Genomic DNA, 208,016 nt, shown 5'->3' with positions numbered 1-208,016 from the left:
CTTCCAGTTGCTGTGTTTTTTTCCCAGTTTTGCCACCTCTTTATTGTCGAAATGCCAGCTTCATTTGACAAGTGCCCTGAGTGTGGTAGGAAGAAGGCTAAATCTCACCCCCACAGAGTATGCATACTCTGTCTCCCTTCCACCCATGACCATGACTCCTGAGATATTTGTCACTCAGGGAGAAGATTCGTCTCCAAGGCCTAGAACAGAGGAGACATCAAGAACCAGGTGGGACTTCTGGGCATGGAGGGACTCTGTCATCATCCTCTGCCCGTGCCTTGGCCTCTGGGGGGGCTCCCCAGTCAAGAAAAGGCCCAGAAACTGCACCAGTCCCAGTCGACATCGACATTGATGGCTTTGACTTCGGCGTCGAGAGGTATGACTACCATCTGTTCCCCGTCGACCCAGGGCTCTGGGTCGAAGCGACGTCGACGCTCGGCGTCGAGGGGCAGGATCTCGAGACCTCGGACGAGATTGACGTCGAGGACTTCACCGGCGTCGACACACCATCGACGTCGTGATGAGTCCCGAAGAAGCAGGCGACACTGCCGTTCGCCATTAAGGTTGACGAGACATTCGACGTCGAGGAGAGGAAAATCGACGTCAAGGCGAGGACGTTCGATGTCCAGGAGTTCATCGACGTCAAGAAGGTCATCGACGTCAAGAAGGTCCTCGACGTCAAGAAGATCGACGTCGAGAAGAGCGACTTCAAAGAAGTCGACGTCGAGGAAGGATCAGTCGACGTCAAAGAGGACGTCAAGGCCCAGGACTGTGTCTAGTGCCTCTGTCGTGAGCGTCTCATCATCATCATCGGCCAGTCCGCGGTCGTGGCGGCACCGGCGCTCGCTCTCAGAGATATCTGCCTCCAGTGCGTCCTCCCCGGGGTCTACTCATAAGAAGAGGAGAGTTGTTAGGTCACCAGACTCTGATTATTCCCGGACCTATTCGCCCTCAAGGCCCAGGACGCCTACACCTCCTGCTCTTCCGCAGCAGATTCCTCCACCACCACCGCCTCCTCCTCCTCCACCGCCTCCTCCTCCAACACCGCCACGGCCTCCACAGCCTTTGGTTCCGGCTCAGCCTCTTCTGCCTCCGCACCCTCAAAGGCCCAGAAAACCGAGGTCAAGGTCCAGAGGGAGGCATTGCTCTCGCAGTGAGCGTAGGTCTTCGACGAGGTCACGTCATCGTCGTAGTCAGGAAAGGTCACAGTCCAGGTACACTGACTCATTCAGTGACAGGAGATATTCTCCCACTTTGTCGGACTCTCCTCCTACGAGAGTGTCACCCGTGGATGACATTGTGACATTCCAGGATGTGCTGCTGAGGGGGGCAGCGAAGTTGGGGATCACATTGACGTGCCCTCTCCTTCCACCTCTGTGATCTTTGAAACATTGCAGCGCAGGCACCTCTCTCGTTCTTTGCTGCCTTTGGTGCCAGGGCTGGAGGAACCGGCCATGGAGCTGTTTCTGACACCGGCCTCGGTGAAGTCAGCGCCATCTCGGCTTCAAAAGAAGTACAGGCCCCAAGATTCTGATCCAGCGTTTTTGAGGTCAGATCCTGTCCCGGATTCCGTCATTGTGACAGCGGCCAAGAAGCAGCATTCTACTGCCCCTTCGTCTACAGTTCCTCCGGACAAGGAGAGCCATCAAATGGACTCAGCAGGAAGGAAAGTCTGCAGTACTGCTGCCACCTCTATGAAAGCGGCGAGGACCTCAGCGCTGTTGGGTCGCTATGACTGCCCTTGTGGGAGTCCCTGCAGCAGTTCATTGAGCTCCTCCCGAGGGATAGGAGAGAAGACTTTCAAGAGATATTGAATGAGGGCATGATGGTCTCAAATCAGGTCATCAGTTCGGCGGCAGACGCCTCTCTCCTGGCTGCTCATGGGTACTGTCACGGCATCAACTTGAGAGGCCATTCATGGTTGTGCCTTACCTCTCTTACGCCAGAGGCACAACAGAGGATCGCTAACTTGCCCTTCTCGGGATCTACCCTTTTCGAGACTCATGCGGATGAAGAAATGGCCTGCATGAAGTAGAGACACTGAAGGCTGTAGGTTTGGAAAAACCAAAGGAACAGCGGAAGTCCTTCCGCCCTTTCCAGAGGCGTTACTCTTCCCAGAGGCGAGGGCAAGGTCGCCAAGCTGGCCAGCAGCAACAACAATAGCAGCAATACCAGCGACAGCCCTTCGAGAAGCGTCAGAGGGGCAGAGGCGGACACAGGCCTCCTCGCCCACAAGGGCCCGGCCGGGTCTAAGCCCTGGGGAGTTACTTCCCCCTTGTCCATTATCCGCTCCGGTGGGGGGAAGCATACAAAATTACTTGGCAGAGTGGAGAAAAATTACTCAGGACAAGTGGGTGCTGAATATTGTTTGCAATGGATACAGTCTTCATTTTGTCAGGCCTCCTCAATCAACTCCACCGGTTCGTTCAAACTACCAGCTGCGTGAACTTCAAGCGGAGGCCGATACCCTGTTAGGAAAAAGGGCGATAGAAGACGTCCCTCTGTCTCAGAGGGGAAAGGGTCTATACTCAAGGTTCTTTCTGGTACGCAAAAAGGACAAGAACGAGTTCAGGCCCATTCTGAATTTGCGACAAGCAAACAAATGGATTCGTAGGGAGAAATTTTGCATTCTGTCTTTGCACTGGATTTATCCTCAGCTGTAACAAGGAGACTGGCTTTGCACAATAGATCTGCAGGATGCGTACTTCCATGTGCCCATTGCACTGAAACACCGGAAGTTCCTGCACTTCCTAGTCGGCACCAATCACTATCAGTACACCGTACTACCATTTGGACTGAAGGCTGCACCTAGGACTTTTTTTAAATGTATGGCAGTGGTGGCAGCGCACCTGAGAAAGGACAAGGTGTTTGTCTACCCGTATCTGGACGACTGGTTGATCAAAGCCTCCACCTTCCAGGAAGCGCAATTGCATTTCAACAGGACGGCCGTTCTGTTGAACCAGCTGGGTTTGCACATCAACATGTCGAAGTCTGTTCTGACTCCTGTTCAGTGCCTGCATTAGTTGGGCGCCTCCATCAATACTCTCTCAGCAAACGTTTCTCCTTCGGAGGAATGACGCTTATCGATCCTTCGGAATATCAGGCTCTCATGTCCGTTCCATCAACGACAGTGAGGACGGTGTCTTCTCTTCTGGGGTCGATGGCCTCTTGCATCTTCCTCACACCACATGCACGTCTCCACATGAGACCACTGCAGGAATGTCTGGAGGATTAGTGGGACCAGAAACGAGGGAGCTGGGATGACAGGATCCAACTGTCTCTACACGCTCAACAGTCCCTGAGATGGTGATGTTCAGCAGAGAATCTCCGTTCCACAAGGACATTCCCATACAGACTATCGTGACGGATGCTTCTCTCCACGGCTGGGTAGCGCATTCAGACCATCCACAGATCCAAGGAACGTGGTCCCAGGAGGAATCCATGTATCATATCAATTTTCTGGAACTCAGAGCTGTTCACTTTGCGCTGAAAGCCTTTCATCCGTCCTTCCAGACCAACTCCTTGCTTGTACAGACGGACAATATAACCACAATGTATTACCTTAACAAGCAGGGGGGCTCGAGATCGCACACACTGTCACAGGAGGCCAGAGGACTGATGATAACAGCTACCCATCTGACAGGTGTGCAGAATGCTCAGACGTACACACTCAGCAGGCTGGTCCAGGAGAACCACGAGTGGGTCCTAAACGATGAGGTGCTAGGAAGCATCTTCGAAAGATGGGGAACTCCAGAAACACATCTGTTCGTCACCGGCAAAAACCGAAAATGCAGAGACTTCGCCTCCAGGTTTTTCCAACCGGGGAACTCTGGGGAATGCGCTATGGATCAGCTGGTCGAACAGCTTTCTGTACGCTTTTCCACCCATTCCCATGATTCCGGCAGTACTCATCAAGCTGTCTCAATCCAGAGCACGAATGATCCTCATTGCTCCAGAGTGGCTTCGATAGTGGTGGTTCACGGACCTGCTCTACCGGTCTTTCCAACCCCACCAGCGGCTGCCATGTCGGCTGGACCTTCTCATGAAGTTCGGGGGGCTGATGGTGAACCCCAACCTCTCATCGTTGAGTTTGGCAGCATGGCTCCTGAGATAGTGCTATATGGACACTTGAACTTGCCTGACAATTGCATGGAAATACTCAAGGAGGCAAAGAGACCTTCCACAAGGACTTCCTACGTCTGCAAGTTTAAGAGGTTCTGCATCTGGTGCACGTCCAAAAATTATGATCCTACCTCCTGCCAGGAAGATGTCATCCTTCCATACCTCTTGCACTTGGCTCATCCTGGTCTGTTTTTCCATTCTATTAAGGTTCACCTCGCAGCATTAACTGTGTATAGGAAATGCCCTTCACAAACATCCTTCTTCTAGATTCCTGTAATTAAAGATTTTTTGGAAGGATTGAAGAAAGTATTTCCCCTCTGTTCGGTGTCCGTCGCCTTCATTGGAGGTGAATGTGGTGCTGTCTCGCTTGATAAAGGAACCTTTTGAACCTATTCATAAGGCTTCACTACAGCATTTATACTGGAAGGCGGCCTTCCTTGTGGCTATTGCATCGGCCCGCAGGATGAGTGAAATCCAGGCCATGTGCTGCCAAGAACCTTATACTGTATTTCGTGCTTCTAAGGTCGTGATGCGAACTCACCCTAAGTTCCTTCCTAAAGTGATTTCTGATTTCCATGTCAATCAGACGATAACTTTGCCTACGTTTTTTCAACATCCTTGCACTCCAGCGGAGAGGTCTCTTCATTCCCTGGATGTAAGAAGAGTTTTGAAATTCTACTTGGATAAGACCAAGGACATTCGTAGGTCAGACCAATTGTTTTTCAATTATGGATCGGTCAGGACTGGTCTTGCCACCTCAAAACAGTCCATCTCTAGGTGGATTGTGTCCTGTATCCAGTTATGTTACCAAAAGGCTAACAAAACATTAGGGGAAAGCCTATGGCTCATTCCACCAGGGGCAAAGCAGCTACAACAGCTTTGCTACGTAATGTTCCCATTGCAGATATCTGCAGGGCGGCCACTTGGAAGTCAGTCTAAACACTACTGTTGGGACTCTGATGCCAGAGCAGATGCTGAGGTCGGGCAGGCTTCGTTGAGAAATCTGTTTGCACAGTAGTGGTGTTGTCTGTTTCCTCCACCGCTGGTTTGCTCTTTTGGGATGGGCTTGCCATTCTATTGACAAGATTATGACTATACACAGAGATCCCCCCACTACAGAAGGAGTAGTTTCTTACCTGTAACTCCAGTTCTGTAGTAGGGGTATCTCTGTTATAGTCATAAGCGCCTGCCCTCCTCCCCGGTGGATGAAACAATACTGTACAGAATGCTACAGGCCTAGCTTTATACACCTTAAAAAAGAACTGAAAGTAAAAGGCCTTTGGCTGTGCATCCTGGGATACCGAGGGTCTCTGGAGAGTTCTTTAAAGGCACGGTATCCCTTTTCCAGACACATAATGGCAGCCTATAGGGCTTGTCTGTCCAACCCTTCCTCTCTGTCATGGCAAAGGATTTTTGTGAAGGGGAGTTTCTCTAGATGTGAAACTTTACAAAATGTGTAGAATTTAATATTATTTGGCTATCCTTTTCACTTCAAGATTAAGTGCTGGCCAATGTAGCCTTGTAGTTTTAGGCTGCATTATTTGTCTTTGATTATCTCTTAAGTGTCTATGCAGGACTGCAGTAGAAGACAACTTAAGAGACTATTTTGATTGCTCCGGGGTCCACGCACATGGACGGGACTATTCACAAGATTATGACTATAACAGAGATATCCCTACTACAGCACTGGAGTTACAGGTAAGAAACTACTCCTTCCTTTGAGCCCCTACATAATTAACCTCTTGGCCTCCTTTGAAGACTGCTTTTTTGCTTGCCATCACCTCTGCTCGCAGAGTGAGTGAGCTTCAGGCTCATCTTCCGGACCTCCCTTTCTTGCTGTCCATCCAGACAAAGTAGCCCTCCGTACTAAGCCCTCTTTTCTGCCCAAAGTGATTACCTCTTTACACATAGGTCAGACCATCACTTTGTCCACCTTCTTCCCGCCTCTGCACCCTTCCAAAGAGGAGGGCAGATTCCACTGTCTGGACCCAAAACGTGCGCTGTCTTTCTACCTTTTCCTAGAACAAAGATCCTTGAGGATTTATTCTCATAAACAATTCTTAATTATAATCTCGTCAGGTTAGTGATGGAATACTTGATATAACACAAAAGCAAACTGATTTTTTAAATTATTTAATTTCATCAGAGATTGCATTTAAATTCATTTAAATTCTACAGTATTCATCATACATCAATATACACATGTTAATATATATACACATTTCATACATGGCAACCATAGAAAATGATGTTATCTTTTCTTATATCCACAGCATTAACAGCCACCCGTTGTGCATGAGTATGGACCAAACCCAACAGTATTGCCATACAGCAACAACAGTTCAAACAATGTTCGAAGGTGTCAGATGTAGAAATAAATTCATCAGTACAAACAAGGGGTTTCTACCTTGACTGCACTAAAGACTTCCGGGTGGATGATCAACTCTTTGCGGATTATGTGGGCAACAAGAAAGGTCGGGCAATGCACAAAGGTACCACCTCTCGATGGGTCGTCCTATACATTAAGATCTGTTATTCTTTGGCTAAAAAGGAACCTCCAGTAGGACTGCGCACCCACTCTACCAGGGCGACGGCAGCCACTACTGCTTTGGGACGTGGAGTTCCGCTGCTTGACATCTGTCACACAGCAACGTGGGCATCCCTGCACACGTTAACTAAGCATTACTGCCTGGACAGCCAAGTCCAGAGAGATGGCTTTTTCGGCTGTTCTGTTCTCCAGGACTTCCTGGTGTGAACTTAGTTTGCAGACCCTCCTCCGGGGTTGGTATAGCTGGGGTATCTATTCTAAGGTAAGGAATCTATAACATATAGTCTATTTCAGTTGAAAAGTTTACTTACCTTCGGTAACGATGTATCTGTAAGAGACATATATTAGTTATAGATTCCCTACCACCCAACCCATCCTCCCCATTCTGCACACTGACTTCTAGGGATAGGGACTCCCTTACACGGCCCTAGTTTTGTGCACCAGGAGTCAGTGTCTTGCATGGCTCTGCTCTTCTGTCATGGAACGTCGTATCAGAACTGACATTAGTGTGCAGGAGCGGAGTCTAAATAGACACCACTGTGTCATCCCAGCGACCACGATGCCCATGACAGACGTGGAGTTGACCGATGCCACCTACAGACACGTAGGGGTAGTGCTAAGTAAAAATTTCTTCGGATCCAGTCTAACACCTGGGGGTAATTCTAAGCTAAGGAATCTATAACTAATATATGTCGATACCGAAGGTAAGTAACTTGTTCGTTTTGTGCCTACCAGGGCATTATTTGAGAAGGAGGGCAGATAATGAACAACATTAATATAGAAAGAAAACTGGGTGGGTGCATGTGCACAGCCTTGGTGAACACCTTAATTGATAGTTAATCGTTCAGTCACCTGGCCCTGCGTTCTCCAGCGAACCTGTGCATAATTACCCTCATGTAGACTGATCAATAGGCTCAAGAGCCTCCTGGGATGGCCCATATCACCCCAAACCTTCCATAGCCTGCTTCGTGGTACCAGGACAAAAGCAGATTTAAGGTCGATGAAGGCAACATACAAGCTTCCCTGCCGACCACAACGATCTTCCAATAGAGTAGAAGGTATCGTAAACCTGATGAATCGTGGATATCTTCTTCCTAAAGCCTGTCTGAAAGGGGGATACAATGGCTTTAGCTGCAGTCCATTCCTCAATCTTGCTCAAAACCAATTGGGCAGAAATGTTCTTCGCACAGTTGATCAAGCTGATCAGCCTGTAATTGGCTGGATGGAATCTATCCCCCTTCTTATATATCGGGACGACGTCCGCTCCCTTCCAAGATTCAGGTACTGGGGCACAACTGATAATGGCATAAGTTAAGAAAAGGTTATACCAAGACAATTTATCTCCTTCTAGCAGAAGGATATAAGCTGGAATGCAGTCTAATCCTGAAGCTCTACCTCTGGTTATTGCATCCAGAGCTGAGGATGTCGGCCAGGTCAAGGAAAGGGCCAGGTACAGCTATGGAGTTGTCTGTTTATACAGTCCCCAACACAGTGTCCTGCTCGTTAAAAGGAGTGACTGAATAAAGATTGGAGAAATGATCAACCCAGGTCTTGGGAGAAATGTTATTTTGCAGAGGTGAAGCAGAGACCTCTCCCCTCCACTTTACAAGTGCCCAAAACCTGGTGGATTTCTTAAGAGAGCAAGCCAATTTGAGTTCCTTCCATCTTCCTCCCATTCTTTCTTAGCCCGAGCCTGGGCCCTTTTATACCTCTCTCCATCCAGACTGATTTCTGAGATATCCTTTGTGAAGGATTTCTACGTGGAAGTCTGAATTCCTTATTAAACCAATTGTTTACTTTATGAAAATGCTGTTTGTGGACTTTAATAGGGACTATAAGGTGGTACAATATTTTCTTGAAGTTGTTGTGGAAGCAGTCATTGGCATGCCACACTCTTAGGGCCTCTTAGGTAAGTAGGCTAGGACCGGTCGGTAACAGCCGAATTCGTCCGTTACCTACCGGTAATAGACTTTTCCTATGTAGGAGGCTTTTTTTACCAATTTGGTAAATAACGAATCGTTATTTACCGATTCGGTATTTACCGAATCATCATTTACCGATTCAGTATTTACTGAATCGGTAAATGAGATGTAGGAAGCCCTGTAAACAGTGCTTCTGGGTTTTGTATATTAAACCCCTCCTTTATACTTATATTGGTTCATACACCATTTTTAGGTCTCGCCTGAGCCAGGCCGCATGCGTTGCTCTGCGAGGCTCTGAACACATTGCGCATGTGCTTATTTATCCTTGCTGTCTCTCTTTATCACCTTCCCCTTTTCTGCCTTTCCCTCTCTTGCTTTGGGACCTTTTCAATGTTTAACAAAAAGCTGTAAAACCTGCTGACCGATCTTTGTTCTTTTAATAAAGCGTTTTTTTTATCACCCTGTGCCTGGAAGCTGTGGCAGATTGGAGTACGAAAACCCCCTGAAAAATGGACCTGGTCTGCCGGTTTCTAAGCATTAACCAAGGAGAAATGTATTCTGTGATAGCTTGGAGAGATGAACTGACCAGTCAGAGATCCCATAGCAGCTCTGTGGAGACTCAAATTCACGAGCTCCTTCTTGCAAGGAGTTATGGGAACCAAATCATGCATGACATGCCCTCTGACCTTTTGCAGGCGACATAGTTAATTTTAAATCCCTCCTTGCACAAAAAATGTCAGAATGCCTAAGAATCCATTCTTTTGAGGTCTAGAGTGTGGGGTCTGTCTTCTATATCTAGGCGTTTTAATACCAAATAATGAAAGAGCCTAGATTTTTGCACCATATAGGTCAAGGTAGTTTACGAGAACTATGTGTGCCCCTTGCATCTGTTCCCTGCGGCGTGTGCATCATTACAGGAATCCGACCCAGAGCTGGAGGCTCCCGCCTCATTCCTGTGCCTTGGTAGCCTGGTTCATCCAATTGTTGCCTTCTGAAATATTTAACCCCGGTTTGTCCAAAATGCCTTCAGTATTGATACAGTGCCGATTTATTCCTTTACATTTACTTTCCAGTTTGCCCAGTAACATTTTCTTTTTGGGAGGAGGTATGTTTTTGATAATTCAAATGTAACTCCTGTAAAGGCACACATTTCCACAGAAGATATTGCATTCGCAGTGTATCCTTCCTGGTATATGGGAGATGGGTGGGGGCCGGAACGTTTTTCAAACACATCCAAATTTCTCTTGTATATTTAGAAAGCTTTTTTCCTATCCTTGTGCTTGCAAACATGAATTGTATTAAAAATAGAAGCCTTGACTGAGCCAATAGACTCTTCGATAAATTTTGTATGCTATGTTTTTCTCTGCCAGGCGCACAACATATAGACTGTTCACACACTTTCTGTAGTATGCTTCATTCTGGGCAGATAAACTCTAAGCCCCACCCTACTTTTATCCTCGTGTTAGTGCAGCCCGATGTAAACAGTAATTGTAATGTATTTAGATATATATAACGCTTACTACCCCTGACTAATTTTGAAGCGCTTTTTCGGCGAGTTGCACGCTACTCCAGGATCCAAAAATGATTAGTGGTGAATTAGTATAGGGAAATCTAAAATGTATTTGAGAGCTGGACATGTTGGTCTGTTAGTTGGGTTAAAAAAGATAGTGAGGGGATAGAAGAGGGAAGGTTTTGCTTTTATATAGCGCTTGCTACACCTGATGAAGTGTTGAAGTACTTTTCGGCGAGTAGCATGCTACTCCAGATCCCAAAAAGATGAATAGACAGATCGTTTATGGTGGGTAGGTTGCTTTACTGTAGACACACAACTGTACGAAAATTAATACAATTCCGTTGTAAAGTTGTATCCAAGAGGCAAGTATAGTATCTGATAATAATGTATACAAAACTGATAAGTTTTAAGTTGGTTTGCCATCAAGACTGATGCTCCGTAATGTTGATGCAAAGTCATCTGTGCTGGAGTATCTTAGACTCTTGTTGAATTGTACCATCCACCTTGTAGGTACTGCTATTTGTATCAGGTCCTACGTTGTAGGCAGACACAAACGCCTAAATTGTGCACTATTTATATTAAGCATAATGTATGTGAGCAGAGGCCAGTAACCACTGTACAAGCTGTATTAGGTGCTTAGAAGTAGAGTGACATAGAGGGCAATAAACACTCCACTAAATCTTTTTTTATTAGGTCTCGGCGTCAACGCGCGGAAGCGCGTCTCCGCCGAGATCTTTTGTCAGTGACTATCATTCCCAGGAGACAGTCCTGGCCACGTGCATCCTTCCAGGCGATTTGTAACTGGAACGCGCGCTGTGGCCAGGCGCTGTCTCCTGGGAAGCGCAAGCACCACACACGCATGCGCATAAACACACACACGCGCCCATGCACGCACGCACATACATACATACAGAGACACCACCCCTGACTCATACACACACGCGCGCACACACACAAGTGCACCGAGGCACCGAGGCCCCCCCCCCCTCCCCCTCCCCCGCCGTCACCGTCGCACACATACATACACACACACACACACACGAGCATACACACACACACACGTGCACCTACCTTACCTCAGCACGCGGCACCCAACCTCCTGCTGGCGCGGCCCCGGGGCTCTACACCGCTCACAGGAGCCCCGGGCCGCGAGACGCTACGACTCCGCCTGCCTCCTCTTCCGGTGTGAACGTGGCCCCGCCCCCGTCACAGGCGACCGTGCCTGACTTCCGGGGCGGCCGCGATACTGACGTGGCTTCTTTCCTAGTTAAAAGTGTTTCACAACTCCAGACACGTTGGTCATCTCCATTAGGTAACCCGAGACACCCACATTATGCATTGTTGCAAAGACGGTCTTAGTTAACAGTGTGTGGCCTGTAATTAATATCAAGCAAAAGAAGTTAAAAGTGTTTCACAACTCCAGACACGTTGGTCATCTCCATTAGGTAACCCGAGACACCCACATTATGCATTGTTGCAAAGACGGTCTTAGTTAACAGTGTGTGGCCTGTAATTCATATCAAGCAAAAGAAAACTGCAAACAGGTTGGGCTTAAGCAGGGCTTTCACTTATCTGCCCCCACACCAAAAAAAAATTAAAAAATTGCAGCCACAATAATTTATTTTAGACATTTACTAACTATATTAATTCATGGAAAACGTATGGCCTATTGGGAATTTCTCTTTAAAAACTTATCGGGATTTTTTTTCTTTAAAACCCTTGAGCATTTTGCATCACATTAAAATGTGCCTTGAGACCCTACGGGTATGTAGCGCGCTCTACAAATGCCATTGATTGATTGATTGATTGATTGTTAAGGTATTTCTCCAGCACATTTAATGCTTTTGTCCATGTGAAAAACTAGTTCCTGTAAAATATTCCTTCTCTCACACCCTTGAACAAGGGCTTCTGTGTTTTCCCACGTTCTGCACCACGTGTGCCAGTTAGTTTAGGGGTGAATTTAAAACGGTGTTGAGCGTGGGAAAGGCATGGCGAATATTCACATAGCCGTGACCCTTTGTGGCGTGTCCAACACAAGCCCAGGAGAGCGGGATGCAGGCTGCATTTTAACGCTGTCCACTTAAGGCACATACAACCAACCTGTTGTGCGAGTGGCCTTTTATGTTTAAAGTTTGGACTAGATCCGCCCCCGGGCCTGCTGTGCTCGACACCCCACCCATAGTGCCTCAGGACCTCTGCACACTTCAATTTATACTTATTTTAGCGTTTTGCAATCATGCTGAAGTCGAACTCATAGCTACAATGGAAGCATTTGGCCCGACGAAAAAGTACGTCTGCTCTGTGTAGTTTGTATGCAACATGCGCAGTTAATTGAGGGGGTGGGTGGGGGGCGAGGGGAACGGTGGATAAGTGGTGAGTGCAGAGTGGTGAGTGCAGAGTGGTGAGTGCAGAGTGCAGAGTGGTGAGTGCAGAGTGGTGAGTGCAGTGTGGTGAGTGCAGAGTGGTGAGTGCAGAGTGGTGAGTGCTGAGTGCAGAGTGGTGAGTGCATGAGTGCAGAGTGGTGAGTGCAGAGTGGTGAGTGCAGAGTGCAGAGTGGTGAGTGCAGAGTGCAGAGTGGTGAGTGCAGAGTGGTGAGTGCAGAGTGGTGAGTGCAGAGTGGTGAGGGCAGAGTGGTGAGGGCAGAGTGGTGAGGGCAGAGTGGTGAGGGCAGAGTGGTGAGGGCAGAGTGGTGAGTGCAGAGTGGTGAGTGCAGAGTGGTGAGTGCAGAGTGCAGAGTGGTGAGTGCAGAGTGGTGAGTGCAGAGTGGTGAGTGCAGAGTGGTGAGTGCAGAGTGGTGAGGGCAGAGTGGTGAGGGCAGAGTGGTGAGGGCAGAGTGGTGAGGGCAGAGTGGTGAGTGCAGAGTGGTGAGTGCAGAGTGGTGAGTGCAGAGTGGTGAGTGCAGAGTGGTGAGGGCAGAGTGGTGAGGGCAGAGTGGTGAGTGCAGAGTGGTGAGTGCAGAGTGGTGAGTGCAGAGTGGTGAGTGCAGAGTGCAGAGTGGTGAGGGCAGAGTGGTGAGGGCAGAGTGGTGAGGGCAGAGTGGTGAGTGCAGAGTGGTGAGTGCAGAGTGGTGAGTGCAGAGTGGTGAGTGCTGAGTGCAGAGTGGTGAGTGCAGAGTGGTGAGTGCAGAGTGGTGAGTGCAGAGTGGTGAGGGCAGAGTGCAGAGTGGTGAGTGCAGAGTGGTGAGTGCAGAGTGGTGAGTGCAGAGTGGTGAGTGCAGAGTGCAGAGTGCAGAGTGGTGAGTGCAGAGTGGTGAGGGCAGAGTGGTGAGTGCAGAGTGGTGAGTGTGCAGAGTGGTGAGTGTGCAGAGTGGTGAGTGTGCAGAGTGGTGAGTGTGCAGAGTAGTGAGTGTGCAGAGTAGTGAGTGTGCAGAGTAGTGAGTGTGCAGAGTAGTGAGTGTGCAGAGTAGTGAGTGTGCAGAGTAGTGAGTGGGCAGAGTAGTGAGTGTGCAGAGCAAGTGTGCAGAGCATTGTGTGCTGTTGAGTGCAGAGTGCTGTGTATTGGCAATGTTAATGACAATGCCCATTTATTTTTGATTTAAAGAAAAAAAATGTCATGAGCAATGCCAATAGCTCTACCTTTAATGATGCCGAGACCATTGCATTGCAAATGCTTGTTATTAACAGTGCTCACAAGACCATACAATTCAATACCATGTACAAATAGCCCATTGGGGAACAGTTCAGGCATCATCTGAGGATTATATATCCGAGAAACACAAGTGTCATTCATGAATACAAATTGACTACTCCTCCAAGGACTGCCCTGTATTATTGACACGGGCGAAAAGGCAAACAAGCAGTCAGGAGGCGCACTGATTGTATACCCCCCCCACCTGACAGGATGGTGACAGACCCCAACCACCTGCAGGGGAAACGTGCCACCTCATTGGGGAACAACTTTTACAATGCACTACCTTTACAGCAAAACCTTTACAACGCAACATCCATTACAACGCATGCCATTACAACACAATCATTACAACGCAATCATTACAACGCATGTCACTACAACGCACACCACTACAACATATGTCATTACAACGCATACCATTACAAAGCATACACATAGTACCCTTACACTATCCAACACTTACCCTACTGTTGCACCCACTGGAGTTAGAATAGTACTTTTTACCCCTACACTATCCAACACTTGCCCTACTGTTGCACCCCCTGGAGTTAGAATAGTAAATTTTAACCCTACACTATCCAATACTTACCATACATGCAATGTAATGGTATGCGTTGTAATGGTATGCCTTGTAAAGGTAGTATGCGTTTTAGTGGAATGCGTTGCAAAGGTAGTTTTTAAAGATGCGTTGTAATGGCATGAGTTGTAATGGAATGCCTTGTAATGGATGTTGCGTTGTAAAAAATGTGTTGTAAAGGTATTCATTGTAAAAGTATGTGTTGTAGTGACATACATCCACCTCATTTAATAGCTGCCAGACGCTTTACTATGTAAGCAGACTGGTGGTTTACAACTGCGCCTACATTGGGGCACCACATATTTTTTCCAGCATAATCTGGGGTACTCCCCCTGTGTGGGATGATAGCACCCACGAAAACTGCACTGTTGTGTAGTCTGGGACAGTGCACCTTCCATGTTATTCTATTTTGTGTGTCTATTTAATTCAGGTATACAAAGAATGTGGTACTATTTGTATACTAGGGTAGGACAAGGAAGATTGAATTTCTATGGTGGCAGAATTGTTTTGGTCAGCGTGCTTTATGTCCTAAACACTCCCCCGTACCCTGAACATAATGAGATTACATAGAATACACCTCTGCATGCCTAATGCTGCCATTTGCATTTCAAGACCAGTGATTAATGTGGCTTTATCAAGTTCAAAGCCATTAGGCGTTCCCGCCTGTCTGACCCTTTGTGGCGTGTCCAACACAAGCCCAGGAGAGCGGGATGCAGGCTGCATTTTAACGCTGTCCACTTAAGGCACATACAACCAACCTGTTGTGCGAGTGGCCTTTTATGTTTAAAGTTTGGACTAGATCCGCCCCCGGGCCTGCTGTGCTCGACACCCCACCCATAGTGCCTCAGGACCTCTGCACACTTCAATTTATACTTATTTTAGCGTTTTGCAATCATGCTGAAGTCGAACTCATAGCTACAATGGAAGCATTTGGCCCGACGAAAAAGTACGTCTGCTCTGTGTAGTTTGTATGCAACATGCGCAGTTAATTGAGGGGGTGGGTGGGGGGCGAGGGGAACGGTGGATAAGTGGTGAGTGCAGAGTGGTGAGTGCAGAGTGGTGAGTGCAGAGTGCAGAGTGGTGAGTGCAGAGTGGTGAGTGCAGTGTGGTGAGTGCAGAGTGGTGAGTGCAGAGTGGTGAGTGCTGAGTGCAGAGTGGTGAGTGCATGAGTGCAGAGTGGTGAGTGCAGAGTGGTGAGTGCAGAGTGCAGAGTGGTGAGTGCAGAGTGCAGAGTGGTGAGTGCAGAGTGGTGAGTGCAGAGTGGTGAGGGCAGAGTGGTGAGGGCAGAGTGGTGAGGGCAGAGTGGTGAGGGCAGAGTGGTGAGTGCAGAGTGGTGAGTGCAGAGTGGTGAGTGCAGAGTGGTGAGTGCAGAGTGCAGAGTGGTGAGTGCAGAGTGGTGAGTGCAGAGTGGTGAGTGCAGAGTGGTGAGTGCAGAGTGGTGAGGGCAGAGTGGTGAGGGCAGAGTGGTGAGGGCAGAGTGGTGAGGGCAGAGTGGTGAGGGCAGAGTGGTGAGGGCAGAGTGGTGAGTGCAGAGTGGTGAGTGCAGAGTGGTGAGTGCAGAGTGGTGAGGGCAGAGTGGTGAGGGCAGAGTGGTGAGTGCAGAGTGGTGAGTGCAGAGTGGTGAGTGCAGAGTGGTGAGTGCAGAGTGCAGAGTGGTGAGGGCAGAGTGGTGAGGGCAGAGTGGTGAGGGCAGAGTGGTGAGTGCAGAGTGGTGAGTGCAGAGTGGTGAGTGCAGAGTGGTGAGTGCTGAGTGCAGAGTGGTGAGTGCAGAGTGGTGAGTGCAGAGTGGTGAGTGCAGAGTGGTGAGGGCAGAGTGCAGAGTGGTGAGTGCAGAGTGGTGAGTGCAGAGTGGTGAGTGCAGAGTGGTGAGTGCAGAGTGCAGAGTGCAGAGTGGTGAGTGCAGAGTGGTGAGGGCAGAGTGGTGAGTGCAGAGTGGTGAGTGTGCAGAGTGGTGAGTGTGCAGAGTGGTGAGTGTGCAGAGTGGTGAGTGTGCAGAGTAGTGAGTGTGCAGAGTAGTGAGTGTGCAGAGTAGTGAGTGTGCAGAGTAGTGAGTGTGCAGAGTAGTGAGTGGGCAGAGTAGTGAGTGTGCAGAGCAAGTGTGCAGAGCATTGTGTGCTGTTGAGTGCAGAGTGCTGTGTATTGGCAATGTTAATGACAATGCCCATTTATTTTTGATTTAAAGAAAATAAATGTCATGACCAATGCCAATAGCTCTACCTTTAATGATGCCGAGACCATTGCATTGCAAATGCTTGTTATTAACAGTGCTCACAAGACCATACAATTCAATACCATGTACAAATAGCCCATTGGGGAACAGTTCAGGCATCATCTGAGGATTATATATCCGAGAAACACAAGTGTCATTCATGAATACAAATTGACTACTCCTCCAAGGACTGCCCTGTATTATTGACACGGGCGAAAAGGCAAACAAGCAGTCAGGAGGCGCACTGATTGTATACCCCCCCCACCTGACAGGATGGTGACAGACCCCAACCACCTGCAGGGGAAACGTGCCACCTCATTGGGGAACAACTTTTACAATGCACTACCTTTACAGCAAAACCTTTACAACGCAACATCCATTACAACGCATGCCATTACAACACAATCATTACAACGCAATCATTACAACGCATGTCACTACAACGCACACCACTACAACATATGTCATTACAACGCATACCATTACAAAGCATACACATAGTACCCTTACACTATCCAACACTTACCCTACTGTTGCACCCACTGGAGTTAGAATAGTACTTTTTACCCCTACACTATCCAACACTTGCCCTACTGTTGCACCCCCTGGAGTTAGAATAGTAAATTTTAACCCTACACTATCCAATACTTACCATACATGCAATGTAATGGTATGCGTTGTAATGGTATGCCTTGTAAAGGTAGTATGCGTTTTAGTGTAATGCGTTGCAAAGGTAGTTTTTAAAGATGCGTTGTAATGGCATGAGTTGTAATGGAATGCCTTGTAATGGATGTTGCGTTGTAAAAAATGTGTTGTAAAGGTATTCATTGTAAAAGTATGTGTTGTAGTGACATACATCCACCTCATTTAATAGCTGCCAGACGCTTTACTATGTAAGCAGACTGGTGGTTTACAACTGCGCCTACATTGGGGCACCACATATTTTTTCCAGCATAATCTGGGGTACTCCCCCTGTGTGGGATGATAGCACCCACGAAAACTGCACTGTTGTGTAGTCTGGGACAGTGCACCTTCCATGTTATTCTATTTTGTGTGTCTATTTAATTCAGGTATACAAAGAATGTGGTACTATTTGTATACTAGGGTAGGACAAGGAAGATTGAATTTCTATGGTGGCAGAATTGTTTTGGTCAGCGTGCTTTATGTCCTAAACACTCCCCCGTACCCTGAACATAATGAGATTACAAAGCCATTAGGCGTTCCCGCCTGTCTGATACTTGCATATGGAAAAGATGGGTCATTTGAACCTAAAGATAGATAAACATATTCATAGTTCACGATTTATGTCTGCATCTAATATAAAACTGTAAATTAGGAGAGGTGATAAGTGAGAAGTTAAAGGCAGCCGCTAATCGAGCTGCATTTGTACATAGGCCTTCCTATATTGTGATATCTATTCCTGCTTCAGTCTTTAATTGTAATAAATACTTTAATACCCAGGCATGAAGTAATCGTCGAGCTGTTTAGATAATCTACCTGTCTCGCCACCTCTTCCCCACTGCATCCTTAACCAGTGGCCTAGCCAGTGTGCCCTGGGCCCCAAGGCAAGAAAGGAAATGTGACCTCTGCCCTTTATTTGGACTGTGGAAAACAGCAATAATCATTGTTCTGTGGGTCCCTCAGGCCTCTGTTTGAACTGTGACAAACCGCAGTTATCAGGGTTCAGTGGGCCTTTAAGGCATCTGGGACCTGGTGCCACTGCACCTGCTGCTCCAATGGTAAGCTAAGCCCCTGCCCTTACAAGCTTCTATTCTAGCCCCACCGGAGAACCGAAACAGCCAAGTACTGATCTGGCCATATATGCAGGCATGTAGCCGCCTCTTCCACTGAAGGGATTTAAGTCGCATGAAAGCAGCATGCAGGAAACAACCATTTACGAGGTAAAGTTAACCAACACCTCGTCTGTTCCAACCTGAATTCATTTAAAACCAGGGACAAAAAACGGTTCATCGTCATCCCTAGCTTATCAGAAGGGTAAAACAGACTAATCTAACATTACAGTGTACCACATACAAAATTGTGATTCTGTTTACAAATTAAATTTCGCATGCATATAGAAAGGGCAGCCTTTGGCCAAAATAGCCATTTTCCCTACCCATACTTTTAACACATCTTATACAAAAATGCTAATTACATTGTCATCCGGAAATAGTCATTAGCGCCTACTCATAACCAAATGCCACTTAGAATTGTCTTTCACTTCAAGCTTTCAAAGGTAAATTGATATAAAAGCAGTATTGAATTTTTTGACGTTGTGTACTCTTACCAAAATTTAGAGCATCAATTTTTTATGACACACCATAGAAAAAAGGAGTTGTTTATCTATACTAAACCTCCTGCAACGTTTGATTAAACAGTTATAAAGTCACGTCTAGCTTAGTTAGTTTATAGTCTACTTTTTTTTAATAGTAATTATTTCATATTGTTACTGTCATGGCTAAACACTTATAAGGTCCCAAAGGCGAGACCTATTGGCTATGACGATGCTTGTTATTGATTGAGTACATTGAGAAACAGAACCTTTGATTAAGTCCTGAAGAATGCCGCAAACACCTCTTTGGAAGGTTAATAGGCTGAAACATGTTGACCTCTTATTGACTCTAACAGTGCATATATATTTCTCCCACAGTGTCCTGTTTTTAATCCTGGCCCAGGGGTGTACAAATAATGGAAACCACATACCCTTTAGCAAGTTTTAACTTTCACTCTGCTGCCCCCACTACCCTGAGCTCATTATTGTGATATTTAGTATACCTTTCTCTATAACAAAATATGCCTGAACTCCTCCCTCTAAGTGAGTGGGTTGTTTCATGGTGCAAGGAGATTCCCAATAAGGAAGCATGCCAACTATGGTGGGTGAGGGAAATCGTCCTTTTAAAGGCATATTTCATCTTAGCTAGGTCTTCATTTGCAACAGTAATCCTCATTGACCCAAGGGTTTCTTGATTGTGGTAGAAATGCATTTTTACCCCTTCATTGTACGTTCAAGCACAGACCATTGCATGAAATGTTTTGATCTATGTAGGGAAAATAATCTGTGCACTGACAAAATGTGTTAAAATAACAGAAAGTTGATAACCGCATTTAATAACTTCTCATACCTGGATTTATCTAGAAGAGAAGTCTGTTAATTCTATCATATTTATGATACCACAAGGTATAAGAAATTAGGGGATCATTATCTGATATCTTTATCAGTAAATGATCGGAAATTATTGAATATAAACTTTTCCAAGGATTATTTCTAAAGATTAAGGAATTGGTCTTTTCTAAACTAACCCCAGTGCATATAACTACAATGACCACCTCTCTCAAATCAATATTGTGCTTGTTTTAGTGAGAAAGCTAAATGATCTAGGAGAAACCAGGAACTGGCTTCAGTTTTTTTTCTTACGAAGCTTCAAGCTAGAGAGTGAAAACACTTTTTAGAATGCCCCAAAAATTGTGATAAAGATATTTCAATTTGTTTGACAAAAAGAATAGGTACATTTCATGACAATATTGAAAGGGGAACTAACAGGAACAAATATTTACACAACATTACAAAAATATTAGAGACTACATTTCAGCAATATAGGAAATACTGAGGTTCATGTACTAATAATCCATTTGGTAAAAAGTGGTTGCTTGTAGAGTCAGCACACTACTTTGTCTGTGATAGCTTTTAAATAAAGGCATTTTTTTAATGCACCCCATTTTACTTTCAGATTCACAAATGTCCCCTTGGGTTACTACCTCCTGTTACTGTTTTTCAGCCCACATATGGTTTCAAAGCTCAATACATACCTTAACAACGTATTAAATATTCAGAAGGAAAACTATTAACATTCCCCTTCCAAATTCTGAATTGTTAAATGAGCTTAGTACATTTTAAAAAGGGGTTTAGCATTTGCAAACTCTGTGAATTACTGAACCAGTGGATTTTTTAACAATAAAACATGAGGCAATTTTTCCCAATTCCCTCCAAATTAAGTTTGCTAATAATGTTAGTTGAATGATAACCGGTGCATGTACCTATTTAGTGTTAGTGTTGCTTCAGATCAAATAAAAACCATCACACATAACTTTTAAACAAAACTTAAAGACAGAATTTCTGACATCCAGCGTTAATGTTTTGTTAAATATAATTGCAAATGTCACTTAAACAGGAATGCAGCTAAAGCAGTCTCTGGACATAAAATAGGATGTAATCATAATCTTTAGATACATTTTCTGAGTTTCGGGAACAATGTGTGTCTTCTGGGTTTACTCTAAACCACCATAATAAACATATTCAATGATTTTAGATTTGATCTGTTTGTACTGGTTTCTATTGCAGACAATAATCTAGATTTAGACCAAGGATCAATTCCACCCATGTTTTTTTAAATCTATTTATCAATATTCTCTATTAGTGTTATCACAACTAAAACTGTACTAGAACTGATCTGAGAGATGGACCTTCAAGTATTATGCTCAGTCAATTTATTGAATAAACTATGGAGTTAAAATCTGAATAGATTACATCCACAAGCATTGCCTGACCACTGTATTTTACATCAATAGATTACTTATCAGCACATTTTCTCTAAGTACAATTCAGTCATCTTCTATTTTTAGTGAGCTCGTGCTGGGTCTGTTAGAACTCTTTCCAAAATATGACATTTAAATGTCGAAAAAATCAGGAATTCTAGTTTCAAGCCTGGTCAAACCTTAATGAATGCTACACCAAAATATGCCCTTCTGTTCCTACATTTTATTGTGCACCATGATTCAGAAATGGCATGTTTTTGTTTTCGGAAGTAAAATTCTGAACATATTTATTGTTGTTGCCAGCCGAAACATTTTCACTAATTGGGAAGATAACAACAAGTGGTCTTGTGATGCTTGCTGGAATGGAAAGTGTTTAATCAAAAAGTGGATGGAATTCAAGTTTAGGAGACAATTTTACAAAAGTGTATGGATGTTGTATATAATTCAAATTGTTGATCTCCAAAATGGCCTAAATCAATAAATTGAACTGAAATTCAAGTTTATCATTTGAATCCTATTGTTGGAAAATATGTGATTTTGAACCCCATGAGGTGGTTCCTTTCCAGAAAGCATTCAGATTGTAATCATGAGTCAAATAATGCTTAGGAGGATAAAATATTCAAATTGAATTCTAATTACATTTGAAATGTTCACTGTTCAATATATTTCTCCTAGTATTTTAATGTGAGGACTTTCTTGCTTAAGCAAAATAATTAGTATTTGTTTTTCTATATGTAGGAAGCATTACATTAATGAAATCACTGTATCCTACCTTCTTTGTTTCCTTTCCTGTTCTCTATGAACGTTTCTATTGTTAAACTCTAAAGATTGCCCGAAATTAGGAATTGTGCTCTACATAACTTTGCTGTGTTATAGTATGTTGATTTTTATGTACTACTTTTGTCTCTTATGTGTATGACAACTGATGTTTTGCTTTAATAATCAGCTTATGTTTATTAGGTTTTATTATTCAATAAAATGTTTCAAACACAACAAATGGTAGTTGATATGTATTTACAACTGCAGCATTTTTATTGTATGGGCAGTTTCAAAGGGGCCAAAAATATGGTCTGTGGGATGACGGCAGACCACATTGGCATCAGCAGGGAGAGGTTTGGGCAGGTGATTGGGGTATATGTAAGTTTGGAAGTAGGGGGAACAAAGCATGTACATTGTGTGGACTGTGACTCCTGGAGTTATTTTGAGTGATACCATGCTACCCTGTAAATAAATCCCCTAGTGATTATTATCAACAAACTTTATTCGGTTTTATAAAAGAAAAACATCTTCCAAGTTACAGATTGACAAATATATTATGTCCAAGTTAATCAGAACACAAGATAAAAATTCATGAATTACAGTAGTAGCATTTTGCGTCTGTGAGATCTCAATGAATGCCGTTATCAGAATCGGTAGCCGCTGAGGACAACACAGTGCATGGGCCGTTACTGGTTCAAGCAAAGTATCAACATCCATTGGCATGACTGATGGGAGTGTGAAACATGTGTCTAACCCGCATTCTTCTCCGCATAGCAGGCAGCGTAGAACAGGTAGGATGCAATCTTGCCAAATTAGTCTGAATGACAGAAACCATGTGGTATTTAATTCTCTTAGGCGAGGTAGTCCCAACATTTGGAGGATGCGCTCACGACACTTCAATGCTAGTAGAGTTGTCTCTATGGAGAACTAGGTGTCGTTTGTGAAATGACTTGCCATATCGCAGCATAGGAGCAAAAATAGTATTCCTGCAGCGAGTCCCAAAATGAGAGGCAATCCGCGAAACACAGAGTGCACAAAGTTTGGAAATATTACTAGGACTGCTTCCAAAGGTGCTAACAGTCCAGAAAATACGGTCTTAAATACATGTAGAGTGAGGATGGGTGGCCGCTCCTTTAGTGTTGCAGCGGCCAAACTTTGGAACTCCCTGCCACTCTCTCTGAGAAGCCACAAGGACTACTTACCTTTTAGGAAAGCGTTAAAAACCCACCTATTTCCATAAAAGGCTTGAGCTGTTAAGGTTATGGTTCCTGATCAAAGCGCCAGGATGCCCTTTGGGTGACAGGTTCGCGCTCTACAAATACACTAAATAAAATAAATGTACAATACCACTCGTATCAGACAGGCTCTAGCACTACCGCGCACGCGCTGCTGCTGGCGCTTTTGTTTTTAACAATTTCCCGATTTTGTATCTGATTTGAATATTCTTTGTAGCACTTTTCCCCTGCTTTTAGCTGGGTTTCGCCCCCTCCCTCATACTGCATTTAAATTGGCTCCTCCACCGCCGTTTGGCGGGCCTGGGTCCTGAGGGTGGTCCAGTGTGGGCGCCATTTTGCTTTGGGCTCAGTGTAGAGATACGGGCGCCATTTTGGAGCATCCTCGCGCTCGCGCTGGGATTGGTGGCCCTATTTAAGACGGATCTTTCCATCTAGGCTGCCTTGACAGGCTCTAGCACTACCGCGCAGGCGCTGCTGCTGGCGCTTTTGTTTTTAACAATTTCCCGATGTTGTATCTGATTTGAATATTCTTTGTAGCACTTTTCCCCTGCTTTTAGCTGGGTTTCGCCCCCTCCCTCATACTGCATTTAAATTGGCTCCTCCACCGCCGTTTGGCGGGCCTGGGTCCCGAGGGTGGTCCAGTGTGGGCGCCATTTTGCTTTGGGCTGAGTGTAGAGATACGGGCGCCATTTTGGAGCGTCCTCGCGCTCGCGCTGGGATTGGTGGCCCTATTTAAAGCTTTCCTCTCCCACGCAGCGGGACGCGCAGGTGGGACGCCGTCGCTTAGCCGCAGTCGTGCCAGAGTCCTGCCCGTCTGCGCTGGTCCGCGACGAGGAAGCGCGAGACGTGGCAGGTCCTGGTCCCTTCCGTTGTGGCTCTCATCAGTCCATCCGCGGGATGTTGTCTTACACACGGTCAGAGCTGCTGGCTATAGGGCACAGGGACAGGGTATGTTTATGTGAGCCTGTTGACCCATTAGCGGGCCCATATAGTTGTGCCTGTAAGGGTTGGTCACTTGAGAGCCCTACTAAGATCCGCTCCCTGGAAGACGCTACCCCAATCACACGCAAGATCGATGCGGCTCGGGGCCTCCGGATCTGGTGCTTAAATGTGAGATCTCTGGTCAAGCATCACCAGTCTATACATGATTTGATTGAAAAAGAAGATCCTGATCTTTTTTTACTTACTGAAACCTGGCTTCAGGATTCAGATGCTGCTATTTTGAATCTTGCCTTTCCTCAGAACTATACGGTCTTTACGTCCAACAGGGCCACAAGAGGAGGTGGTATCGCCATGGCAGTTAAATCCTGCTTTCCTGCTGAATGGAAACTTTCGGGGCTGCCCGCCTGTGAAAGTGCTATCTTCAAAGTTGCTTTTAGCCATCACTTTACGTTCAGCGGTATGCTCATCTACCGCCCTCCCGGCAATGACTCAGTCTTCAAATCCGCGCTGGCCGACATGGTTAGCCCTATAGCGCTCGGTTGTGCGAACTTTAACATCATGGGGGACCTCAATATCCATTTTGACAATAGGTCATCCACAACCGTGAACACTCTGCTGGCGGATCTTGAAGCTCTTCAACTCATCCAGCTTGTTACTCTTCCTACCCACTCAGGGGGCCATATTCTGGACCCCTTCTTTTCCACGCTTGAGGGGGTGAAGATGTCAGACCCGATGCAGATGGGATGGACGGATCATCTGCTAGTGAAAGCCTTTTGTCCTGTCCACGATAAGCCTTTTAAATCGGTGGACAGGCCTTCTCTAAAAAGGCTTTGGCACAAGCTCAAACTTGAAGAGTTTTACAGTTTACTGGAACAGAAACCTTTGAGCGCCTTTGTGAATGTGGACCAGGGCTACCAACAGTTCTGCACTTGGATTTCTGATGCTCTTGACTCCCTTATACCCTTGTGCTGGTCGAAAGGCCGGGCGAAAACATCCAGCCCATGGTATAACGAGTCCCTTGCCGAGCGGCAAAAATCTTGCCGGAAAACAGAGAGGGAATGGAGAAGATCATACGATCCTGCTCTGAAAATCCGGTACTTTCCGGATCTGAAGCTCTATCACAGGGCCATCTGCAGAACACGGGCCGCATTCTATGCTCAGGAATTTTCGGCCAGTACCAATCCATCTAAACTGATCTTTAAGGTCCTGAAGGACCTTATGAAAAAAAGAGCTACCTCGGAGGTGATTTGCACAGACCCCCACTGTGAGAATCTGGCCACTTTCTTCCTGGAGAAAGTGCAAAAAATGTACCGAGGATTTGATCCATGCCGGCCGAATCCAGAGGTAATTGACCCCGACTCTTTGGGGTATGAGACCTTGATCACCCTACCAGACTTGTCCACTGAGACCTTTGACAAACTAAGCCTCAGTGTTAAATCAGGTTCTCCTCTGGACCCGCTGAAGCCAGCTCTTATCAGCACACTTTCCCCGCTGTGCCGAGCTCCCATATTGAATCTCATCAATATGTCACTGTCCAATGGAACGGTTCCCACTGCCTGGAAACAGGCAGTAGTCACTCCAATCTTAAAAAAGGCCAACTCTGACCCCCTGCTGCCAGAAAACTACTGCCCTATATCCCTATTGCCTTGGATAGCCAAAGTAACGGAAGCCCATGTCAACTCAGTTCTGTCTGAGCACTTGGCTCGCAATCAGATACTGGATCCCAGTCAGAATGGCTTCCGGCCAGGACACAGTACCGAGACGGCATTACTTTACATCATTGAACATCTTCGCCAGGTACTTGACTCCGGACGTACAGCAGCGCTCCTGCTATTAGATCTAAGCGCTGCTTTCGATACTGTGTCCCACCACATACTGATCCAACGCTTAGAGGAAGCTGGAGTCACAGACATCGCTCTCCAGTGGTTTCGATCCTTTTTGTCAGATCGAACCTTTAAAGTGGCAATACCACCAGGCCAATCCACCATCCATCCCTTGGAGCTGGGAGTCCCACAGGATGTGAAACCGCTAGCTGCAGTCGTCAAACAGTGGGGTTTGACGATGACCTTATATGCTGACGACACGCAGCTGGCGGTAACACTTAGTGGAGACCCTGAGGTGGAGGCTCCCAGATTCCGTGCGGGTCTTGTGGCAGTAGCAAGCTGGCTTCGCACCAACTGCCTACAGTTGAATGCCACCAAAACTGAGGTGTTGGTGTTGGGGAAACACGCTGAGCTATGGGGAAACCAGTGGTGGCCACCAGAGCTGGGCGTTACTCCGATCCCAGCCTCTGGAGTGAAAAATCTAGGCATTTGGCTGGACCCCGCGCTCACTTTCACGGACCACACTAAGAAGGTGGCTGCCACGTGCTATGGCATCCTGCGGGGCATAAGGCCGGTTTTAAAGTACTTTGATCCCCCCACCAGGCAGCTCGTGGTCCAGGCATCGATTTTATCCCGGCTGGACTACGGAAGTTCGCTGATGTTAGGGGTGAACCAGGCGGAGGCCTCCAGGCTCCAAAGGGTGCAAAATGCCGCGGCGCGGGCCATTGTGGGCCTCCCCAGACATTGCTCTGTGTTCGGTACCATCTCGGCCCTACACTGGCTTCCGGTCAGACAGCGGATCAAGTTTAAAGCGCTGTGTCTGGCCTTTAAAATTCTGAAACTTTCCTCGCCGCCGGCACTTGCCAATTTACCCACTCCTTACATCCCTCTGAGATCATTGAGATCAGAGGCTCTTCATTTGGCAGTTTGCCCCCGTTTTAAATTGAGTAGAATGGGTGGCCGTTCTTTCCGGGTGCTCGCAGCAGGGCTGTGGAACTGGCTCCCGGTGCACATCCGAGCTCTCAATGACTTGTTCACCTTTAGGCGGGCGATTAAAACTTTCCTGTTTCCCGCCTCTGAGTAGTCGTCCCTTTTCTTTTATTGTGTGTTATGTTATAGTGCCTGTCAAAGCGCCAGGACGCCCCTTTGCTGGGGCAGCAGTGCGCTATAAAAAAATAAATAACATAACATAACATAACATAACATGTTTAAGATACGACTTAACATTTCTGAGAAATGTACAGGGCAATTTGTAGTTACGAGGGCATGTAACTCTGCAGAAGTCCTTGCGATTTGGCAGATCATAGGTTTCTTTGGCCGAGGTCAGTGGCACAGTTTTTTGCAAAAGAATGGATTTCATTCTGCTTAAAGTATCAATTCGTATAGAAGAGATGTTCACTGAAGGCCAAAGTGCCGACTCTTGGCTGTCTTGGTTTTAGGAAACAATACTTGCATACAGCAAGTGACCCTGGCTTACACAGTTACTAGATATGGTAATCCTGGCAACATGCCACAGCAGCTGCGATCATTCAACGTAAGGTAACTCCCATTCGAGAGTTGTCCAAAAATTGGATCAATCACTGCGGCTAGTGTACCTTGCAGGTGCAGGATAGGTTTTTAGAAGAACTATCGCAGGCCCCATGTAAGTTTATACCCTGACATAGGAGAGAACCGCTTAGTGCGTTTTCACAATTTTCCCCGCTAAGAAACACTTCACTACCCCCACTCCAATATCTGTATGTGTACGGTAATTCCCAGGATGTCTTGATGTATTCTTTACCCAACCTTTTATATGTGCCTGCTGGTATATGTTGTAGGCAATATTGAAAATAGAAAATTGTAACAGGCAGAGTGATTGTTCCATTTATAATCCATTCCATAACTGGCTTTTCTGCGACAGTAAATGGCAATCTTTCCAGTTTTTCAATGCTCAGCACCGTATTGTCTGCTCCCCTTTGTGCCAATTTGATCTGTTTATCAGTGATATTGAATTCTGAAAACAGTGAAGTAGTATTGATTAAACGGCACAGCACATAGCCTGAATGAAGGTTTTGCAACGTCCAGCCTATTAGCATGATAGAACGTATTTGCGACTGACCATGTTGCAACATGACCAAGTAAATGTAAATGTAAAAAGCGCTTATATAGCGCAGCCTTCACTCCAGGGAGCATCTTGGCGCTTTAGAAGGGAATGGCAGAAAATGACGAGCCTTGCTGATGGTAGAAGAATGGTCTGCGTATTCAAATTAGGTTTTTGGATAGGGTATCGGATAGATTGTATATCCATGTTTTGAGGGTCTTTCTGAAGATTGTTTCTGTTGCAATTTGATGTAGGGACGGTGGGAGTATATTCCACGCTTTGGAACCCAAAACTGCCAGGGCCTTTCCTCCTCTCGTTTTCAGTCTGAAATTAGGGATGGTGAGGAGGTTAGCCTTTTAGGATCTCAAACTAAGTGTGGGAGCGTAGTGTCTGAACATGCTCTGAATGTAGTTAGGTCCTTTTCCATAGAAGGCCCTAAAGGTAATTAGGAGAACTTTGAAAAGAACCTGTTTATGAATCGGCAGCCAATGTAAAATATCCATTGCTGCTGTGGCTGACGTCCTCCTATTCCATCCCAGCACCAGTCTTGCCGCTGTATGTTGCACCATTTGCAGCTTATGGCAGACCATCCTATTTGTCCCTGCATATAGGCTGTTGCAGTAGTCGAGGCTTGATGTTATAAGTGCTACTGCACCCATTTTTCGTCCTGGGAGTGAATGAATGAATGAAATGATCTTTATTCGGATTATAATAAATCCATAAAAGTACATACAGAATGAAACATTTAAAATGCATAAAAACATATATAGAAGTTAAAAACAGCCCAATTGGGCATGAGCAGCATGTGGCGTAAAGTGCATGATACAAAATATAAAACGTTAAACAATTAAAAGATGCATTCATAGATTTCTGTTTAGCTAATACCAATAATCATTGATTCCATACATATAATTAGTCCTCTATACAGTTTAAATTTAGATTTTAAAGTGCGTTATGCATTCATGGACCATTATGCATGTTCCATACTTGCCCTCGATTTCACACAGGCTTTTATGAAGCAGCTTACAGTGTATATAACATCATCAGTTGGTAACATTTGCAAGAATTTTAATGCCAATTTAAAATCTCTTAGGTTATATTTTCTAAAGATCGGCATTAAATAATGATGGATATACAATTTATAATGGCCACAGAAAATAAAGTAATGCAGTAAACTTTGTTTCCCACCGACAGAACACGGACAGTCAAGTTCTTCTAGATTCTTATTATAGCCAAGTGGGAAACTCAGTAAATTTACAATACTTCCATCTCGGAACCTAAATAAAAGGCTCCGGTTCCATCTTCCCATTGGTATTAACAAATATCTACAGGGCTTGTATGGTTTGTTTAAGTTATTGTTTCCTGTCTCAGTTAGTGGAAGATATTTAATAATAGCTGGTTTCATTAATACAGTTCTCATTCGTTCCTCTTTATATATTTCAAACAGTGCCCGTTTTACATTATTCTTGTGGGCGGGGACAATAGTATTTGGGGAGCTAAACAAAGAGCCATGTCCCACGCTCAGCAGGCTAGTCTTGACTGCATTTAGCCAAGGTATGAGATGGTATCGTTCATGTAATAGACAATCTGAGATTATACTGCGGGTCAATGAAGCCGCTGGATTTGACCATATTTTTATCCAAAAAAGCGTAGGCCTTGACCTAATAAAATCAGCTATATATGGCAACATAAGTTCTTGGTGACAAATGAATGTTGGCGCACAAGAGGTTCCACCCAGCACCTTCCTGCAGAATCTATTTTCCTCCAACTGCAAAGGCAAACTGTTACAATAACCCCACACTTCTGATCCATATGTCCCAGTTGGCTGACATTGGGTACGGTAGATGTTTAACAGGGGGGTAATCACATCAGCCGTTCTCGGTTGGCGAAGAGATAGGATTGAATTAATGGATTTACCGATCTTATTTCTTGCGTGGGCAGTGTGATGCTGCCATGAACCAGTATTGGAGAATAATAACCCTAAGTAGGGGAAAGTGCTGGTGCATTTTAATTCATTATCACCGCTTTTGATTGAGAGAATGTTGTATCTTTTTGGTCCACAGTTCATAATAAAAGATTTTTTAAAATTGGTATTTAAACCTAAATCAGACATAAAAACAACGAACCCTGTAATTAATGAACGCAAAGCATTTGGGGTACGCCCCATTAATACTGCGTCATCCGCATAAAGTAAGGTAGTAATGGGGGAGCCATTAATAATTGGGACGTCCTTGGAGTTCTTACACAGGGCAGGGCTCAGCCCATTACTATATAAAATAAAAAGCAAAGGGGCGAGTACACAGCCCTGTCGGACGTCTCTTCTAATAAAAATATCATCAGATAGTTCACCATCATTGTTAATGCGTACTCTTGCCTTAAGGTCCCTATGTAGATATGAAAGAAAATATACTAATGAATCATCTAAACCATAGTCGAGCAGTTGTGACCATAACCTAGAACGATTGACAAAATCAAAAGCGGAACTCAAATCCATAAAACCTAAGTAAAGTGGGGACTTTTTAACAATAATATATTTGGCCATGATCAGATTCAAGTTGAGACACTGCTCAACCGTGCCCACATGGCTTCTAAACCCCAATTGGCTGCAATGTAGCACATTATTATCCTCAGCCCATTCCCTTATCCTCTTGAATAGTACCCTACCAAGAACTTTTAGTGTATTGTCGATCAGTGAGATCGGATGGTAGCAGGCCGGATCAGACCTGTTACCTTTCTTGAATATCGGTACGATGACACTGTTCGACCAGGATTCAGGGATTGAGCTGTCGGACAGATTGTTGAATAGGTTGCATAATAAAGGGGCCCAAAAATTGATTTCCGATTTAATCTGGTCGATAGATAGACCATCAGGGCCAGGGGCTTTGTTACTGGCGCTCTCCAAGATTGCATCCTCCACCTCAGATATTAAAAAGTTCAGTTGTTCAGCATTATTTAATGCAGAAGCAGAATCTATAGTAGGGGCTGCTACAGTATAGATTTTGGAGAAATGCTCCACCCAGACCTCACCATTTATGTTACAGTTAATTGGTTGGATGTTAGAACCAAAGGACCTGAGTGATTTGACTTCTCTCCAAAACCCCGCAGTGTCTTTTAGCGAGGCAGTCCGTGTGAGTGACTCCCAATGGTTAACCACTAAAGCCTCAGATCTTATCCGTAGGGCGAGTTTATATTTAGATCTTAATTCTCTCACTAGGTTAAAATCCCTAGGATTTTGTTGTAGAGCTGCCCTCAATTCCCTGTTGGCCTTAGAGCACGCGGAGTTAAACCAGCGAGGGCTATGATCTATATTGGGCCTAAATGGTTTGGAAGATTCCCTTTTAATAGCCCCACATAGATTACTGAATGCAACAGCCAATACTTCGCCAGTACTATCAAGCGACAAGCAGGTCTCTATTAACAGAGGATGCTTTTTAATTACCTTAGCTAGGATAAATTTATTATCCACCCCTTTCCATATTAGTCTTAGTCTATCGGTAGACAGTACCAGATTCTGTGGCCCATTCTCAGTTCCCGAGGCAGCCTTTATGGACTGAGGATTGTCTAGATATATTCTGAGTGGGAAATGGTCACTATATGCGGAGCAGATGACCTCGGCTTTTTGAATAATATCACACAGGGAAGGATAAAGAAATATATAATCTATTGTGGAAGCACAGCCTTGACCTATATAGGTGGGTGTAGATATATTTTCAGCACTAGTTCCAGCAATTTCCATAGCATTTACTAGATTACGGGATGCTAATAGATTCTTCAGCTCTTCACCATTGCGACATGGGACACTAGTGCGATACATATGAGCATTAAAATCACCACCGATACAAATACCGTCAAAAGACCCATACTTCAGCCCCTCCACGATGTCATCAATAAAGTTAAATAAAGACAAAAAATTTCCATTGGGATGATTAACAAAGTCATTATTGTAAAAATTAATTATACATAAAATCATCCTGTTAATGTATTTCACAGCCATAAAACATTTGCCTGGTGTTGGGATCTGTTTAGTTTGTGCCCCGGGTTTTATCTTAAACCAAATTGATAACCCCCCACTGGGGCGTCCCATGGATGAAGCGGAGGCCTTTAAGTTATAACAACAGAAGCCCTCCATTGTAGGATTAGTTATGCACCAAGTCTCTTGAAGCAACAATATGTCACAGTTATTGTTGACCCAGTCAGACCATTCTTTGATTTTCAGTTTGGAGTTGAGGCCCGCTATGTTCCAACTTACAAGAGAAAGTACAGAATCCACAAGGTTATTGTTCATAGATTGGCCTCTTCCAGGAATCCCTATCAAGGAATGTGAGGCTTCCTGATTTCCATTGATTAAAGTTGGTGATGGAACGGCTGGGTCAGCTTGCTTAGTCGGAGAGGGTCAATCTAACATATCCAAACCTGACAAAGGTGCAAATCTGTTGAAGGTATTGAAAGGGAAAGCAACTGGCTGAAATTGCATAGCAGGTGGCTGAAAGTACCTAGATGGAGGATGGAATTGCATAAAAGGTGGTCGAAAATGCATAGGGGGTTGTCTGTAAAAATAGCTTAAAGGTAGCATAGTTGCAACCGTGGAAATGGCCGAACAGTTACCACTTATGTTAAGCAAATGTCTTATGGTACCAGGATTTTTAAAGTTAAGAACTATACAATCTCCGTCCTTATCTTTAGGTAATGGTCCAATCCAAGGCACCCTGCGAACCGATATGATTTCTCTTGATATGTCATATCCAACCCCCTTGTGTTTAGTTAGCCAGTCTATGCACTTATTTCGTAGTTGTACCCAGGTTTCCCCCTGATCCTCCCTCAGCACTGGTACTCCTGCCAAAACCAGGACAAACGGACAGGCATCCGGTGGCAAGTGTAGGGGTAAAACACGCCCTTCGTGTTTGCGAGGCTTATTGGACCCTGCTTGGTCAGTACCTTTATTGTTATCTACAGTTAAAGTTGCTGCTGTGGTAGATTGGGTAAAGCTGTCATCCTTACTAATGGTGTTTTTGTTAGTAGTAACCAAAGGGGTAGTTTTCCTAGGTGCAGGGGTTGGGATAGTTTTAGTAGCTTTACTGGATTTTGCACACTTAGCCCCTGTATTAACAGATCGGGGTTGGGTTGGAGGTAGTATGGTAGACGGTGATGATGTTGTTCCCGGGTTATTCGTGCCCTCATCCAATATAATACGAGCGTCCTGTGTTTTTAGTGACAGGGTGCTGCTTAGGGATTCAAGTTCTTTTAGGAGACGATCAGCTCTAATTTGATCCAAAATAATAGACCCCTTCCTTTTGGCTTCATCATTTTTAACCAGGTTATCTAGTCTGTCCAGTCTTTTAAAAACATTATTAAACAGGTTGATCATAAGTTTTTCCAATCAATTAAAAATAGTATCCACTATAGTTTCTATAAGGTTCCCATTTTGTTTGGAGAGGTTGTAATTATCTCCCATTAATGTTGTTTGGGTCCATATAGTATTAAAATTCCCACTGGGGTGAACGGTGGGCGAAGGGGAAATGCTATCTATATCCACTGGGTCTTTGTCTTCCATAGGAACAGTTACCGCCCCCAAGGATTTTTGTTTATTCCACAAGCTTTGGGGGGTGAGCTGACTTTTATTTGATAGAGGTTGTTTCCTTTTATTGGCGCTTTGTTTAGTGGTACCTCTTTTTCTTTTTTCCCCTCCCAGTTTGTTACTACTGGAGTCCGTAATATCCAGAGTGATAACATCATCCTGGGAAACAGTTGTGCTAATAGGGATAGTTTCTGTTAGCGGCGGTACTGGAGGTATTGATAGGGGTACCAGCTGTAGGCTAACAGCAGCAGTTGTTAAAGGGGCAGAATCTGCAGCTGTATAGGTAACAGTATTTTCGTCTTCCACAACAATGGGCACATTAACAGACGGTTGTAAAGGCTTAACCACAGTAACCTCAGGGATAATATGTATATTTCCATTTACACAGTTAGTAACACTCGGTATGTTGTTGGTGGCAAAGGAGCCCATGGAGAACCTCCTCTCAGTCTCTACTATTTCATTAAAAGCAGTTTCAATCAATGTTTCAAATGATGTGATTAGAGAGACGGAGGTATCAGCACCCTGGGATGATATATCAATATGAGTGGTAGTGTCAGTAAAGTTACCCATATTTGTACCTGAGTGTAATACGTACTTTTGAGGGGATCTTAGGGGGGTGGCCCACCCGACCACTGTCGTCCACGGACGGCCACAGACGGCCCGCCCTTTGCCCGGGCTTCGCCCCGGGCGTCCCGCTCGCGTCCCGCGACGCGGGGCCTCCCGAGCTTTATAGCTCCATTGGCGCTCTCTGTGGCGCAAGCCGCATCACTCAGCACGCGCCGCCGCGAGGCCTGCCGGGATTTGTGGTCTCCCGGAGCGGCGGCGCGGAGTCCGGTGCCTTTGGACTCTTGGCGGTGGCGGCGATGTGGCGGCGATGTTCCTTCGAGCAGTGTCAGCCCACGTCTGACTCTCGGCGGTGGCGGCAAAGGTGGCGGCAAGGTAAGTTGGTCCTCCCGCTCTGCCGGGGCTCCCGAGCTTTATAGCTCCGTTGGCGCTCTCTGTGGCGCAAGCCGCGTCACTCAGCACGCGCCGCCGCGAGGCCTGCCGGGATTTGTGGTCTCCCGGAGCGGCGGCGCGGAGTCCGGTGCCTTTGGACTCTTGGCGGTGGCGGCGATGTGGCGGCGATGTTCCTCCGAGCAGTGTCAGCCCACGTCTGACTCTCGGCGGTGGCGGCAAAGGTGGCGGCAAGGTAAGTTGGCCCCCCCGCTCTGCCGGGGCTCCCGAGCTTTATAGCTCCGTTGGCGCTCTCTGTGGCGCAAGCCGCGTCACTCAGCACGCGCCGCTGCGAGGCCTGCCGGGATTTGTGGTCTCCCGGAGCGGCGGTGCGGAGTCTGGTGCCTTTGGACTCTTGGCGGTGGCGGCGATGTGGCGGCGATGTTCCTTCGAGCAGTGTCAGCCCACTTCTGACTCTCGGCGGTGGCGGCAAAGGTGGTCGGCAAGGTAAGTTGGTCCCCCCGCTCTGCCGGGGCTCCCGAGCTTTATAGCTCCGTTGGCGCTCTCTGTGGCGCAAGCCGCGTCACTCAGCACGCGCCGCCGCGAGGCCTGCCGGGATTTGTGGTCTCCCGGAGCGGCGGCGCGGAGTCCGGTGCCTTTGGACTCTTGGCGGTGGCGGCGATGTGGCGGCGATGTTCCTTCGAGCAGTGTCAGCCCACGTCTGACTCTCGGCGGTGGCGGCAAAGGTGGCGGCAAGGTAAGTTGGTCCCCCCGCTCTGCCGGGGCTCCCGAGCTTTATAGCTCCGTTGGCGCTCTCTGTGGCGCAAGCCGCGTCACTCAGCACGCGCCGCCGCTAGGCCTGCCGGGATTTGTGGTCTCCCGGAGCGGCGGCGCGGAGTCCGGTGCCTTTGGACTCTTGGCGGTGGCGGCGATGTTCCTTCGAGCAGTGTCAGCCCACGTCTGACTCTCGGCGGTGGCGGCAAAGGTGGCGGCAAGGTAAGTTGGTCCCCCCGCTCTGCCGGGGCTCCTGAGCTTTATAGCTCCGTTGGCACTCTCTGTGGCGCAAGCCGCGTCACTCAGCACGCGCCGCCGCGAGGCCTGCCGGGATTTGTGGTCTCCCGGAGCGGCGGCGCGGAGTCCGGTGCCTTTGGACTCTTGGCGGTGGCGGCGATGTGGCGGCGATGTTCCTTCGAGCAGTGTCAGCCCACGTCTGACTCTCGGCGGTGGCGGCAAAGGTGGCGGCAAGGTAAGTTGGTCTCGTCCTGGGAGTGGTATTAGGTCAAAGAATTTTCTGAGCCCCTTTATGATGCCGAAACATGTTTCTGCCATGGCCACTGCTTGTTGTTTAAAAGTCAGAGAGGAATCAAATCTGATCCCTAAATTTCGGACTGATAGAGCAGTGTTTGGGGGGACGGTGGCGTCCTCCGGCCACCATACCATGGGGTTAAACAGATTACCTTTTCCATACGGCAAGATCTCCGTTTTTCCCTAATTGCATTTGAGATGGTTCACGCTCATCCATTGGAACGTGGCTTTTAGGCAGTTTTTGAGCTTCATTTCAGCCTCACCGGTGTCATCCTCCATCACCAGGATGAGCTGCGTATCATCCGCATACGAGATGGTATTGATATTAAAGGATGATATGAGAGCAATCAGGGGGGCCATATATACATTGAAAAGTGTCGGGCTCAAGCAGGAGCCCTGAGGCACTCCTGAACTGAGCCATTTTTCTTCTGACCTAAATTGACCTAAGGTGACCACTTGTCACCTATTTGCTAATGCTAAAAAGCTTTTTAGCCAGCCCAACACATTTCCAGCTATCCCTGCCGCGGCTAGACGGTCCACCAAGATGGCAAGTCCTGTTCCATGATGCCTATGGCAGAAGACACTATGCTACATAAAGAATATATCCTGGACCACAGAGTCGTTAACTCATTGTCAACCACAGAGAGATTTTTCAAAATTAATACGATCAACTTCTCGTACTCGTTCTGCAGTCTCTGCTTGCGTAATTTTCCACGTTTTATTATAAGCAGCAAAGATACCGGCATATATAAAACGTTTATGACGCAGTGTTCTTGGTCCTAGCAACAATTCCCTAAGATCAGTGGCATCTTTAAGCAAAGATAAGTGTTGCTTTACATCCTTAACTGTAGATCTATGTATCCAATCAAAGCAAAGTTTCCCTACACTGTATGTTGTTACTATTCCTGGATGCTGTTTTTGAACATATCTTGGTCTGGCCGAATGAATGTGAACCCCTTTGTTTTATTCAGGAATCTATCTTGACAGTTGTTTGTGTCTGTGGGCCAGATCAACCATTTATTCCAATCTGGATCTGTTCTGTTGTGATGCAAAATAGTATGTACGTCGACTCCCCCCTCTGAAGTGTTATCACTAACAGGTGTAGGTGTAGGTGTAGGTATAGACGGATTGTTCAAGTCTTTTATCTTTGCTAACCCAAGACAAGACATCTGTTGGACAGTGTCATTCAAAAACCTAACTTGCTCAGGGATGAAGCAGGCTCTAAATAAAGCTTCTATCCCCTGCACTTGCCAATCTTTTGTGCCCCAGACAGTTTTTGTCTCATTGTTGTCTTTCCAAGATTCAAAACCTAGTGAAGACAGTTGAGCATAAAAGGATGTATAATAAATTTGCTTGGTATTTGTTAACATACTTTTCATTCCTGTTTTTGTTTAGATTTTTAAAGTAAAATGATTCCGGATTGGATACATTGAACCCTGAAAAGTACGGACATTCTCTAAAAAAACTTTTTGGAGCTACCCTTTGGTTATACATTAATACATTTCTAGGATTTGCAGATTTGTGCAAGAAATGATGACCATGGTGATTAAATCTGATGAACCTTCTAAGTATTCATGATTTGTAAAGTCTGACATCATATTATTAACAGTCTCAAAGTCCCAATCATTAGAAAAGGTACTAGATGAAACAAAGTCATTCAAGGAAATCTTGAACTGGTGTGGAATCTTCAACAGCTCTGATGGGCCAAACATGTCATAATTAGTTCTGTCCCAAGCTATACTCCCTGGTATAGGAACGGCTGTGATGTTCACTGATGACAAGTCTCTTTGTTCACAATGGGATGATTTGTGTGGCTTGAGAAGTAAGTTGATGTTCTTATTTGCTGTGTCCATTGTGACATATCTTCCATTTATCAGCATTCCCAAAGTTATTACAAGAGTCAACCAAAGTAGAAGAAAAAGCACACCCAACACAATCCAAAGTTCAATCCATGGTGAAACCAAATAAGTCTTTTCCAGGTGATGAAAAGGGTCTGTTGCTTGTTCTTTCAAAGATCTTTTCACTGGCGCAGTTTTAGGCTCGCTTGGATCCTCGGAAAATGTATCAAAGTTAATGAAATAGCCAGAGGCAGTTCTGTCAATTGTTGAGATTGCATCGGGATTCGTTGAAATCGCTGGAACCTCAGGATTACTTGTAACATTTGTGTAGTCAGATGCTACTTTATTATAGACAGGTGTTTCTTGACGAACTGTTATTTGGTTTCAAGAGGTACAAGTTCCGTAGCTCTGTTGCTTAGTCCTTCATTTCCCACTGCAGATTCTTCAAAGGTGATGAGTCTCTCAGTTTGAACCTCTTGGATGATAGCCAGAGCTGAGCGTCTGCTACATTGGAGGAGTCCACTTGGCCTACTGCTTATGATCGGCCAAATGAGGTTGTATGACCAGGTTGATAGACACAAACCTGTTCTCCTTTTTTCCAGCAAGGGGCGGCAGTAATACTGGTCTTGATCCGTGGATTGCTAGGACAGGTACTGGTTGTCAGTAAGAATGCCCAAATTCCTTCTTGTCCACAATCTTTTCTCTTCCAGATCACCGAGCATTGGGATCCAAACAGGCCTTGTTGGGAGGGTCAGTTTCTCTTCAGTGGTGGTTGGCTTCAGGAACATGTTACTTTGTTTCCTTCTTATTTCATTTAAGTCCTGTAAGACAGCCAAACTATCTTTGATATCAAAGAGTGTTTGGTCTACCATTGAAGTCTGACAATCGAGGTCCGCTACTAACATTCTGGTCCCAAAAAGGACTTCATATGGAGTGATACCCTCTAGAGAACTTCTTGGCAGATTGTTAAGACTACGTTGGACACTTATTAGATGTTTGACCTACCCGTCACCCAATCCTAATACCCTAGCTGTTATAGATTGCTTTATGTCCTGGTTTTTTCTCTCCACTACTGAATTTCTCTCAGGATGGGATGGACTAGAGTACCGCAATGCAACGCCCAGATTGGCCATGGCCTCCTTGTAAGCTCGAGAGCTAAACTCAGGACTCTGGTCAGAATGTAGCGTGCCGACTGCGTATTGGCCGATAAAGACTCGCAAATCTTTTATAACAGTTGGAGCGTCAGCCGAGCGCCGAGGCCACATCCAAATGAATCTTGAACACGAATCCACTGCGATCATGATATATTTATAGTTGCCATCCCTCTGTAAGGAACCGCAGTGGTCCAGGTAAACGCAAGCTAATGGTTTATCTGAAATTTTTTATTTTTTTTATTTATTGTTTGTGTTTTAAATAGCTCGAACATGACCCAGCAAAGGGTGTCAGAGCTATTTACAATAGCATTTAAACAACAATCCTAACTTTACATATTACTAGACATAGGTGTTTGCAGTAATTGCCATTCCAAAGGGCTAAAAAGTTCACTGATAGATTACCATAAAGTCTTAGACATTTTTTTTAAAAACAATGAGATAAAAACGGGTATAAAAGACCAATGTTGTACAGTGAAGCTGGTAGTATGAAAATTGTGCCCCCCAGGCAGGATGAAATAAATAAAGAACAGTTTTAAGGAATTAAGGGAGAAATTTCCTCATATAGAACGATGTTACTTCTTTTTTTAATTTTGCGATAGTTGGAATTCTTCTCAAGTTGGGGGAGGGCGTTCCAAATTCTCGGTGCGGCCCCTGAGAATGCTCGGTCATACGTTCTTTTCTTATGGAAGCGCGCAGGTTTCAGTAGTAGATAAGCCTTGCTCCTGGAGGAACGTGACCCTCCCGACAGCGTAAGTTTCTGGGCGAGGTAGACTGGAGTCTTGTTGTGTATTTCTTTGTGGGTAATGCATGCCAGCTTGAACTGAATTTGTGCTTCAAAAGAAGCCAGTTGAGAGCTTTCAAGTGGGGGTAAATATGGTCGACTTTTTTGGATCCCCTTATGAGTCTTGTGGCTGCATTAAGACATGCTTTCAACGGGAGATCTTAGGGAGTCCAGCTAAGGTTGGGCAACCATATTCAATCCTTGAGATGACCAATGATTGAATTGCTGTCTTGAGGTCTGCTTTATTTAAAAAAGGTTTTAGTTTTCGTAAGTAACTCAAGTAGACTATGGCGTTTTTTGCCATTGTGTTGATATGTGCAGACATATTAAGGTTTTTGTCCAGAATGATACCCAGAGATTTAGTTGACTCCACAATCTTCGGAGTGCACTTTAGAGCACTGACGAGGTTGGACCATCCTGCCATCGATGTTTTGCTTTTTTTAGGGGTAATCAGAAGGAATTCAGTTTTTTGAGCATTTAGTTTTAGGTGGTTCTTGGTTAGCCATTGAAGTGTTCTTGTTAGAGCTAGGTTCATTGTCTTTATATCATCAGTCGAGGCAATCTTAATGTATAGCTGAGTGTCATCAGCATACATATGGAAAGCAATGTTATCTTTTCGAAGTATTTCCGTAAGAGGTTCTACGTATAGATTAAAGAGTGATGGAGATAGCGTTGAACCTTGTGGGACTCCTATAGTATTGTCGGTTGCGCTTGAAAGGGTCTGGTTGACAGTGAATTTTTGTGATCTATTCTCCCGAAAGGAGCGGAACCAGGATAGCACTGTACCCTCAAATCCCATCCTGTTTTTCAGTCGATCGAGTATATAGGCATGGTTCACCGTGTCGAAAGCTGATGACAAGTCCAGTAAGATTAGTAGACATGTTTCATTATGATCAAGAGCCAGTAAAGCGTCATCTACTATGTGCAGAATCGCAGTTTCTGTACTGTGGTTTGGACGGAAACCGGATTGGCAATCGTTTAGAAGCTTGAAGTCAGAGATGTGTAGGCTCAATTGTTGTTGGACACATTTTTCCATAATTTTGGCCAACATGGGCATATTTGTTACCGGTCTAAAATTGTTTGCATCTAAGGGGTTCTCAGACGTTTTTTTTAGTAGCGGGATGACTTGTCCTGTTTTTAAGCAGGCCGGTATTTGACCTTGTGACAAAGATGCATTAATCTTTGCCCAAGCCGGAATTAGCAGGTGATTTATGGAGGACCAGCATTTCGCCGGTAGGGGATTATTGTAATGATTGTTAGGTTTCGAGGTCGCCATGATCTTTGAAATGTCTAAATCACTAACCTGTGTAAAATCTGACCATCTGGCATTGTTTTTGAGTTCAGCTGATTCTAGATCATCCAGCACCTTACCTTCCTGGCCCTTCTTCATTTCCATGTCATCCGCAGCCTTTTTTAGTTCCCTCCCCAAAGAGTTGACTTTGTTTGTAAATAAGATCGAGAAGTCTTCGCTGTTTAAGTTAGTTTTGGAAATGACTGGAGCCATTTTGGCCGTATTGTTTGATTGATCTTTAAGTAGAGACTTTCATCTTTTGGCATATTTCACATTCCAAAACATAGTGTTCGAGTCATATGAGCTGCAGATAATACACTGTGCATTAGATCGCCACCTGGTGTTGGGCTCGGATGATTGCATGTTGTTGCCGTCTTGGAAGAAGTCTTTTGTAGTCACGAGATAGGTGACTCCTCCCTTGGACGATAGTGCGCATGGGCATCGGCTCCATCCTTAGATAGTTTTTTTCGGCCGCTGGGTTTGGATGAATTTTTCCGGCCCGGCTCGACATCTACTTTTCAAGTACTACGAAGAGCAAAAACTTATTTAAGCGTCACCTAACTAACTTTGATATCGACTAACATCGTTTTTGACTCCATCAGCTCGATTCCGGTCATCGACGCGGGCCGTTGGGCCTATCCACGCCGTGAGGCCTACACCTCATGGAAAGGACGGCATTCAAGAAATGCCCCGTGTGTGGAGCAAAGTTTCCATGCAGTGACCACCACGTGGTCTGTAACCTGTGCTTATCGCCAGAACACGACGAACCCAGCAGTGCAGCCTGCGCGTCCTTTCGATCCAAGAAAACCATTCGAGATCGGAGGGCCCATCGACACGACATGCAGAGACCAGCTCCGGAACCGGTGGATATCTTCGATGAGGAGGTTCCTCTCGTGCTCGAAGAGGATTCCGATGATCTCCAAATCGTCGTATCGGAGGCAGACGACTCCGATGACTCCATACCATCGGGTCAGCGCGTGAGTACTACTGCTCCTGCACCACACACAGCACCCATACCGAAGGCTAAGGTCAACACTGCGACTCCTGGGCCCAGTCAAGACCGAAAAATCACTTTGAAAGCCCCGCCATCGAGCCCGGCTCCGAAGAAAAGAAGTAAGCCTTCCTGCAGCTCCTTACCGAGCAAGCCGCACATGCCGATCCCACCAGCTCCATCGGCACCGAAACCAAAAGAAGTCTCTACTCCGTTGACTTCTAAAGACAAAGGTGCAAAGCCAGCATCCGACGCCTCGAAACCAACGAGACCAGCTTCCACTCCGAAGCCATCACTTTCGGTATCGAAACCGACCAAGTCTTATTCCGATGCACCCAAGCGCTCGAAACAGCCTACCACACCAAAAACAACACCTTCTACGCCAAAGGACACTGTAACACCTCCTGAGGCTAAAGACAAGCAGCAACCTCGTTTGGATCTGAAAATATTGGCGCCGACAAAGGTTACACAAGGAGAAGAACTTTTCTAACCTGATCCTCTGCAAAAGAAGATCTACATTGACCCAAAGACAGGTGCTGTATCCACTATACCACACAAGAAAAGGAAGGCAGATACAACACCCACAGTAGTAGTACCTGCCAAGAAGAAGGACTCTGCCACATCTCCTATGCACCCTTCTTCTCCTATACTTCCTTCTCCTTCATCCCATGTTCCTCTTAACGATTCACCACAGATTTCCCCTTCATATTCTCCTCTTCTGTCTTCACACTCACCTCAAAATGATGATGAGTATAGTTTAGGAAGAGGGATAGACCCAGATGAGCCTTTCCCATACCCTATAGATGATACAGACTGGGAGTACCCGAACCCACAGGATGCACCAGATATTCCTGACCCACAGTCATACCCATCAAAACCTTCTCCCCCAGAAGATAATATTAGTTTTGGACACCTGCTGAACAGAGCTGCCATTTACCAGGGAGTCACTATGCACTGTGATGCGGCAGAGGAAGATTTTCTTCTAGACACATTTGAACAATCACAAAGGTCTGTTCAAATTCTTCCTATGATTAAAGGGGTCATCAAACACGCTCCAGAGATATTTAAAGACCGTATACGTACTAGGATCTTATACCCTAGAATTGAGAAAAAATATAGGCCTGCACCTGCAGATCCAGCCTACATTAAAGGACAACTACCATTAGATTCACTAGTTGTATCAAATGCTAGGAAAAGGGCAAATTCACAAATGTCAGGGGAGACACCCCCACCTGACAAAGAATCTAAAGTAATAGATGCTTCAGGCAAAAGAATAGCTGTGCAAGCTTCGAACATATGGCGTATAGCTAACACACAAGCCCTCCTTTCAAGATATGATAGGGCTCTTTATGATCAGTTAGAGAAACTACTGGAACATCTACCTCACCAATATAAGGCGCAGGCAAACGACCTTATACAAGAAGGCAAGCTAATTTCCAACGCCTCAATCAAGTGTGCACTTGATGTGGCAGACACTGCATCCAGAGCTGTCAACACTAGTGTCATACTTAGAAGACATGCGTGGCTACGCATTTCAGGATTTAAATAGGAAGTGCAAACTACCATTTTAAATCAACCATTTAATCAAAAACAATTGTTCGGACCAGAGGTAGACACAGCACTTGAAAAGATGAAGAAGGATACATACACTGCCAAATCTATGGGAGCTTTACAGTCCACACAAAGCTAAAAGTTCCTTTCGTCGCTCCTTCTACAGAGGAGGCTCCAAATAGTCTGGAGCAGACAATACAACATCCTTCAATACAAACACACAAACATCCTCTTACAAAGGATATTTTAGAGGAGGATATAGAGGAAACAACAACAAAGGAAAAGGTCGGAGTAACAACAATGATCGAACCTCCTCCAACACAAAACAGTGACTTTCCTCTGCTCCCCAACAGCATTCAACTCCTGTGGGGGGCAGATTAACACAGCTCCTACCTGTCTGGAATTCCATCACAACAGACAAGTGGGTAAGATAAATTATCCAGTCTGGCTACTGCCTGGAACTTACAGCAACCCCTCCACACATACCACCCAGACAGCGTCCAATGTCGGCAGAACACCTTACTCTGCTCAAACAAGAAGTCCTGTCACTTCTTCAAAAGGACGCAATAGGGGCGTGGCCAAGATGGCGACGGAGTAAGACGTGCCTGCGAGTCCCCCCGGTGCCACGAGCCCTTCTTAGCCTTGTATAGCTTCTTGGGGGCTAGCTTTACCCCGATAATTGAGTCATGGGGGTACCTGAGGTGCCCCAGCTTGCTTTGGTCCTTCCTCCGCTCAGCTACGACAAGCGGAGACGGAGATAGACGTTGCGACGCAGCGGTGGCCCATGAGGCCTACACAGCCTTGCCAGAGACCCTCGTAGATATCGGTGAATCGCCTCCCCGGAGGGCCTTGGACTCCTACCCTCTACAGCGACTGTCCTGAGAGCTGCGACCCTTGCACGGCCCTCGGCTGGCGATCGCCTGGCCGGACAGCTCCGGTGAAGAATAAATCGGCTGGCGACCACTGAGGCCGGGACGCTACAGAGAAGAAGAACTGATCGGCCAGCGCCCACCGAGGTTGGGTGGCTTCGGAGAGGAGTGGGGACGTTCGGGGCCTCGGGAGGCTCAGCTGGCCTCCCCTCCGGGACTGAAATTGGCTCTACGTGCCGCGGAGACCGACTACGACCCAAGACTCTTCAAAACGCCCACCGGCCCATGCTCCAGCGGGGTCCCCTCGTACGACGAGCCCAGCCACTCGATCAGGACAGAGCAAGGATTGCAGGCCCAGTTGGACCCCTGGCCGAGTTCTGATACTATTGGCAGCTGAGGGGGCCTCGAACGATCTATAGACCGCTCCTAGAGACTAGGTTTGCATTTCGGAGCACTGAGACCCCGTCCTGCCGAGAGCACTCCTACCCTGCTGCCCCCGGCTCTTCGGAACCTCCGCCATGTCGACCAGGAACCGCACGAATAAGCCTGGGAAGGATGGCCCCGGGAAAGGCTCGCCTGCTTCGCCCCCTGGCCCTAGCAAGTCACCCTCGAAAGGAGACAATGCTACTAAAGCGTTCATGATCGAACTCTTCTCGGCCATCAAGGAGGACATTTCCGAACTACGTTCCCAGTTGGCCTCCGACTTGCGTGAGGTGCGGCTGGATGTAGATGGCATTGGTGACCGGGTGGCAACATTGAAGGAGCCTGGCGGGTGATGAACAGAGTCCTGTGCACACGAATGTGTTGGGTTGTTTCCAAGTGGAAACTGTAATGGTATTCTTGTACCGTGATGGAAAAAACAATTCAAGGGTCTTGTTGATGTTTATAAAGATTTATTCACAGGAGGTGTGTATAGTACATCCAAGTAGTACGTTCATGTGAAAAGTATAAATGGAAAAAGAAGCCGACACGTGTTTCGTCACAGCGTGAAACGGCCGTGACTCATCAGGGCTGGAGCGTTTGTAGCGCGTAGAGTAAACGAGGCGTGTTAATAGGATGCCTGTTGCCTGAATATGCGTGAGTCTGCTTAGAGAAATTGAAAGAATTAGGAGGGTTTCAGGATTGGTGCACGGCTTGCGGAAAATCTGTGTAGTGGATTTGGATGGTGTCACGGTGTGACACAGGGAGGGTAGGTACAGTTTGCATATGGGTAAATGCAGAGAACAAAGTATCTGTCACCGGATTTCTAGGTTAAAAGGCGTGCGGCTGTAGCCAGGCTTACTGAGAAACACCGGTACACTAGTATTGCCAGGTCGGCGAAGTCCTGTTGCGTGCATCAATCCTCCGAGGCGTTCGGATAGTGGATGTCTGGCGGGTGATGTGCACCAACTTCAGCAGGACATGATCAGGCTTCAAGAGCAGAACCTGGATCTGCAGGCCCACTGCGAGGATTTGGAGAATCGGTCCTGCCGCAACAACATCAGGATTCGAGCGGTCCCCTGGGAAGGCGAGGGGGGTGACCTGCGAGGATATGTGGAGGCCCTCTTCCTCCAGATTTTGGCGGAGAACGACCTTACGGAGATCCGTATGGACAGAGTACACCATGTTGGGTTGCCACGTGGTGCGCGGTCGCCACCTCCTGATACCCTAGTCTGCTTACATGACTTTCATCTAAATGAGCGCATACTTAGGCAGTCCAGGGACACTAACCCATTACAGTTCCGGGGGCATCACCCCCAGCTATTCCAGGACTTGGCGGCCTCCACGCTACAGAATCGCCGGGACTTTCGACCAGTAACAGCGTTTCTACGGGACCATAACGTGGCCTACTCTTGGGGTCACCCCTTCCGCCTAATTTTCCGGTGGCAAAACAGATTAGTGAAGATCAGATCTTTGTCGGCGGCTCGGGACCTCCTGGGCATGGACGAAGCACCCTCGCCTCGCAGAGAAGGTACATCCCCAGCAAGACGAAGATCCCGCTCCCTTGCCTGGCAGAGAGTGGGCTGCTCAGCAATGGCGGAGGGCCCGGATTCGGCAGTTAGCCAACACGAGCGAGGTGAAGCTGTCGCTTCGGTTGCATTGGTGACTGAGGCGGACAGCTCCTCAGCGGCCTGAGACCCCCAGATGCAGTTCCAAGGTGGCCGGAGGGACTCTTCCACCTCAGGTACATCGAGAGACCTTTGCTCCTTCTGGAGGGTTACCCCGACCCTGAACTCTGGGTTCACTTCCCCCGACCCTTACGGTCATGTCCAGCTGCCCCCCTATGGGGCCTCTTTTGGTTAGTTTTCTTCTCTAGTTCTCCCGTTTGGGAGATTTGTCATTTTTTGGGAGGGACGGGGGGGTTGGGTAGGAAGGGAGGGTGGGCAGTGGTGGTAGCGATGGGGTTTGTTTGTTTGTAGAGGAATGCAGTGCAATGGTGACTCTAGAGGGTGATTTACAGATGCAACCGCCCCGACCTAGGAGGGGGTGCCTTTCGGGGAGGGACATGTCCTGGGTATCGCGCGCTCTTGGGGGGAACGAGGGGGGGATGCCTCGGGGAGACATGTCTGGCGCTGCCTATACTCCTCCTATGATTGAGCTGGGGAGGAGGCCTAATACCTGATGCCTATTAAACTGGGAACGTGGAACGTGAAAGGTCTTAACTCCCCCCAGAAAAGGCAGAAAGTGTGGAAGTACATCCTAGATCATCATCTTGACGTAGTGGGGCTCCAGGAGACCCATCTGGCCCGAAAGGATGAAACCCGCCTCAAGAATAAGCAGTTCCCCCTTATTTACAGATCCTCTGCCTCCACAAAACACAGGGGTTTGGCCCTCTTATATCGATACAACCTGCAATACCAACCTATGGGCGTGCGTAGTGACAGGGAGGCTTATGGTTAAGGGAATGCTCCTTGGCAAGCTCTGTACGTTTCTAGTCACGTATGCTCCCAATGCAGGTCAAAATGGGTTCCTTCAGGGCTTGTTGCGGGAGGTGGAGAACTTTGTAGAAGGCGCCTTGGTGGTCATGGGTGACTTTAACCTGGTATGGGATAAGGAACTAGATTGTTCTCATCATCAGCGAACAGAGCAGTGGCGGCTGGTGACATTTGAAAGTGGTGGGGCGTAAAATGATAATCATACTGCACCGTAGCGAGCGAGCGTAGCGAGCGAGCCCAAACCCCCTAAGGAGGGTTCGGGGGGAATTCCCCCCGAGAAAATTTTGAAAAAATAGCGGAAAAATGGTGCATTTTCAAGCAAATTTGAGAAAGCAGAAAGGTTAATAAAGCAATTGTGGAAGTGCAGGTATTACATTATTAAAGAGATGTAATATAACATAGGTAGCTGCTTATTCAGTATAACCACAGAGCTTCATAACAGACTTATTCCTATAGTAATCTGTTCTCAATCTCACTATGCCAGGATTAAGGCGTTGGATAATTTTTAATGGTGGTGAGGTTCCGTGAATTCTGAACCTGGGTCATAAAGGTCGTGGTTCTGTTACGATTTTGGTAACAGTGAACCGTAAACAGTGAGTTCAGCAAGTATGAGTGTTTTCATCATGTTACACACGATGGATTCACTGTGTATTTGAAGATTTTGTTCTGAACCATGGGTTCCATTTTGTGCATGGCAGCCATTTTGTAGGTGCCCTCACATAGGCTGATGACTTTAGCTGACTGCTGGATGACCTGAGTGAACTGACCCTGTTGCCTGAAGCTGACCTTGTTAGACCAGTTTCTTGCCCAGTAGCTGATCAAGATTAAGGATCAGAGCACAGGAGATTGTAAAGTTTGGTATGCACATACACACCCCTTATCCTACCTCTCATCTGTTTCTGTTCCTTCTTTTTATGACCTGTTTACGATATGGGTTTGTCCAGCTTGTGTAAGAAGGAATGTTGGAGTTTTTGCATGCTTGCAAAAGCTAGGACTGCCCTTTACTTTTGTGCTGAGTCATGTAACCCTAAAACATATAAAAGGCCTCTGTCCTCTGTATTCCTCAGACTACCTCATTCAGTTACTACGGTTTCTGTGTAACGTGGCCTCATTTATTAAATTTAATAAAGATGTCGTTTCATATTTCAGCTTCTGTGCCAAGTTCTTTATTGATATTAGGAAGACCCCTGAGAATGGAGATTTCGGATTTCCTCAGCGCTGCCATTTCTTTAATGGGGCTGTGAAAGTCCCACTGGGGTCCCACTGTGTCTGCCTGTGTGTTTATATTGGTGTATATATATATTAAACACTATTAAAAAAGAAAGCTTGTTTTCATCAAAAAACACTCACTTCCTCCTATTTGTGAGAATATTTAAATGAATGGATTAGCACGACTGGCTGCTTCTGGTCACAATGCCTTTGCAATGCAATCACATCGGCCTTGTTTCACTAGATCATGGGTACTCACAAACTTTCTCTCGGGGGCCAAATTTACAGTGTGGTTTGTGTCTGAGGGCCGCACTGGTGGGGGCGGGGTCAGTGGGGGAGGGGGCGGGCTAGAGGGAAAAAAACTGACCATGAGGTTGATCACAGGTCCCTGCAGCGGACGCCTTCGTCCACTGAGCCACCAGACCCGGCATACACACATTTCTCTCTCTCTCTCTCATTCTTTCTCTGTCACTCTCTCGCTCTCTGTCTCCCTCCCTCCCTCTCTCTCTCCCTCCCTCTCTCCCTCTCCCTCTCTCTACCTCTCTCTCCCTCTGTGTCCCTCTGCCTCACTCACTCTGACTGTCTCACTCACTCTGACTGTCTCACTCTCTCTGTCTCCCTCTGTTTTCCTCTCCCTCTGTTTCCCTCTCCCTCTCTCTGTTTCCCTCTACTTTCCTCTATTTCTTTCTCCCTCTCTATCCTTCCCTCTTCCTCCTTCCCTCTCTTTCCCTCACCCTCTTTCCCTCACCCTCCTTCCCTCTCCCTCCCTCCCTCTCCTTCCCTCTCTGTCTCCCTCTCTCTCCTTCCCCCTCCCTCACTACGAGGTCTCCCTCACTCTGATGTCTCCCTCACTCTGATGTCTCCCTCACTCTGAGGGCTCCCTCACTCTGAGGGCTCCCTCACTCTGAGGGCTCCCTCACTCACTCTGAGGGCTCCCTCACTCACTCTGAGGTCTCCCTCACTCACTCTGAGGTCTCCCTCACTTGCTCTGTCTCCCTCCCTCGCTCTTTCTTTCCCTCGCTCTCCCTCTGTCTGCCTGTCTCCCTCCCTCGCTCTCCCTCTGTCTGCCTGACTCCCTCCCTCGCTCTCCCTATGTCTCCCTCGCTATGCCTCCCTCGCTCTCCCTCACTCTGCTTCCCTCGCTCTCCCGCTGTCTCCCTCGCTCTCCCTCTGTCTGCCTCTGTCTCCCTCCCTCGCTCTCCCTCTGTCTGCCTGTCTCCCTCCCTCCTCCTCCCTTTAGCTGCCTCTGTCTCCCTCTCCCTATGTCTCCCTCGCTATACCTCCCTCGCTCTTCCTCCGTCTCCCTCGCCCTCCCTCTGTCTCCCTCGCTCTCTCTCACTCTGCCTCCCTCGCTCTCCCTCTGTCTCCCTTGCTCTCCCTCCCTCTGCCTCCCTCGCTCTCCCTCGCTCTCCCTGTCTCCCTCCCTCGCTCTCCCTCTGTCTGCATGTCTCCCTCCCTCACTCTCCCTCGCTCTCCCTGTCTGCCTCAGTCTCCCTCGCTCTCCCTCGCGCTGCCTCCCTCGCTCTCCCTCTGTCAGCCTCTGTCTCCCTCCCTCGCTCCCCCTCGGTCTGTCTCCCTCCCTCGCTCTCGCTCTGGCTCTGTCTGTCTGTCTCTGTCTCCTTCCTCCCTCCATCTCCCTCTTCATCTCATCATGCCTGTGTGTGCCCGGGCTGACACTGCTTCTGGGCACACACACACACTCAGCCAGCCAGCCGCACCCGAGCACTTCACACCTCTTTAAGAGACCATTTGCATGCTAATGAGGCTTTGTTCAGCTCCTAGGCCCCTGCAGCCCCACTCTGACGGAAATCGCCCGGCCCTCACAGAGAGTCTCTGCATCGCGCTGCCGCAGGGGTGTTTGCTGAGATTCTTAAAAAAAAAAAAAAACACGGGTACGATGTCTCGGCGGGCCGCCAGGGAAGGCTTGCCGGGCCGTACTATGAGTACCCGTGCACTAGATGAACCTATGGTCATGGACTCCAATTGCAGTGGCGTCACTCAGTCTTTAATCCTTCATAAATCAGCAAAACAAGCATAAGTGCAGGAACACAACGAGTCAGTTATCACCGCAAACTTACTTCATGTTCTATACAGTTTCAAAGTCGCTCTCATTGCAACATCCTTTCACATTTACTCAGTCTGACAGTAATCTGCACCTTTCATTCTTGGATGCATAGTCTCCTCGTCTACCCAGGTTTCAGACTACGAATCACCACAAAGTGAGCTGGAACTGGGGAGACAGCTAACGGAAAAGGAATGGGGCAAGATATATTTCAGAGCTAGATAATTGAGAATACTGAAATATACTAAAAATACTGTAATACTGAATATTTAAAATAAATATTTCATTTCAGAACCGGAGTGTTGGACTTGGACCCCTGAGCCCGTAATATAAGCACACTGTGACTCACTGCACAAGAGCACGTTGCAACTTACTTGGCCTGATATATTTTTAAAAGGGCTGCGATCAGTCTCTTAGACAACTTGGAGGCAAAATTAACAAGCATTGAAATGCAATAGGTCGCGCCTTTGATTAAGTTAAAGCCATTTGCTTTGCTAATGGTATTTTATAGCAAAGCAAATGGCTTTAACATAATCAAAGGCCTATATTAATGCTGCTGTGCAAGCTGCAAGGGTGTACAGTGCGCCCCTCTATTAATTTTACATGTAAGGTAATGAATAATTATAATGCTGCCTTGCATGCTGTGCTGTAGTACACACTGCTTCTTCATCAATATAAAAGTTAAACTAATGGATGAATGATTATTAATGCTGCTCTGCAAGCAATGGAGGGCCCCTCCAATAATATTCCGATGGGGCGTGTGGGGAATCAAGATATGGTAGGGTGCCATGCTGAGGCATGGTAAGCTGAGAGTGTGGTGAGAGAGAGTCTGAGCCAGGGAGTGTGAGTGTTTGTGGAGGCGAAACTGCCTGTAAGAGAATGGAGCAGTGTCTGAAAGCATGTGTGAAAGAGAAATGTGTGTGTGCAAGAATGTGTGTGTGATAGGCTATTTTAGAAAAAGTTTATGAGTGTGTGTGAGTGCTCATGCAAAAACTGCGGAACCGCCTCACCATACACATGCACCCCAATGCTGCTAAGTCATAGCCGTCCACCCCCTCACAAGATAGTTGTAATGCTCCTTGGTTAAGAGTGGGTGGCAGTTACAAGTCGTTGGCGCCACTTCTGGAGTCTTAGCTGAGGAGCCAATAATCCTGTATTAGCAGGTGCTCAGTATCTGCCCCTAGGGGTGGCAGTACTTTAATTATTAAAGTACTGCCACCTCTAAGGGCAGATACTGAGCACCTGCTGTAGGGCGCTGCTGTCACCATTTCACAAGACCTGGCGTTTTAATCAGGGGGCAAGGGTCAGGGAGTGGGGGGTAGTCGAAGGGCAAGATGCACTGACAGTGCACACGAGGGTGTTCAGCTGTCCTCTCAGCCTTCTGCACTGCATGGTTGGAAACATAGTATCACTGAGAAGAAAAGAAAAACGAAGGAGCACTGATAATAAGTATTAAAGATGAAATGTTGAGCAGTGAAGGCGAGGGGTGTGAGGCACACGCATCTCATTGGAGAGACTCTACTGAACTAATACCTGCTTAATAGCATGTATGTGAGATTGGGCTCAATTCGGTTTTTGCCCCACTGATTTTCTGTTCCAAATGTAATTATCCGAACTTGTTTAATTCTGTGTTCAATGAATACCAGGTGTTGTTATTGCCCTTATGTTCATTCATATATAATGACTCACAATACCATGCCCCTGTTGCCGCTAATGGAGAACCACAATCTATTAATATTAAGTATCATATTGCTTTCCTAACAGTCAAATCATGAAGGAGATTCTGCCTCACAACGCAATACTTGACTTAGGTAATTAGTTCCTCTGTGACCTAAAACACGGTCATTTAAATATTGGCTCTTGGGGTTGGGGGGCGATGAAGGGATCTCTTCAGTTTTGCTATTCTGATGATTAAAATGCTGCTGTCACAAGTGTCATCTTCTCAACATTCTCTCGAGCTCTTACGTCACCACATCGTTAGAAGGGGTATGAGCATTCTCACGAATTATCCCTGAGCGTGCAACATTTCTTTTAATATTGTCACATAACGATACGAAAAGAAAGGCACGCACGCCGCCAGCTGCACCTCGCATAAACCTAAAGCGTTTCCCAGACTTGACCGGTGGTGGTGAATGTGTTGTGTAGGTACACCCCCCCAACCCACCCCCCCCCCACCCCCCACCCCCTTCTGTCCGTATTGGCCAGGCCACATCTGGTAACAGCAGCTCGTGGCTTTGCCATTCAGTCTAAAAAACCACAAAGTGACCTGCCTTGAGGAGGCCTGGCCGAGACACCCGGTCAACCAATGCCTGCTGTCAGTAACAAACTCGCCCCAGTCACGCAAAATACTGCCTGCTGTCGGAGTGGATTATGCCAGTCTTTTACATTTATGCCGCCGGTATTGCATACCGTCGAAGGTATTAGGCCAGCAGCACGTTATCCTTTCATTGCACTTGTCACGAAATTCACCAGTGACCCTAACATGGACAAGTGTATGTTAAGGGGCAGATGTGATAAATAAAGGCGGGGGCTTACCGTGCGTGTTCCAGTGTGGTATTGCCCTGGCCCAGTGCTCGCTCAGAAAAATCCCTGGATCATTCATCGGCACGAAGCGAGGGAATCCCAAGCAGCCTCCTGCAACTCCACCCCACCCCTTCCCAGGTCATCAGAGGGTGGGGTCAGTGACGCTTACCGACCCCACCTCATCCTATGACGACATGGGAAAGGGTGGGACGGTGATGCAGTCTCAGCAATGATTGACAAGAAGCTCCGGGAAGTACAGGGCTGATGCCCTGTACGCCCGGGCTGCTTCTAAAATGTGGCGCTGCTGCGCGTCATAATTGGGTGGTCCCAGAGGACCCTAATTACAGCAGACCAGGGCCTGCGCTAGGTCCGCCCTGCGTAGCCAAAAAAACGAAGAAGTTTGTCGGGCACATGCGCACAGCGTGCATGTGTCACACTGGAAAATGGCCTGGTTGCCTGACCCTGCAGTTTGTGAGAGTCAGAGTGATAGAAAGGTAGGCACGGCCGCACGGAGGAACTGATTTGTTTTGTTAGGCATGTGGATGGATGGTAATTGCTTTTGCTTTAAGCAGTTAAAACATCCACATGCTTCACAAAATTAGGAGGGCGGAGCCCCGACGCCCAGGCACAGGAACCGCCGCTGGAACAGAGGCAGGCCTTTTTTCCTTCAGACACGCAAAACACCATGGAGAGCCTTGGCCTTACTCATAGCTGGCGCACTCTCCAACCCCAGACCAGAGACTGCACTTTTTTCTCCCATGTCCACCACACGTACTCGCGGCTGGACCACATTTTTCTGAGCCAATTACTGAGGGGAGACCTTCGGGAGAGTGAAATATTCCCCCTATCCGTCTCCGATCACAGTCTTCTGGCGGTGTGCTTGAGTTGGATTCCGGGGGCGACCCCCCATCGCAAGTGGTACTTCCCAATGTCCCTGACCCGGGACAAATCATCCTGCCAAAATCTCTGCACGGCTTTTCGCGACTTTTTTGAACTCAATCAGGAGGAGGCTACATCGATTTTTAACCTTTGGGACGCCTTTAAGGCAACAATAAGGGGCAAATGCATAGCTCTAATATCCGCCCTTAACAAGCTTAGACGAGAGGAAAGGGAGGCGCTTGAAAGGGAGCTCTCCGCCCTTGAATTGGTGAACAAACAAAATCCCTCTCGGATAACACTGAGACCACTGACAGCAGTCAGGGGCAAACTCAAGGCCCACTATAATAACAGGGCAGAGTTCACACTATTGAAACTACGACACCTCTCCTATTCTCAGGGGAGCAAAGTGGGGAAGCACCTGGCCCGCCAACTCAGGGATAAGAGTGAGAAAGAATATATAGGAGTCCTCCAGGACCCATCAGGCACCCTGATGCACCAAGACTCGTCCAAGGCTGAGCTATTTGGCGACTTTTACGCTGCTTTGTACTCGGCGGACGCTCTGGACCCCGGGGACCAAATTGCATATCTAGGAACACACCCACTCCCCCAGGTCTCCAAAGAATGGAATGAACTGCTTGCGGCTCCCTTCACTAGGGAAGAAGTGCTGACTGCCATTAAAGCTCTGAAACCTCACAAAGCACCAGGGCTGGACGGCTTCACCGCCCCCTTTTATCAGACCTTTGCCTCGGAGTTGTGTGACTTCCTGACGCAACTGTTTAATAACATGGGGGAGTCAGGCCTGACTGTAATATCTGTCATCCCTAAGGCGGGGAAGGACCCCTCAAGATGTGCATCATATAGGCCTATAGCCTTACTTAACATAGATGCTAAATTGTACTCATCCATCATTTAGCGCTTGGACGCCCCAGGGCAGCAATCGCGCTGTATAAATGTATTTTCATTCATTCATTCATTGCTGCTAGGCTCCAGGACTTAATGCCAGCCCTCATCCACCCAGATCAATCTGGCTTCATCACAGGTCGCCAGACCCATGACAACACCAGGAGAATGATCCACCTAATTGAAGAGGCCAACAGATTCAATATCCCAGCATTCCTAGTGGGCCTCGATGCCGAAAAAGCCTTCAACCGGGTGGACTGGGGCTTCTTGTTCCGCACCCTAGAGGCTTGAGGCTTTTCCTCTAAATTCATCTCGATGCTGAGGGCCAACTACAGTAGTCCCCGATCTAGAGTCATTGTCAATGGGCATCTGTCATCGTTCTTTCCGCACTCTCGTGGTACAAGACAGGGTTGCACCCTGTCGCCTCTACTTTTTGCTCTTTTTGCTCTCAGTATAGAACCCCTGGCACTGATGGTGAGGGAGAACCTGGACATACGAGATCTCCCCTTTTCGGGGGAACAGCATAAAATCACCCTCTTCGCGGACAATGTGCTTTTCTCCCTGGCGGACCCGGCACACTCTCTCCCTCATGTACAGGACGTCTTGTCACGCTTCGAGAAGGTAGCCAGTTTTAAAATCAACCACAGTAAATTCTACATTCTTAATCTTACGCTCCCACCTGCCGAGGTGGAACACCTCCGGCCGCTCTCGCCCCTGTCCTGGTCCCGCTCCTCAATATAATATCTAGGAGTTCAGCTGACCTCCAGTGTCGAGAAACTTTATGCCGCCAATTTTCCCCCCTTGTTGGTGCAGATACAGAGCGAGCTGGCCCGGTGGAAGCCTATGTTTACATCCTGGCTAGGACGAATCCATGCGGTCAAAATGTCCATGCTTCCCAAACTCTTATATCTTTTTCAAGCACTGCCCATTGTTCTGGACGGGGACTTCTTTCGTCACCTTAAGACCATGATCCTGCGTTACATCTGGCAGGGGGGCCGAGCTCGATTCTCCTTCGTAACCCTTCGGCGCCCTTTAAAGAACGGAGGGGTAGGTCTGCCAGATATGCACCTGTACTACAAGGCGGGGCAGCTCCGAGTCCTGGTTGAGTGGACTCAGACTGAGTCTGAGAAACACTGGCTCCACATGGACAGGAGTGTGGCAGGCAGGTCTATTTGGGACCTAGTATGGAAACCCAAGGGGGACAGACCTAGAAACACTTACATCAGTACGCCTACTAGCACCACCTTGAAGGTATGGGATTCGGTCTCTGACGACGGGAAGGTGAACGTCCTTTCCTTCCCCCTTTACCCCTATCCATTTCAATCCGGCCTTCCCCCCGGCGGCGAGAGAGGGTTCTTTCGACACCTGGAGGACCGGGGGTTGCCTCGCTCTCATGCATGTGTTCCACGGCTTCGCCCCACTCACTTTCGACAACTGCATGCGAGACTACGCAGTTCAGCAAACGGATCGATTCCATCACACTCAAATGCTCCACTGGGCGCTGTCGCCCGAGGTGCGAGACGCAGCAACCAGGCCACCTACACCCTTTGAGGCCTTTCTCTCTCGGACCTCCTCCATGCGGGGCGTGATCTCATTCATTTACAGTCTCCTGCTCTCTACTGCCATCTCTCCTCGTCCTCGATATATGAGTCAATGTGAAGAACACCTCGGCCGTGATATCTCCGACGAGGAATGGTCCCGACTTTGGCATGAGATAGCTAGACTCAATCATTCAGTGGAGCTGAGAGAGGCCCATCTCAAGACGATGATGGACTGGTACTTGTATCCGGCCAAATTGAAAAATATTTTCCCGAACTCTTCTGATAGATGCTGGAGGGGTTGTGGCTTGTTGGGGGACTTCCGCCACATCTGGTGGGACTGCCCTGTCATTCGCCCCTACTGGGAAGAGATACTGTCTCATATCAAGGAAATACTAGGTTACCCAGTCCCGGACTCACTGGCCTTTGTCTTACTGGGCCTCCGTGACCCAGTTTTGGAACACCAGACCAAGGTAGACAAAACGATTCTCTGGCTTTGTATAGGAGCGGCTAAGCTGACCCTGGCAGCGGCCTGGAAGAAGAAGGAAGCCCCTGCGCTCTCTGTGTGGCATGCACGCTTGTGGAAACTATTGAGTATGGAGCGCATGGCCGATATTTTCCGGGGTGACTTTAAGAACTTCATCTTCCGCTGGGGTCCCTTGGTCCGCTTCCTTTCCGTGGGTCTGCCATCTGCGGTCTGCCCACCTACATTGCGAGCTCTTCACCTGTTCCAAGTGTGATTTGATTATCTGAGTGAATGTGTGAATGCAATTCAGCTACCACCACTGGGGAAGGGGGGAGAGGCAAGCGGTTGCGGGGTGGAGAGAAGGGGGGGTTGTTGTTTTTTGTTTTATTTTTGTGACACCGCTCTTGCTTGAGGCCGGAGAGATGAACAGTGCAGCTTGGAATCTGACTTGATATGTTGTGCAATGCCTCCATGGCACCTTCCGCCACGGTAACGATTTGCTGGCTTTTTTTGAACGTCCTCACAGCAAGAGACTTTGCCCAGTATACTTTTACTGTTCGACTGGCTAATATGGGCGCGAACAAGCGCCCTCCTTGCTAATTATTGTCTCTCGCGCCGATTCATTTTAGCCCCTGTGTGGGATATTGTGCGGGATTGTCGCTACTTTTCTTTTTTCTTCTTTTTCCCTTATGCAAACTGTTAATAAAAACATTTTTGAGAAAAAGGGACGCAATAGAAATAGTTCCTTTACAACACCAAGGAACAGGGGTTTACTCGCTGTATTTTCTAATACCCAAGAAAGATGGGACACTAAGACCAATTCTAGAAATCAGGCCCCTCAATCATTACATAAAATCAGATAATTTTCACATGATCACTTTACAACAAGTGCTCCCACTGCTGCAACAAGGCGATTTCCTTACAACACTAGATCTAAACAACGCCTACTTTCACATTCCTATGCATCCTGCTCACAGGAAGTATCTAAGGTTTGTACTAGAAGGACAACCAGTTAACCGACCTACTCCATCTGGGTTGGTACCAAGCGCCAAGATGCTCCTTGGAGTGGTAGTAGCGCTATAGAAATGTATCTTACATTACATTGCATTACAACATTATCAATTCAAAGTCCTTCGATTCGGAGTTACAACAGCACCAATAGTATTTACAAAGTGCCTAGCAGTAGTAGCAGCACATCTAAGGAGACAACATATACATGTCTTCCCTTATCTAGGCGATTGGCTCATAAAAGCCAAGTCATTCAATCAGTGTGTTCAACATACACATCAAACAATTCAAACATTGACACAATCAACTACACCAAGTCACACCTGCAACCCTCTCATATACATCAGTGTCTAAGGGATACAATAAACACGTCTACAGCTCTAGCGTATCCCAGTCCAGCAAGAATACAGAACATTCAGTCCTTAGTCACAGTCTTCCAACATCAACAATCTCTGCATCCAATGTGTTCATGAGACTGATAGGCATGATGGCATCTTGCATTTTCATAGTACCATATGCAAGACTGCAGATGCGTCCGTTACAGGAATGTCTAGCACAACAATGGAACCAGGCTCAAGGGCAACTAACAGACCTGGTGTTGGTAGACAGCCGCACACATCGCTCTCTGCAGTGGTGGAACACCAAAATCTTGACACGGGGCGGCCGTTCCTCGAACCAGTTCCACAAATAGTACTTACAGCAGACGCATCACTCACAGGATGGGGAGCCCATCTCCTACATCATACAACTCAAGGGCAATGGACCACTCAACAAAGACTGCTCCATATCAACCATCTAGAGCTGCTAGCAATATTCCTAGCACTCAAAACATTCCAACTGCAAGTACAAAACAAAGCAGTCTTAATCCAGACCACAACATGACAGCCATGTGTTATATACAAAAACAGGGGGGGACACAATCTCTACAACTGTCCCAGCTCGCACAGAACATTTGGAGATGGGCCATTCCACAAAACATATATCTGTTGGCAGAGCACCTTCCAGGAGTTTACAATAATAAATAATAATAAATCCACATTTGTAAAGCGCACAATCACCCGCAAGGGTCTCTAGGCGCTGGGGGCCGTCGGGAAGATTAAGCAAGCTATTGCCCAGAGTTACATGGTGCTGGGCTAATCTGCCGCCAGTGCCAGGGATCGAACCGTGATCCCCAGATTCCAGCGTCAGTCGCCCTAGCCGCGGCGCCACACCTCTTCCTTCAATCAGATAGCCGATCTGTTGAGTCGGCAGACACAACGAATTCACAAATGGGAACTACATCCACAAGTTCTTCAACCATTCTTTCACAAGTGGGGACATCCAGACATAGATATGTCCGCCACACACGAAAACGCAAAATGCCCAACCTTCGCCACCAGGTTTCCACACCCGCTGTCCAAGGGCAATTCGATATGGATGAACTGGTCGGGCAGATTTGCGTATGCTTTTCCGCCAATACCACTAATACCACTAGTAGTACGCAAGCTCACACAACAGTCTCTCAAATTAATCCTGGTAGCTCCCATATTGTCACGCCATATGGTTCACCGCACTGTTAGGACTCTCTCTAGCTCCACACCAAAAGTTAAGCCTAACACCATCTCTGCTAACGCAGAACCATGGAGACATCAGACATCCAGATCCAAATCAACTGAATCTGGCGATATGGCTCCTGAAGTCTTAGAGTTTGGTTATCTTAACCTACCTCCAGACTGTATGAACATTATTAAAGAGGCCAGGACACCTACTACAAGAGCTTGTTATGCTGCTAAATGGAAGAGATTTGCCATTTATTGCAACAATAACCAAATAGATTCCCTGGATGCTTCTATTCAGGATATCATTTGCTACCTTTTGCTTTTACATTTACAAAGATGTAACTTGGCATATTTATCCATACGCCTGCACCTTGCAGCAATTGCAGCATATTTACAAAACAGACAACATCAGTCTCTTTTTAGAGTACCCGCTATTAAAGCATTTATGGAAGGATTAAAAAGAATCATTCCCCCCGGTTACCACCTTCTCCAGTGTGGAACCTAAATGTTCTTCTTACAAGACTCATGGGACCACCTTTTGAACCTTTACACAAATGTGGACTGTAATTCCTCACATGGGAAACAGCTTTCCTTATTGCTATTACCTCTCTTAGGAGAGTTAGTGAGATACAAGCTTTCACAATACAAGAACCTTTTTTACAGCTACATCGTAACAAAGTGGTTCTGAGAACTAATCCTAAATTCCTTCCAAAAGTCATTTCTCCTTTTCATTAAACCAATCTGTAGAGTTACCTGTGTTTTTCTAAAACCCTGACTCTAGCAAAAAGAGCTCTACACACACTAGATGTCAAAAGAGCTCTTCTCTACTATATAGATAGGACTAAATCTTAATTTAAAAAAACAATTGTTTGTATCTTTCTCTCCACCACATAAAGGCATCCCCATCTCTAAGAGTGGAATTGCAAGGTGGATTGTCAAATGTATACAAATATGCTATCAAAAAGCAAAATGTACATTAACAGTTCCTCCTAAAGCGCACTCCACAGGCAAAATAGGAACCTCTTTGGCTTTCTTAGGGAACATCCCCCTAGAAGGCATATGCAAGGCAGCACTAAACACTACTGTGTTGATGTGCAATCCAAGCAGCAAGCTGCAGTAGGCCAAGCTGTCCTTAAAACTCTTTCAAACTACTGCAACAGATACAGGTGACCACCTCTAGGGACACACTGCTGCAAAATCAATGCACAGTGTAGTATCTGCAGCTCATATGCCTCGAACGGTATGCATCTGTTCTTGGCATGTAGAGCTGCAGATTACTACACGCCCTCCCGCCTCCCCGGGACCTGTATCTGTTCCAGTTTTCATCTTACTTAGATGCACATGCATGGACATCTTTCTATTTACTTCTACTAACTCCATCATTTCCCATCATGGCGAAAAACAATCTAAGGATGGAGCCGATGCCCATGCGCACTATCGTCCAAGGAAGGAATCACCTATCTCGTGACTACAAAAGACTTCTTCCAATACGACAACAACATGCAATCATCCGAGCCCAACATCAGGTGGTGATCTAATGCACAGTGTGGTAATCTGCAGCTCAACATGCCAAGAACAGATGCATACTGGTAAGTAGCATTTTCCTTCTGGTTTGTTTCCTCATGCATGGCCACCAGTGTCTCTGCTTTAATAATGACACTGTGGCGGAAACACGTGCATGTGCAGAGGCGAACCCTTCATGGGCTGCTCCAGATTAGACCTAATCTATGTTTCATTTTTGAAATGACTCTATCCCCCACTCCAGGGATATGAGCAAACGGAACATTGTTCGCATCAGTTATGTATGAGTATTTGAGTGGAAACCCTTTTGGTAATGTTTAATGCCTTTGCTTGAAGCATTGACAGGCAACATTATTTTGCCGTTTATTTTTGTTTTTGAATGAGTGATTGCAGCTACGGAAGCCGTTTGCACAGCTGCCTTCACGGCTTCATCAGCCAATGATTTCCCTGCAAGGTGAACGCCATCACGTTGATGACTCAGCCTATGTATCACATGAGTGTTTTGTAGTTCTTGTTGTAACTGAACTATTTGTTCCCAAAGCAACTTCTGCTTAATTGTGCCACCCTTTGCATCTTAGTAACCGTTTTGAATACAGTTTTGGAAGTATTCATTGTAAGATTGAACACAATAATGCAAATCGCACACTATGAGTGTGGGGAATTCGCGGTCCGTATTCCCAAGCGCCATCTTGAATGCTTGTAGTTCAGCTCGCTGAGCTGTACAATCTCTTAGAGATTGAGTTTTAGAGACCATTGGTCGGAATTTGCCATCACGCCAACGACCTTTAACGGTCGCGCAGGCTGCACTATAGGCTTGTTTACCCTCCGTAGCAGGTTGAGCTGATCCGTCACTATGCATGATACATTCATACTGTTCTAGAGGCAGAATTTCAGTAGGCAGAGGACATTCTTGTTCGTATTGTAAAAATGCTTGTGTTTTCAAAAAAGGCTCAAAAACATAGTCATAGTCAACGTCTGTCGCAGCAAGAGAATTAACACATTGTATCCATTTTGGATGTAAAGCTTTAGCATTAGGAATATTCGCTTTTGTCACTGCCTCTAAGGCAGGTGCAGGTGTAATGACCATAATGCGCTTACCCTGTGCGAGGGCTCTCTCTTTCGCTACAGCAGTTTGAACAGCTGCCAGAATTTTTTCTGTAGAAGTGAATTTCATTTCTGCTTGTGTGTACAAATGTGATTTGTAAGCTATTGGTACTTTTTCACCTTCGTTAAAAGTTAAGTACGTGAATCCGCATTGTCCTGGAATGATTTGGATCACTAAGTTGCGTATGTTTACGCGTGTTTGCAAATGTTTTGTCGCTAACATGTCTGTTTGCAATGAACGCAAAATTTCAGTGTGTTTTTTTGTCCAATTAACTGTTTTAAAATCAGGTTTGATTAATGCGTAGAGAGGTTTTACCCTTTCTGCGTAATTTAGAATGTAAGTTCTTCCGAAATTCAGGAAACCTAGAATCAACTGTAAGATTTTCAGCATTTTTGGAGGTTGGAGCATCGCTCATTTCTCGAGAAAGTTTGCTGTCAGTCTTTTGCCTTCACTTGAAAGTTTGTATCCTAGCAAAAGGACATTGAGGTGGGCAATATTTGATTTCTTAAAATTTAATTTATACCCTTCACAGGCGAAGCCCAATATAATGGTGTTCACCCTGTTCAAGTGCCTATCCAAGTCATCATCTGTCAGATAGATGGCATCGACATATGACAATGCTTCGTCATCATAAGTTTGTAGTAACTCTGTTACCCTCGCTTAAAATAATCCAGGACTATTCTTGAATCTCTGAGGGAGACGACAGAAGTGACTCTCTGTCCCCATGATTTGGCAGGCCTTAATAATCCTGGAGGCAGAGTGCTTGGTTTTATGTGAGATGGTGCTCTAGCATGAGCTGAGCCTGTCTGCAGCTTTCGGAACCATGTCTTTATAGCTGTTCAAGGATATAGCCATACCATATACTCTTAAGTGCATTATAATCCTCGTGGTTATTGCTAACTTTGGATTGGCTTTATCAAAACATTTCGAGTAAGGTGTCATACGATTTGGAATACTACCCCCTCACCAGTTCTGGCGACGGGGGTAGCATTCCACCCTTATAGAGGGACCCAACATGCACCTAACACGAACCCCGGTTAAAGGTAAACAGAGCCTCAGCATTACAAAATGGATGCTGCCACCACAGACACAAGTCTGACCTCCTGCTGCTGGGAGTCCTTCCAGCGAGGGAGGCTTGGACAAAGGGTTTCCTGCCTTGGGAGGTGCTATCACCACCCCAGACAGGATTTTGTGTAGTGGGATGGGGAGGGCTGAAAAGAATTAGACATTGCCTGGGGCACACAAGGTGTCCTGTGCATATGCCAGTTCAGACCGGTGCTGGGGCTCTCCAGCCCCAGATCTGGCGCGAAACTGGACAAAGGAAAAGGGGTGTAACCACCCCCGTTCCTGGTTCCACCCATAGGAGGGACCTAGTAGGTAATCCAGCCCCTAGATTTGGTATATAGGTAGGAGCTGTGTCCCAAGACTTTAGATTATCCTGACTGAAACTCTGATACGAAACTCTGGACCTTCACCACTCGACTTCCAAAGAAGAAGACTGAAGAATCTCCATTGTGGTCAAGGAGTGACCACCCTGCAGCTGCAGGCACCATCCAGCGATCAGCGACTTGTTTTGCCGCCGCCTCCCGCCGGAGCCCAGAGCCTGACAAGAACCAGATTCCCAGATATCCAACAGCCCGATCCACAGTCCCTGCAAAGCTGAGAACAAGTGGAGGCGACGAGAGACGTGGGACTGGTCATCTTGAAAAGTCCACGACCTGCAGTTAGCAGGTCATGGACTTTTCAAGATGGCCAGCCAGTTCTCTATGAACGCCCACCATGTCATACAGGACAGGTAGCCAAGTTGATAAGAAGTTGTATTTTTTTACTTGAATGTCATTGGTTCACAAAGCCTTCCACAGTAAACATGCCATGGCGGACGGAACTCTGGCTCCATGGATGGGCAAGCTCTTTCTGTGCAACACCCGAGGCCTCCTCGACGCTGTGCTTTGGAGTTTGAGAAGCCCCAGCCCATAGCAGCTTTTGCAGCAAAGATCAGCCCTGCACCATCCACGAGTTCTGCGTGTGGCCCTTTTGCGTTTTCCTGCTCAACGCGCCTACCCGGTCACTTGCCCGCTGGCTAGTGGCCATTTTGGCGAGTAAACTGTGATTTTCCACCACTGGGCTTGTTGCTCCAGACTGGCCCTTGCTTCTGTGAAAAGAAGCAGCCGCTCAGACCTTGCTGGACTGATTAGAAGCCAACTTCGTTTCCTGCGTGGCTTGTATTTGCCAAGGCCTATTTGCTCTGATCTTGAAGCCGACACCGCCGACAGCGAGAGCCTTCGTGGGACAGTCCGTGCCTGACTTTTGGTCGTCGTCGACGCCTCCTGGTCCATGTGGCTGAAGAGACAAGCTTCTCAACATCACCTGATTGCATCCCGACATCGCCTGGTTCCTTCCTGGTTCCTTCCTGGTCACTGGCTAGTGACCCAGACTCTGTCTCCTCTGCTTTCAGGTCTTCAACATCTTCGATCCACCCTAGGATCCACCGGAACTCTTCTCGCCTGGTCGCCTGCAGCCTCTTTTCTCCAAGGCTCCATAGAACTCCACGAAGAAACCTGACACACTTTGGCACCTATGCACCCACTTCCTGTGGATGAGGTAACGCTGGCACTCTGGTGCTCCTGTGTAGTGTAACACTCCTAGTGTCTAAGTTTCAAGTAGTTAGGTTCTAGACCATCCGGAAGACTCCCAATCTTTAACTTTGTGACTTTTACGCACCCATTGTTTCCAATGAGTGCACGCGTGTAATTTTCATCACTGCACACGCATCCCGTGGGCCTCCTGTTCACTAACCATTGTTAGCTCAGTGTAGCTCCAGCGATTCCCAAGGCCCTAGGCCTTACCACTGTTTGATTCGTGGTTCTAACACCACTTGTTTAGTATATGGTTTATAGGGGATTGTTTTAGAAATAAAGACATATATATTTTCGATATATATCCTGTGTGGTGTCCTTTCAATTGATATTAAAAGGGGTTGCATATGGTAAAACAGCTGACTCCACATGCCCTCTCGAGTTTAGCCTAAGACTGCTCTGTGCATGCTACCTCTAGGATAGCTGGTCTATAAGGTTGACTTACAACCAACACCATAAGGGTTGCTTGGCATGATACAAGGTGATCAATAGAACTAATGAGCATCATATATCAGGCCAACTTCTCACATTCTGTTTTAAAAATACAATCAAATCCATGATTTCCCAACTTACTGTTCTAGTCAGGCAGGCCTTACTATAGCTTAATAGCCCGCTGCCGAGGGCCTGCGGCTCGGGCCTAAAACTCAGGTTCAGGGCCTTTAACAACCGGCATACCCTGAGGCAGAAAGGCTAAAGGCTATTAGAACATTCCAACCACTGAGGGTAGAATGTTCTAAATTAAAAAGTGAGAAACATGAAGACAAACATTGGAATGTTGGAGCTCCGGACTTATACCAGCCATTACAAGCCCGGAGCTACTCGGTTGTCTTCAATGGAGCTCCCAACATTCCAATGTTCTAGTAACGGGTACAAGTACCCACAGTGAGTTTTTATTTGAAGTGGGGGTGGAGGTTTTGAAGAAAATTTGGAGTCCCGTCCCTTTTGACACACACTCCCAGCTAGGATATAAACGACAAAACATGTTAGTGACGGCCCATTGGAGAGCAGCTTACTGCTGCTCAGTATTTTCAGCTAAAAATAAAGCACTGTTATCAGTATAATGTTTTTTTGGACAGAGCCTGGCGCCCCATCTGGGATCACCAGAGAACCCCCAAAGGGGGCACAACCCCAGTTTGAACACCTCCACCCTAGACATACATTTTAACCATTCATTGTCCTAAATATAAAAATCACAGAAGCGCTGACAGAATTTGAGTGAATGAATCAAACCATATTTATTTCGGAATTAATGAATATTCCATGAAATTGATACAACAATAGCACAGAAGAAAACATCAATGACTAAAATGTATTTTAACATCAATTAATCAATTTATAAACAGTGGTAGGGAACAAGGCACTGGTGCGTCAAAGGGATTACACACATCCAGGTCTAAAAATGATTATACGTTTGATTAAACATTTAAAGATACACAAACAGACTAACTAAAATAATTCAATCCACCGATCGCTAAATGAAACCTGCAGAGATATGTTACCAGCCGCATCCTTCAATCCATGGGTGATGGGCATTCTTTAGCTAATTCAGTCACTTTTTGACCTAAAACTCTGTAGTTTCACTTGGTTTCATTCCTTTGGCTAATGACTACAGAACGTCCAGATCATCTGAGGGAAGTTACACTCACAGTAGCTTTCTTAAAAAACTTGTGTTTTCATTTTAAGGGCCCTAATACAGTGAAAATGTACCTAAACACATAACTGTTGGCAAATTGCTGCTCTGTTATAATTTTATCTGTCGCCTCGATGTCAGCTACTAGGTGTTTCAGAAATTGACGAACTCCTTATTCTGTACACTGCAATGAAAGATAGGGACAGATGTCTTGTTTATCAACCAAACTATCTCTTAAATTAGTAGAAACATCCCCAGTGCCCCCTGTCTAGCTTGAGAAGCCAGTTTTCTATGAACACCCACCATGTCATACAGGACAGGCAGCCAAGTTGATAAGAAGTTGTATTTTTTTACTTGAATGTCATTGGTTCACAAAGCCTTCCACACTAAACATGCCATGGCGGAAGGAATTCTGGCTCCATGGATGGGCAATGCTCTTTCTAGCATTTAACACCAACTAAATGTTTCATTTCCAAGTTCTGAAAGTGACCTCGTCCTATGCTTCCAGACATTGACCTAGTGTGCTAGGCTGTATATCAAACCAGCGTAATAGGCATATCGGCTAGCATCTGTTTTAAAGAGAACCAGGAGCAGAAAACGGTTTACCTATAAAAAAAAAATAGAACTACGATATGGTAATAATCTTGGCGCCCCCTTGATTAGGTTAAGGAGGGATGTGGCGCGCTGGAAGGCGCTTCCGCTCTCACTTCTGGGCAGAGCAATGCTTTTTAGGATGTTGGCCCTTCCCGGTTTTTATACGCGCTCCAGAACTCGATGGATTTGGTACCTGCATCCTACTTTAGGGAGATAGAGGTCCTCCATGCCACGTATAGCGTTCTCCCGACTCACTCTCCCCTGGTATGACAGGGGGATAGGCCTGCCGGACCTACAGAAATACTACTGGGCCTCCCAGTTGGCCGGGGTGAATCATGCAATATACGGCCCCCCCCCCGGGGGCCCAGGGTATGATATGGACCGCTGGCAAGTCCTGGGCGGCGATTTCACTAGAGCGCTCTATGCTGGACCTCGTCGGTTTCCCCTCACGGGAGCAACAGCACACGCCGTTCAGGTGTGGCACGAGACGAATAGGCACCTCAGGTGGGAGGGGCGACTCGCACTGTCCACCCCGTTGTGGAGTTTGGAGAAGTTGGGGAGCCTATGGAAATCTAGGGGGTTCGACAAGTGGGACCTCATCGGGATTACGTAGATTAAAGATATCTGGGAGAAAGGCACAGTCCTCACATTCAATTCACTTCAGGAATGTTAGAAGGCGACCTCAGGGGAGCCAGGAAGTGGACCCGGTCACCCTAGGATCTACCCCCGAAGTATCGTAGCCGAGCACTGGCGAGAGACTCCTCAGGAGGAAGAGCCTCAAATCTAGGATCGTACACGCTGCACAAGCACCACACGACAAAGAGACACCACACCGTAGATTCTTAAGAATAGAGCTTTATCTAAATATCGAAGGATCTTTATGATCAGGCAGGTTGCAATATATACAAGGGAGCACGAGGGCTCAAGAGTCTCGGTAGGGTAAAGGGTAGCGGGACAGTCTTTGTGGATCAGGGTCACCTGTAGTTGCGTATCCGGCGCACAGCTCACAATCCTCGAGCTGGGGGATACGATGCGATCGTTAGGGTCCAGCCGGACCGGGAGTGTTGTAGGAGCCGCGAGTCACTCAGCAGGGCTCAAGCAAAAGGTCGGAGTTCTTACGAGTTCAGGGGAGCCGCGAGTCACTCAGCAGGGCTCAGGTGTTCCAAAGTTGCAGGGGAGCCGCGAGTCACTCAGCAGGGCTCAGATGTTCCAAGGTTGCAGTGTAGCCGCGAGTCACTCAGCAGGGCTCAGAGGGTTCGGCAGAAGTCCTTCTCTACCAGGGGAGCCACAACCATGTCAGCAGGGCTCTCGTCGTTCCAGAATCGAATCTGCCAGATAGGCCCAGAGCACCCCTGGTTATAGTCTACCTCCGCTTTGATGTCCGGAGTCTGTCCAGAAGGGGTCTTGACACCTGGGGGTTGCTGGTTGGGGTTTCCTGCCATGTCGTCCTTTGATCCTTTCAGGACCGGTTCGGGAGGAGTCCCAGACACACAGCAGGCGTGGAGCCGGCCCTCAGGGAGGCCGGAGGGGGGATCGAAACCCATCTCCCAGGTGGAGGTCGAAGGTGTGAGAGATACTGCTCCTCCCTCTCTCACTCGATGAAGCGTGTTGTTTTCCAGACTGGGTGGCGCCGCTAGGCCTGGGCCGCGCTGGGGCTGGGCGGCCATCTTAGGTGCTTGAAGGTGGGCACACGGGCCTCGTGGTGCTGGGGAAAATGGAGGGCACGGACGGGAATGTCCGGGGTCGTGCGTGTGTGCCCTAAAAGGGAAGGGTTGGCTAGGCCGGGTACGTGGGATGTGAGGTATGTGCACGGGTCAGGGTGTGTGCTGGGTTTCGGACGGCCACGCCAGGCGGCCGGGTCTAACACGCGTCTCCCCAGCTGAAAGCCGGAGAGAACTACCCATCCTCTTGGGGGTTCTCTTCGCTGAGGCGGAAGAACCTAGAGAGGCCGTCAGCGTTGGCGTGGTCTGCACCTGGGCGATGTTCTACTGTGAAATCCATCCCCTGGAGGGAGATTGACCACCGCAGTAGTTTGGGGTTTTCTCCACGCATCTGCATGAGCCAGCGCAGGGGGCTATGGTCTGTTTGGACCCTGAAATGGGTACCGGACAGGTAAGGTCGTAATTTCTTGAGGGCCCAGACTACGGCGAACGCCTCACGCTCGATGGTGCTCCACCTCTGTTCTCTGGGCGTCAGCCGTCGGCTGAGGAAAGCCACACGCTGGTCTAGGCCTTGGGCATTGACTTGGGAGAGTACCGCTCCGATCCCGTGCTCGGAGACATCGGTCTGTACCACGAACTCCTGGGAGTAGCCGGGGGCTTGGGAGCACCGGAGCGGTGCACATGGCTCTTTTCAGGGCGTCGAACGCCTCCTGGCAGGCGGGGGTCCATTGCACACGCTTGGGGTGCTTCTTGGAGGTGGGTTCGGTGAGGGGGCCTACAATGCTGCCGTACTCTCGGATAAATCTCCGGTAGTAGCCGGTGAGGCCCAGGAAGGCCCGGACCTCGGTCTGAGTGGTGGGTGGTTCCCAGGCTAAGATGGCGTCGATCTTAGACTGCAGAGGGGCGACCTGCCCACTTCCGACCTGGTGCCCCAGGTAAACCACCGAACCTTGGCCAATTTGGCATTTACTCGCTTTCACTGTAAGGCCTGCCTGGCGCAGGGCCGTCAACACCTTCCGGAGGTGCTCACTCCATTCGGTACTGAAAACCGCAATATCGTCCAGATATGCGGCGCTGAACTCTTCCAGCCCGGCCAGGACTCTGTTTACCAGTCGCTGAAAAGTGGCCGGGGCATTTTTCATCCCGAAGGGCATTACGCGAAAGCGATAGTGCCCATCCAGGGTTGAGAAGGCAGACCGCTCCTTGGCTCCCTCTGTGAGCGCAATTTGCCAGTACCCGCAGGTCAAATCGAAGGTGCTGAGAAAACGAGCAGCCCCGAGACGGTCAATGAGCTCGTCTGCTCGGGGAATGGGGTGAGCGTCTGCTCGGGTGACTTCATTGAGGCCCCTGTAGTCCACGCAGAATCGTAGTTCCGGGGCTACACCGGGGGCGGCTGCTTTCGGGACCAGCACCACTGGGCTGGCCCAGGGGCTGTCTGAGGGTTCGATCACCCCCAAGGTCAACATCTTCGAGACCTCGGCCTGGATGCAGGACCGGACTCGATCAGGGACTCGGTAGGCTCTGTGCTTCACCGGCGGGCTGTCTCCGGTGTCCACGCCGTGGACACACCAGTCGGTGACGTTGGGGACAAGGGAGAACAAATCAGAGAACTGCCCCAGGAGCTGGCGGCAGTCTTTGCGCTGCTGGGGCGTGAGGGCCGGAGAGAGGTTCACTCCTTCCACGGAGCCATCCTTCTCCTTGGTATACAGGAGGTCGGGGAGAGGATCGGACTCCTCCTCTGCCCCGTCATCTGTGGCCAACAGAAAACTCAACTCCGTCCGCACGAAGTGAGGCTTGAGGCGGTTCACGTGCAGGACCCAAAGGGGGTCCCGGGGGGACTGGACGTCCACCAAGTATGTGACCTGACTCTTTCTCTCAATGACTTTGAAGGGACCTGTCCACTTGTCCTGGAGGGCGCACGGTTTTACTGGGGCCATGACCCATACCTCCTGGCCCGTCTGGAACTCGACCAGAGTGGCATTCTGGTCGTACCAGCGCTTCATTTCTTCCTGGCTCGCCTCCAGGTTGGCTTCGGCTAGCTCTCGGAACTTCCTCGTTTGGTTCTGGAGGGCCAAGATGTAGCGGAACACATCTTGTGGGGGGTCAGAAGGTAGGGGTTCGTCGGTGGGGACAGATTCTCCTCGTGGGGAGACATCTGGGACCTCGACGGGGTCGATCCGGTTCTCTTCAGGTGGGGTGTCCTCGGCTTCCCCGGGAGGGGGCAGTCGGGCTGTCATGGATCGGGTGGTGGCGCACACCCACTCGGGGAGGCCCATCATTCCTAAGTGTGTCCGGCGTTCAACTTGTTGCCATGGGGAACTCTCAAAATCATTCCCCAGGAGGCAGTCAACCGGCTGGGCGGTTCGTACTGCGACCTTCAACTTGCCTTCTACTCCTTCCCATTCGAAGGGTACCAGGGCCACTCGACATAGGCTCTCAACGTTGTCTGCGGAAAGGACTGGGCAAAAGACATGGGGGAGGATCTGATCCATTTTCCTTCTTCCTCGATTTTTTCCCCTAGGGCGACATTGGCCATCTGTCGGGCTGGGGGCGCTGCAGCGGGGACGCGCGAGGCCATGGGGCACTCAGGGTCATTGGCATAATGGGCAGGCTTCTGGCAACGGAAACAGGTAATGGTCACCCGGTTCGCTCATCTAACCGGGGGACCGGATACAGCTGGCGGGGGTGCTGGGAAGTTCGAGGGTTGGACCTTGGGCGTACTGGACTGGGATTCTCTCTGTCCCCCCTGGTTCCCCCCCCTCGCTGGCGCTGGGGACCCTGACTAGAGCGGGAGTGTTCTCCTACGGGGCCCCGGGAGACCCAGGTGTTCACCCAGCGATCTGCCTCGACAGCCAGCTTCCTCGGATCCGTGAGCTTGCCGTCGAGCAGGTGCTGGTGTAGCTCTACAAAGCAGTTCGAAGCCAGGTGTTCCCACAACATGAGGTCAGCTAGTTCATCTAGGGTGGTGACCTTGCTGCCCTTGATCCACCCATCAAACGCACAACTAAAAAAGTTCACATATTCCACCCACGTGGTGCCAGGAATCTTCACACAGTCCCGGAACCGTTGGCGGTACATCTCTGGGGTGAGGCCGTACCTTGTGAGGAGGGCCTCCTTCATGTGGCTGTATGAGGTCTGCATGGAGGATGGTAGGTCGAGCAGGGTATCTCTCTCCTCGCTCAAGAATCGGCCCCACAACCTGGCCCCCCAATCCTTCTGCGGGACTCGGTGGGAGGTCATGGTGACCTCGTAGGCCTTGAACCATTGTTGAATGTCATCATTCTTGTAATATTCTTTGACCACATCCTTGGGGATGTGGACCTTTCGTTCCGTCAGGGGCGCGGCCTCTCCGGGCCCCGGGGGTCGGGTCTCTTCTCTCCGGTCCTTGAGTTCCAGTTCTTTCAGGCTTTGCTCGTGCTCCAGCTGGAGTCGTCGGTCTTCCTGCTCCCGTTGGAGCTTCTTCTCCTCGAGTTCTCCTTGAACCCGTAACTGCTCTACGGCTAGCTTCTTTTCAGCTAGTCTTAGTTCGCCTTCGATTTTCAACCTCGCCAGTTCCAGTTCGTGATGGCGACTTCTTTCCCGATCTGCAAGTTCTTTCGGGGATAGGCTCCCGTCTGGTACAGAGCTCGGTACCGGGGTGCCGCTGCTCTCTCTTTGGGGGAGTCCGGCTTCCTCGTGCGGCTCCGTCGCTCCTCCTGTGCGGGGTGCTCCGGAGTCCACCCAAGCCTTTAGTGCCTTTTGCATGTCCTCTTTTGTGTTGAGACCGGTGGTAGCGATTCTTAATTCTCTGCAGAATTCTTTTAGTTGTTTGTGCGTGTACTCTTCCAATTGTTCCACCTGGAATGCAGTACCCGCATCATTTTCCGTGAGACTCATGGTGGTTTCTTTCGTCGTCCCTGTCGGTAGTGTGTCAGCCGTTACGGTACGATCTCTAGATTATGGGTTGTAATCCCGACGCTTGCCACCCATGTTATTAGGCGACCTCAGGGGAGCCAGGAAGTGGACCCGGTCACCCTAGGATCTACCCTCGAAGTATCGTAGCCGAGCACTGGCGAGAGACTCCTCAGGAGGAAGAGCCTCAAATCTAGGATCGTACACGCTGCACAAGCACCACATGACAAAGAGACACCACACCGTAGATTCTTAAGAATAGAGCTTTATCTAAATATCGAAGGATCTTTATGATCAGGCAGGTTGCAATATATACAAGGGAGCACGAGGGCTCAAGAGTCTCAGTAGGGTAAAGGGTAGCGGGACAGTCTTTGTGGATCAGGGTCACCTGTAGTTGCGTATCCAATACTGAAAACCGCAATATCGTCCAGATATGCGGCGCTGAACTCTTCCAGCCCGGCCAGGACTCTGTTTACCAGTCGCTGAAAAGTGGCCGGGGCATTTTTCATCCCGAAGGGCACTACGCGAAAGCGATAGTGCCCATCCGGGGTTGAGAAGGCAGACCGCTCCTTGGCTCCCTCTGTGAGCGCAATTTGCCAGTACCCGCAGGTCAAATCGAAGGTGCTGAGAAAACGAGCAGCCCCGAGACGGTCAATGAGCTCGTCTGCTCGGGGAATGGGGTGAGCGTCTGCTCGGGTGACTTCATTGAGGCCCCTGTAGTCCACGCAGAATCATAGTTCCGGGGCTACACCGGGGGCGGCTGCTTTCGGGACCAGCACCACTGGGCTGGCCCAGGGGCTGTCTGAGGGTTCGATCACCCCCAAGGTCAACATCTTCGAGACCTCGGCCTGGATGCAGGACCGGACTCGATCAGGGACTCGGTAGGCTCTGTGCTTCACCGGCGGGCTGTCTCCGGTGTCCACCGTGGACACACCAGTCGGTGACGTTGGGGACAAGGGAGAACAAATCAGAGAACTGCCCCAGGAGCTGGCGGCAGTCTTTGCGCTGCTGGGGCGTGAGGGCCGGAGAGAGGTTCACTCCTTCCACGGAGCCATCCTTCTCCTTGGTATACAGGAGGTCGGGGAGAGGATCGGACTCCTCCTCTGCCCCGTCATCTGTGGCCAACAGAAAACTCAACTCCGTCCGCACGAAGTGAGGCTTGAGGCGGTTCACGTGCAGGACCCAAAGGGGGTCCCGGGGGGACTGGACGTCCACCAAGTATGTGACCTGACTCTTTCTCTCAATGACTTTGAAGGGACCTGTCCACTTGTTCTGGAGGGCGCACGGTTTTACTGGGGCCATGACCCATACCTCCTGGCCCGTCTGGAACTCGACCAGAGTGGCATTCTGGTCGTACCAGCGCTTCATTTCTTCCTGGCTCGCCTCCAGGTTGGCTTCGGCTAGCTCTCGGAACTTCCTCGTTTGGTTCTGGAGGGCCAAGATGTAGCGGAACACATCTTGTGGGGGGTCAGAAGGTAGGGGTTCGTCGGTGGGGACAGATTCTCCTCGTGGGGAGACATCTGGGACCTCGACGGGGTCGATCCGGTTCTCTTCAGGTGGGGTGTCCTCGGCTTCCCCGGGAGGGGGCAGTCGGGCTGTCATGGATCGGGTGGTGGCGCACACCCACTCGGGGAGGCCCATCATTCCTAAGTGTGTCCGGCGTTCAACTTGTTGCCATGGGGAACTCTCAAAATCATTCCCCAGGAGGCAGTCAACCGGCTGGGCGGTTCGTACTGCGACCTTCAACTTGCCTTCTACTCCTTCCCATTCGAAGGGTACCAGAGCCACTCGACATAGGCTCTCAACGTTGTCTGCGGAAAGGACTGGGCAAAAGACATGGGGGAGGATCTGATCCATTTTCCTTCTTCCTCGATTTCCTCCCCTAGGGCGACATTGGCCATCTGTCGGGCTGGGGGCGCTGCAGCGGGGACGCGCGAGGCCATGGGGCACTCAGGGTCATTGGCATAATGGGCAGGCTTCTGGCAACGGAAACAGGTAATGGTCACCCGGTGCGCTCATCTAACCGGGGGACCGGATACAGCTGGCGGGGGTGCTGGGAAGTTCGAGGGTTGGACCTTGGGCGTACTGGACTGGGATTCTCTCTGTCCCCCCTGGTTCCCCCCCCTCGCTGGCGCTGGGGACCCTGACTAGAGCGGGAGTGTTCTCCTACGGGGCCCCGGGAGACCCAGGTGTTCACCCAGCGATCTGCCTCGACAGCCAGCTTCCTCGGATCCGTGAGCTTGCCGTCGAGCAGGTGCTGGTGTAGCTCTACAAAGCAGTTCGAAGCCAGGTGTTCCCACAACATGAGGTCAGCTAGTTCATCTAGGGTGGTGACCTTGCTGCCCTTGATCCACCCATCAAACGCACAACTAAAAAAGTTCACATATTCCACCCACGTGGTGCCAGGAATCTTCACACAGTCCCGGAACCGTTGGCGGTACATCTCTGGGGTGAGGCCGTACCTTGTGAGGAGGGCCTCCTTCATGTGGCTGTATGAGGTCTGCATGGAGGATGGTAGGTCGAGCAGGGTATCTCTCTCCTCGCTCAAGAATCGGCCCCACAACCTGGCCCCCCAATCCTTCTGCGGGACTCGGTGGGAGGTCATGGTGACCTCGTAGGCCTTGAACCATTGTTGAATGTCATCATTCTTGTAATATTCTTTGACCACATCCTTGGGGATGTGGACCTTTCGTTCCGTCAGGGGCGCGGCCTCTCCGGGCCCCGGGGGTCGGGTCTCTTCTCTCCGGTCCTTGAGTTCCAGTTCTTTCAGGCTTTGCTCGTGCTCCAGCTGGAGTCGTCGGTCTTCCTGCTCCCGTTGGAGCTTCTTCTCCTCGAGTTCTCCTTGAACCCGTAACTGCTCTACGGCTAGCTTCTTTTCAGCTAGTCTTAGTTCGCCTTCGATTTTCAACCTCGCCAGTTCCAGTTCGTGATGGCGACTTCTTTCCCGATCTGCAAGTTCTTTCGGGGATAGGCTCCCGTCTGGTACAGAGCTCGGTACCGGGGTGCCGCTGCTCTCTCTTTGGGGGAGTCCGGCTTCCTCGTGCGGCTCCGTCGCTCCTCCTGTGCGGGGTGCTCCGGAGTCCACCCAAGCCTTTAGTGCCTTTTGCATGTCCTCTTTTGTGTTGAGACCGGTGGTAGCGATTCTTAATTCTCTGCAGAATTCTTTTAGTTGTTTGTGCGTGTACTCTTCCAATTGTTCCACCTGGAATGCAGTACCCGCATCATTTTCCGTGAGACTCATGGTGGTTTCTTTCGTCGTCCCTGTCGGTAGTGTGTCAGCCGTTACGGTACGATCTCTAGATTATGGGTTGTAATCCCGACGCTTGCCACCCATGTTATAAGGCGACCTCAGGGGAGCCAGGAAGTGGACCCGGTCACCCTAGGATCTACCCTCGAAGTATCGTAGCCGAGCACTGGCGAGAGACTCCTCAGGAGGAAGAGCCTCAAATCTAGGATCGTACACGCTGCACAAGCACCACACGATAAAGAGACACCACACCGTAGATTCTTAAGAATAGAGCTTTATCTAAATATCGAAGGATCTTTATGATCAGGCAGGTTGCAATATATACAAGGGAGCACGAGGGCTCAAGAGTCTCAGTAGGGTAAAGGGTAGCGGGACAGTCTTTGTGGATCAGGGTCACCTGTAGTTGCGTATCCGACGCACAGCTCACAATCCTCGAGCCGTGGGATACGATGCGATCGTTAGGGTCCAGCCGGACCGGGAGTGTCGTAGGAGCCGCGAGTCACTCAGCAGGGCTCAAGCAAAAGGTCGGAATTCTTACGAGTTCAGGGGAGACGCGAGTCACTCAGCAGGGCTCAGGTGTTCCAAAGTTGCAGGGGAGCCGCGAGTCACTCAGCAGGGCTCAGATGTTCCAAGGTTGCAGGGGAGCCGCGAGTCACTCAGCAAGGCTCAGAGGGTTCGGCAGAAGACCTTCTCTACCAGGGGAGCCGCGACCACGTCAGCAGGGCTCTCGTTGTTCCAGAATCGAATCTGCCAGATAGGCCCAGAGCACCCCTCGTTATTGTCCACCTCCGCTTTGATGTCCGGAGTCTGTCCAGCAGGAGTCTTGACACCTGGGGGTTGCTGGTTGGGGTTTCCTGCCATGTTGTCCTTTGATCCTTTCAGGACCGGTTCGGGAGGAGTCCCAGACACACAGCAGGCGTGGAGCCGGCCCTCAGGGAGGCGGGAGGGGCGATCGAAACCCATCTCCCAGGGGGAGGTCGAAGGTGTGAGAGATACTGCTCCTCCCTCTCTCACTCGATGAAGTGCGTTGTTTTCCAGACTGGGTAGCGCCGCTAGGCCTGGGCCGCGCTGGGGCTGGGCGGCCATCTTAGGTGCTCGAAGGTGGGCACGCGGGCCTCGTGGTGCTGGGGAAAATGGAGGGCACGGACGGGATTGTCGGGGGTCGTGCGTGTGTGCCCTAGAGGGAAGGGTCGGCTAAGCCGTGAAAATAGAGGGCACGGACGGGGATGTCCGGGTTCATGCATGTGTGTGCCCTAAAACGGAAGGGTTGGCTAGGCCGGGTACGTGGGATGTGAGGGATGTGCATGGGTCAGGGTGTGTGCTGGGCTTCGGAGGGCCACGCTAGGCGGCCGGGTCTAACAAGGAACAATACCATCTTCACGATCATGAACATTACCACTACCTCCAGATCGGACATGCCCTACTTGCGAATATCTCCAAGGATACGTCGCTTCCCGACGCCTCCCCTCTCGAGGACCGAGTGCTGGACAGCTACCTCCCTGAGAAAACAATTTCATTAGTATATAAGAAACTTATTAGCCATATGGAAGACCCGCTGGTCCTCTTGAGAACGCGCTGGGGTGAGGATGGAATAGAGTTGGATGATGAGGATTCGTGGTAGGTGGTTTCCTCTCCACGGATAGTGGGGATACAGATGAGGCTTTGATTAGTACAATAAAGATTCTCCATAGGTCATATGTCACAGGCCTCGTCTGGTCCGTATGGGTCACTCGGAGGGCGGGGAGTGTAGGAGGGGGTGCGGGGAACTTGGAACGTTCATGCATATACTGTGGCATTGTTCTGGGGTGCAAGCATATTGGGAGAAGGAGAAGATTCACAATAGGCTACAAGACGTCCTGGGGGTGGAGATACGGCCAGAAGCGTGCAGGTGTATTCTTAACGTTTGGGAACCCACGGATCTGACTGCATATAGGAAGCAACGGGTCACGCTGGCCTGCATGGTAGCTGAGCGGAATATTGCCCAGTTGTGGGGAGCCAGCCAGCCGCCTCGGGCCGAGAGGTGGGAGGAGGACCTGGATTGGTGCATGTTCAGTGAGAGGTCGGTGTATGTGGCTAGGGGGTGTCCGGCGAAGTGGGGGAAGGTATGGGAGGCTTGGAATCACTACAGCTGAGACATTTGTGTGTCCCCCGATGTGTTCCGAGGAAGTGGAAGCGCAGGTGTCCCCTTGATCCTTTACCTATATTCTGTGTCTATTATTTTGAATGTATAGAAATGTACTCATGTAACTATCAAGATCTGCTAATGTCACCTGATGTTCTTTGCCGTTTTGTTAATAAAAAAGAATACAAAAAATATATATATATAATCATTTTACTTTCCCAATTATTGGTGGCAAATGTTTTGATCCTCTAAAATTACCAAATGACTCAGCCTCACTCTAGTAATTGTATTCAACTGTATTAATTTATAGATATGGTCCACTAACTTCAGAAGTATTGGTGTGAAAATGCACACGAAATGAGGCCATTTTAACACAATTCCATACACATATTTGAGCCGAATATACAGTGAGATGACAGTAATCCATGTTCTAATCATCCACACTCAGTGACAACAAGAACATCAAAATGATTCCGTGAACTTTCTCCTTGGAATCTCAGCAGATCTCGTCAATAACAAAGACATACTTCAGTATGGACTACCTACTTACCCATATCTTGGCCAGGTTCAGGAGGGCATTTAGTTCCATTCTAGTCAATAAACATTTAAAGTTAAGCTCCCATATGACTATGGAATTATTATCCCCCAGAGCAACCCACAGAATTTTCTATACAACAGAAGCTCAAGCAGTCCTACTCAGAAACACCAGTGCAGGGCGCCATGGATAGATTTTGCTAGACTTTCAGCACTGTATGTTCTCACAAGGGCTTTGAAAAACAGCCTTACATACTATGAAAAATGTTTAAAATGCCCTGTTAGTCCGGGACATGGGTAGACCAACATTCTAGATATGAAACTAAATCCTTAAATAACCTTAGCTTTATTACTGTTCACCCTTCCAAGGTGCTCAGAGCTTTCCGAGAAACTCTTTGTACTTGGCTCCTTCATTCCACATCCATCACAGTATCGTTGGTCTGGCTTTTTCACAATCGACAAACACCCAGTATATAAAGCTGCACTAAATAAGAAACTTTAAAAAAAGTATTTTTTGAATATTTATATCCCTCTTGTAGCAAAATACATTCAAGTACTGAACATTTTGTGTCATTTATATGGATTATTAACAAGGGGAATGCCAGGCGACAGGCATATTGTTATCGTTCCTAAAAAATAATGCATTGGTTGGGTAACAATTGAATTAAAAGTAGTGTAGTACAGATCTCTGTATTACCAGTAGCACTTCTCTTTCCAGCAACACAGGAGAGCTAGTACCATCCCAACCAAAGAAACATGGTCAGTCCAGGGACACACTGTCAAGTTGGACCACCTTCATCTGCCATCTGTGGCAGACTCACCCTAATTATGCCGGGTATGCACAGATATTGGTCTTAGCCTCGCAGTGCCACGGTAATCAATCTAGCCTGGCTGATGAGGAGTGATACCTCGAAATTGATCCTAGGATGCTTGTTTCTGGTCCAGGGAGGGCCTGCCTTGGCAGTTAGGGCTGGATTGTTTCCATGAGGAGCAGCTTCAATACTGAGATGCATATGGCTGCCTCTAAATTGGGGTGGCATGGTGAGCTAAAGAAGGATGGATTGAACCCAGATCTCTTGACTGGGGGTGAATGTTTGATTTGTTCCTCATTCCGTCCATCATTTGTGTGTCTTTTGCTTTCTTGCCCTAAGTGCTCCTGGTATGGCCAGACATGAGTCCCGGGCTCACTTTGCCACTGAATTGAACCTGTCCTGGCTGATAAGTGGGATACGCCAAAGCCGTTCTCAGGATGCTCGTTTCTGGTTCTAAGAGGACCTGGTTCGGCAGTTCAGGCTGGACTGTTCCCAATGGGGAGCAGGGTCAAGACGGATTTGCTTATGGCTGGTTCTAAACTGGGATGGCATGATGAGCAAAAAACGATGGATTTAAATCAGATCTCCTGACTGTGGATGAATTTTTGATTTGTTCTGCATTCCCCCCATCATTTGTGGGCCTTCTGTAGACTCCCTGCAGGCAGCACAAAGTATCTTGATAGTGTAGGGGAGCAGTCTCATTCTTTACAATCAGCAGTCAAATACTATAAATCCAAATTATTTTTTGTTTTATTACATATCCCAAAACATACAATTTTATTAACATGTAAAATCTAGTAATTATTATGTACATTCTATAGTGTCATGATTAGTTCCAACTATATAATTGTATGGTGCAATCAATCTTTTTTTTATTTCCTTTGTAGAACAATCATTTCAAAATGCAGCTCATTCAGCCATTTACAACTGTCACCCACGAATGTACAATGGTGATTTTGTTCTTTTTGTGCTCGGCCTGGCTATCAGACATTGGGAGGCTCTGTGGCTTTTGTTAATGATCCGTCACTTTTCTGCAGAGAAGCCCTGTGCTCAGCCCGGCAATCACACAGCATGTGGGTCAGAGACTTTGTTAATAATTCATCTATGGTCATTAGAATTCTGCCTGGCTATCACACAGCTGCAGCAGCTCTACGACCTTCATTATTGATCCTGCACTCTTCTGAAGTGTGCTCGGCCTGGCTATCACACAGCTGCAGCTCCGTGACCTTCATTATTGATCCTGCACTCTTCTGAAGTGTGCCCGGCCTGGCTATCACACAGCTGCAGCTCCGTGACCTTCATTATTGATCCTGCACTCTTCTGAAGTGTGCCCGGCCTGGCTATCACACAGCTGCAGCTCTGAGACCTTCATTATTGATCCTGCACTCTTCTGAAGTGAAGTACTCGGCCTGGCTATCACACAGCTGCAGCTCCGTGACCTTCCTTATTGATCCTGCACTCTTCTGAAGTGTGCTTGGCCTGGCTATCACACAGCTGCAGCTCTGCAACCTTCATTTTTTTTTTTTTTTTTTTTTGCAAAACCTTTATTGATCTTTTACAAAAGTACATCATTATTGGCCTACAACCCTGGGGCCGGCCTCAAAACCACTATAACACCGACGCAAGTTAGATATACTTTTCTATTTGAATGCTTTCGCTGGTCACACACGCCATCTATGACGTCGCCTCATATATAACAATATTGCACTAGTGGTCTTACGTTTTGCACTTTTTTTCTTTTTTTTTCCAACTGGAATTAAAGAAATTAACCAGAAACTGAAACTTAGAGACCTAATCATAATACGTATTGTATTCTATACTTCTTTGACTTACAATCCTTATGGATTCAGAAATGGCAACAGTTTCATGTTACAGCGGAACATATCAGGCATCTATCGACTCACGAATAGATATTAATTAGATAGTCAGGCCTTACGATCCCCCCCGTCTTTATCGTTCAAGGTGAGCAGATAATCTGTTAGATAGCACCAAAAGTCTTTAGATCTGGATATCGCTGGCAACTCTTCATCATACGTCATAAGCTTATCCCTGCAGCTAGACATATCTTGCAACCATCTGGACACCTTAGGTACTTTTCTACTGTGCCAGCATTGTGCAACCTGTCGTTTGGCCAATAATAGCAAAACCGCACAGAACTTTCGTCTAGTGGATTTGAGGTGTGGAGTTAGCCCCAGTAGGCAAACCTGTATTGTGCAGTCCAGTTCAGTGCCTATCATAACGGAGAGGGTTCCGCTTACTTCCCCCCAGTATTCCTGTACTTTTATGCAGTTCCATGCTAAATGTGAAAAATCTGCGTTGTCTAGGCCGCATCTTTTGCATCTATCTTCCATTTGACCACCAAATTTGCACATCCGTGCGGGTGTATAATATGTTTGGTGGAGGAATTTATAGTGAATGATTCTTAGGTTGCCATTCGGGGTGAGAATCTGTGTCAGTGCACATGCTTGCGCCCATTCCTGGTCTGATAGTGGTCCTATCAATGCCCTGTCCCAACGTGCTTTGGCCCTCCCCGTGTCGTGCAGTATTTCCTCCTGCGCCTTGGAGTATAATCTGGATACCATGTGCGATGTGTCTGATGTTGTAATAACCATTTGCAGTGTGTTCAGGCTATCAGGTTCAGTAGGAAATGTAGGATACAATTCTTTCAAAGCACTTTTCAGCCTGTGATATGTGAAGATAAACATAGGTGATTTGTTCTGAATATATGTAAGGTCTGTGATTTCTAGAAATTCGCCCTCGTTGAATAGATCTCCCATTTTGTCAATCCCCGCCCGCTGCAGCAGTGTCATACCTACTTTTTCCCCGGTTACTGATATTGCTTGATGGTGATGCAGCGGCATTGCTGGTGCATATAGTGGTGTCTTATGCGCTGGTTGAGCTAGTTTTTGCCAGGCTCTAACCGTCACGTCTACCGAGTTGATGTCTCGCGCATGCAGTGGTTGTCTAGTGTGGGATATAATTGCTGTCAGTGGAATTGGTGCTGCGTCATCACTTTCGATAATGGTATGGGTGAGATATGGTATTTCGTGGTACCAATAGGCAGCATATTGCGCCTGTGCGCACAAGAAATATAGCAGAAAGTCTGGCACTCCAAAGCCTCCGCGCGCATAGGGAAGACTAAGTGTCTAAAGGTCGATACGGGCTTGTTTGCCTGCCCATATGAGTTTCAACACTAGTGTTTTTATTCGGCGAAACACTTCGGCAGGGGGCGTAATGGGGATATTGTTAAAAAAGATATAGCAGTTTAGGCAGTATGTTCATTTTGACAATCGCAATGCGATCTGCAAGTGACAATGGCAATTGGATCCACCTTTGTACCTTATCCTCCAATTTGGAAATTGCTGCCCCATAGTTTGATCTAATTACCTCCACCGGGTCTCTGTGATACATCACCCCTAAGTAGCGGATTGGTTCGCTTTGCCATTCTAACGGAAATTCCATCGCAAACGGGGTCGTCGTGTCCGTGAGTGGGATAATCGAAGACTTAGTCCAGTTTATAGCTAGGCCCGAATGGCCCCCAAATTTGATATATTCTCTCAGTAGTTCGTTTAAATGTGTCTCTGGGTCGCGGACATATAAGAGCATGTCGTCCGCATATAGAGATATGTGAAGAGGTCTTGCATTGAAACGGAGAGCCGATGCTTTGTAGTTTTCTCTGATTATGCAAGCTAAGGGTTCGAGCGCTAGAGCGAACAGCAATGGTGATAGTGGGCACCCTTGTCTGGTGCCTCGCTCTATTGCAAAAGCTTTAGAAATATACCCATTGACACGTATCCTAGCACATGGATTGGTGTAGATCAGTGTCACCCATTGGATGAACCGTTTAGGAAAGCCCATCCTCTGCAGTACAGCAATCAGGTATCTCCATTCTATGGATTCAAAAGCCTTGGCGGCGTCGAGTAAAACCGCTGCCGCTTTTGTAGTGGGTTGTAAATAGTGTGATAACGCAAATAGTGATCGAGTGTTGTGTGACGTTGACCGTGTGGGGATGAATCCTGCCTGGTCCGGTAAAACTAATTTCGTCATCAATGGCGTTAGGCGAACTGCTAGTAGTTTCGCTAGAATTTTGGAGTCAGTATTTACGAGTGATAGCGGTCTATAGGAGTCGCATTTTTCCGGGTCTTTGGAGGGTTTGAGGAGAGCTATTATTACAGCCTCTTGAAGCGTAGGAGGTAGTTCTTTCTGGTCGAACGCTGCTCCAAACATGCCCACTATGTGTGCAGCAAGAAGATCTACATACTGCTTGTAGAATTCATTGGTGTAGCCATCTGGGCCAGGCGCTTTACCGTTGGGAAGGGTCTTAATTACATCAGTGACTTCTTCCACTGAGATTGGCATCGCTAAGTACTCCCTATGTCCGTCCGATAGCCACCCTATTGCTACATCATCTAGATATTGGAGAATTTCGTCCCCTGGTGCAGTCGGTTGCGATTTGTATAGTGAGGAATATGTGTCTACAAAGCTATGCAATATGCCCTCAGCCTGTGTGTGTATTTTTTCCATCATCCGTTTGGATCCGTAGCACAGCCGAGTGACTCTTGCCTTCACATATTTTATGTGCTAGCATCCTGCTGGCCTACCCCCCTCTCCAAATGTTCTTGCGGTGTGTTTTCGGTCTAGATATTTAATTTCATCTTCGATGAATGTCTGATGCTCTGAATGTATCTGTCGCAGCTCAGCTAGCAAGACGGTATACTGTGTAGCTTCAAACTCTGTCTCAAGCTCTCTCATGCGTTTTTCACGTCGTTTTATCTGGTGTCGGATGTCTTTTAGTATGCCAATGGTAGTTGTAATACAGACCCCCCTTATAGTGGCTTTGAAAGCCTCCCAGAGAAGCACCGGGTCATCCACCACCGGTTCGTTTATGTGAAAATATTCTTTGATCGCTTTTTTTATAGTATCATCATAGACATTATCAGTAAGTGAGACCCTGAGCTGATGGTGAGCAGAGACCTGGGGGTGACGGAGGAGTGCGCGCTGGGGTGGAGGGGGCGCTACGTGGCCCTTGTGTTGAGCGAGGCGCAACGGGGTGGAAGGACCTGGAGGTGGTGGGGGGGCAATGAGTAGAAGGGTGAGAGCCTGAGCTGATGGTGAGTGAGCGGGGGACCTGGGGGTGATGGAGGAAAGCACGCAGGGGTGGAGGGGAGAGGGGGCGCTACATGTCCATACTGCTGAGCACGGCACTATAGGGGTGGAAGGACCTGGGTGCGATGGAGGGGTGAGGGTGTGAGAGGTTGAGCTGACAGTAATGGTTATTTGAGGGGTTACCCACTGGGCTGACTGAGGCCATCCTCTGCAGTACATCAATCAGGTATTTCCATTCTATGGAATCAAAAGCCTTGGCGGCGTCGAGTAAAACTGCTGCCGCTTTTGTAGTGGGTTGTAAATAGTGTGATAAGGCAAATAGTGATCGAGTGTTGTGTGACGTTGACCGTGTGGGGATGAATCCTGCCTGGTCCGGTAAAACTAATTTCGTCATCAATGGCGTTAGGCGAACTGCTAGTAGTTTCGCTAGAATTTTGGAGTCAGTATTTATGAGTGATAGCGGTCTATAGGAGTCGCATTTTTCCGGGTCTTTGGAGGGTTTGAGGAGAGCTATTATTACAGCCTCTTGAAGCGTGGGGGGTAGTTCTTTCTGGTCGAACGCTGCTCCAAACATGCCCACTATGTGTGGAGCAAGAAGATCTACATACTGCTTGTAGAATTCATTGGTGTAGCCATCTGGGCCAGGCGCTTTACCATTGGGAAGGGTCTTAATTACATCAGTGACTTCTTGCACTGAGATTGGCATCGCTAAGTACTCCCTATGTCCGTCCGATAGCCACCCTATTGCTACATCATCTAGATATTGGAGAATTTCGTCCCCTGGTGCAGTCGGTTGCGATTTGTATACTGAGGAATATGTGTCTACAAAGCTATGCAATATGCCCTCAGCCTGTGTGTGTATTTTTTCCATCATCCGTTTGGATCCGTAGCACAGCCGAGTGACTCTTGCCTTCACATATTTTATGTGCTAGCATCCTGCTGGCCTACCCCCCTCTACAAATGTTCTTGCGGTGTGTTTTCGGTCTAGATATTTAATTTCATCTTCGATGAATGTCTGATGCTCTGAATGTATCTGTCGCAGCTCAGCTAGCAAGACGGTATCCTGTGTAGCTTCAAACTCTGTCTCAAGCTCTCTCATGCGTTTTTCACGTTGTTTTATCTGGTGTCGGATGTCTTTTAGTATGCCAATGGTAGTTGTAATACAGACCCCCCTTATAGTGGCTTTGAAAGCCTCCCAGAGAAGCACCGGGTCATCTACCACCGGTTCGTTTATGTGAATAGTATAGTATCATCATAGACATTATCAGTAAGTGAGACCCTGAGCTGATGGTGAGCAGGGACCTGGGGGTGACGGATGAGTGCGCGCTGGGGTGGAGGGGGTGCTACGTGGCCCTTGTGTTGAGCGAGGCGCAATGGGGTGGAAGGACCAGGAGGTGGTGCGGGGGCAATGAGTAGAAGGGTGAGAGCCTGAGCTGATGGTGAGTGAGCGGGGGACCTGGGGGTGATGGAGGAAAGCGCGCAGGGGTGGAGGGGAGAGGGGGCGCTACATGTCCATACTGCTGAGCACGGCACTATAGGGGTGGAAGGACCTGGGGCGATGGAGGGGTGAGGGTGTGAGAGGTTGAGCTGACAGTAATGGTTATTTGAGGGTTTACCCCCTGGGCTGACTGAGGGCCCGGGATGAGGGAGGGGAGTCCCCTTGAGACATCGGGAGCACTGTTTACAATGAGGATTGGAGTCGTGTGGGTGTGGGCAGGGGGTTGCGTAGCTCCTAGTGTGCGCTCGTGCCATAGTCACTAAAGTGTCAGAGAATGGAACAAGGTTCTGGAGAAATGTTTTTATAATTAACACATGTATAGCGCCCATTGCTTAATTTGTGAATACGCCCCCAGCCCAAAGGGTTGCTCAGAAGCCCTCAGCGAACCGGGCCTGTCTGCTGCTTGTGAACAGCACTTGTGAAGCTGACCTTCTGCCCTGATTCCTCACCTTGACAAACATCCTCGACCAGCACTCTTTCCACCTTCCGCAGGGATTCGCTGTCTCATGCAAATACTTTTTGAGACTTGTTTTTGTCGCTTACCAAGTAATCCGCACAAACCTGTAATTACAGCGCAGTTACCTGGCGCTCGTTTACCGGGGAGTCCCCAGGGCTGGCTGCGATGAAAATGTAATGTAATGTAATGTATGTGTTCTTGTAAAGTGCACTGCTGCCCTGAGGCGTCGTGGCGCTGTAGCTCGCTGGGGAACCCGTCCTGGCTATCCCTGAGAGATGGTCCCTACTGGGTATCTCCAAGGTGAAACCAGGCATCCCCGGCGAATGTGGGGGCCGTTGTAGAGATGAGGCAAGCTAATGCCCAGAGTTGCAGAGTGTGATCCCTGGTTATAGTAGGCACCGAGGCGAGAATTATCGAGTCCGCTGACCCTGGTCCACGACCCTGCCGCGTCGGGAATTGAACCCTGGTCCCGGGCCGTTCTCTGCTTCCGGGTCTGCCGCCTCTAACCAGTGAGCCACACCACTCCACAACAGGCCCGGGCTATTTATTGCCGGAGTAAAAGAGAAATATATCATTTACCGTGCTCCCAAGTGCCCCGACGTACCTTGGGGACCGGATCACTGACAGCTAAACAGAAAGCAGCTCAGTATCCGGGCTGTGACTGAGAGGGCGGGGGCTGCCCGCGCATGCGCGCTATTTGTAATGAAAAGGGAGCCCCGGTGCCAAAGCGAAGTGCGGCAGCTGAAGTCCTGGGTCCCAGGAGGGGGCCCGGGTGAAGACCAGTGGATAGCACTGCGGGGCTCCCATGCCTAAGGGGAGAGCCCCGCGTCGTGCTGGCAGAGGAGCTGGAGTGCCCTGCGGAGCTCCCATGAACAAAGGAAGCCCCGTGTGTGCCAGGTGATGCAGAGACAAGAGCACCGTGAGGTAAGGGGAGAGAGGGGGGGAGGGTGTGTGTGTGTGCATGCGCGCAAGTGTGTCTGTGTGTTATCCACTTGCTACCAATGTGGGACAGGAGATGTGCACGGCGTTTGGGTGAACGTGCGCGCTCACATGGGGGATTCTCCTGCATGTGCCCATCCCCTATCTCACATTGCGGCACCAGGGGGTGGGGTGGGGGGTTGTGGTGTGTGTCTCTATGTGTGCGTGCGTGTATGTGCGCTCGTGTCTCTCTGTGTGTGCGCTTGTGAGTGTGTGTGCGTATGCGTGTGCGAAAGCAGGGGGGGTGTGACTGTGTGTGTTGGAGGCTTTCAAGGGAGACAGGAGACGGTGAACGCGCGCGCGACCTGATCCGATTCCTGAGACTGCGCATGCCCATCTCTTGTCTCCCTTTTGGCTCCTTGTAAGCAGAGCCGACAGCTATAGGTCTCGCGCTGCGACAGGGCTTTCGCACTGTATCGCAGGTGCGAGACCTAAAAAAGCATTTGCAATGCAATTGCGACGGAGATGATCAATATTCAGCACATAGTTGGTCCATGGTACCTACTGAAGATATACAGGCATACTTCCACATTCATCCAGTGCCTATTTCTATATAGATGCACTGTCTAATTTTTAACATAATTGTACAACAGTTGCTACATCGTAAGGACAGACCAAAAGAGTAACATCAATGTAATTGTTGTCACATAGTTTCACAGTTCATGGCTGAAGAATTTGTGTCCTCATTAGTTCTACATCAGAGCCTCAGAGGTAAATGTCATGCACTGCGAGGGTTAACCCAGAGAGCTGCAGCTCACATTCTCCTGCTTTCACTTTTGCTTTTCTACACAGTTCTCTGGCCACTGTCACAGAACAATTAATGATGCATAAAATGACAAAAACCACAGCCAGCTCAGGAGACCTCATTTTGTGCTTGTTAAATTGTTTTGAGTGTGTTGGGTTTATATGTTTTAAAATTAGCTGAAAATAGACTTGTTAGTCCAAGCATTGTTCATGGTGTTGCTTTTACAGGTAGCATGGTCCGGTGTTCTTGGATTTCTTTCGTTAAAACTCTCTCACAGAATAAAAACCAACAATGTTTCTTTACTTTTAGTCCACTTTGTGCTAGTCTCCCAATGGGTTTCATGATATTTCATGTTTTTCCTAGCTGTAGGGAAATAAACAATAGCACAGAATAGACATGTTCATTGATGGTGATAGAGTGCTCGCTGATTTTTTTTTAGGTTTGAAGACTGACAAGAGCTTTTTGCACGTTCACTGCCATGATATGGTTTTTCTCCTGTGTGTCTTCGCTGATGAATCCTTAATATTGAAGTATCACAAAAGCTACTTCCACATTCACTGCAATGGTATGGTTTTTCTCCAGTGTGTGTTCGCTGATGTCTATGTAGGTCTGATAAGCGACAAAATCTCTTCCCACATTCTTTGCACTGAAATGGTTTTTCCCCAGTGTGTGTTTTCTGATGCCGCTTTAGGTGCGATAATTTATAAAAACTCTTCAGACATTCACTGCAATTATATGGTTTTTCCCCTGTGTGTGTTTGTTGATGATACTTTAATCCTGAGGAGGAACTAAAACTACTTCCACATTCACTGCAGTGGTATGGTTTTTCACCAGTGTGTTGTCGATGATGTACCTTTAATGTTGGTGAGTCACTAAAACTACTTCCACATTCACTGCAATGGTATGGTTTTTCCCCAGTGTGTGTTTTCTGATGCTGCTTTAGCTGCCATAAGTTATAAAAACTCTTCTGACATTCACTGCAATGATATGGTTTTTCACCTGTGTGTGTTTGGTGATGATGCATTAATACTGAAGAGGAACTAAAACTACTTCCACATTCACTGCAATGATATGGTTTTTACTCTGTGTGTGTTCTCTGATGCTGTTTTAAGTTTGTTAATTGACTAAAGCTCTATAGACATTCACTGCAATGATATGGTTTTACTCCAGTGTGTGTTCTCTGATGACGTTTTAGGTGTGATAATCGATTAAAGCGCTTCAGACATTCACTGCAAGGATATGGTTTTTCTCCGGTGTGTGTTCTCTGATGCTGTTTTAGGTGTGATAATTGATTAAAGCGCTTCAGACATACACTGCAAGGATATGGTGTTTCTCCAGTGTGTGTTCTATGATGTCGTTTTAGGTCTGATAATAGACTGAAGCTCTTCAGACATTCACTGCAAGGATATGGTTTTTCTCCAGTGTGTGTTCTCTGATGCCGTTTTAGGTCTGATAATAGACTGAAGCTCTTCAGACATTCACTGCAAGGATATGGTGTTTCTCCAATGTGTGTTCTATGATGTCGTTTTAGGTCTGATAATAGACTGAAGCTCTTCAGACATTCACTGCAAGGATATGGTTTTTCTCCAGTGTGTGTTCTCTGATGCCGTTTTAGGTCTGATAATAGACTGAAGCTCTTCAGACATTCACTGCAAGGATATGGTTTTTCCCCAGTTTGTGTTCGCTGATGACTCATGACTTTAGATGATTCTGTAAAACTACTTCCACATTCACTGCAATCATCTGGTTTTTCCCCTGTGTGTGTTTGCTGAAGCTCTTCAGATATTCATTGCATTTGTATGACTTTTCCCCTGTGTGTGTTCTCTGATGCAGTTTTAGGCTTGGTAAATATACTCTGTGTTTTATATAGCAGAACCCCCATTTCCTTTAACTTTCATTTAACTGTGCTTTTCGCTGATTGCTGTGGAATGGCCTGAAAGAGTTTAAAATACACCTCTAGCTCTGACTGGTGGTCTGATATCACTTTAGGAAGCAGAGTACTGCAGTAACCACCTCATGATCAGAGCTGGTATTGGATATGTTTACACAAGAAGTGGTTGATCAGTGTTGCCTTCATTTTCTAGAGGTCATTTCTTCATCTTAAGGCACAGAGTTGCACAGCTGAGACTCGTAGAACCACCGAATTGCCCTTGACGGTACTTCCAAGATCTGTCAGTTTATGTTCAGGTTCGGCTGCCTCTGAGGACTCTTATGTTTTCCTGAATACTGAAACTCAATGTTTCGGACTTTGCTTTTGTAGATTTACAGTATTATCTTCATTATTCCTAAACATTTTGTGCATTCAAGGATTGTTTTCTGTTGGATGTAAAGAGATTTAAATTACTTATATGGAAAATACCGGAATGTGCATATACAATTTTTAGTTGATTGTAAAAGCATCTCATTTATTGCTATTGTTGAAACTTATCAAGACATATTTAAGACACATTTAGCCATACAGAGATATTTGCATAAAAGTTTCTTTGAACATGCCACAAACTTATTTATTTCAGCAAAGGTGTTCATAGAGTAACTTTGCAAAAAAGGGCACTCGCATAGCACACATATACTAGTTACAGCTTTAGGTAGATGCATATGGTCAAAGTTTTGTTAAAACAAGAACAGCTCTTGGAGTAAAAGATGGATCAGGAACACTCAAGACAGCAAGGTGGGCAAAAGGAAGTTGTGCCATACATCAAATCTTATTGTTCACGGAGGTGCCTGGCTCCATTCACTACTAACTCCTAACTCTTTTTTCAGGAGGATTCCCCTGGCTGTTGTCTCAAGGCCTGGTTAATGGGGGCCTTTTGTGCGCTGATTGTGTTTGGGGCCCTTGTGGCATAAAGGGGCTCTATCTGGGCCTTGTAGGCACTGCATCATGTATCAATCCTCTCCCCATATAAAGTCCCTGCCCAATCTAAAATGGCGGCGCCTCTAAGACTCTAGGAATATAGATATCGACATAGGACTTTGCATGTCCTTCTTATGTACATGAAAGAAGGACTATCATGTTCTATAGCTTCAAAGTATTTCCACGGTGGGGGCCATCTTAGAATGGTGTTGTTTACTAATTCTGCTTAGATTTCCAGACTGGCTCGGTCTATCGAATTTCCAAGTGCATCCTAGGCCACTGTTCATTCTATCCCCCCTATCCCTCTAATCTGGATTCTGTCTTCCTAATTGCATAATCTAGTTTGACCTAATGTATTTCAACTTCCCCTTTTTATATTCGCAGATGAGCCCTCTACTGAGGATTTTTTGTTTTCCACCTAGTAATCACATGCATATAACGCTGGGAAGCCTAAAACAGAAAGATTACCTTCTCTCTTGACATCTTCTGTCATTATGCTGCTGTTTAATGGGCTGTCTTTGTAGAACGGAGTCATCCAACTTTCCTCCAGCCACCCCATCCCTTCCTTCTTTCCTTCCTTCATCTGACCATACCCCCTTCTCCTCATATCCCCTCAGCTTCCCCCCACGTGAGCATTGAGTACCCCGGTCCCTCCCCTCTTTCCACTCTGAACATTTGGTGCCCTTAGCCATGGATTACCTTTCTCTGTGTGAAGCAAGCACACAATGTTACTCTCATCTTGGTACAGTGGTAGTCTAAACGCTGAAAGATGCAATCTAAGATTGAGTGAAGGGTCATGGAGATTCTCTTCCTTGCTCGAACACCTCCAGCACCTGAGATCTCTAAGAATCATTTACAACAAACACATGCATAGCTCAAAAGCAAACTTCCTTAGGAAACTGATAAACAATGCCAGGAATCGACCTAAAAACTGTTTGAACTCGTTAAATTGCAATCTAACAGGAAACCCAACCTACTTTCTGGGTCTTATCTGCAGCCTAACTGCGAAGAACTTGCCGCCTTCTTCCTGGGAAAGACGAACAAAATTGAAAGTGACTTAAAGACTGCATTGGATCTCCCCCCGATGCTTTCACACGTCAGTCCCCACCCACCTGTGTGGCCTGAGCGTCCTACACACACCCCCAAAAATATTGCTGCATGGTGTTCATTCAAATCCTTTGATGAAACAACCATACTAAAAATCCTGTCAACACTTAAACCTTCAAAGCACTTCAGCGATCCGCTTCCTTCAAATCTCTTAATTGAGATTAAAACCTCTCTTCTCCCACTCTGGACCAAAATAGTAAATGATTCATTAATTCAAGGCAGCATAACAGACTACCTCAAGTCTGGACAGATAACCGCCGTTCTGAAAAATCCCACAGCAGACCACACTGATCTACATAACTTCCACCCTATCTCTAGCATCCCAACTCTTTCAAAGCTCTTCTAGAAATGTGCCCATACCCAGCTATGCAAACACAGAGCAATTTCAACTCTTAAATCAATACCAATCTGGATTCCTTCTGGGACGCAGCACTGAATCAGCCATGACTCACATAGCTGACGATGTGTTACACAATGCTTGATCAAATGTAATCCTGCCTTTTAAGCGTCCTTGACCCGTCATCAGCATTTGATGACTTCAAGTCAGTTGCTCAAGCCCTAGTGTTTTCCAGGCTGGACTATGGAAATGTAACCCTTTGCGGTCTTCCTAGGTCAAAGTACCCCCCTTAGGGCCTCCCTTAACTCAGCTGCAAGGCTTATTACTGGATCTGAATGAAATAACCACATCACACCTTATTTGAAATCACTAAACTGGCTCCCTTACGAGGCACATATACATTTTTAAATTGCCTGCAGGACACACAAAGCCATACACTCCAACACCCCGAGGTACATTGCACAAAAACTGGAGCTCCCTTGTGACTCTAGAACCTCAGGAAGCACCACATGCAGAAATTCAAGAAGAAAAACTTACATGGCCCAATTTGAGGCACCAGACGTGATGAATTTGAGAGAATGGATACATGTGAAGTTATATTGCCGCTTCATCGATGATATCTTCTTAATTTGGGAGGACACTCAGGAATCATTGGAACACCTAATCAGAACTCTCAACCAAGTTGAGGCAAGAATACAATTCATATACAAAATAAGCAAAGAAGTAATTGATTTCCTGGACGTCAGGATAACTAAGACAGATAATGGATTTGACACGGAACTGTACACAAAGTCCACAGACCGAAACAGTGCACTCAGTTACACCAGCTTTCACCCAAGGAGTCTAATAAGGAATTTACCACTATCACAATTTATTCGGATCAAACGTATATGTTCCAATACACAAACGTGTGAAAACACCTTGGAAAGACAAGTCCAAAAATATGAGGAGAGAGGATACCCAAAGGCCATACTTCAAGAGCAAATACAAAAGGTCTCATTAATGAACAGAACAGAATTGTTGAAACCACTGACAAAAAATCAACAAAACAGAATGGTATTTGTAACAAAATACACAACTCAATCACACAGAATCAGAAACATCATCAACAAAAGATGGGAACTATTATCTATGGAGCAAGACTTTAATGGATTATTTAAAGAGCCTCCATTACATGCGTACACCAGAGGATTGAACTTAAAAGAAAAATTGAAATTCAAACAACAGCCATCATCAACGACAATAAACAAAGGAACAACACGCTGTCTCAATTGCATTAATTGCAACAACGTAATAACAGGAAGTTCATGCACTCACCCAACCTCAGGAAAACTGATCCAGTTAAAACATACCAGTGACTGTAATTCACAGAACGTTGTGTACGGGATTAAGTGTCCGTGCGGAAAGATGTACATCGGGAAGACGGAACGGAAAATAAAAGTTCGAATATCAGAACATAAAAGCCGAATTCGCAACAACTCCCTAACTTCACCATTGGTACACCATTGGACACAAGAGAAACGCAGTATCTCTCAACTTAGATTCCTAGTTTTGGAACAGGTACCCTTAAAACAAGGAGTTAACAACCATCAAAAACTATTGCAGCGTGAACTTTTTTGGATCAAATATCTTAATACCATGGTACCAATAGGCCTTAATGATAAATATGATTTAGCGTGCTTTCTGTAGGGTCAGTAGATGAACTGAATAGCAATTGAGGTCAGGGAGGCATAACTCAACGTGATTTTCTGATTTTTAAACTCATTAACCAAATGTCAATGTGACCATAATGTAATATCTTGGACAAACCTGCTATCAACTGTATGTATATAATAACATGAGGTAACCTGACAACAACGTTATACACTTAAAAAACACATACAGATTCCTTCTGTTTCACAGGCTAGCACTAGATTATACAATAAGTCAAGCAGCCAGCTGTATAACATTCATGATCAATCATGATAGGGGTAGAAACAGTTAACCACACAACAGAACGAGTGTTTGATCTCTTTAGAGTGTTGATAACTTTATATTATCCGGAACGCTTAGTTTTTTACAAATAATATCCAGGAATTATAACTAATATCTGGAAAGGCAGCACGAGTTTCTGAATCCTGTAATAACAAATTGTTGTAGCGGGTTTCATTAATGGCAGCAGAATTAGGACCACTCTAAGATGGCGCCTAACGGAGCGTAGTGAACAGAGAGATACCAACAGATAGTCCGACTTTTATTTCCACCATCACGGAGTTGTCCCGGAGTTTTGCGGAGTGATTTTAAACTCAGTTATTCTCGACACACGCTGATGTGAAAACAACTAACTAGGTTGCAGTTTTTGTTGAGGACGGAAGAAGGCTTTAACACAGGTATGCGGTGTGAAAAAAATACTTTTCAATCAAATATAATAACCGTAGGGAGACAATGGTAAGTATGAAGCACACAAAATATTTTTTTTTAAAAATTAACAAAATGTCATATTTATTATGTATATATACTCAAGTTAAAAAACACATTAAAAATTCATCACATAAAATGAAAGGAAATACAGCATCTAATCAAATATACACAACGACATCATAAATGCATAAGAACAGTGGCGGACAATATGCATTTATGATGTCGTTGTGTATATTTGATTAGATGCTGTATTTCCTTTCATTTTATGTGATGAATTTTTAATGTGTTTTTTAACTTGAGTATATATACATAATAAATATGACATTTTGTTAATTTTTTTAAAAAAATATTTTGTGTGCTTCATACTTACCATTGTCTCCCTACGGTTATTATATTTGATTGAAAAGTATTTTTTTCACACTGTTGCTTTTCCCTGTCAAACATATTCTGTTACCTTAGCAGGGGGTCCTTGTTATTTACGCCAATTTTAACACAGGTATGAGCAGTATGCGTAACGCGGTTATTCAGAGTAATGAACTTGGTAGCACCTAGAGATGAAGGGTAACTGACGGTTATTATTGTTTGTTCTGGTTTCCTCAGATACGAGTTGGAAACGGAAGATAAGGTAAAGTCGGCTTTTTGCCGAGAGTTGATTAAAGCTCATAATTTATAACAATACGGTGCTAAGGCATTTTTCCGTTTGTTGTTTCAGAGATTTTTGGCACATTAACATAAGGTACGTTGCCCATTGAGTGGCTGGCTATTCAAAATAAGTTAATAACAATAAGGTGTTAAGGCATTTCCCGTTTGTTGTTTCAGAAATTATTGGCACAATAGCAGAAGGTACGTTGGCTATTGAGTGGTTGGCTATTTATTTATTTATTTATTTTAAAAATTTACAGAGCGCGGCGTATACCCGTGGGTGTCTTGGCGCTATAATTTGCTGAAAATCCCAGAATAAGGTGGTATCTTCCTTCAAACGTATTGTTTCTGAGCGGATTATTGATCAAATAACCAAGTTTTTACCAGTTTTCTAAACTGGAATAATGATGGTGCCAGTTTTATTTCCTTTGGGAGCATGTTCCAGATTTTGGCTGCAGCATTGGTAAAACTTCTGTCGCCCCATGTCACCGTCCTGGTGCGAGGCACTACCAGTAGGTGACTATGTTCGGAGCGTAAGGATCTTTTTGGTGAATAGTATTGAAGTTTTCGTTTGAGAAAGGCTGGTCCAAGGCCCTTGAGAGCTTTGTAGGTGAGACACAGGGTCTTGAATCTGATGCGATTTCTCACTGTTAGCCAGTGGAGATTTCTAATCGCATGCCTGGTGGACTGAAACTTAGGAATGCCAGCTAGTAGCCTTGCGGCCGCATTTTGTATCAGCTGGAGTTTGGCCACCACCCTTGCCTGGGCGTTTACAAACAGTCCGTTACAGTAGTCGAGTGAAGAGAGTACTAAGGAGCTCACCACTGTTTTCCTAGCACTCTCCGGAAGATAGGGCAGGATTTTTTTAATTATCTTAAGCTTGTAGAAAGCAGACGACGCAACCTGGTTGGCATGGTTGGAAAAGTTAAGATTGTCGTCAAACATAATGCCTAAGTTCCTGACCTTTTTTACTGGTTCTGGAGGGGCTCCAAGGGGTGTCGGCCACCAAAGAGTGGACCACTGTGGTGATAAATTTCCAAAGATCACTACTTCGGTTTTCTCCGAGTTGAGGCGCAGGCAGTTTTCCGACATCCATTCCTTGATGGCAAGCATGCCTTCTTGGAATCTGGCGGCAACCTCCTCACCGTTGTTCTTAATAGCGATCACCAGTTGGGTGTCGTCGGCGTAGGAGGTAAGGCTCATCCGGTGGTTCTTAATCACCCTTGCTAAGTCCGACACATAGATGTTAAAGAGTGTCGGACTTAGGGATGAGCCTTGCGGGACGCCACATGGGAGGGCGAGCTGAGGGGATTGAAATGCGCCCAATGTTACTGCCTGTGTTCTATTGGACAGGAATGATGCCAGAAGCTCTCTGGCCTTTGAGCAAATGCCCATCTCCTCGACACGGTCAATCAGAACGGTATGATTGACCGTGTCGAAGGCCGCCGAGAGATCCAGTAGGACCAGTATAGCTGTCCCTCCTTGGTCTCTAATGGCTCTGATATCATCGGCGGCTTTAATGAGGGCAGTCTCCGTCCCATGAAGCTTCCGGAATCCAAACTGCGATTCGTCCAGGAGACTGTTTTGTTCAATATATTCAAAATAAGTTTAACACATTATACCTGGTCAATTAAAGAGAAGTTTGAATTTTGTTTTACCAGAAGCATTGTGTTCAAGGCGGAGCATTGCATTCATACGTCACATACCAGCAACATTAAGGTACGCTAGCTAATATATTTTTAACTAAGTGAACCCCCAAGAACTAATATAGTCAACACACTTACACCATGTTTTTTACTTTTATTTTCTGCAGAATTTCCCCTGATGAAGGCACTCCAATAGTGCCGAAATGCATTGGGCTCAACCAAGGAACATTGATTATATGAGTCATGTACAATATTGAAAATTCTGAAAAATTTGAAGAAATGAAATATGCATTGAAATAATGTATTCAAAAGCAAGTTGTTATGAAAATTGTGAATAACAAAACTATAGTTTACATGATGAGGTGAACATGAGCACAAATTTAAAACTAAAGTAAAAAATAAGACATACTGTTGGTTTAAATTGTGTTTAAAAATAAAAAGGTGCGTAGCACCAAGTGAACAGTGCGCGATTGGGTGGGTATCATTATCCATCATAACGAATCATTAATCCAGGACCGACAATCCTTAACAATCGCAGCACCATTTGTTTAAAACCCTAAGATCCAGCTGACAACGGAGTGCTCCTTACAAACCCAATTTTTTCATAACTTTACTACAGTCAACCCAGTAAGGAGGCACCCAAACAAACAAAGATGCAATTCGAAACAATAACAGCGATCACGGACAATAGAGCCAACACATTGGCGTATACTAATGAACAGGCAGACCAGATTTACTCACTCATCAAGGAAGTCAGAAACATGGATGCTCACGGGGGTTCCATAAGTCAACAACTTAAACAGTTGGAATATCTTACACAACGTCAAGTTAACCAAAGAATGCACGCATCGACACTCATCCAATACCACAAAGCCAAACGCATCCCGAGAGGACTACGTTTGTCAATCAAACCAATGTTATTTCGATTCAACCTCAATTCTAAGTTCATGGATAAGTGGTACAGTATACTAAACAAATGTTCATTAGACCTTATACTGCTCATCATTGAAGAACTAGCTAAGACCATACGTGAGTTAGAAGATGAAATTTACACACTTAAAACAGAATTGGAAGCAAGAATGGAAGATGATTCATGGAAAATCAGTCTAGAGGGTATCAATCTGAAATTGGAAAAATACGAGAAAGAATTACAAGAAGGAAAGCTACGCAAATACAAACGCGACACAATAGATTATAAGCTCAACGACATGGGCTGATATCTACGCTCGACAACAATTTGTACCACCAAAAAAAACAACACCAGCCGCACATTCGTCCGAAGAAAGTCTTGTAACCGATAAGGAAACATCAATACGTAGAGGACCCATAAGAGCAACACAGGAAGGAGTAATATTATCCACTGATAACAGTCAACATGCTACAACAAGCAGAGATACGGCTTTTTTGTTACAGGACCAGGATCAAGGTCAACCACCAACATCACAAACACCAACACCAGCATCAAGCGCAAAACAAGGCGAGGAAGTGGCAGGCAAAGCTCTAAGAAGCGGACGGACAGTAGTTTAATCATTAATATTTCTTCAACAACACTGACAAGGCAACAAACATTGACTTTAAATAAGGGTCTTACATTTGTACCTACTACAGCAACAAATGAATTGGAAACAGAAGGTGCTTTTTTCAGGTTCATGAGAACATTAAAACTCAGACATTATTTTGAAAATGTAATTGAACCTACAAATACTCAGATTGAAAACACAGACAAACACATTAAACCAAAAAGTGTATTTCAAGCTCCAACATCGCACAAAATGTTAGACACCTTTGAAATCATGGTGAAAAATGATTTGAAAACATTTGATTACAAGAAAATACGACACAACAACTTGACGAAAACTGAACAACACATAATTAACAACTTGGCCAATGATGCAAAATTAACCATTCAACCAGCTGATAAGGGTGGCGCCTTAGTGCTAATGGACACGCATTACTACGAACATAAAGTAGATGAACACGTGTCACACCAAGACACATAGTTACAGCTTCCATCAGATCCAACTTCAATGCTTCAAATTATGCTTAATGGAATTTTGCAGACAGCCAAACTGAATGGATGTGTTGATGATCAAACAGTGGCATATCTAACAGAAAAAAACCAGAGACGGCCACAATTGTATATGATCCCTAAAATCCATAAACACCCGACCAATCTACCTTTTAGACCGATAGTTTCGGGGTGTGGGTCAATTTTTGACCCCCTCGGACAATACATCGACTACTACTTGCAGAAATTTGTTCAACAATGGGGTTCGTATATCAAAGATACAACTGATTTTCTGAATAAATTGACATGGATTCAAGAAGGATATCAAAACCACTGGATTATGTGCACCATAGATGTGGTGGCACTTTACACCTCTATACCCCATGGAGCAGGCCTTGAAGCTGCAGAATGGGCACTACTCAAGCTGGAAGAAGTACCAACTGATAAAAAAAAAAATTTGTTGCAGCTACTGAAATTTTGTCTCTATAACAGTTATTTCTTATGGAAGAATACATTTTACGCTCAACTCAATGGAACATCCATGGGCTTTGCTGGGGCCCCAGCATACGCTAATACTTACATGGCCCAATTTGAGGCACAGAACGTGATGAATTTGAGAGAATGGATACATGTGAAGCAATATTGCCGCTTCATCGATGATATCTTCTTAATTTGGGACGACACTCAGGAATCATTGGAACACCTAATCAGAACTCTCAACCAAGTTGAGGCGAGAATACAATTCACATACAAAATAAGTAAAGAAGTAATTGATTTCCTGGACGTCAGGATAACTAAGACAGATAATGGATTTGACACGGAACTGTACACAAAGTCCACAGACCGAAACAGTGCACTCAGTTACACCAGCTTTCACCCAAGGAGTCTAATAAGGAATTTACCGCTATCACAATTTATTCGGATCAAACGTATATGTTCCAATACACACACGTGTGAAAACACCTTGGAAAGACAAGTCCAAAAATATGAGGAGAGAGGATACCCAAAGGCCATACTTCAAGAGCAAATACAAAAGGTCTCATTAATGAACAGAACAGAATTGTTGAAACCACGGACAAAAAATCAACAAAACAGAATGGTATTTGTAACAAAATACACAACCCAATCACACAGAATCAGAAACATCATCAACAAAAGATGGGAACTATTATCTATGGAGCAAGACTTTAATGGATTATTTAAAGAGCCTCCATTACATGCGTACACCAGAGGATTGAACTTAAAAGAAAAATTGAAATTCAAACAGCCATCATCAACGACAATAAACAAAGGAACAACACGCTGTCTCAATTGCAATAATTGCAACAACGTAACAACAGGAAGTTCATGCACTCACCCAACCTCAGGAAAATTGATCCAGTTAAAACATACCAGTGACTGTAATTCACAGAACGTTGTGTACGGGATTAAGTGTCCGTGCGGAAAGATGTACATCGGGAAGACGGAACGGAAAATAAAAGTTCGAATATCAGAACATAAAAGCCGAATTCGCAACAACTCCCTAACTTCACCATTGGTACACCATTGGACACAAGAGAAACACAGTATCTCTCAACTTAGATTCCTAGTTTTGGAACAGGTACCCTTAAAACAAGGAGTTAACAACCATCAAAAACTATTGCAGCATGAACTTTTTTGGATCAAATATCTTAATACCATGGTACCAATAGGCCTTAATGATAAATATGATTTAGCGTGCTTTCTGTAGGGTCAGTAGATGAACTGAATAGCAATTGAGGTCAGGGAGGCATAACTCAACGTGATTTTCTGATTTTTAAACTCATTAACCAAATGTCAATGTGACCATAATGTAATATCTTGGACAAACCTGCTATCAACTGTATGTATATAATAACATGAGGTAACCTGACAACAACGTTATACACTTAAAAAACACATACAGATTCCTTCTGTTTCACAGGCTAGCACTAGATTATACAATAAGTCAAGCAGCCAGCTGTATAACATTCATGATCAATCATGATAGTGGTAGAAACAGTTAACCACACAACAGAACGAGTGTTTGATCTCTTTAGAGTGTTGATAACTTTATATTATCCGGAACACTTAGTTTTTTACAAATAATATTCAGGAATTATTACTAATATCTGGAAAGGCAGCACAAGTTTCTGAATCCTGTAATAACAAATTGTTGTAGCGGGTTTCATTAATGGCAGCAGAATTAGGACCACTCTAAGATGGCGCCTAACGGAGCGTAGTGAACAGAGAGATACCAACAGATAGTCCGACTTTTATTTCCACCATCACGGAGTTGTTCCTGAGTTTTGCGGAGTGATTTTAAACTCAGTTATTCTCGACACACGCTGATGTGAAAACAACTACCTAGGTTGCGGTTTTTGTTGAGGACGGAAGAAGGCTTTAACACAGGTATGAGCAGTATGCGTAACGCGGTTATTCAGAGTAATGAACTTGGTAGCACCTAGAGATGAAGGGTAACTGACGGTTATTATTGTTTGTTCTGGTTTCCTCAGATACGAGTTGGAAACGGAAGATAAGGTAAAGTCGGCTTTTTGCCGAGAGTTGATTAAAGCTCATAATTTATAACAATACGGTGCTAAGGCATTTTTCCGTTTGTTGTTTCAGAGATTTTTGGCACATTAACATAAGGTACGTTGCCCATTGAGTGGCTGGCTATTCAAAATAAGTTAATAACAATAAGGTGTTAAGGCATTTCCCGTTTGTTGTTTCAGAAATTATTGGCACAATAGCAGAAGGTACTTTGGCTATTGAGTGGCTGGCTATTCAAAATAAGTTTAACACATTATACCTGGTCAATTAAAGAGAAGTTTGAATTTTGTTTTACCAGAAGCATTGTGTTCAAGGCGGAGCATTGCATTCATACGTCACATACCAGCAACATTAAGGTACGCTAGCTAATATATTTTTAACTAAGTGAACCCCCAAGAACTAATATAGTCAACAGACTTACACCATGTTTTGTACTTTTATTTTCTGCAGAATTTCCCCTGATGAAGGCACTCCAATAGTGCCGAAATGCATTGGGCTCAACCAAGGAACATTGATTATATGAGTCATGTACAATATTGAAAATGTTGAAAAATTTGAAGAAATGAAATATGCATTGAAATAATGTATTCAAAAGCAAGTTGTTATGAAAATTGTTAATAACAAAACTATAGTTTACATGATGAGGTGAACATGAGCACAGATTTAAAACTAAAGTAAACAAGCACTGGCGTTGCCAATAGGTCTCGCAGTAGGAAAGTTGGAGCTATTGGTTTTGTAAATGACAAAGCCCTTTATGTATTTAAAATGATAACCAAAGTGAAAGGCATTGTTATTTGCAATTGTAATGGCTCCAACTGTCGTACTGCGAGACCTATTGGCAACGTGAGTGGTTTTTCGTGTGTGAGTGGCGTTGCGTGTGTGAGTGGCGTTGCGTGTGTGAGTGGCGTTGCGTGTGTGAGTGGCGTTGCGTGTGTGAGTGGCGTTGCGTGTGTGAGTGGCGTTGCGTGTGTGAGTGGCGTTGCGTGTGTGAGTGGCGTTGCGTGTGTGAGTGGCGTTGCGTGTGTGAGTGGCGTTGCGTGTGTGAGTGACGTTGCGTGTGTGAGTGGCGTTGCGTGTGTGAGTGGCGTTGCATGTGTGAGTGGCGTTGCGCAGTTGAGTGGCGTTGCGTAGTTGAGTGGCGTTGCGTAGTTGAGTGGCGTTGCGTAGTTGAGTGGCGTTGCGTAGTTGAGTGGCGTTGCGTTGTTGCGTGGCGTTGCGTAGTTGCATGGCGTTGCGTAGTTGCGCGGCGTTGCGTAGTTGCGCGGCGTTGCGTAGTTGAGCGGCGTTGCGTAGTTGAGCGGCGTTGCGTAGTTGCGCGGCGTTGCGTAGTTGCGTGGCGTTGCGTAGTTGCGTGGCGTTGCGTAGTTGCGTGGCGTTGCGTAGTTGCGTGGCGTTGCGTAGTTGCGTGGCGTTGCGTAGTTGCGTGGCGTTGCGTAGTTGAGTGGCGTTGCGTAGTTGCGTGGCGTTGCGTAGTTGCGTGGCGTTGCGTAGTTGCGTGGCGTTGCGTAGTTGCGTGGCGTTGCGTAGTTGAGTGGCGTTGCGTAGTTGAGTGGCGTTGCGTAGTTGAGTGGCGTTGCGTAGTTGAGTGGCGTTGCGTGGCGTTGCATGTGTGAGTGGCGTTGCATGTGTGAGTGGCGTTGCATGTGTGAGTGGCGTTGCATGTGTGAGTGGCGTTGCATGTGTGAGTGGCGTTGCGTTGTTGCGTGGCGTTGCGTTGTTGCGTGGCGTTGCGTAGTTGCGTAGTTGCGCGGCGTTGCGTAGTTGAGCGGCGTTGCGTAGTTGAGCGGCGTTGCGTAGTTGAGCGGCGTTGCGTAGTTGAGCGGCGTTGCGTAGTTGAGCGGCGTTGCGTAGTTGAGCGTCGTTGCGTAGTTGAGCGGCGTTGCGTAGTTGAGCGGCGTTGCATGTGTGAGTGGCATTGCATGTGTGAGTGGCGTTGCATGTGTGAGTGGCGTTGCATGTGTGAGTGGCGTTGCATGTGTGAGTGGCGTTGCATGTGTGAGTGGCGTTGCATGTGTGAGTGGCGTTGCATGTGTGAGTGGCGTTGCATGTGTGAGTGGCGTTGCGTTGTTGCGTGGCGTTGCGTAGTTGCGTGGCATTGCGGCGTTGCGTAGTTGCGCGGCGTTGCGTAGTTGCGCGGCGTTGCGTAGTTGCGCGGCGTTGCGTAGTTGAGCGGCGTTGCGTAGTTGAGCGGCGTTGCGTAGTTGAGCGGCGTTGCGTAGTTGAGCGGCGTTGCATAGTTGAGTGGCGTTGCGTAGTTGAGTGGCGTTGCGTAGTTGAGTGGCGTTGCGTAGTTGAGTGGTGTTGCATGTGTGAGTGGCGTTGCGTTGTTGCGTGGCGTTGCGTAGTTGCGTGGCATTGCGGCGTTGCGTAGTTGCGCGGCGTTGCGTAGTTGAGTGGCGTGGCGTAGTTGAGTGGCGTGGCGTAGTTGAGTGGCGTAGTTGAGTGGCGTTGCGTAGTTGAGTGGCGTTGCGTTGTTGCGTGGCGTTGCGTTGTTGCGTGGCGTTGCGTTGTTGCGTGGCGTTGCGTAGTTGCGTGGCGTTGCGTAGTTGCGTGGCGTTGCGTAGTTGCGTGGCGTTGCGTAGTTGCGTGGTGTTGCGTAGTTGCGTGGCGTTGCATGTGTGAGTGGCGTTGCGTAGTTGCGTGGCGTTGCGTAGTTGCGTGGCGTTGCGTAGTTGCGTGGCGTTGCGGCGTAGCGTAGTTGCGCAGCGTTGCGTAGTTGAGTGGCGTTGCGTAGTTGAGTGGTGTTGCGTAGTTGAGTGGCGTTGCGTAGTTGCGTGGCGTTGCGTAGTTGCGTGGCGTTGCATGTGTGAGTGGCGTTGCGTTGTTGCGTGGCGTTGCGTAGTTGCGTGGCATTGCGGCGTTGCGTAGTTGCGCGGTGTTGCGTAGTTGAGCGGCGTTGCGTAGTTGAGTGGCGTTGCGTAGTTGAGTGGCGTTGCGTAGTTGAGTGGCGTTGCGTAGTTGCGTGGCGTTGCGTAGTTGCGTGGCGTTGCGTAGTTGCGTGGCGTTGCGTAGTTGCGTGGCGTTGCGTAGTTGCGTGGCGTTGCGTGGTTGAGTGGCGTTGCGTGGTTGAGTGGTGTTGCGTGGTTGAGTGGCGTTGCGTGGTTGAGTGGCGTTGCATGTGTCAGAGGCTAAATGTAGCACAGGGAGACCTCCAGTGGTAAGACAATCAAAAACAACTTAGAAAACATTTGACAGTATGAAGAGATCAAACTCATGAACAAGCGTGATACACCTCAGCTAAAAATCATGATAAATAACAACACACATTAGAAGTGAAACTGCAAGTACAGAAGGACCAGCTTTGCTTGTTTAAAACTCCCACTTCAGGCAGATGAGTGTAATGTGTAAAGCGTCTTGTGCACATGAGCAGATCGGAGTCTGGAAGCAAATACAAAGAAGAGGAATGACTGAGGCGCATTGGTGTGAAGCACATCAAAGGGCTTCTCCTCCCCTAATTAGCCGTTCTGGGGAAACTGAAAGTACGGCCGGCCTGCGGCCGGCCATGAATAATTAGGGGAGGAGAAGCCCTTTGATGTGCTGGGCTGGGAGGAGAAGCCCTTTGATGTGCTGGGCTGGCTGGCCCTGAATGCGCGTGCATGTTATCACGTGGTTCACGGGCACTGCAAGAAAACCGCGGCTGAAAGGCCTTTGGTTTGACGAGAAAATAGCCGACTTGAATTCTCCCCATTTCCCATTCCTGCGGAATGGTAAAGGCTCGACCTAAAAATAAGACATACTGTTGGTTTAAATTGTGTTTAAAAACGTAAATCTAAAAAGGTGTGCAGCACCAAGTGAACAGTGCGCGATTGGGTGGGTATCAATATCCATCATAACGAATCATGATGCCAGCTTCTAACATATGGTGTGGGAGTACCTCAAGCCATGACTACAGGTGGCATGGCTTGAAGTTACAGCCACTATAGCGGAAGTCGCAGACCATACATGGTCACCTACTCCTGAATCCTGACTGCTAGGCCTTTGACCTAAAGTAAAGAGGGGGCAAATACTTACACCAGTTTACAGACCTTGCATAAGTACTTTTCAAGAATATGACTCGTTAACAAGTCATTACATCGCGTGGCATTACAACACGGTCGTTACAACAACCGTTTTGTTGCCACGCAATGCCATTACTATGCAAGTCATTACATCGGCTTGCAGTAGATGGCGCGCTAACATTAGAAATGTATAATTTACTACTCCAACTCCAGTCTACGTAACAGTAGGGAAGGTGTTGGAATAGTAAACTATACTATTCCTTTTGTTAGAGCGCCATCTACTGCAAGTCGTTGTAATGAGCTGCCTTGTAATGGCATTGTGTGGTAACAACGCGGTCGTTGTAACGACCATGTTGTAATGGCATCACGGTGTAATGACTGCGATGTAAAGGTCGTTTTCCACTTTTCAAGCGCCTAATAGAAATGTCTTGGAAAGCAGGCTCTGTGCTGGACACCAAGAGGCAGCTGCATACTCTCCAGCACTGTGCAGGACCAGAGGCCAACACACTACACATGCTACTCACTGGAGGAGTGGGGAGAGTGGATGGGAGGGAACTGTGATATGTATATCTTAGCATAGAAGCCAAAAACGATATTCGACCACAATGAAGGGACTATGTCCGGGACCTCATGAATGCACAACTTCTGTACAATTGTACCTAAGTATGATGTATATCATCCTGTTCATCTGATCTCTGTTCCCCTGTTGATCTACCCATATGTGTTCCCTGCAGCATCCCCCTTACACCTACTTCCTTATAATTTATTATTTTATTGACGCACTGTCTGCTATTAGGATTGGCATGTTTTGTAGTCCTCACCGTCCTCCTTGCCTTGTGATCATACTTTACTGTAATGATGAAAGGATCACCAAAGGCTGGATATATCAAGTGAAGTATTTATTGGTCACAGCTGTAGCAGGTCCTGAGTAACTGAAGATACATAGAATGTCTCAGGCAGGTAAAGCATTGTACATTCTAGACTCAGGTGACATGGGCATATGACATGGCTGATGACACAGTCCAGCCAGATCACCACATTTACCTTAGTAGATCTTGCTCTGAGACTGATGTAAATGGCAATGCTGCCCAACCATGATCGGTTTACATATGTCACATATATGTTATGTTATGTTATGTTATGTTATTTTTATTTGTACCGCGCACAGCTGCCCCAGCAAAGGGGCGTCCTGGCGCTTTGAGGAGGTAAACACAACACAGCATTAATAGCGGGCAGCAAAAAGAGAAAAGACCTAAGATGAGCTAAACAAATAAAAAGGTCTTGATAGCCCGTCTAAACTGAAAGAGCTCATCGATGGCCCGGATTTGTGGAGGGAGAGAGTTCCACCAGCTCGCCGCCAGGACTCGAAACGAACGGCCACCAATTTTGTCATTCATGCTCCCTGTAACCTGTATTCCTCAATTCGTTTTTCTTGTTGATGTTTTTTTTTAAAACACCATCATTTTGAACCCATGGAAACTGAAAACAGAACAACCTACGCATCTTGTTTTCAATGATCATTATCAGAGAAGAGGACTTGCTGCATGCACAGGAGGATTAACAACGAGACCTAGTGTGCCATGATAGGGCACCAGGTTCAGTTTTCCGTAGTCATGTATTCCAATGGGCTTTGGGAAGTGCAGTCTTTTTGTAACTGTGTTTAACTTGGATGCTGATAAAGCAAGGGATGAAATGCAGAATATTTGAGACTTTCTAAATCTTTAAACTTAGGAAATCTACATTCTGAGCGTGCACACAACGTGAAGTGAGTGAGCACTTGGATTAGAACAAACAGATGGCACCTCTCTCATCTTTTGCTTCCTATATACACGAAGCAGCCTTCCCCTCACACCAATTCTGACCCACTGTGGGAGTCTCAAAGGGAAGAGGACCAACCAGGCGATGACGCTGGATAACGACGGCCTAATCCTTGCTGACAGACACAGAGGTGAGGAGTGGGGGGAGTGGCATTGATCAAGCCCTGCACCGCAACAGAGGCAACTAATTGCCCTGGGGCAGAGACTGAGGACGTGTGAGTGCCCAAACAGCAAATACTCATGCTATTGGATTGCCAATATTGTGAAGGGGAAGGTTGCAGGGGGGCAGGGACAGATAGATAAATACACCAAACAAGTGGCACATGGCGGGTCGGTAGAGGGAGAAGCACAGGGTCTCCCATACTACCACAGGAAGTGACAGTTTCCACAGCAGCAGTACTCCAGGTGATCAAAGACAAACACAAATACTTGACAGACAATATTTATGGGGTAGGGGTCTCATTCCTTCGTCAATACTTGTGTAACTTATCTTCGCGAGCGACGGAGGCACAGGGGCGCATTTCCTCCCTGCAAGATGTGGCAGGCACCATTACATGAGCATAAAAGACTGAATGAGCAGACAACACTCCTCGAACACTGCATGGAAGATGCAGAAGGCCAATCATGCAGAAATAATCCGTGGCTGGTGGGACTGCCGAAGGGCATGGAAGGACAACAAACCAGGGAGACTGGTTTAAAACATGAATTCCAGGCAGAGTTATATCCGTGCTTTAATATAGAGAGGACGCAGGCCCCAAGACTGCCTCCGTCATCATCTGGAGGGAAGTACCCTTTTTGTATGGTCACACCAATACGTTTTGCTCCAGATACTGTTGGTTAGGACTCTGAAAGTGCACTGGAGCAGGTTGAAATTGCTATATGTGAATTGGCATCCTCAATTGGCAATGACTTTAACCCCCTTATAAGTCCCTAGTACATGGTCCCAATGGTACCCAGGGCATGGGTGTTAAAGTAGTCACCAGGGCCTGAAGCACTATTTATGCCACCCTGAGTAGCCCAAGTAAACTACTAACAAGAGGACGGCCAATGCAGACTGCAGAAGAGAATAAAGTGCTTGATCTCGACTCTGCCTTCACCATGTGTGGTAAAGTCAAACACGATTTTTAATATAGGTCTGTCACCCCTAAAGAAGGCCTTCTGAGCCAGACAAATGGCTGGGCCTGCTTTGGCCCAAGGATCCGAGTAAACTCAGAGCTGAGCAAAAGCCAGGCGTCCTTCACTGCCTCGCCCACCTCCATAAAATAATGGAAATTAAGGGCACAAAGGCATAGTAGGATATTATTTGACTATCTACAAAAAAATTGATGAAGCAGCAGTACCCACACCCCGGAGCAGAACTCCTTGTTTCAGGATTCATAACTTTCTCACTACATCATATTTTAGTTAGTGTATTATGAGACTAGGTGTTCCCTCCCCAAGGGTCAAAAGAAATGATCATTGTTTTACAGCGCAGTTTTATCATCCCATACTTACTACCAGTGTTTAGTTTGATTTAAGTTTCCATCTGGGTCACTACACAATGGGGTTGTGACTTGTTCTGATAGTTGGACTCAGGAACTCCTCTCACCAAGAGATATGCCACTGTGCTGTGGAAACTGTCCAGGCTAAGTATAGATTTCACAACCAGCATATTTTGGTAAAACAAAGATTAAATGCTAACCCTCATCGTTAGATGGCTAAAGCTTTCCCACTGCCCATGTCTTGCGGTGAAGGTTTGGTGTTAGAGTCTGCCCACCACAAAATAGAATAGGCTTAGAGTGTGAAATCAAAAAAGCATAAAGCTTCAAAACCCAATTAGAGCAACAGAACTGCCCATAAAGAGTAGTTCATAATACTCAGCTGAGCCCCAATAAATCCAAGTAAAGCAGCAAACAGTTGTAGCAGCAATCTGTCAAATCAAATCAGAAAAAGAATACAATGAGGGGAAACAGCAGCAGCAATCTGTCAAATCAAATAGGAAAAGGAATACAACGAGGGGAAACAGCAGCAGAAGTTGCCACAACCATCAAGGGTCTGGGCGGGAAAGGGAATAAGAATAAGTTGTAACTACCTAGGAACACACTAATATAAAAGTCAAAACCATATGTCGTAAACATTGACATATGTTTGCTTGCTCTCATCGAAAGTGTGTACCTTGCGACCATCTTCCCTCACAAATCATCGGACTCTGGCCCACATCACCCACTCACCCCATAGTTGGGCTTCCGCTCCTCATCCTAACGACCCTTAATGCCATCCAGATGTAGATCCTCCCTATCCGATATGGATATCCATTCTCTCCAACCATTCTGTGATCCAGAACACTCCTCCAACATATCCAACTTGCATCAATCCCCACTGATCCATTCCGGGAACCGAGGCTAAACTCTAGACTCTAGGGCATTAAATGAGAACAACTTCACGTAAGTCACCACCACACTATCTGCACCAATTGACACAAACACAAAGCTCAAATCCAGGCTCCTGAAACTGTAGATCGGCAGTGAAACACGCTGCTGACATTGCATAACTCATCCCTGCACAGGACTTGGACCTTGTAATGCGGACTGAAACGTGGCTGAATGACTTAGCTTCTCCCATTCTAAACATTGTAGTACCTACTAACTATGATATAATTCGGTTGGATAGAGCAAGCGGTCATGGTGGAGGCATTGCCTGCTTACATCGCAGCAACTTAATGAACAAGTTACTTACCTTCGGTAACAATATATCAGTAAAAAACATTAGTTCGTGATAGATTCCTTACCTTATAATTCCCCCCTAGGCGTCAGATTGGATCCGGAAAGCTTTCGTCAGCAGTACCCCTGCGCGTCGGAAGATGGCGTCGGTCTGCTCCGCGTCTGTCGTCGTGATCACCGGGATGACGTTGCGGCGGACACTTAGATGCCGCGCCAGGAACGCAGAGCTATGCAAGAAACTGACCACTGATGCAATGAAACTAGGGACCTGAAAGGGATGACCTTGACCCTAGAGATCCGTTTGTTGGAGGACCTTCTTCTGTTTCGTAAGGCCATAAAAACTTTCCTATTTTAATGCCCCTTAGTTGTACCTCTTTTCTAACTCTCTGCATTGGCGGTGCTGTGTTCTACCTTGTCGTGCGCCGGGACGCTCCTTTGCTGGAGCATCTGTGCGCATTATAAGTGCCCATACCATAGCATAGTAAATCAGTTTACATAACGGGGAGAATGGGTGGGGCGGAAAGGAATCCATCACTAACTAATGTTTCTTGCAGCTATATCGTTACCGAAGGTAAGTAACTTGTTCATCTGAAAGAAAAACATGAGTGATAGATTCCTTACCTTAGAATAGATACCCCAGCAATACCAACCCAGGTAGTGGGTCTGCGGACCAAGAGCACAGCAGAAAGTCCCAGAGAACAGAACGGCCAAAGAAGCTGTCTCTCCGGACTTGGCTGTCCAGGCAGTAGTGCTTGGTATATGTGTGCAGTGAGGCCCATGTAGCTACCTGACAGATGTCATGCAAAGGGACTCCCCGTCCCAAAGCAGTAGTGGCTGCCGTCGCCCTGGTAGAATGGGCACGCAGCCCCACAGGAGGCTCTTTTTTAGCCAAAGAATAGCATGCTTTTATGCACAGAACGACCCACCGAGAGATGGTCTAATTGTGCAAAGCCCGACCTTCCTTGGCACCCACGTAGCCAACAAAGAGCTGGTCATCCACCCGGAACAGTTGTGTTTGGTTCAGATAGAATGAGAGTGCACGCTTTGGGTCCAGATGGTGGAGCCTCTCTTCCTCTTTCGAGGGATGCGGAGGTGGAAAGAAGGTGGGCAAAGTGATGGTCTGCCCGATGTGAAAGGCAGTGACAACATTTGGCAGAAAAGATGGATGAGTCCTTAGAACATCTTTGTCTGGATTGACAGAGAGAAAAGGTGGTGTAGAAGAAAGAGCCCGGAGCTCACTCACTCTTCTGGCAGAGGTGATGGCTACCAGGGAAGCAGTCTTTAAAGTAAGGAGACGTAAATGACAATTGTGAAGTGGCTCAAAGGGAACATACATCAGATATTTTAAGACAAGATTCAAGTCCCACTGAGGCATTACGAAAGGAACAGGAGGGAACATGTGCAGAAGTGGTATAGGTGGAAATTAAAACAACAGACCGCAACTCCACTCGCAACGAAAATCGTCGTCTAGCGAGTTCTGCCTTGGAAATTCCAATGCGCAGAACTGAGGACATTGCGTGTTATCTTCGGTGGCGAATAGATCTAACCAAGGCTCTCCCCACTGCTGAAAGAGACCTTGCGCCACTTCTGAGTTCAGACGCCATTCGTGATCCAACATGCATCTGTGGCTGAGTTCATCCGCCCTGGCGTTCAAAGAACCTACCAGGTGTTGAACCACCAGGGACATGCCCTGATGTTCCAGCCATGTCCAGAGGTGGAGAGCCTCCTGACATCGGGGCCAAGACCCCACCCCGCCCCGTTTGTTGCAGTATCACATGGCGGTGATGTTGTCTGTAAAAACTTGCACCACACTCCCTCAGACAGAGGGAAGGAATGCTTTCAGTGCAAGTCGGATTGCCCAAAGCTCCAGAAAGTTGATATGGAGCCAGGACTCTGCCGCAGACCAGAGGGTTCTGATCTCCGCCTCTCCCAGGAGGGACGCGTTTGTCAATATTGTATGCTCCGGTCGGGAAGGGATCTGCCATTGACCCAATGGCGATTCGTTAGCCACCACTGCAAGTGTTGTGCAGTGCCCTTCGAGATCTGGATGTGATCGGACAGGTTGCCCTGATGCTGTGCCCACTGGGACTTCAGGTCCCACTGCAGAGGCCGCATATGCCATCGGGCATGATCCACTAGCAGGATGCAGGAGGCCATCAGGCCCAGCAGCCGGAGGGTCATCCTGACCGAAACCCAGGATGGGGGCTGAAAGATCGGAATCAGAGCCTGAATATCCCGGACTGGAGGTGGGAGATGACTTTTTGGGTCGAGACCACCTTCAACTACTAGTCGTCAAGATAGGGGTAGACTGGAACTACTTATCTGCGCAGATAAGCTGCGACCACTGCCATCACTTTTGTGAACACCAGAGGGGCGCTGGTAAGGCCGAAGGGGACAACTGTAAACTGAATGTGCTCTTGGCCTACCGGCAACCACAGGTAATGCGGGTGGGCGGACAGGACGGGGATGTGGAAACAAGCGTCCTACAAGTCCAACACTACCATCCATTCTCCAGGGTCGAGGGCAGACAGGACCTGAGCTAGCGTCAACATCTTGAACTTCTCCTTTTCAGAGGAAGCGGTCGACGTTCCTGAGGTCCAAGATAGGACGCATGCCTTTGTCCTTCTTGGGCACCAGAAATTAGTGGGAGTAGCAACCACGACCTACTTCTGGCGCAGGAACGCGCTTGATGGCCCCCTTGGCCAAGGGTGCCGTGACTTCCTGCTGGAGAAGCACCAAATGATCCCTCGACATGCAGTGGTACTGGGGTGGCATGGCTGGAGGGGTAGTCTTTAAGGGGAGGGAGTAACCCCTTCGGACAATTTGTGGCACCCACCTGTCCGAAGTGATATTGCGCCAGTGGGGGAGGTGATGGTGAATCCTGCCGCCCACTGGTGTTTAATGGGCTTGAAAGGTCGTATTAGGAAGACTTTGAGGCAGATGCTGCAGAGGTGGAGGTGGAATGACCCGTCCGCTGGCTCCCTGCACCGCCTCGGCGGGGACCACATCCGGGCCGCGCTGAGGCAGGTTCTGTGCAGGCCTGTGCCTGAACTAACTTGTCGGCGTCCCTTCCGTGGCCACAAAATGGCCGGAAAGCAGAAGTGGCCGGGCGCCTGGTGGAAAGGTCCAAGGACTTGGCCGTAGCCCGGGAGTTCTTAAAGCGTTCCAGCGCACTATCTGCTTTGTTGCCAAAAAGGCGACGGCCATCAAAGGGTAAATCCATAAGGGAAATTAGAACATCCCCCGAAAAGCCAGTAGACCGAAGCAAGGCAGAGCGATGGAGCGTCACTGTCGTGGAAATCGCTCTGCCTAGCGTGTCCGCAGTGCCAAGTCTACACCGTATGGCGAACTTTGCTGCAGCCTTCCCTTCAGCAACAGCCTGGGAGAACACTGTTCGGGTCTCCTCTGGATACTGAGGCAGCACCTGCACACCCCTATCCCACACAGAGTGGGAATAACGGCACAAGAGGAATGCAGTGTTCACCGATCGCAGCCCTAAGCTGGCACATGAAAACAGTTTCTTGCCAAACTGCTCCAGCTTCTTGGATTCCCTATCTGGAGGGGCGGTAGGGAACGTGCTCTGGGAAGTAGAGGCCTGAATAAGTAGGTTCTCTGGGGTGGGGTGGGTGGACAGAAAAGCAGAGTTGCCCAGAGCCGGGGGGCTGCGCCTGGCCACGTTCCTATCCACACATTGGATGGTCCTAACCCGCCTGTGGTGGGCCAGGACCAAGTGCCCAGAAGAACGCCTGTCAGTGCTTCATTGAAAGGCAGTAGAAGCTCCAAGGAGCTTGCTGGAACGCTTCAGCGAGGAGGTTAGTTGTCAAGGCCATCGTAGGAAGTTCGAGGTCCTTGGCTACCCTACATAGAACCACACCTAAGTCGCACCCTCCTCCATAGCCACGGTAGAAGGAGGGAGGAAGCCAAGGTCAGGCGATTGATCAAAACCACTGGCATACCCTAACTCTTCTGCCCAGTCCTAATCCAACTCACACTGTTGTGTGAGAGGGCCCTCAGACCCCTCCCAGTCCTCCCCTTCCTCCATAGCCCGATAAACAGGTCAAAACGATGGAGACTGGACATAGGGATAGAAATCCCCCATCGGCATCGGAATCGAACAACACCGAACTGGCACCGTACCGGGGCCGACGTCGTCCGAGGGACCGGACGGCGTCACGGGCAGTGCCGGTGGGGTCGATGGCGGCAGAGGAGTTGTGAGGTCGACCGGAATCCAGGCCTGGACCCAAGGGGGTCCTGCAACGCTAGCAACAAAGTTGTTGGCGGTGCAGGGGCCAGAGCTGCCGGTAGCACAAAGCAAGGACCCCAGATGGGCCCGCGGCGCCCGAAGGCGCTCCGGCGGGGGCCGACGGCCCAAAGAAAATCTTGCACCTGGGCTTGAGTCGCTCCTGGACCCGGAAAAAGTGGGTAGGACGGGGTTGACTGCACGGGCTCCACAGTAGTCACAGGGGTGGCACCACCTGCAACTTCAGTTGAGTTGTGCGACCGGCGAGAGTAAGTCAATGGGTGACGATGCTTCTTCGACTTCTTTTTCGAATGCCTCGACTTACCCGACCCCTAGGACTTTGATCCTGAAGATCGATGGTGGTGACTCCGTGACCGGTCCCTTGACTTCCTCCTTGACTGGGACTCGAGCGGCACGGAGCCAACTCCTGGGCTTCCAGCAACTTTCGGGACCGCTCCCGCAAAGTCTTTGTTGCCATGGCCCGATAGTCAGAGCACGACTGGGGTCGTGGTCGCGTTCCAGGCAGAAGAGACACACGTCATGGGGGTCAGTCACCGACATCGTGCGGGGACAGGCTCCGCAATTCTTGAAACCGGGCATCCCTACCCAGCATCAGGAGTCGATAGACTCGAAAAATAGAGACACAAATCTTCAAAAAACTCAGTCATGGAGGAGCTTCGCGCGCAACCACGATGGCCGCGTGAGCTCGGGGCTCCGAAGACCCTCCGAACCTCCGGATATATCCTGTCACCTATCCTGTCCCAAAATAGTGGGAAAATATTTGTGAACCGACGCCGACACTGGACCCGTTGTCAGAATTGAAACCCGACTTTGTACGGGACGGCTACGTTGTGTAGAACTCTGAGGTCCGTCGCCTATGTAAGACCTGGGCCAGAGCTGGCTCGAGAGGCGACACTTGGGGGAGACGACGAAGATCTGTCGGGAGTGGGGTGACCGAACAGTAGCTACTGGCTGCGGTGACATCGAGAACGGCTCGTGGGCTCTGGTGAGGCAGGGCGAGAAGGTTTCTGCCCGTGGGCTTGGAACACCGGTGGGCTGGCAAAGCCCCGGTGTGTGTACCAAAACGCATGCTTGGTGATTAAACATGGCGGGCAGGCCGGAGACCGAGAAGACAAAGCCCAGGACCACCAAGAAGACGCCCTACTCCCAAGTCAACAACATGGAGCGCTACGCCCACCCGAAGGAGTCGCCCGGAGTCTCAGCCAGGACGAGAGAATCAACGCGTGAGAGTTTGCCCGCAGCTCCAGATCCAACGCTCCGCGACATAATGGGCGCCATTGAAGGCGTGAAGGCCACCATGGGCCAACAACATGAAGCAACGGCGCACAAGGTCGCTACTATTGCGATCAAAGTCAACTTGATCCGTGTTGACCTAGGAAAAACGAATGAGCGGGTCAAGTCATTGGACATTAAGACCTCAAGCCTGACGACTGATGTCTCGGACCTACAGCTCGAGGTCCGGAATGTCAAGTCGGCCAACGACCATTTTGCGAGGAGGCTTGAAGACTTTGAAAGCCGTGCCAGGCGACAGAGTGTCCGCATTATCGGAGTGCCGGAGCGATCCGAGGAGCCGGCTGCGGACTTATTCATCGAAGACTTGGTACAGAACCACTTGGCATCCAAGGGGCTGAGTAAGTTCTTCTCCGTTGAGCGGGCTCACAGAGTGCCGGGGTGTCGCCCTAAGGTAGGGGCCCCGCCGAGGCCCATCATCGCCCGGATTTTTTACTTCAGGGACCGGGATGCCATCCTTCAGGCTTCGAGGAGCGGAGGGCCACTGAAGTTCGAGAACTCTAACATCAACTTTTACCCCGACTTTACCCAGTCCATACAAAGACAGAGGCAGAGTTTTATGGGAGTGAAGCGACGGTTACGGGACATGGGGTTGAAATATGCCATGTTGTTTCCGGCTAAGTTGCGGGTGGAACACGAAGACCGGACTCTGTTCTTCGATTTGCCTGAGGTGGTGGGGGACTGGCTTGACTCATTGCCGCAGCAACATCGGGAACGTGAGGAGCACACGGAGGGGGCTGATGGTGGGCACGATTTGCAGGAGTGATGGCTGGCTGCGGAACATTTGGACAATGGGTCACGACCCGGCTGTGCGGTTTGACAATCCTGTGTTCAGTTTTTAATTTACTTTCAAAGTGGGGGGTTCTGGGGGGATAGGGTAGTCTCCTTTGTCCTCGGGGGCTTTTTGTAGGCTAGTTTTTCTAAATAAGGCCGACAGACACACTGTGAGTTGGGGGCGCTGTTTAGTCTAATGCTGGGGTGCAGGGAGGGGGGAGGTGGGGGTGTTTGGGACTGTTCTTCTTCTCAATTTTCTTTTTCTTGGCAAGGCAGGCGGCTGACTACGTACATGTTTGATGCGACTGTGCCCATTCGGGGTGGCGCAGGTCTTGGGTTTGATGATGGGGGGTAGGAAATTGAATGTTCTTAGTTTGAACGTTAATGGGCTGGGGTACCGCATAAAGAGGGAGATTGTGCTTCGAATGTTTAAACGATGTGTTCCTGACGTGATACTGTTGCAGGAGACCCATTTAGTGGGCAATACATGCTGCGCACTTAATAGGAAGGGGTACAAAATGGTGGCACACTCTGGGTTCTCTTCGGGCTCCCGGGGGGTGGGGATTTTGGTGCGCTCAGCTCTGCCACTAGAAATAGAGTCGAGGCTGGTGGACGATAGAGGACGTTATGTCGCTGTTTCAGGGAGGTGGGAGGGGCGTACCCTGGTTTTGCTTTCGATTTACGTTCCTCCTGGTTTACAAACAGCTACCTTCACGGATCTTGGGGGCGCCATTTTAAATCTCCCGGAGGGACTTCTCATTATGGGTGGGGATTCTAATTCTGTTGGCTCAGGCACTTTAGATAGGCATCCATCAAGAGACCTCCGTGGTGCGCAGAACTGGCTTCCTGACTTTATGGACACAATGAGACTTATTGACTGCTGGAGGCTTTTACACCCTGCCCGGCGTCAATACACTTTCCACTCAGGGGCTCACGGTAGCTTCTCCAGGATCGACTACGTCCTGGCTCTTGCGGCCCATGCACCGGCAGTATCCGAGGCTCGACTTATGGCGAGGGGTATCTCGGACCATTCCCCGGTCTGGGTATCCTTTGACTTTGACGTCGCAGCGGCAGAGAGGGTGGCACCGGTTAACCCATGGTACTTCTGCGACCCTAAGACCCGGGGACTCATGGCCAGGGCTATTGAGTTGTACTTTACCGAGAATGCAGGTTCGGTTCCCTCAGCTATCTCCCTATGGGAGGCGTTTAAAACAGTTCTGAGGGGTGAGGCATTCTCCCTTATAGCGGAGGTGCGGAAGCGTAGGGACGCGGAGGCACTACAGATTGAGTCCGACATTGCGGAACTGGAGTCCCAGTTGGAGGCCGGCCCGTCCCCGGACCTGCTGCATAATCTCTCCCTAAAACAATCAGAGCTCCGGGCCACAGTCACGGATGCGGTGAAAGCCATGGGCAGGGAGCAGCAGGGGCGCATCTATGATGTTGGCGATAAGGCCGGTAAGTTGATAGCCTGGCTTGATAAAAAAGAGGGGGCCAACCGCGTGGTTCCTGAGGTACTGGAAGAAGACGGCGTTGCCGTGACTGACCCCGGTGCTATTGTTCAGTGCTTTGCGGAGTACTTCGAGACGGTTTATACTTCGGTCTCTGATAGGCCTGAGGAGGACTTGCGGGATCTACTGAGGGACATAGAGTTACCGAGCCTGTCAGAGACCGAAAGGGAGGACATGGACAGGGACATCACGGCTGATGAGATTGCACTGGCAATACGCTCCCTACGTTCAGGCAAGGCTCCGGGCCCTAACGGGATTCCCGTTGAGCTACATAAAATCAAGCCAGACATAGTTGCCCCGCCGCTGAGAGACATGTTTCTGGAGGCGCGGGAGACGGGCACACTTCCTCCCGACCAGAGGCTAGCTACTATTGTAGTTATCCATAAGGAAGGGAAGCCTAGAGATTTATGCCGCTCCTACCGGCCGATCTTTTTATTAAATGCAGAGCCCAAAAGTTTGGCCAAATTGCTGGCTAACCGGCTGGTCGGCGCAATTGGCGACTTGGTGCACCCAGATCAATCCGGCTTTATCCCGCATCGCAACACCGCCCTCAATCTCAGGAGACTCCATGGAGTTCTCGCGAGGGTTGGTACCCTCCAGGAGCCGGCCATCTTGGCGTCCCTAGATGCTACGATGGCCTTCGACTCCCTTGAATGGTCGTACCTCTGGGCGGTGCTTGCAAAGTTTGGATTTGGTCCAGGGTTTATAGGGTGGGTCAACCTCCTATATGCAAGTCCTCTGGCCAAGGTGGCAGTGAACGGACACGCATTGGTTCCCTTTGTTCTGGGCAGGGGCACCCGACAGGGATGCCCACTGTCGCCGCTGCTATTCGCACTGGCTCTGGAACCACTGGCCGCGTGGATCAGGTGGCAACCGGACATCAACGGGATTCGCTGGTCCCAGGGTTTTGAGGATAGAGTGTCCCTGTACGCAGACGACATTCTCCTCTACCTCACATCGCCGCGAAAATCCCTCATTGTTGTCTGCGATGTTCTGCGTTCTTTTGGCAGAAACACAGGACTTGTCATCAACTGGTCTAAATCTCACCTTTACGTGCTGAAGGGCGAGGCCCCTATTCTTCCTCGGGCTGTGCTATTCAGATTGCAAGGCAGGGGTTCAAATATCTTGGGATCTACATTTCTGTTGACCCTCGACTACGTTATACGAACAACTTGCTTCCCCCTCTCGAACGCCTTAGGCGAGACGTGGAGGGATGGCGGAAGCTCCCGCTTTCCCTTCTGGGACGTGCGGCATTGTTCAAAATGATGTCCCTGCCTCGTTTCCTGTATGCACTTCAGAATACTCTCGACCCTGTCCCATCGCGCTACTTTAGAGAGGTCGAGGGCCTTCAGCGTACCCTGTTGTGGGATGGCAGGCCGCGTATCGCGGTGGCCAAATTGACTTTACCGTGGTATGACGGAGGGATGGCGTTGCCGGACATCCGAAGATATTATTGGGCGTTCCAGTTGGCGGCCCTCAACCACGGCCTCTACGGTCCAGCTCTGAGTCCAGGATATGCCATGGATCGGTGGCTTCTGAACGACGGGAAGTATTATAGGGCTCTGTACTCGAGGTCTCTGGATGGACGTATGACTGGCCCCACTAAAACAGCGGTGCACATTTGGAGGATAGTTACCAGAGCGCAGGAATGGAAGGACAGGCTTACTCTAGCAACCCCCTTGTTTGACTCCGATCTGCTTGGATAATTGTGGCACACCAAGGGCTTTGACCGATGGGACTTAATTGGAATCTCGAAGGTGGGAGACATGCTGGTCAAGGGTCAGGTCAAGTCCTTTGAGGTATTGCAGAAGGAGTTACAGCTGGGGGGCACAGAGTATTTTCGATATGCACAAATAAGGCACGCCCTGCTCTCAGTGAGACGGTTCCCGAGTCGTCCCCTCTGGAGGACAGGGCCCTAGATGGCCATATGCCAGACAGCGCAATCTCGCTTATATACAAAAAACTTGTACGTACCGACCTCCTCCTTGGGGTGCGAGACCAATGGACCCGAGATGGTTTAGAATTGGATGATGAGGACTGGCAGTACGCGGTCTCGTCCCCAAAGGAGGTGGCAATCCCGGCCAGATTGCGCCTTGTGCAACTTAAGATTCTGCACAGGGTATATGTTACAGGACCTCGGTTAATTCACATGGGTTACTCAGAATACGGTCTCTGCAATCGGGGATGTGGATCTCTCGCAACATTTATGCACATTATGTGGGAGTGTGGGGCTGTAGCGGCCTACTGGAAATGCATACATGAGGTCATGGGCGAGGTCACTGGGGTTGATTTGTTGGCAGAAGCCCGAAGATGTTTGTTGAATGTGTGGGGTCCCACTGATTACGATGGCTCACAGACACAATGGGTTACCCTGGGCAACATGGTGGCGGAGAGAGACATTGCACAAAGGTGGGGAGCGGCTTCACCCCCCACCCTAGAGATATGGATGACTAACATGGACTTGTGCATGTTTTGTGAAAAGACGGTATATGTTGCCCGGGGTAGACCCAAAAAATGGCACAAGATCTGGGGACCCTGGAATGAGTACCGTGGGGACATCTGCGTCCCACCCGACACAACACCCATAGAGGAACGGATGTCTCCATAGCCCACCGTTCCAACAAACGTATTGATTGCCATAGGTCCTTTTCCCTCCCTCCCTCTCTCTAACCTAATGATTGCATTTAAAGTATGTCGAATGTCAGCTAGGGCCTAACCCGCCCCTGGAAGGGGTGACGTCGCATTATTAATACACTGCCTTGCCTTTCAACACTTATATAGTGTTTCCGGTTTTCTTTTGTTTTTCAAAAATATAAATTAAACCTCATTTGTTTATGTATTTTATTCTGTGTGCACCATACATATTGATCGATGATTAGCTGCCAAGCCTCAGCGATGTTCGGCTGAATAGCTGTGTACTACTGTGTGTAAATAAAGGTTTTCCAAAAATCAAAAAAAAAAAAAACTCAGTCACCGTACTTGCTCTCTCTGGATCTGCGCTTGCTGGTGTGGAAAACGAAAGAACTGCCATCAGCGCACGAGAGTGGCGTCTAAGTACCTGCTGTGACGCCGGTGAACACGATGCCAACGACGGATGAGGAGCAGAATGACGCCACCTTAGGACACGCAGGGGTACTGCTGATGAAAACTTTCCGGATCCAGTCTGACGCTTGGGGGTAAATAACAAGAACAAAAGCAGAAAGGGACACTAGTTCTACACAAATCGTAAACTCACTTCTAGGTCAAAGTTGCCCACCTCACTGGTCTTCTGCCAAGAGACCACACAGTTATAGTAGACATAATAAAGCACAGAGAGGCAATATAAACATTTTAAAATGCACAAATGCACAGTAGATGAATCAATCCGGACTCTTCAAATGATGTTAGGCATGATCTTTTAGTTTAATGGATTCTTGGACCACATATGAATAGTACACCCAGAGTGCAGCCAACGCGTTTCGCCCTGAATAGGGCTACCTCAGGGCAGTCTTCCAGTTACTCCAATCTTATGAGGTAAAAGAGGTGCCCAGATAATTACTGCAACAAACTTTCAAATTTGGTGTGTATTTATTCCACAAAAGTGAGTATTCTTCCAGTTTCTATCTTGCTTTGAGTAAATGGTCTGTAATCACTTAAAACCGTGATGTATTAAGTCTCCAGTATTCCAAATTATGTAGTGTAATCCAAATTCTATTTTCTGGAGATCACTAAGATAGGTGATACACCTGGGGTTAATCAATATCACTGGTCCTGCAAAACCCAGGTATGCAGGTAAATGGTTAGGTGTCTCCCAAATGATAACCCTCATGCACGTGTCTTTATTTCGATCTCGTAGCGGTATACGATGGGTCCCCGCTTATTGAAGTACACGTAGGTGCATAATCATTGGGTTATTTTTTGTATAAAATGCCCCTCCATCAGGAGGTAGTACCTTAGGTTGTGACAGTAGTGATCGTGGATAGTGATCAGTGAGTGCTAGGATGTATAAAAGCCCGGACAGCCAGATGGCACAAATTTTTAATAGGTCTGGATTCGGGTGGCTGCAATGAGCACAGGGATAAAAAGTAGGTGTGTATAAAGATTTGGTTATGAAATCTAACGCAGTCATTTAGTGCAAAAAGAAAAAATAGGTCAACATGTTTCTGCCCTCATAGCCGTGGAGCGGTCAGTGGGCATTCTTCAGGCCCACCGAGTGCTAAGTGTGAGGAATAGGAAAATATTCTAGACCTGTTCCTTGGTGCGAGGTCACTTTGTACCTGTAAGAAAAAACAAGTGTACAGGACAAAACGTAGGAAGGGGGACACAAGGAGGGAAAACACATATGTACAATTGTACCATGCCAAAATCACTGATTCTGGTAAAACAACTAAAAAATGGCAATACTTTCACAGAATCACTGTTGTATTAGGTTTCCCATCTTTCACTCTCATGCTTCGGCATAATAGGTGCAGTAATGGTGTTTCTGCGGTTGACTTGAATTGGTGTTATGCACTTAACTCTACCGTGTGGTCTCTCGCTCACGTGCCACACAGAAAACATTCTTAATTCTGTGAATAAACTCTTTTCATGCTGCTATGTCTGTGGGAGTACGCTTACAAATGATATGCTTTGTGTCCCACTAGCATGCCGGAGAAAGGGGCGTGTTTCTGTGCGTTTATGAAAAAATGAGCGATCGTGTTTTTTATCAGCCCGTTTTGAAGTTGAAGCGACTGGTGCTCTCGCTTTTTATTATCGTTTCAAGTAAATTTAGGGGTCAAACAGGTGAGTTTTTAATTTACTTTCAAAGTGGGGGGTTCTGGGGGGATAGGGTAGTCTCCTTTGTCCTCGGGGGCTTTTTGTAGGCTAGTTTTTCTAAATAAGGCCGACAGACACACTGTGAGTTGGGGGCGCTGTTTAGTCTAATGCTGGGGTGCAGGGAGGGGGGAGGTGGGGGTGTTTGGGACTGTTCTTCTTCTCAATTTTCTTTTTCTTGGCAAGGCAGGCGGCTGACTACGTACATGTTTGATGTGACTGTGCCCATTCGGGGTGGCGCAGGTCTTGGGTTTGATGATGGGGGGTAGGAAATTGAATGTTCTTAGTTTGAACGTTAATGGGCTGGGGTACCGCATAAAGAGGGGGATTGTGCTTCAAATGTTTAAACGATGTGTTCCTGACGTGATTCTGTTGCAGGAGACCCATTTAGTGGGCAATACATGCTACGCACTTAATAGGAAGGGGTACAAAATGGTGGCACACTCTGGGTTCTCTTCGGGCTCCCGGGGGGTGGGGATTTTGGTGCGCTCAGCTCTGCCACTAGAAATAGAGTCGAGGCTGGTGGACGATAGAGGACGTTATGTCGCTGTTTCAGGGAGGTGGGAGGGGCGTACCCTGGTTTTGCTTTCGATTTACGTTCCTCCTGGTTTACAAACAGCTACCTTCACGGATCTTGGGGGCGCCATTTTAAATCTCCCGGAGGGACTTCTCATTATGGGTGGGGATTCTAATTCTGTTGGCTCAGGCACTTTAGATAGGCATCCATCAAGAGACCTCCGTGGTGCGCAGAACTGGCTTCCTGACTTTATGGACACAATGAGACTTATTGACTGCTGGAGGCTTTTACACCCTGCCCGGCGTCAATACACTTTCCACTCAGGGGCTCACGGTAGCTTCTCCAGGATCGACTACGTCCTGGCTCTTGCGGCCCATGCACCGGCAGTATCCGAGGCTCGACTTATGGCGAGGGGTATCTCGGACCATTCCCCGGTCTGGGTATCCTTTGACTTTGACGTCGCAGCGGCCGAGAGGGTGGCACCGGTTAACCCATGGTACTTCTGCGACCCTAAGACCCGGGGACTCATGGCCAGGGCTATTGAGTTGTACTTTACCGAGAATGCAGGTTCGGTTCCCTCAGCTATCTCCCTATGGGAGGCGTTTAAAACAGTTCTGAGGGGTGAGGCATTCTCCCTTATAGCGGAGGTGCGGAAGCGTAGGGACGCGGAGGCACTACAGATTGAGTCCGACATTGCGGAACTGGAGTCCCAGTTGGAGGCCGGCCCGTCCCCAGACCTGCTGCATAATCTCTCCCTAAAACAATCAGAGCTCCGGGCCACAGTCACGGATGCGGTGAAAGCCATGGGCAGGGAGCAGCAGGGGCGCATCTATGATGTTGGCGATAAGGCCGGTAAGTTGATAGCCTGGCTTGATAAAAAAGAGGGGGCCAACCGCGTGGTTCCTGAGGTACTGGAAGAAGACGGCGTTGCCGTGACTGACCCCGGTGCTATTGTTCAGTGCTTTGTGGAGTACTTCGAGACGGTTTATACTTCGGTCTCTGATAGGCCTGAGGAGGACTCGCGGGATCTACTGAGGGACATAGAGTTACCGAGCCTGTCAGAGACCGAAAGGGAGGACATGGACAGGGACATCACGGCTGATGAGATTGCACTGGCAATACGCTCCCTACGTTCAGGCAAGGCTCCGGGCCCTAACGGGATTCCCGTTGAGCTACATAAAATCAAGCCAGACATAGTTGCCCCGCCGCTGAGAGACATGTTTCTGGAGGCGCGGGAGACGGGCACACTTCCTCCCGACCAGAGGCTAGCTACTATTGTAGTTATCCATAAGGAAGGGAAGCCTAGAGATTTATGCCGCTCCTACCGGCCGATCTTTTTATTAAATGCAGAGCCCAAAAGTTTGGCCAAATTGCTGGCTAACCGGCTGGTCGGCGCAATTGGCGACTTGGTGCACCCAGATCAATCCGGCTTTATCCCGCATCGCAACACCGCCCTCAATCTCAGGAGACTCCATGGAGTTCTCGCGAGGGTTGGTACCCTCCAGGAGCCGGCCATCTTGGCGTCCCTAGATGCTACGATGGCCTTCGACTCCCTTGAATGGTCGTACCTCTGGGCGGTGCTTGCAAAGTTTGGATTTGGTCCAGGGTTTATAGGGTGGGTCAAGCTCCTATATGCAAGTCCTCTGGCCAAGGTGGCAGTGAACGGACACGCATTGGTTCCCTTTGTTCTGGGCAGGGGCACCCGACAGGGATGCCCACTGTCGCCGCTGCTATTCGCACTGGCTCTGGAACCACTGGCCGCGTGGATCAGGTGGCAACCGGACATCAAAGGGATTCGCTGGTCCCAGGGTTTTGAGGATAGAGTGTCCCTGTACGCAGACGACATTCTCCTCTACCTCACATCGCAGCGAAAATCCCTCATTGTTGTCTGCGATGTTCTGCGTTCTTTTGGCAGAAACTCAGGACTTGTCATCAACTGGTCTAAATCTTACCTTTACGTGCTGAAGGGCGAGGCCCCTATTCTTCCTTGGGCTGTGCTATTCAGATTGCAAGGCAGGGGTTCAAATATCTTGGGATCTACATTTCTGTTGACCCTCGACTACGTTATACGAACAACTTGCTTGCCCCTCTCGAACGCCTTAGGCGAGACGTGGAGGGATGGCGGAAGCTCCCGCTTTCCCTTCTGGGACGTGCGGCATTGTTCAAAATGATGTCCCTGCCTCGTTTCCTGTATGCACTTCAGAATACTCTCGACCCTGTCCCATCGCGCTACTTTAGAGAGGTCGAGGGCCTTCAGCGTACCCTGTTGTGGGATGGCAGGCAGCGTATCGCGGTGGCCAAATTGACTTTACCGTGGTATGACGGAGGGATGGCGTTGCCGGACATCCGAAGATATTATTGGGCGTTCCAGTTGGCGGCCCTCAACCACGGCCTCTACGGTCCAGCTCTGAGTCCAGGATATGCCATGGATCGGTAGCTTCTGAACGACGGGAAGTATTATAGGGCTCTGTACTCGAGGTCTCTGGATGGACGTATGACTGGCCCCACTAAAACAGCGGTGCACATTTGGAGGATAGTTACCAGAGCGCAGGAATGGAAGGACAGGCTTACTCTAGCAACCCCCTTGTTTGACTCCGATCTGCTTGGATAATTGTGGCACACCAAGGGCTTTGACCGATGGGACTTAATTGGAATCTCGAAGGTGGGAGACATGCTGGTCAAGGGTCAGGTCAAGTCCTTTGAGGTATTGCAGAAGGAGTTTCAGCTAGGGGGCACAGAGTATTTTCGATATGCACAAATAAGGCACGCCCTGCTCTCAGTGAGACGGTTCCCGAGTCGTCCCCTCTGGAGGACAGGGCCCTAGATGGCCATATGCCAGACAGCGCAATCTCGCTTATATACAAAAAACTTGTACGTACCGACCTCTTCCTTGGGGTGCGAGACCAATGGACCCGAGATGGTTTAGAATTGGATGATGAGGACTGGCAGTACGCGGTCTCGTCCCCAAAGGAGGTGGCAATCCCGGCCAGATTGCGCCTTGTGCAACTTAAGATTCTGCACAGGGTATATGTTACAGGACCTCGGTTAATTCACATGGGTTACTCAGAATACGGTCTCTGCAAGCGGGGATGTGGATCTCTCGCAACAATTATGCACATTATGTGGGAGTGTGGGGCTGTAGCGGCCTACTGGAAATGCATACATGAGGTCATGGGCGAGGTCACTGGGGTTGATTTGTTGGCAGAAGCCCGAAGATGTTTGTTGAATGTGTGGGGTCCCACTGATTACGATGGCTCACAGACACAATGGGTTACCCTGGGCAACATGGTGGCGAAGAGAGACATTGCACAAAGGTGGGGAGCGGCTTCACCCCCCACCCTAGAGATATGGATGACTAACATGGACTTGTGCATGTTTTGTGAAAAGACGGTATATGTTGCCCGGGGTAGACCCAAAAAATGGCACAAGATCTGGGGACCCTGGAATGAGTACCGTGGGGACATCTGCGTCCCACCCGACACAACACCCATAGAGGAACGGATGTCTCCATAGCCCACCGTTCCAACAAACGTATTGATTGCCATAGGTCCTTTTCCCTCCCTCCCTCTCTCTAGCCTAATGATTGCATTAAAGTATGTCGAATGTCAGCTAGGGCCTAACCCGCCCCTGGAAGGGGTGACGTCGCATTATTAATACACTGCCTTGCCTTTCAACACTTATATAGTGTTTCTGGTTTTCTTTTGTTTTTCAAAAATATAAATGAAACCTCATTTGTTTATGTATTTTATTCTGTGTGCACCATACATATTGATCGATGATTAGCTGCCAAGCCTCAGCGATGTTCGGCTGAATAGCTGTGTACTACTGTGTGTAAATAAAGGTTTTCCAAAAATCAAAAAAAACCAAACTCAGTCACGGTACTTGCTCTCTCTGGATCTGCGCTTGCTGGTGTGGAAAACGAAAGAACTGCCATCAGCGCACGAGAGTGGCGTCTAAGTACCTGCTGTGACGCCGGTGAACACGATGCCAACGACGGATGAGGAGCAGAATGACGCCACCTTAGGACACGCAGGGGTACTGCTGATGAAAACTTTCCGGATCCAGTCTGACGCTTGGGGGTAAATAACAAGAACAAAAGCAGAAAGGGACACTAGTTCTACACAAATCGTAAACTCACTTCTAGGTCAAAGTTGCCCACCTCACTGGTCTTCTGCCAAGAGACCACACAGTTATAGTAGACATAATAAAGCACAGAGAGGCAATATAAACATTTTAAAATGCACAAATGCACAGTAGATGAATCAATCCGGACTCTTCAAATGATGTTAGGCATGATCTTTTAGTTTAATGGATTCTTGGACCACATATGAATAGTACACCCAGAGTGCAGCCAACGCGTTTCGCCCTGAATAGGGCTACCTCAGGGCAGTCTTCCAGTTACTCCAATCTTATGAGGTAAAAGAGGTGCCCAGATAATTACTGCAACAAACTTTCAAATTTGGTGTGTATTTATTCCACAAAAGTGAGTATTCTTCCAGTTTCTATCTTGCTTTGAGTAAATGGTCTGTAATCACTTAAAACCGTGATGTATTAAGTCTCCAGTATTCCAAATTATGTAGTGTAATCCAAATTCTATTTTCTGGAGATCACTAAGATAGGTGATACACCTGGGGTTAATCAATATCACTGGTCCTGCAAAACCCAGGTATGCAGGTAAATGGTTAGGTGTCTCCCAAATGATAACCCTCATGCACGTGTCTTTATTTCGATCTCGTAGCGGTATACGATGGGTCCCCGCTTATTGAAGTACACGTAGGTGCATAATCATTGGGTTATTTTTTGTATAAAATGCCCCTCCATCAGGAGGTAGTACCTTAGGTTGTGACAGTAGTGATCGTGGATAGTGATCAGTGAGTGCTAGGATGTATAAAAGCCCGGACAGCCAGATGGCACAAATTTTTAATAGGTCTGGATTCGGGTGGCTGCAATGAGCACAGGGATAAAAAGTAGGTGTGTATAAACATTTGGTTATGAAATCTAACGCAGTCATTTAGTGCAAAAAGAAAAAATAGGTCAACATGTTTCTGCCCTCATAGCTGTGGAGCGGTCAGTGGGCATTCTTCAGGCCCAACGAGTGCTAAGTGTGAGGAATAGGAAAATATTCTAGACCTGTTCCTTGGTGCGAGGTCACTTTGTACCTGTAAGAAAAAACAAGTGTACAGGACAAAACGTAGGAAGGGGGACACAAGGAGGGAAAACACATATGTACAATTGTACCATGCCAAAATCACTGATTCTGGTAAAACAACTAAAAAATGGCAATACTTTCACAGAATCACTGTTGTATTAGGTTTCCCATCTTTCACTCTCATGCTTCGGCATAATAGGTGCAGTAATGGTGTTTCTGCGGTTGACTTGAATTGGTGTTATGCACTTAACTCTACCGTGTGGTCTCTCTCTCACGTGCCACACAGAAAACATTCTTAATTCTGTGAATAAACTCTTTTCATGCTGCTATGTCTGTGGGAGTACGCTTACAAATGATATGCTTTGTGTCCCACTAGCATGCCGGAGAAAGGGGCGTGTTTCTGTGCGTTTATGAAAAAATGAGCGATCGTGTTTTTTATCAGCCCATTTTGAAGTTGAAGCGACTGGTGCTCTCGCTTTTTATTATCGTTTCAAGTAAATTTAGGGGTCAAACAGGTGAGTCGTGTACAGGTGGAGTTTGCCCATGCTCAAGATTGATATCTATGCTTGGTTTGTATCGTACAAAATTGCAACTATGCAGAATGGGCATCAAGTCCCCACCGCTCAACGGACTCGGAGGTGAGGAGCCGTTTTGCGGTGAAGTGCGACTATCGTGACGTACCTCTTATTCTAAAGCGCATTGTGGCATTGGTTGTAGCTGGGCACGGTAGGGGTGGCTTGCTGTAGGGAACAAGGAAATTTAGTTGGTAAACAACCGAAGGTTATACTTGCGGTTCTCGAAGAAAAAGGCCAGCGTCTGGCAATACCTTCAGCCTTAACTTCCTTCCTCCTGCAGCTTGTGCTGTCGCTGCCTCTTCACAACCGGAACTCCTAGAGTTCGCTGCCGGTGGTGTTTTGAGTCGAGGTAGTGGGAAGCAGAAAAATACTATGGAATTGTAGTTTTATCTGCATCTGAACGAAGAAAGACTATTATTTGTAGTTTTCATTGGATATGTAAATTAATCAGAAGATCATATTAATATTGTACGTTATTATTACCATCAATTTATAAGTATTGCAAAGTACGTTGGGCATTAGGGGGCAGTAGCAGTGGTTTGCTGCTGGTGATGTATTAAGTCGAGGCAGTGGGAAGCGAAAAATTACTATGAAATTGTAGTTTTTCTGAAGGAAAAAAGACTATTATTTGTAGATTTTCCGGAATTTATTGGGTATGAAAAATAATCAATAGATAATATTGATATTGTACGTTGTTATTACCATCAATTTATAAGTATTGCAAATTACGTTGGGCATTAGGGGGGCAGTAGCAGAGAGTTATTACTGCTAGTCGCTGTGAGGCGGTTAATAGGTGTGAGAGAGTGTCGAAGTACAATATGGGATGTTCATCTTTTATTAAAACTCAGCCATGGAACATTGTCATTCAGACCTTGGGTGTCTGTTTTTAATCTATGCACCCAACGCTGCTCTTTTTCAAATAGAATGGTGGCAGCATTGACATCCACTATATCTAGTGTCTCAAGGATGACCCATTGGAGGTCAGATGCAGAGTGTCCAGTTTCAATATAATGGGTAGACATTTTTGTCGTCATTTTCTTACAGTTTATGTTACTGCGGTGTTCACAAAGTCTTATTTTCGCTTTACGGCATGACATGCCAATATACCTTAATTGGCACGGACAGGTAATCATATAAATGATGTGACTGGTGTTGCAATTAGTGTGACGTTTTAGTTTCCACTTCAGATCTGGTAATAGTTGTAGTTCTTTGGTGGGTTTTGTAGTGTCACATGCAGCACATGTCCCGCAAGGAAAATGTCCTGTCACCGGTGGGTTGTCCCATAGGCCTTTGTTTTCTTTTCTTTTCTTTGGTGGGGGTCGAGTGTGAACTAGGAGATCCTTCAAATTTCTACTCCTTTTGTTAGCAAACCTTGGTTTGGACCACTGTAGAGTATTGGATGTGATGATCTTCCAGTTTTTGTTGATCATTTTTTTGACTTGATTAGACACCGGGCTGTAGGTGGTGACGCATGTAAGTCTATCTTCCACAGGTTTTTGGTGTGACTCCAGGAGAAATTCTCTCGGTTGATTCCGCGCTCTTTTTTTGCATTGATTGATTACTTTTTTGGGGTATTGGCGTGCCGTGAGTTTGTGGCATAGATCATTCGCGTGTTGCTTGTAATCAGTTACCTCGCTACCGTTTCGTCTTCACCGGAGGAACTGGCTGTACGGAAGGTTGTCTCTTAAAGGCCGCGGGTGAAAGCTATTGTATGAAAGTAGACTCTTTTTGGTAGTTGGTTTAAAGAAAGTGCGTGTATGTAGAGTATTGGCCTCTGCAAAAATTGTTATGTCCAAGAAATCAAAGGTGTTTCTGTTTGCTGTATAGGTGAATTTTAGACACTCATCACGAGAGTTGATCCAACAATGGAATTCTTTCAGTGTAGCTTCATCACCCTCAAATAAGTAATATATCATCGATATATCTTTTCCAGAAAAGTATATATCGTTGAAAAGGGTTGTCCGTGGTCTATACAAAAGTGCTCTCAAAAGTGCTGACGTATAGTCCTGCTATGCTGGGGGCGAAGGTACTACCCATCGATGTTCCATGGCGTTGAAGGTACAATTTGTCTTTCCTTATACTGAAAAAAGTTTTCTGTCAGGGCTAGTCTGCAACATACCAGGACAAAGTGTCTCGGAGTTTTATGAGGCCAGGTAGTACTGAACATGATGGTTTCCAGAGTGTCCATGGTTTTCTGCTGGGGCAGGCTGGTATAAAGACTTTCAACATCTAAACCTACTACCAGCATAGTGTCTTCTGAGTACTCAAAGTCTTTTAGTCTCACTAGTAGGTCTTGTGTGTCCTTTAAATAAGTTGGTGTTTGTTGGACAAGAGGTCATAGGTATTGATCTGCAAATTGTGACAGTGGTTCCAGAATAGAATTTATCCCCGATACTATGGGTCTCCCGGGTGGTGGCATTTTCTCTTTATGAGTTTTTGGGAGAGAGTAGAAATATGGTGTTTTTGGTGTCTTAGTCTCCAGGTATTCTGCTTCTTTTTTAGACAGCCAATTGTTGGCTTCTGCTTCTTCGACCATCATGGAGATGGTCCTTTGTAATCGGGCAGTAGGGTCCAGAGTTAGTACCTCATAGAATTTTTCATCCGTTAGGAGGTCCATACATTGCTTGTCGTAGCCGGAGGTTGTAAGCAAGACAATGCCTCCGCCTTTATCGGCTTGTTTGATCACTATTTCTCCATTGTTTTTTAGTTCTGTCAATGCTCGTTGCTCGTTCCTAGTGATGTTTTGGAAAGGTTTGCATGTGAGCAGATTGATTTGGTCTATTTCTTTCATTATTGCCTGCTCAAAAGTGCAAATTTCTATAGGGACTTGTGAATTAAGAGGACAAAAGGTTGATTTATTCCTCAGTGTAGTGTCTCCCTCTGGGGCAGGTGACGGTTGGTCCTTAAAGAAAGCCTTCAGTTTCAAGGTGCGGCAAAAGTTTGCAAGTTCGCATTTGGTTTCGAAGATGTCTGCTTTTGGAGTTGGGACATAGCCTAGTCCTTTATTGAGGACTTTTTCTTGTTCTACTGTCAGGATTTTGTCGGTGAGATTCACTATTAAGTTGTTGGCCCCGGTCCTGGTTTTGCCTTAGTCACGCTCCTTGTTTGATGTTGTCTCATCTGGTCTGACCAAGTTACCCCTCCTTTTCTGGGCCGTTGATTGGCCTGGCCATTCCCTAAAAAAGGACGTCCTTGTTGATAGTGTTGGTCAGATTGTTGTTGTAATTGTTGGTTCATCTGATTCGGCATCTGGAAGAATGGGTTGGGCCTTCCCTGGAAATGTGGATTAAATGGTAAGAAGGGCATTCCTTGCGGATTGTTCTGAAAGTAAGGTGGGCGCCAGTTTCTGCGTCCGCTTCTGTTTCCTCTTCCGTTTTGATAATTGCCTCTACCTTGATTGGAAAAGTCGTCGCCACTTTGGCCCGAGCTGTCGTTTGAAGAGACACTACTCGAATCATAATTAGAGGTATTGTCATTGGTTTTAAAATCCTTGCTACTATAAGGATGGATTTTTTCCAAAGAGAATCTTTTTAATTCTTTAGCCAATTTCTGTAATTTGTTTTGTGTTAAATATTCTTGAGCGTCCTTCATCTCTTTATTAATCTCTTCTAGTCTAGTTTTGTAGATGGTGACATTAACCGTATTGTTTAGTTTGGTTTCAATGATCTCAATCTTCACTGTAAGTTCATTTGTTAGTCTTGTAGCTGTTTTAATGATGAGGACTAAATAGTCCCTGGTACATTTCCAAGAAATGGCCGACCAATCCTACCTGAAGGCTAAGTCTTTGAGGAATATACGGGGAGCGTTAGTCACCCATAATCCTCTAGGTGCTGCGTTCACTCTTAGGTATTCCGTCATGATTATTCCATGAACGGCGGTTCTCACTTGTTCTTTTTTGGCTTCGCTTAGTTCATCCCATTCTGTGGTAGAGGACAGAGTTTGATTAAGGTCGCCTTCTACAAGTAGTGGTGGTCTGGAAAGTATTTCATCAAAATCTTCGGAAGTGTAGCTCAATCCGAAAATGCCCGCCATGGTGAAATACCGCGGGTCTCTGTTGTGAGTGATAAGCTTACTCAATGAAATTCTTCATTGGAAATCTCCCACAGCTGTACGCTGCTTATTCACAAATAATCAGGTGGGGGGGGGGAGGTAGAGTACTGATCCCTTCAGTCTCCTTAGTTATGCAAATAATCAGTATTGGAAAGGATCACTGGTCCTGCAAAACCCAGGTATGCAGGGAATTGGTTAGGTGTCTCCCAAATGATAACCCTCATGCACGTGTCTTTATTTCGATCTCGTAGCGGTATATGATGGTCCCCGCTTATTGAAGTAAACGTAGGTGCATAATCATTGGGTTATTTTTTGTATAAAATGCACCCTCCACCAGGAGGTAGTACCTTAGTTTGTGACAGTAGTGATCGTGGATAGTGATCAGTGAGTGCTAGGATGTATAAAAGCCCGATGGCACACATTTTTAATTATTAATAGGTCTGGATTCGGGTGGCTGCAATGAGCACAGGGATAAAAAGTAGGTGCGTATAAAGATTTGGTTATGAAATCTAACACAGTCATTTAGTGCAAAAAGAAAAAATAGGTCAACATGTTTCTGCCCTTATAGCCGTGGAGCGGTCAGTGGGCATTCTTCAGGACCAACGAGTGCTAAGTGTGAGGAATTCTAGACCTGTTCTTTGGTGCGAGGCCACTTTGTACTTGTAAGAAAAAACAAGCGTACAGGACAAAACGTAGGAAGGGGGACACAAGGCAATACTTTCACAGAATCAGTACTCCACCTCCCTCCCCCCACCTGATTATTTGTGTTGTCAATGAATATATCAGCAGTTGTTACTTCATATCGCCATCATTCGTAACGCCGTGTCTCTCGAACCGCCGTCACTCTCAAACTACAATGGAGGCTTGAACGTTTTTTGCCTAACATCATTTGAAAAGTCCGGATAGATTCATCTACTGTGCATTTGTGCATTTTGAAATGTTTATGTTGCCTTGTTGCGTGTTTATCTAGGTTCCTGATCGATACTGCGACCTTATGCCCCTATTCGGCTATAAATCCATTTATTCCCTATATTGGCATAACCGTTCAAGTGCGATTTTCAGAAAAGCCATCTCTGGCCTCACACGAACAGAGCCACATTCCAGCATAGTTCTCTGCCACTTCCTTTGCAACCAATTAGTGCAATGACAGAGCAGAAGTCACTATCTGATATTCCTAGATTAACACTCCGAGTTCTTCAACAAGATAAAAACTCAGCAAACCTGGAAATCCCCGCTTGCTGTGTTTTGATTAGTAATGGAACTCTAATGAGCAACTGATAACTATCACTTCCTAGTGACATCTTTAATTGACGTCTTATGTCCAGCAAACTTGCGTCAAACCCGGCACCTGTCAGGTATAAATATTACCAACGTTGCCTTAAGCAATGAGAGCTGTCGTGCTGTTGTATGCTGTTGTGCACCCTGTTGTGCATCCCATTGCTGCTGCAGGCAGTACGCTGCTGCTGTTGTCCCTTGGTGGTGAAGCTACTGATACCATTATCGCTGCTAAAGCGCGACCGATGGTGCAGTACGCTTAGGAGCCGAACAGCCGTCCCTCTGCGAAGAGCCTAGCAGATTCCAGCTGCCGCGGACGCTGTCCCCCGCCTCCTCCTCCCGACGCGCTGAGGAAGAGCCGCTGCCTTTCTCCTGCAGAGAAATCCAGCTCCAGCGTTTCCGGTCTGCCCTCGCGGGTGACTGGGATATTGAGTGCCCCCTGAAGGAAATACCAGACTTCCATCATTCTATTCAGAGGTATGGTGTTGACTAAACCCTTAGATGAGAATTCTTGAAGCAAACCTTGGCAAAACCAACTTAACTTAAAGCTACTTACTTACTCCCCTTCCACGTGTTAGGCTTAGGTCAGGCACACTGGGGTAGGCGTAGTTAGAAGCACCAGTTGAGTATTTTAGCCTAATGTATATATGACTGTATATATGTTTTATTACTTTTAACCATTGTATGGCTAAGAAACCATATCAATGCTTTTACAGTTATATTTCGCAATTCTTATCTTACTGTACGTACTTTTTATAATAACAAGTCTTGCAATTGTGGCAATACATTTCTCTTGTACGAGAAGAAAGACTGTTCAATAAATGTTAACCCTTTATTGACAAACGCCCGTCTCTCTATTCTCTACATCTCGTGAAAGTAAACTGCACTAAACTGACTGAGTGAAATACATGTCTATTGTTTCACACGACCCTAGAGATTGACTCTTGATCTGAGGAGCAAAGTTGTCATGTTGCACGGTTGTTGGAAAGCTGAATCCCTTCTTGTCTGTGCCAGGGAAGCTGATCACTTCCCATGCAGAGAAGAAAGTTTCCAGTGACCTCTGAGCTAGTTGGTAACACACCCAATTAAGTTTAGCATAGTCAGTGGAGGCCTGGAATATACGCAGTTCCACGTCGATACTACTGTTTATGTTATTCCAATGCGCAGGGCCTAGTGGGAAACTAGGAACTACACTACATGGCGCCCAAACGTTTGGTAAGGCGATAAACTAACGCAAGACGTTAGAGTAACTCAGTTGTGCATATTTCACACCCCTTTCTCCCGTAAATACTCCAATAGACGTCTGGAGTGGGTGAAAGGTTAAAATCCGCCCGACCTTAGTAGGAAGAGATTCCTATGTAAAGCTCTGGTTTATTCAACGTTGAAGGATACAGTGTTCCAAAATATTGTGCACCTAATCTTTGTCTCCTTGGAGACCTACTCTGCAAACCTTGCATTTTAACAATGCCAGGAGAAAATAACGGAACCACTGGGGCCGCAGTAAATGCAACTCAGCAGGATTCCGACGATATGGTACCGGGTGCAGTAATCATCCCGGCACATTTAAGAAGATCTATAACATTAAAACTTATAGAAAACGGACTGACACCTCAAGGTGGTACAGTAATCTTCGTGATAGAGGCTCACGAATATCGGCAGACAGAGGTATTCTATTCATGGATAAACTTTCCAGCGGTAAACGCTATAACAAAAGAGTTTCACTATTACAAAATAGAGAAACCCCCGGAAGAGTACACTCCTTTCGAGGAGATTGAAATTCCACTTAAATTTCAAGAGCACCTGCTCTGGTTTAATGGCGCCCTAAAACACAATGATCACATTACCAGGCTGGGTCCACTAGGTAGACCAGGAGCAACGTGGCCGGTTCTAGCCAGCTACACACCACATCCGGACATTGCAAAAATGTCAAAGGAAGATCTCTTAGTTAACATAGGAGAATTAACAAAAGCTTATAGAGAGTTAGTAAAATTATTTATTAAAAATAATTTAAACACTCCTAAAAAGAGCTGGGATGGAAATAAACAATCCACTCCCAAGGAAAAAGTTTTCCAGTCCAGAGGAAGGTCTCCTTGACGGAGGGAAAGCACTCCGACTCGAGAACGCCAGTCTCCCCAGAGGGAGCCCTCTGAGAAAAGATATAACCTTAGAAATAGGGATAATCTGAAAAAACCTGATAGATATCAAAGTATTGATACACGTCCCTCTCGATCTTTTCCACAGAATTCGGAAAGAAGAGGACGGTCAGACCCAGGAGAGCACACCAAGTCCAAAGACAAGGAACCTGCTCAAAATAAGAAATCTCAATTTCAGAAAAAGAAGGTAGCCAGTATTAGAGTAATCAACCATGCCGAGGATACTGAGGACACAGTTGAAAAACGGGGAGTGGGCATTGACAATGTTGGACAGTGCAGCAGAAATCAGTATAGCGCGCAAGATCTTGATGAGTCATCTGGAGACAGTGGACACGAATGAATACATTCAGGTCGAAACTGCCGACACCAGACTTAGCGAGCCCCATAAAATATACGAAATAACATTGTGTATAGAGGGTGATAAGACTAGGAAAATAAGAGGTCTATTTTGGGAAAAGCTCTCAAAAGGCTATGATATTCTGTTAGCTGAAAAAAAATGGCCCCCAGAGTTTGTCAGGGAGTGCCCTTGTGGCGAAGAAGTGATTATGCCTGCCTTCTCGAATCACATTCCGATTCACAAAAAATATACATATGCAAGGAAATGGGCAGTAGCCCAGGCACCTGCATTATATAAAAACCATGTAGGATGGGATGAGGACTCAACTCCTCACAAAATCCAATTAAAAAGTGAACCAACTGCCCAACGGCAGTATCCCATAAAGCAAGAAGCTAAAAAACAAGTCAGGGAGATCTTAGATCAACTTTAGTACCAGGGGGTGATTGAAACATGCACCTCTCAAATGAACAATCCTTTGTTTCCTGTCTCCAAGCCAGACAATTCATATCGTCTAGTTTTGGACTACAGACATCTTAATACATGTTGTAAAACTTTTGCAGTACAAAACTCGCATAGTGCAGCCCTAATGAATAACATAGTTAGGAAAAAATATAAAACGACATTAGACATATCTAATGGTTTCTTGTGTCAAAACATTGCACCGGAAAGCAGATATTTGACCGCTTTCTCTGCATTTGGGTCACAGAAAAATTCTGTCGACTCCCACAGGGGTTCAAGAACAGCCCAGGACTATTCTCAGCTAGGGTAACAGAGTTACTACAAATATATGATGATGAGGCATTATCTTACGTAGATGATATCTATCTCACAGACGACGACTTGGATACTCACTTGAAAAGAGTGAACACCATTATACTTGGGTTCGCAGCAGAGGGTTACAAATTCAACTTTAAAAAGTCTCGAATTGCCCATCTGACGGTACTATTTTTAGGGTACGAATTATCAAGTGAAGGGAAAAGCCTAGCGGACAACTTCTTAGAGAAGTATGCTGTACTCCAAGCTCCAAAAACGCTGAAGAATTTACAATCCATTCTAGGTTTTCTGAATTTCGGAAGGACATACATTCTAAATTACGCAGAGAGGGTTAAACCTCTTTACAAACTAATTAAACCTGATTTTAAACAAATCAATTGGACTCAAAAACACACAGAAATTTTGAGATCACTGCAAACAGACATGTTAGCAAGAACAAAATTAGATACACGTGACAACACGATCGATCTTGTAATCCGAGTCATCCCAGGAAGATGCGGATTCACGTACCTAACCTCTAATGAGGGAGAAAAGGTACCAATTTCAATTAAATCTCACTTGTACACACAAGCAGAAAAAACATTCAGTCACACAGAAAGAACTGTGAAAGCAGTGCAAATCGCATTGGCAAATGAACGAGAACTAGCACACGGCAAAAGGGTTAACATCCTCACAGCGGAATCCGCCTTCGAGGCGCTATTCAGCCCAGTAAACCTGCCTACAGTGTCACTGGATCCGAAATGGATACAGTGTGCAGATTCTCTAGGAGCGGAAGACGTGAAATACTATTTCACCCCGCAATTTGAAGAACTGAATGATTTCGAATATGAAGAAGAATATCCTCTGCCAATCGAACTTCTGCCTCTCCCACAATACGCCTGTATAATCTATACAGATAGTTTTGTACAGCATTTCAACGTAGAGAGAAAATCCTACGATGCAGCATGTGCGATTATTAAAGGTCGTTGGCTGTGCGGCAAATTCAGACCGAAAGTAACAAAAACTGAATCTGTAAGAAACTGTTCGGTTCAGAGAACTGAAATCAGATCTTTAAAGATGGCGCTCGAAAATGCAGAACGTGAATTCCCGACACTTATCGTGTGCGATTCTCATTTTTGCGTTAACTCTTACAACAATAAGCTGCAGAGGTGGATTGAAAACGACTACAAAGATGACACAGGTGCCACAATAAAGCATAAATTGCTCTGGGAACAGGTAGCTCTTTTAGACAAAGAACTACAAAAGACTCACGTGATTCACGCACAGAGTCTTCGAAGTGATGGCGTTCACGTTGCAGGCAATTCATTGGCTAATACAGCCACAGCGGAAGCAACTAAACCGGCTTCCGTAGCCACAAAAAAGCGTACAGATAAATACATAGACGGGGAAACCATGTTGGCAGTAAAAACGACCGTAAAAGGCGACTGTGCAGAGCTACCCGTAAACTATCCACTCAATTATGCATACATAATCGATGCAAACTCCGTTCCTTTTGCTCGAATCCCTGGAGTGGGGGACAGAGTAATTCCAAACAGGAGCAGGAGGGGCTTCCTCTTACTGGAAGCACACATGGGGTTGGGTCTGAGACACCAAACAATCAAAGTTTCTCTGAAAGAATTACAATCAGAGTACTGGTGGCCAGGAATGAGCATAGATATTCAATGTTTTGCTCAAAATTGTGAAAACTGCAACAGAGATCGCAGTAATGAACAGGCCAGTGTAGTCTCAGGTTCCCTTCTAGACAGCATAAGGCGGTCTATCTGCGCAATCAAAGAAGAGAAGCGCGTCCCATTGTACACAGTTAAGGCTAAACACACTTAAAAAATGAGGCCTCCAGCGCTCGGCTGACGCTAGAACGGTTATAAAAATGAGGCCCCAGCAAGGCCTGTCTGGATTCCAAAGATTGGGGATCTAGTCAGAGAAAAGATCGCGGTTAAGAAGGAATTTGGGACTTCTTACAAAAAAGCAGTACCTGTCTTGGCAGTCACTGGAACAAGATCAGTTGTGCTACCGCCCCTTGCTGGTAAAAAGGAGAACAGAGTCGTGTCCATCGACCTGGTAAAACCACAAGCATGTGGCCTATAATCAATAGTAGGCCCAGTGGACTCCCAAGAAACAACAGAATACCCAAACTTGCAACAATCCAAGAGGTTCAAACTGAAAGACTAATCACATTCGATCAGCCTACAGTGCAAAATGAAGGACTATGCAATAATGCCATGGAACTCGTGCCTCTTGAGACACAGATTGAAACAGTTCGTCAAGAAACAACACCAGTCTACAATGATGTGGCATAAGAAAGTGCTACCGAGAGACAGATTGAAAGAACAATCCCATCAATTGACAGAACTGCCTCTGGTTATTTCATCAACTTCGACAACTTCTCTGAAGATCAAAACAACCCCGAAGTGATGCCAGAAACAAAAAAGACTTTTAAAGAAAAAGCAACGGAACTCTTTCATCAACTAAAAGAAATCTACCTTATTTCACCTTGGTTAGAGTTCTGGTTCGGTCTAGGTGTATTTTTCCTCCTGCTTTGGCTCATCATGGTACTTTGCTTGGGAAAATTCATTGAAGGGAAATATATTACAATGGACACAGCAAGTCAGAACATCAACCTAGTCCTGAAACCACACAGATCATCCCACGTGAAGAAAAGAGAACTGCAATTCCAATACCTGGTGGGGTAGTATGGGAGAAAACAGACTATGAGATATATGGTCCGGTCGAAATCCTGAAGTATCCTCATCAACTGAAGGTTTCCTTAAGTGACTTTGTAACGCCTAGTACATTCTCTGATGATTGGGACTTTAACAGTATTAATGACATGATGTCTGATTTAGTAATGTCAGCTAGATTCACAGATCGTGATTATTTACAAGGTTCATCTAGTTATGAGCAGTTATTCTGTTACACACACTATGGTGATCATTACTTGCATAAATCTTCACAGCCTAGAAATGTTTTTATGTATAATCAATGGAAACATGTTGCTACACCACCTAAAAGCAGTTCTAAAGCATTTTTTGAGAAATTCAAATACTTCTCAGGGTTTAACACCAGTGATGCAGAAACGTTTTATTACAAACTGTTAGATAAAACAGGAATGAAAACAATGCTGACAAATTCTAAATTGATATATTCAGAAGCATTTTATGACAAAATTATGACATTTGGTTTTGATTATTGGAAAAATAACATTGAAACGAAAACAATTTGGGGTACAAAAGATTGGCAGGTGCAAGGCATAGAAGCACTATTTAGAACCTGCATGATACCAGAACAAATGTTATTTTTAAATGACACAATACACCAAACATCCTGTCTTGGCCTAGCTAAGATCAAAGACCTTAAAACACCGTCTATACCGAAGCCAATATCAGAAAATGCAACCGCTGATATTGAGTTAGACGTGTCACAAATTTTACATTTTAACAGAACACATCCTGATTGGAAAAAGTGGTTAATCTGGCCTACAGACACAAACAGCTGTCAAGATAGATTCCTGAATAAAACACAGGGGTTAAAAATGACCAGACTAGACCCGAGATATTCCCAGAGACAACATCCAGGGATAATAACAACATACAGTGTAGGGAAACTCTGCCTTGAATGGCTAACAACATCCACACTGGCTGAAATTAAGCAACACTTGTCTTTACTAAAAGCTGGTGCTGATTTGCGCTATTTCATTCTTGGACCACGCAAACAGCGTCAAAAGCGTTTCATAGCGACCAGTATCTATGCTGCTTACAACGAGGCTTGGAAAGTCAAACAAATTGAAACTGCTGAGAAAATACGAGAAATTGATCGTATTAATTTGGAGAAATCACTTTCTGTAGTAGACAATGTGAGGAAATGTAAATTTTATGGTCAAGTTGTGTTCCCTAGCGCGTACCCCACCGTCTCCATGTACGAGTTAAAGTGCATGTAACTTCCCTCCTGTACCAGCTATGAAGACGCAAATACATTTGCGTCCAACGTCAACATGTCCTCTTTCAGACCCACCCTGAATGGGTTGAATAGCCCGTTCCTAAGTATGCTATGCCAACGTCTTTTTGTAGTGTACTTCTACGTTTTTCAGCTCTAGCTGAGTAGGCCCTGAATTTTTGCCACCAAGCCTCTTTTCTGGCTTCTGACTCCAAGGGCCTCTGCCCAGGCTGCCTCTGTACCCGTGAACTCTGACTTACTTTCAGCGCGGCCCCTCGCGCTCAGCTCAGCCTGCTGCCTGCCAAGATTGACTATAACCTTCGAGTTATCTGTTCCGCTCCCCGAAAATACATTCCTGCCCGCTAGCTTCAGTAAACATTCCCCTCAGCTGCAGAGCCAAAGGGCCGACCTGTCTCTATGCAACTAATTCAAGTAATTCATAGCCTCTGTTGCCATGCTCCCATGGAAGGCCCATGCCCCCACGCTTCAAATACAGACACTCAGGCGCTCATGCACGCACTCACAGTCAGTATAGAATAGCTTCTGCCCTAGAGACCTTTCCGCCCAGATAGCTTAGTTCCTAAACACTAGATATCAGATATGATAGAAGCACAAGTTGATCTGACATGCCAGACTTCTGTCTCTTTCCGTCGGTGCAAATGTCAAGTCCCCTGCACCCTCCAGCTTCACGTCAATCACACGTCATGCAGCTGCGCGCGCATCCAAGCTTTCGATTACTGCTGACATTGCTGTTAGTGCCACCCCTTTTGTGACACCTACCTGTGACGTTTCTAGCACACACCTCTAGTTCACGCCTTCTGATTACGCACTTGTAACACGTGTATACTGTTATCTTGTCTTCTCTCAGCTGTTACGCCCATTATAACTGTTTCATATGACATGAATTAAGTATATAAGCTATGTAATGTAATAAAAGAGCGCTCTATCCCTTCTGACACCCCTGTGGTGGTCAGAATATGATATCCTGGTCTAGACCATTCCTTTTTGAGGAATAAAACCCCTAAGAACTCTAACACCACGGACTCTGTTTTCTTTCTTTCCGATTGAGTTATTATTGATTAAGTACTTACCTGCATAGAAATTAAGAGAGTAAATTAATTATTTACGTCATTTGGCGCCCGAACAGGGACCCCTCCCCCACCTCACGCGCCGGTTGGTGCATTTGCAAACTGTGTCCCCTGCCATCAGTTAGATGGAATCTACGCGTACCGGCAGGATTTCCTGCATCTCCCTCTGACCCACGGAGGTGACGAAGGCTGCGATCAGTACCCAGACGAGGCGGTGAGGAGTGCGGAGGATCCCGACCAGAGCCTAGCCGAAAGAAGCAAGGTCCGAGGTGTCAAGAGGCCCACCAGGTTTCCGAAAATTTCCGAAGTTTTCCGAAGTTTTCCGAAGTGCCGAGTCGAGTCCCGTCGAGTTTTCCGAGGCCTTCTGTTTTCCGTGCTTCCCGGTGAGTACCATTGCTGGGACGTATCTAGACGGGTTTGGGTACACAAGTCCGGTCTGCACTGTTTTTAGGCAGTGTATCTGTACTGTTTAGCAGTATATCTAGTATTCTGAATTTCTGAATTTCTGCACTGTTACATCAGTGTATCTGTACTGTTTAGCAGTACATCCAGTATAGGGGGTAGTCATCTATGTCTCAAATGTCTTTTCATGTGATTAATGTCGTGGTACGAATGTGAATGTGACCGTTTTTTTTATGTGAATTATTGTGTCTCTTGTAACAATTAGCTATACCCAGTATTAAGTAAACTAAGGATTGAGCATTCAGTACTAAGTAAGCAAAATGCCGTTTTTCAACAAGTTAAAGCAGATAGGAACTAGGAAAGGGATACTAGAGGAAGAAATTCCTATCCCCCCTAGGGACACTCCAGGTAACTTTATGTACCATAAACATGGCATAGACGCCATATTGTATCTAGACTTATGGACTGACTATACTAAACACCTAGACGAAAGACACAGGTGGCCCGTTAACGGAACATGGGATGCCGAGTGCATCATGAAGGTAGAGGAAGCACTATGGAAAAAGAAAGCCAGACAATCTCAGAAAGACGCCATAGAATTTTGGCGTAAGGAATCACATAAACGTGCTGAAAGAGCACTCCGTAGAGAAGACAGACTTAAAGAATCAGAGAAAGCCCAAGAAAACGAACTAGTTACTGAGGGGATCCGAGTAAAAACTGAACAGATAGACCGCGCACGACATAATCTTGTAAACGGTATGTATCTTGCGGCCGAGGGTACACCTGAGGCCCTATCAGAAATACCGAAAAACTTACCATCACCATTAGTTCCGACTAAAGTAATGCATAAGACTACCAAAGATATATTCCTAAATTCTTATCTAGAGGATGTAGCACCGGCTTACACCAATCTGCCTGTTCGCACCTTGCCTACTGACGGGGATGGGGGCACCCCGCCCCCAGATCATGTTCCGCCAGTACCGCGACAGACCTCCCCCGTTCCGCCAGCCCCGCCACTTCCCGCACCCAAAACAGACCTACCGAAACCACGTTTACCTGATCTAACAAAACGACAAATTCAAGTTCAAAAACAGACTCCACAGGGAGATAATGCACAAGCCTCCGCTTCAGGAGGTGCGACCGGGGGTCCTCGGACCCCGCCATTGACACACAGATTAAATCTCAGGGATATGCAAAGTCCCCTTACGTTCAGGTCACCCCGCTTTGACGCATTCAAAGAAAACATTTCAGTTTGCAGATACGATCCAGTACCCGGAAAAGACGACCTAATGATATTGGCATCACTACGGTTAAGATCTGCTACTGATATCTTGTTATGTTATGTAGGTATGAAGGATCGTCTAGATAGAATATATGAGTTCGTTCAGACAGGGAAAGACCCTGACAGTATTAAGGAGGCCATGGAGAAACAGAAAGTTGACATTCAAGCACAGATACTACGATTTTTTATAAACTGTCTAATAAGAGAACGAGATAGGCCTGGAACAGATCAGAGTGAATTAGATGCACTGAACAAGTGGGGTCAAAATATAGCTGAAGGAAAACATGATAAAGGGACCTGCATAGCCACAATGTATAGGAAAATTAGGAAAGCAGTGCTAGCAGTACACCAAAAAGAGAAAGAAAAAGCTTCCTCCGAGGAGGAAGAAGAACTTGAAGAACCAGAAAGAGCTGCAGATACTATAGCATATGTAGGTAAGGGAAATTACCTTAGGAAAGGCATCCGTCCAGAAAGCAAGAGAGTTTTTTTCTCTGCCTTGACAAATCCGAATTCTGCTGAGCATCAGTTCCAGGAAACTGATAAAAGGCTTCGAGATCGAGTTGGGTACCATGTGCTCAATTCTATGGATGAACAAGAACTAGCCCGATCAGCTGTATCATGGGCCGAAAATCCAGACATATATAATGATGACACAGTAGCGCAGACATTTCTGAACCTCTCCCCAGACGAGCAGAAATAAGCAGGTGTATACATGATTCAGCACCTCCTCATCAAATACAGAAAACATCATTCTGATCCAGGGCCCTTACACGAAACACTAGAAGCACTACTCATGGATAGATGGAGAGGCTTAAGTACCAAGTTAATACAAATAATTCTAGAACAACGCCGTAGATATGACACTTTCATCAGCTCCGAATATGTTCCCGCCCCGCCTCCAGAAAGGAAGATGTACCACATGCAATACGGGGGTGGCATTGAAAGTCAGAACCCCTTACGAGAAGTACACCCTGTTATGGGTACGGATCACCTTTTGAAACGTGTATATGTACACACGCCTCTGACCAAGTTAGAACTGTTAGAAATGAAGAAACTGGTACCGTGTCATGATAAAGACCCCGCAGGTTTTCACAGAGAGCTTAAAGACATGTTACTGATGGGGGATTACACATATGATGATATCATGAAAATGTTAAAAGTACTGTTGCCCACGGGCATCTACGAGAAACTAAAGGAAAAGGAATGGGAGGTGGGAGACACAAAGATTGCATGGGCAGAAATAGAAGATGAAGAAAGTAAACGGGTCCCAGGGGTAGGCCTTGGGGACAAAACTAAAGCATTACCAGGTTTGATAGTACAGGTCCTGCCAAGATTATTGACAACTAGAAAGGAAGATTGGGACGCGATCTCGTCCTGTAAACAGAAACATGATGAAGATACTAGTGACTTCTATTCAAGATTCGAGAAATGTTTCATTATTAATAGTGGCCTCAAACCAAGTAGCGAGTCATATCCGCATCTTTTTGTATCAAAACTAGTCGAGAATTCCCTACCATTAGTTAAAAACCGAGTGTACAAAGTTGAAAGTACTTGGCAGGCAAATACACCATCCCAGATGTTACAGATGCTCCAATATCATCAGAACAGAATTAGAGAAGAGCAGGATCAGGAACAGAAACGCATGAAAGACACGAAGATGAAAATGTTAGTAGCTCAGGCGGTCCCAGCCGACGGTCAGAGAAAGGGTGGGACCCAGACAAGTCACACTACAGCTCCCGTTAAAGGGACATGTAATTACTGTAAGCAGCCAGGTCATTGTTAGACCTGGCACCTTGGCGTGAGTCTCCCTTCCACTTTTTGCTGATGTGCCTCCGATGTTTTGCTGGTTTTCCGATACTCAGGGCACTGCGCCACGGCTGATCCGTGCCGCAGTGCAAGTGCTCCCTACGCTAAACTGTACATACGATTGGTATCCATGATTGGTGCATTGGATTTACTGTTAGTCCCTAGTAACGCGCACGAGAGAGTGCCGGGGCGTGTAGATGCCAATACTGCTGGTGGGCTTGCAGCGCTGGTTGCGCCACCCACCCAAGCAGCCGTAAAGATGTGTCTGGGAACTGCGACCGCAGAACCCGCGTGCGGTCTCGTACTGTCACGCTAGCTGGGCAAGTGTCCCCACTTGCCAGCACCGACCCTTCCCTTGACTACATATTAGTCACCCCTATGGTAGGCCTGCGGGCAGGGTGCCTTGTAGGTGCAAGGTAGGACAAGCCCTGATGTGCGTGGCATGTCCTGGTAGTGACCTACAACGAAGACCGTATTTCACTACTGAAGGCTACCTGCTCCATTAGGCCAGACTGAGCTGCGAGGATTCTTACAACCTATAACCCCCGCAGGCTCAAGGAGCATGGTAGTGAGTCATGTTTAGTATGCCTGGACTCAGGATGATGAGATATTTCTTGTAGTCAAGTTTATTTCATTATCCTGGGTTTGCAAATGCTACTTTTAGAAAGTTAGCATTTGCTTGCCTAACCATTTCAGTTGCCTCTGCCAGTATGTGTATCCGACTGTCTGGGATGTGTGAGTGACAGGGCTGGAGGGATGACAGGTGGTGAATGCGCAGATTACACCTTAGTGGGAGGTAGGAGTGCCTCTTGACTCGAACTGTCACTATGCTCGGCCACCACAATGCTGGCTCCACCCTCCTGGGGAGCGGCGGATGACTCTGCCGGCACCTGGCCCAGGAAGGGCGAAGCCCCATCAACAAGGTACTCTGGCCACCCCTGTCCGGACAATGCTGGCTCCACCTCCTGTGGGGCGTCTGATGCGCCTGCCCCTCACACTGAAAGCAGAGCCGGAGTACACCCGCCGGGGTACTCCAGAACTGAGAGTGGCTATGCAAAGGCCCCCCTGGCCTGCGAGAACAAAAGAATTGGCCTATAAAAGATGGAGCCCTGCTCCTTGAAAGTTAGATCCAGTTTGGGCCACAGAACGACTCTGCCCTACGAGAAGGACCACGAGAAGACAAGGAAGGGTGCTGACTCTTGCCGGTGTCTGGTGCCTTGCTGCTGAAGGAGAGGAAGACAAAAAGACTACGAAAAGACTTTTGTGCTACTTGTGCCAAACTCTGCAAAGAGATCTCCAAGGGCTTGGAACTGAACTTGCCCCCTGACCAGCGTCCCAGGACCAGTGGACGCTAAACCCCCCTTGGAAGAAAGCGACTGCGGGAGCTGACCAGCGCCGCAGTACCGACAAAGAGGAAGCTCCTCTAAGGCATCCACTCCCTCCCGACCACCGTGACCGGGGCCCCAAAGCTACAGCGGAAGCACAGTGAGGACCAGCCGCCGCTGGCCCGAACATCGTGACCACACCTGCGCTGGGAGCCCGAGAGCAAAGCGAAGGAGGACCCGTCTGGTCCGAGCTATCGAGGCGACTGCATAGCGAGCCGTCCCTCACCTACAAGGACAGACTATTGCCCTACGAGAGTCCACAAGGTCGGTAACCTGCCCGACAGCCCAGCTGTGAGCCCACAGCTGCACCGACATTTGGCTGGGTACGTCCTGCACTTGGGGACCGTACTGCCACTTGTCACCGCCACACAGCCGCCGACTCCAAGGTCGGAGCAGACGACGAAGAGAGGACCGTGCCGCCACAGAGCACCGCTGCCCCGGACGACCAGTGACCTGCTCGGCCGAAGAGCCGCAACGATCAGCGACACCGGGAAGGCAACGCGACGTGGGACAGATCCCCTGGAAGCCGCTGGCTCCACAAAGAACTTTGTTTAACGCCGGCCTGCGGGCCTCACAAGAACTACGATAAGAACTGTGGTAACCTAAAGCTAATATTCTGCAACCGTATCCGTAAAGTTATTGACTGTATTCACAAGCCTGCGTAAAGTTTATATAAAGAGATATATTTTTACAAGAATACAGTCTGGTCTCGTTGTGTGGTGGGTTGGTTGTAAAGGTGTACTGTTGCAAGTGTTTAACCCTATGTGCCCCAAAGATTAGCCTAAGACTGCTTAAGCCACACTACCTAGAGGGTAAGCAGAGGTTGTCTGGAAGGTAACCCTCAACCCTGACGAGGAAGAGAGAGTCCCTGCTTGTCGCTAGTGCTTGCACTGCGCCAACTAGAGTCTCCCCCTTCCTACATTGGACGCAGCGGTGAGGATTTTCGAATTTACACTTGCGATAAGTATACCTGAGCTTCTGACCGCTACACAAGGATTACGGTACAGTTACTAAACCACAGACTTTGCTTTTTGAAAGAAGATTCCGAGTGCCGAAGCCATGCCGGGCACCAAGAGCCTGGATGGAGCAGAGTCCACGACCTCCGAGGTGTTGGAGGTAGAGTGGGACCCCGCCAAAGTGGATAAATATTCCAGGGACGAGCTGAAATTCTTTTGCAAGAAACTCAAAGTTCCGCACGCTGGCTGCAAAAATAAAACGCAGCTCTCCAAGGCCCTGAAAGCCTGGATAGAGTCCCGAAAGACCCCGGAAGAGCAAGACGTCCTCGCCGAGCAGAACGCAACGGAGGAGCAGAATGCGCTTGGGGATCTGATCGATCTCGAGCGGCAGGACAGCGAACACAGCTTTGGAAAAGGCCTGTCGCCAGAGGAGCTGGCGGACAGGAAGGAAACCCGGAATCACGAAAGAAAGTTGGCAGAGTTGAAAATCCAGCTGGAGCTTGAAACGAAAAGAATGGCGCTGGAAGAGCGAAAGCACCAGATGGATTATGAGGTGAAAATGAGGGAGATAAGTCTCAAAGAAAGAGGCTTGGATCGTCCTCCCTCTGGTGGCAGCACATCGCCAGTGCAGGTAGAGTCAAGAGTGCATATCCCGAAGGACGTAGTCAAGGAGTTCTTTAAGGGGGATGACATAGGACAATGGTTTAGGGCATATGAGGTAGCCATGTCCTCCCACCGGGTCCCTGAGAAGGATTGGGGAGCGGGGTTGTGGGGAAGGTTCCTTAGCGAAGGGAGAGATACCTTGCTAGATTTGCCCGTCGAGAATCAGAGGTCCTATACCCACATGAAAGAAGCTTTGTTGAGCAGGTACGGGCTTACCCCTGAAATGTATAGACAGAAGTTTAGGGGGTGTACTAAGCGGCCTGGGAATACGTATGTGGAATATGTGACTTACTTTTGCAGAGCACTGGATGGTTGGGTGAAAGGTAACAAAGTGAATGATTTTCAAGGTCTCTTTGATTTAATTGCATGGGAGCACTTGTCTGATCACTGTTTTCCTGAGTTACGCCAACATCTGATCGATAGCAAGCTGTCCAACCCGAGGAAGCTTGCTGAGGAGGCGGACCGCTGGCTCAGCACCAGGGTCCACAAGGGTCCCGTGGGAGATTCCGCCAAGAGTGGGCAGGGTCCCCAGCAGAAGAGTGGGGGGGACAAAGGGGGAAAACAGAAAGGGTTCCAAAAAGGCCCCCAAAGTAGTTCCCAAGGGAATCCGCAGCAGGGTTCTCAGCCTCCCCCACCCCCGAAGCAGAATGGGGCCCCGACAGGTAAACCTGTTCCAAAGGGGCCCTTCAATTGTTTCAAATGCGGCGAGCCTGGGCACATATCGAGTGACCCCAAGTGTCGCCTATTTGGAAAACCCGCGCCCACTGGTGCTCCGCCCCGACAAGTGACTAGCGTTCACCTGGGAGAAGAAATGATGGTCCCGGGGGGTGGAGATCCCGTTCACATGACCCTGGTCTCGTTAGGAGACAGCGAGATGATCCCTACGAACTACCTGCCCTCTAACACTAAGAAATATGGGCAGGTGGTGATCATCAATGGTAAGGAAGCCGAGGCTCTTAGAGACACAGGAGCCAGTGTGACTGCAGTAAGGCAGCACCTGGTGTCTCAAGAGCAGGTTGTACCCCATGCCTACTGTAGGGTTATCAATGCTGATAATTCCGAGAGCCAGTGTCCGATGGCTCAAGTTCCCTTCGAGTGGGGGGGGGTCTCTGGTACTCTGCAGGTCTGTGTGAGGAAAACCATGCCTGTTGACTGTTTGCTAGGGAACGACTTGGAGCACTCCCCTTGGGAAAAGGTGGAGAAAACGACTCACCTGCGGATGGTGGGTCTGCCTGACTGGGCGTGCGTGACCACACGGTCGATGGCAGCCAGTAAGGGTGATCGAGAGGTCCTGGGGCCTGATGGAGAGGCCCAGGAACCGGTCTTAGGGAGAAGGTGCAGGGGGCGCGGGAAACCGGCTCCTGAAGTTCCTACGGTCCAGGAGGAGGCAGACCTTGAGGGGGATGCCCTGGAGCCTACAGGGGAACAGATCGCTGAACTGGGGGACCTGCCTGAGCTGACCCATTGGCAGCAAGAAGGAGGACCCTCCAGGGAGGAATTCTGCAGGGAGCAGAAAGAATGCCCTTCTCTCGTGGGGATGCGGCAGCAGGCCGCAGACCAGGCCAATGGTGTTCAGGCCAAAACACATTACGTGTACTGGGAGAATGACCTCCTGTATTCGGAGCCTAAGGCTGCTGAACCTGGGTCAGCCCGTGTGCTGGTGGTACCCCAGAAGTTCAGAGCCTTCCTACTGGGTCTGGCTCATGATGTGCCTTTAGCAGGACATCTGGGGATGGACAAGACCTATGACAGGCTTGTCACCCACTTTTACTGGCCCCAAATGCATAAGAGTTCCGATACTTATTGCAGAACCTGTCCGACTTGCCAGGCAAGTGGGAAGACGGGAGGGAAGAACAAGGCTCCCCTCCAACCCTTCCCTGTCGTCGGTACGCCATTCCAGCGAGTGGGTATTGACATCGTCGGGCCTCTGGACCCCAAGACAGCCATGGGCAACAGGTTCATCCTGGTCTTGGTGGACCATGCCACCCGGTACCCCGAAGCCATACCTCTGAGGACAGTGACGGCTCCCGTGGTGGGGCGTGCACTGATGGGAATTTTCTCACGAGTAGGATTCCCTCTAGAGGTAGTGAGCGACAGGGGGACCAATTTCATATCGAAGTATATGAAGTCCCTGTGGCAAGAGTGTGGCGTAACGTACAAGTTCACCACACCTTACCACCCCCAAGGTAACGGGTTGGTTGAAAGATTCAACCGAACCCTCAAAGGCATGATCATGGGCCTGGAAGGCCCGATGAGGCGTAAGTGGGACGTCCTCTTACCATGCCTACTGTTTGCATATCGCGAGGTGCCACAGAAGTCCCTAGGGTTCAGTCCCTTTGAACTGCTGTACGGTCACCCCGTGAGAGGACCGCTGAGTTTGGTAAAGGAAGGCTGGGAGCAATCTCCCAGGAAACCTCCCCAGAGTGTATATAGCTACATGCTGGCCTTCAGAAACCAGACCAGGCGCTTCAGACAACTTGCCGAGGCAAATCTGGAAGCGAGCCAGGAAGAGATGAAGCGGTGGTACGATCAGAATGCCACTCTGGTCGAGCTTCAACCTGGACAAGAGGTGTATGTCTTAGCCCCAGTGGAACCCTGTGCCCTTCAAGATAAGTGGACAGGACCATTCGAGGTTGTGGAACGGAAGAGCCCCGTGACATACTTGGTGGACATGAAGACGGCCAGGAACCCTTTGCGGGTCCTACATGTCAACCGCCTCAAGCCCCACTTGCGAAGGTCCGAAGTGGGCATGTTATTGGCAACCGATGACGGAATGGAGGAGGAGTCAGAGCCTCTACCGGACCTCTTGGTGGCCTGTGAGAAGGATGGATCAGTGGATGGAGTTAACCTCTCACCCTCCCTGACCGCCGAACAACAGGAGGATTGCCGCCAGTTGCTGGGGCAGTTTCCAGACCTGTTTTCCCTGGTTCCGAGTGTCACCGATTGGTGCGTCCATGATGTGGACACTGGAGACAGCTTGCCGGTGAAGCATAAGGCTTACCGGGTGACTGACAGGGTACGGGCCTGCATCAAGGAGGAGGTCTCCAAGATGCTTGCCCTCGGGGTGGTTGAGTCTTCCAGCAGTCCTTGGTCCAGCCCCGTGGTCTTGGTTCCGAAGGCTGCTGCGCCGGGAGCCACGCCCGAACTCCGGTTCTGTGTGGACTACAGAGGACTCAATTCAGTCACGAAGACTGACGCGCACCCCATCCCCAGAGCTGACGAGCTCATTGATCGGCTAGGGGCTGCCCGGTTTCTCAGCACGTTTGATCTGACGTCTGGGTACTGGCAGATCGCCTTGACCGATGGGGCGAAGGAGAGGTCGGCATTCTCTACCCCAGATGGGCATTTCCAGTTCCGGGTCATGCCATTTGGAATGAAGAATGCCCCTGCCACCTTTCAGAGATTGGTCAACCAGGTGTTGGCTGGACTGGACGAGTTCAGTGCCGCCTACCTGGATGACATCGCGGTGTTCAGCGGCACCTGGCCCGAACACCTGCGACACCTCTGGGAAGTGTTGATGGCCCTGCGCAGAGCAGGCCTCACAATCAAGGCAAGCAAGTGCCAGATTGGGCAGGGTTCCGTGGTGTACTTGGGACACCAAGTTGGGAGTGGCAAGGTAGCCCCCTTGCAGCCCAAAATCGAAACCATCCTGGCTTGGGAACCCCCCAAGACCCAGACTGCAGTGAGAGCCTTCCTGGGGCTCACTGGGTATTACAGGAGGTTTGTCAAGGGCTATGGCACGATCGTGACCCCCTTGACAGAGCTGACTTCGAAGAAGCAGCCCAGGAATGTGATTTGGACTGACACCTGTCAGAAAGCTTTCGACACCCTGAAGACCGCCATGTGCACGGCGCCCGTGCTCCTGGCCCCTGATTTCTCCAAGGAGTTCATTGTGCAAACAGACGCTTCAGAGCATGGTGTAGGGGCTGTTCTTTCACAGATGACTGAGGAGGGCTTTGACCAACCCGTAGCCTTCATAAGTCGGAGGTTACTTCCACGGGAGAGTAGGTGGAGTGCAATAGAGCTTGAAGCATTTGCTGTGGTCTGGGCGCTGAAGAAGCTAAGACCCTACTTGTTTGGGTCTCACTTCCGAGTTCAGACGGACCACAGGCCCCTCAGATGGTTGATGCAAATGAGGGGTGAGAACCCGAAACTATTGAGGTGGTCCATTTCTCTACAGAGTATGGACTTTACGGTGGAACACCGCCCTGGCACCGATCACGCCAACGCTGACGGTCTGTCCAGATTTTTCCGCCTTAGTGATGTGGAACTCCCTGGGGAAGGGTAGTTCCCCCCACATTTCAGCTGGAGGGGACACATGTTAGACCTGGCACCTTGGCGTGAGTCTCCCTTCCACTTTTTGCTGATGTGCCTCCGATGTTTTGCTGGTTTTCCGATACTCAGGGCACTGCGCCACGGCTGATCCGTGCCGCAGTGCAAGTGCTCCCTACGCTAAACTGTACATACGATTGGTATCCATGATTGGTGCATTGGATTTACTGTTAGTCCCTAGTAACGCGCACGAGAGAGTGCCGGGGCGTGTAGATGCCAATACTGCTGGTGGGCTTGCAGCGCTGGTTGCGCCACCCACCCAAGCAGCCGTAAAGATGTGTCTGGGAACTGCGACCGCAGAACCCGCGTGCGGTCTCGTACTGTCACGCTAGCTGGGCAAGTGTCCCCACTTGCCAGCACCGACCCTTCCCTTGACTACATATTAGTCACCCCTATGGTAGGCCTGCGGGCAGGGTGCCTTGTAGGTGCAAGGTAGGACAAGCCCTGATGTGCGTGGCATGTCCTGGTAGTGACCTACAACGAAGACCGTATTTCACTACTGAAGGCTACCTGCTCCATTAGGCCAGACTGAGCTGCGAGGATTATTACAACCTATAACCCCCGCAGGCTCAAGGAGCATGGTAGTGAGTCATGTTTAGTATGCCTGGACTCAGGATGATGAGATATTTCTTGTAGTCAAGTTTATTTCATTATCCTGGGTTTGCAAATGCTACTTTTAGAAAGTTAGCATTTGCTTGCCTAACCATTTCAGTTGCCTCTGCCAGTATGTGTATCCGACTGTCTGGGATGTGTGAGTGACAGGGCTGGAGGGATGACAGGTGGTGAATGCGCAGATTACACCTTAGTGGGAGGTAGGAGTGCCTCTTGACTCGAACTGTCACTATGCTCGGCCACCACAATGCTGGCTCCACCCTCCTGGGGAGCGGCGGATGACTCTGCCGGCACCTGGCCCAGGAAGGGCGAAGCCCCATCAACAAGGTACTCTGGCCACCCCTGTCCGGACAATGCTGGCTCCACCTCCTGTGGGGCGTCTGATGCGCCTGCCCCTCACACTGAAAGCAGAGCCGGAGTACACCCGCCGGGGTACTCCAGAACTGAGAGTGGCTATGCAAAGGCCCCCCTGGCCTGCGAGAACAAAAGAATTGGCCTATAAAAGATGGAGCCCTGCTCCTTGAAAGTTAGATCCAGTTTGGGCCACAGAACGACTCTGCCCTACGAGAAGGACCACGAGAAGACAAGGAAGGGTGCTGACTCTTGCCGGTGTCTGGTGCCTTGCTGCTGAAGGAGAGGAAGACAAAAAGACTACGAAAAGACTTTTGTGCTACTTGTGCCAAACTCTGCAAAGAGATCTCCAAGGGCTTGGAACTGAACTTGCCCCCTGACCAGCGTCCCAGGACCAGTGGACGCTAAACCCCCCTTGGAAGAAAGCGACTGCGGGAGCTGACCAGCGCCGCAGTACCGACAAAGAGGAAGCTCCTCTAAGGCATCCACTCCCTCCCGACCACCGTGACCGGGGCCCCAAAGCTACAGCGGAAGCACAGTGAGGACCAGCCGCCGCTGGCCCGAACATCGTGACCACACCTGCGCTGGGAGCCCGAGAGCAAAGCGAAGGAGGACCCGTCTGGTCCGAGCTATCGAGGCGACTGCATAGCGAGCCGTCCCTCACCTACAAGGACAGACTATTGCCCTACGAGAGTCCACAAGGTCGGTAACCTGCCCGACAGCCCAGCTGTGAGCCCACAGCTGCACCGACATTTGGCTGGGTACGTCCTGCACTTGGGGACCGTACTGCCACTTGTCACCGCCACACAGCCGCCGACTCCAAGGTCGGAGCAGACGACGAAGAGAGGACCGTGCCGCCACAGAGCACCGCTGCCCCGGACGACCAGTGACCTGCTCGGCCGAAGAGCCGCAACGATCAGCGACACCGGGAAGGCAACGCGACGTGGGACAGATCCCCTGGAAGCCGCTGGCTCCACAAAGAACTTTGTTTAACGCCGGCCTGCGGGCCTCACAAGAACTACGATAAGAACTGTGGTAACCTAAAGCTAATATTCTGCAACCGTATCCGTAAAGTTATTGACTGTATTCACAAGCCTGCGTAAAGTTTATATAAAGAGATATATTTTTACAAGAATACAGTCTGGTCTCGTTGTGTGGTGGGTTGGTTGTAAAGGTGTACTGTTGCAAGTGTTTAACCCTATGTGCCCCAAAGATTAGCCTAAGACTGCTTAAGCCACACTACCTAGAGGGTAAGCAGAGGTTGTCTGGAAGGTAACCCTCAACCCTGACGAGGAAGAGAGAGTCCCTGCTTGTCGCTAGTGCTTGCACTGCGCCAACTAGAGTCTCCCCCTTCCTACAGTCATTATGTACATGAATGCCCAGTCCTGAAACATAATATAGCAACAGGTAAAACTAAAGAAAGACCGCATCCGCCTAGACAAGACCATAACCAGCATCAGTCTTCACAGAATACACAGAATACACAGCCTATGCATGCCTCTTCACCTGCAGCACAGACAGTAGCGGTACCACAGCCACAGCCCATTGCCGCGTCTCAGCAAGTTTCACAGCAGATGTACCAGTATGCCCAGTCCGCATATCCAGACTATCCCCGATATACATGAAACAGCCTAGAGAGGGAAGGTGGCTTGCCTCTTATTGAAGTTCCTGTAGATCAAGAAGGTCCTTATGTACACAGTCACGTATTGGGAAAAGACAGAAAGTTTTTAATTGACACAGGGGCAAGTCGCACTACGATCAGCCATGATGAAGTCCCAGGGGCACCCCTCTCAGGCTCACAGAATGTTTCCCTGGGTTTTTCAGGACAGCCTATTGTAAATGAGGTATCAGAACCAGTTCCCCTGGCTGTGGGCCCATTATCTCGTGTTACAGACTTGTTACTTACAAAATCATGTCCGGAAAATCTGTTAGGAATTAAAACATTGAAGGCTCTAGGAGCTATAATATGCTGTTCCCCGGAGGGAGTTAGACTCTTTCTACGGGATTTCAAGGGTCATTATGTTTTGCGAGAATTCGATGTCAGATTAAAAAATGTGCCAGATTACTTGTGGGCAAAAGGCCCAACTGATGTAGGTTGCATGCATATCACCCCATACCGCGTTACACTCAAGGCAGGTGTTGTTTTACCGAGAATCAGACAATACAAGTTACCACCCGATGCTGTAGTGGCTTTACTGAAAATCATTGAAGAGCTCATTGTCCAGGGAGTGGTCGTAGAGACTGACTCCAATGTCTGTAATTCACCCATTATTCCGATTCTTAAACGTACTGATCCCAATGCACCGCCAGTATATCGGCTGGTGATTGATCTTCGAGAACTAAACAAATGCATTATTCCACAGTACCCTGTGGTTCCCGACATCTCATCCCTATTGACTGCTATTGACTCAGAAGCAACGTTCTTTACTGTAATTGACCTCAAGAACGCCTTCTTCAGCGTGCCTATTGATCCAGAGAGCCAATATCTCTTCGGATTCAGTTTAAATGGACGCAGCTTCAAATTTTCACGCGCACCTCAAGGATTCACAGAAAGCCCCAGCATCTACAGTCAAGCACTGAAAAGACAACTAGATTGTATTCAAATGCCAGTTAATACCGCTTTACTGCAATACGTCGATGATCTGCTGATCACCGCACGAAGTGAGCCCGAATGTGAACAAGCATCACTGACAGTTTTACATTTCCTGGCCGACAAGGGACACAAGGTGTCTCCTTCGAAGCTACAATTCTGTGTTCAGCAAGTTGTGTACTTGGGTCACTTGCTGTCCAAAGTGGGGAGACAGCTCACTCCCGATCGCATTCAGTTAATTGTAAATATGCCACAACCCCAGACACAAAAGGAAGTGCGGGCCTTCATAGGCCTCACCTCATACTGCAGACAATGGATTCCTCAATATGCATTTCTAGCTAAACCACTCATCCAGTTAACGACACAGGAGGCAGCGACTTCGACTGCCCTCCCTTGGACTCAGGAACACACACAAGCTTTTGGAGAATTAAAGAAAGCCTTATGCCAAGCACCAGTCTTAGCGACACCATGTTACAGTAAACCGTTTACACTTTTTGTTACAGAACGTGATGGTACAGCTTTGTCTGTCCTCACTCAAGATCAAGCAGGTTCACATAAGCCTTGCGCTTATTTCTCAAGTACATTGGATTCAGTAGCCCAGGCACTCCCTGCGTGCTTGAAGTCAGTAGCAGCAACAGCGTTAGCCATCAGACAGAGCGATTCAATTGTGTTAGGCCATCAATTAACAGTACAAGTTCCACACTCTGTAGAGGTTCTGTTAAACAGAACCCAGACTCAGCACTTGACTATAGCACGACTGACAGGTTATGAATTAACGCTATTCCAGCCACACATAGAAATCAGGCGCTGCAGTATTCTGAACCCCGCAACACTGTTACCTACAATTATGACAGATCCAGCCCCGCATGATTGTATAGAAATCATTAATGCAGTAACAAAGCCATGACGAGACTTAACAGATGTCCCACTGACAAATCCAGACCTGACACTTTATGTGGACGGTTCATGCCTGAGAACAAATACAGGAGAATTAGTGGCCGCGTATGCAGTGACCACTAAAACCGAAGTTAAAGAAACACATCGTATTCACACACTGTCTGCTCAAGCAGCAGAGCTCATCGCTCTGACCCGAGCTTGTATACTAGCCAAGAACAGAAATGTTAACATATACACTGATTCCCGTTATGCTTTCGGAGTCGTACACGACTTCGGCATGTTATGGCAAGAAAGAGGTTTTTTGACCTCCCATGGTGCCAAGATACAACACGGTCCCCTCATTCAAGCCCTGTTAGAAGCAATACATTTGCCCTCGGGCATATCAGTCATGAAGTGTAAAGCACATACTAAGGTCACAGATTCTGTTTCCCAGGGTAACGACCTGGCAGACCAGACAGCAAAACATACCGCACTGACTCACACCCAGACAACTGATGTGACAAAGACAATAGTACCGACAAAGTGTATGGCAGTCAAGGATCCCGCTCTAGATGTAATTGATATTCAGGCACATGCTACCCCAGATGAAATAAAGAAATGGATTGAACTAGGAGGGATCCAGACAGATCAAGGTTGGATGACGAAGGGAAAATCTACATGGTTTCTCCCTGACTCTATGGTTCAAGTTATGATTAATACAGCACATAGCCCAGCACATCTAGGAGAGAAAGCGATGTTAGACAGTTTACAAATTCTTTGGAACAATAAACACTTACGAGCAGCAGCAAAACAGAAAGTGCGTACTTGCATGATCTGTTGTCAGTTCAATCCAGGTAAAAGCGTCCCTGTAGAGCAAGGTGGATTTCATCCTCCCGATCACCCTTTTGAAGTCCTCCAGATGGATTATATCCAGATGGACCGATGTCGAGGATTCAAGTATGTCCTTGTAGTTGTTTGTGCTCTGTCCCGTTGGACCGAAGCATACCCAGTCCCAGACTATACTGCTCCGACCACTGCCCGGCAGTTGGTTCGTGAATTCTTCCCACGATACGGTTTGCCTCGTGTCGTATACTCAGATAACGGACAACCCTTCTCGTCCGAGTTAATGAAGCTGGTTTCTTTACTGTTAGGATACCAGTGGAAATTTCATTGTGTCCGGCATCCTGAAGCAGCAGGCCTCGTAGAAAGGCATAATCAGACACTAAAGATCCGACTTGCAAAAATATGTCAGGAGAAAGGGGTCGACTGGATAGTCGCCCTGCCAGTGGCACTATTCTACATGAGGATGGTCGCCCACTCGAGATCAGGGCTATCCCCGTACGAAGTGGTTTTTGGCAGACCACCAAATATGTGGGGGACACCCATTCCGAAAAAGATCACTGATGTTGATTGTAACATGTTGACAGATTACCTTGCCTCCTTGATGTCTGCACTCCAATCATGTCGTTCACAGGTTGCCGCAGCCTTCCCTGACAACACTGATGTGAAGCCGCACGAGGTCCGTCCTGGGGACCTGGTACTGGTCCGAAATTTCGACAGGAAGAGTCCGTTGGAGCCCCGCTGGAAATCCCCGAAGACCGTCCTTCTCACCACGAGGACCGCCGTCAAGATCGAAGGGAGAAAGGGGTGGGTCCACACGAGTCATGTGAAAAAATTTTGTGAACTGAAACCTGATCGAGACTCGTCCACCCCCACCAAAGACTGTGTTGAGCCAAAAGACTTTACAGTATCCGAACGAGAAAAAACTCCCCAAGAGGAGTACCGGTCGAAACTCCGATCTAGCAAGTCAGACAGTTTAATTGTTTAAGTCCTCCCCTAGGTGAATCGGTTAAATAGTTCCTGACATGTATCCCCTAGATCGAGATAGAGAGAGACAAGTTAAGAAAAGTGCATATTCTAAATCGCTCCGTAGTCACTGTATAGTGACACTATTAATCATGTTTATTCTAAGTATTTTAGTTATTGTTGCTAGCCTTCTGTTACCTACCTACTGGCCTATTTTCAAGCATGAACAATCTGTCTACAATGTCTCTGCTGAACACACTTTTAGTGAATTACCTGCACACGAACTCTCTTACAGACTTGCGCTGCGCAACAATACATTCATTAGTATGTTACACCACTCCCATCAGACGAACAATGCTACAGATTGCTGGATATGTGGCCGACTCCCTCCCTACCAGAATTACAAGGGAGCTCTGCCCCTCTTTCCGTACCCGTTTACTCACAATGGCTCCTGTGGTGCATGGTTTAAAATAATTAATTCATTAGATCCTGATATTGCTGTTTTCGATGGGGGCTGGGTTTGGGGAAACCTGAACTTAGTCCTGCTCGACGTCTGTTACCCGGATAAGGAGGGACTCCCCACTCGAATAGGAACTGATCTAGAAAATGAAGTATATGGATTAGGTAACTACACAATTAGCCTTATGATCCTTACTGTTGAATCCGAAGCTGCACCAGTCCTGCCCCATATGCTAGTATTACCAGTCACTGGTGAATTATGTGTCCGAAAGAAAGGTTCAGTACACTTAGGTCATAGTAAATGCACTACTGTGGTCGAATTCAGTGATCATGGTAAATCATCCTTCAAAGCTATCAATCACTCTTATTTTGTTTGTGGTCATACCGCATACATACGCTTGCCTCCAGATTGGGATGGTACCTGTTATATTGCATTCCTTCTGCCACCTGTTTTTCTAGCTCCCCCTGATTACCATAGAAATACAAATCTAGTAAAGAATAGACCCAGAAGAGATATCCCACTTGTCGACTATACAGAAACGGCATGGGAACAGTACACCGATTTTAATAAGGGATTCTTTTTCTTTTTAGGCCCCGTCCAAAACAGCAAATTAATACGTAGATTAACCAGAACACTTGAAGTTGTAGTACATGAAACTGCCTCCGCCTTAGGTAACTTAACAGAGGAGCAATCTGCTATGCGGGTTGTTGTCCTTCAAAATCGTCTTGTTATTGACGTCATCTTGGCAGACAGAGGTGGAGCCTGTAAGGTCATCGGGTCAAGTTGCTGCGTTTTCATCCCACAAAATGCGCCATCTGTCTATCAAGCTATTACCCGTCTGCATAAAATTGCAAATCAGATACATCAGAATCCAGGCACCTGGACTTGGTCCGGTTGGTTCTGGACAACGTTAACTGCTTGGGGATGGAAGATCCTATCCTTCCTAGGTTTTGGCCTTGTCATAGTATTCAGCTGCTGCCTGTGCCTACAGTGTGGGCCGGCGATATGTGGACTGTGTGCCACATCGTGCATTGAACATTCCAGTTTTCTCTCAAATAGACAACGGAAGAGAGATGAGCAAATGATGCTGCAAGAACAAACTGATCAATTTATGATGATTAATATATCATGAAGGGTCCGTAGGGAACAAGGAGGGAATGAGGAAATGTAAATTTTATGGTCAAGTTGTGTTCCCTAGCGCGTACCCCACCGTCTCCATGTACGAGTTAAAGTGCATGTAACTTCCCTCCTGTACCAGCTATGAAGACGCAAATACATTTGCGTCCAACGTCAACATGTCCTCTTTCAGACCCACCCTGAATGGGTTGAATAGCCCATTCCTAAGTATGCTATGCCAACGTCTTTTTGTAGTGTACTTCTACGTTTTTCAGCTCTAGCTGAGTAGGCCCTGAATTTTTGCCACCAAGCCTCTTTTCTGGCTTCTGACTCCAAGGGCCTCTGCCCAGGCTGCCTCTGTACCCGTGAACTCTGACTTACTTTCAGCGCGGCCCCTCGCGCTCAGCTCAGCCTGCTGCCTGCCAAGATTGACTATAACCTTCGAGTTATCTGTTCCGCTCCCCGAAAATACATTCCTGCCCGCTAGCTTCAGTAAACATTCCCCTCAGCTGCAGAGCCAAAGGGCCGACCTGTCTCTATGCAACTAATTCAAGTAATTCATAGCCTCTGTTGCCATGCTCCCATGGAAGGCCCATGCCCCCACGCTTCAAATACAGACACTCAGGCGCTCATGCACGCACTCACAGTCAGTATAGAATAGCTTCTGCCCTAGAGACCTTTCCGCCCAGATAGCTTAGTTCCTAAACACTAGATATCAGATATGATAGAAGCACAAGTTGATCTGACATGCCAGACTTCTGTCTCTTTCCGTCTGTGCAAATGTCAAGTCCCCTGCACCCTCCAGCTTCACGTCAATCACACGTCATGCAGCTGCGCGCGCATCCAAGCTTCCGATTACTGCTGACATTGCTGTTAGTGCCACCCCTTTTGTGACACCTACCTGTGACGTTTCTAGCACACACCTCTAGTTCACGCCTTCTGATTACGCACTTGTAACACGTGTATACTGTTATCTTGTCTTCTCTCAGCTGTTACGCCCATTATAACTGTTTCATATGACATGAATTAAGTATATAAGCTATGTAATGTAATAAAAGAGCGCTCTATCCCTTCTGACACCCCTGTGGTGGTCAGAATATGATATCCTGGTCTAGACCATTCCTTTTTGAGGAATAAAACCCCTAAGAACTCTAACACCACGGACTCTGTTTTCTTTCTTTCCGATTGAGTTATTATTGATTAAGTACTTACCTGCATAGAAATTAAGAGAGTAAATTAATTATTTACGTCAAATGGGTTAATGACTCTGTCTTCCAGAATATATTCGTTGGACAATATTGTATCCTCTGCCTTTGATGTGATAGACAGAGACTTGCTAATGTTACAACATGGCCAATCTCAATTACGTTCTATTATAGAATTAGGCTGGACGCTGCAAAATCTTCGTTCAGGCTATGTGCCTTGGCGTTTAATCAACACAACGTCATTATTTTCCATTTTTAACCTTACTGATGAACAGATCAGTTTGGCACAGAAAGGAGCAGACTATACAATCCTGAGCATCGAAAAACTTGAGAGATTACCATTGACAATGTCAGAGAGTCCTGTCATTGAATGGATAATACACGGAATTATCACAATTCCGATAACAACTTTCCGATTTAAAAAGTGCCTTGAGTTCATACCTGCTGGCCAGTATGAACAATTGGGTAAAGGATATGTAAAATCTGAATGGAAATTACCATACACACATTCTTGCTATAGTGACAGCGACAAAAATGTATTTCTTAGTGGTGAGAACTGTAAACATTCACTAAGCTGTATACTTTTGTGTCAGGGTATTAATTTACACGGAGCATGTGATGGAAATTCTAACAACCTTTCATGCCACCAGCTAGTCACACCTGCAACTCAGATAGAGCCCTTCTTTATGCAACTTTCAAACGGGAGTTACATTCTTAGAACGGATCAAAGATGTTGTGGCCTTGTGCCAGGGAAAAGTTATCTAGTAAGAGTAACATCCATGGTCAAATGCTGTATGCAAGCATTGTTCCCGAGTGGGCCTGCAGACACAGTGACTCCCATCTGGCCTCGTCTGAATCTCTATTCTATACGAATTGATACATTAAGCAAAATGAAATCTGTACTTTTACAGACAACAGTGCCTATAACGTCATCAAAAGAGACGTATGATCTTCTAGTTGCAAGGACAGCTACTGAAGTTCATGACCTTTTATCAACAAATTGCCCCGTGCATTTCATAGAAATGTTGAGCCAACTCCTTAACATGTCTAGTGCAACAAGCATCCCAGGCATATTTAAGACAGTCTTTACGGGACTGCTAACACCTTTTCAGGCAATTTTGGGAATCGTTCCTAAATTTGTACACTCTGTTTTTGGCGGCATACCATTATTTTTGGGACTCGTCGCAGGGATTTTATTTTTGACCCTCCTGCTTCGTTATGGCAAGCCGAAACTCAGACATAGCTCCCATGGGAATGGAAGAAACAATCCTAGCAATGCGCTACCGGGACAGGATAACTAACGTCCTTGGATTGTCCAGGCTGAGAGATCTAAACATGACTTGATTCCTTTCATTCAGACCTATATGGCAGAACTGTATCTTACCGGTACTAAGATGTATGCTTTGCGGCGATGAATGCGTGTTGGACATCTGTCTTTCACGTCCATCAGCAGTACCAATGGACGTCGATACTTTGCTCAGTCCAATAACGGCTCACGCATTGTGTTGTCCCCAGCGGCTACCAATCCTGATGACGGCATTTGTGGAGACACCTGTACTACGATTAGGTGGTAACAGTGGAGCGAGTGACAAAAGCAACATCACCCAGGTACGACCTTCTGTGAGCATTGCTGCTCCTGACTATGATGACAGCAATCATTCTCACACCTGCCAAGTTACAGCACTATCGAATTTGGTTGAACTGTCACCTGATTTTGTAGACCAATTCTTTGAGAGCCTGTCTGATACGATGTTCTCACCAGTACAGAAACAATAACTTTGGAGAAGCTTTCCGACACACAGCGTTCCCATGAACTCTGAAATCTGCCTTCAGTTTTGATCAACAAAAACTGCCAAAAGCTTTGGAACTCTATTTTTCCCCGTTCAAGCAATAATTCTTTTGAATTGGACATTTTTAATATTCACCTTCCATTTTTTGGCACGAACAATTCTTTGCTTAACGTAAAAACTATTCTTAGAGAACAGAAGCTTCACACTTCTATTTCTAATCACATCTAGAGACATAACAACATTACATCAGCCTCTAGCACATGTTATTACAATGCATTTATATGTGATGATTTATCTCGCCCTTCTTCTGTCAGAGATACTTCATGTGTAATTCTTTCTGCATAATCGTTCATTGATTTCATATGCAATAATTTTTGAATGATTTCTATGCTTCAAAAACGTACAGTACCTAAATTTAACGTATTACAATATACGCCTATTTCGAATGCATTTATGTATTTTGGGGTGGGCAATGTTACACATGCATCTAATTGCTCTAGTTTTAGTAATTTGATGGACATGAAAACGTGGAGTGGGTGTTGCGTGTTTATCTAGGTTCCTGATCGATACTGCGACCTTATGCCCCTATTCGGCTATAAATCCATTTATTCCCTATATTGGCATAACCGTTCAAGTGCGATTTTCAGAAAAGTCATCTCTGGCCTCACACGAACAGAGCCACATTCCAGCATAGTTCTCTGCCACTTCCTTTGCAACCAATTAGTGCAATGACAGAGCAGAAGTCACTATCTGATATTCCTAGATTAACACTCCGAGTTCTTCAACAAGATAAAAACTCAGCAAACCTGGAAATCCCCGCTTGCTGTGTTTTGATTAGTAATGGAACTCTAATGAGCAACTGATAACTATCACTTCCTAGTGACATCTTTAATTGACGTCTTATGTCCAGCAAACTTGCGTCAAACCCGGCACCTGTTAGGTATAAATATTACCAACGTTGCCTTAAGCAATGAGAGCTGTCGTGCTGTTGTATGCTGTCGTGCACCCTGTTGTGCATCCCATTGCTGCTGCAGGCAGTACGCTGCTGCTGTTGTCCCTTGGTGGTGAAGCTACTGATACCTTTATCGCTGCTAAAGCGCGACCGATGGTGCAGTACGCTTAGGAGCCGAACAGCCGTCCCTCTGCGAAGAGCCTAGCAGATTCCAGCTGCCGCGGACGCTGTCCCCCGCCTCCTCCTCCCGACGCGCTGAGGAAGAGCCGCTGCCTTTCTCCTGCAGAGAAATCCAGCTCCAGCGTTTCCGGTCTGCCCTCGCGGGTGACTGGGATATTGAGTGCCCCCTAAAGGAAATACCAGACTTCCATCATTCTATTCAGAGGTATGGTGTTGACTAAACCCTTAGATGAGAATTCTTGAAGCAAACCTTGGCAAAACCAACTTAACTTAAAGCTACTTACTTACTCCCCTTCCACGTGTTAGGCTTAGGTCAGGCACACTGGGGTAGGCGTAGTTAGAAGCACCAGTTGAGTATTTTAGCCTAATGTATATATGACTATATATATGTTTTATTACTTTTAACCATTGTATGGCTAAGAAACCATATCAATGCTTTTACAGTTCTATTTCGCAATTCTTATCTTACTGTACGTACTTTTTATAATAACAAGTCTTGCAATTGTGGCAATACATTTCTCTTGTATGAGAAGAAAGACTGTTCAATAAATGTTAACCCTTTATTGACAAACGCCCGTCTCTCTATTCTCTACATCTCGTGAAAGTAAACTGCACTAAACTGACTGAGTGAAATACATGTCTATTGTTTCACACGACCCTAGAGATTGACTCTTGATCTGAGGAGCAAAGTTGTCATGTTGCACGGTTGTTGGAAATCTGAATCCCTTCTTGTCTGTGCCAGGGAAGCTGATCACTTCCCATGCAGAGAAGAAAGTTTCCAGTGACCTCTGAGCAAGTTGGTAACACACCCAATTAAGTTTAGCATAGTCAGTGGAGGCCTGGAATATACGCAGTTCCACGTCGATACTACTGTTTATGTTATTCCAATGCGCAGGGCCTAGTGGGAAACTAGGAACTACAATACAGTCTCTCTGTGCTTTTTTATGCGATGCCTGGGGGGAATTCTAAGGTAAGGAATCTATCACTAACGTGTTTCTTTCAGATAGTGAAAGCACTACAATCTGACCTCATGCCGTCCTGTGAATACATATGCATCGAGGTGGCTGGTAGCAACAATCACCCATGCAAACTGCATATGTTCTATTACTCGCCTTGAGACAACCTTCCCTTTGCTGAACAGATCATGGATATTATCTCGGCTTATGAAGATTTCCAGGGAACTCAGATCTTCTTGAGAGATTTCAATCCTGGTTTGAGGGCCATTGCCGAACTGCGATGAATTTGCTGACCTAGTTAAGACCACTAAGATCGAAGTTGAACTACTCTCTGGCCTTGAACAACTGTCGATCGGTCCGCTGAACACCCTCCCACCCACTGGGTTGGTTGTCATTGTCCCCATGCAGCCTTACCTCCTCAAAAACAACGCATCTTGGATTCTTTTCCAAACCTTGGATGAAGCCACTATACGCAATACGCTGGCTACTCTGAAACAGTCTAATCACTACAATGACCCCCTCCCATCCAACCTCTTTTCGAAAGTTAGAACCACCTGCTCCCACGTTGGACACTTTGGACTTCCTTAATGTATCCCAGATTGCCTAAAATCAGGTCAAGTTACCCTGAATTCTAAAGAAACCATCTGCAGATCACACCGACCTTCATAACTTTTGCCTAATCTCTAATATCCCCACATTGGCAAAGCTCCTGGAGAAATGTGTTCTCGGCCAACTATGTACCCACATCCATCACTTCCAACTTCTGGACCAGTGTCGATCTGGTTTTCGCCTGGGCCATAATACAGAATCTGCTTTAACTCACATTGTCGATGATGTGGTAAGAATGTTGGATCAAAATGAATCCTACCTACTGATCCTTCTCGACCTTCCATCAGCATTTGACACCGTCAAACACGATAACCTAATTGACCTCCTGGAACATAGAATGGGGCTGTCTGGGCCTGTACTAAACTGGTTCTCCACATTCCTTCATAACAGATCCCAAAGCTTCAAGGTCAACCAGTCTCTCTCTCATACTTCGCCAGTCACTCTTGGGGTCCCACAGGGTTCAGCGCTTTCACCCACGCTCTTCAACCTCTTCATAGAGCCTTTGACAGAAATTCTGAAATCATCCAGCATTCACTATCACATGTATGTGGATGACACCCAGCTATACCTGAAGATTGCCTCCCTTGAGGACATCCTGTCCCTCAATACAGTCCTACTGGAAACTCAAAGCTGGCTGACACGCAACCACCCTGAAGTTAAACTCTCTCAAAACATAATTCCTCCTAATCGCACCACACAAGCAATCCCAGGTCATTGAACAATGGTTGAAGCAGCTCACTGCTCTGAATTGTAGGCCGCACCTTGTTGATTCTGCAACCTCTCTGGGAATTATCTTAGACAAAAGTCTGAACATGCAGAAGCACACCAGCTCCCTCACCAAAGGAGCGAACTTCCAACTCAGCATTCTAAGGAAACTCAAACTTTACCTCTCTGCTCATGAACTCAAGGCGGCAGTGCAAGCCTTAGTGATATCTAAGCTGGACTATGGTAGTGTAACCCTCTGCGGCCTACCTACAGTGAAGACAGCTCCTCTTAGGGCTGCACTCAACTCTGCTGCTAGGATTGTAACAGGTGTCAAGAAATACAACCATATCACCCCTGACCTTTTGTCCTTGAACTGGCTGCCATATGAAGCTCGGATACAATTAAAAATTGCATGCATGGCAGACAAAGTCTTCACTTCAACAACCCTCTGTACCTCGCTCGGAAACTGGAGCTCTCATGCGGTGTGAGAGCCTCCAGAAGCTCCAGCACACTATTGCACAAACAAACAAAATTCAAGAAGACAAAAACCTACAATCCAGACTTCTCAGGTATAGCACCGAGGATTTTGAACTCCCTCCCCCCTGAAGTCAGGGCGAATCCTTCCATTATCCTCTTCAAAAAGGAAGTCAAAGGGATCTTGATGAAGAAATCTCTGCTTCAGACCTGCTATTCCAGTGGACACTGAGGTCACAGTTGCTGATCTGTGGCCCAGCTTCTATGGTCACGAGAATCCCTTCATTATTGTGTATTTTTTGCTTTGTTGGTTGTGTTTCTGATTGCTTGTTTGCCTCTTGTTGTATAAACTGTAAAGTGCTCTGATACCCGAGTTGGTCATGTTTGCACTACAGAAAACTTTCAAAATAAATACATTTGAACAGGCTTCTTCCTTCACAGGCCAATAGGATGGCAGGATTCTTCAGTAGCAGACTCAGTTCCACCGTTCCCAAGTAAATACAGGCAGCTGATACTTTTTATCATTTGGTTAGCTACAGACAGTCTTACGTAGTTAAATAAATCCAGTATTTGTAAAGCGCACAGCTACCCGAAGGTATCCCGGAACTGGGGGCTGTAGGGAAGATTAGGTGAGCTATTGCCCCGAGTCACATGGTGATGGGCTGACCTGCCGCCGGAGCCGGGGATCAAACCGTGAGTCCGGCGTCCAGCATCAGTCTGACACATCAATAATTTTGGATTCTTTGTCAGCGGGGGTGCTTCACCAGAAGTCTGAGAATTGGCCCTTTTACGTGCATTGGACTAAGGAGTCTAGTGGTAGGTGTCCTTTAATATAGACTCTGTCTGAGGGTGCAGGTCTATATTTCTTTTCAATCCTGGGGTTCAAAATTCTGGTACGCACAGGATCTTTAAAGACCTCAGTAGCATGTTTAACCACTCCTTTGATCATGGGAAGAATTTGAGCGGATCTCTGAGACTGCTCAATAGTATCTAAGAGAAAATCTTCCTCAATGGTTTCACAATGTATGGAGACACCATGGTATGTAGCAGCTCTGTTTATCAGCTGTCCAAAACCAATAGTATCCTCAGGAGAAGGTTTAGATGGGTATGAGGGTGTCTCAGGGACATCAGGTTAATTTGCAGGGTATAGAAAGTCCCACCCAGACGCAGGTTTTGTGTATTGAAAATTCCACGTGCCCTCGCCTACAGGGTATGCAGTGTCTCCTTCCCCGTCCCCTCCACCCAAATCATATTCATCATCATTCTGTGGCGAATGTGGTGACAATGGAGACTGTATAGGAGAGGTTTGAAGTGAAATATAGGGAGGAGCGGGAAAAGGAGGAGAGACAGGAAAGGAAAAGTGCATAGGAGAAGTTACACAGTCCTTCTTTTTGGCAGGAACCACAGGTGTAGGTGGTGTAGCTGCAGGTCTCTTCTTAAGCGGTGTGGCACCAACATGACTGGTTTTCGGGTCGATGAAGATCTTTTTCTGTTGAGGATCTAGTTGAAAAAGGTCCTCTTGAGGCACAACATTCTTGGATGTTTTTTCGGAGCCGGCGTAGGTTGTCTAGTGTCCTTAGCCTTGGAAGGTATTAGAGCCTCCTGCGGCTTAGGTTTCTGCATCGAAGGCGTTGTTTTTGGCTTGGAAGGCATGTTCGAGGGCTTGGAGGCCTCAGAATCAGGCTGTGAGTCTTTCGGCGCTGTGTGCGGCTTCGGAGCAGGTGCGTCTTTTGGGGTTCGGTTTCGGAATTGAAACAGGTTTCGGTATCAGCACTTCTTTCGGTGTCGGAGCCGAAGGGTGTTTTGGCTTCGGTGCCGACGGAGTCTTGCTCGGTGACGAGGCCCCGGAAGGCGGAGGACATTTTTTCGACGGAAGACTCTTGGCGTGGAAGATTTCTTCGGAGTAGAGCCTGAAGGCGGGACTTTTGAAGTAGATGATTGGTCTCGACTGGGCCCAGCAGGCAGAGTGCTGATCTTTGCCTTCTGTTTGGGCATATGTGTGGCCGGGGCAGTAGTACTCACGCGCTGACCCGATGGAATGGAGTCGTCAGAGTCATCTGCCTCGGAGACGATCAGGAGATCAGGAGATCGGTGAGTCTTCTTCAGGAACGAGTGGAACCTCGCCGAAGATGTCTTCCGGTGCTGGAGCTGTTCTCCTCATCTCGTGTCGACGGGCCCTCCGGTCTCGGATGGTTTTCTTCGAGCGGAAGGAAGCACAGGCTGTGCAGGTCGACTCGTTGTGGTCCGACGACAGGCAGAGGTTACAACTCGTGGTGGTCGCTATGTGGGAACTTTGCTTGACATTTCGGGCATTTTTGGAATGGAGTCCTTTCCATATGGTGCAGGCCGCACCGCGTCGATAGGCCCAAGGGCCCAGTTGGATGGCCGGAATGGAAACTTCGTTGTCGAAAGGTGCCGCAGTCGATATCGAAGGCAGGTAGTATATGTTTTATGAAGTTCTGCGCATCGAAGTTGCAGGCCGGAGCGAGAAACTTTCATCCGAACCCAGTGGCGGAAAAAAACAATCTGAGGATGGAGCCGATTCCGATGCGCAGTATTTCCCAAGGGAGGAGTCACCTATCGGGACTAACAAAGACTTCATCCGAGCCCAACACCAGGTGGCGATCTAATGCAGTGTACTACTCTGTAGATCATATGCCTCGAACCATGAGTTTCTGGAAAACTATCAAGCACCCTATCAGAATCAGCCGCCCTTCACAACCATGAATGATTCAGTCTTTGGAGGGTGAATTGCACGTGGTATAACAGGAACACTACATGACTCAAAGCTCACTTCTCAGGGATGTACTGAAATGCCAGCCTCAGGGCTCACTTAGACAGCTCTTCACCTCCTCCTCCTCAAACTGTTGACCAGGTATCAGGGCAAATGAGCCTGCAGCAAAGCATCACTGGCTTGAGGCAAGGGGGTCATCTCCATACTTCTCCAAGTCAGCAAGCACTCTGGTCGAGCCAGTCCTAACCCCACATGAAAGTTCCCCATCACAACTATTTTAACAGTACTAAGTTATGTTCCGGCCAAATGATTGAGTCAAAAATTGAAAGGTTTTACTATGAAGTGCTGGAAGAGAAATCATGAAGTTTTTCAATATTTCTGAGTCCGCCACAGTACACTCGCTCAGCCCTCCACAGGGCTTGGTCGCCCCACTCACTGCTGCCGCTCCTGCCTGCCTTTGCCGCCTCCTGCCTGCAGATTCCTTCGCTCGCTGCCCGCTGCTCCTGAGAATTTCCCGCTGCTCCTGGGAATTTCCAGCTGCTCCTGGGAATTTCCCGCTGCTCCTGGGAATTTCCCGCTGCCCGCTGCTTCTTGGAATTTCCCGCCGCTGACTCCCTGTGGCCCCGCGCCCCCCTGTGATTTCATTCGCTGCCCCGCTCCCGCCACCCAGCTGCTCCTCCCTCCCGGCTCCTTACTCCGGACGCGCGCAGCGGGAGCACCGATTGAGCGCCGAAGGTGTGCCAAAGGTAAGCCCGTCTGCGCCCGTCCGTGCCTGGACCGCGCCCAGCGCCAGAACCCCTGGCCCCCACAGAGGCCACCCCACCTGCCGGACTTACGACGCCACCACCCTCAACGCACTCAACACCGGCCGAACCCACGGCTGCTACCGAGCCACCCCGAGACGCACCCACGGACCCTTCACCTGCCATTCCTACAAGTTCTCCTGCATCCGGACCTGCACCGCACCCACCAAGCCAACCCTCAGCAGCAACCACCTCAACACCCGCTCCATCCACAGACATGCCGTGGAACTCTGGAACCTCCTCGACTCGACATCTCCAGACGTCGCCTTCCTCACGGAAACATGGATGAACGCCTCCTCAGCGCCCGACATCGCCATCGCCATCCCGGAAGGATACAAGATCACCCGGAGGGACCGCACCAACCAGACGGGAGGAGGCATTGCCATCGTCCACAAGAACACCATCCGTATCACGACCAACTCCGACGACACCCTCACAGCCGCCGAACACCTGCACTTCCAGATCCACACCGACCCCAAGACCACCCTCAGAGGCACCCTCATCTACAGACCCCCGGGACCACGCACACAATTCAGCAAAGACATTGCCGACTGCTGGTGACCACCCCCACCCACTACGCCGGCCACACGCTTGACCCCGTCTTCTCCTCCAGCAAGGACATCTCCTTCAGCCACGCCACCGGACTCCACTGGACGGACCACAGCTGCGTCCACTTCAGTTTCAGTAGGACCACGATCCACCACCACCAGCAACAGATTCCACGCAGAAGCTGGAACAAGATCACAGCCGACCAGCTCGCCACGTCCCTGAGCCAGAACCCCCGCCAGCTCAACGAACCCCAACCATGCCGCCAACAACCTCACGAGGTGGATCAGCAACTGCGCAGACGACCTCGCCCCACTGAGGGCCCCTCCCAGCAGACCCGGCAGCAAGAAAGCATCCTGGTTCACCGACGAACTCAAGAGCTCCAAGAAGAACTGCCGAGCCCTCGAGAAAGCCTGGCGCAGAGACCCGACACCAGACAACATGACCACCCTCAAGCTCGCCACTCGAAAACACCACCAACTGATCCACACCACCAAGAAAACCGCATTCAAGGAACGACAGGACAACAACGCCCACAACAGCAAGGAACTCTTCAACATTGTCAAAGAGCTCTCCAACACCAGCGCTGGAAACAATGACATCACCCCATCGCAAGACCTCTGCAACTCGCTCGCGTCGTTCTTCCACAGCAAGATCGCAGACATACACAACAGCTTCAGCACACAGCCAACGCACCCTACGACTGCACCAACGCCCCCCACCACCACCCTCCGCACCTGGACCCCGATCAACACTGAAGACACCATCCGCACGATGAACTCCATCCACTCCGGATCTCCAACCGACCCCTGCCCTCACCACGTCTTCAACAAGGCCGACTCCGTCATCGCACCCCATCTACGGGACATCATCAACGCCTCCTTCGAAAGCCGCAAACTTCCCGGAGAGCTGCAAGCATGCCGAACTCAGTGCCCTCCTGAAGAAACCATCAGCAGACCCCACCGACCTCAAAAACTACCGCCCCATCTCGCTCCTCCCGTTTCCTGCCAAAGTCACCGAGAAGACCGTCAACAGACAGATGGCCGCCTTCCTCGAGACAAATGGATCCCTCGACCACTCGCAGTCCGGCTTCCGGGCCAACCACAGTACCGAGACAGCCCTCATCGCAGCCACTGACGACATCCGAGCCCTGCTCGACAACGGGGAAACAGCTGCCCTCATCCTCCTGGACCTCTCCGTGGCGTTTGACACGGTCTGCCACTGCACCCCAGTGAAGCGCCTCAGCAACGTCGGAATCCAAGAGAAGGTACTGGAATGGATCATCTCCTTCCTCGCCGGAGGGACACAGAGAGTCCGCCTCCCTCCGTTCAGATCAGAAGCCACCGAAGTCATCTGCGGCGTACCACAAGGATCATCACTCAGCCCCACGCTGTTCAACATCTACATGAGCCCCCTTGCGGCCATCGCACGCCAACACAACCTCAACATAATCTCCTACGCCGACGACACTCAGCTGATCCTCTCCCTCACCAACGACCCCGCCACCGACAGAACCAACCTACACAAAGGGATGAAAGACATAGCCGAGTGGATGATGAACAGCCGCCTGAAACTGAACTCAGATAAGACGGAAGTCCTCATCCTGGGATCGTCGCCCTCCGCCTGGGACGACTCCTGGTGGCCCCCTGCCCTGGGCAGCGCACCCAAACCAACGGACCACGCACGCAACCTGGGCTTCATCCTGGACTCCTCCCTCTCCATGACCAGACAAGTCAACGCCGTCTCCTCGTCATGCTTCAACATCCTACGCATGCTACAGAAGATCTTCCGGTGGATCCCCACGGAAACCAGGAAGACGGTCACCCAGGCCCTCGTCACCAGCCGTCTGGACTACGGCAACTCCCTCTACGCCGGAACCACTGCAAAACTCCAGAAAAGACTTCAACGTATTCAGAACGCCTCAGCACGACTCATCCTGGACATCCCCCGACACAGCCACATCTCCGCACACCTAAGAAACCTGCACTGGCTCCCCGTCAACAAGAGAATCACGTTCCGACTCCTCACCCACGCACACAAAGCTCTCCACAACCAAGGCCCAAGATACCTCAACGACCGCCTGAACTTCTACACTCCACCCGCCAGCTTCGATCGACCAGCCACGCCCTCGTCGCTGTCCTCCGCATCCGAAGAGCCACAACGGGAGGAAGATCCTTCTCCTACCTGACTGCCAAGACGTGGAACTCCCTCCCCATCCACCTCCGCCTGACCCAAGACCACCTCTCCTTCAGGAAGCAACTCAAGACCTGGCTGTTCGAGCAGTAGCGGACCCCCCTCCCCCAAGCGCCTTGAGACCCTCCGGGTGAGTAGCGCGCTATAAAAATGCATTGATTGATTGATTATTTCTCTACAGCAGCAAATCATGTATGTGCCCTGTAGAAAGCATGTTTGAATGAAACATGGAATGCATTGCAGCCAACAAGCTATGTAACATCATAGCAGAGTACAAGATAACTTGTGTTATTATTCCAGCAGAACGAAATGCGATTTCTAATGTGTACGTCATTTTAAACAAGGGGCCAGGAAATGTATGGTCAGTGTTGTTCTTCTGCCAGTTAAAAGACTATCGCCATTAATGTGCCAGGAAATAAAATACTATGGGAAATTCTACTGGTTGGCACGGTGCTGCCTGCCACTGTATTGCAGGTTACTTCCAACATAATCTGATTTATACATACATACTCCAGGGTGCTACCAGCTATCAGGTCTGCACACAGCAGTCTTTGTAGTGTAGTTCCTATATCCCTAATAGGCTCTGCGCATTGGAATAATATACACTATAGTTTTGACATAGGACTGAGGTCAGTATGTCTTTATTGAGTAAATTTACTTAATTACTTGTGTGTGCTAGCTAACTCAGAGGTCACTAGAAATGTTCTTGAATGAACAAGAAGGGATTCGTTTCTGACAACCGCATAAACATGACAACTTTGTCCATTTAACCTGTTGACTAATATCTTTGCAAAGATCTTATAATCACAGTTCAGCAAAGATATTTGCCGATACGAACCACCATTTTTTGGGCATTTGTCTGGCTTCAGGATTAGAGAGATGTTAGCCTCATCCCATGAGGCTGGCATGTTAGCCCCCTTCAAAAAGAACTCATTAAAGAATTCTACAAAGACAGGTTTTAGTACACTGGCCAGTACTTAGTATACCTCAAGAGGTAAGCCATCGGGACCAGAGGCTTTTCCTTTCTTACCTTGTCTTATTTCCCCTTCCCCAATCTCCCGATTCAACTGCCTGCTCTTCTCTGCTGTGAGGGTGCTACTTGAGCCCTGTCCCGACCAAGCTTCAACCTCATCTTGGGTGGGTTTTAGATCTTCTTGGTATACCCTGCTGTGATAGCTGTGAAAAACATGCTCAAGCTCCCTATTGTCACTAATAAGGTTGCATGTTTGTTCACATTTAACCTCGTCCATGCTGCTTCTCACCTGCTCCTTTTCGACCTTCCAGGCCAGCAGCTTACTGCAGCGTTCACTATATTCGAAATGAGCCAATTTACTGGCGTCCTATTTCTTCCTCACCCTTTCTTGTAGGATTACTGCCATCTTACCTTTTGCTTACTGCACTTTTTGAAGCAGACTTTCCCGGGCTTCTTCCTCTATCGTGGGATCAGTCAGATCTTTCTCTAGGGCCAGAACCTGTACCTCAACTGTTGACACCTCTTTGTAGTAACTGCGTCTTTTTTCAGCTGCCAAATCCCCTATTCTACCCCTCAGAAAGGCTTTATAAGCATCCTAAATTATTCTGTGTGCTGCTGACCACTGATTGAGATGGAAAAACTCTTCTGTCTCCCTAGATAGTGCTGCCATAACTACTTCTTCTTGCAGAATTGTGTAGTCTAGAGTCCATCTGGAGTGGAGGATTCTCTCCTGTGACTTCAAATGTAGGACCACAGCTGAGTGATCCGACAGATCAACTCCCACATGCTCAACCTTCTGGATCCAATCTACCAGATTACTGTTGATAAGGAAGTAGTCAATCCTCGACTGGTGCCTATATTTTTTATTATAAAAGGTAAAGCCTTTTATTTTCCCTACCTTCTGTCTCCAGATGTCACAAAGCCCCAGCTGAGCCATAATTTGCTTGATAAATGTGGACATCTTTGGATTGACGCATGCGCTGCTGTGTGAAGTTCTATCTAGGGAATGATCTAAAACACTATTAAAGTCCTCTGCCATAATGATTGGATCCGGAGATTCTATTAATTCTGCTAGCAAATCTCCTAAAGGAGAGACATCATCTTTGTTTGGACCATAATGTCCCACTAGAGTAAAGGCCTGCCCCAAGATCTTAGCTTTAACAATTAGCCACCTTCCAGCTATGTCAGAAATCTGTGCCCCTAGAACCAACTGTGCCCCTCGCTTTACTAAAATCACCACCCCCTTTGTTACAGTCATATGGGATGTGCAAGCTACCTGAGAGATCCAGTTTTGGGCCCTAAAAAGATCCAAGGCCTCCTCCTCTGATAGGTGGGTTTACTGCACAATGATGATCTGGGCTGAACAATCCTTCAGGTACTGTAGAATTTTATACCGCCTCGCTTGTACTCGAAGACCATTGACATTCCAGGAAAGGATTTTAATTTTATTGTTTTCCCTCCCTTCTCTCCCATCTTTCTAGGGGATCAAAGAACCAGCACCAAAATTCCAAACACCTAATCAATACTAAAAACTTTATAGAGGCAATAGAGGATGGTTTTTTTGTCTTTTACCCCACTGCTCCCAACCCTGTGCTCTAGCAATACTCCCCTCCCCATGGGAAACCCTCCCCTATTTCTTCATGAACCAAGGCCATATGGGTGTCCCCCCAGAGCTGACGTGATATTTGAAAGTAGATATAAGGTGTAAAAAAATGATATCTAAATGAATTTAGAATGTTGCCATTACCTTTTTATTAAGCTTGCAAAATTCATACCCTTAGGATAAGATCAAAGAATTTTACGCCCTATCCCAATAGTGTAGTAATAATGTTGTAGTGGAGTAATAATGTGATACAATTCAGGAGAGAGGTCTAGCCCCCTAGCTGAAAGTTTTTAATAAAACCGTCCAACTTTTCTACAGAATGGAAGATGTGCATCTTGTTATTTAACATAACCTTTAAAAAAGCTGAAAATCTCCGCTGTACAGAGGCTCCCAAGCTCTTTAGCCTATCGATCCTTTGTCCCATCTCCCACTGCCTATTAGAGGTGGTAGTAGAAACACCTGATCTAATCTCGTATCTAGCACCATCCACCTCAATAGATTTCATCCCCAGGGCTTTTGACAGTATTTTCTCTTTCAGAGAATACGTTAGAAAATAAATTAAACTTTTCCTGGGTTTAGACCTGTTTGTATTAAGTCTAAAAGAATCCCTGTGGGCTCGTTTTATGTCTTTTGCTATGTCCTCTTCTGACTTCTCCATCTGAAGCTTATTCTTAATCAGTTTTACTACATATGATTTAATATCATCACCCTCTCTGTTTTCAGGTACTTTCAGGATTTTCAAATTATTTTGTCTCTGGAAATTTTCCAACCTTTCGACCCTGTCCAAATTCTCTCTCTCGGCATTCCTTAGTTTGTCTATTTCAGCGCAGTTTGCCTGTACGGTTTCCCTAAGCTCTATGTCCTCCTCCTCTAATGCTGTAGTTCCGCTACTGAGGTCATCTATCTTTCTTTCCATTACCTCACAGGCCTTCTTTATCTCCAACTGATTCAACTCTGATATTTCAAACCTGTTTTTGATTTCCGCTGATAATACTGCTAAGGGTGCTCCAACAGATGATTCCTCCTTCTGTAGGTGGTGATGGCCATGTGCGAGGTCTTCAGAGATAGGGACTAGGATACCTGGATTTTTAGCGGAAAGCTGATTGCCTGTGTCGGTATCAGAGTCAGTATTTATCTAAGACTTTGCTACCCCGTCTCCATGGCCCACCTTACCAGGATAATCTAGGTGGCTTTATTTATTTATTTATTTGTGTGTTTATATAGCGCTATGAATAAACCCCCGAAGGAGTATCTCTGCGCTTATGACACCTGGGATGAGAACTTAAAAGAGCTAAATGAAATATGACTTTTAATCAAGGGCTTTGTAAGAACCAGCAGATAATTGTTCAGCATGAACTAAACAAAAAAGTTTTCAGGCATTTTCTAAACTCAAGGTGATTCCTACACTGTTTTAGGGAAAGCGGGAGGGAGTTCCATAAACTAGGGCCTACCACAGACAGCGCCCTACCTCCTTGTCTGGACTTGTTGATTTTGGGAATTTTTAGCAAGAGTTGTTCGCCAGACCTGAGGGTGCGGGTAGGAGCGTATGGAGCAAATTTTTTAGCTAAATACTCTGGTCCCAATTCATTAAGGCCTTTGTGAATAATACAGCAGGTTTTAAACTTTACTTGTTGCCGTATGGGCAACCAGTGTAGTTTATGCAACAGAGGTCTGGAAGGAGACCTCGGAGGTGCATTCAGCACCAACCTCGCTGCTGTATTTTGTACCACCTGTAGGCGGTTAAGAACCTCTTCGTTAGCTCCTGCCAGAAGACCATTACAGTAATCAAGACGGCTAATAATCAGAGCCTGAACCAGGGTTCTCCTATAAGAATCAGGGAGGAAAGGAAAAATCCTCCGAAGGAGACCTATTACGTGAAAGCATGTTCCTACAGTAATGGTGACGTGATGTTTCATAGTCAACTCTGGTTCCAATCTGACTCCTAGATTCTTGATCACTGTTTTGGGCTCAGGAACTGGGCCCAGATCAGGAGGCCACCAGTCAGGAGACCATTGGACCTTTACATCGCCGAAAAGCATCACCTCCGTTTTTCCAACGTTGCATTGAAGGAAATTGGAGGACATCCACCTTGCAACTGCCTTCATTCCATCGGAGAAAGATTGTATTATCTCCGATGTAAGATGTTTAAAAGGGAAGAGCAGCTGCGTATCATCAGCATATGATACTGGGTGGAATCCAAAAGCTCTGGTTACAGCTGCCAAGGGGGCCACATAGGTGTTAAACAAAGTCGGGCTCAAACATGAGCCCTGTGGAACCCCCTTTGAGATGTTAACCTCCTCTGACCTAAAATCACCCATGGTGACAGATTGGGTGCGGTTGGAGAGAAAGCTTCTGATCCAATCCAATGCAGTACCACCGATTCCACTCTCAGACAGGCGTTCGATAAGGATGTTATGGGAAACAGTATCGAACGCTGCCGATAAATCTAGCAGTACCAGGATTACAGAGTAACCTTTGTCCTGGTACAGCCGAAGATCGTCTGTTATCGACAGCAAGGCTGTTTCCGTGCTGAATTTTGGCCTAAAGCCTGACTGGGATGGATCGAGGCAGCCTGATTGTTCTAAATAGGTGGAAAGATGTTTGTTAGCATGTTTTTCGGCGATTTTCCCCAAGAAAGGTAGAAGGGAGATAGGTCTAAGATTAGACAAATTGGTCCAAGGAATAGATGAATTCTTCCTGATCGGTCTGACAAGAGCTTTTTTCCAACACTGTGGAACTACTCCAGATGTTAATGAGAGGTTTACTAGCCTCTGAACGTCAGGGCCCAGAGTGCTCCCTAGTGGACCCATAAGTCTGGCTGGAAGCCGGTCTGCCGGGCTTCCACTTTTAATATCTGTGAGTAGTCGTTGGACCTCACTCAGTGAGATTTCCGGAAAGTCATTAAATGAATGAGATTTTATGGCTTTGGTAGATGGTATGTACACCAGAGCAGAAGGATCCTGGTTACTGCCATCAGTATTCGTCATCTCTATTCTCCTGTAGATAGCGTCAATTTTGTCAGAGAAGAAGCTCGATATACTGTCACAAAGATATTGTGAGGCCATATCTGCGCTCTCGCACGCTGCGGGTTTCAGAAAAGTGTTAACAATCTGGTACAAGGTCTTTGAGTCATTACCCGCTGCCTCTAACTGGACAGTAATATGATGTTTTCTGGCAGATCGTATGGCTTTATGATAAGTATTAAGAGCTCTCTTATAATTAACTTTGTCTCCTTCCAAATGAGATGTTCTCCATGTCTTTTCAAATTTCCTGGCTATACGTTTAAGACTACGCAAATCCTCCGAGTACCAGACTTCGTGTTTCTTCGTAGGGCTCGTTTTGAAGGTCTTTATTGGGGCAAGTTGTTCTACTGTATCACCAACAGCCAAATCCCACTTCGAAAGAGCACTATCAATGTCGTCTGTACCTACGACTAGAGGGGGTAGATAGCTTTGTTCGAAGGTGATATTGGTAATTTTATGCCATTGCCTTCGTTTAGAAGGAATGTGGGCATGCGCAGTGGATCGCGGAGCATTTATTGGCATGAAAAACTCAAGCAGATAATGATCTGTCCAGGGATATTGTTTGGGTACCTTACATTCAATACCAGAAAAGTTGGTTATAATCATGTCCAGAGTATGTCCCGCTTGATGTGTAGGTCCACTATTAATTTCAGGAGTTACTAGCTTGGGACAGAACTGATTATGGCATTTTTGGCCCGTCTGAGCTGTTGAAGATTCCACATCAGTCCAAGATTTCTTTGAGTGGCTTTGTTTCATCTAGTACCTTTTCTGATGATTGGGACTTCGAGACTGTTAATAATATGATGTCAGATGTAGGAATGTCTGCAAAATTCACAAATCGTGAATATTTAGAAGGTTCATCGGATTATGAGCAAATGTATTGTTATAATCACTATAGTCATAATTTCTTGCATAAATCTGCAAATCCTAGAATGTATTAACTTATAAACAATTGGAACATTGTCCTACGCCACCAAAGGGTAGCTCAAAAACATTTTATGGCAAATTTCCATACTTTTCAGGTTTTAATGTTTCAAATCCAGAATCATTTTACTTTAAAAATGTTAATAAGACAGGAATGAAAAGTATGTTGAAAAATACCAAGCAAATTTATTCTGCGGCCTTTTATGCTCAACTGTCTTCACTAGGGTTTGACTTTTGGAAAGACAACATTGAGACAAAAACTGTCTGGGTCACAAAAGACTGGCAAGTGCAGGGATTGGAAGCCTTATTTAGAGCCTTCATCATCCCAAAGCAAATCATGTTTTTGAATGACACTGTCCAACAGACTTTTGTTAGCCAAGATAAAAAACTTGAACAAACCGTCCACACCTACACCTGATAGTAACAACACTACAGTGGGGAGGTCGACGTACATACTATTTTGCTTTACAACAGAACAGATGCTGATTGGAAAAAATGGTTAATTTGGCCCACAGACACAAACACCTGTCAAGATAGATTCCTGAAAAAGACACAAGGGTTCACATTCACTAGGCCAGATCCAAGATATGTTCAAAGACAGCATCCAGGAATAGTAACATCATACAGTGTAGGGAAACTGTGCCTTGAGTGGCTACACAAATCCACACTAAGGGAAGTAAAACAACACTTCTCTTTACTTAAAGATGGTGCTGATCTGAGGGACTCCTTACAAGGACCTACTAAATCGCGTCATAAACGTTTTATATATGCCGGTATCTATGCATTGTATAATGAAGCATGGAAGATTACACAAGCAGAGACTGCAGAACGAATACGAGAAATTGATCGTATTAATTTAGAGAAATATCTCTCTGTAGTTGACAATGGGTTAACAACTCTGTCGTCCAGGATATATTATTTGGACAGCATAGTATCCTCTGCCATAGACATAATAGAACAGGACTCGGTCATGTTGCAACATGGGCAGTCGCAACTACGTTCTATAATGCTATGAGGCTGGACGTTACAAAACCTACATTCAGGCTATGTGTCTTGGCACCTAATCAACACCACGTCACTGTTTTCAGAATTTAATCTCACTGATAGATCAAACTGGCACAGAGGGGAGCAGACTATATGGTGCTGCACATTGAAAAACTGGAAAGATTGCCATTAACTGTCGCTGAAAGACCAGCCACAGAATGGATAATACACTGAACAATCACTCTGCCTGTTACAATTTTCCATTTTCAGTATTGCTTAAAACATATACCAACAGGCACATATGAAAGGTTGGGTAAAGAATACATCAAGACATCCTGGGACTTACCATATACACACAGATGTTGGAGTGGGGGGAAATAAGTGATTCTTAGTGATAGAAATTGTGAAAACGCACTAAGCGGTTCTCTCCTTTGCCAGGGTATTAATTTACACGGGGCCTACGATGGTTCCTCTAACAACTTATCCTGTCACCTGCAAGGTTCACCAGCTGCAGTGATTGATCCAATTTTTGGACAACTTTCTAACGGAAGTTACCTCATGTTGAAAGATCACAGCTGCTATGGCATGTTGCCAGGTTTACCGTATCTCGTAACTGTGTCAGCCAGGGTCACTTGCTGTATGCAAGTATTGTTTCCAAAAACCAAGACAGACTGGGAGTCGCAACTTTGGCCTTCACTGAACATCTCTTCTATACGAATTGATACTTTAAGCAGAATGAAAGCCATTCTTTTGCAAAAAACTGTGTCATTGACCTCGGCCAAAGAGACCTATGATCTACAAGTCGCAAGGACTTCTGCAGAGATACATGCCCTTTTAACAACAAATTGCCCTAAACATTTCTCAGAAATGTTAAGTCGTATCTTAAACATGTCTGATACGAGCGGTATTGTACATGTATTTAAGACAGTTTTTTCGGGACTGTTAGCAACTTTTGAAGCAGTTCTAGGCATATTTCCAAACTTCATGTTTGGCGGACTGCCTCTCGTTCTGGGACTCGCAGCAGGGATACTATTTTTGCTCCTACTGCTCCGATATGGCAAGCCAAATCACCAGCGAAACCCAGTTCACCGTGGAGAACACTCTACTGGTGATGAAGTGTTGTGAGCGCATAGTCCAAATTTTGGGATTAACTCGTTTAAGAGAGTTGAATACTACATGGTTTATGTCATTTAGACCAATCTGGCAAGATTGCATCTTACTTGTTCTACGATACCTGCTATGCGGAGAAGAATGTGGGTTAGACATCTGTCTCACACTCCCATCAGTCCTGCCAACGGATGTTGATACTTTGCTCGGACCAGTAACGGCTCATGCAATGTGTTGTCCCCAACGGCTACCAATCCTGATGACAGCATTCATTGAGATCTCACAGACGCACCATGCTACTGCTGAGGTACGAGAGGAAAGCGGCACACAGGTTCCTTCAAATTCAAACATTGCTAATGCTACCAACGCGGACGGCGATGCTTCACATCTATGTGCGATTGATCTTCTTAACAAGGTAATCCAACTTTCACCTACAATGGTAGACACATTCTTTACAGACTTAGAAGATTTGATGTTTTCCCCAAAAAATAACACTGACTTTTGATTTGGCACACAGTGTCTGAGAGACTCTGAATTCGACCTTCATTTTTTAATTTTTTCAAAACAAAGTTTCTAACTTTGGAACTCTTTTTTCAATGATTCATTTTTGTTTATCCAAATTTGTAATTTTTCATTTTTTGGCACAAAGTAATCTGCTTAAAGTAGAACTATTCATAGAGAACCAGAATTCCTCGAAAAATATTTCAAGTAAGACAATATTTGACCTTGTCCACATTCAACAAGTTTATATATTCTGCCATGAATTGGTCTCGAGTTTTTCTTCTGTATTTAAGAGCCATTTCATAAATGTATTTTCGTGATTCATTCAGATAGCATTTTCAAGTATCAAATGATCTGCTTTGAATGAAACATTGCTTCAAATGCGTACAGCACAAATGCTTCTTTTTGTGTGCAACCAATTCCAATGCATTTTTTTATGTATTTTGGGTGGGTTTTTAACATATCATGTTTAGATATGATTTTAGGTGTTTAGAACTTAGTAATGTTGTACTTAAGAAAGTGGAGTGGGTGTTGTGTGGTGTTTTAGGCCCTGAGTGAATTTTCCCGATTCATGCCCTTATATAGGTACAATTCACATTGCCCTTATATAGGCATAGAAATCAAGCCCTTATTTAGGCTAAGCTCATGCTACCCAAATACAGGCATGGCTACTTCCACCCGTACCAAACGTCACAACGATTTCTTGGAAAACCGGCTTAAGCAGTAAGGGAACTTCCCCTTGCTTGAATATTTATTTCTCCAAGTACTCAGTTACTTACAATGAACAACTATTGCCCAGGGGTTCATTATGACGTTCATATGCCCGATTTTACGTCAAACTATGGCATTCCTAAACACCTTCAAGGTATAAATATACCTTCACTTGCTGTGGCAAACTACGTCGGTTCGGAGCAGTTCGACTATCTACCTGCCCGACGCAGCTCGCTACAGCAAGTGCCGAAGGACGCCGACTCTCCAGCTGACGCACTGATTAAGAAGCTGCCCTGCTCCTGATGAGAATCCAGCTCCAGTGTTTCCGGCTCCCCTTGCGGGATATTGGGAAATAGAGTCCCGAGACTGAGATACCAGACCTCCTTCATTCTAACCAAGGCATGGAGATGATTAGAACCTAGAGAAACCTTTGGTAGATTCTTGGCAAAGAAAACTAAAACCTATGCTATGCAATACCTACTTCTTCAAGCGTACTAGACTTAGGTTAGGTACATAGGGGTAGGCGTATTTTAGAAGCACCAGGGAGTATTTTAGCCTGTGTATTTATGTATGTATTTTTTATATGGCTTAGAAACCATATAATGCTCTTACAGTATTATTGTATATTACTATTTGCGCTGTACGCATTATACTTTGAAGTCAGCCTAACGATTGTAGCAGTTCACTTCTCTTGCATGAGAAAGAAGACTGTTCAATAAACCTTTTATTGAAAACGCCTGTCTCTCTATTTCTCTGCAACTCTGTAGAAACTAAGCATGCACGATTGACTGAGTGAAATACTTATCTATTGTTTCCGCGACTCTGAGAGATATATTCTTATTCTTGGGAAACAAAGATGTCATGTTTATGCGGTTGTCAGAAACTAATCCCTTCTTGTGTATTTGAGAAAGTTTCTAGTGATCTCGGAGTTAGCTGGCACACACACAATTAAGTTTAGCATATTCGATAGAGACCTAGTTGACCTCAGTCCTACGTCAAATCTATAGGATATATTATTCCAATGCGCAGAGCCTATTGGGAATATAGGAACTACACTACAGGACAACATGGATTTGTCTCAGTTAACCCTTTTAGTATAGAAACTAATCGAAGAAATGCAGGAACTAAGGTAGGAAAACCAGGCCCTTAGACAAGAGCTGGATAGAACCCGAACAGAATATACTAATTGGAGAGACCGACAACCAGGAGAAAATGAACCTATCATTGCTCCCGGTAAATTTGGTCCCTCATCTTTTTTTTCCCCTCGTACATAAGGCCCTAACACTGATCAGAACCTGCAAGTCACCGTGGTAACTCCAATCCCAGTTCCCTTGGCAAACCCAGAACGATTTGCTGGTGGTAGTAGTCATTTTACTATTTTTATAAGCCAATGCCAGTTAAATTTTTTATGTAAACCGCAGGTTTTTTCCACCAACACTTCCAAGATAGCTTTCATCATCTCTTATTTAGGAGGCGTATCGGCCAACTGGGCTATGCCTTTGGTTGACACAAATGATACTTTATTGCACAATCTAGCTGCCTTTAAAACAGCTATGTCCAGTTTACTTGCCAAACATGTTTTTATTCAAGCATCCGATAACAAGCTTTTAAATCTACGCCAGGGGTCCAAGAATCTTTTAACCTATGTAACCAATTTCAACAGATTGTTATCAGAAACACACTGGCCGGAGGAGAAAAGAATATCTTTATTCTATCGGGCCTTAGAGATGAATTAAAAGATTCTTTGGCACACATTGTTAATTTGCCTGAGGACTACGCAGAATTTTTAGATCTAGTGGTTAAGTTAGATCACAGATTGGGAGAGCGAAAGAGTGAAAGACCCAGAAGTGATTTAAGAACTTGACATTTTAGAGTTGAAAAAAAAGAAACAGAAGAAAAGAACACACATGTGGAACCAATGCAGATTGGTGGTCTGAAAGGACAACTTTCTGCAGAAGAAAAAGAACGCAGGCGAAAGGGCAATTTGTGTCTTCATTGTAGCAAGGCAGGTCACTTTGCTAAGGATTATCCAGTTAAAACTAACAAAAAGAAAGCTATAGCAATAACAGACAAACCATTGAGCGAGTCAGAAAACTAGATTTCTCGGAGAAAAAAGAGATTGTTTCTTTGAGAACAACTTCAGTACAGATCTCACAGTATGCCACTAATGTTGTTAATCGTACTCCGAAGCACTTTACAATTAGGGTAACCTTTATTATAACAACTCAAGAAAGACACAGTTTGGCTGTTCTGATTGATTCTGGGGCTACCGGCAATTTTTTAAAATTTGGAATTAGCCAGTAAATTAGGAATAACTCGAGCTGCAAAATCTGAACCAGAACCAGTCAGAGCTGTAAACGGCTCAGCTTTAGCTCTGGATTAATTAAGTTTCATATCAAACCTTTGACCAGAAGAAAATGGAGAAAATGGGCACACTGAAGAAACTGTTTTTGATTTAATTGATACACCCACTTTTGGTGTCATACTGGGAGTTTCTTGGTTAGAACTACATAATCTGAAGATAGATTGGATTAAAAGAACTGTCACTTTAGACTCCTCCTATTGCAGAAATCATTGTTATTCAGAAACTCAAGATCCCTTAACTCCATTATTTTGTTCTACCATACAACAAGATTCTCAACAGTTACCCAGCGAATATCAAGACTATGCTGATATATTTGATCCTGTCCGAGCAACTAAATTACCACCACACAGAGTGTACGACTTCAGGATAGTCTTGATCCCTGGTGCAGTCTTACCCTGTAGTAGGATATACGCCTGAAAACCAATATTTGAGAACATACTTAAACAAACTGTTAGAGATTGGTTTTATAAGACACTCTACGTCACCAGTCTCTTCGCCACTTTTCTTTGGAGCTAAAAAATCTGGCGATCTGAGGGCATGCATAGATTACCGTGCAGTTAACAAGGCAACGATTAAAAATCGTTATCCATTACCTCTTAGCTCAGTCTTGCTGAATCAAATCAAAGGATCAAATATTTATACTAAATTGGATTTACGGGGCGCGTATCACCTTGTTCGTATTAAGGAGGGAGACGAATGGAAGACCACCTTTCGCACGAAATATGGTCTATTCGAATATACAGTAATGCCATTCGGTCTCTGTAATGCCCCGGCAGCGTTTCAGTATTTCATCAATGAAGTCCTACGTGATTTACTTGATGTCTGTGTCATCGTATATATAGATGACATACTGGCCTTCTCCAAGACTGAGGAAGAGCATACTACACATGTTCGCTCAGTTCTACAAAGATTAAGAGACAATTCTTTGTATGTGGAACTTGAAAAGTGTGTATTTAACACAAAAAAGGTCGAATTTTTAGGTTATTGGCTTTCTCCTGAAGGAATAATCATGGACACATAAAAGGTTGAAGCAATTTTAAATTGGCCCACTCCCTCTTCTGTAAAAGACACGCAGCGAGTACTAGGTTTTGCCAATTCTGATAGTAGCTTCATATCTAAATTTTCTGAGATAGTGACACCCAATTGCCTTCTACTCGCGCAAACGGTTACCAGCTGAACAGAATTATACCAATGCAGAACGCAAGTTATTGCCAATTAAAGCGGTCTTTCTTGAATGGAGACACAATTTATTGGGTGCAAAGCATACAATTACCATATTATCAGACCATAAAAATCTCCAGTTTTTCACCACAGTTAAGGCACTCACTCCCAGACAGATGCGCTGGTTACTTTTTTTTAGTGAATTCGATTTCATCATAACGTACTGCCCTGGACAAAAGCAACTCCTGTCTGACACTTTGTGAATTCTTTGTTACGCTAACATCCTTTTCACAAACAAATCTAGACAAAGTATAACTCCTTCTGAAAAAATAGTGGCAGTCACACAAGCGGACACCTTTTTAGACCAAGTTACATTGCGTGTTCAGGTGGTAAATGAACAGCAATGGCTAGCTCAGAAACAAAACACCATATTTGAGGGTTACTTCTTCCACAAGGATAAACTGTTTATCCCTCAAGAAAACTTGTGACAACAGATATTACACTGGAATCATGATGTTAGTACAGCAGGACATCCAGGCGTCAATAAAACTTTAGAGTTATTTCCGTTGCTTTTCTGGTGGAAAAAAATCAGACAGGACGTCCAACAATATATAAAAGCCTGCCCAGTGTGCGCACCACAAAAGTCCTTCCATTCATCCCCTAAAGGTATTCTACAACCATTGCCCATACCTCCGCTTCCCTGGCATACTATCAGTTTGGACTTCATCACAGATTTGCCTCAATCCCATAACTTCACTGCAATTTCAGTAGTTGTGGATCTTTTGTCTAAAATGGGGCACTTTATTCCCTTACAAAAACTACCAGCAGCTACAGAATTTAGTGAAGTGTTCATAAACCATATTGTAAAACTACATGGCCTTCCCAGCAGGAACGGCTCTAGGATCATGGTGGCCCTGGGCAGGGAGTTTAGGTAGGAGGCCCCGGAAAAGGGGTTCCGGGCGGGGCGGAGCAAAACATACGTGATGCAATCAGCTTTAAAAGAATCTCCCACCTAGATAAAGTCAGAAAATCATGTGAAAATGCACACAGTAAGTGAAAATCAGATAGACCATGAGTGATGTTACTTGGCCTTAAAAGAAAGTTAGAGGACGACAGTGTACAGTAGACTCCAGGGTTCAGTAAGGTGGAAGTTTTGAAAATTGTGAATTTTACAAATTTGGAACAATTGCCTTTGGGCACGATTAAAACATTAGTCCACTCAAGCTATTCTATCAAGCAAATTTAACCCGTACTTTACAGAATTTCAAGGCCAATGCAGATTAAAAAAAATATGTAAAGCAATCTCACACAGTAAGCAAGGGCATACTGAATGAATCAAATATTTCAGTGAGTTCATTTTTTTCGCTCTTCTGTCTGTTACTGTAACCCTTCGCATGTCAGTCCGTTTTTTAGCCCATGATTAATAAATTAACGCAATGGTTGTCCATTGCACCAACCCTGAATTTCTTCCTAAGGTGGTCTCTCCATTACACCTTAGTCAATCTATAGAACTATCGGTTTTCTTTCCTCAACCTAACTCAGTTGCAGAACAGACCCCCCACACCTTAGATGTTAAGCGAGCCTTAATGTAATATGTGGATAGGACAAAACTATTTCAAAAGACTCAACAATTCTTTGTTACTTTTTCCAAACCGCACAAAGGGAAGACTTTATCAAAGTCGGGCATAGCCAGATGGATAGTTATGCAAAGAGGGCTTTGCCTATTCCTTTTAGAGCCCACTTTACCATGATACAGGGGGCCTCTATTGCTTTCCTAGGGAACATCCCCATAGCTGGCATTTGCAAAGCAGAAACTTGGTCTACACAACACACTTTCCCTTAACTTTATTGTGTGGATATACTAACATGCCAAAAAGCTAAAGTTGGTCAGGCAGTACTCCGTATCCATGGTGCAAAGATTGTGCATGGCCACCACATCCCAGACGGGGAGTCACTACTTGAGTACTCCCACCTTAGAAGATCGGCTGTTAGTAGACCCTATTCCTGACAAGGCAATCTCCCTCACATACAGGAAATTAATCAATAACCAAAAATGAGTGAAATAGTGCAGGCATAATGACTTATTGAGTGCCTTAATCCATCAACCGCAGAAGAGGCCCTTCCATTCATAAGCCAGACCTATTAGCATTTCCAGTGGATGTATGACATTACAACGCATACTTTTACAACGCCTACCTTTACAACGCATTTTTTACAACGCAACATCCATTACAACGCATTCCATTACAACGCATGCATTTACAACAAATTTTTAAAAACTACGTTTACAACTCATTCCATTACATCGCATACTACCTTTACAACGCATACCATTACAATGCATAACATTACATTGCATGTAAGGTAAGTATTGGATAGTGTAGGGGTAAAAATTACTATTCTAACTCCAGGTGGTGCAACAGTAGGGTAAGTGTTGGATAGTGTAGGGGTAAAAATTACTATTCTAACTCCAGGGGGTGCAACAGTAGGGTAAGTGTTGGATAGTGTAGGGGTAAAAATTACTATTCTAACTCCAGGGGGTGCAACAGGGGGTGCAACAGTAGGGTAAGTGTTGGATAGTGTAAGGGTACTATGTGTTGTAATGAAATGCATTGTAGTGGTGTGCGTTGTAGTGTCATGCGTTGTAATGGTTGCGTTGTAAATGCATGCTTTGTAATGGATGTTGCCTTGTAAAAGTTTCGTCGTAATGGTAGTGCGTTGTAAAAGTTGCGTTGTAAAGGTTGTTTCCCATTTCCAGTGCTTACTTTTTCGTTGGCCAAGGTCAAATGCAGGGACCGTGGAAGGGGTGTAGCTATTTGTAGCTCTGAGGATGCTGTTCACTGTAATGAGTGCTGTATTCAGCTTGGGGCTGTCCTATAGCAATCAGGCAGTGCCCGATAGGCTGCTCTGACAGACCTGTGTAAGGGACTTTTTTTTGCAGTTTATGGGCCTGTTTTATGACCAAGTGGACTTGTTTTTACTTTTGATTTCCCTGATATGATAAACAACCATGCCTGCAGCAAACATAAATATATGCAGTATCTAATACCTTGCAAAATAGATATACATTGTGTCTTTACAAGTTCAAAACGGGCCTGATTTTCAATCGTTGGCCGCTTTTAGCTATCTGCTTCGCTAATAGTGAGGTACTTTATTTTGGTACATGGGCCTCTTTTTTTTGATCCACTCCGACCCTGGCTGTATTTCACCAGCTTAAAGGGAAGGGGCATTTTCCTAGCTTTCGTTAGGGTTGTTAGCACACATCTGTGGTGGTCCATGGCCCGCTGTCAGCCTTCTCAAGCACAAGAGACATGGCCTCGAACAGGGCTATTTAAGGAACAGACTCAACATTTGAGCCTCGGAGACCGCTCAGTCTCCCCCCATGGCAAGGTTATATCTCACTCAATGTATGTCAGCTAGAGAGCAACAGGGCATCAAGGCAACCCAGACATACCTGCGTGCAATGGAGAGTCATTGTGAAAACGGCAACTGCATATTTACAAACCTTCTGTAGAATATACTTCAGAATTTCGAGTAAGAATATTGCATTTTATAAGGACTTTGTGCCCCCAACTTTCTTACCTGTCTAGTTCCAACTGTCGTCTATTGCCCTAATTCCCTACACTGTGCCAGCTGGCGCGAGCCAATGCCCTTTACTCGTGCGCACACTCTCCTCCACCCCCTCGATGATCCCCCCCCCAACCTAAGGCAGAATGGATTGTTTCTGTGTCCGCCTTTCATTTCCTCAGGAAGAAGCAAGAGAGGAACTGAGACCAGGGTGAGGCAGTGAGTTCCGGCGCGAGTACATGAGGGTTTAGGTGGATTTGCGGCCAGGGAGGAAGAAGCGGAAAAAAGTAGAGTGAGAGAGTGTGGGTAGGGATAGAGAAGAGGGGGTAGTACCGAGGGAGAGAAGTCCCAGCGAAGGGAGAGAAAAGAGTGCAGACAAATGGCAGGTGGGAGCATAGAGTGACAATAAGTGGCATTAAGGGGGTTATGGGGTAGGCTGGGGAGAGAGGTGCATAGACGGTAAAAGCAGAGTGGGAAGAAGTGCGAGAGGGAGACGTGAACCTGAAGGGAGGAAAAAGTAAAAGGAACTCTGTTCCAGAGAGCCGCTGGCGGGCAGTGCAGGAGATTAATCCACAGTGAGAAGTCGAATGGCCATGGAGGAGTAGCGGTCCTGAGTGGCCGTGGAGGTTGAGCAGTGAGGGAGGGCGAGGGCTGCAGCTCGCCCTCTGAGGCCTTCCACCGTCCGCGAGGCCCAGGAGAAGATGGGGCTTGAACCGAGCCGACCTTGCTGCTGGTGCTGCCGGGCCTCAGGCTGGGGCCGGGCTTGGAATGGTCTACACAGAAACTGGACCCCAACAGGAGGAACGTGTGCCTGGCCGAAGGGTATGTACTCCGACCTGGGGACCGTGCGTCTGTTAGACTGGTATGGCGCCTGAACCGTGCCTGCCAGATAGGCCTGGCGCAGTGTGTGTGCTGGGGACAGTCTAATACAGGAGTATGTCTGTCAGCTGGAGGAATGTGTGTCTGGCGAGGAAGATGGCGCATGCAGCCTGGGCCTTACCTGGGCTGCCTGGTGAACTGCAGTGCAGACTCGACTTCTGACTAGCTGTCACGGGTCGGGACTCAAGTGAGAGTAGACTCATCTCTGCAGTCTGTCCGTGTCCGTCTAGCTCCAGGCGCTGGCAGTTGATGACACAGTAACGGCAGGCTTCCTTCTTCCAGTACGTTCCGAGGACCACCACCACAGAATGCAGGCACACGCCGACGCGGGAAGCAGTATGAGGTTGAGTCTGCACAGACTCGAATCCTCGGCTTCCGGTGTCTGCCAGTCCCGATGCCCTTGGTGAGAAACACCGCCACTGCCAATCAGGGATGAGAGCCGGAGGCCGCCAAATCCCTGCAAGGGGCCGTCAAGCAAATATTGTATCCATCCTCGTGGCGGCCCCTGAGGCTTGGCGGCCCTGTGCAGGTGCACAGCTTGCACATGCCTAAGGCCGGCCCTGTTCCCAGTAAAATAATTTCCGACAGGGGCCCTCAATTCGTTTCAAAATTCTGGAGTCAGTTATGCAAACATTTAGGAATTGAAATAGCATTATCCTCCGCTTCTCACCCACAGACTGACGGCCAGACAGAAAAAGTTAATCAATACCTTGAACAAAGTCTACGGTGCCTAACCTCCATTATATCGGCTCATTGGGATGAGGTCCTACCATTAGCAGAGTTTTCATACAACAATAGCTATCATGCAGCTTTAGGCTGTTCCCCTTTCTTTTTTTACAACTGGCTTACATCCACGATCTATTCCTGCCATCCTTCCAGATTTAAGCCTGCTGTGACCGAAAGATTAACAGAATTGCGAGAATTTCAAGAACAAGCCAAGCGTAGTTTAGCCAAAAATTACCAAAAGGTCAAATTATCAGTTGAAACACAAAACACCAGCACCACCCTATAAAGTAGGGGATCTCGTCTGGTTATCAACCAGAAATATCCAGATTGAAGGCCCCAAGAAACTAAAACCTAGGTTCATTGGCCCCTTTCCCATAAATAACATTTTGAATCCAGTTTCAATGAGATTAACTTTGCCCTCGGAATATACCATCCACCCAGTTTTTCATGTATCTTTGCTCAAACCACATGATCCGTCCACACGAAAAGACAACCCTCCTCCACCTGTTGTAGTTGGAGACAATATTGCATATGAAGTAAATCGCATTATAGATGCAAAACGTATACATGGTTGATTACATTATTTAATTGACTGGAATGGTTATGATGCATCAGAAAGATCCTGGGAACCAGACACACATGTACATACTCCAAGATTGGTCAGATCTTTCCATGCCTTGCATCCGGAAAAACGCTGTCACATACGAAGAACTTTGGGGGGGCAGGAGGCATTTCCTGCATGTGTAAAAGATATTGGCATGTACACGTGAATTACTTGGGAAAGATCTAAAGCCCAAATCACCTTCACATGCACACGTGAGAAAACCTGAGACCCAAAGCTATTTAAACCCCAGCCACTTGCTTCCCGATGTTTCGCTTCGTGCCTAAAGACTCACCTGACTCCGGACCTGGGTGGCAAATCATCCGAAGCTTTTCAGCGCTCCACCCTGCTTCCTTCCCTGTCTTCACTCAGTGTCTTCGGCTGTGTTCTTGCTGCCCGGTTACATTTCAGACGTCCCTTCCTGTTTCTGAATTTCCGGCTCCAAATCCTCTCCCAGCACGGTTTCCGATTTCCTGCAAAAGAGAAAAGAAAAGAGAATCAACAAAGGATTGCCAAGCAACACCTCGCTCTGAATTGTAAAGCGTTAGCATGCTTGAACACATACCAGTAAGAATTTAAACTTTATGAAAACTGTGGCAGACCTCTTGACCTTCTATAAATCAAGAGAACGTTTTGAAACTCTTCCTGAAACAATCCAAGGACTTTAAGGACATTGAGTAAGTAAAGAATGTTAAAGTAAAACAGACATTTGTGTAAATACCTTGAGTCTGATTAGAAGACTGAAAGGGAACAGAGAGCTCAATTGCTATTATTATTTATATATATTTAATGTGAAATTACGGAGCAAATATTGTAAAGGAAATCAGTAACTCTTGTGATAATTTGAGCAATCACAGATTATTAGTTCACCAGTAGTGTTTTTTTTGTTTATTCTTTCTTTTAGTTTCAAGAATCCTTTTGAGAAAAGGTCAATTGTAATTCAGGTATACCCAATTAAGAGTTCCAAAGCAGATGTTTGACCTAAAGATGTGATTTAGGGTATTCATATTATTCGGGTATATTTATCAGATTATACACGAGCTGAAAAATGAAGCCCAGTAACACTTTGCCTTTCTCGCAAGACATTCTACACGACTGAATTGTGAAGTCGGTCTACAAGAATCCAGTGTGTCTTCTCTTTTCTCTCGTCCCTACTCCCCCCTCCCCCGGGGCTCGATCAGGGCGGCAAGTGAATCCTATCCTTGCCTCTTTGGTGGAGTTCAGAGGGTGTTGGGTAATAGAAGCATCAACGAAGGAACAAACCAGAGTACAGGTGGGTGAATTCGTGACACCCTGGGCCCCGGGGACCACCGTCTCCAAGAGGCTTTGTACTCGTTGGGAGGGGGGCCGCGCAGCCCCCATTCTAGAGCCCTTGATGGCCTGGGGACCATGACCCCCTAGAGCCAGCTGCAATGTCTCCCGCCATGCCATAGCAAACTCTGCTTTGCTTCTTAGAAGCGAGAGCAGGAAACCTGCTCTCGCTTCCAAGAAGCAAAGCAGAATTGCTTTTGGGCAAGGGCAGCTGCATGTTAGCAGCTCCCCTTACCCAAAAGCAATTATGGCTCCCGCAGGAGGCGAGGAGCTGGCAGGGACCGTTGGGGCATTGGGGCTCCCTCCAAATTGAGGGTCGGCCCCCGGGGATGGGGTCCCTGGGGCCACAAATGGCACGGGAGGGGGCCACAAAGCCCTCTCCCCTTTAGTTTATTGATTTTTTTTAATGGAAGAGCAGCCCTGGGGGATGTGGTCCCCGGGCTAGAGGTGGCCCTGGGGAGTGAGGCCACGCTGCCCCCCTCCCGGCAATTTTTTTTTACACATGGCCAGGTTCTGGGGGATTGGGTCCCCGGGGTCACAAGTGACCCAGGGGCATGGGGACCCATGTAAAAAAATAAATAAAAAATAAATAAAATAAAAAAATTATTTAAAACAAGGCCAGGCCCCGGGGGATGTGGTCCCTGGGGCCCAAAATTTTTTAAGAGAAGGCGGGCCACACAGCCCCCTCCTAAAAAACAAAAAAGAAAACTGAAGCTGAATCTCGCCGGAGGCCCCGCCCCCTCCCTGCACCACTTGAAAACACGCCTTCTGGTGCGTTTTGTGTAGGGGGATGAAGTCCCCTCGCATCTTATGGGTCCTTAGGGGCCAACTAGCCCACCAGGTACCTCCAGCAAGCACCACACAGTGGGATTGCTGAGGGGTGGTCCGAGGCCATGCCCTTTTTTACACCACTTTGCAAACGTGCCTTGTGGCGCATTGCTGATGGGGCAATGAGGTCCTGTTGTGTCCTGAAACCCTCAGGACTAAAGTGAACTTCATCCCCTGAGCAGCAGTGCGCCAGGAGTCGCGTTTGCAGAATGGTGTAAAAAGGTGGCGTGGCCTTTGAACACTCTCAGCAATCCAGCTGTATGGGGCTTACTGGAGGTAACAGGAGGGCTAGTTGGCCCTGAGGGACAGGGCACTGTCGCAATTAAAACTCACATGTGATTATTATTTTTTTTGCAGAGTTTTATATAGCGCGAACTAGACCCGAACCGAATTGGGTATCAGAGCGCTTTACATAGCACCAGTTACATTACAGGAGGACAGACACACATTCATTATAGGCACGGGAGATTAAGTGATTTGCCCAGAATCACAGGAGATTTTGGCGTCGTTACCGAGACTTGAACCCAGATCCCCAGGTGGCAGTAGTCTGCATTTTCTGAGACTCTGGTTTTACTGCCTCACTGATGAGTGATCCTATCCACTTACGGGTACTCACTGACACCCAAGGTGCTCCTCAGCCCTTACCTCTACGCTCAAAGATATCAATTTATAATAGGATCTTCCAGTTAAGCCATAGGCTAGTTAGTAAATTCTCTCTCTCTCAATCTATGCAGCCTCCATTTGTAACTGCTTCGACTGCCTACTCTTTGGAGTGCAGACCGTTGGCAATCAAAGTCTTGTATAGATCATGATTACTGGACTATTTATACTTCACAGATGTGCCTGCGATTACTCTGTGGCATACCTTTTCCCTAAAACAGCAATCTACAGATAGTATTTCCTTGTGAGAACTAGCTGGCACTGAAAGTCGATGTACCATTCTATTGTGAGTTAACTTCAAAACTGTTTATCCTGAATTTTGTTAATGGATCAATATTGCTGATTTTTCTTTATTCCCACCACCTACAAGTGGTGTAATTGTTTTGATTTTCATTAGTAAATCCCCGTGCTAAAGACATTGCTACCTGCGCCTGGTTATAGTATTTATGAAAAGTACGTCAATTTATGAGATAAAAACCTTTAACATCACAAATTCCTTCTCTGCAGCCTTTCTTCTCAGTCCACTTTACTTTCTCTCCTTTCATGTCTCTCACAAATGTGGTCCCTCTTCTATCCTTTTCAGCCTCTCATTCCCTCACTCTAGTGGACCTTCATGGTCTTAATTTATCTCTTACTTTCTCTTTCTAGCTTCTCACTTTCATTTTCCCGTATTATCTCACTGTTTTCTTTTAACTCTCTTCCTCTTTTTCAACAGCCTTTTATTCTTTCAATCTTGTTTTTTCTCACTCTTTATTTTCTTGCTTTTACTTTGTATGTCTCACTGTCTGTTGTATGTTCGCTCTCTTGATCTTGTTCTCTTCTGCTAGCTCTGCTGCTCTTTTTATCCCTCTGTTCTTCTCTCATCCTCATCTTTGTCTCCTTTTATATCTCTCTTTATTTTTGCCTTATTTGCTCTTCTTCTCATCCATTGTCAGCATCACCCTCTTTCTTTCCTCTTTTTCACTCTGTTCTCTGATACCTTTGGGTTTCCTCTAGCTCTCCATTCTCATCTTTCTCACTCTCCACCCTACTTGCAGAGTGTGCACCTTTAAGCACTCTGAATAAGGGGGACATCATATCTGACAATCTCTGGCTGATATCCATCATCTCACAAATTCTAAATGCTAACCTTTGACTTTTTCACTCTATTCTATAATTCCCTTGATTTTGCAGTCACTTTCATGTTAATTTGTTTCTCTTTTGCTCTGGTTCTTACCCTATTTCATTCTCTCATGCTATTTCTCACTTAGTTTTCACATTCTCTTAGTCTATCTTTCTATCTTTTTTGCTATTTTGGTCACACATAAGACTACCAGATTTTGAAAACAACAAAAAAACTGTATATTTTAAAAAAATCTAAAAGAAGAACGACTATTTTACATTAACTGAGGGGTATGGGAACACAGTGCTTATCAACATCGAAATGCCAAGGAAATAAATAAAAGGCCATTTTAAACACTGGTTCATACCTGCTATTAAATTGCTTTCTGATAACAGAAACTAGCCAGTCCTCCAATGTAATACATAAAAATGTGTCTCTTTCAGTTAGCCCTCTATGAAAACAGGGACACAAGACAAATTTCTTGAAATTTGAAAAACTGGGGTTGTCCTGGTAAATCCGGGGCACCTGGTCACCCTAATCACACACGCACTTCATAACCTTTGTTTCTCCTTTGCTGCTTATCGTTCTGTTTTTCTACAACATTCACTGTTTTTTATATCCCCATTTTCTCTTTTGCTTTGTGTTTTTATATCTATTCTCTGCATATCAGGTTTCAGAGAGGCCCTTCCGGGTCGCAGAGTTGAAAGGGTCTTATCTAATATATGGTTCATATGAGGGCAGATGGAGTCACATCAGGGCACATAAAAGTAAACAGCCCAGTGCAACCAACTCCCAGTGCACCGAAGGTTAGGGATCAAAGTGCAAAATGCTCCTAGGACACAGAACATAGGCACATCTATTGTTAGTGCAGCAGGCACAGTGGCACCAGGGCTGAAGAAGAGGTGAGAGCCGGGCCGTGGCCAAGCCGGAGACCAAGATGATTGCTCGGCTTTGAAGCTCTGCCAGCAGTCGTTGCAACAACGTGATTTCCCGCTATCCGGCGTGGCTACCGGGCAGGGAAAAGATGCCTAAATGCAGCAGAAGGGATCCTGATTAAAAGTCTCCCTGCGGTGCTGCGAGAAAACCACCGGAACGGCAGAAATCGGTGACTACAGGCGGAAGGACGACTTTCAAGATGGCGGCATCGACGATATGAGGAGACTCCGGGTGCGGCGGCGGAGGGACTGAGCCAGCAGCTGGGGTGCTGTGAGTCACCGGGCCACGGGCCGGAGTGTTGAGCGGCCACATTCTGGGCAAAGCGGCGCTCGGTACTGGCGGGAGGTTCGTTTGACCTCCGGTGGTCCGAGCGCGGCACTCTTATGTCTGCGCTGATCGCGGGGGCACACAGGGACGGTGCTTGTGATCGTTCCCCCGTCGACACCTGGTACAGCATTTCCAGGGCGCCCATGGGGATCTCCTCCCCACATATGCACTCGCTCGGCCGCGGCCTGCGCTGTTCTCCCCCTTTTCCCCATAGGGCTCCATTGTTGTAACCCTTCCTGGCGTGGCTGCGCTGCTCCCGGAGCGAAAAACGGAATCCAAACCTCAGCAGTGTCTCTGCCCCAGCCACCAATTTATGCTGCAGCAAACTTGAAACATTAACTGCCGACTGCACATTGCCCCACTGCTGCGCCACAAGCTCCATTGTGGGAGACAATAGTGAAATACCCAAAACCTCCTCTGTTGTCACAAAATGGATGCCATTCCTTGCTGATCAGTTCTGCTTGCCTAATCTCTCTTCGCCAGCTACTTGCACCTGCTCTGCGGCCATAACCAGAAGACTCTGGCATTGGGCTTAATTAATACTTGGCGGGTGGAACTGCGGTATGGGCTGCAAAGACCCCAAACAGCACCTTCTCCCCTTTGAAAAGGTCACCAAAGTAGCCCAAGAAGCCCCTGACAACATGACGAAAGGTGGCCAGAAAGACACAACACCAGAGGGTGATAGCAACCAATTAGGTTCCCTGCTACAAGAGATGAGAGCGGGGTTCAGAGCCTTAGATGTGAGCATTGATGCCCTAGACAGGCACATGGCGGATTTGGGATCGAAGATCCAAGTTCACGACAGAAAACTCGAAATGGTGGAATCGCATACATCAGATCTAGGAGATGGAACGGCTCAATCCTTGAAAAGGCTCGGCCAAATAGAACGTTACCTCAAAGACGTCGCGATCAAGAAAGAGGACTTAGTGGCGCGCAGTCGCCAAAATAACGTGCACATTTTGGGTGTTCCGGAATCGACAGCCGCTGGTCGCATGGACACCTTGGTAGAAACAATCCTGATAGACTTGTTTTGTAGAGAAGTCTTCACTATGGGCTTTGTGATAGGACGCACTCATAGATCACTAGGTCCAAGGCCCAATCCTGGTTGCCCGCCCAGACCCATCACTGCCCGTGTCATGAACTTTTGGGATCGAGACACGGCCATGCGCCAGGCACGAGAACGGGGCGAAGCGGCATGGCAGGGCTCCAAGCTGTCCCTATACCCAGACTTTACAATCATGGTACAGGAGGCCAGGCGGAAATACACTGGAGTGTGGAGCCGCTGCCAGGGCGACTGACGCTGGACGCACATATGAGAAGCGATAGAGGGCTTCTCCTTAATTGACATAGGTTGTACGCAAAATCCACATAGCACTGACTATACTCACTACACTGGCAGTCATAATACACAGAAGAGGCTCGACTATTGGCTGGCATCCCCAGAACTTATCAGCTGGTGTCATGTGATCCAGACGCTTCCTCGCACATATTCGGATCACTCCCCTGTATTATTAACATTGAAGGTGCCGCGACCCGAGGGGTTTGAATGGCAGTGGCGATTCCCCAGCCACACATTAGATGATGACGTTTTTAGACAGGAATTACGAGAAGCGATAGAGGACTACTTCGTCATTAACACTGGTTCAGTAGACACTGTGGCAATGTTATGGGAGGGTTTTAAAGCATACATGAGGGGCGTGTGTATATCCAAAAATGCCGGTGTAGTGCGGGATTTGTGCAGTACGTTAGCCCACCTGAAAAAGGACCTAGGGCCGTTAGACTCTGAACAACGCCAGGCAACAGGTCCCGAAATAGACAAGCAACATTTGTCCCTGCTCACAGAATTCAAAGATACCACTGAGAGGGAGATCCTTTTTATGGGGAAATACTACAATGCCAGGAAATACGGCGAAGGCGAGCGGCCGGGACGAGTCCTAGCACAGATGATTAGACCTCCCTATTGTAAGGCATGCATCCCCAAGTTGAGAACTTCGTCGGGACAACAGATCACTGACCCACTGGATATCCAGGGGGAATTTATGTCCTATTTTAAAACATTATACACCACTAGATTGGGTCAAGACAGGGTGCAGCAGAAGAGTTATTTGTCTGAGGTCGCTTTAGTTTATCTCGAGAAGTTTATGCAGGACTTTCTCAGTGAGCCTATCTCTGAGGAGAGCATTGATGAGGCATCTCTGCCCTGAATTTTTATATCTATTTCAAAACATCCCAATCCCTCTCACAAATAAATTCTTTTCGACCCTTCGATCACACTTAATAAGATTAGTATGGGGTGGCGGATACACCAGGGTAAACTGGCAGGTTTTGACACTCCCCTGCGATAGAGGTGGGTTTGGGGTCCCTGATTTACAACTGGACTATTTAGCTGCACAGTGCAGTTTTGCATAGACATGGTACCACCCTGATGCCAGAATTCCATACCTCCGACCAGAGTCTGACTTAGTCCTCCCGGACATTTTAGCAGTGATATTACCGAAGGGTTTCCCCAAAGATATCCAAGGAGCATCGACCACTAGTTGGGCATGGGAGAAATTGTGTTGCATAACACACACACCATTGCTTTATTCTTCCGACCTCCCACTCCCGAACCCTAAATGGATACCTATAACTAGCAAAAAGCTCATACAGAAGACATGCGCTAAATTTGACATTGCTAAGATAGGCGTTCTATTTCCAGATGGACATATTTCTGATCCTGATGATGATTCCTTGTTCCCTGGTGCCACATTCATGGACAGATACGTCCTTCTATAAATCTGTTCTGCCCTGCGAGCTATTTTACCGGACTACCCTCTGGAACCTCCTTCCTTCCCCCCACTCACGACAGTGATAAGCAGCGAGAGAGAGGTACATCTAATATCCCAGCTCTATAAGGCATGCGCTGCAATCGTAGACGGAGTACGCAGTGCATGGGAGACTGACTTGGGTAATCCGATCACAGACGAACAGTGGGCTGCCTGCTGTGCAGTTACGAAAAATGTCTCCCTTAATGGCCGACACAAACTAATACACTTTAAGTTTCTTCATAGGATATACATTACCCCCTCCAGACTCCACAGGATAGACCCTGTCAGGCCGCACCATTGTGCAAGATGCAGCGCTCCAAATGAAGACTTCGCCCACCTCGCCTGGACCTGTCCACGCAAACACTCATACTGGGTAGGAATACATAAGATAGTGAGTGGCTTGGTTAAGGTACCGATGACCCCCTTGCCAGAGATTGCCCTGTTGGGATATGTAAAGCATTTCCCACCGGTAATTCGCAGGTTTGTTGCCATCAGCTTACTACTGGCCAAAAGGGGGGTATCCATTCATTGGGGTGGCAGAACAGCACCCTCGGTGAAGGGATGGCTGAAGAGCATGGTGTCCTGTTCCACACACAGCGACCTATATGCAATAACGGTCCTCCCCCACCTCCAGGCCCAGAGATATCTGGGGAACTTTCACAACATACCTAGAGGCGCAGCGGCAAGACCTCCCCTACCCAGAAAGAACAGGGCATAGTCCCAACATGGGTGGGTTAGACTGTCCCGAGATACATGTCTATAATCAACTACACCGGATGCTAAACTCCTTTTTTGATGTCGGTACAGAGGATGTATTCCCATGCCATGATTATAAACAGCGTTTATGTGAAGAACGATTGTAACAGAAAATATGTTAGCAGTCGAGGGACATGCTTTATTAGGTCGAGGACAGTAGGCTGCGCTTGTGCAGTCTCTGTGAGAGATTTAATGTTTTGTAGTATGGGGGCTTGAACCCGCCTCTCTCCTCCATTGGCTGGCTTCCTAAATGGAGGCCAGCCATTGGAGGAAAGGGCATCACTCCGTTCAAGCCCCGTCTCTTTCGGATTCATGGGCGTGGTTTTGCGTTCTTTCGACCTGTGACGTCATCCGTCACTCAGAACGCAAAAAACACGCCCGATTCCGGAATTTTCAGACCTTTGCGGACGCCATTTTGCTGCTCGGTAAAACCAGGAGAGCAGTGTCTACCGAGGACATGAGGTAACTATCCCTTGTCTTGCCTCTGCCACCCTGTTTGTGCCGTTTTTCATCCCAGCCTCCACTCCTCTGAATCCTCCTGGACAAGCCTCAACCACTTTACACCACTCCCGGATACGCCTCACCTCCTCTGCACCCCCAGCCAGGAACAGGTACCACCTCCTCTGCACCACTGGACAGGCCTCACCTGCGCTTAACCCCCTGGACAGGACATGCTTCACCTCCTCTGCACCGCGGACAGGCCTCGCCTCCTCTGCTCCCCATGGACAGGCATCTCCCCTGCACCCCTCAGGACAGGCCTCACCTCCTCTCCACCCGGGGACAGGCCTCACCTCCTCTGCACGCCCAGGACAGGCCTCACCTCTTCTGCTCCCCCTGGACATGCAACTCCTCTACACCCCTCAGGACAGGCATCTCCTCCTCTGCACCCCCACGGAACAGGCCTCAACTCTTCTGCATCAGCTTTGCAGGCCTCATCACTTCAGCACCCCTGGACAGGCCTCACCTCCTCTACTCCCCCTGGACAGGCCACCTCCTCTCCTCCCCCTGGGGGGCTTCACCTCCTCTGCACCTTTTGGACAGGCGTCACCTTCTTTGCAACCCCCCTAAAAAGGACATGCCTTATCTCCTTTGCACCCTTTGGACAAGCCTCACCTCTGCTGTACCCCCCAGGACAGGCCTCACCTCCTTTGCACCCCGGCGAGGCCTCACCTTCTCTGCACCCCTGGACTGGCCTCACATCCTCTGCATCCCCGGACAGGCCTCACATCCTCTGCATCCCTGGACAGGCCTCACCTCCTCTGCACCCCTGGACTGGCCTCGCCTCCTCTGCACTCCTCTGAACAAGCCTCTCCTCCTCTGCACCCCCTGGACAGGTCTCACCTCCTCTGTACCCCAGGACAGGCCTCACCTCCTCTGCACCCCTAGAGAGGCCTCACCTCCTCTGCACCACTGGACATGCCTCTCCTCTTCTGTACCTCTGGACAAGCCTCACCTCCTCTGCACCCCTGAACAGGCCTTTCCTCCTCTGCCCCCTGGACAGGCCTCACCTCCTCTGCACCCCTGGACAGGCCTCACGGTGCTTCTCCCTGGAGCTCTCGGTGAAGGATTCTCATTAAGGACAGAGGAGCCCAGACATCATTCCACCCCATACTGCGCCTCTCACTCTGCCCTGAGCCTGGCGGCGCTATGCACAGTCCCCTGAAGAGAGACACTTCTCCCCTGGTCAGGCCTCACCTCCTCTGCACCGATGGACAGGCCTCTCCTCCTCAGCACCACTGGACAGGCCTCTCCTCCTCTGCACCCCTGGACAGGCCTCTCCTCCTCTGCACCCCTGGACAGGCCTCACGTCCTCTGCACCCCTGGACAGGCCTCACGTCCTCTGCACCCCTGGACAGGCCTCACCTCCTATGCACCCCTGGAATGGCCTCACCTCCTCTGCACTCCTCTGGACAAGCCTCTCCTCCTCTGCACCCCCTGGACAGGTCTCACCTCCTTTGTACCCCCAGGACAGGTCTCACCTCCTCTGCACCCCTGGACAGGCCTCACCTCCTCTGCACCCCTGGACATGCCTCTCCTCTTCTGTACCTCTGGACAAGCCTCACCTCCTCTGCACCCCTGGACAGGCCTTTCCTCCTCTGCCCCCTGGACAGGCCTCACCTCCTCTGCACCCCTGGACAGGCCTCTCGGTGCTTCTCCCAGGAGCTCTCAGTGAAGGATTCTCATTAAGGACAGAGGAGCCAAGACTTCATTCCACCCCATACAGCGCCTCTCAATCCGCCCTGAGCCTGGCGGCGCTATGCACAGTTCCCCGAAGAGAGACACTGCTCCCCTGGACAGGCCTTACCTCCTCTGCACCCCTGGACAGGCCTCTCTCCTCAGCACCCCTGGACAGGCCTCTCCTCCTCTGCGCCCCTGGACAGGCCTCACGTCCTCTGCAGCCCTGGACAGGCCTTTCCTCCTCAGCACCCCTGGACAGGCCTTGCCTCCTCTGCACCCCTGGACAGGCCTCGCCTCTTCTGCACCCGTGAACAGGCCTCCCATCCTCTGCACCCCTGGACAAGGCTCTCCTTCTTGGCACCCCTAGACAGGCCTCTCCTTCTCTGCACCCCTGGACAGGTCTCACCTCCTCTGCATTTACTGGACAGGCCTCACTTCCTCTGCACCCCTGGACAGGCCTCCTCACGCCTCTGGACAGGCCTCACCTCCTCTGCACCCCTGGACAGGCCTCACCTCCTCTGCACCCCTGGACAGGCCTCTCCTCCTCAGCACCCCTGGACCGGCCTCTCCTCCTCTGCACCCCTGGACAGGCCTCACCTGCGCTGCACCCCTGGACAGGCCTCACCTTCTCTGCACCCCTAGACAGGCCTCACCTCCTCTGCACCCATGGACGGCCTCACCTCCAATGCACCCCTTGACAGGCCTCGCCTCCTCTGCAACCCAGGACAGGCCTCTGCACCCCTGGATAGGCCTCACCTCCTCTGCATACCCTGGACAGGCCTCACCTCCTCTGCACCCCTTGGACAGGCCTCACCTCCTCTGCACCCCCTGGAGAGGCCTCACCTCCTCTGCACCCTTGGACAGGCCTCTCCTCCGGGCCTCACCTCCTCAGCACCCCTGGACAGGCCTCTCCTCCTCCGCACCCCTGGACAGGCCTCTCCTCATCTGCACCCCTGGACAGGCCTGGCCTCCTCTGCACCCCTGGACAGGCCTCATCTCCTCTGCACCCCTGGACAGGCCTGGCCTCCTCTGCACCCCTGGACAGGCCTGGCCTCCTCTGCACCCCTGGACAGGCCTCACCTCCTCTGCACCACTGGACAGGCCTCTCGGTGAAGGATTCTCATGAAAGACAGAGGAGCCCAGAGTTCATTCCACCCCATACAGCGCCTCTGACTCCACCCTGAGCCTCGGGCGCTATGCACAGGCCCCGAAGAGAGACACTGCTCCCCTGGACAGGCCTCTCCTCCTCTGCACCCATGGACAGGCCTCTCCTCCTCTGCACCCCTGGACAGGCCTCTCCTCCTCCGCACCCCTGGACAGGCCTCTCCTCATCTGCACCCCTGGACAGGCCTCTCCTCCTCCGCACCCCTGGACAGGCCTCTCCTCATCTGCACCCCTGGACAGGCCTCTCCTCCTCTGCACCCCTGGACAGGCCTCACCTCCTCTGCACCCCTGGACAGGCCTCTCCTCCGCTGCACCCCTGGACAGGCCTGACTCCTCTGCACCCCACTCAGGCTCAGCAGCAGGAACAGCTGAGCTTTCCTGACCTCACCATGAATGTCAGGGGGGGGGGGGGGGGGGGGAGGGGGAATCTGATCCATGGATTAATAAATTGCAGCCAAGTGAGTTGGCAGCTCTCCTACCTGAGCAGAAACCTGTCCTGGCTCTCTCCTCCTCGGGGGGGGGGGGGGGGGGGGGAGCAGATCTGGGGTCTGTGAGGGTCTGAAGATGAAGGTAACTGCACAGACAGAAAGGGCTCCTTCCTCTTCTGCAGCACACGAGGAGAGACAGGAAGTGATGTCACCACCGCTGCTGGTGCTGTCTCTGCCGCCACTGACCCGGAAGAGGAAACCCTTCTCCCTTCCATACAATTTGCAGCTCAGTGGGTTTCATCAGCAGGCGAGGAGCGCACTCTGGTGGCCACTGACGGAACAACTGCCTCCAGGCTCCAGCAGGGAAACAAGCTTTGGTGACTGTAAAGACCTGGGTTTTTAAATGTCACAGAGGTGTGGACACTCACAGTCCATGACAGGGTCTTGTATGGAAAACAAGCATTGGCACCTGCAAAGGAACAGACATGACATTCAGGAGTTAATTTAAATGAGGACTTGTATTTCATTCAATGTGTGAAATGTAGACTCAGCTGCTGCAATGAGGCTGAGCAGTGTTTCTAATGTTCCTGTTCCTGGGGGTGACAGTGCCGTGAATCCCCAAACCATAGCTGCCAAAGTTTCAGATTGCTATGTGTGACATTTTCATAATTTCAATGACAATGATTGACACTGACTTGCTGCGGGCAAAATCAAGTAATGAAGATTAGGGAAACAGATAAATATCAGAAATTACCCCCATTTGAGCAACAAGAAACTCTAACAAGGTCTTAAAACTGCAGCAAAGCAGCAGAAATGGAAGGAAGGGCGCTAACCGGAGACAGCAGCATGACTGCAGCTCTCAGAGACAGAGACATTTTCCCCTGAAATAAAACTAAACACATAAATCCATGGAAAAAGCGAAATATCAGAAATTACTACGCCCTTTAAAACAGTAATAAGCCTTGAAAGACGTTCAAGCTTCTGCAAAGCCCCTGAATTGCAAACTTACTAACCTACAGCCCCTTTCTAAGATGAATGTTACTGGAAGGGGGCCTGCTACAAAAGGCATATGTTTCAAAACTCACTATTCACAAAGAAGGGGAGAGGGTCAAAGAAATTATACAACTCCACCACCCTAAACCCCTTAAGGCAAAGTATACACACAAGAAGGGGTGGAGAGATTAGAGTACACGTGTAACAACACAAGACAAAAAAAAGAAATCTGTTTTGAAAACTGCCCTCACTCACACAAAAGTGTGTGACATGCTTCATCATCGGGTCTGCTTACAAAACGCTCTGGTGTAGCCACACTCAGGCCAGAGCATAAGGGAAGGGGAAAAACTAATAACGGTTTGAGAACCTAGTCTTCTCTTCTAACCCGACCCATCCTCATTCTTTTTAATCCGGGTTGTGGAACCTATAAATAAAGGTTTCATTGGTATCCACAAACCAGTTTTAAAGCACTTTCCCATTAACTGCACTTTGTCTTATCACCGTTCCCAGTCACAGGGTGATATTCACTGTTCTATCACTCGGTTTGTTACATTTGTGTTGTGTCTTGTCATTTCTCAATATTTTATTATATTTTATCCCCTTCCCTTATGCTCCGCCCTGAGTGTGGCTACACCAGGGCGTTTTGTAAGCATATGTTTTAAAACTTCATGGGATATAAATTGCACACAGATGATCAATCATGGTAATTAAGAAATCATTTTTAGAAGCATTAAATGTGAACTGTAACTCGTCCAAGCATGTTTTATTTAAGGGACCATTTCTCCCTTTTCCGTCTTCATACTGCGTTTCAAAAAAGGTTTTTGTTTTGGCGTTTATAAAAACAGAAGAGTTCAGGTCTTACAAGCAATATTCTGCTTAGGCGGCATGTGGAGAGCAGGGCACGTGCACACTCCAGTACGGATGACAGCCCTAGGTCAGGTGTAACATGAAAACGAAGTACAGAACTCCCATGATCGCTTTTAGGTGACCTCGAGAAGCCACAATGTACTAAAAAAACAGCCCATGGAAAATACAATGCAATAGTTTTGACAAAAACGCAGTCATGTAGCTAAGAACTGGAGTATGTGCAAAACGAGAGATTCAGTATTAAATACACTCGTATCACTGCTAAACAATGCCCAAGCAGGCCTCTGCAACAGGTTATGAAATAATTGCATAACATTATAATGTGAATGCAGAGCCCGCACACTGCCCAGATGAACAGAATGGCCCTGCACACATTTGTTTTCAGAAGTTGCTGTCACAGAGAGCTACTACATAGATACTGAGCACATGAACTGTGCTGAATTAAGTTCGCTAGAAGAAACCAAGAG

The 208,016-nt window shown here is 47.3% G+C and overlaps 1 pseudogene across 1 annotated transcript; it reads right to left on the bottom strand.

Moving 5' to 3' along the window:
- Nucleotides 1-87,699: 87,699 nt before the first annotated feature.
- Nucleotides 87,700-205,788, bottom strand: LOC147737160 (uncharacterized; annotated as a pseudogene). The gene is made up of 3 exons (XR_015295523.1): nt 205,741-205,788; nt 193,488-193,665; nt 87,700-90,072 (listed from the first exon to the last, which is right to left on the bottom strand). The product of XR_015295523.1 is annotated as an uncharacterized LOC147737160 (transcript).
- Between the last annotated feature and the right edge of the window lie 2,228 nt (nt 205,789-208,016).

This window comes from Lissotriton vulgaris, chromosome 1_1, assembly GCF_964263255.1.
Source record: "Lissotriton vulgaris chromosome 1_1, aLisVul1.2, whole genome shotgun sequence".
NCBI classification, from domain to species: Eukaryota; Metazoa; Chordata; class Amphibia; order Caudata; family Salamandridae; genus Lissotriton; species Lissotriton vulgaris.
This window is presented reverse-complemented; position numbering and strand designations above follow the sequence as displayed.